The following is a 260,149-nucleotide window of genomic DNA, read 5'->3' on the forward strand; positions in this document are numbered from 1 at the left end:
CGCGCGCGCCCCTCCGGCCCGGGCGGCGCAGGCTCGCGCGCGCGCGCAGGCGCGGGAGCGGGCGGGAGGGCGGGGCGCGCGCAAACCTGGCGCGCGGGGGGTGTGTGGGGGCGGGAAAGCGCGCGTGCGCCTGTGCCTCCGCGCGACCGGCCGGGGGAGGGAGGGAGGGGCGCGCGGGCGCATGCGCGCGGAGGAGGGGGGCGGGCCCGGGGGGTGTGGGGGGGGGGGGCGGGAGCGGGAGGGAGCGAGGGGAGGAGCGCGCGGCAAGCGCCCCTCCGGCTCCGTGTGAGGGAGCAGCGGAGCCCGGCGCTGGGACCGGCCCGCGATGGAGTGAGCCCCGGCCGCTCCCGCCCGCCCTACCGGCCGCGCTGCGAGCCCTGCCGCCCGGCTGAGGGCCGCCGCCTCGGGGTGCCGCAGGGGCGCAGCCCGGCGGCGGACGAGCGGGGAGCGCGCCCCGGCCGGCAGGCAGGCAGGAGGAGCCCCCCCGGGGGAGGGGCTGGCGCTGGGTGCCCGGCTGCCGGGCGCGGGGAGCGGAGCGATGGCGGCGGGGAGAGCCGGGCGGCTCCTCGGCTCCCTCTGGATCGCCCTTCTCCTCGGGCAGCCGGACCCGGCCGCTGCCGCCGCTCGGAGCGGCTCCCAGAACCTCCCCACAGGTAGGGAGCCGGACGAGAGCCTGACAGCGGCGGCGGGGGGCGAGGGGGCGGCGAAGGCGGCGGCGCGGGGCAGGGGGCGCCCGGCGGGCCCGGGGCTGTGAGGGGGGCGGCGGGCGGCGCTGAGGGGGCGCGCGCCGGGGGCCGCGGGCGGGGGGGCCGCGAGGTCGGTCCCTGCGCTCCCCTCGCGCGCCAGCGGCACGGCCGCGGAGAGTGGCGCGCGCCGGCAGAGGCCACTGCACACCTGCGCGGGCGGTCGTCGGCGCCTGGCGGGGGGGGGCAGCCGCGCACCTGGGTCCCCTCCCCGCCGCTCGGCGCTGCCGCCGGTCCGTCAGCTGCGCCTCGCGCCCGCCCGCCGCCGGAGCGCACGTGAAGCGAGCTGGGGCGCGAGCGGCCCCGCCGTGCCTGGGGGAGCCGGCAGGCTGGCTGGGGCCGTGGGGGCTGCGCACCGCGGAGGGGTGGCGGGCAGCCTGCGGCGGGAGAGGAACGTGCCTCACAGCCGTGCCGCGGTAGCCCAGAAACGAGCGATCTGGCAGCGTTTCAGTCGCTGTATTTCTCACACCTTTTACCATTGTTACCGTTAATGATCCCTGATTGAATCCCGATTCCTTATAGGCCATGAAAAACGTAACCTCATCCAGGTGAAGCCTCGCGTGCCTGTGAGAAGCCTTTCTAAAAAGGCCCTTGCAAAAGACCGTTAATACTGTAGAAGGCTCCCTAGTTTTGCAGTAATGTTATCTGCTCGTTTTGCAAAATGCTGGCTTTAAAAAGTAACTTTTTTCCCTTTCCTTGTCAGCAACAAAGTAGTAGAAAGCTTGAAAGGAAATCTGGACGTGAATGTTGAATGCTGGTTGTTGTTGCTTTTTTTTCAAATACTCCTCTGTACGTTGAGTCCTGATACATTAAAAGAAAGCTCTGTGCAAGTGGAATTTGGGAAAAAACCCGAACTGCTGGTTAAATAAAGTGGTTTTTAGCATCTTGGAAAAGAGGGAATGATTAAACTCTGATATTAAATGGTGTAATTGCCCTGTTTTGAATCATGTTAGGCAATAACGTCCGCAGTAGCTCTCATCTTAGATACTACTTGTGTAGCCATGTATGCCGACTCCTGTTGACAGGGAATATATTCATTCATGTATTCTCTTGCACAGATTTGGAAGCTTTGCAGATTCCAGGTCTGAAGCAGATAAAAATTTCTTTTTGCTTTTGAAAAATACTGTACTTGGATTCAAAGATCTACAGAGTATGTGTAATAGATAAGTCACTTTTTTGATGTCTAAAATCTTACCACGTGACAATTCTTTTTCGGTATTTACTGATCTGCTCACTGCAGTTATGGTTGTGTTGGTTGCTCTTTGCTACTTTAAAAACTTTTATGGTTTGAGGAAATCAAGTTGATAGGTGAAATCTATCTGTTGAAACCAAATGTGTGAATTAAGTCAGCAAAGGGGGAGTGATGTGCTCAAACATGCAAAATAAAACCTTAATTGAAACTGTTTATCAGAGCTGGAATTTAGAAGTATCGTTATGGAAATCTTGGAAGTTCAGGTGAACTCCTACTCTCTCCTCTTTCTCTTTTTGTGGAAAGTGCGTTTATGCCATAGCAAGGGGTACTGTCCCATTTCATCCCTGGTAAGGATCAGGAGCCTGGCTTTCCCTAACCCTGAGGGTGTTGTTTGCAGGTTATTTAGAGGGAGCCAGTGACTGAGGAGGGAGAGGCTTTCTTGGTTCTTTGTCTCGATGAAGATAAGATACTTTATGCATAGTGGGAGTTCATCTTAATTCACGCTCTTTTCCACCTGATTATTACTATTTTTTCTTAAATAGGGGATGTTCCACATACTTTCATATTTAGCAAGTGGGAGAGGGACATCCAAAAGTCCCTCACTGCTCGCAGGAGGGGAGTCTGGTGCAGATGCTCCACCTCATGCATGAAAGTGCTCCCCTTTGTGTTTTAGATGCAAGGATGGCAGTACCATCTTCTGTCCCGTGTTTTGTGTGCAGCTTGACCTCTAGAATGCTCGTCAGAGGCTTGTTACATTGGTGTAAGGGGCCAAAGAGGCCGAGGAGCACCTAGTTTGTAGGTCCAGATGGGGCTTTAGCTGTGAGAACTGCAACTCTGCTTGTCAAGTCTGAAGTGCTACTTGCTGTGTCCAGAACAGCGGGTTTTTAATGGAGGGGGAAAAAAAACCCCCAACAAACTTACTTTTTGGTGTTGATAAATATGATATAAATGAGCAGAAGTGAAGAGATTTGGAAGCCTGTATTCTTTGTAGTCGTGTATGTTTGAGTGACATTTGATCCCATCTATAAATAGCCAGTCATTACACTGTGAAGAAGAAAAGAGTGTAGCTGAATTATTTTAGGAAAAAACTGTGTAACTTCATTTATTTGTGTATCTATGAACCTTAGTATATTTTCTAGTCTATTTGTTTTGCAAGTAAGGTAAAATGAGCTACTAACTTTAGAATTAGGACAATATTTTACTGAGCTAAGGGAATAAAACCAAATAAATCAGTAGTAAGGAACAGGCATCTACCTCTTGTAACTGTTTGAAACTGACTTGAGATTAATGTGAAAACTTTGATCTATACTGGATTGCGTTATTAAGAATAAAATTGAAGTTGGTGTCCCTTTTAATTTTTAATAGAAAAGCTGTGATAACCTATATACACCATTAAGATTCTGAATTAGATTATTCAGAAGCAGGAAATTTGTTCTGTCTCTCCCTGGTATTCTTGAAGTCCTTGGAAGTATCTTTTGTTAAAGGGTAAACTGGCAGTTTTGGAAGTTGACAGTCAAATGAAATGAGAAATTGGTGGGCATGGAAGCTGCACAAGCCTCCCAGAACTGAACAGGTCTTTTTAGTGACATGTTGATTATGGATAATTGGTGCAGTATGTGCTGCTGTATGGGATGCTCCTTCTGGGGTGTGAGAGTAGTGTGCAGATAGCTAAAGAAGATGGGAGCATAAATCACCTGGGTTCCTTAGAAACATAAGGTCTTAATTTGTTTCTGTTTTGTGTGCACTTCTTGATTATTTCTAAATATATCACAAGTTAAAAATAGAGTAGAAGTATTCAGGTCTCGGTTACATCCCAAGGCACTTAAGCATAGGTCTGCGGTTGATATTCCTGTGTCGTATAAATACGGTATATGTCAGCCTTGTGTATTCTGGGTGTTGCAGATGATCTGATAGAAGCAATTTGATTGCTCAGAGCCCCTGTGATGTGCAGAGACTAGTACCACTGCTTATACGCACGTATAAATAGCAACGGTGGAAAGGTCTGTTGATGCTGGAGTGTAGCTCTTGTGAGGGTGAACTATTGTTCTAATAAACTGTGTATCAAGGTGCCTTTCCCCGGGGCTGGGGTGATGCATTGTTGCTTGTCCTCACCAATAACTGCCTAAGTTGCATACGGCTTTTATGGCATGTATTTATTTACTTTATTAGTCATCTAAGAAATGGGTTTGACTTGCTTATGAAGAGTAATAAACTAGTGTTTCAATTTAAAAATTGTAAGATGTGTGTACACACCTGTGCCTAATATTTACCACAATGAAAAACAGCAAACAAAAATTGTCATTTTTGGGGAAAAAAACCCCAACTTGGTCAAGTTACCTCCTGCTAACTTATCAGTGCAATTTAAGTAAATACATAAGGTATATTTTTCTTTATATAAATAAGAATACTTGATTATTCCTGATGATAAAATGTTTTTGTGATTTTTTTTTTTTTAAGGCACTAACCTTCAACCAGAGATTTTCAGAGAAATCTGAAAACTATGTAGGCACCTAACTGAAGTTTTCTGCATTGCCAAGTAGAGGAGGTTGATAAGAAGTGAGCATGGAAATGGAGTGGGAGTTTAAGAAAACTACACAAAGAGCAATATGCTATGTTTCTTAACCTTTACTTTCAGAATGTAACTTGTGCAGCACCAGCTTGAGTATGATAAAGGGTTTGAAAGCAAATCTTTGTACTATCACTAGTTTGGCATGGAAATAATTTAGTGTATAAAACATGCTGATTATGTTTGTAGCTAACTTTTCTAAACATGAAATGTTTTTATATATGCAAGTTCTGTGAAGTTTCACTTTGCATTGTCTGTGAGGTGGTATAACTGAAATTCTTGGTAATAACTGATTAATACCAGCTTCCCATAAGGAATCTGTCCTAGTGTCAAGAGATGTCAGTCAGTGGAAGGGAGGCTTCATGCCGCTTCTGTTTAACCAGTTTGCATTTTAGGGATTTCAGGGGCTGCACTATTAGAATTAAGCTGGCTACAGGGCCAAGATTGCAGCTTCTCATGCGATAAACCTATTTTGTAACCAGTATTGAAGTTGAATTACTTTCCTATGAATGTTAAGAACTGGTTGTTCAACCCCTGAAAAACCCAAAGTCACAGTATGTGTTTGGAAATGGCAGCTGAGGCAGCGCTCTGCTTGCCTGGCCTGTGCGCTGGGCTTGGGGTGGAGAGGTGCTGCCCCAGGTATTGAGGGGTGCTGCTTCAGGCTGTTCGCTGCAACAGATCTCTGTCCCTTGAATAGTTAAATGTAATTGCTTTGAGGCTATTGATCTTGTTAAAAAAAAAAAAAAAAAGCAAACCAGCTCTTAATAGAGAAAATGTCTCAGCACTGTGGAAACAACAGTCATATTTTACTGATTGGATGCTATTGATCTAGTTCTCCAGTTAAATTGCCAAAATGAAAGTGGTAATCCCAATTAATTCCATCTAAATACATAAGCACAATTTGTATGTGTATAGCTGCAGAGCTCTTTAGGAAAACTGAAACCCTAACTTTATATGGTCTTTTGGGTGCTTTAATTTTAAATGTTTGTTGTTTTTTTGGTGTGTTTTTTTTTTTTACTATTTAGTATTCATGCTGAAAAGATTATCTTGATTTTACAAAAGAAGCAGACTATCAATTTATGATAAACCCTTTTTGTGGAAAGTGATTTAATGTTTAATTTCAATGAAAAACATTTAATGTCCCTTTAAAATCTGATCACTGCAAAGCAAAAGGAGATTTTTGGGTTTTTTTTTTTTTTTACATTGTGACTAGACAGTATCACTCTACTCATTGCTTCTGGATGTTTTGGGATACTTGTAAGTGATTGGACATGTGGTTGTGATTTATTTTTTTTTTTTTCTTACTAGCATCCCTAAAGGTGCTGCTCAGAAAGGGCTGTCAAACTCGAGAACTTGCTGGGCTCTGAATATGTAAACTTACATATTTTTTTAGGTGTTTGCTGATTCTCATTGCCAGTCTTTGAACTTTCTTGGTTCAGCTTTGGTTTGTAGTTGTGACATGACCAGGACAGAGTATGGCATTTTTAGCAAGGAATGTACTGGTAAATCTATGATGTGACAGTGTTTTATTCTTCCTGTTCCTTTTGCATTCTAGTTTTCATAGTTATTCAGTAAGAAATCTTGTCTTGATAAGTTGATGTAGGAACAGTGAATTACATGTTGGAGACAGCTTTTTTTCCTTCAAAATGCATCATTCTGCATACATTAGCAGTGAATTTTCTTTGCTGTGAAGTGGTTTGTGGAGCTGACTTGGTACTGGTTTCCATTGAAGAGTCAGGTGCTCAGCTTGTGCTGAATTTCTTCATTTGCAATTTTAATCTATTGATCTTGGTGCGTTGCATAGGTGTTGGCTCATACGAATTACTTTTTATAATATAATTTTTGGTGGTTCAGTTATTTTGTGTGTCATCAAAGTGTAGTAGTTTGATATTTTTTGGTATCCTCTAGTTGTATAGTTTTGTCCAGACATTTCCTAAAAGATGTGGAAAACCTGTTCTGTGACAAAATTGCTCACTACTTCATTCCTTTGTTCAAAGAATTTGAAGATACTACTGTCCTTTGTAGTGAAGTTAGGCAAGATTTTAATTGTTAGCCATACAGGAATGAATTTTACTGTGTTTCTATTAAATTTTCTTTTTACTATTACCTTAAAAAAACTATACTTGCTGGATTTTGTTTTATTTTCATTTGTCTACTATACAAGCTTAGAAAATGTGTTAGTTTTTGAAAGTAGCTGAGCCACTTAGCAGTCCGTCGATGTTTCAGCCCTTCGGATCACCCGGTGTGTTTTTACTTGGTGATGATGGGAGAGCTATCCGAAGGTGTGACTGCCACCAAATGCCTGAATGTCTTTGTTGTCTTGTTTACTATGGTTAGTAGTTCATGTGTCTTTGTACTTATGCTCCCTTAAAAATTCACTTCATGTTGTCTAGTTTTCTGATCATAATGTGCTTTATATCCTTCTGGGTTTCAGGGGGGTTATATTTCTGCTTGATTGGTATAGCTCTGCTGAACTTTGCCACCTACTGATCTTTTCTAATCTTTCTCTTTGGCTTGGACATAGGGCCAACTTCTGAGTTTTTTTGATTCTAGCTTTCTGCCCTTACATATATGTGGGCTCTTAATATTTTACCTTTGTTTTTATTTGATGTCTCTTTTTTTTTTTTTTTTTTTGTTTTGAAGCTGTCACATTTTGTGGCACTGGGTCAAAGCATATGTCAGTAGCAGCACAGTTGTCTTCCATTATTATTACTATACTTTGATAAATTTATCTTGTTTGATGTGCTTTTTACTTCTTTGACACATGTCTAATGTTGATGTTGACCTAGAGGAAAACAACGCAGTGCTGCTGCTTTTGAGGTTTGTACCAACACAGGCTTAACCGGTGTTCCTTGCATATTAAAATTTTGAAGTTAGACTTCACATAGTTTTGAAGGGACTTTGTGCTTTTCTATAGCTTCCATCTATTTAATGTTCTGTATGTAGTTTCTGGCCAGGTATTATTGAGTGCTTTTCTATAAAAGTTTTGCTTTATTTAATGTTTTCTTTGCAATGATGTTTTGAGCTGTAGAAAATCTTAACTTGTCTTCATATTTATGTGACTATGAATACATATAATATTTTTATGTCTGTAGCATAGCAATTCCCACTGCGTTGTTTTGGCAGTAAAAACTGTATCTCTGATCATTTTGGCCCCATTGATTTCTCTTTTATCTTACTGTTGGCAGAGACCCCTTTGTATTCTGACATCACTAACCGGCCTGAGCACTCAGAGGCAACTTCCATCTTTTTTTCAGCTCAGTTTTCAGTCTGATGGTCCAAGCAGCTTGCTGCCACTTGGGTTGAGGTGGAGTCAAGTCCTTCTGTATAAGCTTCATTTTTCTCAGGTTTCCTCTGTAGTTAATAAACCTGAACATCTCTTTTTAACACTGCTCTGCAGTTCATGCATTGAAACCCTATAATGTAAATGTAGTGAGAAAGGGAGAACCACAAACAGAGGCTTTGGATATTCTTTCAAGAAGTAGAACAGGCTGCCAAAAGTCATTTAAGTCATTAGACCTGTCATGACTTTTAAAATCTCTTGAGAGTGTATTGAGAAGCGGAGTATAGCTTGCTTTCTAAATTTTAAGGGGTTACTGTCACAGTGGTTAAAAAATGAATAATTGTAACAGCCATTGGTTTCAAGCAGTGTTTTATATAGCAGAGAGGAAAGCTGGGTATTAACAAGATGATGAAATAATTCCAAAAGTAATTTATAAAGCCAGATGCTCCTGTTTGAAAGCAGATGGGGAAAGAAGTATAAAAGAACTAGAAATAGAGGAAAACTTCATCCAGAAACATTTTCTGATGTGTTGGGACACCTAAACAGTTTGTAGTGTACTCCTGTGCAGCGGGAATTGGAATTTTCAGTGTTGTACTGTGAGCGCTCACGTTGCAGGAAATCCAGGTATTTTGTTAATCAGTTTGTGAATCTTTTATTAGAAATGTGTTTGGGCAGATATGAAACACAGCATGTATGAAGTCATTGCCAAATGTTAATCCTGTTTTCATGTGTTCAGTTTCAGCATTTCAGGCTGGCAGTGCCATTAAAAGGGGGAGGAGGACCTGCATACTACGCCCTTCGATTTGCTTTCACGAGCATTTGTGAAGGATGTAGGGAATTGGATCAGCTCCCTGATGTGCTGTGCCATGTGCCTGCATGGGTGCTTGTGTGAGCAGAAGGGAGAGGGTGACACGAGCCTGTTGGAATGGTGTCGTGGGAAGGCGAGGCTGCTTTTTCTGGTGGGGGGTAGAGATTGGCTTAGTATGTGAACGTGAAAAGCACTGTGAACAAAATATACTGCATGTCTTATGTCGCTGTATTAGTCTAATGTTATGACATATTATCGCATATTGATTTCAGATCTAGAGATTAAAACTTCGTTGAAGTGTGCATTATTGTTTTTAAATTACTTTGATAAAATGTTTCATAAAAATTCATCTTTAGATTGATAATGAATTCTCAATTTCGCTTTAATTACGGCTTTGGTTTGTTACTTTTTTCCCTGCACTGAAATCCCATTTGTTTGACTAGTTCTAAAGTGGGAATAAAGTTACAAGTTTCATCTTAAAATACATAGCCTTGTAGAAAAGAAATGTAAAACTATATATAAATAGGTTACACTTTCAGAAAAGGATAGTGGCCTAGTAATTTTTTGAGTGCAGTAGCTGTTTGCTTGCTTGAAGTCCAGAGGAAATCATTTGATGACGATTACCTTGCGTAGCATCATTTCAGGTGTCACTTTGAATCTGTCACGTACTAACAGCTGTGTTGTAGCTTTGTGAGGCCAGGACTTTCAAAATCATCCTTGTACCAGTAGTGAAATCCTGTAAGGATAATGCTGAGTTGAAACCTGGTTGGGAGTGTTAAGAAAAGCTTATAGATGTCCTATGATGGGACAGTATGATAGTGAAGGTGCATGGGAAACAAACCAAACCAATTTATGGAGACTTCCAGCCAATTGAATGGTTAAGGATGACATTATCCAGGTTTTCACAGGAAAAGATTTGTAGAAATTAAGTGTCAGGGATGTGCACATACTGGGAGGCTGGTGTGAAGGTGAGGTGTATTTGGGCTGTATAGCTGGGGGCAGGTGAGGGGATGGAAAACTGCCCCCTTCCTTCACTGTTGCCTATCTGTATATTTTTGGTGGTTCTGCAGAGCAGTTCAGGGGAGGGTTCTTGAAATGATTTAATCCTTGTTGCTTAAGGAGATGATGGTAATGCAGAGGTAGAAGTCTTTATGCTGATAGACCTGCCTCTACCAATCAACCGAACAGTGCAACCTGTTGTGACTTGTTTAGATGCTGATGAAGGGATAATCTCAAGGATTACACCTGAAATTACAGGAGTATGTTCTTATTTCTTTGCAAGGGCCAATTTAAACGCATTTTATGGGACACACTATTTTTATTAGCAGTAAGTACTATTAGAGAACATACAGCAAATTTTGGGTGGGACAGTGCTCTTCTGTAATTTTCCCAAGTTGCTTCCTTTTATAGAATCTGACATGGCTTGTTATCTGTTTGAAGTGTAAAATAGCTTGTTTATCCTAATCTTCTCATGTAGTTGTTTATAGCTATTTCAGGTCTTCGGAGCCTTAATTTTAAGTTCTGTAGTTTTTCTTTTGTTGCTATGGATTCTTTTTACTTACATCCTTATTTGAAGTTTTTAATATTTAGTATTTACAGTAATAAATAATAGTATTTACAGTCGTTTTTTAAAAAATATCTGAATACTAAGAGATCAGAAACAGCTTGGATATCTGCAGTGATTTAGTAACCATTTTGATGTTGTGGTTTTATGTAACTTTTTTGAGATGTGGATGAAAGAAAAACGCAAATCATAGCTACAGGAAGCATAGTGTCATATTTGAACTACTGAGTTTTTTTCAGTTGTGCTATTGAGTGTAAATCAGTGTTCTTCACCTTTCAATTTGTGGTCTTTGAGTACACGCAAGTAATAATCTTTGTAAGTGATGTAAATATTGTAGGTCTAGCCTAAAATAATGAGGCAGAATCTGCAAGGTAACACCACAGCATATGAGCAGAGGTTTTAATATTTCAAATTTGAGGGTTCTGGAGGGTAGAGAAGTCTGTTTCTGAACGTGGAGGGAGAAGCCAGACACCAAATGCATCCAAAACAGGATATGATATATTCTGACTTCTAGGTAGTGCTAGTTAAAGGCTGTTTCTGGTTCAGATTGATTGGAAAATCTTGTGCTCATGGTAATAGCATGATCAGCCCCAAAATCTGAAGTGTTATTTTTCTTAAGTAGTTTTTTTCCAGTTTTCTTTCTTTACTGATTGTTGCCAGCTTTTCATTTTACCGAGGAAATCAATCTAAAGGAAAAAGCCAGCATTCATGGTAGCTGAAGATATCTTGTCTATACCACATCTGGTCTATGTGTGCGTTTTGATCTGTCCTGTTGTTTGTTCTCTCTGGAACTTACCTGGGAGGTACCACTGGTCACGGCTCTGTAGCAGAGGTTGAGCCTATGCTTTGGAGTTTCATCTTTGCCTTCCCATTCCTCATGCACAGGCTTTATTACTTTAGCATAGCATTTTCATGCATGTCCTTTGCTTATTAAAATTAAAAGGACCTGTAAGAAACAGATTTTTGCCTTTGTTTTTATCTTTTCTCAAGTTTAGCCTATACAGTTGTCATTCTTTTTTCTGCAGGAGGCTTTGGAAGATTATCAACTGATTGTTTCTGTTATTACAGATTCATCAGTGGAGCATATTGATTGCTTAAATCTAGTTTAGCTCCTGTTACATGGGTAAGTTTATTATTCTTAACTTGCATGCTGAAGGACACTTGCTTATTTTGAGTGCTTGCACTGAGTGGAGGAGAGGGTGTGATGGGGTGATGGTGTACATTTAAAAAACAACCAAAAAAAAAAAAAAAGGGCCTTTGTAGATTCTGCCTTACAGCTACTGGTGGTATCAAGTGTCTTGCTGAATTATTACCAAATGCAAATCTAGATTCACTGGCCTATCTTGACTGTGATTCCCTTGGGATACAAAGCAGCTGGAGTGAGTTGGTAAACTGAACCTCAAATCACAACACATTCAGTGAACTACCTGTGTTGCTAGCATCTAATTTCTTGTAATTTTTGCAGTCTTGCTGTCTGTCAGTTGTATTAAGAAGGGAAGGTGGGTTGCAGGTTGAGTTGATGGCTTGTATCAGTCACCCAAAGACTGAAAATTTATGTATTTTTTAAAAAAATGTGCAGCTTTTCACAGAACAAAATCAAGAAATGGTTTTAACATATGAAATGCAGTTGAGGAGTTCAGACAGATTTAACTTTAACCTACAGTGTCAGAAAGAAGGTAGAGCGTGGTTTCAGCTAGGGAGAAGTTGATACATGTGTCCTAATGCCTTTCTCCTAGCTGTGTGGTTATTGTCTGGCATTAGCTGTTAGCACAGGTCTTCGGAAGACTGAAGGGTAAAGGTCATGTCGTTACCTGAAACACCTGAAAGGTAATGGTAGGATGGGGTCATAATCTGTTTTTTAGTGTCCAGCAAATTGTTATGGATGTTTTTTGCTGACTTTTTTTTTTTAAATAACTTATTAGTAGTTTCAGAAACAGAACTTAATCTTTCAGGGCTTCCAGAGGTGCTGTGTAGGTGGGGAATTGTTACCTATTCTCTGCAAATAAGCAGAAATATTTCTGTTATTAGTGCTGTGCCGTTTTTTGATTGTGGAAGCTGTTGTGGGTTTTTTAGGTAGCATTTTGGAATTCTAGTAACAAGAACACCTTTTGCTTCATCATTTGGAAAATACCTCATCAGGCAGTTTTCTAACAAGATTAATAGAAGGGATTTAGATGTTGACCAAATGATATCTGGGTATCACTGTAAAAGCAGATTCACATTTGATTCATTCTTCTATGTTTTATGATAATAATTGTTACATTTATGCAATCTTTTATAGCAGTCTGAACATCCGTGCTTGTTCTGTAATTGCTTATATATTCTTCCACACAGCCTTCAGTGGTGTCTGTGTAGAAGTAATTTCAGTTTGAGGTGCCATTTCCTAAATGTTTGTAGAAAAAAATATGACTTGTTTTCAGGTCTTCGGATTTGCATGTGCGGGTAAGATAGAGTGAAGAAAGCAGCCATAATGTATTCTGCAGGGGCATTACTGCTCACTATAAAAGAGGTGAAAATGAAAGCATGAGCTTGAGTAGGCCAGTTGGGGAAAACCAAACTTTCAGAAATCCCAAAATGTCTGTTTTGTGATTGTAACTGACATGCATTTTAGTACACCAGTGAGCATATCAAGACTCAAAGCCAATTTAAGATGGTGTAAATATCTGACAAAAATTGTTTGTAAATGTAGTCTGCGTGTCCTTTCTTTAGCAGGCTTTTGATGCAGGAAAAGAGCAATGAAACAATCATTCTTCCCACAGAAAGAATAAGTTCAGTAATTTACCGCAAAGGCATTACATGTTAATTATTTGTCGTGCACTTCACCTTTAATAAACAGTTCTGGGAGTGTGGTTGCTGTTTCTTTCAGGTTAGCTCCTCCCACCCCTCCCCTTTGTGTAAACTCTGTAGTGCATTTTCTCAGCAATTGCCTCCAAAGTTACTACTAAGCTGGATTTCACAACTTTCTGATAAAATCAGAAACATGTTCTGCAACACATTTATTTGCCGTGGCTTTGTCATCCCTATGTCTTAACTTTTTTGCCTATAAAGATAGACCTGGACCTGATATGATTTTCTTCATACATGTTTTTGCATTTTCAAACTTTGATTTACAGAAAACAGTCATAAAAAATTGTTTATCATGGAAGTCTGTAAAACTGTTTGTGACATCTGGCATCATCACCTTATGATACTAGACTAAAAAAGAAATCTGGTGATCAGAACTATCACAGAAGATGGAAGTTGCGCTGGTCAGTAGGTCAGTCTTTTTAGATTAAGCTGGTAAATTTTTGAGAAACTGTCCTGATGACTTGGAGATACTTTTGAGCACAGCTGTAATAGCATGTAAGATCTTTCTCAAGTTGCTTCATGATTTTTGGTGTACAAAAGTGTAGATTTTCAGACTGTATTCTGGAATTCAAACATAACCTGGTTTGTGGCATCCACAAGGCTAAACTTACATACAGTTTCCTAATTAAGTCACATAGGTAAAATCCCTGTTAGAATTTGAATAAAAAAATTATGGATCTGTTTGCTGATGGCTTTTTCAACCCTGAAAAAATCCTAGGTTTTCTTTTGCATGCCCCCACTCCACAGCTGTCTGTGGGAAGTTGTATGCAACGGATAATGTAGTGGGAGCAGAGGCTGACACCCACCTCCCCTACACCCTCCTTTCAGGCAGTTGTAAAGAACAGTAACGTCCCCCCTGAGCCATCCTCCTCTCCAGGCTGACCCCCGCCAGCTCCCCCATCAGACTGGTGCCCCAGCCCCGCTGCCCATCCCTGGACACGCTCCAGCCCCTCCATGTCCCTCCTGCAGTGAGGGGCCCAAAGCCGAACCCAGGATTCCAGATGGGGCCCCACCAGCGCCCAGTATGGGGGGATGATCCCTGCCTGGCCCTGCTGGCCACGCTGGTTTGGACACAAGCCAGGGTGCTGCTGGCCGCCTTGGCCACCTGGGCACACTGGGGGCTCGTGCCCCGCCGCCCCCCCGGGCCCTTCCCCCCTGGCAGCTCCCCAGCCCGGTGCCCTGGCCCGCAGCTGCCTGGGGCTGGTGTGACCTGCGGGCAGGGCCTGGCACGGAGCCCCGGGGGCCCTCAGACAGCGGCCTCGGCCCTGGGGCCTGGCCTGCCCAGCCCCCCCCTGCAGAGCCCCCTGCCCCTGGGCAGATCAACCCACTAGCTGGGTGTTGTCTGTGACCTGACCAAAGGGGCACCCAACCCCTTGCCCAGATCCTCGATACAGACAGCCCTGAGGAGCAGCATGTGTGCCCGGCAGCTCCATTCACCACCAGTCTTTGCATCCAGCCAGATTTTTGGTCAGCGTACGGTACAGGCATCCCAGCTGTGAGCAGCCAGTGTCTCCAGGAGAATGCGGTGGGAGGCTGTGTCAGAGGCTTTACTCAAGCCTAAGTAGATACTATCCACAGCCTTTCCCTCATCTGCTAAGCGGGTCACCTTGTCACTGGAGAAGATCAGGTCCGTCAAGCAGGACCTGCCTCTCACAGACCCGTGCTGACTTGGCTGTGTTTGTGTCTGGTTGTCTGGTATGTGCTGCATGATGGCACTCAGGGTGGTCTGCTCCATAACCTTCCCCAGCACTGAGGTCAGGCTGACAGGTCTGTAGCTCCCCAGATCCTCCTCCCTGCCCTTATAGATGGGTGTCATGCTGGCTAACCCCTCATCTGCTGGGACCTCCCTGGTTTGCTGGGAGTGCTGGTGAATGATTGGAAGTGGCTTAGTGAGTGCTTCTGCCAGCTCCCTTAGTACCCTCAGGTGGAGCCTATCTGACCACATAGACATGTGCGTCAGAGTGGTGTAGCAGGTCACTGACCATTTCCCCTTGGATTATGGGGGCTTCATTCTGCTCCCTGTCTTCCAGTTCAGGGGGCTGGGTACCCAGAGAACAACTGGTCTTGCTATTAAAAGCTGAGGGAAAGAAGGTGTTAAGTACCTCAGCCTTTTCCTCCTCCTTTGGCACTATGTTTCCCTCCACATCCAATAAGGGGTGGAGATTCTCCTTAGTCCTCCTTTTTGTTGCTAATATATTCATAGAAACATTTTTTATTGTCTTTTATGGCAGTAGCCAGATTAAGTTCTAGTTGGGCTTTGGCCCTTCTGATTTTCTCTCTGCATAACCTCATGACGTCCTTGTATTCCTCCTGAGTTGCCTGCCTCTTCTTCCAAAGATCATAAATTCTTTTTTTCCCTGAGTTCCAGCCACAGCTCTGTGTTCAGTCAGGATGGTCTTTTTCCGTGACAGCTCATCTTTTGGCATATGCAGCTGTCTTGCTCCTCTGCCTTTAAGACTTCCTTCTTGAAGGATGTCCAGCTTTCCTGGGCCCCTTCGCCCTTCAGGGCTGCTTCCCAAGGGACTCTGTAAACCAGGCTCCTCAGCTGGTCAAAATCTGCCCTCCAGAAGCCCAGGGTGGAAGTTCTGCTGACCCCCATCTCCTCCTCCAAGAATCAAAACCTACCATTTTGTGATTGCTGTGCCCAAGATGGCCTCAAACCATCACGTCACCTGCAAGACCTCTGTTCACAAATAACATTTTCAGTGGGGTGCCTTCCCTCGCTGACTCCCTCACCAGCTGTGTCAGGAAGGTCTCTTCCACATGCTCCAGGAAACTCCTAGATTGTTTCCTCTGTGCTGGATTGTGTTTCCAGCAGACATCTGGGAAGTTGAAGTCCCCTACAAGAACAAGGGCGGGTGATCATGAGACCCAGCTGCTTTTTGTGCTGGTTGGGTGGTCTATAACAGACTCCCACCATGTTACCTGCCTTGTTGGCCTTCCTCCTGATTCTTGCCCATAAACACTCAACCCTGTTGTCACCACTGAGTATTGATCTGCTGGCTCTTCCTGGTTCTTCCTTCATCATTCCCTGCAGCTGGAAGGACAGAGGAGAAGACTGCTTGGGATGACTGATTAAGAGATCAGGAGCACAAGGCCTTGAAATCTCTTGATTGCCCTTGGATTTCTTGTTGCAGCTTTATCGCTGCCTACCTGAAAAATCAGTAATGGATAATGATAAAGGTAAGGAAGGGAGATACATACAGTACAAGAAAAATTGAGTTGGATGCAACGTGGCTGTGTAAGGGAGGCAGAAGGTGGTGAGCTGAGCTAGAGAGTAACGCAGACGCTTGTTAGGCAGCAGCACTGACATGCATAGTGTATCAGATGACGATAGTAAAAGAGTTTGACAGATCTTTTACTATCTTCCTTTTTTCTGTGCAAATCCACCTTGGAGTGGGAATGAGTTACATGTGCTGAGGTTTGGATTTTATGTGGTTGAGTAATGTGTTTGTACGCAAGTCCCTTACACTTTTGCTGGATTTGCAAATTGAGGTAGTTACCTATAATTTTTTTAAAAATTGAAATTCATGCATCTTTAATGCTAATGTAATGCATAAACGCCTACATACTTTGTAGAAGTAGGATTTCATTTGATAAAGTTACAGAAATATAATTTGGTTTCATAGGGAGATTGTTGTATTTACTTTGTGACTTGCTATAAAGCTCTGAGGCTCTGTGAGGGTATTGACGCTGCTCAGCAAAGCTGCGAGGTGAATAGGGCTCCGGAGGACTGAGGTGGGGAGGGGGAGAATATCTCCCCTTCCCCCCCGAGCTGGAAGGTCCAGCGTTTACACTCTTCATAGCTGTCAACAATTAGCTTTTTAAGTAAACATGGAAAAGGTTTTTAAGTATGTGAAGAGGAGTATAATTATGAGAACCTTACTACCTTAATGTGGCCTGGAAGCCACACTGGGATTGAGTAATTTTATTTAGATATATTTACTTGGCTAAGTAGGTGAATGTAAAATCCAAACCTGAATACTATAGTGAGGGCCTCCTTCCTCAGGATTGTTTTCTTTCAATTAGTGTGGTGCTTGGAGCCTTTCTCAAGTGTTCCTCTTCTTCCTTACTGTAGAAGAAATATTTTTCCTTTCTTAATGCTTTTTTTTAAACCACTTTAACCCTTGACCACTTTGGTATGAAGCTGAATAGAAGAAGAATAGAGTAGCTGGCAGTGCCTGTACCAAGATGTGAAATAGGAAGGAGAGGTCTTGCTTTCTAATTTTGCTTGTTCTCTTTTTCTGGTACGTAGCACATCAGTGCAGGAGTAGAAGCCTGCCTCGCTTAATAAACACTTACAGACTTTGGTTGCATCCTGCAGGAGTGTAAGGCCTTTTAATGGTGCAGAAGTATCACAGAATTTTTAGAAGTCTTAATTTTTCTGAAGCTTAAAAAATGCCATTAACAGTTGTAATTGAGAGTCATTACCAGTATTGTGAACCCCAAAAGACATCTGTGTTCTTTCCTAGACTTTGGATGTTAGAGAGCTAGTCTTTTTTTCTGAGGCTCGCTCTAATCCTGTTGCTGATATTTTCATTGCTTGACAGAGCAGAGGAATGTCTGAGGCCGCAGCAGGGGGCTGGAGAAAGCTGTTAGCCATCAATGGCAGCAAGGGTTGAGCCGTGATGGGGGAAAGGCTCTGCGCTCCCCTGTGTTTGAAAAGCAGTGGCTAGAGCCCAGCAGATTTTCCTTCCCAGGACCAGGAGGAGTAATTCACACACGGCGCAGCACGCTTGCCTTATGGTGTGGGAAGAGATGAAGGCTGCATTTATGCAGCTTTATTTGCTCGAGAAATTAAATGCCATTTTGTAACTGTGAGCACCAAGGACCAGGATTACAACCATTTGCTTTATACCTGAAGCGACTCTTGCTGTGCCATGCCTCTCTGGCACCAGCTTTGGCTAATGGTTGTATCACAAAGATTTTTAGTGGCGATAAAGTATAGAAAGACTAAGAACTTAAAACATTGCTTCCAACGTGATGGCTATTAAAGCCAAAGCTTTTCATAATCTGTTGTGGCAGTTTGGTTATTGTTCTTAATTCACTCTTGCACTGGAAGCATTTTCATGGTGAAAAGCTCTTTTGTGGATTTATACAGAGAGAGAACTCCTGAGTTTTACATCTTGGCAAGGACAATACATATACTATGAGAGCTAAATGGATTTCATTATCCCAAAGACAAATGCAGAAGAGCCGCTAAGAAGTAAATATATATTCAAATTATATTTCTGTCACCACAATTGATTTCATATATGAATTAAACATAAAAAATTACTTTTTTGATGTCTGAGGTTAAACAGTTAAAATGTTGCTCTGGAACATTACAGAACACTGATGTATGGACAAGTTACATGGAAATGTAGCTGTGCATTCTTGACGTTTATCCAAATATTAGTCAACGTTGTAGCCCTTTGATGCATCCTTTGCTTGAGAATTGTTATGAATCTCACTGATCTTAATGATGCTAATATTAAGTCAATTCTTTCTGTGAAAACTGAGTAGCTGATCAATATACAGATATTTTTTTGTGTGAGTGCCAGAAATTGATTTTAATACTACTTATCTGTCTCTAGCCTCCCTGGGTTCTCGAGACGTTGTTTTAAGAAACAGGTAGAGAAGTGTCTTTTATATGGGTATTAGTTTTGTGGCATGGTACGGATCTGGCAAAGGAATTAAACTTATTAAATGTATGTAGTCATTGCAAGGATTTTTCATGTGGGCTAAACAATATAGTTTCTAAACATTAAAACAGTGAGGTTTGTGGGAATACAACACGGCTGCCTTGTGTCTTGAAAGCTCCAAAGAAAGCACTGTAATTATGTTCACTTCACTAATTCAGAAGAATACAACCTGTGAATTTGACTTGACATTTGAATCTCTATGGCATGAGAACTTCAGGATACGTTTTTAATTTGCATAGTTGGAGATAAAGGGTACCATGCATACAGATCTATGCTGCTAAATTTAGACGTAAAGCATAATATTAGCTGAAAGACCTGCTTGAAAATAGTTTGAGAAGTGTACTTCTCTCTTGCTATAGAGCAGTACAGACAAGCTCACCTTGTGGGGACTTAGCAAATGGCGAACCTCCTCGTAATCTCAAAGGCAGTTCTCCCAGTGAAACAAAGGTCTGCTGGAAGGGCATGTGTATGGGGCCCACAGTGCTGAAAGGCTGGTGGCTGTTACTGACCAGAGGTTAAAGAGCAGCGCAGCACAACCTAAATTGTTAAAATACGATCGTTGTACTGAAGCAACTGATACAGGGTGGGTAAGAAGGTGCTAATCTGATTCCTTTGTTGCACCATTTCATAAGCTTGTGAATTGAGGTGGTGGTGTGTGCTGGTAATAGCAATTCCATTGTTTGTGCTGTACTGCTCTCTTACTCTCTGAAATACAGAAGTTATTTTAGGCATTCTTGGGTTCTTTGAATTTTGTGTAAAGGTGTAGTTGCCGAGTGTTGTCTGCAGGTGTGTGACACAGGTAATGGAAGCGGAAGCAGTGGCTGCCCATCGGGGCTTCAGTACTGCTTTGTCCCAGGAGCTGGTCCCTGTTAATGATGAGGACCTGATGGTGAGACTAAGCTACACGTTCTCTCACACTGGCAAATCTCCATTGATTTATACTTGTATACACTTCTTGTTTTCCTTAGCAGGTTTTTGCTACCTTGGTAGTATATTTTTTTCCTGTAGATCTTTACGTATTTCAGCTGCTGTGTGAACCTAAAGGAATTCTATAGACATGAAATGACATTAGCAATTGGCTGGGCACTGTACTCCGCTGTGTGCGCCCTGTCTCCAGTAGCTGTTTCTCGTGGAACTAGGCACTTTGCATGCATGCTGTTTGTTTTGAAGAAAACTAGAAATTAAAATAAAATGTGTCAGTCTTTTCCGAACAGTTTTCATATGGAAATAAAGCTACTTGGCTTGTTACTTTGACAAGTGAATTTTATTGTAATGTGCTGTTTCACTGTTGTTTTGTGCAGATTACACCATTCTTATGCATATAGTCTGGTCACATTATAGTTTATTCGTGACTAAAAATTATTTTGGAGAAGTGCAGAGCTGCTAGCAGTTGTCACTTTCCTGAGTCTTTCTGAATGGCTTGAAATCACTATGAACTCTTGAACTGTCGTTTCTTGTTCCTTGGAATATTAACTTTATCACTTAAGAAAGGAGCACAATTTGTGTGCAAAGAATACACAGTATTTCATCATTTCAATCTCCAATTTTATTTTATATGGAAATCAAGATACAAAATTCCAAACCTTGAATATTCTCCTGTGACCGCAGGGTGTAAGGTGACCTCCTTGGCTCTGGTCCCAGTCCAGGAATGTATAGTTTCTTTGAGTTAGACTTTGAAACAGGTATTACTTTACAATTTAATTGGCTGCATACATCTCAAAAAGGATATAAAGCAGTGGGTTTTTCCACTATGGAGACATAAAGGCTTGTTTCACAGAAGAGGAGGCATAAACAAGCTGGTACAAGGAACCCTGTATGAACTGAGCTATACTGTATACTTCAAGGAGGGGGGGCAATCCTGATGATTTTTTTTTTCCTTGTGGGTTTTGGCAAGGTCAAACAAAACAGTCAGTGTTCTAGAAAAACTAAAAAATTCTTTTATATCTTGAAAACATATTTAAAGACCCCCCCTGGTCTTTGTGCCTTACTGCAAAGATTGTTCAGTCTAACTTTTGCGGGAGGTTCTTGCATAGTATGGTCACTGATGTGTTTTGTGTGTTCTGGTGACAATTTCAGATCTGGGGCAGCAACCAGCTGCTTTGAAACCAAAAGCCACTGACAATTAGAGAAAAGAAAAAGGAAAAAAGTTTTGTAGGGTAAACCCTTTGTTTTGGAGGCTTTTTCTTTTCTCTCTCTCTTTTTTTTTTTTTCTTAATAACGGAAAGTGAGCTAATTAGTGTCTGTAGCTGGATCCAGAAGCCTTTTGCTGACCTATATTCAGACCCCTTTCATCAGCTCCTGTGTGGTTAAGATCTTCATAGTAGTTATCTAGCAGTAAGGAGTCAGAAATTGCAAGGAGAGCGGATAGGCCTTTTAGTCCTTTGAATCTTGTGCTAGTTGTTCATTCCTTACTTCAGTGTTTTTGGCTTATCTTCAATTTTAATCTTACTTTACTCTTTTGACCTTCCTTCTTTGTAATCTGTGGCTTTTAATGTCTAAAAGGTCCTAAATATTTGATCAAAATAAGACATAATTCCCCTTCTGAAGAGAATAAATCACTTTAAAAGTGGCAGAAAGAGAAACCATATGCAGGCAAAATGTAGTTTGAGGGGAAAGATACAGTGTGCAAGCATACACAATCAATTACTGAAACCTGGCACTAATGATCCCTCTGCTCCTTACTTAGCCACATCCAGGCTTACAGTGCAACTTAGGTAGTTTCCATTGATCTATTTAACGTTAAGAGCTCTGGGCACAGAACTTTTTCATGGGCATTCTCTTAAAATCTCATTTTCTCCCAGTTGCCTCTGTCCCGGTTTCCCCGGTTTCTTGTTCAGGTGTACTCGGTGTGTTTCAGTTAGCCAGCTGCATCAAGACTTATGTCTTAATTATTTTGAGGGGAGAACAGGGTTGTAAGTTAGTGTGTCTCTGCTGTTTCATAATTGCAAGTGGGACACAGTAATAATGTGTATCCTTCCTAATGCTTTTTTAGTAGAGTTTTTCTGCTGTCCACGTTTGCAACAGCTTGTCTTTTATGAAAACCTGATTGCGGAACTACCACGTTCGTATTGCTCGGACTTGGAACTAGAGGATAATCTTGTTACTGCTAACTAGTGGAGGTTGTTAGAGCTTTGAAGATGTCAGGTGCTGCAAAAGTGATATGCAGTCTTCATCCTGAGGTAGAGTTAATCAAACTGATGGAACATGCAGAGGAGACTGCAGATATGGGTAACATCTGTGGCAGAATAGGTTATAGTTACTGAAATACTTTTAGTTACAGTGTTTTTCTCTTGTGGATTTGGTTACTAATAACAAGTTGGAAAAAATTATTAATTATCACTCTTCTCCCTTTTTACAAAATCAGAGATGTCATTTTCAAGCAATTCCTGGCTTGTTAACTCCTGTACGTTTTGTCTAATCCTATCTGAATATTTTCTGGCAAGGTGGTTAAAATATTATTTAAACATAGTGTGTCACTTAAAGCTGATGTTTTTTCTTTTGAGAAAGCTAAATATTTAAAATTTTGCCCACTTTAAAATCAACATTTATATTAATGCATAACTAAATATTCTGGCAGTACAAGCCTGACATTTAAAATAAATTAATGTGAGTAGGCAGGGGAAGTCACTCAGTGAGCACTGGAAGTAGAGTTTAAGTGATCAGCTGGATTCTGACAGACATCAGGCTTCATGCTAGTGCAAGAAACAGTCACTTTGATGGAAATTCAGTAGATACTTCACAGAACCTGAAAATATTAATAAGGAACAGAAGAATCAGGGCAACTGTGTCTTCTGCTCCAGTCTGTAAATTAAGAAGCACGTGTGAGAAACAGAGATCACAGGACCTTGTGATCAAAGCTGTTCAGCTTAATGACTAGAGAGACTTTTGTCAATAGATCTTAAATGTGTGAAACATGGTAGGTTTGTAAATCAAAACCATTTAATGTTTATTGTTTAAAAAAAAACCCACAAAAAAACTCCAACACCCAAATAACTTTTCCCGGTGTTTACAGCATTCAAGTTGATTCTCTAGAAAAGCAGCTTGATGCTGATATTAAGTAATTTTATGTAATAAGTATTTCTTTCTATGTAATAACATGTAAGAGTAGTACAGATGGGGTTTAGGCAGTACGATTGCTGATACACATAAAATAGCTTTCTCAGTCCAAAAATTATAGTATGATTACAGGGTATCATCTTGAAAATTACCAGCCTGGCTTTGAGGGGGAAAGATTTAGAAGAATGAAAATCATGATTTTTAGAACAAGTGGGGGATGGGATGACACAATAAAACTCTTTTCTTGTTCTTGCAGAGTAATAGCATTAATAAATTGTGTATCTTTCTTTTTTTTCTTATCCTGTGTTCTGACTAAGCACTGAAAGGACACCACCCGACAAAATCCTGACTTAAAAGTTCTGTTGACTTAATATTTTTTAGCTGCAAGTACAGCACTTCTATGGAAGATAAGTCTGATGCAATTTTAGTAAGTAACTAGTGTATTACACATTAAGATCAGTTGCAGGTAAAATTTTATTACGTTAAAATGGAACAAAAAGGATCTGTTGCATGTGCAGACACATTACTGTTTTGGAAGGAATTCTTTGTTGCGTCAAAGGTAATGGAAAAATAGGGGTTTGGAGCATGAAGAAGCATCAGGTTAAATGCATCATGAAAGAAATGCTTTTCTTCCCCTCACAATGCTTGTGGTGCTTTCCTACATACTACTTTTTTTCTTTCAGACTTGCCCCCCAGCTTGGTTTTCTATTTGTGATTGGAAGGTGTGCTGCTTACAGGTGAATTCTAAAAAGCCTAAGACATTGGGCATTACCTGATCAGTTCATTCTTACTCTCCTTCCGTACGGTGGTAGGTTTGGCCAAAAGAAAAACCTATTGTTAGTGAGTCAGAAACAGGCCTGTGTCTGCATTTTAGGAATGTGCTTTTAATAGTCTTGGATAACTTACCTCTCAACAAGAATTGTTGGTGTTGGAGCTGCAAAGACTGAATAAACTTCCTGAGAGGAAGCAATTATAAAATATCCAGGAAGTTATTAGGAAATGCGAACTTCTGCTCCTGTCTGCTAACTATATGAAGTGGTCTGACTTCATGCGGTGGAGCATGAAGTCCATTGAAAAAAATGGACTTGTTCTTCAGTAATGGGAAACTTTTTTATTGACTAGATGTCAGAAATGTGACATCAAGTACTGTTAAAGCTGGGGCTTTTATAAAGGTTCCTAGCCACCCTGAGAAAAAGGGTTCGTGGCAGTTCTTCAGTGTTCAGTACTCTGCCCTGCTGATAGAAATGGATCTCATTTTCATTATTGTTGATCCAGTTTTATTTTTGAGTAACAGCTTGTCAACTTCACACTGTACTTCTGTCTGGGAAAAACAGGCAAAAACCCAAAACAAAACAAATGACAAGGGAAGTGTAACAAGAGAGGCAGACCTGAAAAGGGAGGCATAGAAGATGAATTTCTCTGTGTTGCCTTCTAGCCTGATAGAGGCCCTCCTGGCTGCGCTGCTGCTGCACTGCTGTTCCAGTGTGTTTTATCCTCGCTAGATTAGATTGATCTTAAAAGAAAGGAGGATCATCTTCATGCGATTAAACACCTTTTATGGTTTTGATTTTTTTTTTTTTGCCTGTTTGTTTTGCCTTGTTTTATGCAGAACTGAAGTCTATTTGGATAAATAAAATTGTAGATGATTGTGTTCTTGGGCTGCTGTAATAGGCATGGTTTCTTTGGCTTTGTCTTATTAATGTAAATCAGAACTTGCAGCATGCAAGTACATAGTCCCAGGTGGAATAATGATTAGTTAGTTAACTGCAAGTGTTACAAAAATATAAAATCAGTCTATCCTCTTATGGTAATGTAGATGAGGAATAGCTTTTTTTTTGTATTTGAACGCAACCATTTTGAAACTTGAGCAAGTTCAGATTTTTCCTAAATCTGATAGCATGTAAAAGTATCTCTTGAATTTGAGAATGTTCTTGAGGATAGCTGAAAAACTTGCGAAATTTCTCTGGTTTCCAGGGTGTGAAGGAAAAACATTAACATGTAATGTAATGTATATTTTGTGGAAGTACTTTTACCATTTGTCACAGATGCTGTTAACTTGTTTTACTGAAAGACTCCAGCAGAAGCTTATTGAGACAGCTGAAACATATTTTTGAAGTTGCAAAGTGCTGTATTTGTCATGTTAATTTTGTAGTTGTTTCAGGGTTGTTTATTGCTGCCCTTTGCTGCTGCACAGACCATGCCACTAAGAACCCTATCCAGCTGCTTCATCTTCCCTTTCCTTTCCTAAAGCTTAGCCTGGCTCCATGAGACACCAGTATACAGAAAGAGCAAAGTCTGTGGTGGGCCATGTAAAGTAAGACAGACTATCTGTAAGTGTGGTCAGCATTAGTTTGTGTATTCTCCTCCTAGAAGTAATTCTGTAACTACTCTTTGAGAGAGGATACTGTGCATCTGGTGCAGTCATGCTGCAAGACCTGCATTATCCCAGAGGAATGTTGCTTCACAAATTGAAATTCTGTCTTTGTAGCGAGGGCTTTATCTGGTAGTTGCTTTGAAAATCAGAACCAGTTCACAGACTGATGCTGGAAGCTGGCTGAGCTGGTGAAAGAATTTGTAGTCAATTGCTGTTTTACTTTGCCACCTTCTGCTTTGGGAGTGAGAGGACAGCAGTGTTTGATGTTTATTAAAGATTTTATTCAAGTTCAGTTGTAAATGTGGTGAGATACAGATGACACCTCAAACAGGGATATGGGAGTGTGCTGGGGTTCAGCCCCTTATCTGAAGGAAAGGGAAGAAGCTGTCCTAGCTAGGTGCAGACTGGCTGTCCAGCTCAGCAGGGAACAGATGATACACTTCACATAAGCACTGTATCTCCATGTACTGTGCACTTGTAATCAGTGTCTTGTAACTACAAGTGTTTTCGCAGTCTCAAAGAGTAGTATTCAGTGTTTCTGTTGCTTTTGTTTTGTTTCTGTAACACAAATCTGGGAGGAAGGCAGGAGATAATTAATGATTCTCCTAGCAATGTAATGAATAATTCTTTCAATATATTTGTAATTAGCACTGAAGTACTATGCAAATTTTTTGGTGGTCAGAGTAGTTTGATGTGGCCTTTTTTTATGTTGAGAGCAATAAATCTTCCTGCTTGTTTTGATTGTGGTTTTATTAATTTTGTGGGACCTCTTCGAAATCAACTCTGTCACGTTTGGTTACAATTTGGAAATACTTGCAGAAATTCCTGAGTCTGTAGGGACTGTGTGTGCCCATATGTACATATATACGCACCTGTGCAAAATTAGCCTTGTTTACTTAAAAGCAGCTAGAAATGATGATGTGAGTATGGCTGATGTTTGGTGGACAGCAGTATTTTGGACTTGCTTGCTATTTCCATCTCTGACATGCAGTTTTCACTGCTCAACTAATTATATTTTGAGCACTTTTTTTTGTTTTGGCCTTTCAGTGGGTTTAGATGTTTTAGCAGCTTGTAGAATGAGTTAGCAAAACTCAATGTTTTTCTGTGCAGTTTCATAGTAGCTGGCCATGCTTGCTTAAACTGAGCTAATTGGGGTGTGATTAAACTCATTTAATTCTGAAGAGAACAGAAATCTATGTACATCATTAATGAACTCCAGAAGGCCATTTAACTTATTTCTTTTCTTTCCTTCTACATGTCTTTCTGTATGAAGTGGAAACTTTGCAGGACTTGTAGTAAAGTATGTTTGGGCAGCACCTCATTTAGTGATATCCAAACTTTTGAGACCTTCAGACACAGTGCAATATAAGTAGTACTTAAGCATAAATGTGCAGGGTTCATCTCATCCCTCCCTGCCCCTCTTCCAGGTTTAGAAAGTAATTTGATAAAGGAAAAGAACTTTGAGAGCTATTTTATTCTAGAATTAATAATTTAAGAAGTGGTGCTACAATTTGATCCAATGTTGATAGCTATCTGCTGTGCAAGGCTTAGAACAGCCTCATGAGGACAGTTTAAAATTCACATTTCTAATAATCTCTTAAAGCTGCAAGAAATGTGTAGTCCTCAATAAAAGTTTTGGAAAGAATTCAATTAGAAAGAGTTCTGCATGTTCCTATCAATTCCGGTTCTTTCTGTTACCACTGCAAATGCTGGTCTTCTACTTCAGAATTTTGCTGTTATTCCTGCAATATAATCCTCAGAAAAGGTAATTATGGTGTAACAGAAAAGGTGAAACTTCTAACTAGAAGTCTTGTATTTATCAAAACCCATCTGCCCTTTTTTTTAGTCCATATCATGTATCGATGTCTCTTGCTTAGCCTTCTCCTTGATGGCATTTACAAGTTTTATCCAGCTGCTGTGTTATTCCATTGATTACAAATGCTAGGCGCTTCTGTTGTAATATCAGCACATTAGCAATACTATAGCCTAAAAGTGAGAAGGTTCTTAACTGTAATTGTTTCTTGAAATATTTCAGTTGTGTTTTCTATAGGAGCTGATATGTGCTTGTTAACCCTCTTGAGGAGGACTTGTGTAGAAAGCTGTGCTTCATGAAAACACTTTTCTTCTTTTGACCCTGGCAGTGCAAACTGTTGGTCCATGCTGGTTCTGGTGTCCTTATGTGACTTACATCTTGGCTGTATTACAGGCACAAGATACATCAGGTACTGTAACAGCATGCTGATGTTAGTCAAGTTCTAAGGAAATGGGCAGCAAACTTTTTAAGGGCTATTTTTGATAATTTTTAAGTAGAGAATGCCTGAACATAAATAGACTTCTCCATCCACTAATGAAAGGATTGGAGTTTAATTTGACTTAGTATGTTTTCTGGATATGCTAAATTACTTTGATGTGGCCCTTGTGGTTAAGAATTGAATTTTTTTTTCAGCATACTGGCTCCTCTGGCTTAAAGCTTGCATGAACCAATGTTATAGCAGATTTTGTTGGTAAAAGTTCTGTATGTGTAAGCAAATGGACAAGAAAAAAGAATTTGATTTATTAAACATATTTTATTACATATTATATTACATATAAAAAGTATGTAAGTCTAATAAATGTTGACTGAATGCAGTTTGGGGTAAGGCTTTTGAATGACAAGACAAATTTCAGCCTAAAGGGAAATTTTAAATGTAGGATCTAGCTGTGTTTAAGCAAAGACTCCAGTGATACTGGGTAGAACTAGCTGCTATGCAGAATTTATTATAAATTACCACTGTGCTTAAGGTTTGCCACGCGCAGAGATCCCAACAGTGCCAGCATCAGTGACTTTCATTGCAGACTTTCCATGAGGTGCCCAAGTAGCTTCTAATTTCTACCTGTTTCTGTGTAAGAGTTTAGCCTGCTGTTTTTCTCTAAGCTTTATGCTGTTGCTCTGGGAGCCCCTCTAATGCTTGTTGTAGTTTCTGTTTGAAAATATTGGGGATTCTCATTAGGACCTCATGGTTTTCTATCTCCATGTCAGAAAGGTCCAAGAGACTCCTCAAACTGTACTGTTACACTTAATGTATGCATTGGGATCAACAGGGAACCCTTCCCCTTTAAAGATGTGTTTTGTGAAACCTTGAGCAACAGCAGTAGCTTCCTCTGAACTGTACCAAAGGCAGATGTATTCAGGTACTTTAAACTGTTTATTTACAACATACTTCACTGACTAAAATGTCCAGAAGTGATGCAACTTTTTTAAAGGGTCTGTCCTGTGATTTACCTTGAAATAATGGCTTTCTTTCAGGTTACATATGAGTACTACTTATTCATAAGTACAATTTTTAATCACCCTTATTTTGTGTGGAATTGTGTACAGTTGCTTGACTGAAGAACATGATTTATTTGCCTTTAACAGTCTTCAACCTTACTACTGTCTGCACTATTGGAGTTCAGTTCACCTGAGTCTAATCAAGAAGAATTGGTTCATCCTTTATCATTACCAGGTGCATGCTGTACAAAGAGGTCCAGGCTTGCATCTTGCTCTTGTAGGTGCTGCTAAGGGGACGAAAACCTTGGCTTAGAGTGGTGATGGAGTGTAGTAGTCACTGACTGAGGGAATGGATAACGTGTTTAGAAGGATAGCTCGAGTTATGTAATCTGTCACTTTACAGTTTTAGGGATTATAACATAAATGTGTTTAAACTGGTGTTTATTTAAATATGTGAGTTGAGTAATAAAGTTAATACTTCTGTTGCCCAGCCACAAGTACCAGAACTCTATCATTATCTAAATTTGTTCTGCTCTTCACAAAAAAGGTCGCCTTTGTCTAGGAAAATAAAAACACCCTGAACCACCTGCTTTGAAGAAGACAAAAAAGTGGACATTTATGTATCACTTTAACAGTTGAATGGTTTGTGTCTAACATGCAGCATCTCTTACAGTCCTTGAAGCTGCAGGCATCTTTTCCAAAATCAATATTTGGACATCGACCAAATGCAACTGCTTCCCATAATGCAAAAATTGAGGGCTTTGTGAATTGAAGAACTTCCTGGCAGAACGAAGTGTCAGATTTGAAAAGTCACAAAAAGCATGCAGATTCAGTCCTTTTCTTGAGTTTCAGAATAGAAATTCGTAGTGTCGGAATTCTGCTGATAACCATTGACCTCAGAAGAAACCAGATCATGTCCTTCAGTACCAGTGCCCTTGTTAAGATTGCATAATGAACAAAACAGCTGAAATCTAGGATTATATAGGAGAGGTTTTTTTACTTAAGAAAAATGTTCTTAACAAAGAAATTAATTTAGGCTACAACTGATTAGATTTCTCTTTTATTTCATTGTTTGATATTTAGAATTGTTAATACAATTTTTTTAATGATGTGCTAATTTGCAAACTGATTTTTTTCACTTTCAAGCCTTTTGCAGATTTAATAACCTCAGTACTTCAGTTTTGCAGTTATAGCAATATAAAATTACAGAGAGAGGACAGTGTGATTTTAAAAATGCTGTCTGTGGCTTACCATATCGATCTCTTAACAAGTCACAATTCAAACTTTAGTGCAAGTTTTGTCATTCATAACTGTTTTAGTGGAATGGATAATTTCCCATGAATGATGACTGCTGAAGCTTATATACAGAGGGTCTCTTATTACTTCATCTGTTGCTTTTGAGGATGATGGATCACAATGCCCAAGCTGATGGAATAGCATTGTTGCTGACTTCGTTCATTGCTTTTTATTTGTTGCATTAGGATTCTGAAATCCCCAAGATTTGAAAAGAATGTCCGTGAATAAGATCTTGGATAAGTTTTTGAGGTCAGTTTAAAGATCATAATATTGGCTATGTTTTCAATTTATTGAGTTGTTAGAATAAAAATGTTTTTTTTAAAGCATTTCTTTAAATGAAAGGAGGACAACCCCTCCCCCAATGTTCAGAACTTTTACATTAAGGTCATAAATAATCTTGCCCTTTTTTAAGTCTTGTGTATGCGTATTCAATGTGGGTAAAAAAAGCTGGTGTCATAGTGGAAATAGCCTAATCCACAGTCACTGCAGTCAGTGGTGTTAATTTACCCCACAGCCTCCTTTATGTAGGGGAAAAAAATAATTTCTTTATATGTCAACCATATTCTTGAAGTCAGAAACATTGCTTGATTTGTAAAAATAGATAAGGGTGGTAGGCTAAGGATATGATGAAGTGTTGTGTGCATAGCAAAATTCAGGTACAAATGTGGGTTTTCTTTTAAATGAAAACTGTCATTCTGAAAACAGTGGTAAAGCTCTGCATATAGAATGGATTTTCAGTCATTTCGGATGTTGAGGTATGAGATGAAATCTGTATTTCAGTGTCTCCATTTGTTCATGTGTTCTCAGTGTCCTGCCTCTGGCAGGGAACTATTTTGTGATTACTGAAGAGCCATCTTTATGGCCAACAGCCATTTTGCACAGGGGTCCTCAAACTTTTTAACTAGGGGGCGGGCGTGTGGATGAAGGGGCAGGCAGTCATCTGCGGCTGCTTGGTTTCCCCCCCCACCAACCCCCCGGGGGGGGGGGGGGGCAGGGGGGTTCTGTAAATACCGGGGGCTGGATTGAGGACCCTGGGGGGCCATATCTGGCCCGCGGGCTGTAGTTTAAGGACCCCTGATTTTGCATAAGGTATGGTGAAGAAGTTTAGAGAATCTACTGCAGACTAAATTTGAAATTAAATTATGTATTGGTAATTAATAAATGTAGTAGTACTCAAATTTTCAGTGATCAGCACTTCAGGAGAAATGGTTAATTGTTTTGAAGGTTGCATTGCCTTGCTTTTTTTTCTGTTGAGCTCTGCTATTTAGGTTTCCGAGTCTCAATAGCTTTAAAACACTTGATTTGTATCACTGAAGCAGTTATCCTCTCACTGACTTTTTAATTTACTTCCTGCCCCCACAACTTCTTGATTCATTGCTAATGTGGCCCTTCATTTTCAGTAAAAAGTTGCCACCAGTACAGGATACAGAATAAACTGGTGAGTCACTTCAGTTGTCTTCATAAGAATTGCTACAGAACTTTGACCTGTTGTTTTTGATGAACAGCAGGATATTTCTGTTTATGTATGAATTTCAGAGGGTTCCCTTGTTTCATGTAAGGTATTTCTTAGCATCTAGTCCACATCTGGTAAGATGAAATTTACAGAGGCTGTCATGAGAGTATACTCCATATTCTTCATTAGAACTTTTAAAAGGATTTGGACAGATTAGGGAAAACCATTTTTTGGTCTTACTGATATTTCCACTATTTCAGTTCTTTGTAAAATTAGATGCATAATACAAAACTGGTGGGTACCTTAGGGAAGAGAGCTATGCGTTACTGTTTGCAGATGCTTGAATAGGTTCTTAAACTCAAAGGGCAAAGAACTTGCCTGGTAGGAGGTGTGATGCTGAGGAGGTGCTGCTGGTTGGACAGGGAACACCATGGGGAGAAACTGGCTGGGGATGGAGACGTGAGGGGAAAAATATAAGTTTCAGCCATAAAGTGCAAAGAGGAGGTGAATGTCTGTTGGGAACTGCTACTGCCTGTCTTCATACTTTCTTGGGATAAGCTCATGGATCTCCTCTCTGAGCTCTGTGAATTTTGGCATTGTAGAACTCTCATGTTTGGAAACCACCCATGACACCTACATACCTGAAGTAGCATTTTACAGAGGTAGTAATGTTATCCTACAGTTTCTTTGCCCATCTTTAACATCTTCTGTCCTGGGGGACTTCATAAATATCACTTCTTCCAGCAAAGCTGCTGACATGAAGCAAAAACCATCAATAAATTATTCATATGCTGTTCATTTTCTATGTTTAGGAATTAATGCAGCTTCACTTCAAAATTCTCTTCCATGGCTGAAATAGAGTAAAATTGCTGCATACTAAGTTACGTCTTAATTTTCAATAAATTATTTTGCATTTTAGAACAGGTCGTTTAAAAAAAATATTAAGTTGCATAAAAACTCCCACTGTAATGTTGAATACTTTAGGTAGGTCCTATTTTAAAGGATTCACAGTGTGTACTTTGGTAATGAAGGCTGGTTTTTTATACAGTCACTTATATAAAGTGAAGTTTTGTGCTGTTTATAAGATATAGTTTGTGATACTTTAAAACATTTATGAAGCAGTAGCTTCAAACTAGCTAATTCTGAAGTTAGAAGATGTTGGTTCTATTGAACAACAAAACAAAACCCACAAGCCAAACACCTAAACCACTAAATCCCCCGAGCTTCTGGTGTTGATTGCTTCTATCACATTTATGTCACGTTATTTTTTAAGAATGTGTTTTCTTTGTAATTTGAAGAAAGTGTGAAATTATGGTCTTTCTGTCATTTTAGCAACTATCTGAGAGGCAAAGACATATGTGTGTATATATATATGAATAGGTTAATTCTGTAATAATGTTACTCTCCACCTTGTCTGTTTTTTGGTGGTGTGTTTTTTTTTGTTTTTTGTTTTTTTGGTTTTTTTTTTGTTTTGTTAAATCTTGGACTGGACTTGTTATGGGAAATAAGCCCTTTTCTTTAGGTCACAGATGTAGTTCATGAAAATGTCCAAATTTATTCCATAGATGTTTTATTTCAAGCACTGAAACACAGAGAAGAACACAGGATGAGGGTACATGGGGAATGTATGTCTTTGAAAAGATAGTAAAGAAGTTTAAAAGCTTCTATGCTTTTAGGACAGCAAATGAGGAGAAGCAATATTGGCCTTGCTGATGGGAAATAACGAAGTGTTAGGGATTCCTAGCTACTTACTAAATGAGCACTTCGCAACATTGCAGACTTTATCTGAGACAATATAACTTTTATTTTTCAGTGTTGCTACACCTTGTTATTCTAGTTTGCTTGAAATTGTAGAAAAGAAAATAACGTCAATACTTAATTGCTGTGATGGTCTTTAAAGGCCGTTGCTGTGATTTGAAAGCTTTTGTCTTAAGGTTTTTTTGCCTTGGGCATAACATGTAATTCACTGTAGCACTTTTAAACCTATTTCCTTAGTGACTGGGTGGCAGAAAACTTGGTCAAGGTGGGCATCAGTATTGGATTTGCACATGTTGGGGTACATAATAAGAAATACTCGGATGTAAAATTGTGCTGTATTTCTTTTCCCATGCAGCATCCAGTGTAAACCAATATAAGTGTTTCGAGATGAGTATATTTAGCTGCTGTAAAAATGTGGTACAGGAAAATACAGTTAAGCATTTTCTTCTGCTGTGTTCTTGTGTAGTGAAATGTGCCAGGTTGTGGATGAGGGTAGTCATGGGCTGTGCTGATGGTGAGGAGCTTCAGAAGGACCTCAGAGCATGGAGCAAGTGTGGAAAAGACAGCAGGTGAGTATCAGTGTAGTTTCAGCATATGTAAAGCTTTGAGAGGAGAAGAAATCAAAACTGAACCTACCCACTGCTATGCTCAGTGCTGGCAGTTACAGCTTGTGGACTCATGGCTGACATTTCTCTGATGTCATTAGCTCAGTATGCAGTGACAGCCAAACAAGTTCTTGAAGTGTAGTACCCCATTCAGGAGGGAGGCAGAGCGTTGAGAACATTATTTGCTGCTATGTAAGATGCTGGTGGTATGTGCAGCTCTGGTCTCTGACTTCACTACTTCTTTCCTGAGATGCAGAGGGGAGAAAGTGAAAAGCTAAGAGTGCTTGGCCTGGGGCAGGGAAGGCTGAGGCTGGAGAAACCTCTGAGGGCTGCCAACTTGGTAAGGCAGTGGGTGAGGTGAGTGCATCTCTTCACCGGACCCTGAAGTACGAGAACAATACGCTGCTCTATGAAACCAGTAGCTTAGTTAAGAACAACCTACAGAGGGAATGACATTACACAGCGGGGGCTGAACATCTGGAACTTGATGCCACAGGAGGCTAGAGGTAAGCATTGAATTCAGAAAGGGGTTCGGTGTGTTGAATGACAGGCCAATAATGGGGTAGTGAAAGTCTGAGCTGCGGTTTGCCCCAAACAGTTTCTGTGTAACAGCTGTAGATACTGGAGGGGTACAAGGCAAATGGGTTACAGAGAATGGTCAGGCTTTGGCGTTTTCACTAAAAAAAAAAATAAAATAAAAAAAATAAAAAAAAAAATGCTGCTGTTGCTGGAAACTGAACTGTAAGTCTGGCCCAGTGTGGTATTATGTATGTTTCCTTAACCAAAGTGGAGACAACTCTAGGAAATGCATCCTACTTCAACTTCCAGCTGGTTGACATGCATTTCTCTGCCTCCTTTTATGATACTGCTTGTACACCTCTCCATTCATGGAGTCTTGTCTTTTGCAAATCCTGGAGCTCTTGTAACACACTGTGCAGGTTCTCTGCTGCAAGGAATGTTTTCCTTTTTATTAGTACACCACTGTGCCATATCAGTTAGAAAACAGGAGTGTCACTCCTTCATTTTCATGGCTAGAAATATGAACTGTTGATATGCTACCAAGTTTACAATCTTTACATTCAGTACCAATTATGGGATTTATATGACTGCTTCTTCAAAAAATTCAAATAAATGTTTGTGTGTACAATGCAAGGTGTTCTGTGGTGGCATGTACATACTGGAGAGTCTTTCAGGTTTGATCAGAAGAGTCTTGAGTGATGGGCAGCTTTTCACACTTGTTGTTCATCCAGCCAAGTGGTCAATTACTTGTCTTAAAAACATGACATCTCTAATTAAAGCTTGTGGACAGAGGCAACAGAAGGAATTGAAATATGTTCTAATGTTTTATGGCATTTTTATGTACAAATAATTACTGTCTTCTAATTTCCTCAGTAAAAGTTAGGTCCTCTGGAGGACTTTCTACGTTGCTTACTTTTGTAGGCTTCTACTTTAGCTGTCTTCTCAGTTTGTAAGTTTGGCCTGTTCTGTAGGTGTTGGATCTGAATGTGGATTTCTAAGAAGTTCTTACCCCTATCAATGGCAGAATTCATACTTCATATTAAATTTGTGTGATGTTCTGACTGTAGAGAGAGTTACGGCACACGCTTTTCCATTTGTACTGGCATTTGGAGTATGTGGCAGTTCAGAACATGATTTGATGGTGGACTTGGCTGTTTTAGGTTAATGGATGGACTGGATTATCATAAATGTCTTTTCCAACCTAAATGATTCTGTGATTTTATGATTGCTCAGGATTTGAATTTTCTTGAGCTTTAGCAGAATAATGCAGTGTTCTCAACATTAATGTGATAGGACAGACATGGAATGTGTTTGCCATGTTTTTCATTAACAATTTTGAAACCTGGATTTGTCTTAATTGCAAATAAATCTTTTATTTTGTGCCCTTTTTGAGGTGTCTGGAGTCTTTCACTGCTGAGTGGATCAGAGATAACTCCCATCTATAAGGAATGAGAAATTCATTAGCCAGAGCAATAAAATGAGTAGGGTTATCAGCTAAAGTTAGTGGAAATGCTGGCATCAGAATATGTGATCACCTCTTATGCCAGCAGATTGTGTATTTCCTTAGGCTGAAGTGCCCATTGTAACATTTTTCTTAGGAGGCGTGGAAGTGTGACGGTTGTGTTGAGTGTGTATCACAGGAGATTGATGTTTGGTAGGTCTGAAATTATTCTGTTTCATCTGAACCTTTCAGGCTTGAAGCAGTGCTTAGTATACAGTGTCTTTAAAAGCATGAGATAAATTTCAAGTGATTGGTGGTAACAACATGGTGGATTTGAAATGGAGCTTCTAAATCTAGACTAGGATGAAAGGAAACTTGTTTTCAGGAAGTACTAGCATGCTGTATACACAGATGCTTTACAAAATGACTGAATGATGGGCAGCGCATTACCTGCAAACACTTCAGCTGTAAATCATCTGAAGCTCCGTGAATGCTGTTTTACAAGGCAGAAGGTGAGTCTGAATGTCGGGATTACCTGTTGTTGAACCTTCCTGAAATACCACCACTTTGATGTTTGTGCAGTCTCCTTTTCAGGAAAACCAATTGATGTACTTGTTTTGAAGTAACGTATAGGAATTACGGTTAATGCTTGGGTCGTGTTAGATATGGTCTTGTATACAGACACATCATACCTCTGCCAAAGAGTTTATGGTTTACTTCTAAAGAATTAAATATGGAAAGGATAGGACATGGGAAAGGCATTGAAGCTGTATAATAAAGTTTTAGCGTAGGCTAAACCCCAAAATATTTTCCTTCTGTATTTAGAAAAACACCGATGTTTTTGTGGGATGAGTAAACAAACATCTGGATGTTCTGTCTTTGCTGTTGCAGCTTCATAGATATTGCATTTGTTGCTTTTATTTAAATTTTTCCTGAAGATGCAAATTAAAATGAAAAAAGAAACTTCATTTCTACGCTGCTTATTGCTGTGGAGCGGTGCTCTTGAAGAGCTAGTTATTTGGCTTTTGTGAATTCTTTTCTTACAGGAAAAAAAGAGTGGAAAATTTGAGATGCATGAGGGAAAGTTGGAGCTGTATGCAATTGCACTATACTTCTAACAAAAGAAGTAGACTTGTGGGATTAGAAGTGTACTTTCAATATCAAGCACTTCTATTCTGGTATGGGACAATATTTATTCTAGTCTGCTTAAGGGACCAAGCAACATAGCAAAGTGGTTCAAATGATGGAAAAGGAGTTATAAGTTAAATGGGGTTTAAAGTTCTGGTTTGGTGTGGGGGACTCTAATGCAAACATGCCTTTCAGGTACGTGTTTAGCTGAGTTTAGAGAACATGTTTTCTCCTGGGGAAGGAAAACTTGGCTTTGGAAACAGCTGAAATCATGTGACTTCCAGCCATGTTTTTCTAGCTGATAGTGGGTTAACTTTTCAACTGTTGCATTGCAAAGCTACTTTATTTTGCAGAATGCTTAACCTTGAAGAATAAGTATTTCCTGAATATGGAAAACTAATGCTGTTTTTATCTGTGATCCCCATCTTCCCAGATTGCTTGCTTGTTTAAGAACACTTGCATGTTTGGTTAATTTTTATTTTTAAATAACCCATTGGTTACAATTGGTTAAATAATAGCTTCAGCTTTTTCAGTGAGACTTTTTCTTAAAGGCAAAATGGCATCATGGGGAAAGGGGCAGTTCACAGTAGCCTTCCGTTTGCATCCAGGAGTCAGGAAATAGCTTTCCTTTGGGTGAGTTGTGGCATTGTTAATCCAGGGCTGGCAGTTCTCTTTGGTATGTGGTTAAAATCCCATTACTGTTCTGTGGAGGATGGAAGTATCCAAAACATCATTATTGAAAATCCTGCTGCCAAAAGGTTACTGCTGCTATCTCCTATTCTGTATGCTCTTTCATTTTTTGAAATTGTACAGTTTAACCCTGTTTTATAAAATACTATTTAAATTATAAAAACCTGTTGAACTTGCTAGGTATCATTATAAATGCTAGTAACTTAAAATGGAAACCTCTCTAAGCTTTATCTTTTCTTCAAGAATGTCTTCTTACTATAGTTAACACCTCTTTATGTTTTAATCTTAGTATCTTTCCCAGAGCTTTTAAAAAATAATAATTAGAAAAGAAAAGAAAACGCACAACAAACCCAAAACCAAAAGCCAAACCCAATTATTTGTTTTGGGATCATCTTGTAATTTCCTCTGGTCTTTTTTTTAGCTGTTAGTGGCCTAGTGTTTTTCCAGAGTGTATAAATACATTTGAAAAATTAGTCAGTGCTTTTTTGGATAGTTATTTCAGTTAATAGTATATGGATTGTTGAAAGGTAGAGGGTAGGCTTGCTTGCTTACTTTTAATGTGTTTTGAAGTTTCTGCTGTTTTCCAAGCCACCATCTCTTACCTCTTGTCTTTGATCACAGTTGAAGACAGACTAAGGCAGTTGCAATGTTCCAGCTGTTGCTTATGCTGTGTACCTTCAAATCTGGTCCATTCAATCTGTGCTGTGAAAATGTGATGATGGAGGAACAGATAAATTAATGATAAAGCAGGCGAAGTGGAAAAACTGATACAAGCAAACATGGACAGTTTAGGTTGGTAGCTGCAGGTAGGCAACAGTGTCAACAATGAGTACAAAGTTCTGCCTCTCTTTACAGCCTCTTCTGTTTCTGCTCACACCTTGGAAAAATAGGAGGTTATTGTCCAGCATTAGGAAGGGAAGACTGATTATTTTAAACAGCTTAAAGTAGTAGCCTTTTCTAATGGTAATTAGGATGCATCTCATGAGTTTATATATCTTACTGGCCCTGGTGCATGCTGAGACAACTCATAGCCAAGAACAGGGAAGAGTAATTAGTTCTAAAATGAAATGGTTTTGTGGATACCTTGAATTCATACAGCAAACTTTTCTCTTAATGCCTTTACTGTCTGAGTGCATTCTCTTCGTGTTGTGGACCTTATTTTGTTAACTTTCTTGGAGGTAGAGGCGTGCTCTGAACTGTTGTCAGTTTTCATATGGAGGACTGCAACTTTGTTAGAGCAAGCGGCTTTGGGTTTCCTTTGACATCTTATAAAATTCTGAGCAAATTGGTTTTAATTTTGACTACAAGTTGAGAGAGATGGGAATGTGGTAAACTACTTAAATATTTTGTCCTGTTTTGACACTATCCTCTGTCTCCTTGTTCACTTATACTTGCCTTTCTCCAAAATAGGATTACTTCTGGGAGACCTGCCTGGCAAGAGATGATGAGAGCCACTGCCTGAAGATAGTTGTGGGGTTTTTTTTTGTTGTTGTCTTGAATGTTTTGGAAAGTGTGTATCTGTGTAAACCCCGTTCCCATATGTTTTTCAGCTTATAGGAGTCCAAAAAAATAGTAAAACAACATCAGTCTGGTCAAGGCACAGAAATTGTAGGTTGCCCTGTGTCTGTAACAGTGAGCTGATTTGTTTTTAAGCTCCGCAGTTGGGGGATGGGGGTGTCAGTCATGATAGTATTTCTGCTCCCCCCCCCCCGAGCTGTTTTGCAGAAATATGAGTGTTTCTCAGAAAGGGCACATCCTATTGTAATGTATTGCTGCATTGTACTTTTGGCTTGTTAAGTGGTTGAAGGAAGATAGAAGAGCTTCCTGATCATTTCAGCATCCTTGCACTGGTTCCGTAAATGGCTCAAGTTTAAAAAGATTCATTTATTTTCCATCGATCACTATCTCTGTAAGAGGGCAGGCTGTTACTGACTTATGGTAGTCTGTACTTAAACACTAGCAAAAAGGAGAACAGGGCATGCAGAAGCCAGTCATAACATGACAGTGGTGCACCTTCACAGGAACGTGACTGAATGTCAACACGAACTTTCGTGACAAGAATTCTGTTGCTCTCAGAAAGTAGGAACTTTCTATTTTCCCTAGAAGAGAATTCCTATGATAGATCTCCTTTTTCCTCTTGGCAGCTTGCGGTTGCTAGAACTGCATTTGCCATTCACTTGGGAGGCTTGAGTCTGAAGGGGTCCTCTCCTCCGAGGGTACTGAGGGAGCTGGTGGAAGAGCTCGCCGATCTGCTCTCCATCATTTATCAACAGTCTTGGCAAAGTCGAGAGGTCCCAGCAGGCTGGGGGTTAGCCAGCGTGATACCAATCTACAAGAAGGGCAGGGAGGAGGCTGGGCCGGCGGGGCACGAGCCCCCAGTGTGCCCAGGTGGCCAAGGCGGCCAGCAGCACCCTGGCTTGTGTCCAAACCAGCGTGGCCAGCAGGGCCAGGCAGGGATCATCCCCCCATACTGGGCGCTGGTGGGGCCCCATCTGGAATCCTGGGTTCGGCTTTGGGCCCCTCACTGCAGGAGGGACATGGAGGGGCTGGAGCGTGTCCAGCGATGGGACAGGGAGCTGGGGAAGGGGCTGGGCCACCAGTCTGATGGGGGGTGGCTGGGGGAGCTCGGGGTGCTCAGCCTGGAGAGGAGGGGGCTCGGGGGGACCTTCCCGCTCCCTGCAGCTGCCTGGCAGGGGCTGTAGGCAGGGGGGTCGGTCTCTGCTCCCAAGGAACAAGCAACAGGATGGGAGGGAGCGGCCCCAAGTTGCACCAGGGGAGGGTTAGATTGGATCTCAGGAAAAACTTCTTCCCCGACAGGGTTGTGAGCACTGGAACAGCCGCCCAGGGAAGCGGTTGGGTCACGTATCTCTGGAGGGATTTAAAAGACACGCAGCTGCGGTGCTCAGGGACATGGTTTAGTGTTGGGCTTGGCAGCGCTGGGTTAACGGCTGGGCTTGATGATCTCAGAGGTCTTCTCCAACCTAAATGGTTCTATGGCTCTATAATGTTGCTGTGAGAAGTATTGAAATCACTTTATTATGGTTAAAACGAGGATCATAGAATATCTGGAGACTTGTATATGGTTTTGGGTCTGCTTTCCTGTCCTAATGGAGAATCTGAAACCTTGGAGGAGCCGGTTTTGTTTTGTTCAAAGGGAACTCGCTCTCTAAATGTCAGCTGATGTTCTGCTTTGTGCAAGTGACAGAGATGTCAGCAATGGAGATCTGTGGTACAGCTGTGGTGGTGGTGGTGGGGGACCCAAACCCCACAGTCCTGCCCTTCCACTAATAGGAAGGGGATGCTTCCCTGTGAATGCCTTGTTCTGTGAACAGCTGCAGGCAGCTCAGAGTGTATCTAGCAGCAGTAGAGTACATCAGCCTTTCATGAGGATCTTCTGCAAATCACCTTCCAGGCGCAGCCATGGATGTAGGACTGTGGGTGTTTCTGCTTGAGTAGGAGGCTGAGACTGGTGAATTTGATTTCCCTGAAAAGCTGGTGGGATTTCATTAAGTGGAGTTGTGGAGAAAAAAAGGGTGAAGGGATTAATTTTTCTTGCATTTCTTTGCTTTTTCTATTAAGTATTTTTTTTGGGCAACCTCCCTAAAGACCATTAGTGTTTATAAACTGGCTCTTACTTTTTGTCACAGTTCTGAGAATTTCACTTTCTCAGTCTTACATATTGGAAGAGAAACAGTTTGGCTGTACTCAGTCAGAGGGTACGTGTTACCACCTTCCCTGCCTACCATAATAAAATTATTAAAGGTTCATATTTTATAAGTGGCTGGCCACAAAGACATCCTAGCTTTTCCATGCTGACCAGTTGTAGTACTGTGCAATCATCTAAGTTTTATTTTATTTTTTCTTGTTCTGATATATAGCTGCTGGTTTACCTCACTTCTCTTCCTACCTAATGTTGTTCATAATCGCATGTAGTCTTACGAACAATAGGATTCTTTCGGAGAGAATGGTTTTACTACCCAATTGATTTCCCAGGTGTTGGTTACACACACAGGTTATAGTAAAACAATGTCCAATAAAACAATTTAACACATGAATATGAACTCATCATACATCTGGTTTACATGGGTTTATTCTAAAGCTTTATGTAAGCATTTTTTTAGTATAGGCATGTCTTACATTGATAACTGTTTCTTGAGTAATCAAATGTAGTCTTGGCATTGCAAACTGATCAGTAACTTCCTGGTGAGCTGAACTATGCAATGCAAGTTTTTACTGATACCCTTCACGACTTCCCTTGCTCACAGATTTCTTCAGAGGCACGAAAATCTAATTGTGATTTAAAAAGTACAGTATTTTTTTAATAACATGTTCATATATGTGTATATAGCTTATTTTATCATCTTCCTGAACTAAAGCTCAGATTATTATTTCATTTTTTTCCCAGTTGTAATGAATGAGTCACTTCTGTTTATAAGGATTTGGTTGTTTACTCTGACAAACCCTTGATAGGAGACTCTTGACAAGATCTCAGTAAATCAATTTGTTCAGGATCTATCTATAAGCATCTCATTAGCATTTATTTGCAATGCTCATTCTAAGCTCAGCTGCAGCTGTTTAACATGCTGAATCTCTCAAAGATTTCCAGGATTGTACACATGTGTTTTGAGATTGTGCTTTAAGTGTAAGAATTTTGTGGGCTTTTTTCATCTTTTTGTTGCTGCTGTTAACAAAGATCTCTTTGAATTGAATTGAATTGAATTGCAGGCTCTGTGTCTATAATCTTTCCCATTTTTGACTGCTGAAAGCTTAGTTGGAAAAAACATTACTGCTGGAGTGGCATGACTGAAAATTTATTCTTCTTCCCGTTATTCTTTTTACTTCATAATTGCTGTGAGGACAACACTTATGTTATAGCTGGAGTTCCTGAAATAATAATTAAAAGGAATCATAATGCTTTTTACCTTCAACAAATCCCACAGAGACGAGTGATGTCGTTGTCTTTGGGACTTGCAGCACAACGCATCCAGAATTTACATGGCGCGGGCTGCAAGTCAAATGATAATGCTTTATTTCAGAATGAGTGATGTGCTTTGTAACATAAAAGGAGGCCAGGACTACCTGCAGCTCTTAGTGATTGATTTTTAATACAAATCTCATAATAGTCTTTTTTTAAAGAAGTGTAGCAGAAAACTAGTCAGATGCCAACATCTCAAAAGGTAACCAATAGCCAAAATTATATCTCCGAGATTCTAAGGAGAGTAAGTTATTCTTTTTTTTATTTTCATGTCACTAACTAGACTGTAGGGAATGAGAAAATGAAAAAAATAGAAGCTTTTTCAGGGAGTGGCTGGGTAATTCAAATACTGCATGCCACAGATTGGAGCCAGGGTATGCTCTGTACACAGCCGTTAGTGATCAGCATGCCTGTACGTGTGTTCTTTATTAAAACTTCATTGTAACTTTTGTGAATATCAGTTTTTAGGAACGCAAAAGTGTGTATAAAATGGTTCTTTACTGCTCCTGCCAAAGCCAATGAAAATGCCTTACTGGCAAAGCACAGTGATATTTTACACTTACCTGTAATATTTAAATGCCTCTGGCTTCCTGCAACTCATACCACTCTCTGTGGCTCACCTTAATTGAGATAACCCACGTGTATTGTTCTTTTCTATTCAGGTGATGGAAAGATGTGTGCAAGGCTCAAAGCTTGTTTCAGCTCCAGCGGGGATTTGCCTGACCCCAGCACATTTATTCCTGCGTAGGCTCCATCAGCGCTTCCTCCTGAGAGTGGCTGTGGAGCATCCTGGCAGCCTGGTTGTTGCGAAAGGCTCCTCTTCAACTGGTGTAGCCATGGAGATGGCAGGATGGGCTCCCAGGGTGTCCCATCCCCGCTCCTGACCCCTGGGCCAGGGTTGTGGGATGCTGGTGCCCAACTGCTCCGGCAAACCCACCCTTGGCGTTAGAAGGCTTCCAAGTAAAGCGATTTTTGTGTACAGGCAAAAAATGGAAAAGCAGTGCTTCCTACTTTGTGAGCTGTGGGTAGGCTGGGGGAGTGCAGCATGCTGGAAATCTGTTAATCATGCTGGCTTGCTTTCGTATCTTGCAAGCAGATTTACTAGGATACTTGGAATTAAAACAAAAGAAATTGTAGGACAGTAAGAGGTAGTAATTATTTAAGAAAAAGATATCATGTTTTTGAATGGAGCGGTTTAAAACACCTAGATTTGATCAGTCAGCCCTAGTGTACCACCTGGTTTTGGTGAGCGTATCATAAGAGAAAGTGTCGTCAGATACATATACCTGAGTTAAAAAAGGCTGTTTGTTTGCTGTAGCTAGGGGAAGTTGCCTACTTCTCAAGAAACAATTTTCAAAAGATCATTCTGTTTTCTGCAAATGGTGATCACATTCTTTCACTGTAATCAGTACGTGCTCTGCGGAAGCCCTCCCACAAGTAGTCTGCAGTCCAGCAAGCTGCTTAAATACTGTTTTCTAAGTTCTTTTCCTTGTATGGGATTGGAAATACCATCGCTCATTCCAGCTGTTTACTGGTTTACTAGGTTTCTAGTGCTGTGGATGGCTTGCTAGAGTTGACCTAGTTTGAGCAATAGTTCAGTGAAAAATTGATAGTGTATTTTCAGCTTAGCTCAGTATTGGATCTGTGATTTGGGGGAGACTTAAAATACCACCTGTACAAATTATTTCTCATGGGAAAAAATGTATTTATGGCTGAACCAATTATGCTGAAAGTATGATTTAATAAGAAACTTGTGATCTAGAGGCATAATTGCAGGAGAGGATGATGAAATCTGGATCTTAAACATACAGCTTTGGAGTGATGAGGAGAAAAATTATGACTTATATTTTGTTCATATTCCTTCTGTAGCGTAACACAAAAGAGAACACAGTTTGGAACTGGTGCAAAAATCCAAGGTCATACTTAAAAAGATTGAATGAAGGAGACAGTGTAGCTGTCATGACAAAGATGCAATTTGTAAGCCGTGTAGAGTTTGGATATTTTTGAAGGACAGGTGTTAATTTCTGGAATTTAATGTTTAAATAAAATTAAAAAAAGCATGGCATTAACCACCAAGAATGTCCATGTTTGAGAGGTCAGTTGTTCATGCCCCTGAGCAGTGATCTTATTCAACCAAAGCACCAGACCAATTTTTAAAAGCTTTCAGAAAACCCCGAGTGATGTTCTTAGTTGCTCTTGTTCCGCTTGCTCCAGTCCTTGCCACTTGGATCTTTGCGGCAGGCAGCCAGCAGTATCCCTCTGCCAACGAGGAGCCTGCCCGTATTCCTTTCTGACCTCCTGCATCGCCTGGCAATCTCGCTTTGTTGCCTGGCAGTAGCTGAGGGTTTTATTGATTCTGTATTTTAGAAAAATTAACTTCAGATCATGACTGTCAGCAGAATTGTTTTCCAAGTGTACTTTGCCAAGTAGTAGTGTTATCACCTTTGCAGTGATAATCTCCAGTGCCTCTTCTACTTTGCTGTTTTACTCTTGCACCAGTGTTGTTGTCTTTTATGTATTAAATAACCCATATTTTTTTTCTAAGCCTAGTCATTAGCTGTGAACTAACTAGAAAGTACGTTTGTTCCAACACCAGACACAAATAACAGAAGTGTGGCCAAATATAGCTATGGTACTGTGTTGTTAGGTAAGGCTAGAAATTTTTTTGTTCTGACACTGGTATCACCAAGATGAAGTGGCTGAAAATGCAGCTTGCTTTATTTTGAGTTTAATTTAAACTTTAAAATAGTGTAGCGTAGGCAGGTGGCATACTCTAATTGTAGCTTGAAATAATTTCCTTTTTCTTAAGCCCCTTTGACTACATAGAAAAATGTGTGTCTATTTAGTAGCTCCACCTCTCTCATTCTTTCAAGGTTACTGGTAAGCTGGAGGGAGGAGCCAGGTGATGAGGGGAATCCGGAGTGAATAAAATGCAGACCTTTTTTGTGTGTGGTTACTGAAGGTGAGGGTCTGTGGCAGTTCTTAACAATCCTTGCTGAGCAGTAGTTTAACCTTGAATTGTACAGTGGGGAAAGAGCTCCCATTTCCCATCTGATCACTTAATGAAGACTCAGTTATATTTTTGGCATAGCACTTGGAGAATGATCTATGAGTTGCATGCAAAATTAATGATATTTAATTTAATCAATGCGATATCAGAGACACCTTAGTATAATAATGTTTTGATCATGTTAATGCTAATTTTTTCCATACGAACTAAAAGCCAAGTGATGCAAACTTAATGTAACTTCTTGTAATGTTCTTCTTGGCTTGCTGTTTGGATGTGCACTTTGCATGTGATTTTTGGTTTGGTGGGGTGGTTTTCAGTCACCAGCCCTTTATTTGGTGAGGAGGAACTTGTGACAGCCAGTGCTTTGTTCTGCAGACCTGGGAAGTGGCGTTGCAGGTTTCCCCAGCCATTACACTTAGCTGGAGTCCCAGTCAGGTGGTAAACCATCAGGTTAACTGGGGTTTTCTAGTTTGTTTATTTGGTTTTATGCACACTCATTTCTTGTTGAAAAGTTGACTCGTATCTGTGTGAACATTACTAACAGCTCACCAAAAGATGCTCTTCTTTCCACGGTCATCATTTCCCCTCTCATTAGACAGTGTCCTTTTATATTTTTTGGTCTTTTTCCATCATGCGGTCCCCAGATTTTCTGAAATCCTTAAGTAATTATAGTTTCCAAGGAGATTTCTCTGATTAAATACATTCTGGTAAAAATAGTTTGCCTAGATTACCAATTTAAAATAGGTAGCACCAATATCCAGGGTTACCTTTTTCTCTGTGCATATTTAACAGTTAAACTGGTGAGATGAAGCCCAGGTTCATTTCCCCAAATTGCATGGGACTGCAAATATGCAAAAAGTGATATTTTGTGTACGAGATGCTCTTGGCTAGTGCACCATCTGCTTCACCGAACGTATTTATGAAGAGCACTTAGACTGCTTTAGCAAAGAAATTAATTTGAATGCCGAAGTAGATCTAATGCCATTATTGGTTAAGTCTCGACTGATCTAATTTGAGATCTGTTGTATGCTTTATCAAAAACTATGGATTTATCATCTGTCCTATTGATAGATCTAGCTGAATTTTTGCTTTAGAAATCATTATGTATATAATTTGTCCAGCTTTGCTGATGTCTATGTTTTTATATATAAGAATATATAAAAATAAGTCAGTATAAGATTTTTATATGCTTCTGTTTGGGTTGCCTGTGTTGTTGCAGACGATGAAACGCAGGTGACCTAGCTCTGGGCACTCAGGTTGGGTGTTGTTAGATAATGCCTTGTTTCATCCCATTCCTGACACACTTCAGCTTGTGGCTCACTGAGCACTGGCCCATCTGCCTGCCCTGGTTGTGGTTCCCCCCAGCAGCCAAGTCACTTTTGTTACTGGCACAAACTCTTGTGCCAAATATTTATGTCCCTTCATCCCCCTCACATTCAGCCCATGTGGGGAGGAAGTCTTGCATGGATTCCAGTGGCTGGATGTACTGGTCTGGGAAATGGGTGCTGTTAGAACTGAAACTGAAGTGTGAAAATGTGAATAGCTTGCCCCTCCCTTTTATACTTCAGGTTTACAAAGATAAATCCAACTTTTAATACATGCAAGCTATGTATTTGAAAACTTTGAGGGACAAACTAATTACATTTTAATATTGGCTCTAAGAAATCTCAGCTGCATAGAAACCCTAGTGAAATAAGAGCAAAGCATCTTACTTAATACTATGTGATTTATATCTCCTCTCAGGTACAAGCAAGGCAATAGGGTGGTAAGTGAAGGAGGACCTCAGTAATGCATGTTACTGGGCGATTCAAAGCCAGAAAATCTGAAATAAACAAAAAATAAATAATATTTTTTGATTTAAAGAAAAAGTGAACATACTAATGTTTTATTTGTATATGCAGAATGGTGCGTTTGTAAAGTGCATCACCCCACATATGCTTCTTTTGACCAGTTCCAGACTTAAGTTTGCCCACTTCCTCTTATAATCTGTTCTGTAGCAGCGGATGTTTCTGTTATGGAGCTGGTACAACGATTTTGCATGCTTTTGTCTGGGACTTTTTGGTAGTTAACAGTGTCACGAGTGCCTGGCTCTCCTGGAAAGCTGTGTTCCATCCATCTTATGAGTGAAAGTAGGTGGTTCAGTAGTTTTGTTTTCTGGTTCTATAAACACCCCCACCCCCCCCACCCCCCATATTATTTGACAATTTTTTTTCTTGGAAATTTTTGTTTAAAAACAGTGCATATTACTCTGCTAGAAAATACAGGTTCCCATTTGTGGTAGTCATCAAGTGTTGTGAATTGATTGAAAAGCTTTTTTTCCCCTTAAACATAGCTTGTAAGTGTTAATAGTAGACTCACCAAGGATTGCAATCTAATTATCTGATTATACTGTGATTAAGGTATGTTTGGGTTAGGAAAGTTTCTCAGGAGCAGGTTGTAGAGGCTATTTACATAAAACCTCAGAACAAACAGGGAAAAGGAGACGAAAGGAATTTTTAGCTTTTTAACAGTGCCTGATGGTGGTCAGTGGTGGATGCCTTTGTGGAGCAGATCTGCCCTTCAGCTGAAAATGTTTGTGGTTTTGTCTTAAAGCTAGTATTTTGTTGACTGGGACAAATAACAGCAGGAACATTTAAATTAAAGAATCTGGGAAAAAGCTTTGCTGTAACATCTTTTGGAACTTGTTTTATGCTGCGATGCTTGAGCTAACTTATTTGTGTGAATTGCTTTATATTTTAATGCAGTTCTATCAACATGTATTATTTAAAATAGAAAGCTTGTTGCAGCAGGCATTGACCATGATGAAAATATGAAGGATATGCCAAAAACCTTACCTTAATGCTAGCTAGAGACCTGAAATAGAGGAGAAAACTAGACCTGGCAGTATATAGAAGGTTGTAGCTGAAAGAGGATGAAAAAAAAAGACTGCAGTTGAAAGGTGTTTAGATCCTTGTGTTCCACGCTTATGCTGGTGGTGGCAATCACTGCTGACCTTGGAGAGAGCAGTCACATCTGAGATGTATCAGACTGTCCTCACAGATCTGCAGCTGACAGGTGGTGACAGCTTACTCTGTGCTTTAGTTATGGTAAGTGCAGTGCAGCTGATAGATAGGCAGTCACAAACATCCAAACCAATTTGCACCGTAGATTAACGGATCAACGTGTGCAGTTTGGAGCTTGGTTGGAGTCGAGAACTGATGTGAAGAGGTGTTCGAGGACCCTGAAGGACATTACGGTGCTTAACGGTTCTGTGTCAGGCTTGAAGTCATCACTGAGTCTCTTGGTCATTGGACTTGTGTGCTCTGTTTTTTGTGCCAAAACAGCGCACTTAGCATCATCGGTAGTGTAAGCAAAACCGTAATTACAGTGTCAACAAGCTCAACAGTCAGGTGATTGTGTTCAGGTTAGGTGAGGTTGTGTTGCAGCCTCATGGTTCCTCCAATACTGTGTTGCTTTTTTTCAGGTAGGTTTTGCAAAATCCTACTTCTGGGATGAATGGTGGGTTTGGGTGATATTCTGCTGAGAACCAGGTCTGTGCTTCCTGCTGCCAGTCTGAATACCTAGAAGGTGTGAATGTAGATTTTCAGTGTATTGGTATACTGTGTGCTTCTCGTTGTTTCTAAGTATGGTAACAGATCAGGCACTTTGTGTAGCTTTTATTGCTGGATTTATCAAAAAAGATTTTTCCTAATGTTGCCATTATCATGGCTTTATGTTCTGCTTCCTGTGATTTTTGTGGTTTTAATTAGAAGATATTTAACCAAAACTCACTGTTGTGATGTATCAGAAATGAAGTAACAGAAAGCCAGTTTGGGGGCATATTTCTTGCCATGCTTTCCTGCTTTGGATGCTTGTACACCTCTTGCTTGCTTGCCTTCTGTTGTTCTGTGTCCTTGGGGAAGCTTAAAGCTTGGCTGCCCAGATCCCTGAGCAATCTGATCTAGACCTGCTTGGAGCAGGTGGCTGGGCCAGATGACCTACAGAGGTCCCTTCCACAAAGAACTGCATTCATATTATCTTTTATGAAGTATTATCAGCTGGAATTTTATTTTGGGCCATAAGTTGGCAGCTGGTTTGATTCTGCTGTCCAAGCAGGTTGAAAAGCTTTTTGTCACATGAAGGTAAAGGTTTCTCTTGCGAGAACACTTTAAATTTGGTTACAGAGTACAAATTGGGATAAATGTTAAGTGTAAATACTTCATGTCCTGTCTTTACTTAAAAGTTCTCTTCAGTAGCTCACGCTTTAGCTCTCCTTAATCAGGTAAGCTTTTGCATCTTAAAAACTGAGGAGACAGAGTCAAAGCAAAAGCTGATATCAACACAGTCTGCACAGGTTTTTTGAGCCATCTGTTACATGTCTGAAACTTGTGCAGTTGTCAGTGCTGGAAACAGGTATTGCTCTCTTTCTGTGGAGTTGTTAGTTCCTTCTGGGGTTCTGTTGCCATAATTAGTCAAATTAATATTTCATCAGGTCTGTCTATTTGTTTAACAGCTTAAAAATGTTGTGTGAATAGAGTACTGTCCCCCAATGTGATATACAGAGTTCAGATCTGGGTCTTGTTTTAATGTTATTTGAGCTGAAAAATTATGGTTTGTATTAAGCAGCGAAAAGTCTTGAACTGGAACCTTTCAAACAGCCAGCTAGGTAGCTGTCGGACTCTGGAGCGTGGTCTGTGCGTGCCAGTTCGTAGCACAAACGGCCATTAGCCGGAGCAGAGCCAGCAGGTTGAGGACAGTGAGCTGGATGCGTGGTGGGCTGCATCCAGAGCACCACATCCAGGTTTGAGCTCCCCAGTATGTCACTGTCAAAGACTTTATTAGACTGAGACGAGCTTGCCTGGCCCTCTACCAGCATGGCTAGGAGATGAAGCATGTGCCTTAGGAGAGGCTTGTTTGGCCCAAAGAAGTCTCAGGGCCAGGGGATGGACCCCCTAGCAGCCCACCAGTACCTGAAGGGAGGTTATCAAAGTCATGGAGACAGGCTTCTCACAGTGATGCATGGCAGAAGGACAAGTGACAACGACCTGAATTGAAACCTGGGAAGCGCATCTTTATGAACAGTCTGATCCTGCCAGTAGTCTGTAGCATCTGTAACAACAGGTGACCAGTGCTAGCTTTTCTGTTTACGGCCTTTTTTTAGTGGGTAGGACAAATATAACTAAAGGGAGACATCTCTCTGCTGAATCTAAGGAGAAATTGTGCGCTAAACCCATCTTGCACTCTTTAGTCAACTTTTCAGGAGGTTTTACGTATTTACTGAGAGTGGGATGAGAACTTCCACAGCCATGGGGCAATTGGGATAAAAGCAAATAAGCAAGTACCTTGTCATGGTGACCTACAAATTTGCTTTTCTGAAGTATTTCTGACTAACTTAGTAATTCAGGTAATACCCATATCTATATGATAATTTTGTTAATATATGCAATATTTGAATTCCCACTCTTATGTAAGTTCTTTCTAAACATGCTTACTTTACCACTTTGATGAAATAATCTGTATTATAAATGAAGAGATAAAATCATTTTTTCCTTGCACATCTATATAACATTTGCAAAGCTAATATTTGCAAATATTTTTGCTAATATATTTGCAAAGCTACAGTTATGCTTTTATATTCTGACAAAAACTGCACCAATCAAAGCTATAGTGCTTCATGGGAATTTAGGAGGTTGTATCAGTAAACAAGCTAGATGAAAGCTTTTGTTTGTCTTTAGAAAATGAAACAGGAAGCAGTTTCATTAATACACTTTCAGAAGAGACAAGAATCTGTGTAAAGCTTTTAAAACTGGTCTTTCAGTTCATTTTACTTTCAACAGATCAAATAGGGAAAGCTATGGCAGTTAGACATCCTCTGTTAACACCCCGTGGTTTATATTCTCAGTTCATGTCAGACATACAAGTACTGCTTTCCGGGAAGGCACAGAAGCTCACGCCAGAGCTCCGCTTCTCCCTTTTCCCTCACAGGGAAGTGGAGAGAACCACATACTGCCTGCTCCCCTTTTTCAAAAGGAGACCCCAACAATCGGGAGTTAAATTGAGGCGTTTGGCTGTTTGTCTGTTAGCTTTTCTTGGCTTATAAAGAGCTCACAAATAGTTTAGTGAGAATCTCTTACGTAAAAATGTCAACTGAGTAAAATAAGATGCCTGCAAAGTTGTAATAAAGAATTAGTGCAATTAGATTTTTTTATAGATCTGTTTTGAATACAAATAAGTTGTTCATAGGCTGCAGTTGCCTTCCTGAAGTATAGATCTTTGATTTCATACATAAAAAAGTAATAAACAAAAATCCAATGATTTGCTCTACTCTGTGTGTGTTCAGCGTACTTGAAATAATTAAGTTGCAGTAAGAAGGGCATGGGAATTTCTTTTTTATTCCAGATCATGTCGGTGCATTTCATGATAATAGTTCAGTAAGAGTTGCAAATATTTCTGTCATGTTCTGGCTTGGGGTATGAAGCAAGGTTAATTTATAATGATAAAGCTTCTGAGGTAGCTGTACTGTTCTGGGATGGCTTGTTTGATCCTTGAAGGTAGTCCGGAGTCACTGGTGCAAAGCTGTAGCTCAAGTCTGCTGTAAAGCAATTTTGTCATAGATGGCTATTCCCAGTTGGGAAGGGGGTGCTAGGCCAGCCAGAGCCTTACACCACTTCTCAAACACAACGACACTCTCTAAGTGTTATTGATCCAGACCCAGGCAAATTGTATAAAAGGTATTAAATGTTTCCAGGATCAATATGCAGAATTCACAATGGAGAGGATGCAAAAAATGTTTGAAACTTGTAAACCAGGTGTGTTGTTGAGATGACATATGGAGAGTTTTATCCACTGCTCAGAGTAAATAAATAAATAACTAAAAAGGAGGAGTTGTTAACTCAGTGACATGTGTTTGAGTTTCTGCTTAAACTGTTTTCCTGGTGGGCACTGGTCTGTGATGTAGCCGAGAGTTGTTTCTTGCCTTATTCTTGGCCACAGTTAGAATATTGTTCACTTGTGGCTAGTTATCCTTTTTTTAATATTGGAGCTGGTCTAGGTGTCAGACTTTAATTTCTGCATCAGCAAATACCTCTACATTTGTTACCAGCCCTGGATCTGCCAAGTTTTCCTGAAATCTAGTTCAGAAGAATTCTGCTTTTGTAAGCCATGTTATATATACTTTTTTTTTTTAATACAGTGAATTCGTCAATGGTACTAATAAGATGTGTTTGGTTGATGTTTTTGATGATTTTTATAATTTTTAAAGGCTTGTCTTGAATAAATAATTGAGTTTTTTATAGTAGTCTGTTATAGAGGACAGTGGTAAGTGTACATGACTATAGGGTGTGTATGTGTATAACTTTTGTAAGTTGTGTTTATGGCTAAATATATATATATGTGGGGTATATATAAATTTAAAACTATTAAAAAGCATGTATTTGTTGCCTTTAGTTTGCATTATGTATTTGTTGCATTAATGATTTTTTGCTTAAAATTCACCAAGGTAGTCCATGCAGGCTTCCAGATGATGCTACTGTATTATGGCTATATATGTTCAACTTTAAAAGACCTTTGCCAAAGAGTGTTACCACCGGAACATTCATGTGCATGGGCTGGCGCGATGTACCCCCCACCCACAGACAGCATCGTGCAGTGTCCGTACGAGGGCATGGTGTGGCCGTTCACTATGTTTACGTGTTGTCTTTCTGTACAGTGCTGTTACTGAGCAGTACAGTAATATAAAAATAAATCATAACTGCTTATTTGAGAAGTACTGCTACTATTTAACTGTGCATTTGAGACACATTGGGCGTAATAACTAAAGTTGCCTTTCCTTCTCTGCTCTTTGCCAGTTTCCTATTTTCTCTCAGCAGTGATTTATGCGTGGCAAGCTCTTCTCACTTGTGTGATTTGTTGATGCAGCCTGTGGCTGCAGATGTGTGAGTGGGTGTACCTGGGCATAGGGGCATGTTACTTTACTGTGATACAGAATCCAGACATTTTTTGCCTCCATTCTCCATTTGATTGAAAGACAACTTTTTAAAATCACAAGGTTCATCCTTACATTTTCCGAGGGGTCATAACCAGGCAAATGTCTAATCTTCTTTTTCTCTAGTGTAAAGTGCCTTGCTTATTTTTCTGTAGTTCAGTTAGTGTTGAGTGTGTGATTTTTTTTGCTCTTGCTACAGAAATTAATTTAAATCTATACGTAGTAGCTTTTCTTCAGTGACCATCAAATGCTGTACCCCAAGGCATTTGTCTGCCTCAGTTATTAGAATGCTCCCTGAGTCTTGAAACATGAACAGTCAACCCTCAATTTAAAAATAAAGCAATGGTGGTGGGGTAAAAACACTGAGAGCTCAGAGTACGTAGGATCCGAGGAAGGCTTTGCATAGTGTTCAGTTAGTGCGGGTGTCCTGGTGCTGTGCAGCGGTCCAGAGAGACTCTGTGCCAGAGACTTGTATTTCACTAGCTGGAACAAAACTGGATGTCTCTTAAGGTGTTTATCTTTAGACTGTACAGCTTTTATTTTGGGCTCCTCAAACAACAAATACAGCAAATCCTTCATCTCAATAGCAAATCTAAGCAAACTGGTGATACTACTGGGTTTTCTGTTATTTCCTCCAGTTCCCTGATGCATTATTTATCTTGGTGCTGGTGTAGCTGGAATGGACTGCAGTTTTCCATGTCACTTGAGGGCATATGCTGCATCTCTGTCCTTTCCATGTGACTGATGATGTGCCTATCATCTGGCTATATACCTTTCTGCTAAGTCTCAATTTTTAACTCTATAGTTGGTCAGCTTGCTTTTCCAAGAGTAGCATTATGACTTAAATTTGTGAAGGGTCAGTTTTATTGCAACTTAATTTACATGTGTAATGAACTCTGCCACAAATGTTGAATTTCATGGGATAGAAAAACTTGTGTGAATATGTTTTCAGGGATCTTATTTTAAAAACACTGCGTTATGTGTGTCTTTTCCTTACCTTTCCACTGTTCTCATTTCTTTCACTAGTGTCCTCAAAGATCAATAAAATCCTCATTTGTAAATTGCTAAGGTTATTATATTTTTATATATTGTGAATCAATAGTGTGATTGGAAGTGGTTGCTTTACTAGTGTAGGAGACCAGGGGAGTGAGAGCGGCTGTACAATTAGCTGTGCTGTGTAGAGAATTAACCGGTAATCTGTCAGATTAGTCCCCCAAGGTAGGGACCGTCAAAGTGAATGCTAACGCTTGAGCTCTTTTGCCCTCTCCCTTTCCCCCTTGTGCAAGGCCGCTGCAAGGGGCCTGCCGAGGTTGCTGGTCGTTGTCCTCCCAGAGCTGTTGGGCTGAAGAACAAAACCCACTCGTGGCTGCGGACATGCCTCAGCTGTGAGTGGCAGGATGCTCAGAGCCTGAACTGGAGAAAGTTTTGCTGTATGTTTGTTCTGCTCTTAGGTGCTCCCTAGCATCTGCTGTCGACTACTGTGACAAGACACTGAGTTAAAAGGATTCTTTTTGCTGTGATCTGATGTGGCTGTTCTTCTGTTTCTAGGCCCTCTTAGATAGTCCTTGCTTGATCTAACATTAAAGGTATTTGTTAAGATTTTTTTCCTCTTTTATGAAGCATGACAGAGGTCTCTCTTTAGAGAGACACTGGAAATGATTTTCAGCAGCTTTCAATTTGGTTCTTGCTTGCATATTATTTTTTTAATGTTCAATCCTTTTCCCACTTTAAGCTTCCTATAGAAACTGGGTTTCTTCTTTTCCTCTTCATGTATCTTCCTGTATGCCACTTTTGACCGTTGGCTGTGATTGGAACACACCTGACTTTATAACAGCATTCCCCCTTGCCCTTCACACTTCTCCTGCAAGCATCCTTTGTAATCTCTGTAATCGCCCTGACTGGATGAATTGAATAGGTGGGCTGGAGGAAATCCACTGCAAGCAGGGAGATTGTTCACTGAAGTGCCACTCTTGTCTCACTTAAAGCGCATCTTTAAATGAATTTGCTACATCAAATATGTTCTGTTGCATGCCCCCTAACCTTGTTGGCATCTGAGAAATCGTAATACTGCTTTACCCTTTGTGCAGAGATCTTGGATACTCCAGTGTGTTTAGTACTTGGAAAATATTTAAGTAATTGGTTTCAGCAAATAATCCTCTTGTGATGTATGGGGACTTTTATCTGTATTTATATTCTAAACCATTTTTGAATTACAAGTCTGGCAAAAAAACCCTCAAAAAACAACAAACCTGAGGCAGCGAATCTGCTCCCTGAGTACCTGGGCTTGGTTTGGAAACCAGCAGGGAAATCTCCATGGGGAGCTAAACTGCTTGTCTAGCCCTGGTGAGGGTTTGGGCGAACCAGTTACTCAAGTCTGAAGATCTGAAGCCCTGGGTCCAAACAGGGTGTAAGTAGGGGAAGGTGGAGGAATCTCTTGCTAAGTGGTTAGCATCTTGCCTGCATTGTGCGTAATAATATGTATTTTGAGTCTTACAAATGGGTTTTCTGGCTTTTTAACTCTTTGAAAGCCACTGTTTGTTTTTAATGTTGTACATACCTGAAGAGGTAAATTACGTTCCAGAAGATGGGAACTCTAGGAAAAGAAATCTATTACTCCAGGAAAAAATGGAAATTGTGTTCACCTACGATAACAAATGTAGTATTGTCAGTAGCTAAACATATGGTAACCATTTCTGTGGAAAAGGCAAAGTACTATTGTTCATGATGATGAACAGAAGTACATTTTCTTCCTTTTGTAGGTGTCTTTACAGTGCCCTCTAGTAATCTTCTGTAGAAATGCTAGATGTATCCTTTCTCAGACCAATTTGATAAAGTAATGAAAATGGTCACTGGAGGAATTAAAAAAAACAACAACTAATTGAAATCTGGTCCCCTATAACTGATGTGCTTTCTGAAGGAAGCACTACTGATATTAAAAATTGCTTGCCATTCTTTTCTTTTTCATCCTTGATCAGGAGGAGTATGAAAACTATAAGCACTCTGAAGTCAGATTACTCTAAAAGCTACCAGAGCTGACGACTATAAATGGGGCATTTCAGTAATGGGGTTTCAGCCAGGGCTGTGAAGTTACAAACAAAGAAACTAATTTGATCTTTTTGCTTGAAGTATGGGGAAGAAAATCGCAGGGGAATAAGAGCCATACAAAGCATTCAAAAATGGGCAAAAAAAATTCTCCTGGCATAGTGTTAATTTCATATGAAAGGTAATCACTTTGGCTTATTTTGACAGAGAAGTTTGACATTGGATGAAGGCTTTGTTAGGGGGTAGAGTGCACATTGGTTTTTGTAGTGCTTGCTTACCCTGATGACAGTCATCACCCTGAAAGCATCTTAGTTCTGCTGTTAGATCATATATTGAACAACTAATCCCAAGAGATTTTGATTAGGGTAGCTTCTGTGCCTGGGGTTTAAGTCAAAAAGGTTATACCTTATTATCATTCTAGCTTATTTCTGTTATTAGTAGCAATAGAAAAGGGATATCATATGCAAGAATGTTTTGTCCTTTGTGTCAAGTGAAACATGGTACCATTTTTAAATCCTGTGCAAGCTTAAAAGGATGTACTAGTTAAAGAGATTGGCTATTTGAATGAAAGCTGATCATTTTCTGAAATGAGAGAAATTACTTTAGTAATGCCACAAAAAAAGGAAAAGGTGGATAAAATCCTTTAAGCTCTCCTTCTGAAATAGTTATGAAAAGAAATCTGCAATTAGGATATTCAGAGCATTTTCTTCATTGGCTTAACTCGAATATGTGGCATTAGGTGGTCTGGTTTGCTTTTCCTTTGATTTGGAAAAGCAAAATCTCTTTGAAAGGATGTTCCTTGCAGAAGTTGAGAAGTTCATGGGTGTTTGTTCCTAGATGTGTTCCATAAAACCTAAGGGTTGTTTTTTAGCAACTGGAAAGAAATCCAGATTTCGGGTCGCAGGTGTTATAAAGGATTCTTTTTCCTTGCACATGAGGAGGAATAAAAACTCGAATAGAATTTGGTTTTGAAATAGGGCTGGTAGACAGTTTTCTGGGTTTCAGTGTAGGTTTGAGGCAGATGTAGAAATCCTTGCAAGACAGTAAGTGTCTAACAGTGGCACTCCGGACTAGACAAGAGAGGGAAATGTCCGCAGTGGGGATTTCTTTTGGGACAAGTTGCACAAGAGTACCAGTAGAAGTGGTTATAGCGAATCGTGCTTTAGGGGAAACTGCTGCAAGAGGAGTTTGTGCCATTTGTTCTCCTTCAGTTTTCCAAGCTTAATGGAACTGTAGCCCCTTAGTAAAGGGGCTGTAATGGTTGCGTGGCAGCTTATTAGCTGGCTGTTTAAGGGTGCTATTGTCACAGAACTGACAATTGTGCAGCAGTGCTGTAAATAATAAAGTTGCTTCCATGTGTTCAAAATCCAGATAAAAATTTCTAACTCCCTAGAGGTGTTAGAAAGGCCATGCAACTAAACACCAGACATAAATGCATCTCTTAAGATGTTTGATATTTGAGATTACAATCTATGTTTGGATTTTGCTGCTGATCATTATCTTGTTTTCCTTCCCATTATTTAATAATATATGAGGAGATGGTATCACTTACAGAAAGAGTAGTTAGAGTAAATGCATGGATGCTTACTTTTCAGTGTTTTGCTGCAGGCACACTGTACACTATTCGGATACTTTTTTCTTAATTCTATTTTCTCCATACTTTTTTTAAATGGGTTTTTTTAATATAATTTTGTGCTTGAGGTCTGTCATGAAGGTCAGTTAAGACTGAGCAATAATTTGTTATTAACAAGTGAAAGGTAACTGGAAGTATAGACAAAGCTGTAAAAAGCATTGTTTCAAAATGTAGCTTGCTTTGTTTGAATTCGTTCTTTGTTTATTGACTGCTGTCTGAAGGGCCAAGGTGCTCCTAAGTTACTGAAGGCAAAGTCTTGAAACATACATTATTTCTATATGTTACAGTAATTCTGCTGCTGATGGTGACTATTTTGACTTTCGTGTTCTTGTTAGTACATGCTGTCAAAAACCTTCTCAACTCAGTAATTAAACCGTTAAGAGAATCTAATACGCAAAAATACTTAGGTTTTCACAACTTCGTAGATGTGTTGCCTTTTTTGCAGCTTTTAGATGGATGCCTTTTGAAAAGCACAGGAGCAGAAAGGCAGAGTTCCTTCTAAGTAAAAGCTGCCATCTGTGTGTGGATGACAGCCTGCACCTGGGCCTGTTGGTATTCAGGTAGGTGCTCTTCACAGTGGACCATAAAGAAAATTTCTCTAAACTTACCATTGTATTGAGGAGAATGATTGAGGGCACAGGTCTTCTGGTGGTATCCTAGGCTGTTAGTGTTTGCTCAGTATTGTCCACTTGGTCTGTATTGTAAGAAGGCACCTGCACACAGGACTGACAACTAAAGAGAAGAGGACAAAGCCATCCAGTGTTAATGCTGCTCTCTTTCAGGAGAATTTGCTTGGAAAAGCAGTTTTCTTCCTGTCTTTCTGCAGCACAGAATAAGCCGTTCTACTAAAAAAGCTCTGTATGGATTGTTTCCCCATCACAAAAAAAAGGGTATGTCTCCCTTGCGGATCGCAGCCCCTTCTCTGGTGGGCTAGGGCAAATCTGAGGCCGCGTGGCATTCTTCAGATGTCATTGCTAGCCCACAATGCTTAATGGTGCTGGGGCAAAGATGAATCATACTTTTTGATGAATATCTTTATTAAAGTCTATTAAATCATAAAAAGAGAAAATCTGCCTGTGCTGAAGGAGAAAGGAATCTACTAAGTCTGAGAAAATCTAGATTTATACATGGCATTACTTACCTTAAAATGTTACATCACTTGCTGTCCTAGGTTCCACTGTCAGCCTATCACTGGAATTATTAAAGTACCAGCAGGATTTATATTGTACATCTGCAGTCAGGGATAGCTCTTTATGCTTTTTCCTTTTTTTCTTGATACTTAAGTGCAATACCATTTTTGTCTCATAATTTATGGATTGTGGAGTCTTTGCAAAGAAATAAATGAAATGACGTTTACAAAATGCAGTTTAGAGAATTTGACCTTGGTTTTTCAGTATAAGTGAACTTGCCAACCACCATGTATACAGTTTTGCTTTGGATGTGCTTTTAAAAAAAATAGTCATAATGATCTTTAGTTGCCTGATGTATGTTGCCATCATATGCAGTGTAATTTGATCAGGTAGTCTATACTGTATATTCCCTATGAGGGGAAAATGTAATATTAAGCAGAAAGTCTACCTTTGCCTAAACCAGGGGTCGTCAAACTATGGCCCATGGGCCAGATACAGCCCTCCCGGGTCCTCAATCGGGCTCCTGGTATTTACAGACCCCCCTGCCCCCGCCCCCCCCCGGGAGTTTGGGGGGGGGACGGGACACGGGATCAAGCAGCTGCAGATGACTGCCTGCCCCTTCATCCACACGCCAGCCCCCTGGTTAAAAAATTTGAGGACCCCTGGCCTAAACATTCAGTCTGCTGTGGTATATTGTAATGCCATGTATGAATTTTGCTTATTGGGTAGTACACAATTTTTTAAATGTTGACATTTGTAACAAAAAAAAGTTACCAACATGCTAATACTTAAATTTTATTTAGAGATCAATGCATGGAGCAATTTGTCCATATAGATAATGTGCTTCTTAGTAATGACTATTTTCACAAAACCACAAAAACGAGTTTATTGTGAGCTCCTGCTGGCAGCTTGCAAAGAATAGTGTTTGTAACACCTTCAGTTAAAATACGTTTGGCTAATTCTTGAAGACAGCTTTTTTTTTTTAATGATCTAGGTTAGGAAGGGCATGACATACTGTTTTTAGGATTACAAGGGCCATTGGGAATGTTAATTAAATTCTGGTGAAAAGCCTTTTAAAAGCTCAGTCCTGCAGCAAGAGCTTGGATATTTTATCATGTCCTTGCAGTACATAAAAAGGGGCTTTATAATAGTTCCTGCCAGTCTGATTAGGATTTTGTCAAATGCTTCTATTTTAAACGTCAGTTTTCAAGGGTGTTACGTAGTCTTAAACTGCTTTGGAATCTAACTTAAAAGGATGAGTATCATCCCCCCCCCATTGACATGTCTTTACTCAACAGGTAAAAGTAAGTAATCTTTCTTCATCAAAGCCCTATATGACTCTTTCCAGTGACCAAATCCTTGTGTACTACTAATCTCATGTCAGGTATTTTTGATGAAAGATGGGTTTGGTTGCCTTAATTTATCATCCTGTTTGGAAAAAGTGGTTATACCTGTGCTTCACATTTTCTTTGTGGATGGTCCTTGAAAAATGGAATGCAGTTCCCTTCCACAAGTTATGTGAAATCTAGTATTACAGTCCTCTGCTTTGAATGCAGCTGGTCAACATCAGGAAAAAAATCACAACCAAATAGTTTTGGTGGCAGCAGTGGATTAAAGTTAAATCTATAGCACTGGTAGTGGGGAAATCTTCTGAAATACATTGCCGAGCACCAGTTTGAGGTAATTTATATGTACTATGTAGAACTAAGATCAAAGTGGTTTTGTCTGAAGTTATTTTTGTAAATTCCATAATTTCTGAAGACCTTGTGTCAGGCAGTTTTTAAAGCACACATTTAAATGATTTATGTTTGATATTGGAATGCTGGTGTCTTTCAGAAATTAACTGGGTAACAAAGGAAAGCTTCTTCCCACTTGAGCAGGCACTTTGTATTTACTGTTGTAGGCATTTCCTCACCTGCAGCTTTGTTAAAGATGTTCTGCTGCACAAAATGTGATGCAGCTAGCAGAACATACAAAAAAATGAAAGTAATCCTTCTGTAGGTGTGGTAGCAGTGAAAAGAAAGCTAAAGGAAGGCTTGGATTTCTTTGTCCCACTGAGGTATACTGCCCTTTGAAAATGCAGCATTTGGAAAGAGCAATCGATGAGCTCTTTCTGTCTTACCTAGCTGCCTTCACATTTCCTGTGGCTGGAAAGTGTTATGTTAAAACTGTTCTTTTGAGTTTAAAAACCTTTTCGTGGTCTTTGGGGAAGCATGCTGTAAGGAGAAGTTCAGGCAGATTCATCTTAACTTTGCGAACTTCCGTCATATCTCAAATATGCTCTTTTTGATCCTTTTCAGGTGAGAAGGGTTGCATGCTCTGGTCCTTTGTCCTAATACTGAGAGGATAAGAGATCAACTAGGCTTAGCAAAGGAAGGCTAAAAGTGATTCATTGTTAAATATTTTCAAATAATTTTTCTGTGATGAGTTTTATCTTGGCTGAAACAATTTCAGAACTCTTGGTTAATTTTGACAACTTGAGACATGAGCTTGAAGAAGGACTAGAAAAGCTCAAAATATTTTAAATGGGAGGAGTGGAGGAGCTTGCGATGTATAAAAGTAGTCAGCTTGGCTTTGGTTCCTGAGGGGTGAGTGAGCAAACTTTTTTTCTGACTTCTTCTGGAAGGTAATGTGGCTAGGAGGGTTAATTGATGTAGAATTGTCAAGGAAATATTTTCCAGACCATTCTGATTTCCTTAATAGCTTAAAATGTTTCATAGAAAAAAAATAAATTCCCTTATTCTTTCCTCAGCAACCACCATCCAATTACGCTTTTGTAAGGAAACGGAAACATGGTCTTAACTTACATAGGATAGCTATGAAAAAGGATGGATAAGTGTTGAGAGAAGTAGTAAGGACAATGATACTGAAGCTGTGTTGTGGGGGATTTTGCACTTGTGTATTCTGAGTAAACTTCTATTACATGTCTTTCACTTGCAGCTGGAGGACAGAGTAAGCTATGTTTGTTAAATTTTCACACAATTTAAAGCTCAAAGAGGTAGGACAAGGTTAGAGTTCAACATCAGTAAACTTTTTTGGAAGGAGGAAGAATTTAGAGGAGCCAAGTGAAAGTTAATACAGTTAGGCAGGAGTAATCAGCTAGTCAAACATTAAATGGAAAAGAACAAACCTTATGGCAGTTTCTGAGAAAAGGATCTAGGGATTACAGTGGTGAAGGGATTATGGATCGATGTAGTCAGCAGTGTTATGCTTCTGCACTAAAACTGAATTGCCTGTATTTTGGGAGGGATGAAGAAAGGAGTTGCAGAGCTTCCAAAACATGTGAAATGACACCGTACCTGCACCCAACACTGATATTGTCTCTGCTGGAGCACCCTGTTGTGGTTTGGGCTCAGCGCTTTGGGGAGGAACGTGGGCTGGTTGGAGGGGGTTCACAGAGTTAATAGTCGGGCGCCCTACTGTTTGCCTAGTACTAAATTAGATATGCTAAGCCTAAAGGAAAGGGTAGAGAAGGTTTTAAGTCCTTGAATATGTAGAAGACTGCTGGGAAAGATTAACAGCCTGTGCCCCATACCCGCATTGGCAAAAAGAACTACGCTTAAATCCTAGCAGTACTGCTTGATAGTCCTAATACAGAGCGTGAAGTACTGGAACTGAATGCCTGTGGGAAGTGCCGGGTCTCTATCACTGGTGTTCAAGAGCAGTTCTGGGGTGTGGGGTGTGTGTGGAGTATCTGTTGGGAATGAGCAAGATTTAGCTGTTCCTGTTTCCGTGATAAGGAAAATAAAGTAAGATAAACTTGTCTTGCTTTTTATGTAAGTTTCTTGGGCCAGCATTATGCAAATCAAGCCACTGATGTGTACATACCTATAGAGTAATGGAATCGTTTAGGTTGGAAAAGACCTTTAAGATCATAGGGTCAGTATGTACGTACACAAACGCCAGCCAAGTATGTGGAAAGAGGAAGGGCTCCCTCCACAAAGTACACAAATTCTGTCCTAAATAATGTGGTTTCCTTTAACTGACTAATCAATAGGTTGATGGAGTGGGAGAAATGGCTTGTTGACAGAAATAGAAGTTTATTAAGGTCTTGTATGTACAAAGCCTTTTCAGGCTGAATCAAGGCTTAAATGAGGTATGAACTGAGTTGGCAGGGGTGTGAATGCAGCCCACCAGCACTTGTCCTGAGTGCCCCTAACTCTAAATTGCAAAACCTCTCTGAGACTGTGGGCTAGAAAGGTCCCAATTCTAGTTTAATGTCCTTCAAGATGGGACATAGTTATTTACCAACCCTTTTATTTTTTTTTTATCCCCCGCCTTCTGTGCAGGAGCATGGTAGTATCCCGAGTTGAAGCAGGCTGTGCTGTGTCTTCACAGGGCTCTTGGCAAGAGCTTTTTTTTTTATGTTATCTCTGAAACCCAGCTGAGAATTTGCTTCTCATTATTCCTGAAAGTCTCTAACCCCTTCTGTGCTGCTATTTCTCCTTGGCATGCACTTTTTTTGACATCCTCAGCTCTATATTCTACAATACTGTTTCCTTGGGCACCTTGTTGCTTCCAGGATAAGAACAATCTTATCCCATCAGTGGATTTGATCTGCTCTAATCTGCATCAAAGCCAGACAAAGCAAACAAGAAGCTGGCCTCCCCTTTGCAGAGGTTTCCTAGTTTTTGTTTGAAAAGCCAGAGAAGAAGGGCAGTGAGCAACAAAACTCAAGGGTATTTGTATTTTGTTCTGGTAAGGGTCTGGATCTATACTGGAATAATGCACAGGAGCTTGTAAATGAGGGGGGGAAAGGCTGAGAGCTTGGATAGAATGCTTTCTCTTGGAAAATCTAGAGACAATAAAGCCAAATCTTTAATTTTTTTTTAAAAAAAGACCTTTAGTTTTATGGAGCAATGGAGGCGATCATACTGATAAACAGGTTAAGGTATTTTCATGCCTCTGGGCTTTTCTGCCATTTGGTATATTAGAACTGAAACTTGGTACTCCACATGCAGAGGATCAAGTATATCTGCATGTAGGTGTGATTATACAAACCTAAGTAACATAAGCAGCCCTAGAAATTTTGTATTGTTTTGGGTTTTTCTTGTTGTGTATGTTTGGGGTCTTTTTTGGTTGTCTTTTTATCTCAGGAAAGACATAATCTCATGGATTCGGTTACCAGTGTAACAGGTCTCCAGTCTGAGACTTACTATCACTAGGGAAACTTCAGGCTTTCTATACTTTTCCCCCTTATTCCCTCTTTGAATTCTGGAAGGTAGAAGAACATTTGAATGATATAAATTACACTTTCGTAGGTTATCTGTTGTTTCTTTCACACTACTCCTTCTGCCTTATCTTCAGGTTTCGGTGAATTCCAAGTAGTAAATAGACTTTGTGCAGGAAGGCTGGAGTCCCTCTCCAGGGGGAAGCTGAAGTCTCTTTGGAGACGGGAGACTTTCTGTGCAATTCATTGATACAGGGGATCATATCAATTCGTTAATTAAGGCTATTTTAGAAAGTAAATCCGGCTTAAAAAAGCCCAACAAACAGTCAAGCAATTGAAGAAGCTAAATGCTTACAGGACATACTTTCTTTACACGTAAAGGTCTCCTTCATATTTGTACTTTTTCTAAAAACACAGGCTTCATAATTATTCTGTGATTGAATGAAGCAAATCTGGTTATTAAATGCATATTCCTCTTCAAGGTGGCCTTGACATACTTTGGCATTTCATTATTGACCTTACCGTGAAAGATTTAAGTAGTTTTGAGATGAGTGTTTTTATCATCCTTTCTGATGGGTCTAGTGTGTGTAGTAAAGGCTTAATTTTCTATTTGTGAATGCATTTTAACCCTTTTCTAACAATACCTTTCCCAGGTGTTAGAGATTGCCTTCAAATTTTTAGAGGTGCCTAAAAGGGAAACCACATTCTTACTGTGTTACATATTGCCTACTGCCAGATCGAGGAAACTGGTTTATGGCTAGGTTTGCTACACCAGTGTCAGACAACAATGATGTAACTTACCTACGAAGAACAATGGAGAACAGGTCTTTTTTCACTGCTTTGTTACATTGAACATACGCCTTAAAGACTATATGTAACTGGGAGGTAACACCCACACCCCCCAAGTTCAGGACTCCTTCCCCCACCCCCCTCCTGTTAAGGACTATATACAGACCTTAAAGACCAACCATTTTTTCCTGTGTTTGCTCTGGACCACACACTAACTGACAGCTTAATGACAGAAACCACTTGAAGTATATATATATTATTTTTTTTAATCTTAAAAAGTGTTACTGGTGGAATCTCTTCTGGTCTCTAGACAACCTGTGACTTTAAAAAGTTATTTTAAAAATGTTTAGAGAAGGGTGGTCTAGGTCTGCTGCTGCGTGCTGAGAATATATTGCTAGACACAGTGCTTGTAAAATATGCTTTATTAATTAGGATTGTAATTTAGTTGTTGCATTTGTATAAAAGTTATTTTCTAGGCCTTGCAAAAAGACCTTGTAAGTTTGGCTGTGTCTGTTTTCAGCTGGCATTTTAAGCGTTTCCTTTTGCAGCTTGCTTTCTTTGTATAAAGGTAGGAGGAATCCCTGCAGCTCTGGGTTCAACTGACTTGCTTCAAAAGCCCTGTTGACCTTTTAGTCTGTGCGTGTTCAGGTTTGCTTTGCTGGTAGACAGCTAGTGATATTTCAGTTTATATTGCCAGGTGGTTTGTACATGAATCCCACGCCTAGTCCCTGAGTGGCGGAAGAGTGGAGTTTGTCAGAGTACATGTGGGGAGCCTTGATACTATTTCCAAGTTACCTTTAAAAACAAAGATGCCATTCTCTCCCAACACAACGCTGTGCTGATTTGGAAAATCTTTCCTGGATGAATTTTTATGCTTTCTTCTGTGGATGGTTAAGCTAAGACAAGTCAAAGTGATATTGACACAGTCTTTCTGCTTGACCAAATACACCAGAAATACAGTAATTAAAATTAATTTCTTAATGCAAATAGATGTTAATTATAGAACTCTTTGGGGAATATTTAAAATGGAAAAGTAATGATGTTTATCCTGAACTAGAACCAAGGTAAAAATATGTTTTATGGCACTTGCAAGATGTTTTAAACTCAGGAGTTGGAAACTTTTTTTTTTCTCGAGGGCTGAATTATTCTTCACGTTTCTTAATCTTTGTTATACAAAAAAAAATACTGCACTGCTGTGGTACGGCACCCATACCACGGAAGGCCAAGGAAAGAGCCATAAGAGTATGTATCATTTGTTATAAATGTGGTACTTGAGCACATATATTACTTTGCGTAAGTTTTGATGAGGCAGAATTCTGTCTGCAATGGCTTGTTCAGAACTGTTAAACCCATATTGATTGCCATATAAGCAGACAAATATGTTTTTGGGATGAAAACTTAGGTGTATTTACTAGTCCATAGGTGTAAATAGCCAAATCAGACAAAGGTCTTGTCATACAGACCAAGCTATTTCTAATTTGTACAGGAAGACGATATTGCAAGTAGTGATGGCTCTTGTGCACATTACAGTATTTTGAAATGAGGATGCAGTTTATGCTTAAGAAATGTAGAAGGCTAACCCAAAAATTGTGTGATGTGATTTGTGTTTTACAGGATCCCTTGTGAGAACCTTCACTCCTTTTTACTTTCTGGTGGAACCAATGGACGTTCTGTCAGTTCGCGGAGCTTCTGTTATAATGAACTGTTCAGCTTATTGTGAAACTTCTCCAAAAATTGAATGGAAAAAAGATGGGACTTTTCTAAACTTGGTGTCAGATGACCGTCGCCAGTTGCTACCAGATGGATCTTTATTAATAAACAGTGTGGTGCATTCCAAGCATAATAAACCTGATGAAGGATATTATCAGTGTGTGGCAACTGTGGAAAGCCTGGGGACCATTGTCAGCAGAACAGCAAAGCTCACGGTAGCTGGTAAGTCTCTTTTTGTTGTTAAGTATAACTAACAGCATGATAATGTAGATATGCACTCTGCCGTTGTGAAAAGAGAAGGGCGCTTTCCAAGAAAGGAAGGATTATTTCATCAGTTATCAGGGAAACTGGGACTGTATCTCTCATTTTACTGGCTGAAAGTTGTCCTATATTCTGTTCATCTAAGCGTCTTAATGTGGTGGTATTCCTTGGAAAATGCTGAAGATCAGGAATGCTGAAATGAATGTATTAAACAGTGTCAGGTGCATGTAATGACAATATAGACTTACCATGGCTTAGAAGGGGAAAAAAAAGAACAAGGTTCTACTTTCTTTATGTATAAATACCCTTTAAAATAACTTTCTCTGCCTGCTTCCATGTTGAGATTTATCTGCCCTCTGTCACGAATCATTTGGGAAGCTCCTAAAAGTTAGCAGTGTGTAGAGTCTCTAAAGAACTGGAAGACTGGTAGAGAAGGCAGGAGTGTTGGGGTTTTGTATTTTTCTGTTTCTTACCAAGTATGAACAAGGAAGTTTGAAAAGTCACAAAGAACAAATTGCTTAAAGCTTTCCTGACAGACATGAAGAAACCAAAGTCATAACCTCACCTTTGATGTTTGAGTGTCCATTAGACATGACATAGTAATAGCTTTTATGTAGGTTGTAGAGAGCAGTAAGTGAAGTTTGCATGTAAAAATAAAGACTCTGATTGGGGAAAGTGACCTGTTTTCAGAACATCATCTGTTTGTATCTTTGGGCTTGGGAGTGTCAGACTGTGTGTGTCTTGGAAACAGTGTAGCTGAAAGAGACTTAGAATTTGTGAGATTTCAAAAACCAACTGAAAAAAAAAAGCTAAACTAAGGCAATGTAACTAGGAAAAAAGCCTATGAAGCAATTTTCTTTTGTTTCTCTAATGATGTTTGCCAGGCCTTTTCAAACAGTTTTTTTTTTTTTTTCTTAATAAATGTCTCAAGGTAATGAATTCTTCCTGACTAGTGCTACAGCATCTCCCAGAGCTGCTGCTTACTGTCATTTATATTCTGATGTTATTTCGATTCAGTTAGCTTGTAGCATTGGTGTGAAACATCAGAAACGTCAGGAATAAAAAAATTTGGGGTTTTATATCTTAAAGGAGTGACTTTCAGTGTCTCTGAATGAGAAATACATTTCTAAGTTTCTTGGCAATGAGGACAATAAAAGCAGTTCTCGCATACTTATCTCAGGCAATTACCACCTTCTTGTATTGCTGCTGTCGTGATTAATTCTGCTGCTTTCCACATGAGATCATTCAGTGTCTTGCTTCTGTTATCATTCTGGTCTATATGATCATTAGCTAAGGTTAATGGGGTTAAAAATGAAGGTAATGCAAAATGTCTTCAAAATCTCCATTCAATTTTCCTGTATTGATGTAGAAGATACTATTTTAATTGATAGTTTTTAAAACAATGGAGTCTTGAAGAGTCTTTTAGTATTAGAAAACACCACAATGAAGTTCTGGTGAGTTTTGTTTTCAGAATATCTTTGTTAGAAAACTGAACAAATAACAGTCTAACCCAAGCAAATACGAATGTTTACCGCACAAATAGGCCAACATGAGACAAAGGAGACTAACGGCTGTATTGGAAGATTATTGATCAATAAAAACTGCAATACAAATTTTATTATTTATTCAGTGCTAGAGGAAGTGCTCTTCACCCTTGTGCTGCGTTGTGCCACCCTGTTAAGTTAGCAGTGTGCACAAGGGCATCCTCTGGCTGCAGTGTAAGTTGTCCTGCTGTTCCAAAAGATTTGTCAGCTGTAGGTGTGTGAAAACCTATTTACTAACTCGCTTAAGTGCTAAGAGTTGTGGAAGACTACTCTGAGTTTAATCCTGTAGTTGGGAGGAAGAGTAGCTTTGGTTGTTGAAGGCTTTGGAGTAAGAGATGGAATATTTAAATTCTAGTTTAATTATAGTGCTTTTCTTGACCTCATTTGAATGCCTCAGTTTTATCAGTGATTTTTAATATTTAGTCTCCCCTCTCTTTCTTTTAATTGGAAGCTTTCAGGCTGTGGTAAGTGTGGGCATAGTTAGCATAGTAAGGTCCCTCCTCGGCCTCAAGATAACAGTGGGAGGCATCTAATTTGCTTCTTAATTGAGCAGTGCTATGTTGAATTCATATTGTGTGTCTGAATGTTGTACTGTGATGCACCTGATCTCTTTAAAAAAAGAATATTATGAAACATAGCTTGCATGTTTTAACTTCTTCTGAGTAATGTAGGCCAGGGCGAAGAAAATCCTGTAAAAACATCTAGTGTTCTATCATATATGTGAATAAATACAGGCTTTGAGTTTTTGGTTTCCTAACTGCACTGTTTTCCCTAACGCTAATGGATAATGCTGAGCAATCTACCTGTTGTGAGTCTTGCATAAAGTTCTAACAGGCTGATAAATTTTGATAAATTTCTCAGATTATTTAAAGGACTTTATATATTATAGCTTGATGGAGCTAAAATTTTTGAACATGAGAAACTGAAGCTCTTTTATTGCCATAGGGTGACAGGTATTGATAACACAAGGTGTTGCAAGGTGACAGAGGAGCTTAGTAAACCACTGTATGAAAAAATTAAACCAAAACACGCACTCAATAACTGAGTGTGGACTGCTCGGACAATGACTGAATGCTTTATGTTAGAGACCTGCTTGCTTGGCTTCTTGCTTCAATTTATGTTTTTGACACAGTGCTATAAATGTGTCACAGCAGGGAAAAATTGATGAAGGCGTGGATTGGCAAGTTTGTAGTGCATTTGACAATGTGCTTTTAAAGAACCTTTCCCATACATGATAGTAGATGAGAAGCCTTTACTCTTCGGATTTTTGAGGTGTGAGAATCAAAGTTTCTGTGGCAACTGAGACTCCTGTAGAAATTGATCTTCTTCTTCTTTAATCCCGTTTCTCATGTGATTTAAAAAACAAGTCAGAAGTTATGATAAAATATTATGAAGAATATTTTAATTTAGCATGATTAGTCTATGACTTGGAATTGTGTGCTACTGCACCTTGATATAGTAAGTTGTTAGAAATTGCAAACAGCAAGAAATTTGTTAGTTTTCTTTAATGATCAGTAGTTTCAGGATACACCTATCTCTTTTTTTCCCCCTTAAGTGTGTGCTTCCACGTTTTGGTTCCTTGTAGCAAATGAAGGTTGAGATTGTCATTGCCTGTGTTTCCTCCTCCTTCGCTTCCTCTCGCTGTGCAAACCTAAGCCTGCTATCATACTCTAAACTGGATCTGTGAAGTAATTAATTTATTTTTAAGAGTGGTTTTGCTTCCTTTCTTTGAAACCAGAATATGACCACACCAACATCAGGGTAGTGGAAGGAGATGGTATGGTGGTCATATAGTCCATATAATGTATGGTTTTTTCCATTATTATGATGGATTTGAACTAGGGAAAGTCAAAGGAACTGCCTAATTTATGTAAAGCCACACCGATGCTTAATCAGTGCCTTACTACTGAGTGGTTTTTTTAATTGGCTTTTGAAATGCAAATCTGTCTTTGATACTTAAGTGCCAGTTAGATGTTAAAACGGATTGGAATACCTCTTACAAAACATAGATTAAAACAAATCTACAAAATTTTTGGAAACTGTATCTGTAACTTACCTGGGAAAAATAAAATTGCATGTATTTTAGTAAAAAATACAATGATAGTAGCTTAAAAATATCCCTGCGATGATCTCTTTTTCCCAGCTACTGTTTACTACTACTTAGTTAAAGCTTTCATGAAGTTCTTATTGGGGGAACAGATATGCAAAGATCTAAAAGGCTTGAAGCGTGACAGTAGGATTGAGTTTCATCATACGGATGTATCAGTTCTATGTATCCATTTGAAGACTGTTCACTAAATTATTTATTTCACCTCTTAACATCTATTTTCCCCAAGTAAATCCATCTGTTTTTATTCTTCTTCCTCCACTTATCTTTGCATTTGATAATACTTGCTGTGAGCTTTATACGTAATTTGCTTGGTTGTGATGAAGTAGCTGTATCGCTGCCTTGACACTGACCTCAGATATGTCCAAGTTTCATTAATTCAGAAAGCACTCCGCAATAAGTTATGACCTTTTTTCTGCCACCTCAATTAAATTGCCTCCTTATATTATTATTTCTCATTTAAGTATTTATAGAGATTTTATTTTTAAACCTTCATTTTGTAATTACTTTTAGACAAAGTACAGATTGTCTGTTAAGAAATATTCTTGCCATGTAGTATCAAAATCTAAAAGGGTTCAATAGTCAGAAAAGGCAGGTTTGTGTTTAGTAAAAATGTAATGTTGCTTTTGAAATCATCTGAAAATACTGCAGGTGCAGCACTGTCCGGAATGAGCATTGTTTCTTCCTGAAAAGTAATTCTGAAAACTATTGTGGTGAAACCTTGATAGACTTCCCATTTTAATGTTTGCAGCTAGTAAGACTTGAGTGACTTGTGTGGGTTGAGGCACGTCATGTACACACTTGGAAGAATTCGGGTTTAATTCCAAGCAGTTTGTGCTCCTTGGCATGGTGTTCTCTGTGATTGCCTGCTTTTCTGACCTGAGTAAATCCTCCTGCTCTTGCTAGTTGGTTCAGCTAATGGTGTAGCTTGGACTCTACCGGACTGCTGAAGCCTCTGGCTTTGGATCCTACTTCTGTGGCATGGTGGAGGGATTGTTGCAGTTTCATTAATAAATTTTGTCTTCACTGTTTTTCTTTCCAGAACTTGGTTTAAAACTTCTGTAGTAATATTTTTGTCTGTGCAATCAAGTATTGGAAGGCAAGATGTCAGAATGTGTTGGCTGTGCAAAATTACCTGTCCCTTTGTGTATGGTATGGTCGTGTCTACACGATGTGCAGTACCTGCTCACTTTCCTTCTGCTCACCTGTCCATAGACAGAGAATCACACTCACCGGCTGGGAGATGGGGTAGGGCTGTGCAGTGAAAGAAACGCTCCATGATTTTGCTCTGTCGGGTCTCATACTGCTTGAAAGATACATAACCCCTTTGTTAGCGGATTGCAAAAAGCAAAGATGATTCCTTAGTGAGCACAGGGCATCAGACCGGAGGAGGAAAGCCTTCAAGTGTGTTGTCTAACGTGCTGCATAGCATTGCATAGACCTAACGAGGGTGTTAGGCCCTTGAGTTGTGATTCACCAATGTGATTGACTTGATGTCAGCACATCAGAACTAGAGAAGGAATTGTTCCAATTTTTAGCTGACTAGGTGGACTTTTTAAGGTTTATTTTAATCTTGAATATATCTAGCTTTGGGTTTCCAAACTGATGGCTAGGAGAGCTGTCTGTATAACTGCCACTGAAATTATAGGAGGCCTGGATGAGCAGCTGCTGTGGTATTCAATGTAATGTGGCTTGGAGGAATTAATTGAGTAATGAGCCAAGAGATGCTAAGGTCTACTCCTGCTTCTGTTGCAGGCTTATAATCTCAAGAAGATCTCCATGCTTTGCCTTTTTCTCAATGGGCTAATAAAGAATTTCTCTTCAATAAATTTAGAGTATTACTTTTATAATATACCAAGATGCTGTAAATGAGTGCACTGAGAGAGCACCATGTAGAAATAAGTAATTCTGTATCCATTACAGTTTTGGGATGATATGCAGTAGGTAAAGTTGTGGCCCAGAAATGATTATCCAGGACATTCCCTGAGTGCAGCTTGTGGGAAAGAGGAGGGCCTGGATGGATGTGTTCTCTCAATTAAAGCTAGATCTCTGCAAAGCACATCATCGAAGTAGTATGTCATGGTTGTGAGACCTTAATTTCTGGTATGTTACAGTATTTAGCTATTTCATATCAAAATCACTTATGTGTAAACAATGGTGAATAGTTAAGAATTTTGCTCAAACATTGATTTGGGTTGAAATTTTATCTCTGCTTTTTGCCATAACTGCTAAGAACTGTATAGAATTGGCCAGGTTGTATGGTTGTGGAATCGCATGCCTTTTGGAAAGTTTGCCAAAATTTGAAGATTACAACTGAACAGCATTTTATTTCTCACTGGACCTTGTGGGTGTCTGTGACGTCTCTAAAGGAAGAGAGAAGCTTAACTTAGTGGCCGAGAGGAACAAACTCCATGCATATACCAGCTCTTTGGAGATGCAGTTAGGTTAGAAATAACAGCATGTTTTTTACTCAGTATTGCATATTTCCTTTAAGAGTGTGTGGGGGAAATCTTGATCTGATCTTCATGAATAAAGAGCTTTCTGTACCTTGGAATTGGAAAAAATGTAAGAGCATAGATATTCAGTGGAGGGTACTTAAGAGCACTTAACCAGTAAGAGTGACATGGGTGATAAATTATCCTGGCAAAAACACATTTTCTATGAAAAAAGCATCTGCATTTTTCATAAATGGGCTTAGATCAAAATGCATTTCTTGTCAATGACAGGTAAATGGGAAAGGTGGTTTTAACAAAACTGCAGTTTGTACAGTATCTGTCAGCTGTTACTAAAAATGTGAGAGTTTAGACATTTAAGATAATAAATGTTCTGCTTTTATGTCATTCTAAATTCTTATAATACACATTTGTCCAGTTAGAGTAGGAAACAAAAATCTATGTGAGCCCTTGGACTGAAAGCAGAGGTCCAGCTTCAGAACTATAATGAATATTTTCAGCGTAAGGTTGGGAAAAAAGAATTTGTCGACTTTGTTGTCTCTTTTTTGGTTGGGTTTTTGTTTTTGTTTTTTTTTTTTTTTTAATAGTAACTGCATACATTTGAGAGATGGGAACCAAAATGATTGAAATAATTTGTGATTTTGAGTGCTTCACTTTTTGGGTATGCAGTGTGGAAAGGTTTGCTTTTGAGAGACTGCTAGCATACCGTCTATTCCCTTGCCTTCTTCCTTTCCAACAAAACCCAAACAAGTGCCAAACCAAAATGATGTTGATGTTTTACTCTGATCTTGAATGACTTATAACACCTGTCACGTGGTGTTAGAGAGTTAGGGTACAATTTTTCTTCCAGTCTTTGGTTGAATTTAATTCTTTTTAGGGTCTGTGGCAGGAGAGGACTTGGAGTTGCTCATGACTGAAACAATTCCTTTAAAATGCATTAGTAGAAATTCAGTCAGACTAAATCAGTGTCATTTCATATGTGAACTGAAAGTGCTGGAGGCATCAGCAGGGTATCAATGTAGTAACTTCTCTAGACTTAGAGGAAGAAGTGGTGCTCCTTACCCAAGGTGTGTTCTCCCTTGGGCAGCAGTTGGTGTGTCTCCCGTAGTTTGCTGGTGTGCATGCCAGGGTTTGTGTCCTGTAGCATTTCAAGTCCTTGTCTGCCCAGTTAATGTCCTGCTTTTTAGGGTGCTGTGTTCTTTCCAGCAACTCTTATGAAAGCAGTATACCAAGTTACAATTTAATATCAGACAGCATGTTGCCACATCCAAAGGAGATAGCTGTACAATTTGTCTGCAGCCGAATTGATTATTTTAATCCTGTGTGAAAGCCCACAGCAGGAGAATTTTAGATCTGCTTGTTTTTAAACTCTTCATTCATATCTTATGATCAATATATAGCCTAGGTGAAGAGATTCTAATTTGCTAGTGGAATGATATTGAAATCATTGTTTCTATGTAAAAATGCAGGGTTTCTTAAGCTTTTGTATTTAAAGTTAATTACACCTAATACCAAATAAAATCAAACAGCCTATGTTGACTAATACTGTCCCTGCCCCTAATTGTGTGGGTCAGTGAGCTAGTTAAAGCTTGTTTGTGCTTATTGGAGGGTAGTGAATCCTCCTCCTGTAGCTATAGTGGGTGGGTGCAAATAGATCTGTAGTACTTGTGCCTTAACTTTCCACTTTAGTAACAAATTAATATTACTGTTTTAAAAAAATGTATGCATTTTCTAGAATGGAGTTATGTTTAATGCAATGGGAGATCTCTTACTAAGGCCAGTCAGAAAAGGGTGTGTGTGTGTGATTATGTATCCTTTTCTCAGGTGGGTAGATGAAAGAAAAAAAAAATCCAAGTTGGTGAAACCTCTGATGTCCATTACAAACCATTCCATTTATGTGTAGTGGAAATCTCCTTTCTTGCTGAATGTCTTAAGGTGATTATGGTAGCTAATCTTGATTCTTAAATACACAGCACACAATGTTTAAATTCTGTGGTCATTCATTAAGTTATGATTTTCTTAATTAGACATTATCTTAGGTGCAATGTTCCACATCATTTTAAACCAAAAAGATTAGGTTTTATCAGTTTACAATTTAAATTGTTAAGGTTTGTAATTAGCAAAGGAAGTATAATTTGTGCATTTGGTTAATGGTCAAAGTTGTTTTTATGTTCATGTGTTTCAAAAAATAAGCTTGCTGTAAATCATAAAAAATCAAAGCTCTCTGCAGTGTACAGTCAACTCTTGACCTTTGGTTTTGAAAATATGAAAGGCAATATAGTTACTCTCTGGAGAAGTGTGGATTCTGTGAAAGGGAGCTTCAGCGCAAAATGTCAAAAATCACTTGGGTTTATAGTAGATCTGTTGATTCTAGATGGCAATTCAAAAGTAGAAAGTGGGAGCATATTGGTGATGCATTAACACCCTTAAACAAGAAAGCTGGATGAACTTTGTTTGGATTAGCTTTCTTATTTGTTAATATTTTCACTCAGATATGTTTTTTCTCCTTATTTATGTTCTGCATGTGAGCACCGGCAATCTCTTTTGTAATTTAGCTTGACAAGTTTTCGCATAGATTGCTCAGTCAATCCCAAACTGTCAGGCAAGTGATAGTTGCATATGCAGCTCATATTCTTAACTTGCTGTGTTTTCTAGTGTGGTATTCAACAAGATGTTTCAGCTTTAATTAGACAGTGTAAAAGTGTGCCGTGTAAAATTATACAGATTTTTTTTATCAACTGAATAGTGCATTTTGGAAATGATAAGAATGGAATATCACACCTACCCAAATCAATCAGTAAAGGTAAGAAATACCATGGCAGAAGTGTGTGTATCATTAGGTCTTTTTTTTCTTTTTTTTTTTTTTTTCTTCAGAACAGGAATTCAAGAGGAAGTTTGATGACACTGAAAAGGAAACAAAATGGAGGAAAATTATTTTTAATAAGGAAAAATAAAGTTATGAAACTTACTATGGTTGATTTCAGTGAGGTTATTTCTTGGTAACATTCTTAAAAGTGTAGGAATGATGTCTTCATTCACACAAGTACACTAGAAATAAAAATGTTTAAAAATCATTAAAAAAACCCCTGCAAATACTACGTATTTGCATATATAAACCCCTATTTTGGGGGGAGCATGGGGAGATGTCTCTATGTAATTTATAGGTTTCTGTAATGTGTTGCTTTTCCTTCTCTAATAGCTTCTGAAGTCACACTTCTGGATTAGGTCTGCTCTTTTGTGACTGTTCTTAAATAGAACACATTAATAATAAAGCAAAGAAAGGCTTCACTATCTGTGATATGATGAGCTTAATTGCTAGCAACTGCCCGTGATTCAGGGGTCAGTGGTATGATGATCCGCATCTTAGCTGTTATTCTCCAGATCCCTTTGAGTGAACCACAGTTTTGTTGAGTGATTTGCTCGTTATACTCCTTTTAGTGTTTCTCCTCCTTTCTGCCATACATCCTTGTTGTCTCTAGACATCATGTTTTTCAGCTGGATGTTAGTATCTATAGAAGTTCTTTCTCCTTTGTATTTATGTCTCCTGTTATGTCAGTCTTCAAGTACTCTGGTTTTGAGGGTTTCATTGCTATTCATAGATTCTGAGTATTTCTCTGTGAAATTGTTTAGGTTATTTCCTATCTTTAAATGTCTACTGACAGATACCAGCTGTCTTTGTCACTGTCTATCAAGTTGCCTGCAAAAGTTTTTCTGATCTTTCCTCTCTTCCAGTTTCTTGGTAAATTTATCATGACAGTCTTCTCTGTGCATTCATCTTCTCTGAATAGCTTGTTCACATGAGCTTTCGTAATTGATAGCCTCGCCTGAATCTAAAATTATTTAACCTGTCAGGCTCTTTTCTTTCACCAGAATACTCGAATCTTATTCTTCTTTTGTTACGGCTATTGATTTTGTTTTAGAAAGAGTAATTGTGAGCCTGTACTTTTTTTAAGGCTGTCTATTGATCAAACCCTGAGGTTTCTTAAATGATGAGGCAATCTGCATATCTTATCTTGAGGTCTTCTCTTAAAATTCCACAGTGCTTTCTTCATTGTCCTCACTATTAGAATGATCTCCAACAGTACAAAATAAATTATTCCATAGTTTGCACACCCTCAGTTCATTTTTCTGCTGTATTAGAAATGTCTGCTTACATGTTTCTCAGTGCCTGTATCTTGTTCATTGTGGCTGCTGCAGCTTTTCCTGATGCTGACGCTGGAGCTTTTCTGTTCTTTGACCCGGTAATTGCCAGTGCTGTCTCTGATTTTAATGGTACTATTATTTCACCTACTCCATTAGTAGAATTATTTTTTCCATATTCCTGTGCCATTTCTTGCAGCACTTTCTGAGCCTGACCTTCCGCTGTGCCATGGACTGACACCCCGCCCATCACCCCCCATTGCCTTTCCTGTAGTTTATGGTTGTCATCGGTGACCTCTGATGTTTCTGGTCACTGATGTTTCTGAAGATAATCCTTGAATCTCCTTTCTTGTTCCTGTTTAATTCCTGGAATAATTTATCAATCTCTTTTTCATAACACCTGACTAGAACTTGGATTTGTTTTTTTAGCCTTGGTCTATTCTCTACTGTTGTTGTCCTTGCTTTTCAACATTTTCAGTAGCTTATCAAAGATCAGTTCATCATTTCTGATCTCTTTTGTTTCCTCCAAAGGGTTTCTGAGCTACTTCCATCAAGGAAGGCTGGATTAACTTCTTGGTTAGCATTTCTTCCTTCTGTATTACTAGTTTTTTGAGGCATAGCTAAACTTTATTATGCTAGGGGTTTCTGTAAGTGCTTCGCTCCTAACTTAAGCAGCTACACGTATTCCATTATCTTCATCAGAAATTTTGCCAGGACACGTTCTGCAGTTGCAGAGGAACTATCTTTCACTTGAAGTTGCCAGGCACCAGACATGCATCCCTGCTCTGAGCTGATCTTATTCTTAAAATTCCTCTGCTGCTTCTCCTGGAGATGCAGCTGGTCAGACTGTGAGCCTGGATCATTGCTGCAGACTTGGGGTGTTGCAGAGCATAGCAAGCACACACTCAGGGGTTCGGGGGTTTTTTGTGTGTTTTTGTTTTGTTTTTTGTAAGGGACCCATACCCCAGTTGATACAATATTAGGATGCAGGTCGTGTCTGTTTGGTTTTTTTCTTGGTCTTAACACTTTGTTATCCTTGGGACTTCTGTTAAAGGTCCTACTTGGCAAAGTGGCATCATAAAGTTATTTCTAGATGTTTGACTTCTCTCTTGTTCAATATTGTACTGTCAGTCACAAGTCTAGTGGTTTCACCAGCATTATCTTACTGACTTTGGTCTCACTTCATCAAGCTTTTGCAAGAGAAGCTCATGTCCTGGTTTGGGTATAAAGCCCTGTTCCAGGCTAAGCAAAGTTTCCTGGGGAGTCAGGATCTCTCTGTATATTTCTGTTGATGGACTGAGTTCAACAGGTACTCTGAGCTTTCTGTGTCCTGGTTCAAGACCAGAATTAATCTGAAATAACTCTTATCAGATTTGATCACATCAATTTGTGAGTATTTTCTGACATCTATGTGGCTGTGTTCTTACGCTGTTGTATTTCAGTTTGGGCTTCCAGGATATTAGCTTTGCAAAATCTACCATGGTATGTAAAGCACAACTATATAAACACTGTTTAAAATAAATTCTGAGAGAAACTCTTTCGCTGTGTAAAACTTTAGAATAGTCTGGTATGTTTTACTAGTCCAGACACCCTCTTAAATTTTTTTTATGTGTGGTTTCTTAATTTTGTGGTTTTATTTGTGGTTCTGTGGCAAAGCTCACATCCAAGCCTGAGAGGGGATGATGGCATCCTCAAATTTGTGTACTCTAACCCTCTGTGCCAGGGCATGATCAATTTTGCTCTGACTTTCCCTGTTAGAAGCTTGTTTTGAGAGGTGTAATTCTGTTCTCTTTGCATGAGGGTTTTGTTCTCTCTCTCTCTCCATAGTTTTCTGTATAGCTTCCCCAAATCATAGTGTCATTGGATAACTGAGCTTGGAAGGGGCCTCAGGAGATCTTCAGTTAGTTGCCAGTTCAAAACAGCTCTGAGGTCACACCAGGTTACTCTGTGTGTGTTAATTATATGTGTATAGGTAGACATGTCAACGTGTGCATTAGTGGTACGTACATGACATCCTTTCCCTTTTCCTGTTTCTTATTTCTGATCAAGGGATACCTTTTAAAATCAGTATATGCCATGTTAATTATGCTATCAAGGCTGTGTTTAACAAAGTCAGGATTTTGATTATGTACTGAAATTTCTCATTAGTGTTGTGTATTCATTCCATGTACTTCCCACTTTAGTTTAGCCTGCAAGGACATTTGGTAGATTTTAATCTGTGTTACAATCCTTCTAAGAACACTTATCTCCCCTGACTCTAGGGGTCCCTGCCCAGATTTTCAGCCGGGTTGCATTCTCTCCTGTCTAGTTTGTCTAAGTGAGGGGTGGGGTAGGGAATTAAGTAATAGTTGGTGCTTCTTATTTGTAGAAAGTGGTGGTGCTTCTTTGTAGAAAGGACTAGAAGCATCTAGCCTTAACTTAATTCAGGTAATGCCAGACTTCTGTTCTCCATGAATGTTTTGTAATTACAAAATCTAATCTATTTGCTAGTGAGATTCATGAAATATGTCTTACTAACAAAATTGTATTTTAAAACGCGTTTCACACCTCTGCCGCTCAGACAAATGATGCTGAATAATGTTAAAGCAAAGGAGAAGAAAAGGAGCTGCAATAAGTTAATGAAGTGTCCACAGATGGCTGGACTCCGTAATTTTTTTAACAGGGTTCGAGTGAGAAGCTGATGTGCTAACAAAACAGTGTCATCTTAAAGATCTGCTGCTTCACTGAAGGATAACAGATGTTGTAGTTATTTTAACAATAAGATATCATGTTTCTGTATTCCTTTACTTACTTGCATTGCTAAAATCTTCACACTTCCCAAGAGGCTATTTTAATAAAGTTTTAATAGAGTTACGGATTTGTCATAAGTTCAAATCTATAAAGCAAACAGAAATGGGGGGGGGGGGGGGGAATGCAAGTGTCTTAGAATTATCAGCAGTTTGTGTAATCATTCACAGTCCGTGTTTGAACAGAACAGTTTAATGCAGAAGGACTGGAAGGTAAAAGTGGTAGGGTGGCAAAGTTTGTAGATACTACTGAAGTAACCTTAGACTTGGGTAAGTTATGAGAAACTTGTGTAAGAGTAACATTGGGCTACAGAGGGTTTTCATAGCTGGTTACGGGAGGTAATAGGTTTGGAAAAACAGTGAGCTAGTCCAGTGTTTTACTTTTTTCATACTGCAGTAGAAATGATAGGAAAACATTTGCTGAGCACATTGAGATGCCACAAAAAAGCCTGAAACCAGCTTTGGTAAACTGTTAATTGCATAAACACACAATATGCCTGTGTGTTTAGAGCTGTTTAATGCTTATACAAAGTATTATGTTAAATTCCAGACTGTGGAGTAGTAATAGAGGAGACTCAGGCACATGACAAAGAAGCTCGCAAAGGCTTTATCTGACAGGCTTGCGACCACATTGTGAGGGTGCACAGCCCTGCCATAGGCAGAAGAAAAGTGAATTCCTGTGCAGCCTTCTGTTGCCCTAGAGATGAGGAGGTTATGGTCTTTTCTTATTTTTACTTTTGCAGTCTTGATTTGGCAAGATTGATGCCAAAAGGTTAGTGGGGTTCTAAAGAAGATTAAACGTGTATGGTGATAGCATCTGCGTTAAATAAAATTGAGCATTTACAGTGACTGCTGACAGTATTTAAAGGAGGTGGCAAGCATTTACTCTGAAGTTAGTTAGGACAATGTCATATGAGCGAGTTATTTGGTAATTGTTAATTATGGAAGTTGTTCTTTCAGCCTCCTTGAAAATGATTGGCACTGGCCCAGGTCTCAGAGAGGCTACTGAACTGGATTAGCATCTGGCTCAGTGCATTGAATTCCTCTTCTGGAAAGTGCAGGAGATGAAATACTGGCTCCGTTGAAGGCAGCAGACTACAGCCAGAATTTTTACCATCTGTGTTTTCCAGGGACGTGGGAGTTAATTGCTCTTCTAGGCACATCTTTTTCAGAAATCAAGACAATGGGCCACAAATCTCAGTAATGCTTAGACTGGGAATGCCGGCTGAATGGAACAAATTTGCATTAAGTAGATTGTTCTCTCACATTCCTGCCATTGCTCTGGCCTTTTGATGAGGGGGAGGGGAGAGACAAAAGGGAAGGAGAAATTAGGGACTGAGTTGCCTCACCGACACCCCCCCCACCCCCCCTTGCTTTGTCCTAGCAGAAAATTTAAAGTTTGTGGTGTATCTAATTCCTATCGTATGCCTGTGAGAATGGCACTGTTGCTTATGTGTTCTCCTACCAGTGTTTAGAGAACATTCCCAGTGGAAAATCATCCTTCTTAAATAGCAGGAACACAGGTTAATAAACTAGGTCAGTAGTATTTTTCCTTTGGTGTCCTAAAATCAATCCATAGTGTATGTGTACTGCCACAGAATGATTAATTTATGTACAAACATGAAAAAAATGTGTTTAATATCAGAACCTCAATGTATCATTTATCATTACCTTCATTTGGCAAAAGACAGGGTAATATCTTCAACTGAATGCCTTGCAACATGTGGGTGAGGAGTGAGTGCTGCTTGCTCATTAGAAATGTAACTAATTTTCATTAAATCCTCTTGCTTAGTCTTGTTGATCAAAGTGATTGGAAAATAGAAACCATTGAGAAAAATATGTTTTTAAAATTTGCTTCAAAAATAGTTTTAAATGTTTGTGGTTTAAATAGAAAGACAATTCACTTACATGGTAATGCATTTGAAAATTATTATAGAAAGTTTAAGGAAATACAGGCTTATAAGTCGATTGATGTTTTGAGGAGGAAAAGAGAAACTCTGTAACGGAAAGTTTCTGGACTAGTAGATGAAAGGGTATTTTCTAGTAGTCTGCTGCTGCAGAAGGTAGGCCAGCACTCTGGGGCCTGTTACTCTCTGTATAAACAGCTCTCAGAATTAATAGCAATTAAGGCTTATATTTAGAGCACCTTTTGTAATACTTCATTATTGTTTTGTGGTTGTCTGTTGGCTAAAGCAAAAGGGTCCCCCTGCACAGTGGAAGTTTTAAGTAGTGCAAATTGCAAATAATTGTAGAATAAGACAAAATTACTCTTTAGGACAAAATTATAGCCTAGGTGAAAATACATGTTTTAAAAACACACAGGACTGATCAAATAAGCGTTTTAGTGGCTTTTAAGATGACCTAGAAAATGAACTGTAATTTCATTACTAGTGAGTAATGAAACCATCTTAAATAAAGCATATTTAACCTTAATGGAGCACCTGCACACAACAGAATACACAATGCCTGTCTTGTCCAAAAAGTTAGTGGTACTAGTAAGGGATTTAAAATAAGGCATAGTTGAGCTTTCTGTTAGAAACTGCAGGGCTTTACTCTTCCGATTACATTCTTGCTTGTAGCATAGGTTGCCAGTGTAGTGATTGTACAGGGTAAAGAGATTGCAACAGCTGAGGTGAAAACAGGAGTCATGGTGCTCATCTGGCAAAACAAGGAGGTCCAGGACTCTGTTCCAGGCTGGTGAAAGAAATGGCTTAATATGCAGGTCTCTTAGTAAAGATTTCTCGTGAATTGTGAATCCAAGGGCTAGTACGTTTTTCTTGAAGAATAACTGATATGGAATGTCTGTCCAAAAAGGCAAGGGGTGATCATAGACCAATTAGTCTGATCTCAACACTGTGCCCTTTTAAAGGGATTTTGAATCAGTGTCATTAAGACAGGAAAGTGGAAAGAAGGCTAAACTGTAGCTTGACTTATGTCTGTGGTTTGCATCTGAGTTTCTTGATGGAGCAGTTGATGTGTTAGAGCACTCTAATAAGTGGGCATGCCACAACACAGCCTTTTGATACGCTATCCCGTTAGAAATTATTAAAAGTAAAAATGATAGAAATTTAAATGAGAATATTGAGATTGATAAGAATCTGAGATAATTATGAAAATTTAATGGGTTCTATAGAGAGGGAGATTTTCAGAATGGAAAGATGCCTCAGAGACTAGAGTGTAGAAGGATTTTGTTTAACATCCTCATCAGTCATTTTGCTGTAAGAACGAAGTGTTTACCTGCAGAATTAGCAAGTGTGGCAAATTTAGGAGATCTTGATACTCTCGTTGTGGCCTGGGTGGTCTGAAGAATTAAATGGTGCTGTAGGCAGAATAATGGTGAAACATTAGCGTAGTGTGCAAAGTCGAGCAGATACAGTGATACTCTTGGTATTCTGCGAAGCTGGGACAGAGGGATTGGTGAGTTTATGAGAGAAAAGAAGGCTGTTTGGTGGACTGTGGGATTGAGTGTAACCTGCCAGGGTGCAGAGAGCTAATGTGATTGATAAGTCTTTTGGGAAGATCTTTTCAGTAGAGACAGAGAAGCAATTTTGTTACATTTCCGTGGATGTTTGTGATATTAAATTACAATAGACACTTCAATTTTTCCGCTGTCTCATTGTCATTCTGCCAGTGGTGCATGGTGGTAGAGTAAGAGGCATTGGATATCAATTGAAGCAAAAGAGTTTCTGACTAGGTTTAAGGAGAAAGTTCTTCACTGTGAAGACAATCATGTGGTAGAACAAGTTGCCCAAGAGGTTGCGCTGTTTCCATCCAGAGGGATTTTTGAGATTTGACTGGGCAAATCCCTGACTAACCAGCTCTGACCTTGTAGCTGACTGCACTGAGTGGGTCCCTTCCCAACCACATGATTCCACAATTATGAGTCTTAAAGATGGATAGAATGTTTAGGGGAATGAGGAAAAGAAACTAAAGATTGTAGCTTCATTAAGCAGAAGGAAAGTTGAAAGAAGCTATGATTTTTCTTCCTATTAATACCTTAGGGGGAAGGAGTAATAGATAAATATCAAAGATGCAAAATGATACCAAAACAAGGTCACGATCAAAGGACTTAGAAGTTGGTTGTAAATACACTGGAAGGGGAAACTAGAACCTTTCTTCTCAGAGGAATGAAGTTGTGGAAAGAGCCTCCAGGTAGTATTTCAAGAGGGGAGAAAGTATGTTAATGCTTGGAGATGGACCCGTAGAAGGTTATGGAAGGAATTACTTGACAACACAGAAGTGATCTGTATGTTTGAAATGTAACGTGCCAGGCAGCACAGCTATTCTGAAGGATTGTGAAAGTCTCTGGTTTTGTAGCTCCTCCCCAATTATATATATGTCTTACATTCAGTTTGTTTTCCCTCTATAACATCAGGCTAGCCACAGCTGGAGAGCACATACGCTGCTGCTTCTCATTGCATTAACATTTTTGATTTTTCACATGGCAGCACATGAGAGTTTGTGGATTTTGGTCTTTTATTATAGATCTTATGTTTAATACGGGATGTGAAGATAGTGTTTCATGGGTTTGCTCAAATAACTCTGTTCTGTGGTTGGCTTTGATTGTAGAGCACCAGAGTTGGTGCTGTTGGCTTGGTTCAGACTTACTTTTCTATGGGAGAAATATATATAAAAGTTTTATGAAAAGTATGTATTAAAGTTTGTACTTAAGTGGGTGCTACTAGTGAACAGTTCTACAGTCCAAGTAAAGATGTTTTTCATTCAAGTGAGAAAAGCCTGAACATGTGATACCAGCTGCTTCTTCGTGCTGCTTCTCCAAAGATTTGTGCAAAATTTGGAGAGCGAGATCAGACAGTTTAAATAACAAGCAAACCAAAAAACCTGTGGGTTTTCCTTGAAAGTACATAGGGATTCAAGCTGGAAACAACAGAAAGTACCATTTAACTGAAGAAATATATGTTACAGATTCTTTCTTAGGCAGTCAAATATACTGCATATGGACAGGGAAGACTGCAGGAGATGGGAGTTCTGGCACCGCTATGTAACTGATAAGGAGCACTTCACTAGAAAACGGAGGCACAAGAGGTAGAGAACTCGCCCGCCCCTTTTCTGCCCCTTCATATTGAAGAGCCATGAAGTGTTTTTCATCCATGGGTATTTTGCATACTTCACCATCAAATTAAAGTCCCTGATCTAGTGGTTATTTATTATCCCTTTTTAAAGGAAGAAAGATTTGCAAAACACTGAACTAGGTATTTAAGAAATAAATTGATAAATACAGAAAAATGGGTCTTAGTGCTGTTAAAATCTCAGTGCGTTCTTGATGGGTGTTAAGTGAGACTTATAAAAATGTTGAGTTGAACTGTTTGGAAATGAGTTGAGTGTTTAAAACAATATAGAAGAATCATCTTGACAAGAGATAAGTGAGAATTGTTCCAGTTAGGTCAAGCTTTTGAACATGGAAGATAGTGAATAAGGGACTTCACCTTTAGGCTTACTAAAACAAGTGGGAAAGGTGAGAGCTGACCTAAACTGTCCCAGCCTCATTCATGTATAATCATGAGTATGAGGTACCACCTGTGAAGAGAGCTTGTGTTTGTGCTTTCTTACCTGAGGTCTTGGCTATGTGTAGCAGCATTGAATTAGAGGTTACCAGAGCCTGCTGCTTCCCAGCCAGGTTCCATTCTCATGCTTGAATAGTTGTACTAGGATGGTTTAATTTGTGCAACCTGGAGTCCTACCTTTCTTCTTTTATATTGAAGGCATACAGTTTATGATAAATTTAAAGAAAAAATCATAGTACGTACTTGAAGCTGTGTGCTATTGAGAGGGAAAGGTAAGATGTTAAGAGTACTGACAGCTGTTTCTGTGGCAATAATAGTTTTCAGTGTGAGCATAAAAAAGAATGAAACTTTTACTTCATTACTGCAGCAAGCAAGCTGTGCCTTGCCCCATGTCAGTGTTGACCACACAACCACCTCTGCGCAGATTACGGAAGGGAGAGCTGATAATACAGCTCACCACCATGGGAAATGGAGAGTGAGGAGGCTTTTCATTTTCCTGTCCCATTTCCCCTTTATGGGAAGTTGTGCAAAATACTTGTGGTGAGTTGGCCTTGGCTGGCTGCTGGCTGCCCACCCGGCTGCTCTCTCTCTCTGCTTCTCAGCAAGGTGGAGGGAGAGGAAAGAAGATTTAAAAGTTTGTGAGTCGAGACAGGGAGCTCACTCAGCAGTTAAAAACAGCCTCGACTTGGGGAAAACTAATTTAATTTCTTGCTAATTAAAATAATGTTGGATGTAAGAAAACAAAGGCAAAACCTAAAATACCTCTCCCTGCCCTCTTCCCATTTCCCAGGTTCAACTTCCCGCCTTCATTCCCAGTTCTTCTGCTTCCTGGTCCACCCTGGTTTCCCCCGGGTGGCACCTGGAGCTGCCCTCCTCCTCCTCTCCTGCCTCCTGTCGTGCCCTGCCTGTTGCCGGGGCTGTTTCTCACACTTCCCTCATGCCTCTTGGACAGCTCCCCCAGAGGTGCTGCCAGCTGTGCTGGCTGGCTCAGCTGTGGCTTCCGTGGGGCTGCTGTGGAAAGGGCTGGAACCAGCCCCAGCCACGGCTGGCATGGGGAGCTCCAGACAGTTCTCACAGAGGCCACCTTGGCAGCTCCGCCACTGCCAACACTGCGACATGGCCACCCAGCCCAGACCTGAAGCCGTTCAGTGGACTTCGGGCATTTCTGGAGAACTTTTTTACTCAAAAGGTGACATATTCGCTGTGCAGAGCTGCTGGGTCCTCATGGCAGTGGTAGCTTTGTGTTATGCTGTGGAGAAACTTGGTTCTCAGGTACACTAACAGGAGAAGGATAAGTATTAGCACACAAACAAATGCAGCTTTACCTTAAGGCGTTGTGTAGCTGTGGGTGGTAAGCTGGGTGACTGTAGCCATCCGAGCTCTCTCCTTGTTCCTGTCTGCTGAGTGAGTGCTAGAGGGCATCTGCATGCCGCTGCGGTGGATCAGCAGCAGTCGCAGGATGCAGTTCCGAGGGTGCTTACTGGGGGTACCAGGCAGGCACGCGCCTGGGTTTTGCCACTTCTGTGCGATACACTCCATAAGGATAGCAGCAGCACTGGCGAAGGCAGCAGAGGTTACTTGCATGTCTCCTCCCAATTTAGAGGACTTTTGTTTCGTTGTCAACAATTGCTTGCTTCTAAAATGACTTCTGTTTTTAAATCAGTACTTTTAGTATTGGCTTTATTTGCCTTTACACCAGCTGTGTTTAGCATTGTACTATCAAATGTTAAGATTTTTAGAGTTGGAGAACAGCTTAATTGTTTTTAAGCTACATTCATAAATCTTGACTTGGACTTCACAGCTTTGGTGTCAACTTCAGAATATCTCTAATTCAGTACTTATTTAACTTTTCTATTTTGTATTTGCAGGCCTTCCCAGGTTCACCAGTCAGCCAGAATCATCATCTGTCTATAAAGGCAACAGTGCAATCCTTAACTGTGAAGTCAATGTTGACCTTGCACCGTTCGTGAGGTGGGAGCAGGATCGCCAGCCAGTCTTTCTGGATGACCGTGTATTTAAGTTACCAAGTGGAGCTCTAATTATTAGCAATGCTACTGATACAGATGGAGGACTCTATCGCTGCATCATTGAAAGTGGTGGGACCCCCAAATACAGTGACGAAGCAGAGCTCAAAATTCTTCCAGGTGTTGAGCTATTTTTCTTTTTAAAATTAATAATTAAAAAATTAATTGACCGATAGGAGGAAAAACCTAATGAGTACTTACAAATGGGAACATGTGAGAATCCGCGCTGTTGCATTTTTGTGTACTTTTTGTTGAACTAAGCATGATGTGTGTTGTGGAAGCTAGTGGTTGGGTTTTTTTCAAAGTAGCTTAAAATGATTGTAGGCACTTCAGCTAAAGGATTTTGGCCCTTGGGAAGACCAGCCTGTATCTTGCACTTGGCAAACAAAAGCAAAATTGGTTACCAGTGTCTGAGGTTTTTGCAGTGGTTGGAGATAGGTCGGAGACATGCACATAGTTTTTTGCCATACTTAATAATGTAGCTTTTAAGGACTTTCTGGAAAAGACTGCTTTTAAAAAGTCACTAGTAATACGCTTCCATTGTGACATGTTATGAAGAGGGAATTGCCTGTTTCTTTGATTACAAACGTTTGGGGATTTTGAAGTTTCTCAGGCTTGAATCCTATATTTAAAATACTGTTGAAATTTACAAAATAAATTGTTGCTTAGTCTGTTGTTCTTGGGATGCTTAAGCTGAGGCACTTTAAATTGTCCCAATATTTAGGAAGTTCTGAGTCCTTAAGCACTGGACCCTTTTGGGAAGTCTCCAGACCCTCAAAAGGGGAATGACTTTATTCTGAAAGGTTTAGCTATGCCTATTGTTCTGAAATGTTTAGATTTTTTTTAGTAAGAAAAGATCAGTCCTGATGTAAACTGTTTGTACATTTGGTGTGTTCTGTTTCAAATGACACTATTGCACAGAGCCGTGGTCACCAGATGTTCTAACAAAATTTTTTGGAAATTGACCAAGAAGCCAACAAGAATGTGAATTGCACTTTCCCAAACTAGGGAAATATGACCTGTGTTTTGTATGGGTTTTCTTAATTATTTGCAGAACTTTATGCTGTCTCTCTGAATTAGTCTTCATGTTGGAATTCTGATTCAATTTTTACTGCTTGGAGAACTGCCAGAGAGGGCTGCTGAACTTTCACCTTTGGAGGCTTTCAGGGCTAGGTTGGGCAATGTCATGGTTGGCCTGACCTAGTGTTGGCAACTTCAAGCAGGTGGTGGCTTCTTCAGAGATCTCTATCAATGAGTATTTCTGTTTTTCATGACTATGTCACATTTCTACTTAAAATGCCAAAATATACTTTTAAATACCCAAATTCTACAATGGCAATGCTCTTTGAAACTGATGTGTTTGCTATCTTTACAAATTAATCCTGCTTAAAGTAGAAATTTGTTTCATTGAGTTCTATAGCCTTTCTGAAATGAAAGCCTTATATTTTCTTCAACTAAAGATGTGTTTTTTGAAGAATAGCGCTTTTGGAAAAGATACTTAATTGAATTATTTTATTTTGGTTTGCCTTCGTGTTTTTGTGGCCTCTCAGGTGAACACTTAAGACTTTTCTGATTTTTGGCAATTGAAGATTTCCTGATAAACTTCCATATTGTGTTGATATTTCAAATTCTTTTGGCTCTAGATATAGCTTACTTGCTTTTGTAATGTTTTGCTAAAAGTAATTAAATATAACTCTATTAGGGAGTACAAGTAATGCTGTTTTCTTGCTTGGTCATGAGTCTGAAAGTGTCGATAGTGAAGTTTTCTGAAATCCCTCCCAGCAGGCATTTTTTTTTTTTAAGTGGGATTAAACTGTTGAACAGAAAGCTGTATTAATCTTGAGTGGCCCCATAATTGATTGTTTGGTCTGAGATGGTTTTGAAGGAAGGATTTGAATTAATCTGTTCTTCATTCATTTTATTCCCTTTTTAAATAGTGTGTCGAACAGCGACCCCACTGCTCTGCCTCTAAATGTTTGAAATACACCCAATGTGCGTTTGCATCGCACAGATTTGTGTCCACAGACAATGCTTTACTTTCTCTGATAGCAAGCTTCCATAGAGTGTTCAGTCTGCCCTTCATCTGCCCCCGAGCAGGAGGATGCATTTCTGAGCCCTGCTATTTAATAGCAGGTACTTTCACATACAGGAATGCAAGGAAGAAAATCACTTAATTTTTGAATCCAGTTCCTGTTGACCTGAAAACCGAGCGTGTTTTGGGGAGCTATAGAGCATTAATGAGTTCAAGTGATTCATACTGACTCCTCTCCCTAGTGTAATGATTGCTTGCTGGCAATCTGTTACCCATTTTTTGCAACTTGGCTTGCTCCATATGCTACTCCAGGTCACTCCCACTGCGTTACCCACCTGTTGTTCACACATGGTCTTATTTCTGGAGCAAGCAGACGAGTTCCTTCTAACAGGGAATATGGGCAGGGCCGCTGTGATCGTTTGTGTGTGGGCCTGAGGCAGATGGCGGGATCCAGGATCGCTCTAAGGTTGTCTCCAGGCCTGGTTCTCACAAATACCTTGGCAACCTCATCGTGTTACACCTTGGGGCATGTGCATGCCCTTAGCTTATTGCCATAAATGCTCGGTTATTATTTTTAGCATTTTGAGCTGAAGAAAACCAAACCCAACAATTTTCAGAAATTCCTGCAACTATTGCATAGGTCCTGGGTGAGACAGGGGCCAGATATGTCTGTGATAAGACACCAAATGAGCCTCAGAGAGCAAAAATTGCGTAGGTACAGAATAGCCTGCCCTGATGAGGTGGCCAAAAATAGTTTGAGCGCTTGTCCAGTTCTAGAGCTTAGCTGTCATCAAACGTGTAAGTGCACATCTGAGTACAGAGAAGACAGCAATTAATGCAATGTAAACAGTGGGGTGTTTTGAGAAGTTGGCAGAAAGAGTTGGGATAACTAACAGCAGAAAGGCTGTAGCTGGTATGTAGGAACTCATTTACTCCAGTTATGGTGCAAAGCACATGCTGAAGTTACTGCAGTGACAAAGGGTACAAACTGCATCTTTTGTCCAGCTGTTGCTGAGGCCCCTTGATGAATTGCTCACAGTTCTAGTTAAAATTGATTTTAGAACCTTTTTCCCAATGTTACTTTTTGAAGAGTCATGGATATTTTTAGGAAAGTAGAAAAATAGCCCTTTCTGAGTGTTTACTTGTGGTAGTTCAGAGTAGATTGCTGGACAGCCTTTACTGGGTGGGTATATGTTTTCAATTCTCACAATCAAAATGGCCTTTTCTTGTAGTAAATAAATGAGTAAATATGCACTTTGGTGGTGCTTGTTCTTAAGGGAGGAACAAAGAAACAAAAGCGTCCATTCAAAGCAAAACCAAAACTAATTCAGAGGGTTCACTGTTTCCATAAGGTTTAAAGACAGTAGTGGATTTTTGTTTTAATATAAAGCTTGTGTTGTTGCTTCAGCAAGCAAGTTATCTAGTTAACTTTATTTCGCTTTGTGTTGGCTTTCTGCTGCATTAATTTCATTTTCCAGTGTGTAAAAGCACTTTCTCAGGCAGCTACCTGATGAAGTCAGGAGATTGCCCGAGGTTGGCTAGACAAAGTCAAGCCTGTACCTTTCTTTTGTAAGTCTTTACTAGCTGGTGGAAGTTCCAGTTTCAGGGCTGTAGCTTTTAGCAAAAATTGTTTCCCAGGGAGTTTGAAGAGTCAGAATCCTGATGGTGGTGTACCATTTGGCATGTCTGGAGGAAATGATAAAAAGCTGTTCATGCGGGAGGCTGGGAGAGTCTCTTACAGAAAACCATTTGTGTAGGTAAGATGGTGACTCAGTCCTGTGAAGAAGCAGGAAAGAAATTGGATGTTTCATGTGTGAGGGTTTTTTTTATTAATATGATCACCTTCTGATTTTGCGTCTGGTAACAACTTTGTCCTTTACAAAATATTTGCAGATCCAGAGGTGCCACAGAACTTGATGTTTGTGAGGCAGCCCTCTTCACTCACTAAACTGACTGGGCAAAGTGCAGTTTTTCCATGTGTTGCTGTAGGATTTCCAGCTCCATATATCAAGTGGACAAGAAACGAAGAAGAGCTTGTAACAGAAGGGTGAGTAATGGCTAACACATATATTTTAATATAATGGCAGGAATCCAGCCAGTTATGATTTCAGATCGGTGCAGAACTTGCTTTCTACTGAATTTTAAACCAGGAAAATAGAAGCTAGTTTTCAAATGCTGGAGAGCTTCTAGACTGTTATGACACGTATGCTAGCTCATGACACTTGCGGAACAATCTCGTATTTTTTTTTTGCAGACATTGAAACCAAGAAATCTTATTTGAAGCAGAAGGGTTATTAAAAATGTACTAGTTTTAGATTGCTGCTGGAGTAAAAGAAGCAATTAAGGGAATAAGGACGCTGCAGAAAAGCTAAGACTTCTTCATGTTGGCATATTACGTGTCCAAAGCCCTGCACTTGTATTACTCTTTCTGCAATGAAAATGGCCAGTATGAGTCTAAGTGTTCCATAAGAATTTAATAATAAGTGTTTAAAGCAGAATTTCATAATTTGTCATTAAAAGAAAATATTAAAGTGTTAGGCATGATTAAAAAAAAATTGTGGTCTTTCAGGAATGCATTAAGTGAAAACTGCTCTATCACACATTGTCATTGTGTATTAATTCAAAATAGTGTGGTAGATGGTATGTATAAGAAAGCAGAACAAATCTTACCAAGAAAATTTTGGTCCAGCTACAAACAGATACTTGAATGTTCTCAATGTCCCTCAAAGTCAGTGGTGAGATTAATGCAGGAAGAAGTTAATTGTGAAGCAATGAGAGGTAAATTATATTGTGGCATGGCTGAAACAGAAAACGGCTAAAGGAATGTGCAGGTCTCTCAACAGGACCAGTAATAGTAATATATCTTTCTTTTGTCAGTTCTTAAATTAAAGAAATCTAGGGGCTTGTAATTTGAACTGTCTTTTTTTGAGAATACAAACTTCCGTGGGTAATGACTAACAGTTCTAATACCACTGAGAAATTGTGTTGATGTCAATCTGATGGCATATGATTTAGATTCATATTATTTTGTAAATATAAGAAATCGCTCACATACAAAGGATGGTACAGACTCATTAGAGTTGCACAATCAAATCTGAAGAAATGTCAGAATAAATGTGCCTGGTAAGATCCTAATTTGTTTTTCTTGTATGTAAAATGATGTCATGTCCATATTTTTATACATTTTTGCTGCTTTGCCCCCCCTTGCTCCATCCTTCTGTAGGTTATGTCCCATTCAGTGCTTTATGTGGGCTTTAAGCTTAGTTACTAAAGAGGTCTCCTTTTTATTTGTTTCTTTTTTTTTTTTTTTTTTTTTTTAATATATATAGACCGTAAATTTTCAAATCCTGCTCTGAATACAGCTGTGCAGGCTGTCGTGATAATCTCAGAGGACTTCACAAATATTTTTCATTTCAAAATTCAGAGTGAGAAATTTTATTGGGGACCTGAGGCATAACATTAGTAAACATATTTGATATTTTTATGTGCACAGTTTGAACCATGTAGACCTGATTTTTCAGAATATTTAACATTAGTTTTTAGCAGTACGTCCCTTTGTTACAAGAAGGGGTTCCAGCTGTACAACTCGCTCTGTGAGCCGCGTGCCGGGGTGTCTGTGTGGGCAGTCAGAGCTCTGAGCGGTTCCTCTCTGCTGTCACCAGCTCCTTGCTTGAAGCCACTCTTACTTGAGCATCGTTCTGTCATCACATGGACACTGCGCTGAGGCAGCAGCAGGAGCCAAAAGGCTGACAGTTGTCCCCAAACATCGTTTTAGTAAACACTTCTCTGCTCTGGCACCAAATGAGCTGTGCGTGTTCTCTGCCGAGCCCAGGAAAGCCTCTCGCCAGCGTGGGGCTGCAGGGGCCTCTGGTCCTGGAGTTGGCTGGTTGTTGCACCCTCTGGGTGTGTATTCACTAGGGAGGATAAAGTTGAAAAGACAAAGAAATATTCCTCTTCCATTTGAAATAACTGTTTTCTTCTGCTCAAAAGCAGACCAAAAAGGAGTAGGTAAGAGTTTTGAACAATGAAAATTTTATTTGTTTTGACTTACTACAGTACAGAACCTTTCTGGTCTGGCTGAAGATGAGTGAGTAAAGTTACCTTGCTGATGAAATGGATTTCTTAGTGAAATGTGTGCTCATTATAGAGTTTAATTTTAACGTAGGTAAAGGAGAAAATCTGATTTCTTTTTCACTATGTAAGAGTAACATTCCTTCATTGTTGTTAAATCACCAAAATCTGTCTGCTGCTCATGACTATGACTTAACAGAGAAGAGATTCAAGCAGCAGGCAAGAAAAAGTTCTTAAACTCCTTTTACCTTGACACCTATCATATTATTCTTTTGAATAGGAACTGGAAAATCTCTAGAACTAAAAATTAAGATTCTTTGTTGGAGTAAAGCCTGCAGTTAGACTGTTCCAAAATAAGTGCCTCAGCTTGTTATGCATGGTCTGTTAATGTAATTACAAATTAAATCACATTTAATTTGTTTTAAAATCCCTTTTTGATATAAAAGTAAGACTTCTCTTATTAGCATGGCTTTTCTTTTAAACCCCCCCACCCCCCCCCAATGATCCTTTCAACTGAACAGGTTTTAATGTACCTTGTGCCTGGGAAAAGCTCTTAAATGTCATGGGTTTTGTCTCTGTGCACACACTGCAGACAGTAACATACATATGTGTAGATGTACACACATGTATATACATATGTATTGATACATGGCTGTGTGTATGTATGGGGTTAGGAAACAAAACTCAGATAGCATGGTCAGGTGGGTCTCTAATTTTTACCCCTTGTTAAGTGATTTAGGCATGCAACCTTATTTTTACTTTTGTCTTTTTAACTGTGGCAATTAATCTAATACAAAATTAAGTATTTTCCTTTCAGGCCGTATTGCAAAGGAGAATATGTATAGGAATCTGTATTTATAGGAAAAATAGATTATTATTAAGGATTGGGATTGGTGGAGTTTTGGAATTAAATGTTTGTTGTAAGACCTGAAAAAAGGGAAGGTGTTTAAATTTGATGGAGTATTTGTCAAAGTCTGCAATAAATTTATGTTAATAGATAAATATGAATAAACTTTAATGGTGGCAGTCTTGGCAGTTGTTGAAACAAGCAACCTGTAATGCAATATGTTGTGAAATCAGTTTGCTGTGATAAAATATTTTCCAAACTAATTTGAGTGAAAGAGCAGGGAGCTTTGATTGTTGAGTGAGAAAATGGTGACATTAATGCAATGCTAAATGTTTCCATTATAGTAAAACTGTTAGAACTTGAAGGAATCCTTTCAGAGTTGTTAAGTTAAAGATTTTGAAGAAATGTGATAGTTACGCTGCTGACTTTTTTTTTTGTTATAAAGTCGTCCATCAAAGACTATGAATACCCAGGTTCTACCAGAACTTGGGGAAGTCTCAGTCCTGCGAAGAGTAAGAGTGTTTGGAGGAAAGTGTCTCTGCACGCTTCCACCATGGGTCTGCCCTTCTTTCGGCATTGCTGCCTGGCTTCGGTCTGCTCCTTTGATGCCTTTTTAGCATATTCACAATTTCAGAGATTAAAAAAAAAATCTCAAAGTTGAAAATTGGACCCGATAGCCTGTCACTGAGAGAAACATTTGACTTATGATGAAAGCATTTCATTGGATCAGCTTACTAGTCAAGCTGGTAATCTCTATGATATATAATAGTTTTCTCAGAAATACGTTGTTTGAAAAGGAAGGAAAAGGCTTAAACCCTGTTCTAGGATGAGATTTATGATGCCTGTTCTTATAGCTCCAAACTAGAACTTCAAATAGGAGGCAAGCCCCTAGGCTCATACGTGTTTGTGTGTACAATCTTGTGATACAGGGTGTACTGCTCTGCTCATACAGTTCTTTAAGACTGGCTCTCTGAACGGACACCCACCCCGTCATACACGTGGTTCAGCAATGCGAATATACATTCTACTTTTTCAGCTGGATTTCCTCTGTAAACTCACAATGAGTAATATCTCTGCCAGGAATGTAGGAAATACTGAGAGAAATCGAAGGAAGTGGGGAAAGCCACTGAAGTATGAAGCTATTGGAATAAATCTTATGTCCTTTACAGAAAACCTTATAAAGTAAAATCTACTGTATTGTCAATATTACCTGATATAAAAGGCTATAATGGAAATGTTATATACAGGTTGAATGGTTTTGCTAACTTAGAGCCTTTCATACTTTTTTTTTCTTTTTTTTTTTTTTTAATGCCTTGTCTGGCTAAGGATCCTACTGCATGAGAGTCTGTTGTTTAGCAAACGCAGGAGTAATTTTGTGCTTTTGATAATTCTGAAATTGAAAAGTGAAGTTTCAGGTGAGGTGGCTGCCAAGATGGATTTTCAAGAGCTTAGGGGGGGAGGTACAGTTTCAAATGTTTGGAAGATGATGTCCTGCTTTGAAACCTTTCCAGTGTGTGGATCAGTATGTGCTCAAACAGCATATATTCTGTACCTCAATTTCTATTTGGACACTTAGATGGAAGAAGTTACAAATACATGTACCACAAATTCTTTAAAAAGCTACAGTAAATCTGTAAAAATTCTAAATCTGAAAAACAATTGAAAGGATTCTGAATGATAACATTATATTTTAATAAGGCTATTGAAGTACAGCTAACTTCGTGCGTTTGGGCTGTTCCATATAGCAGAGTTTTATGCCATTGAAAAACACCTACTGAAAACTATTGTGGTTGTATGGCTATTCATTTTCTAAAGTGAGGAGATCATAAAGCTGAGGCTGCATGTGCAGCATTAATTTTATGCTGTTGCTGTATGCGTTCAAATGAAGTCCTTAATTGTACAATCACATGCATACTCTTAGTGCGGGGGTTTTTTCTTTAATACTTTGCACAAATGTGTGATATTTTTCATTATTGCATATTGCTGTTTGTAAGGCAGTCTGAGCGATTTGTATTAAGTGAATTACACTTGCCCAATTCTGTAAAGGTTAAACATAGCAGAGTAATTATGGAGATTTTTCTGGTAATAGATTCCACAAAATAATCTAATTTAGTGTCTGATTTTATCTGCTTTACTTTACCAAGACTGCAAATAGATTATAAGATGTTTTGGGAAGAGTAATTTAGAAGAGAAAGAAAAAGCCAAAACCTCAGGGTATAACTGGCTGTTTGAATGCAGTAAATTAATAAAGGCTCGCTATATTTTGTGATAATGAAACACAAAAAAGCATGCGAGTTAGGTATCCAAAGTAGCTGAAGTAATTGTATATTATGAGTGTGTAACTGAGGGCTGTATGGAATGCATATAAAAGGCTTGAATTTGATTTTCCTGTTCCCTGACATTTGAATGATCAATCTTTCTTGTTTTTAATGACACTTTAAATTATGTTATCCCTTTTACATTAAGCTGATTCTTTGTCTCCAGTGTCTGAAATCTGATTGCTTCACTCATGTGGCAGTGCTTCATTGTCCTTACAAAAATAAGATGTTTTTACTTTATCACAGAAGCAGTTGCTGCTTTAAGCCCAGACCTCTTTCACAGCTAATGCATACAGAAGCAATCGCCAAGGAGTCTGACAGATTGTTTTCTTCCATGTTTTTAACTGTGATGAGCTTGTGTTGGATCACATATTGGTAAACTCTGGACTCAACTCTAGGTTTTCTTAAGGAAAAGAATCAAAGAGAATAAAAGCACGGCACACAGTTTAGATGGCTGAAAACTGTATAACCTTGTTTCTTGACAAAAAGGAGAATTCATGCAAATGCTACCATGTTGCAAGTAGTTTGTGAGATCCTTTATGACAAACTCTTGTTGCCTAATTTGACAATGTCCAGTAATTTTTAATAGTTTTAGTAAACATCTTAATTGCTAGTTAATAACCATAATAGTCTGCTGCCTGGCCATGCAGATGTTGCTTCACTTCCCCAGAGGTTGGCAATGGGAAAAAGAGCATCAATAAGGCACGTGTGGCTTTTAAAAGGTTAATGATGGAAGCTGGTGGATATCCAGAAAAAGGCACTATATGTCATCAAAATGACACCAACATTCTGTGTATAGCCTTCTGTCATTCCTCTGCAGTTTTGTTTGTCTCGGCCTCTTGCATCCAGTCAGTTCTTCCTGCACAGCCTTCCTCCCCGTTCTGTACCCTGACTGTCTCTCATAGCTCTAGCACATTCATGAATAGGCTCCATTTCTTTCTGCTTTCATCTTAGCCTTCAGCAGATTATATGCTACTCAGATTAATTTAATTCACCATGAATGCTCAAAAAATAATCAAAGAAGCTATTTTACATAATAAAAGAAGACACGGAACTGCATATATGGATGTGTCAAGTTCCAGACTGGTTTTAGTGCAGCCTTAACACATTTAACACGCCGTTCTCACAAATACGCTTCAGTGACATTGTTCCTGTTTGCTTTGCCGGTGTTTGTGAAGCTCTGCTTTGTTCGTGGGCTGTCGGTGTCCAGGTGCAGTCACAGAGGTTCAAGACTCGGGAAGAGCATCGTTTTCTTAGATCTTGTTACATGGTCTTAGAACTTTCTCAGATGGTCAGATTTGCCTTGGAGGTGGTATAGTCCAACGCTTCTAGGTTCCGTTTCTTTGTGCTAACTTCAACAGACTTGTGTGGTTTAAATGTAATTAATTTACCTGGACGGAATACAGGTAAGTAGAATACAAGGCAGGGGGAGAGTGATACAATTTTGGCAGGTCCTGTTCACATCTTAGTACAAATTTTTCTTGCTGAAGATAGGAGGTGGATCATCCTTCACTATCTTTGGTTACTACTAAAGCTCCTATTTTTTCTACATACTAATTTTTATCTTATCCGTGATAAGAGGCTTCTGCCTTTTTTTGGCTGCAGTGACAATAAAATACATATCTAGATAATCCGAGATGTATTTTCTTGTTGCCTTACTTTCTGTCCTTGAACCACTATTACGTGTTTCTAAATCAGATTATAATGACAAACTTCTTGTTGTTTTTCTCTTAGCCTAGAACCTGTTGGCAGTGCTGTCCACATACTCCTCTACTATTTTTTCAGGCATTCCTCCTTTTAAAGTACCTAATACATTTTTTCAAACTTACTGCTATCTTCACTCAGATTCCCTACACTTCTTGCAAAACAAAGTTTTTGTAGTCTTCCTTTTACTAGATCATGGAAACAGGATGCCTTTCCTTATGGTATACCTGGATACCATCTCTCTGAATGCTTTTAAGACTAGTTTGTTTCACTTAATTCCAATAATGATTTTGTTTGCTCTGCTTTTAAATGTATTGCATCCGAAATTTGATCAACAATTATAGTAGTATCGTAAATCAATGTTAGTGGTAATTAGGTGAGTCAAAAGTGTTTGTGTCCTAACAATTTACCTTTCTAAACAGGTAAAAGCATTGGTTCTACTAACATAATTACTCTAAGATTTCAAGTGGAGAAAGGAATTAGGTTGATTTTTGTACCTTGGCCACTCTGTAGAGACCAAAAAAGTTAATTGTTGTAATGTGCTTTTTAGTTAATATTTTGAAAGAATGCAATCCGTTCCTGCCTGCTAAGCCATTGCTTGGTAATGCCAGAAAGGAAGCCATCAGGTATACTTTTTTTTTTCTTTTCTTTTTTCAGCTGTGAATAAGAATGGTGCTGGATCAGCACCCAGTCATGATTTGTTGTCTCAGCTTGGGGGTTTTGGTACTGGTACTGGCATTTTGTTGTGGACGCTTGGAGTGATGAAGGACCTTGGAAACCTCTTGTACAAACCTGTATCACATAAAGGGGAACGCTGGTTGCAATGGGAGGAGAATGTGGCTGGAGGCTGGGGGTACTACATTTAGCATAAAATGCTATGTTCATCTACTGCATTTGGCATAAAAAGCAGCTAGTTTATATGGGCTGAATTACAAACACACACACACACACACACACACACACCCTTTACAAGTCAGAGGGGGAAAATTCTGTACCAAAACTTTGTCACTTCAATGGATTTGTGTTTGAAGTTTTTTTTTTTAACTGCTTTCCCATCCTGAATTCTTACATCTGACAGAAATGGCCATCTTTTTACAAAGATCCAATTGCTACACATTATGAAATGTACGTTACTGTTCCTTATGTTGTACAGGCGTAAGTCTGTCATTTTATGGTTCACTTAACTTTTCAAGCAGTAAGTCATTCCAGCTGTATCTGCAAGCGTGGGTTGGTTTGTTTTTTTTTAATGATGTGGTTAGGTTATTTCATTTTCATTCTTAAGTTCTAGTTGCTATTGTCTCAATACCTTGAATCATATTTAATTAAGAACAACTGAAGCTGAAAGTGCAGGAAGATGAGCTACACTTGTGGATTTGATATAGTTGAACTTAATTTTAAATGTAAAGCCACAATATGGAATTTGGTCATCTATTGAAAAATTCCTCTCTCTAACATGGTTCCCTGTAAATGGCACTCAGAAGCATTATGTGTAAACACTTCTTTAGTTTATGTAGACATTTTAGGCAGAGGACTTGTGAGCGTTGGTTGTGGTTTAACCCCAGGTGGTAACCTAAGTACCCCACGCAGCTGCTTGCTCACTCCCCGCAACCCCCCGCAAGGGATGGAGAGAAGAATCAGGAGGAATGTAAAACCAGAGGGTTGAGATAAGAACAATTTAATAATTGAAATGAAATGAAATGAAATTAATAACAACAATAATAATAATTACAATAACAATATAAACAGTAATGATAACAACAAAAACAATAAAAATGCAATAAAATGAAATTAAATTAATAATAACAACAATAATAATAATGACAACAGTAACAATATAAACAGTAATGATAATAATAACAACAAAAACAATGAAAAAGAGGGAGAAGAGGAGAGGAATGAAATCCAAAGGGAAGGGAGAAAAGAAAACAGGTTGATGCATGATACATTTGCTCACCATCCACTGATCAATGCCCTGCCAGTCCCCAAGCAGGGATCGAGAGGCCCCAGCCAACACTCCCCACCCCACCCCATTCATACACTGAGCATGACATCCTTATGGTATGGAATATCCCTTTGGCTAGTTCGGGCCGGCTGTCCCTCCTCCCAATTTCTTGTGCCCTTTCACCTTCTTGCTGGCACGGCCTGGGAAACTGAAAAGTCCTTGACTTTAGTATAAAATTTACCCAGCAACAAGTACAACCATCAGTGTGCTATCAGCACTGTCATCACACCAAATCCCAAACTCAGTGCTGCACCAGCTGCTAAGAAGAAAATGAACTGTCCCAGGTGAAACCAGGGCAGCACTTCTCTGGTGACACTCCGCTTAATTCTGTGTGTCCATCGAGTCACCTGTGTGTCCTGTTTTGCACAGCCATGGGAGATTGCTGCTGCTTGCGGGGGGCAGTCTGGAGGTCAGCGAGGTTACGGAGGAGGACGCTGGCACATACACCTGCACAGCAGATAATGGAAATGAGACGATTGAAGCTCAAGCAGAACTTACAGTTCAAGGTAGGTCAAGCACTTAATTTTCAGAGAGAATGTATCTCCAAATGACTTTTCACAAGACCTATATTGTGTGAATAGTTAAAAACCTGGTTGTGTTTTGTGCCCTGTTTGGGAAAAAAAAAAAAAACAAACAACCCCCCAACAAAAAAAAGCCTACCACCCCCACAATTCTGTTATAAATACTGTGTTACGTGTTACTCTGATTTGTTGTTCAAACTGCTCATAATTTTGTAAATATTGAAATGATTAATTTGCTTATATAATGCATCTTGAGCGTGGTTAAAAGCTGTTGTACATGCTCAGATATTATTCAACATGGTCAGTGCCATACTTTTTAAATGGAGGACAAAGGTCACTGTGGATAATCACATCTGAAAATTGGCCTATACTACTACTACTACGGTCTACTTTGAAAAGGAAATATATAAAGTGTTTTTCATAATCCTTTAAATATTTTGTTGTTTTCAAGAAGCTTGACAGTAGGTAAAAGCTGAGATACGTATTTAGTAATGCTCTTCATTTAACGTGCATATAACTTCCTTGCTTATTCTGGAAAGCTATTTTTACTAGAAACGGCACTGAAATGTTAATGTTGTTTTAAAAACATCTGACATAACCTGTGCAAATGAAGTACACTTGTTAAGGAGCAGGAAAAGAAGTTTGGCTTTTTCACCTTTCTTACATTTTTCAGGGATATCTTTTATTAATTTGATCTTAATATTGGTTTAAAATTCTCCTGCTAGGAGGTAATGATATGTAAGAGTGGTTCATATATGCAATATCCTTGTAAAAGCTTAACTGACTTTGTTTTACAATGGATTGTAGCAGTAGAAAGTTTGTCTTAAAAGCATGTTTGATGGGATACATTTAATCACTGAACAGCCCTAAAGGAAGGTTTATCTATAGGTGAAACCTTTATGACCAAAAAAAATTGTTTTACATTGTGTGATAATTATTCTTGTACCATGAAATGTTATGTAAGGGCATGTGAGCAGAGTTCTTGCTTCTCTATCAACAAAATGCATGCAAGTTGGACAAATTTTAGTACTCAAGGCATGTGTATTTAAGGTGATGCAGTCTGTCTCTTGGAACATCTGAAACACGGCTGTGATTCTGGTATAGAAGAGCTACAGAAGATCAGTTGAGTTTTAAAAAATTATGTATGACAAGGGACAACAAGAGTTGCTCAGTATTTATTATTAACATTCAATTGTTAATATACTATATATTATATAATTAACATATAAACATTATAAACATATTATTATTAACATAATAATATTAATATTAACAGCTAAAGTCTTTCTCTTCAGGAAGTGGAGTATGAAAGAAGGTTTATACTGGCATCTGCAGCATTTCTGCTTGATGCCGCAGCTGTATTTAACCTTGTCTATGTAAAACTGAACATAAACAATGCTGTACCTTGTTAATGAACATATGGGGGGAATATGCTCCTGAGACTACGTTGTCAGTGCTCACTTTGCCCTGTTACCTGCCCACCGGTACCTTATGCTTCATGTCGCGTTTTATTCTCTGCTGGTCTTGGCACTAGCTTTCTGAGCGTGTCTTTTGCTTTCAGCACATTACTGGTACAGAGACATTTTAGCTTCTCTGCCCTTCGTTAAAAGTTGGGGAAGAAGATCTGAAAAATGCATTTTCTGCAAGGCCTGTTGAAGTGCAGTATAGCTCTACTTTGGCTCGAAGTATTTTGAAAACCAACAAATTCTGGTCATGCACAAAATCCCTCACATCTTTCTTACCTTATTTCTTGGGCCAAAAGGATAAAGATTGCACCCTGTCTTTTGAAATACTTACATGCTTGATGCTTCATAGCACTTTACGATGGTTTTATGCAACCCACTGTGTGCTGTGTTTAATTCAGTTCCAACCTATATATTTTGCAGAATTGGCATGAGGCTTTGAGTTTCATGGGCAATGACAGAAATTAATAATATTAATGATATGCAATTAAGCTAAACATGCCATAGAGAAGACTGAAATTATAGCCTTAATATAGGATATACAGCCAGGTCACTTCAGGGATGAAAGTGATCTTGAGATAACTCTTTTGCTCTTTATCTAAACTAATGTCAATTATTTCTTTATTTGCTTGTAAAAATTTAGAATATGTTCTGCCAGTTCTTTTATGCTGAATTTTACATAGATGCCTGGCACCACCAAGGGAAAAAAAAAAAGAAGATTTCTTGCAAGGCTTGAGTATTAAAATATATTAAAGATTATACAGAATGCATTTTGGAAAGCTGAATTTATGATTTTACTTGGTTCTAATCTTAATTCTACTTTCCTTTGAGGGGTCACTGTAGAGAGTAATTGTATTTCTGCATTACTATAATTTGGTGAAGGTTTGAATAGTTTGAGTAACTGTTATCTGATCACTGTATCATTTCTATTGTATCACAGTAGAAAAATTGTCATCTCATCCCACCTAATAACTGCATGATTTTGCTTAATTTAAGCTGCTTCTGTCATTCTTAGAAATTAGCCTGGCAGAAATTCTTACAAGAAATCCTTATTTTTAATTTTTTTTTATTTTTTATTTGATTTCTATGTCTCATCTGTTTTCTGCACCTCTTGAAGCACCTGAGGTTTTTTGTTTGGAGATTTCAGTAGCATACTAGTCATTGTTCCAAGGCAATCAGTCTTTTTTTCTTGTATTAACATTTCATGATGGCAATTCAGTGAGACATTTGTGAATCTCTGCTGAAGTGTGGTTAAGATGGCATTGTTTGACAGTGTTAGGACAGTTAAAGTGAAAAGGTGTTCCTGTTGATGCCTCTTAACTGAGATTTCCCTGCAGCACCAGGTAGGAATTGACTGAAATTCGCAGGTAGTTAGAAGCAACCGGGTTTATCCAGTTGTAAGCTTAAATTGTGCACAGAATAAAAAGAATGCTCATTAAGCATTGCTTTGCTCCAAGACCAGCTTTTCTATATCCTTTAACAGGGATATAAAAACCTGGAAGCTAGCATGCTTTCTCTGTGATGTGATACCAGTGGCAGCAAGCTGCCATGCATCTGCTGCACTGGGCTGATCACTGGAAGCTTGTCCTTCCATGGCGGTAAGGATGGAATTGCTGACCTTCATCATTAAAGGGCAGGGTGCTGTGAAGTGTCCCACCCTGAGGTGTGTGCTGTGCTCAGCTGGCAAGAAATGCCGACATTTTGCTGTGCTGCTGCTGTGTATGTGTAAGGTACATGGGAGGTAATTGAAGATAGCTTATTCCAGCTGCATACAGCATATAAAGTGGTCAAGCCTTGGGAGTTGGTGCGTTTTTTTTCTGTTAAATTTGGCACTATTTTCAGTTCAGATCAACAGTACCTTAAACTAATGCAGTTTACTGAGATGCTATAGGTGGCGCTTAAAGATATCATCTGTTTCAGATACCTGGAAGTAGTCTGTAGCAGAAGTAGACATAGGCTACCCTGTGTCATTTTTTTAAAAAAAGTATGTTAGAGGAGCCTTCTGTTGTCCTTAATGCTTGGTTTAAAAAAATTATTTCATTTCCCTACATACATTACAGGAGGACTGAATCTGGAAAAATGACTTGAGCTATAAAGAAGTTCTTGACTAGAAAGGTACTCGAGGGTCCAGAAGAATATTACACAAATTTGTTTCCTCAGTCTCTTTGTCTACAACACGTATCTTGAAGCTAGAGTTACAAGAATTTCATTTTATTCAGAGGATGATGGAAAATTAATGGAATATTTTGGTGAAGGCGGTTCTAAGAGTATGCACGTACAGATCCTGAGAGTACAGGAAAAGTGCTATTTCAGTACTGATGAAGGTAAATAGCAGTGTTAAAAGTGTTTACTTGAGAAATTTAAATTTTAGGTGGGTTTGGAGAGAAGAAAGTGTTTTTTAAGTAGCCTGCATTTTTGAGGAAGACGAAAGAATCATCAATTATTATAAAATAATACCTGTTTTGCCATTAGTAACATTCTTTGTACCTTTACTCGTGAAACATCTGAATTCCAGCCCTTTGTGAAGCCTTGTTATTCTTTGATATGGTACCAGGGGATTTTTTTGCAAAATTCACAGGGAATTGAAAATGCTAAAAATCTGGAGTACATCTTGGAAGACAATGATTTTTGGTGTAGGTTCTATCAACCACCTGGATTTAATTCTGTCCGTAGTGCTGGGTGACACAGCTGTTCCTGCCCTCCTCTCAGTGTGGCTGTGCCCACTGGAAGGGTGGGCACTGTCCCCACTTATCCCCACAGCCCCTCTTGTCTGTAGGCCCAGCTGCTTTTTGTGAGCTCTAAGGCACTTTAGTTAACTTAAACCAGTTAAACCAGGCTTTTTCAGACTGGTTTGAGCTGTGTTAGATCATTTCAGTCAAAATGGGTGGGGGAGCAGCTGCCTGAACAGCTCAGCGGTGGCTCTGTTGGAAGTGCAATTTTCAGGCCTTTTCCTTGAAAAAGGGAAGATGCACTTTGCCACAAAGTGAGGAGACACTTGGAAGCAAACTCAGAAGACTGCTCTGCATCAAGGAGTTACAGAAAATAAAAGTTTCTAGTAATGTGTGTGCAAATTAGAGATTTCACGTGTCCTTGTGTCACGCACCAAATTTTTGACTTGCAAGTTCGAGAAGTGGTTTGAGTGTGGAAGAGAACACGAAATTTCCTGGGGGAAGACCTGCAACTGAGAGGGTTCCAGCCCCTAAAGCTTAACATTTCTGAATCCCATCCACATTTAAGATAGTCTTTAGGGAAAAGTATCTGATGGATAAATGTGTGTACAGCTTTGTACCTGCTCACTTTTCCCTGAGTTAACCTTGGGTGCAAAAAGCGTATGTCAGCGCGGTCTCAAGCCAGCACCTAGAAGGTGCCATTCCCAGGGCAGATTACCTCCCATGAAGGGAGGTGATAATTTGGTGTCCGAAAATCTTTGATAGAAAGTCAAATATCTTTTAGCCGTGTTGACAGTGTTCTTCCCCTTACTGTCAGCAGGAGGAATGGTGCTGGGTACCAGATTTATTTACATCACATGTAATGAATTGAGAGCACTGGAAAAATTTGTTTTGCTCTCACCAGCAATGAAAGAATCTGTAGTATTTCTATGAGATAAGAGTGGAAAGTGATGAAAGTAAAGCTGGGGAAACAAGTAGTAAATGTATTTAAAATGCAGTTGGCTGGCTTCTGTTCAGTCTAAAACCTGTGGCCTGGAAGACCCATAGTGGCAGTTAAATACTGAGAAGGTTATAAGTTCATTCTTCATCTGGGAAATATTTCAAATTTATTACTGTGCCCAGCACCCCTGGGATTTCTGCAAATACTGTGACTCGAGTTAGATCACTGCATGAGCTTCCTGTCGCCTGTCTTGGTACTTATGCTGTAGATAACGAGTTTAGAGGGAGTTTTCTCTTTCTGTTGAAATATTTACTGCAGTTAATAATGAACCAGAAAATAATAAACTAAACAAATTCCATTTTCATTTTCCTTGTAAAATTGATATAACAGGTCTGATGTCTTTAAAATAAATGAATCACTGCATTTGTGTGAGAGAAGTCAGAAATGCTCTTTTTTTTTTAGTTGTCTGTGTTATTACCTTTCAGTGGGTTTTTTGGGATAGCAGACGGTTGACTTGAGTCATCTAGGACAGCATTCAGTGTCTGATAACATATCTTACATCTAGGCATTAAATACTTTGCTGTGTTAACGTACTAAAATTAAACATCAAAAAAGGAAAGTTTATTTTTGGGTATCTGTAGTGATAAATTAGAGGTTGCACATGGCAATAGGCTGATCAATACCTCATTTGTGCTGCCAGAGCAAATTGTACGGAAAAAACAAATGCAGAAGTGTTTTGATAGAATTAGCAGTTTTGTGCTTTGGGAGGAAATGCTGGAAATATTTTCAGTATAGCTGAAAAGCATTATGCTAATGGAAAATCCTTATTCTAGCAAAAGATATGTGTATTGCAATGTTGGTCCTGCAGTGTAAGAAAACGATATTTTTGCTTTCTATGCAAGAGTTCGGTAGTGATATTTTGTCTACCCAATAGATTTTCAATTAATAGTCCGTGACACAAATCAGATTTGAAAAGATGATGTTATTACAACACAGCTGAACTGTAGTTGATTGGGAGTCAAGACTATACCAACTAAAACACTCCTTTGTTAGTGTAGCATTGTCACATGCAAAAACGTTTGAGATAGTGAAATTTAGGATCGTGAACACTTGGAGCAAGGTTTGGCACACTCGAAAGGAAAGAAACTTGGCTTTCACAAATCTGTGCAAGGGTGCGTAGGTCAGGCTTTCTGAGAAGCAATCTATCACCTCTGTGGTTCTGCTTTACTTTTCATACAGCCGTTGTATTTGCTGTTGGTGTAATAGTGTTTCTAGTACAGGAAACACATTGTTATTGATGGCAGGTAGTTATTTTAAGGTTTTGTATTTGAAGATACTGGCTTAAAAACTAGCTGTGATTATACTTGTGTTAATAAGAATTCTCTATTTTTGTTTACTGCTCTTTATATTTGGGAATTGCATAGTCTAAGGCTGTTGATGAGGCTTTAAAAATAGCTTGAAAAATTGCTCCCATTTACACTTATTGAGAAACAAGACTTTGGTCAAATAGCTCCCCTCGTGTCATTAAAATAAGATGAAAATGTACCGGGAAGTGTGAGGTAAGTCAAAATGTGTGGCTCTTTCCCCATAGCTTTATTTTAAACATGTAATTTTAAATGTGTTTGGTTTGGTTTTTTTTTAATATCTCAAAAACTGTTGAAAAAGAATTGTTTCTAAACTTATTGCATAGGAAATGGGCTATTGGTGACAGTTGTCTTATTTACCATTGCAGCTGCAAAGAGGGAGCATTCACTCCTGTCTGTCTGTTTGGTTTCCTTGTCTTGCACAAAGAGCTGTTTTATTCACTTTGTTTTACTAACTAACCTGAGTTAAACTTGTAAAGACTTTCTTTAAAATCAAAACAAAACAGTTGTAGAAGGAAGAGCCCTAATGTAAAGAATCTTAGACTTCTCTTCCAAGGGTACATATGACCAGTTCTTCATCTGTGGCAAATGCTTTGATAAAAGATAATGCCATCCTTCTCAAAAAATTGTAGAAGTTTGAAAAGACTATTAAATCCTGCAGCAACAGAATAATATGTCTGGGTAACTCTTATTTTTGCACTTAGCTTTCATTATTACTGAAAGCAATTCTAGGGAAGAAATTTGAACCAACACTGAAAATTGCTAAAAACTTTCTCATACCTTCTAGATTATCTTTATCGATTTCTGTCTCTAATTATGCTCAGTGCTGTATCTTGATAATAGACTGCACTTCAATTTTAGATTCAGAAGATAGTACACTAAACCTGGTACTGTCAAAGGCTTGTACTTGGGACAAAGTACCAGTTTTTTAGGTTATATTGGAACTACTCTGGTTGGGGGAAGCTGTTAATGATAAAAAGAATATCTCTGCTTCATGCATGTTTTTTCTTTCCCTTGAAACTAATGTGACTTCCATTAATGATCTTTGTTCCATGATACAAAAGAAACGCAGTAAGTCAGAGAAGTCTGATGTGGGGAGGATGTATAAGCAGAACTCACTGTAATTTTGGTCAGTAGCATTGTACTTGATTATCTGAAAATTTAAAAAAAAAAAATTCCTTGCTGCTGCTCTTAAGTATAGTTTAATGTTTATGCAGTTGTATAATTTAGTTGTGAATTCAATTAAATATGTCTAGAGATACCATTTGAGTAATTTTTGTCTCTGTCACAATCGTGTTCAAAGACAATGTTACTAGTGATAAAGTTGCGAACAAATACTCAGAAGCACACATGGAATGGGGAGGGAGGAGATGGTAGCATTATTTTAAGACCTCACTTGCTCAGGCTTTACCTGGAGACCAAGAATGCCCATCTGTGTGAGATGCATAATTTTTAATACTAAATGTAAACTTCCACAAAAATGAATCGTTCTTTGCATCATGCAGAACATCACACTTCTGTTGTGTTTAAAGATACTGTGATCTGATTTCTGTTGCCCGCTACTGTCACGCGGACTTGGGCTCAGCAGAACCTCAGATTGCCTCTGCCTGTACCTACTCACTTTCCAAGTCTTGCTCTGTAGTTGGTGAACCATTGTAAATTTTTTTTATGTCTTAATGTTTTTCTAAGACCACAAGGAACATTTGTCCAGTTCTTGCCATATTTCAGAAGCACAGGACAGTAAAGCTTCTTGAAGAAAGCTTGCCACAATTATTAATAGGGGCACAAAAATTTGTTTTCTTTAATTGTGTTTCCAAAAATTATGAATGAGCTTTTCTAGAACTTTGAAGGAGGATTCCCTTGTAGCAGCGCAAATGTTTAAAATTCAGCGGTATTACAGAACAATGAGAACTGAATGTTGTAACAAGAAGCATTGGGGAGCCTTCACAAGCAATGATCTCTGCCTTGCTGCATACTCCTGGTTTTCAGTGTTCAAAGTGTGCAAACCCTCCGTGAAGCTTAGGGCTGGGATGGTTTGCTGACCTTTCCTGGGGTCAGGGCTGAGCAGAGACAGCTGCTGTCTGTGCCTTGTGCTGCACATGTGAGCAGGGTCTCAACTTCTGTGGTCAGGGCAAGTACAGGATGATTATTGAAACCTGATAGTGAAGACAAGGGTTATGTGTGTGCCTCGTAGAGGTGCATCCCCTTTGGTATGAGCCATCCACAGGTCGACAAGGTGGTGTGGAGGCTTCACAGACCAGGCACTCATTACAATAACAGATGTGGTTTGGTTTGAACTGTGCTGCAGAGGTATGAGTGTGGTACGTTCAACTGTCAGAGCGTGATATTCACCCACTGACAGACTGGGGTGAGGAACTGGAAATGGGTGTACTGTGTCTCTGAAGCTTCTGGCACAGGATGTGAAAAGCTACATTTGTCAACTGAAATCAATCCCACTCTTTGATCGTGCTGTGACTGCAAATGTTATGCCCCTGCTGCATCCAGAAACATCGGCTCACAGCACGTGCTCTTTCCAGCAGTGGTGACTTCCCGCTAACCGGCAGGAAGGACCATGGATGTGGCAGTTCTCTGGGTTTGGACACCGTCCTGGGGGCAAGCTGGAGCAACCGGCGGTAACAGAGCAATGCAGGTGAAGCTGCAGTGGTCTGTAGACAATAGTGTTGCAAGGCAGGCTTTTCCCCTTCAGAGTCTCTTTCCTGAGTACCTGACAACCATTAACCATGAGGTTCTTTTATGTGAACCATCTGTAATTCACTCAACAGTTTGATTGTATTTGGAAAAGTTTTTTGTGTCATGTAGGTGCTGCATAGTTTTCAAACACATTTTTTTGGTGCCAAAAAATGGATTGCAAAAGCCTGAAATGGTTAGATGTTAATGAGGACAAAGATTAGATCCTTTTGGCTAAGTGCCCGTAACTGAATTGCACTGGGGTTGGGGGGTAGTGTCTCCAGAGCTGTACGTGCAAGGAAGATGAGATACACTTTCAATTTAAAAAAAGCTTTGTGATTTATTTTACACACACATATAAAAAATACCATTAAGAAAGACAAAACCAAATTATCAGTAACCTGTACAATTCATGCAAATGGTTTTCCTTGTAAATGTTCTTGAGTAATCCTTGGGGATAATGAAAATGTTACTAAATTAAGCAGCAGTGTCTTAAATATCTACAGTGTAGAAACTGATATTGAACTAAGGGAATTGTAAAAGCTGTTTTCTCTTTCAGCTAGAATTTCTAATAAATTAAGATCATATTAATGGGGTTTTGAACCAGCTGCTGCTTTATGGAAAGAAATACTTTTTCCCACCAAATGGTTTTTAAAACAATAAGCTGTGGTTGCTATCAATACCTTTGGCCTAGACAGTCAGTTACAGAAAATGCACGGTTTTGCCCAAGTCTCATATTTAGATGTATTTGTCTAGTCTCCAAACTAAAAATGTACTTTTTAGTTGGAGCAGGGTTTGCCTGACACGGGACTTACTACCTTGATTCTGAAGTCAGTTACCTGATGAAGTACGTAGCGCTGCAGATAGGGAAGGAGAGGCATGCTGCAGTGTGGGGCGGTCAGTCCTGCACCAGTCAGGCTTCCACCCCTTTCCCAGGTTTCCTTTCATTGCGCTGCTTCCTTGAGCTAAAATGCTCATCTGAACTAATACTGTTGAAATGATTTTCTAGTTTTGGGAAGACATGCAATGATGCCTGCCATCCTGTTTTCTATACCTAGTTTCAGCTTGTTTCTTGATAGTGTGTTTTCCTTTAGATTGTTTGGAACAAAACACCAATTCCATGAATTTTGTCATACCATCTATGTTATGCGTGAATATACATGGTACGTTATATGAAGCATTCCATTAGGTTCCTTGTGAGTTAGGCAGGAGGTATACTTATTTCTGGGTGGACAGTTCATCCTCTGCACAACTGACATGATATTATAAATGGCCCCTGGTTTTCATGCAGTGCTGTAGGAAAGGTAAGCTGGTCGGGTAGCCCAGCTGGTTCATTGCTCCAGGTGCTCTTGAGTAATTGTTAAAGAGTGAAGGGCATGGTAGATACAGTCGTTAACTACAGATAGGCTATAGGTTTTTCATTATTGATTTTAGTCCCTATAAAAAAGAGATGACAGAATTTCAATTAAAAATATTTTTTTTAAAAAAAAAGCTGAAAGATTCAGTAGTGATTTTTAAGTTGCATATGCCAGTGACTTCCAAGAAATGTGAATGTGTGAACTCAGAAGCTCATTAAAATGCCTTCTTCCTTGAAGTGAGAACTCTTTTTATAGAAATTGTGCCCTAAATGGCAAGTATTTTTCTCTATATATCAGGGTCATCCTTCCATGTTTAATTGGTTGAATCAAGCTTTAAGTTTGATTCTTGGATTTATGGGTTTTAAGTTTTTTTCCATTTCAACAGAGACTTTTGCTTTGTTTTTGCACCATCAAATTTGTGATGAAATCTGAGGGTGATGTTAAAATGGAAATGCTGAAGAACACCATGCATTACTTAAAATGTCTCGAGAGAGAGACCGTACCATAAAGTATACATATACTTTCTTTCAAGTTAAATTTTTATGGTAGTTAAGCTGACTCTTACGCCACCAGATGATTTATTTCTCTAATGGGAGCTAGATTATTGCAGTTGCTAGGTGTCTCATTATAAAAACTGTAGTCCTTGGCAGGGAAGTTTATTCCAAAGTTAAAAAGATGAACAATTCAGTAATTTGTTGTAAGAAGGTGGTCCGTTATCTGTAGTGACTTACTCCCTACGCAGTCTTGCAGTTAATTAGTCTTCATGATGAGAATAATTGAAAAGAAAAACACCATGGAGTTTTGATTCCTGAAGTAAACAGTTTCTTTAGTTACAGTGTCAGTTTAAGTTCAATGTACTGTTTTGTAGTAGCAAAGAACTTTGAGACAGGTGTGATCTGCGTGATAAAGTTGTTATATGCTCCTCAGTGACAGTTCTGAGGCTCTCTCTTCAGAAATGTGTTGGAAGGAGGCCTATAAGAAAATGTGAACTGAAAATAGATAAAGGAAACTGGGCTCACAGGAGGCTAGTTGATGGTTAGTAAATGGCAGAAAGATAATTTTTTTAATTGAATATTTTTCTAAACAGTCCTGATTTCTGCATCTCTGCTAGGCTTGCTTGTTTTCAAGTGCTAACTCAAAGATTTATTCTATGTTTTTTCTTTTTTGCATTCTCAGGAGGTTGGATATAGCCTCAGTATAGTGTTAAACAAAGCATTTTACAAGTGAGGACATAAATTGCTCTACTGTATGGTAATTCAAAGCACCCTTGTGCTCTAGAAGTGGCATTCCACAGGTTACGTGCCTCTGACTCACATCAGATGGTTTTAGTTTCAGTAAAGTATTTTGTTCTGTAAATACAAGTTCAGTACAAGGGTTTTTTTGTTTTGTTCCTCGTAAGTTACAATACTTGAAAGGTCCAAGGTAGGGGGCCTTGAAAGGCCTACTGTAACCTTGCCATCACTATTAAGCTAATACACACAATGTAGGCTTACTAAATATTTCTCTTTATGAAAGAATAAATGTATTGCCTGCAGTGATGGTAGGCATGCAAGTTGCGAAATCTTACCCGAAAGTACTTTTTATCAGTAAAGCTCTGGATCTGTAAACACAAGGAGCAGTTCACTTAAGTAGGACAAGGTATTTCTTGCATAGGCATGTTGCAGTGTGGAATTGTATTTGAAGGAGATATGAAAGTTTTAGCAGTCTTCAAAAATAATCGTGCTTCACACTGTATAACTCATCAAGCTCAATAGTATTTTGGAGCTTCAACTTCAAATTAACTTTCTTTTTTTTATTTTAATGCAATACCTTTCACAAAATACCCAGAGCACTACAGGCAAGTCAGTCTCACCTCTGTGCCCAACAAGATCATGGAGCAGATCCTCCTGGAAACTGTGCTAAGGCACATGGAAAATAAGGAGGTGGTTGGTGACAGCCAACATGGCTTCACTAAGGGCAGATCGTGCCTGACCAGTTTGGTGGCCCTCTGTGATGGATGGGGGTACAGCCTTGGTGGGTATGGGAGAAGCAACTGATGTCATCTGCCTGGTCTTGTGCAAGCATTTGGCACTGTCCCACACGACATCCGTGTCTCTGGATTGGAAGGGCATGGATTTGACAGCTGGACCACTTAGTGGAGAAGGAATTGTCTGGGTGGTCGCACTCGAAGAGTTGCAGTCAACAGCTCAACGTCCAAGTGCAGACCGGTGATGGGTGGCATTCCTCAGGGGTCCATGCTGGGCCTAGCACTGTTTAATGTCTTTGTCAGGGATGTGGACTGTGGGATTGAGTGCACCCTCAGCAAGTTGCCCAGCGATGCCAAGTGGTGTGGTCGACACTGGAGGACCGGGATGCCATCTGCCTCTCCAGGCTGAGGGAGCTGGGGCTGTTCAGCCTGGAGAAGGGAAGGCTCCGGGAGACCTTCCAGCACCTTCCAGCACCCAAGGGGGGCGACGGGAAAGCTGGAGGGGGGTGTTTTACAAGGGTAGTGATAGGACAGGGGGGAATGGCTTTCAGCTGAGAGAGGATGGATTTCGATTAGATATCAGGAAGAAATCCTTCCCCGTGCGGGCGGCGAGGCGCTGGCACAGGCTGCCCGGAGAGGCTGTGGGTGCCCCATCCCTGGCAGTGCCCAAGGCCAGGCTGGACGGGGCTGGGGGCAGCCTGGGCTGGGGGGGGTGTCCCTGCCCCTGGCACGGGTGGGACTGGGTGATCATTACGGTCCCCACCAACCCAAACCCTTCTGTGATTCTATGAAATGGTTGAAGCCCTTCAGGTTTGCAAGTCTGCATACTGTCTTTTGAGAAGCTGAAGGCAGGTGTTGCGCATAGCGATGAAGCAAAGAGGCCAGAAGTGCAATTTGAAATATGTCAGTCTTCGGTAATGAAAATCTCTTTTGAGATGAGTTTAGCAGCTCATAGCTTCTGAGAGTTAAGTTGATGCTGTTAAGCATACATTTTAGTAAATTCAAATGTTTTACTCTAAGCTATGAGTGATGCTTTGGGGAGAATTTTTGAAATTAATTTTTGCCTTTCCTATCCCCTTTGGGCAAATAATTTTTCTTCTGCTTTTTTAGTACACTTAAAATTAATAACTTTGTTTACTGACAGTGTCAAAAATAACATAGCTCTGATTTACAGCATTTATCTTTTGCTTGTTTACTTCCTGTCTAGCACATCATGAAATGCCATAGACAGAATAAACCGTTTCTTATGAAGGTGGTTTTGTTGAGATAATAGAAAAGCAGAGTGCGTGAGCACTACCTTGTTATGTTCTCTTTGATGCAGAAAAAACCATGAGGCCCAAGTCATTGTCCTTTAAATAATTAGTTGAAAACTTGTTTTGGACAGCTGTCCAAGAATTTGCATGGAGTGGGAAGGGAAAATAGCCACTGGAGGCTTTGTGAGAGAAAAAGGACATTTTGTTATGCAAGATCAGGCTTCTGAGGTTTCATGAAGTGTAGTGTATCTATCCATGGCACTGACTGTACATTTCCTTCCAGTCATATACTTAATTTGAATGTTGCATGGTTATTGCTCTACTAATTTGCTTAAATTATCATTAGTGTAATTATCCATTATAGGAGTGATTTTCAGAGTTGCTAATCTGCTACTCTTTGCAGAGTTGCAAAGAGTCCCTGCTACTTTTGATTATATTTTGATTATAACTGGAATAGTATAGACATCAACTCCGAGGGTTACAAGCAAGAGAACTGAGGAATTAAATAATAAACCTATTAATTTACGTAAAATTTAGCTGGATTGTAAGCAAGTGCAATAGAACACAAGGAGTAAAGCTTTTATGAAGCCTCTTATATCGTTTCCGTTGACAGTTTTCTCTGTATCACTGCTCTGCATCATCATGTTAATCTTATGGTAATGTTAAATAAGTATTTTGAGTACTTTGGCAAAATACTGTGGCTTCAAATCCTAAGCTGGTTCTCTTGCAAAACTTAAACTTGGTTTCTTTAGTTTGACATTGGATTATAATTGTTGATCATTGTTTTCAAAGTAAAAGAATTTTCTTTAAGGTACAGAAAAATGTTACATATGAAGAATAGTTTTAATTTTTTTCTTTGCCTACAGTAGCTCAGATATGTAAAACTTTATTTGAAAGAACATTCTTCCCTTTTTATTAAACAAGTGATCCATTATTGTACCACCTTACAAAAATAGTAAGTGTTGTTGTGAGATATTCTTTAGAATTATATGCCAGCTTTTTTCTGGAGTTCTAGTGCTGTATTTATGTGAAAGTGGTTGCTGTTTAATATACTAAGTTGAAATCTCTTCCTAATCTATTAACAGTCATTAGTTTGTATCAGTATTGTGGGAATGCTCCATGGTCTGTTTTTTCTGTTTGCTAGGAAGAATTATTTTCTAAACTATTGCAAACTTAGAAAGTTTATTTGATGGATTTGAGATATGCTCCTTGTCCATAATATCTGCCTTGATTTATCTACCTTAAGAAAAAAGAACTTGGCTGAGGTATGTGTTTCCCTGAATTCCAGTTGCTTCCTGTGAGCTCCTGTAACTGAAAAGCAATGACTCTTGCACCAGGTAGTATTTCAAGATAAGCAACCTGTAAAGGCAAAACAGCCTGGCAAATTTGTAACTGTGCTTGGAAATCATGCTGGTTTTCTGCTTTACTTTTGTGGTGTTTTGTTTTTGTTGTTCCTTAGACTGCAGAAACAGAGCAAGTGACTTAGTTATTTTTGTTTAAGTTTAAGCCTAACAGACTGCAGGCTTAGTAGAGGACTTGATGCAAGCTGTGGCCATCTCTCAGCTAACCCCTGGCAGGGCAGGGAAGCGCTGTAACGCACAGTAGAACTTCTCTATATTCACTTAAGCTGCCAGTTTGAGACTGATTCGTGCAGTGTGGTGAGAAACACATCCTGAAATTCCAACTTCAGTCATTCTAGAAAGCTGAAGGATTAATTAGAAGTTGTGCTTTTGTGCAACTTGCCATACAATTTACAAAGATTTCCTTAAGTTCATTTTGTGTCTTTATATATTTAAGTTACTATGATGATCTTATTTTTTTTTAAATTTTTAGATTTTTTTAAAAGGAAGAACGAACATATTTTGGTACAGTGCAAGGTTCTTGTGGCGTGGTGTTTCTGTTCAGCCACAGAGAAGTGGAAGTATATTCCAAATCCATCCTGCCTCTAACTCAACTTGTATTTAAATTTTTAAGACCTTTGATCTTTCAGCACAGGGAAATGTTTTTTAAGGTTTGCCACGCCAGCTCAAATATAATGCAGGCCGTCCAAGATGCAAAAGGGCCTATTCCCTTTAGTGACAGACTAACTTTAGGAGCGTGTGTACTGTAATGCCACTTGAAGAGCTCTCCTAGTGCACTCCCGTGGTAAAAACCTGCTGATGGAGGCACCATAGTCTTTGCCTTAACCAGCTGGTGCCTTCGTCAGTATTGTATATGTGTGTTAAACCACCTATTGTAAGATGTGGCTGCTACCGGGTCTGATTCCCGAGTTGTCCTGATATAAAGGAGCGCGGCTGACGCAGGACCAGGAAAGGGGTAAGTGGTGGAGCAGCCCATGGGATGGGCAGGAATGGGGGCTTTTGGTCACGGGGCTCTGAAGGCTGAGCAAGTCTCTGCTGTCAGGGTCAGAAGACAGCTTTCCATTTGAAGTCCTCTTATTTTAACAATAACGCTGTGCAAAGAAAGGTGTGTGACAGTTCGGTCTTACTATGCACATATTTTTGTGAGTGAATCGAACACAGCAATGCAGCAGTAGCTGTGCTGGACCAAGCAAAAGGCTCATATGTTTGGTGTCTTGTCCAAAAGCAGATGGTTCAGAGAATGTAAGTAAGGGGCAAGAATATTTGTTGCTTCCCTTGAGTAATGTCTCATTCTCCAGCCATTTGCAGACTGGGGATTTTCTGAGCTACATGTAGTTCCTACATTATTTAGCAATCCTCAATAGATTTCTTTCCTATTAATCCGTCTTCTGCTCCTGTCCCCCTCCCCCCGCCATGTAAAAATCTTGTGTTCGCAGCATCCCGTGACACTGGGGGGAACAGCACCTCCTTTTTGTTTGTTTTGACCCAATCTCTCTTAAATTGATTTGATTTTTCTTTTCTTTAACTAGCTTGTGTGGGAAAAGGCTGAAGCAAGCCGTCCTTTTTCCCCCACTGTACCAGACACCATTTGATAGGCCTTTATTGTCCCCTCTTCAGTTGTTTCTTTTTAGACTGCGCAATCTTAGCTTGTTTGCTTGTTTCTTATACGGAAGCTGTTACTCAAGTGGATTGTAATTAAAGTTGTTCTGGGGATTTGTAAATTAGAAGGGACTTTGATGTGAAGATAGGCCTGCATTCATTGATCAGGAAATAAAAGTGATTGGGTAACTCTTAACTGATGCATAAAACAAGCCTACAGAATTTGTGTCATTACAGCCAAAAAAAAATGGAAAAGCATAAACTCTCCATCTCTCTTTTTTTGAGTTGATCAGAAAAAATGGTTTTTTTCCTAGCGGGTGATGACTGTAGGGATATGCCTCGTTTCTGCTGTAGCGTGCCGTTGGAAGTTCGCATCATGCTTTGGTGAAGATGAGAGGGGCTTAGTGGAGCAGTGGATCCAATCAATTACTTTTACTGTTTGCAGACGTAGTTCGTTTCATTCCCAAGTGATCTGAGGCAAGCTGTATTTAGTGAACAAACGGTTTGATATTTGGAATTATCTTAAAATCTGTGCCCTTTTTGGCCTTTGGTGGCTTCTCAGTCTCCAGCATAAAAATGCACTGCCCTGTTGCAAAGGCTGCACGGGCAAATATTCAAAATAAAGAAATTTCAAAGGTAGTTGTCTTTAATTTGTCACTTCCCCGTTGTTATGGGATGAAGTTACAGAAATCTTAAAATACATGTTCTGCTGTTTCTCCACAGGATCTTACTGCCTTGTGCAGTGCACAAATTTCATGGTACTACTTTATTGAAAAAATGTTCGATATTTGGTATTTTTTTTTCTTGTTCAGGGGATAGTACCATGACTTATTTATCATACCCAGTTCAAATCCATATTTATTTCTGTTCTGCTATTCAGCACCATGGAATCTGAATCATTCATAAACACTAATGAATGTATTTTTGCACTGTGCTGAAATGAAGTGGTATTGAATCCATTTAAAAAATTGACTGAGACATGGAAAAATTAAGATGAAATGTATCCAGCTGCTTTAGTGCCCAGTGTGAGACATTTAAACATTGATTTTTCAGAATATGCATCTCTTAATATGTCCCTTTGGAGCTGTGATTGGCGTTACGCATTGGAGAAGGGTGAGCGGCTCTGCTGCTCTGTCTGGCTGTTGACCCAGATCACAGGCTGACAGGTTGCAGTCACCTGTCAAAAACTGGATTTGCTTTTTAAATACCCTCCCCAGGCCCCGCAGTGAGGCAGAGGCAAGGAAGGCATCTGATTTTCTAGGGCCCTGTTAGAGACAGGGCTGTTCATTCCCTTTTTGTGGTTTCTTCACCAGCCTCTGCTTGCCTCCGGCGGTGGATGTGTTGTAGTCAAGGGCTTTCATGCTGATTTCTGCCTCTCGAGCTGGGTACCAGCCACCCTCCGGTGTGCCCAGCTGTGAGGGGGTCTTCCCTGGGCCGGGGTGGGGAGCAGATGGAAGTGGAAGGTTGTGTCCATTTGCTGAGGACATGGGAGTGGGCAGCTGGCCTTCCCAGGCGCCTCCAGCCTCTAAAGGGGCAGCACTTGGAGAATTTCTTCCACTGTTGTCCTCTTCTCTGATGTTCCAGCCTGCCCTGGCCTACTTACACGCCACGTTCATCAGTGTCTTTTTCTACTGTACTTGTTCTCTCTAGTGTCCTACTAAATCCTACTCTTTGGGTTGCGGGTCCCTTCAGATGCCTACTCTTTGCTCAGTTGATCCCTGTTACTCTGCCTGTTCTGTCAGTTCATGCCTTTTTACCCTTTTTCCTTTGCCATCTCTTGCCATTTTTGTCTCCTTAGTCCCTCTACCTTCCTGAGATCTTCTGCGAATGGTAGTGCTGTCAGCGCTCCCTGCACTCTCACCGTCCTTGCCCGGCTGTGCCATGCCCCTGACTGTGCTGCTCCCTCCACCTCTATCTGCCTGTGCCTGAATTTACCCCTCTTGTCCCAGCCTCCTCACCCCGTCCTGCTGTTCTCCCGTCCCCTCTCCTTTCTCCAGGCATCTTCCTTCTCTTATGCATCTTTGACAAAATGAAAAATTTAAAAATAAACCCCAGTGTTTTCTTCACTGATCAAAAAGATCTGAACAATTGTAAACTTATGATTTGAGTTTCTGAAAAACGCAATTCAAGGAAGAAAATAACACGTGGAAAATTTGCCATATTCCCACTTTGGCAAGTTATGAACTTCTTTGTAACAGTGCACTTGGGTGTCATTCACTGTAGATGGAGGCCTCAGACTTACCTATAAAAGTAATTCAGAAAATAACTAAACCTTTGTTTTAGTCTGCTGGAAAGGCTCATCCTTAGCTGTCATAACTGATTTACCAGCTTCATGGTAACACTGCAGTGTTTACAAATGCATTAATCATGGTAATCATCTTTAAAAAGTCTTTATACAATAACAGATGAGTGATGATAAACAATGTGATAGCATATTTTACTGAGGACTAAAACTTTTTGGTGGGTATGTTTGAACTTGTATGTCATGACACATGCCTGCTGTGCTGGCAGTTGCTTTAGATGTACCTTCCAGGAAAAAATCTCTGTATCTAGAATAAATATCCATAAATGCCAGAAGTAATGTTTTTTTTATTTTCCACAGTGATTGCAGCAGTGCTGCAGATCCTGTCATTAAACCGTCTCAGTATAGATGAGGGACCCGTGTTAGTGTTTTGCTTTATACAGTGGTGTTTTAGAAGCGGCAGAGGGGATCTAAACAGAATTGTCTCCCAGGCTGCTCTTGCAGTTTTGCTTCCGAGAGGTGGTGGGGCAGTACCTGGAACTGGGGTGTTCAGTTGGAAGGAGCTTTGTGCTGAAAATTGGAAACAAGGGCCTAAAGGCTGTGGGGCTGTGCCTCGCGGAGGGCTGTGGCTGCTGCCTCTTCACCATGTGTTCTTTGTGTAGGGAATTAGGGCTCTGGAATCCAATAAAATTTTCATTGCCTTTGGCACTGCTGTAAGAAGTTTAAATTTTGATGAGCGTTCTTGTTATTCAGATGTTTCCATGGTACTTGGAGTAGACTCAGGGTCAGACAGGCTTGATTTCTCCTGGAAGGACTGGGGAAGGAGGGCTTAGTAAAACAGAAATAATAAATGTAACATTTTTACATTACTGATGCTTAGAGTAAGGTTTTTCCTTCTAAAATTCATCCTAGACATTGCTTAAAGGCTTGCTTTGAATAATAATCAGTAATATTCACTGATAAGTGTTGTGAGTGAGCTCTGTTTTAGTTTATTATGACTGATAAGTTTTTACATATGATCTGGTTTTCTCATTTTAATACAGAAATGTGTTTTGTCATCTGTTCTGTATCATGAGTTCTTCCTTAATTGCGGAGTTCACCCCGATAAGAGCATGTTAATCCCAGACTGTGCCTTCAGAAGTTTTCACAGAGAGTGTCCATACATAAAGGGCGGGCTCCGTCTTAATAAAAAGGAAATAAATAGGGGAGTTTTACTACAAGCAGTGGAGGGGAGATGACACATGCAGCAGGTATTGAGGCAAAACCTCCATGTCCTCATATAAAAGGAAACAGAAATGTGCAAAACTCAAATAGGAGGAAGGGAAAAAAATAAAAATCTAACCCATCGGTATTGGTCTGAAACAGGTACATAAAATTTGAAACAATTTTTGTGTTAGAAGGAGGAACACCAAACAGCATGATACTGCTAAGCTGGATTTTTTAAGTGGACCAAGCAAGGGATAAGCGAGCGCTTCTTCCTGTAAGAAAACCAGTGCTTTCTGTTCTCTCGTGACACCATGAGCACACTTAACTTGCATCCTTCCAGCGGGGCTCTCCCAACAGTCTTCCGAGGCTTACCAGCTTTAAGCCATTTGTATCATGGATGGTGATGGGGAGCTAACACCAGACAATGTGATACAGCCAAGCTCCATTTATTAAGCAGACCAAATGAGGAGTAGGCCATGTTGGGGGAGGCATTTCATGTGCACTCGCATGTGCTTCTTGTCAGCTGAGTCATACTCCAAATACCAGCCTACTGAGGTGGTACGGTTGAGCCTGGGAAGAGTGGAGTGCCAAAGCAGCAGCCAGTATGTGTTGGAGCTGAACTGCTGCTGAAGAACCCAAGACAAACTGGTCCAAGGGAGAGCTGGGTTTCCCCTGAGCTCTGCTGCAGCCACTCAGCGGGGTGGGTTGGGGCAGGTGGTAGGTGTGTGCATGAGCATTGCTGTTTCCCAGCCACAGCCTCTCTCCCGCTGCTTCTGCATAAGAAATTGAGCTTAGCTGTATCATGTTGCTGAGTGTTCATTCTTCCCCCCATGACCAAATTCTAGAGGTTCACACAGATCAGAGGAGATAATGCCTTGTTTCCATGAAGGTGGTGGTATAGTGTGTATATTTGAAATTTTTAATATAGAATGTCTTTAAACTGAGATTCCAGACTTAAATTTGAAAACCACAGCATTAGGGCTGTACAACTGGTGGTCTCTCCAGGGTGGTGACATTGAGCATCACCATCAGCATTTAGTCTTTTAAAAGGAGGATTACATAATGTGGAGAAAGCTTACTGAAAATGCAAAGGCACAGCCAAAATGGTTAAATACTTGGCAAGTGGTGTGGTGCTTAAGGAACTATCACAGTAAATGCCTAACACCTGTGAAAAGTTATATTGGAAATACAAAAAAACCACCACCCCCAGAACCCCACCAAAAATCTCCTAACAACAAGGTCAAGAAAATTTTTCTCATGTTTATATGCAAATAAAATAATACAAAGCTTTCAATCATTTGCTAATAACATAATAGTCTTCTAATATTTTTTTTCCAAGCCTGTTGGAGAAACTGTAGGGTTGGCAGATGATTGAACATAAAGAGAAAGGGGTGAGAAGATGGCCTGAAGCAGAAAAGTGAATTCTTGATATCAATGTTGTCTGCAAAATTGGAGGCTTCTTTTTTAAAAAAAAATATATTTTCCTTCTTAAAATAGAGGGAGTTGGTGGGGGGGTACTACCTGAAATTGTAGAGCTAGTAAAATGTATTTCAAAACAAATCCATAAAGTGAACAGTAAGTATTCATCAGGACCAGATGGTATTCACTTAGAATTTCTCAACGAGTTTAAGTGTGAAATCCTGAGTTACCAAGTGTGGTGTGTTACCTATCACTTCAACTGGCTAATCCAATAAAAAAAATGAGACTAAAGATAGTTGGTCAATGTGACATGAGGTTTTTTAGAAGTCTTTTGGGGGAAATCTGGGAAACTGTGCATGAGTTAATCTGGTGTCTGGACCAGCTGAATTGACAGAAATTACTTTAAAATATAGTGGTGTTAGACATTTGGGAAATACCATGTATGGAATCCGTTTGTGTATGTTTTGTGGGGAAATAAAACACACTTGACTGTTGAGAACCTTTTGAAGAATGTTGAGGACTCTTCCATTCCCGGAACATTTCTAGCTGTTTCTCTCACTAAGAGCCTCAAATGATGGTGCTGTGGAGTCAGAGGGAGTGACCTTGTGGAGATAAAAAAGAGTAAATAAGTTGTTTAACAGATAGAAAATTAGAGTGGAACTAAGAAATGGAGCAGAGTCTGCACTGCTCAGCATTTTTAGGTTATCTGGAGAAGGGGATTGTAAGGGGACGGTTTGCTTTGCTGCTGAGCTGAGTGGGGCTGCGAGTTTGACTGCTGTCTGGGAAGAGCTTCAGAAACACCTTGTTGTGCAAGAAACAATTAAGCAGGTAAATGACAGGTGAAGTTCAATGTACTGTAAATTGGTATATAAAGTTAAACATAGTTCTATAAATTTATATAGTAGTGGCCTCTGAGCTGCCAGGTTTTGCACGGGCATAAAATATTGAAGTTATAATTCGTAGGTCTTTGGAAAATGCAAGATCTTAAAAACCCAAATTAAATGTTAAGAATTTTTAGGAAAGGAATAGGCACCAAAACAGAAAAATCATTATGGCACTGTCAAAATTGTGATGGTCCTATACATCAAATGCTGTGAGCAGTTCTTGCTCCCTCCCCTCCTAAATGCAGTAAAGCTCTTAGGTGTAGTAAAGCCGAAGAAGTTGTAGACTTTAACAAGGATGATAGAAGACGTATAGAATGTTGAAAATGGTACTTTTCTGTAAAATCATGAGTGCTATGGGGAACGCAAATAGGAAATGAATGCTTGTTCCTCTTCTCTTGCAAGAACCAAGAGACATCATGTGGTTGATTGACTCAAAGACATGCAAAAAATGGTAAATTTTCTCGGGGACCAATGCATGGATCTTACTGCTGTGAGCATTATGGATGTTGCAGGCTTACCTGGATCCAGAAAGCAGCCTGAACTGGTTTTTAAAAGCCAAATCTAACCAGAATGAGTAGATGTGAAGCTATATTATCTTTCTTGGGAAGTCCCTTGTCCGGTGATTGCTTGACGCTGGGAGAATGTATAGAGACATATTGCTTTGTGCTTTTTTCATTCTATCCTTGATACCTGCAGTTGGCTGCTGTGTGGCACTGTGCAACTGTCACTGTGTTTTTATGTTCCTGGATGTGTCCTGCTGATAAGCAACCTTTGTTCACCAGTTATCAGGGTAGTGTTACTGTGAAAGCGTGCGAAGCAGACACTACATCTTCAGCAGATACTGGTTAGATAAGGTAGTTTCTCTAAACACTTCTCACTATTGCCGAACAGATCGGCTGACAAGAATGGACATTATTTACGCTTACCTTTGTATAGATAGGATTAAGGGCAGTGTGGATGATGTTGCAATCTTGCCAAAGGCTTAATGTCAGTGTGCAATTAGTGTACTGAATTGGGCTGCAACTGCTAAGGTGCCCCACAAATGAAAAACGAAAAGAAAAATACTGCTAGTGTATAGGGTGCTCGGAGAACTTGCTGTATGTTTCTGCACCTGGAAAACTTCCCAGACAATTCAATTTGTGGGTATGCGTACATGACCTCCAATTATCTGCAGTCCAAATCCATGTGCCAAACTAATGGCTCACAGCTTTTAATGAGAGTTTTTGCTGAATATGTAGTCTCCTGCATATTTAGTAGTTCATAACCGTTGCTTTAGAAAACGGGGTTTGTTTCACTAAAGCTTGTACTGAAAAGAAGAACCCATTTTCTTTATCAAAGATGAGGAGTGAGAAATTAATTGTTTAGAGTATTATATTTTCAAGAACAGGGCAAGAATCTAGATGTTACTCCTGTGTAGGAGTTCTTCCTGTGCAAGAATGATATGTGGAGATAGATATATATACACATGCACACACACACACTGTTTTTCTATCTATTGCAGTATTTCTGTATTAAGCTCTCTTACCTATTTGAGGTGTCTGATTGCATGCCTGCTTAATCTTGCCTTTGCTCAAATAACTGAATCCAGGACTTCCTTTTTTTCTTTTGGAGCCAATTTTCTGAGTCATTGATCACTTTCATTGCTTTCTTGTGAATCAGGGTTCATGTTTTCCTTGAAATGTTGTGCTCAAATAACATGGTCAGCTGAGGCATTAGTGCGTGTTGGATGGAAGAGGAGTCTCAGGAGCTACTGTTACACCTCCCTCATATGATCACTTCTTTCCATAACAGTATGATACTGGGAGTCATGTTTAATTCATGGTTGTATTTCTGATCTCTGATAAAGTCCTTGTTTTTCAGACCTTTTTCTGCAAAGTTTATCACTATTCCTTCCTGTTATGTAAATGGGCAGTTTATTATTGCTCCCTGAAAAAGAAATGCACCTTCATTGAATTATATCCTGGCATTTTTATTCTATCTTTCTAATTATTATGTGTTATTATTGTTCTGTACTATTCATCCTTACCTGGTTTCTTGGTAGTTGTAGTATCATTGAATGTTTAGGGGTTTTTGACCTTTCTGCTTCTGAAATGCATATTTAGGGGCTGCCCTCTGAAAGATAGTTCATACTTCAGTTGCTGAATGAAAGTTTTTCAATGCAAATATAAAATATTTGTTTTCAAACCAACTCGAATGCATTCTGGTCACCCCCTGCCCTTCTCCCACCACTGAAATAGTAATAGCTCTGTGTAGATGTTTCAGCATTTGTGGGGGAAGCTGTAAAGCGCCAGACAGTCCACAGAAGCAAAAGCACAGAACATGAAGTGCTCGTTCGGCCTTTGCCTGGTGAGCAGAGTGTGACGTAGGCTACCAGAGAGCACTAGTAGGACACAAGACTAGCCCCTTTCTCTGCTCCATCTGGTAAAGAAGTGGGGAAGCATTCCTGCTGGTCAGGATGCCATAGACAGGGAACCATTTATCTATAGGCACGTTAGCTTTTGATTTTCTAAAATGTAAAAAAAAGTCATTTATTTGTTAAAAACAGACACCTGCAGTCATTACCTTACTAGGTAAGAAAAATGATACAGTGTCACTAGCACTGAAACTTTCATCTGCAGCTTCTGTTCATAAACTGGAACTTTGCTTTTTGTGCAATAAAAAATCCTGTGCATGTCGTAGTTTACATTTTTATAACCTTTTTGTGTCTTGGTACACTGATTTTTTTCTTTTATTTGACAGTTTTCTATTCCGTGTATATTTTTCTAAAAAGACTCCTTTTTGTCAGCTTTTGTTTGCTATGCAAATTTTCTAGCTGCATATTAAGTGTGTTTTAAGGACATGACAGCCCTGCTCAGATGTTGGGAAGACTTTTGACTTGCCTGCGACATAGTTTTGGTTTTTAAATCTCTTTTTTTCAGAGTACTTATCCATATACCTTTGCCATTTTTAAGGAAGAACATTCTAATTCCCCATTTCCATTTCAAATGTAATTTCCATTTCTTTTCTTCCAAGGTACATTTGAAGAAAACCTGCTAATTTGTACAACTATAGCATGGAAATAAAAGATACTTGCAAGTTCTGCTGTCAAACATCAATCTATGTGTTTTATCTGTGTTTTGGTGCAAATGGTAGGAGGTGAAGGATGTCATGTCATTTTGAAGCAGAAGCAAAAATTTGGGAAAACATGTTTTCAGAAGGCAAGTAAGCTTCCTGACTAGTTTGTTATTACACTGATACCATGAAGCAGAAAACATTTTCATAGACTTAGGTGAATATCAGACATAACTGTGACATTTGGCAACTGTTGCTCTCACCTTAATGGTTCAATGTTATAATTTATCCTGATTTTGTTTGATTTCATTGTCCGCCTTGCAGTACTTGAACACTTAGTGGGTCTGCTCCGTGGGACCCCTGTGATAACACAAATAATTTCAAACATTTTCATCAGTCTGCCCTATGTGTTGTGCTAGCTGCCTGACAGAAATGAGTTGGTTTTGGCTAACTGAGCAAGGAAATCACTCTTAGTTTAAATAAAAATGCACGCCGTAGGTGATGCAGTCTTCTCTGGAGTGAGCACTGAAAAGCGAGCTCATCCCAGGCAATAGAATTATGTCCTGTGCTGGGATTTGGCCATGCAACTATCCACGAAAACACCCTTCGCTTTGGCAGATTTACAAAAAAAGTTCGAAGATTTTTAAATCCTGTCAAACATCTTATTAAAATAGAACAGTTTGTCACTTGACAGGTAGATTTAGAGAAGGTCTTATGTGTTGCAGTGATACCACTGCATGTGTTAATACTGACTCAGGGTGCGATGGAATGGATTAACAGGGTGATCATCATACTGCGGAGTTACATCCTTCTTAGAAACAAACTTGCAGTTGTTAAAATTTTTAACTTTATGAGGATTCTAATAGGATTTGTAGCATATCCTAATGGAATATCTTGTTCTCCATGGAGGAGAAAATAAATCTTCTGGGCTTACCATTTTAGGCTGATGTGGAAGGATTTTTATAGTAAAATGCTCGGTTTAAATACTGGTAATCCTGGTTGTTAACTGAAATACAAGGTAGGGGTTCTACCCATAGTGTCCATCAGAAATGTAGTTATAAAGTGGAAGAAGTCATTTGACCAAGTATGCTTAAGTCACGATTAGTTGGAGATATGCTATGAAAGTGTATGCGGTCTGCTTAGGTTTTATATCTGCTATTTGGTGTGCGTGAGGACTTTTGGAATTGGAAAACACTTTTGTATTTGAATGGTAAGCATTGATTGCTAAAGAAATATTTGTCATGGACAAAAGTATGGAAGGAAGGGGATGAAGGGATGTTGACAAGAACTATGATTTAATTGTGTGACTTCAGAAAACACATTCCTAATTTTTGGGGATTGAGGGCATTTGTAGGTGGCTGAGGCAGCAGAAATGACTACTTCAGTCTTGTCTTAGATAATTTCTATTCAGAAATTCAGTTATTGCATTTCAGTCCTTTGGCTGTCTTAGACTGTTGGGGAAATTATAACACTGATTCAGTGTGCAAAGGGAATGGGCCTGCAGTGGGTTTAATGCATATTCTTTGTTCATGCTGTAGAAAACAGCAGGTGACAAAATGCATCATACTTAATCAGGAAATTTAATCCTGGTGTGAGCTGTTTTGTCAGTTTGTGATGCTGCGATGCTGAGTGAGATCTTGGGGTTTGCTTCAAGTTGCTCGTGGCTACGACAGCAATCACAGGTGGAAGAAGTTCTCCTGTCTTAGAGGTGATGCTTTTCACCACTCCAGACTTACCAGAGGCCTGTTTAGACTAGTCAAAAGCTCCTTCAGTTAATGGTACTGATGAGTTTTAACTTATGGGTAGGGAGGACCACAAAGTGGGTGTTGCACCTGTGCTGTGAGCCAGCATGTTATACATATGGGATGCTTGTATAGTCACATCGCTGGAGGGACTTGGAGTTAACAGCAGAGTCATGTCTGCAGGAGTTTGGTGAATTGATGGGAGCAAAGACAGTAATTCATCTGCACGGAACGAGGAAGGTGATAGAGGACATGGGGAAACAACCGAACAGTGTAACAGAGATGATATCTACCTTTTACTGTGGATCACGTTTATGTTATTTTTGCCTGATGCTATGCTTGGACCATCAGTATATTTATTAATGCTTTTTAAAAAGAGAGTAAATCTTTTTAAGGTACAGTTTGCAGTCTATGTTTCTGTTGCATCAAAATAAGATTATTTTTATGCGCTTCATGTATGACAGACACTGTTTTAAATGTATTAGGAAGTGAGCTAATGGTGCAGCTGCAGCTGCCTGACCTTTGAGGAGTACTGGACATAATGCCTACTTCTCTTTTGGATATGTTTTTTAAAACTAATTTTAGATTTTTTTTCTCATTACAGTGGTCTAAATGGCCTGCCTGCTTGAGGTCACTTTTCTGCCTCTGCAGGTTTTTCTTTGTCGCTCAAGTCTGATTATCAGGAATCGCTGCTTTGCCACCATTATGGTTTTCTTCATCTTTCTGGGGAGCAACGTGGAGGAAATTTGACTTTTGGGCGAGGTTAATGTGCATAAAAATGAGATCTTAGCTAGAATAGCAGCATTTTGATTGGGTTACTGTGGGAGAAGGTTCGTTGTGCTTGTAACCAAGAGAGTTCTGATTAGTTAATTGTGCAGAACTTGATTTTTTCCTTTTCTTGTGTAGTTATAGCTTGGCTTGATGTTTCAGGTTGGAAATGGGATTGCGGACCCAGAAACCTTTGTCCTTACATCAGTGATTGTGAGATTGAAGGAAAGCTCCTCTTCAAGAGATGGAGAGGAGGATTGAATGTAATTAATTTCTCTCTCATTTGAAGCAGTACAGATGGCTGAATGGAAAATATATTCTGTCGACTGTGCCCCTGAAGGCCACGAAATTTCTTTCTTAATGAGAACAGGCAAGAGCTACTGACCACTGAAAAGACATTTGAAGAAACAATTGTTCTGTAAAGTTCAGAATAAATGGTGCTCTTTAATACTCTCCACGTAGCTATCCAAAGGTTTCTAATCCTTGACTTTTTAAAACATAACACACAGACAATGTGGGTCCTTAAGCCGACATTGTTCCTTGTGAATCTGCTCTACTGGATTGTGCTGAGGTGTGAGGACGAAGAGCAGAGCTTTCTGCTTCGGTCCCATATGGCACTGTGCTGCAGAGTTGGGGTAGTTCGTTTCCATTCCCTCCTGATCACCTCAACTAGTGGAATGGGGTCTGTGCCCAGCATCCATTCCCATTTCCACTTCAACTTGGTGCAATTCCTCTTGCATATGTGTCGTTCCTCAGCTCTTTCCATTATTTTACAGCTGTTGGCTTAAAAAACCATATTTTTCAAATATTTCATCTTTACTGGGATTTAGTTTAGAAGTTTGAATCAACTGCTGATGTAGATTGCTGGGTTTTCTTTTTTTTATCACTGTTATGATCAAAATACTTTGTTTTTAAATCTACAAAAGGGTGGAAGATACTCTTGGACAGGGACTCTCTAATGGTGCCACAGTGCATGTGGAATTCTGTGCAAGAATCTTGCAATTTAAATAGTTACTTGCGTGCTAACGTTAAGAGGAATAGAAGAGTGGGCTGAGCTGCCAAGTCTTCTTTGAAGTTTAATTGTCTGTTTGGTAACGGAACACATAATCTTCCATTACAAATCTTATTTTATATGGTAATTGGTTCATTTGCTTTCTGGTTATCAATTTAACTTTTCTACCACAAACATCTGTACTTGCATTGTGTTAATCTGTGTGAATGCTAAACACTGACATAGTTAAACTATAAAAGTGTATTTTAAAAGTGGTTTTTATTCATTAACTGGAATGTAATTGATAATAAAGTGAGCACTTCTCGTATTATTATCCCTTTGTAAGCAGTTTGGCATTTGCTCCAAAACCCAGAAAAGCAAAGTCACTTTGAAAAAAGAGTACGTTTCAAATTCTTAATCTCCTAAATCAAAAATATTTGAGAGCAGGTAATAGGGTATCTAGTTCAACCTTCATTTTTGTGGCAAAAAGATACTGAATCTTATGATTCAATATTAATGCCTGCTGGTGGATGATGCTGCAAGTTAAAGCTGTAAAGTTGCTAATGATACTTGAGTACTTTCCAAATGTCTTTGTTACAAGTTAAACATTAGTGGAGAAAACGGAAATAATTCCAGAACTTTACTTTGTACTAATTTTGTTTCAGATGTGATGATCCATCTGTTCCCTTATGGTGCTGCTCCCTCCTTGTTGCCCTCTCCTTGTCCATCAACCTTTCAGATTAGCGATGGCCGTTCCCAGGCTACTACTGTTCGTTCTTCTGTGTTCAGTTTTGGGTTTGCTTTTAAAAACATACCTGTTTTCTGCTAGGTATGATGGAAGTCTCTTGGTAGGTGGATGTTGAGGGAGGTCTAAAGTGCTGGCAATGTATTCAATGAGGAAAATACAGAGTACTGCTAGAGATGTCTGTCTTCAAGAATTTGTGATGGGATCCTCCCACCGTACCGTCTGTGCTGGGCAGACAGCGTGTGCATACCGAGAGCAGGGGCTTGCCCTTTCTGATGCTCCTCTTCCTGAGGGAAGGGCTGCTGTGTTGCCTCCGTGAGCTTTATGCTCATCGTTTCAGAGATTAAAGGGTGTCTCAATATGTTTTTGAAAGAGGTAAGCATTGAACACATTGAAGGAAATAGAAAACTGGATAAAAATGTGGTTTAAATAAAGGTAAATCATATCATAATACTTCTTTTGATAAAGTAACTAACTTTGGCAAAGGCAGTCTTAACCCCAGAGCAGCTGGGTTTTTTGTAAGAGCCGCTTGTGATTTTACTGAAATTTTCTTACAGATCCTGTTTCTCATCCTTGAGTTTTCCAGTGTAGCTACTCAGTACGGCAATTTGCATGTATTCTTGAGGTCATCAGATGATTTTTTTTAGACAAGGTTTGTGCTTTTGACAGTGAATATTATTGGGTTGTGTTTATTAAGATTCCTGTGTAGTATGTGGCTAAGGGATTAAATGTTGGGCTGTAATGAATGTTACGGAAATAGGAATATTGTACAGTCATGGAAAAACTAATCTTTCATGTTTCAAATTTTTACATTCCCTTTTTTCAACTATGTAACCTTTCTAAGTATCAGTGTGTGTGTGTGTATATGTATACATGTGGAGAAAGAGACTAAAAGGGAGTGAGAACATACACTATTGAGCAAGGAGACTGGAACAAAATCAGTCATTAGTTAAAAATGGCTAATGATGAGAGAGCAATGATCTATCACAGGCTGACATCAGGATGTTGCATCTAGGGAAGGGCAAATACGGTAGTAGAATGAATTGGGCAAGATATTTGCTGTGGTGATAACACTGTATTTATGCCATTTTTCAAGTCAGTGGTGAGACACATCTGAAATTGCATGTAAATAATTGAAACTCTAGTGGCTGCAAAGATTAATTCAAACTAGAGCAAATACAGAGAGTCTGCAAGGAGGGTGTGGGCGACTTGACATACCAGAACTAAGCAAACATGACGTGTGCCTGCCAAAACCAAGGCTGGGATATGGGAAAGGAGTGGAGAAATAGTGCAGCTCACAATAGATAGAAATGCTGAGGATAAATGCCAGGGAGGAATACAAATCTAAAATGAAAGGCACTGTTTTCATAAAGAATAAGTAATAGCAATTTGGCCACAAATAAATACAGAAGACAGTTTTCAAATGTCAGAGTTATATACAGTTATTATAGTCATCTAATATAGATAGTAAGTACAAAAATTTCTAAATCATTTTAATGTGGAGTTTACGGTGTGTTTAGTAAATTTATGGAAAGTTGATGTGAAATGGATGTCTGAAGTCGTAGGCAACTGGACTCAGCCCCATCCTGATTTTTGCTCCTAAGTGAGACAGTTTGAGCAGTTAATATTATGTACATGTTTATGTAGTTTCTGGTATAGATTTGCAGGCTTATCTGTGAGTTAAGCCATCCTCCTACTCTATAAATAAATATTTCCATATGTTAATGTTCTCTTATTTAACTTATAATCAGAAAATTGGGGGGTGTGTGGGGTGTGTTAGAGAGCTGCTTGTCTCCAGCTATCTGGTTTTAAAAATATTAAATCCACCTACAAATGTGTACAGTCATTTCACAGGAAGAAGTAAAAACATGGTTTAGTATTCCTTATGCTCTAGCATGAGGTAAATCCCATTGATAGGTGAAGCGTGTAAGATGTTTGTCTAAACTCTGTATCCCTTCCATATTGACTTTCTTGGATAAATATTAAAGGGCAAAAGGCTGCTTTTGATTTCCTGGAACTTGAATAATCAGACCTGCCAACATAAGTAAATTGCCCTTATGTTGGTGAGTGTAGTAAAAACAAATAAATAGGTGAATGCTCCTCATAATAGAATATATTCAAATAGTATGTGCCTGTGAGCAGCTCTTCTTCCTGGCACTGAGCTGAAGAAGCGGAGAGTCCTTTTACGCAGCGTGATGCTTCTTGGTGGCACATTTGCTCACAGAAGTTTTTTAATATGTCTGTGCATTGAACATTTCGTGGCTTGTATTACCAAAAAAATCTTTATTTCTGAGTTTTTACATATTTGAAATATCTTTAATTTAATTAATCTTACTCTAAGGACATGACATTTTTAAAAAAGCGGCCAAGACCCAGAGGTAACACTTTCGGTACATGTCTTAAATGAAGAACCTGTCTGTCTTACTGTGCAATGAAATACACATCTTTGTGTACATACCTGTAATACGAAAGGTGTGTGTAGTCCTGTACATAGTGTTTCTTGGGCTTACACAAACCAGAGAAGAAAATCTTTGGGTCAGTACATCACTGTCTATTTGATAAACAGAATTTCTTCAGGGGAACACAAGGCAATGGTACCCTAGGAAACTTTCATCTTAGTTTTGTGTCCATTCATTTTTTAAGAAGTCTTTTTTAATACAATTTTAGCTTTTCGTTTACCTACTGACTTAAGTATTGAGTACAAAGAACTCCATGAAAAATCTATGGTGTATCAGCCGAAGGATTTTATCTAATAAGTAACTGGTTGCTGATCATGGTGCACCCTTACATGCTCTAAGTGCCTGACTGCGTGACCACCGATTACAGCGCTCCAGCTGGACTTACCATACGTCGACGTGTAGCTTTTTAGAAAAAGTTGTACATAGCCTTTTTCATCGTAGCCTGGTTTTTTAATTTCAAATCTAAGTTACAGTCTTTCCATTTAACAAACTAATAAACTTTGCTGCAGGAGGGGGTGAAAGCATTTGTATAACCTTTCATGGTCTTGCTGGGCAGCTTAGCCCACAAGATTCTGTATTTGTGGAAGGGGCATAAAACTGTTGGACAACTAAGCACTAAATGATTTGCTCAGATGAACTTGTGAGTTGGTGAAGGAAGAGTGTGAATGGTGTCTGAAATCCACTGCCTGCTGTGGACTGCAGCGTGCAGCAACATGCCTATGGCAGATAAGAGTGCAACGTGTTCTTTGACCATGGAAATATTTCTTTTTTCCAAATGATATCTATGTCTCTTGGTTTTAAAATACTTCTTAACTTTACACTTTATACATCCCGGTTCAATTTTTTCTTTCACGTATTCTCCAGAGGTCGTTTCAAGTTAAAATGGCTGGCTGTTTAACTGGCCCAAATATCATGTTGAAACGGTGCCGAGCTCGTATCGGCTTCTGTCAAACCCTGATCTGAGAACGTCTGCCGACATCACTCTGCGGGCGCGTGAGCCCTTGCAGGCAGCTTGTCTGTGTTGAGTCTCACTGCGTGTTGGAGTATGAGCACAACTGATGTGGTTTTGTGGATGCTGACACCATCTTTTGTCTTTCTTCCATTTTATTTGAAGTTCCTCCTGAATTTCTGAAGCGGCCTGCAAATATTTACGCTCATGAGTCTGTGGACATTGTGTTTGAGTGTGAGGTGACTGGCAAACCTACTCCTACTGTGAAATGGGTCAAGAATGGAGACATGGTGATACCAAGTGACTATTTCAAAATCGTTGTAAGTACATTGTCCGTTTCACAATTTTTTAAGCTGTTGGCCTGTCTGTTAATCCTCTGACACATACGCATGGAAGCTAGGTTCTTTTATAGGACCAGCTTCCTATTTTTGTACTATTGATTTTCGGGCCCTGGGAGAGAAATGGTTTCTTGAAACCCTTAATGCTCCATAATTCAGTCATTTTACTGAAACACTAACGCGTGTTGCTTATGTGGTATGAGTTGATTTCTTTATAGCTTAGATTTTCCGTAAGGGACAGAGGCACAAACACTGACAAAAAGCACTTTGTTGGCTGAATCTGTGAATGCGCGGGCTCGCCGTGAGCACTGCCGGGCTGTGTCTTCAGCAGCCGTCTTGCAAATGACTGTTTCAAACAGGAGCTGAAATATAAACATAACTGAGTTGTGGATCATGAGTTTTGGCACAGCAGTACTTCTAGAGGGAAATTCTAGATGTAGGGGAAGTTGTTGTTGAGACACGGTTGAGAACTTAATGGTTGTATAATTGGGTATACCTGAGGTTGTAGGATTGCAGCGATGAGCTGTGTAGTTATACTCTGTGCTTAAAATATTGTAAAAATGGCTGTGGAAATTCTATGATTTGCCAGTGATACGTGATGCTAGAAAATGATAGCCGTTGGTAAGAGCTGCTGCTGCTTTTTGAAACCATATAATTGGAGGATTTAGTGCGGGAGAGATGCAAGCTGATGGGAACTCCAAATGCACTTTTCCATGTTACTGTTCAGAAGTTTCTCCGGTCACAGTAATGTCCCATAACACCACCATTGTTTTTGCAGTTGCAACCCATTTTTCAGTGTTGTGTTTTTCCTTCACTCTTCAGAAAGAACATAATCTGCAAGTTTTGGGTCTGGTGAAATCAGATGAAGGATTCTATCAGTGCATTGCAGAAAATGATGTTGGAAATGCACAGGCTGGAGCCCAGCTGATAATACTTGACCTTGGTAAGATAAACTGTGACAGCAGAGTGCCAAAAGATGGGGAGGAACAATTTCAAGGGACCTTTTCCACCACATGTGTTATAGCTTTAACTCTGCTAGAGTGGGATGTGTTTTTAAAATCATATGCGTGATTCAGTGTTGTCTTCTGTACACTGAAAGTTACTTAGGGGAAAGTAAGGAATTCTATAGGTTTCACCTTGTATTCTGGAAAATATTTTGAAGATATTTAGTGCAATAATAAACCATAGGCAGAAATCTGAAATACTGTTGCATGCTGAAGTTTTAAAAAAACAGGATAGCCAAAATGAAAACAATCACTGAAATTACAAAACTGAAAAATAAGAACTTAGGAATTGCACCACAAATGAAGTATTTTACACTGAAGTCATTCCTGTGTGAGAAGCTTTTTTTCTGCTATTTAAAAACTAGTAAGCTATGTAATTTCTGCAAACAGCAACTGTAAAATTTTTTTTTTTAGTTACAGCTGCAGTTTAAGATAAATATTTGTTCCTGTGCTTCAGTCAGTGGAATTACTAACAATGCTCACCTTCTTGCAATGTCCTGCATTGCATATTTTGGATGTTAAAAGAGAATAATTAGTGGTACAATTAAAGACTTAGTATCTTCCTGAAAAAGAGGTAGTACAAATATCGTTACTAAGGCATCAGCTTGTTTTGCTCTCTCAGGTCACACAGTTCTTAAAAAAAAATTTCTAAGAGCACAAGGAAGAAAACCAATAGTAAGAAAGATGAGGGAGAGAGACAAGTCAGACAAGAAAATATTAGTTCTGTGCTTTTGGGGGCTTTTGTGTTGCCTGTCTGTTTGGGGGGTATTGCTTCAAAATTCTAATATCTTTTTTTATTTGGATGGAAAGAATTTAGGGGAAGCAGTCTTACGTATGATCAGAGGCATGATGTAACTTCCCACTTGCATTTAACAGATGTGAATCTGCTAGACCTGGTTTTGGTGTTCATTGTACAGAGGGTACACTGTTACAAGCGTGCCCTAAAGAGAGAGATTTCCCATTTCTTTTCTGATTGTTTTGTAGAGTAGTTGTGCACTTATAAATTCTTCTGAATTCTCGTTTGGATATGGGTACGTTTCATTGCTGGCTGAAGAGATGCATGTGCTTCCTAGAATTACATGGGGAATGGAAGGTGCCCTCTACTGGATTCAGTACCTTTAATACTACAGAGCTGTAGGATTTCAGCCTCCTCAGCACCTGGATCCAGCAATGGCCTACTGTCATCAGGTTGCCAGAAAAATTATTAAAAGTAATTTTATTTCTGCTATATGCATGAATCTCCTGAGTAGTTTCCAAATCTCTCAAGCGGAAGCATTATTCCTTGTTTTCCACGTTTGAAAAATACTGAATAATTAATGCATTTGGGTTTTGAAGCCCTGTCCAAGTTTGTACTTTCACCCAGTTCCCAGTAGTGGTTTATTAATTGCTAGTACTGTTATTATTTTAGTTCCTGTGGTCTCACTCTTCTTCCTTTCCCTCCCCTGTTGTTTGCCCAGTGGTTTCTCCTTCCTGCTCTTCTCTGGCAACCTGTCCTGTTATGCTAAAGGACTTTGCCTTATAATGCTGTCCTTTTTTTTTTTTTTTTTGCATGCTGCCAAAGGATTGTGGATGCAGTGTTGGTGGAGTCTCATTTCGGGTGTAAAGATACACCCCCGAAGTCGTATCGTTCTGTTACATGGCCTGCAGTGTTTTTAACAATGCACTCCCTGTGTAACACTGATGCATTTTAGTTGTTATTTTCCAACAGTAAAGATAACCACATGGTACATCTGAAAGTACATTTCATTTTTTTGTTATTGTTGAGTAGTGGCATAACAACTAGTGCAATTAGGAATGAATGTGCTCTATTTTAGTTGTGATATATGAAAACTGGTATACACAGTTGAAGAAAATACAGATAATTGATATTTTGATACCTTCTCACACTATATGGACGGTGAAGAAGGAAACTATTCAGGGAAAGAGGGCAAAAGTGACCATATATAGTAGTTCTTTCATGACATCTGACTTGGTATGAAAATTTAAAAATGCTAATTTGAGCAAAACCTATTCTGAACACTGAACATTAATTCAGAAAGCTTTTTTTTTTTTTTTTCCATTTCATACCTGTTGATGAGAAATACCTACTTTGCCAACTGGAAGAGTAATTTCAGTGAAAAAATGTCAAGTGTTCATCAAAGTTCTTCCCAGTTAGCAGTGTGTCCCTTCCCTTGCTGTTCTGTTTTCTCCTTCCTGAATGGAACTGGCAAACATCTGGCTATTTACAAACAATTTCCCATTAACTCCTTTGCTTATCATATCAAATTGATCTTTAATAAATTAAATTTAAATTATAAAGTAGAAGCCTCTGAGTTTCTCTCTGAGAAGACTCTATGAGTTTCTCTCTGAGAAGACTCTATGAGTTTCTCTCTGAGAAGACTCTATGAGTTTCTCTCTGAGAAGACTCTATGAGTTTCTCTCTGAGAAGACTCTATGAGTTTCTCTCTGAGAAGACTCTATGAGTTTCTCTCTGAGAAGACTCTATGAGTTTCTCTCTGAGAAGACTCTATGAGTTTCTCTCTGAGAAGACTCTATGAGTTTCTCTCTGAGAAGACTCTATGAGTTTCTCTCTGAGAAGACTCTATGAGTTTCTCTCTGAGAAGACTCTATGAGTTTCTCTCTGAGAAGACTCTATGAGTTTCTCTCTGAGAAGACTCTATGAGTTTCTCTCTGAGAAGACTCTATGAGTTTCTCTCTGAGAAGACTCTATGAGTTTCTCTCTGAGAAGACTCTATGAGTTTCTCTCTGAGAAGACTCTATGAGTTTCTCTCTGAGAAGACTCTATGAGTTTCTCTCTGAGAAGACTCTATGAGTTTCTCTCTGAGAAGACTCTATGAGTTTCTCTCTGAGAAGACTCTATGAGTTTCTCAGAGGGGGCACACACATTTTTTTATGGGCCAGTGTTGAAGAAATGGACCAAGACTATTTTGTGGGCATCTGTAAATGGGCTACAGCACTGGTTGTGGTAGTTGACAGCAAGGAAGGAGGTAGTTGGCTGCCGTCAGAGATGAGTTTGGGTGGTTGGAAAAGACATAGTTACTCAGGCTTTGAGGGAGATACACTGAGAAAGGTTAAAGAGAAATAAACCAATAAAACTCTACTTTGCATATTATGTCAGCACTTGGTTGGCTCTTCTGTACACTAACTTGTTTCAACCTAAACCCTTTGTATAGAAATTTTCCAGTGTGTTGGGTTTTGCTGCCTGGAACGATACTGTTCCATCCAGAATTCTGTTGAGGTGTGTACTGTAAGGGTTTCTGACTGGTCTGAAAGTGAAAGACCACATCTGTATTTTCTTCAGTCTTAGAAGGCAGCATAATTTTTAATTAAATACAATAGGCATAAAGTATACAATGTCATTATGTGCTACAACAAAAGGGGTTTTGTATTTGGACATAGATTTCTGACTTTGCAGGTAGCAGTATTTTGGTGATTCACTTTGCTGCACGACAGTTTTGATGCATGAATGTATGTGAGTGTACGCTGTGCCTAGCCCTACAGACCAGTGTATATGTAGGCTCTCGTCTGCTGGAATAAGCTTAAAATAATTGTCGATCAGACATAAGTTTCTTTTGGGTTGGTCTCTTTTGTATTTGGACAGAATTCTGAAAAGCTTGCAGTATATACAGAAGTTATTTATGGAAAACATTTAAAGAATTGACTGGCTAAAAATGTTAGGGTAATTTGAAGGCTTATTGGAGTGGCTTTTTATTTTCAATTCTAATTATCTGTATACCTTTAGAAAAGAAGACTGTACTTGGATTGTTTGTACAGAGTCACCAAGTTTTGCTTTTTCTGGACAGACAGAAGAATTGTGGTATTGAGAGAGGAGATTTTTAGGAGAACTCTTTGTAATTGAGAAGGTTGACAACAGGAGAGGGAGTAGGATTCAGGTGAATGGTCTGAGTTAAATACTCTTCTCCTACCGATATCCCCTGTACTTAACCTCAGGTGTAGAATTCTGCAAGAGAGTTCTAAAGCATCCCATCTGCTTTCCAGATGCCTTGAGATTTGAAATTGTGCCCCTGTTTCTCAGATACTGACCTTCCCCTGGAGGCCAGGAACCTTTGGGAATGTCACTGTAGTTGTGGCTCTGCTGCCTGGTCTGCCTTTGGGGGAGAGTTTAAGAACTGCCTAAAGAAAGGGAAGTACCTCAGTTACCACCTTCCTCTGCACTTGCCCTCTGCTCACGTTTGGCACTCCCACTGGTCCTCTCTGCCTCATTGAAGAAGACGTGGGTGGTCTTTTCTTGTGTCCTGCAAATGCCACCATGGAGGACTCCGACGTATCCCAGTGAGAAGGAAGAACCTTAGTCATGCCTTGGGAATGACTTTCTTGGCAACCTCAAATCTTGCGCCCTCCTTTTTTACACAAAACCAACCATTTTTACTTAAAATTTGATCCTGATTGGTCAGCCTCTGCCTGTTTCAGTTATGGATCAGAGAGATAATATGCTTAATTACAACAAACCTGTTTATTGTAATCATTTTTACAGCATTATTTTGTGTGATCTCTGAAAACCTCTGTAATGGATGCATTTGGGTTTTCTTCATGGAGGTTAAATGCTAGTGACAAGACTGAAAAATTCAGCCAGGACCTGTAACCTGGCCTTTTCCAGTGTATCTAGCGTTGCTCAGAATTGCCATTTGGGGACTGAAAAAAGAACAGGTGGTAATGAGCGAAAGGAGGTGCCTTTGGGGGAGCGAGGCAGATGGTTCCCTGTCACCCCTGTGTGATAGGCATCTGACAAGTACTCAGGCATAAAAAAAAAAAAGTGATTCTTGAATGCTGTATAAAGAAAAATTGTAGACTGTAAACAAATATGCCACATTATTTAGAGAACAATTTCCAAATGTTATTTGAGATGCACTGTATCACCTTCAAAATTCCACAGTAGGTGTGTATACTGCATGAGGGTTGTAATTTTATACTGCAGAAGTTAGTGTCTGCCTTTCCGTGCCGTGTCTGCGAGTTGTACAGGAGTGAGATCCTCGTGGGAATGAATTGACTGTGCTGCAGGTATAAGCAGTACACCACGTCGAGATCTCTTGTAGTGGAAATATCTGTTTCTTTAAACTTAATTTTTTCATGGAAAATAGTCTATATCCAAGCAGGGATATCCTGCATGTGAATTGGTATCACCAGCATGGGAACCAAGGAGGAGGAATTAGAAGCTTGCATGTAGTTGCAGATCCTTTGGGATTGCAAAGACATCTCGGGATAGCGCAAGAGATGGACAGGCCGTTTTGGAGGAGTGGGGCAGGGAAGGAGGGTCAGGCTGTATGAGGGGGCTGGCTCGAGTGTCTGTAGCTTTACCCTGGGAAGGGTGATGAGCCAGCTGAGAGCTTGCTTATGCATGAGGATGGAGATCGTGCGTGTCTGCTAGAGACCAACTAACCGAGGGGGAGAAGCAATGAAGCTTTCTGCACAGGGCTGGAGGTTGCAGGCCCTGGTATTTGTGTGGGGGTTTAACCACCTGTGTGAGCTGGAATGGCGGCCGTGTGGTGCGGGAGCTCATACCGTGAGGTGCTGCGGTGGGCTGCAGGGAACGTCTTGACACAGGCTGGCTGTGTCTGGCTGGACGTCTCGTGGAGGAGGTGTGCTGGACCTGCTGTTCGGGAACAAACAAGGACAGGTAAGGGTCAAAGCAGCTTCGGCAGCAGTGATCGTGAGATGCTTGAATTTAGGCTTCGAAGAGAACTGAGCAAAACAAACAGCAGAATTACAGCCTTGAACTTCAAGACAGGAGATTGACTCGTTCAGGGATCTTTTTGGCAGGTTCCCATGGGAGATTGTGTTAACGGGCAGGAGGCAAACCATTTGATCCTGAAGGACAGTCTTCCCAAAGCACAAGAGTGGTCTATTCCAGAGTGCAGGAATTTGAGCACGTGTGTCCAGGAGACCAGCAGGGGTAAAGAAGGTGCTCCTAACTGGGCTCAAACACAAAAAGAAAGTATGAGGGATGTTGCCAGGATGTGCAGGGATGGAGCTTGGGAAGACAAAGCTCAGCCGGAGCTGGAACCCTTTTGGGGAAAATTATGGACCAAAGCCCCCTGGAAACGAAGTGATGGGTACATGAAAGGGGTGATGATGACGGGGAAAATCCGCCATGGATTCACCAATGGCAAATTGTGTCCAGCTATCCCAGTAGCCTTCTAAGATTAAATGGTTGGCCCTGCGGTCCAGAGGAGGGAAGAGAAGTGGATATTGTTTACTTGCCTGTTACAAGGCCTTTGACACCACCTGCAGTAGTTTCCCTGAAGCTGAAGTGGGGAAATCTGGGCTGGAGGGCGGGCGGTGGGGGTGAGCAGGGCGGGCCGGCCCAGCAGGCTCCCAGTGGTGCTGGTGGGGGGGCAGCCCAGTAACGGGTGGCACCACCTGGGGCTTCATGCTGCGACGGGAGGGGTCCTATCTTCATCGGTGACCGGGACGACAGGACAGAGATTATTCGTGGTGAGTTTGCGGGTTGTACTGGATCGGGAGGAGCAGCAGCTACACTGCGGAGAGAGGGACCCGGCGGGCTGGAGAAGCCGGTGGGAAGCTCAGAGCGCAGCCCTGGCAGACGTGCATTCCGGCACCAGGGTCAGGGTGACGCCATGCGGCGCAGAGGCTGCCTGCCAAACAGGCAAGGAGCTTTGCAGAGAGAGCCTTGGTGGGATAGGCAGGAGGTCGGGGGATGGGATTGTTTCCCCCTCCTTGTCGCTGGGGAGACCACGTTAAGACAGTTTCAAGCATCACAACACAAGAAAGACATTGGCATGGTGGGACTGCAGTGGAGACATAGCAAGGTAATGAGGGAGCTGGAGCCCGTGGTGAGAGATGTGCTGCGACTGTGAGAGAAATGAGTTCGATTAATCCTGACGAATGGAAGCCTAGCAATATCTTACTGCTCAACCAGCAGGACAGCATAGAGCCGATGGAGGTAACAGGAAAAGGAGGGTAGATTTAGGGTAGGTATTAGGAGGAAATCCTTCCCCGTGCGGGCGGCGAGGCGCTGGCACAGGCTGCCCGGAGAGGCTGTGGGTGCCCCATCCCTGGCAGTGCCCAAGGCCAGGCTGGACGGGGCTGGGGGCAGCCTGGGCTGGGGGGGGTGTCCCTGCCCCTGGCACGGGTGGGACTGGGTGATCTTTAAGGTCCCTGCCAACCCAAACCGCTCCATGGTTCTATGATAATTTCCGATCAGATAAGAGAAAGCAGTTACACAGTGAGGGTAGTTGGAGTTGCAACAGGCTGTCCAGGGAGGTTGTGAAATCTCTGTTAATCTTGGAGCAACTCAAGATGCGCCTAGGCAAGGCCCTGAGCAGCCTGGTCAGAGGTGGCTCTGCACAAGTGAGGGGTTGCACAGATGAGCCCCAGAGATACCTCTGAACTGGCAGTATTCCAGGAATCTGAAGGACTGTTGGCCTGAGAGGTGTGAATTGACCTTATTTATCTCTTTGTGTATAGTCTTAAAGTAACAGTCAAATTATGACAATCTTGTGGTGTGTATTTTCCTGCTGATCTCCTTAGGAGAAACATAAATGTCTGGTATCAGTGGTAGTTTGACATTACAAACCAAATTTGATTAAAGTATAACACCACTTCAGTTGCACTGTACAGTATTAATTCCTCTGCTGAATTGCATTATGTGAATCCTAAATCTGAGCGAGTTTTAAAGACATCATTTATTGACCTAAATTGTGGCTTTCTTTGTGTAATTGAATACTGTCAAGGACCATTGCTGCATGAATAATTTCATTTTATGTTGGTACTTCTCTGCCAGAGTTTGGCCGTGAGCTGTATCTCAGGTCTTAGAGCAGGGAAATGAGGTGGACAGGACTCCTGGTAGGGTAGGGTGGGAAACATCAGAAGCCTGATCAAAGTTTTCTGGGGTCAGCCCGTTTCAGCTAAGAATGTGATGAAAATCTGTCATTTCTATATTGCAAGTGGTATTCAATTGTTGGAGGTTACTTCAGGCTGACACAGACTTGGAGATTTCAGCGGATCAGATCCCACTCTTAGAAGCTATTTGAGCACCCCTAGACCGACGCCAGTCAAAACAATTCCCAGATGTAGCTGGGTTTCCAACTTCTTGTTAGTCAAACCTTGGACCCTTTTTGCTTAACTTGTAGAGTGCCGAACCTTTGCTTTTTTTCAGGCTTTTTCTCCACTTTGACAACCCACTCTGAAATTCTAAATGCACCCTTTGGTGTGCTTGCAGCCCTCCTAACGTTGCTTTTGTTTTAAACTTCACGAGCCTTTTCTCCGCTCCATCATCTGGATTGTTAAAAAAATACATAGAATCGTACAGAACTCAGCATCCCCTCCAGTGTCCCCCAGTTCAATATTGCCTTCACTCAGCCAGTTATGAATCCACTTTTGTAGTAGCCTTGTCTGGAAGATATTTGCTTGCTTTTGAAAATGTCATGCCTTGTCAAAAGCTTTATTTAAATCAACATATATGAAATACTTTGTGTTTTCTGTATCTGTAAGTTCCATTATTCTGTTGTAGGAGGCAAATATGAGTTATTTTTGACAGATTTTGGCTTCTGTTGAAAGAAATCCAAAAGTTGGCACCAAGAGGCTTGTGCTCTGGTTTGAAAAAAACTGTTGGACTTTTGAGCATTTTCCATATGTAAAGAATTACATAAATTTAACTTGTACCCTTGTCTGGTTTAAGCTGAGAGGCAGACAACTCATACTCCAGGACCTATTCTGGATAGTTTCACAGATATCAAATGTAATTTCTCAGGCGCTCACATCTTAGAGAGGTAATTTTTTTAGAGTATTTTGCGTGCAGTCACATACTGCGAATCAAGCACATTTAGTGGTGGTGTTGAGGTAATAAAGCAAATATTTTCTCAGTTCATGGAATTCTATGGAGTTCTTGGACACTATAGAAGTACTTGAAAAATATGCAGTGTTGCGGATGAAATGTCAGAGCAAGATGAAAAAAAAAAATGACTAAAAGAGGATTCTGTTGGGTATTCCTCCTGAAGACTGTTCTGTTTCCTCACTCAAACAGAAGTGTCTTCGCATTCTTTCTGTCTTATACAATTTCATGTGTCTTAAGGAAAATCAGAAAAGGACACAAGAAGTCTTAGTGTCTACTAGAGAAAAAATGATCTGTAGATTAAGACTGACTAGTAAGGCTGCAAACCCTTGCAGCCAAGAATTCAAATTATCTGTACAGAGGAAAAAATACTCGAAAGAAATGAATGGTGGATCTCAAGGGAGCAGGAATAGTAATGAACCTGACAGCAGGTCTGTGCAAAGGGGCACCAGCTCTGCTAGGATTTGAAAACCTGGGGACATGTGAGAGATCCCATCTGGTCTGATACGGGCAGAGGATCCAAAAGTGGGAAGATGGAAAATCTGCTATGACAAGTATCTTCAGAGACAGGACTAGCAGGGGAATTTCCTCTTCCCTTGAGAAATCTCCCCCCCTTTGTCTGTCGTATATCAACACGTGGGGTTTTTACTAAGCAGACTTAAGGCTTTGTTTAATGTAAGCAACCAGTTGCTGTATTAAACCGTGCTATTCATACAGTGTTTGTCACAGTTCATGTCAAAACTGTTTCTGAGATTTGGAATAATATTGAAGGTTATGGGACTGTGATGTTTGAGCCACGTATCTTCTATATGATACGTGCCATTTAAAATAGTTTGGCTGTTTGGGGCAGTTACTGTGTTATAAAATCAAGGTAATTTCCTCATTGACTGCTGTACATGCACATAAGCTTTGTGCTCTTCTGTACATATTCACATGTATAAAAAGCTTTGTGTGCATAAATGCTCATCTTTTTAAATGAAAGCGTTCAGGATGCTGTAGATGCCACAATTCTGCAAAAAAATTTAAAAGCAACAAATGTAACAAATACAACCTTAATACTGATGGCATAATGAAGTTTTTAAAAAATAATGGCAGCGCTTTGTTACATGTAGGCAAGAGCTTTTCCAGACTTGCTGTCTCAATCACTGTCTTAAACTTATCAAAACGGCTTCATATGAATGATAGATGAACAGCTTGTAGGTCTCATTTGGAAATTGTGTTTTAGGAACATAAACAGCATCTGAAATCACAAACTGACTTCAAACAGTGTTTTGTAAAACCAAAGCCAAACTCTGTGAATATTTTGTTACTGGTTGTATACACTTCATTGCTAATTTTCTGTAAACATAACAGTGTGTGCTCTTTAATGCTGAAAGACTTTTTTTTTTTTTAATTTACATTACTTAGCTATTATTCATCAGTGAAAGTCAGCATTTGTATTTCTCATGGCTGCTTGTATGTTCAAAATTGCCAGAAAGCTGTTTTAATTCAGTGAGTTTCATTTCTTGACTCAGTGCCTGTTTAAAAAATGGCCTTTATTTATTCCCTTTTTATGGCCCCTGTTTTATATATAGTCTTACTGAGAAGTCAAACTGATTAAACGAAGCCACACTAGATCTCAAACTTCTAGAATTTTAACTTTGTGAAATTGGGAGCTAAACAGTTCTCATATTCTGTATTCAATAGACTATTCATGTTTAAAGTTGGCATGCACTTTAAATAAATTGCTCTAATTTAGATAAAATTAGTAATAGATTAATGTTTGCCAGCGTGCGGTGAATTGCAGGAAGGCATAACGAAATTTATAGGATGCTTTGATTTTGCTTATTAGTTTTCATTTCTTGTTTTATGACTGTATTTACAGTTGACTTGGCAAAGAAATTTGAAACCTCATGAAGGTATTTATATCAGATTGCATGCACCGTGATTTTAAGTCTGCTCAGAGCAAATATGCATTACGGTGATTTCTACTTTTGCAGTTACACTTTGAAACACTTGGACTGTGTTACCTGTTTGATTTTGGTTTTCGTGAGTGAAATTAATGGTTTAGAGATACTTGCATTTGAAGAAATTATATGTCTTATTTATTTTACAGAGGAATAAGACATAAGGAATGTTAGGTGGAGGCATAGAAAGAACCAGTGGGAGCAAAAAGCTTCAATGTATTTTAGGAAACATTCAGCATGCATTAATTCATGTTTTCTATCCTTCACCTATATTTAGTCTATATTTGTGGTACCATAGCAAAAGTGAGAAGAACTAGGATGTGCATACGCTGTGCGAGGACTGTGAAACAGTCCCAAAGGCTTTGGGTCCCTGTTTTATGTCATCCCTTCTGCATTACCCTGGATTCCCAATAGAGTTTCTCCGTCCCATAGAAGTCCCTCTGCCACAAGGAAGGCTAATCAAAGCCCATACGCTTACTGTAATATCACTTCCAAATCCACCAATTACACCTTCCATTTATCCTCTTATATTTTCTATAATTGTTGTTTCTGGCAGTTTGGCTACTGCCTTACTAGTCAATACGTGGTCAGCAATGCCTGTTACCAGGAACCCAAACTGTGCATCTGTGGAACAGTAGTAAGCAAATGCAAATGTGTTCGGTGTGACCAGCTGCAGTTGTTGAGTTGACGGTTGGTTGTTTCTCTGCCCAAACACAGCTTCTGGATAGAGGTGAAAATAAAAATAAGGGTGGAGAGCGTTAGCTGTGGGTATAGGATGCATTCATTGTATCACAGTGGGTGTTTGTTTTCAGTGGTTTGTTTTTTTTCTTGTTTAGATGAAGAGTATAGCGGCAGGATTAGCTTTAGCTTGATATCTGTCGTGACTGCTGAAGGCATTTCCTCTGCCTTTATTATTCATAAACAGGGTTGTGGAGATTGACAGAAGTAACCTTAATTTGTAATTGATCCTAGCCTCATGTTGTAAAGGAAAATATCAGATTTTGTCAGTCTCACACCAGAGGGGAGAACAAACGTGTGGATATGGTTTTAATTGGTTGCTTATATTTCAAAGTTGCTAAATTATACAGTAATACCAGAGACAGCCAAATGCCATTTGGAGAAAAAGGAAAAAGGATTGGTTTACAGTTTGGTTGCATATGTAATAGGATTCATACAGCTGAATATCTGAATCTAGGAGAAGACTGTCTTAGTTCTGATGTCAATTATTTTCCCAGCAGTCTTGCCAGGATAACCTGAATATGCTGCTGGTTTTATACCATAAGGAAATAAAATTAATCTAACAAAGAAATTAAATTTCATTTTTAATAATGTGCATTCAGGGTTGAAACTAGCTGCAAATTGTCACTGTTCTTACTGCATTAGAAATGTCCTGGGGTGATATTTTCACGTTTTCTTGATTGTTTCCTCTCTCCTGTTGCCTGTCAGTGGTCAGCGAGCGGCAGGTACGTGGGATCGGTAACACAAATGCCGCTGAAATGGCTGTGCGAGCCCAGTGCCACAGCTAGTAGTGCCGCTTTGTACGCGGTGGGGGCTGAAAAGAGGAGAGCTGGGGCTTGCCTGGGATCTTCTCTCTCTTGAAAAAACCCAAACAACATTGCATGTCTCAAGCTAAAAAAAAAGAAAAAAAGAGTGCACTAGGTATCTATAACAGACAAATAGATATGTAAGTTAAGTAGATGTTTGATAAAGAGATTAGCAGAAATTAGTACAATTCGACATAAAAACAGCTTGTTCAGTCTCATCTGTTGCAACTTCAGCTTGCCAGAGTTCTTGCTGCAGGGTTGTTTCAAGTCTCAATAGATCCCAGACTGAGCAAAATCATCTTTTACTTCCAAGTTACTTCTCAGAGAAAACAGTGTGGGCTAACGCTCAGAGAAATCCTGCGCACACTGCAGCCGCCCCTGCGTGGCACACATCGGCTGCAGGTGTGCTGCACAGGGAGTTGGATGTTTTATCCAGAGGGAAATTTGGGGAGCATTATGATCATTTAAATAAAGTATTTCAGCTTAAAATCAAGGATTATGAAAGTTATCAACAAGAAGCAGCGTTGAACAGTAGCAGGAGTTGCATCTGGTGGACAAACAACTGCAGCTTGGGGGTGGGTTAATTTATTTCAGTTCAGGCTGTTACTGAGAAAAGAGGGAGAGACAGGAATTACCCTGCGGCGTTCCTTTGAAAATACATCCTTTAGTAGTCAAGTGGTGTGGTTTGATCATGGTAGTGCTGTATTGGTACTGCTCTGCCATCAAAGCGGTGATGTAGTCCTAAACCTGGCTGGTTGAAATTGTTATTGTTAATTATTTGTAGCATGTACAGAGCTGACAGCAACTGTGGCCCTGTTACCTCGCGTATGCAAACAGTGAGGGAAAACTGAACAGCGCTGCGAAAAACACAAAAGGTGAGATTGGAAATGAAGGCGTGGGGAAGTGACTTGCTCAAGGTGATAAAATGAGTTATTGGCAGAGTCCCAGTGAAATTTTGGGCTGAGGGAGCAATCTTGCCTGGCTCTTCAAATATGCAAATGGCTGCTGTAAAAATGAACACTTTCCAAAAATACACAGTATTTTTATTAGGAACTACTCCATAAAGAGTATTGCACAAGTATAACACATTTGCTTTTGAAATAAAATAATTGCTTTCCTGTTATTATTAAAGTCAAATTACAACACATTGTTGCAGGCTCTACTGTTCTCGAGAGATATTTTTTTTTTATTCTGCATTAAGAGTTCAATTTATGAATATTTATATTAAGGGGATAAACTGTATAGGGCTCTTTCAGTGCATTTACATGCATTTTTACTGCCTTGGGTTCTCTCTGTGTGTTCGAGTCTCCTTTCTCAAGGAGTGTCCATTTTAAAAAAATAAATATTTTTGCACGATGAAATATTCACTACTGAATTTTAAGATTATGTCCATCATTTTGCCATATGTAGTTACAGTTAGTATTTCTTTCCGATAACAAAATCTGTTTAAAAGCCGTTTAAAACTCCTCGGGGATAGGGAGAGACATATTTGACTTTTTTCCCTTCTTTTTTATGTGAGTCTCATGATCAGAATGCATGCCGGGCTTTTTTTCTTTACATCCTCCCCTGAAACTGTGGTATCTGATCTAAACCGCGGGGTTCCTGCTCAGGTCTGTAGGAGAGGCTGCTGTGCTCTGCCGGCTCACCTCTGTGTGATGCGTCAGCGAGGACTGTCACGCCTTTTTAATGGCTGTTTTGTGAGACAGGAAAAAAATAAATTGTTTCCTCTACACCAAAGCATTTCATCGTGAAATGAAAATGGGAGGAGTGTTCTTTATCGGAATGGATTTTATGACTTCCTTTAAAAAACAGACTCGTGGTCAGAACGTGTTTATCAGTATATTTATGTAGTCCCAATTTATTCAGTGCCCATCAGTGTCAATTTTACATTAGAATGTAGAACCAAATGCTTAAAAATCATAATCGCTGGGTATTAGGCATTTGCTTTTAGGTATTTTTGCTGAGCTTTTTGCAAGTAGTATGCATTCAGTGAAGAATAACCGTTCTCATTCCCAGTGGTACTTGTAAATTAATCTAAGGAGTTTTAAAAAGGGGCAAGGGGTGGGGGGGTGGGAATGGCCGCACATTTTGCCTGCCTGCTTTAGCAAAAGATGCCACCACTGAGAGATAAATGAGGCATCTCCATTTCATTTTAGGAAGAAAATGAGGGTTGCTTTGGTTTGGGGGTGGGCCTGTTCATCAGGTGCAGGATTGCATTTGGTTTTTTAAGTCTGCTAGAGACAAACTGATTCAGAGAGCTGTGTAGGGTTCTTGTCCTCGGTCATCTTCTTTCCTTAGGATCATCTAGGGGAGTGTATTTCATACTTTTTTTTAATGAAAAGTTTTCGTACTTTTTTGTATGAAAAAAGCAGTTAGTTGATTCAGGATGATAAAGCAGCAGAAAGTTTCATAGTACTGAGAAGAAGAGGGTTGTTAAGTCCAGGTTTAACTCCATGAAGTGGGTTTCCCATAGGCTCAGGTGAATGCCCACCTACCGAGGCAGGAGTGAGAGATGCTCTGGTGGGAGCTGGGTGCTCCTCTTAGCCCGGCTCGGTCCTCCAGCTGTACCCATGGTGGTGATGATGCCTGGGCGCCCCTGGGCAGCTCACTGACACTCGTCCTTGTTTCAGGCAGCAGCTTCATGTGCAGCTGAGACCACCCCAAAGGGAAGGTCCGTATCTCTGCCACCTCCTTTGAACAGTTCTGGTGTCTGTCATGCCCTTTCAATATCTTCAGCTACCTTGTAGCCTGCCCAGAAAGGTGTACGCTCTTTTTTTCTGGACTAACAAGGCACATTGGCTTTGGGGTCTGGCTGTAAAGCTGGTACGGGGCTGGATGTGTGTGTATATGTAGGTACAGCCGGTTCTGCAGCATGGGAGGGGACTCTCCCACGGGGCAGACAAACTCCCAGACAGCATCACCTCGTTTTCCCACCAGCCAGTGATCATCTGTTATAGTCAAAAGTAGTTAAACTACTACAGAAATTAAAAGCGCTGGCTTTAGTAACACTGGTATATAAGTGCGTAGAAAAAATGCCTGGGGTTGGAAACTGTTGACAACCTGGATGTTTCCTTGGCCACGTAGAGTGGTGAAACAAAGAGACACTAAGGTCACTGGGAAAAAACATCATCAAAGATTCTACTATTTTTCTGTCTGGTTTGGTACCAAATGTCTTTAATATACAATGGTAAGCTTTACTAACAGATTTACAGTTAATCACAGCAAGTACTGTATAAAACTGCAATATAAATGTAAAAATCTGTGTTTTAATTTCTGAGCCCGTTGTCCCTGCTCTGTAACATACCACCGTCCCACAGTTTGGGCATGAGGCAGCCTTTATGGGGTCAGCTCCTCAGATGTGCTTCGCATTTCTGAATGGTTTGTGCAATTTTAATCCTAGGAGTAATTTCAAGGTTAGTGGGCTTTATGTCCAGCTGGCCACAGTTGTGCTTTCTTGTAGGTGTTGGTCTAAGTGTTCTCATGTGTGTTCTTTTCCTGACAAATTTCCTATAAGAAAAAAAAAAGTCACACACAAAGTTCTGCATTTTAAATTACTTTAACAAGTGCAATTTTGTATACAACTATTGAGATAATTCTGAATTTTCTCTGAACTACTAAATTTTGTTACCTTTTTGTGGCCATGTCAAGCAGACATGGATCTGTCTTACACCAGGTAAATGGAAGTGCTGGTCACCGTTGTTATGAACTGCCAAAGATTCAGGAAATGTATGTTCATTATATGCAGCAGAAGTTAGTTTAATACACTCTTCTTTCCATGTTTGCTTATTCACTTTTTCAGTTTCGCATGAAAGCGCCTCTTAGTAGAAGAATAGCAGTCTGATAGATTTCTTTTAATTAGTTTTTCCAAGGGAAGGAAGTAATTCAGTTGTTACAACTCATCTATTGAGATGAAGTACCACTTCAGCATGGTGGCCATTTCTCCTGTAAGAACTTACTAGGGCCAGTTAATGTGTTTTTCTTTGATTATGGTATCATGCAGGGAACTACCAGGAATAACAAGATGAGGTCCCTTCTGTCATAAGTCTGTGAGTTGTGCATTTGAAGAAGGATGACAATTTGGTAAGAGTAAAAACACGGGGGAAAAATAGGAAAGAAAGCAAAATTTTAAAGGGTAGCTATATAGCTTTGGACTTACACACTATTTCTTGCTACATTGCAACCAGATACCGCTGTATTTTTTTAATACTACGAGGGGAAGCATACGAAAGAAAGTCAGTGTTTTTTTGACTATGACTCTTTGAAGTATCACAGCTTCTTAATCCTGATTTGAATCCTTCTGGTTTGGACTAGATGATCTCCAGAGGTCCCTTCCAACCCTGACCGTTCTGATTCTGTTCCAAAGCAGGAGCAGTTGTATCACACACTCAAGCTCAACTTTAGGAAAACAGTGCATTAGGTAAAAGTAAGAAAAAAGTCTTTATTGCCTTTCTGGAATCAGTTAAATTGTGATTTATGTGACAAATATTATTTATCAAGTAAACAGTTTTATCCAAATACCCCAAGTCAAAATTAAACCTATCAGTACCTCTGAGGTATTTTTTCTTACAAGATACAGTTAAAATGTTAGGGGTGTTTAGAGATCTGAATGTCCTAGGTCATGTTTTTTCCAGCAGTTCTTTTTTTGACAAAATAGTAATCTGCTGGTTTTAGTTGCAGTAGGTCTCTGTTGATGAAATCAAGGATTTATTTACGTTTAAAAGCATTTAAAGTCCACTCTGAAGTTCTTATAAAGAGGACTTTCTTTTCTTCTGCAATAGTATAGATTAACCACTCTCTGATGCCCCAGACTCTTCAGTTGTCCCCACAGCTGATTCCTGTTGGCCAGGTCTGTCTTGTGTTCTCCAGTTGCTGCATTATCTGTGTCCTCTGAGGTGCATCTCTACGCGTCCGGAGCACACGCCCGAAACTGCCGGCCCCTGCCTGCTCCTCGCGCGCTGAGTTGCATTTCAGAGTAGTCTCGGATAGCAATGTCTTTGGAATGAAATTGAGCTGGAAGATGCACCCCGGTCCCTGTTGGTTGTTCAGAGTAAGAGCTAGTCCAAAGTGAAACCTGTAGAGTCCATACAGTGCAGGTGCTGGGCTCTCGGGAACAGCTGGTTCACTCACCAGTGCCTCTCCTACTGCCTTCCAGCGTGGTCAGCAATCCCCGACACCCCTGTTTGACAGGTGTTGTAACTGTGACTTTGCGAGCACTTGAATGTGGCCAGGAATAGTCTAAATGTGGCCACTAACTAGTTCTTAAAGTGTTTACACGTCTTCATGTCATACATTTCAATACTCCCTTGTATCTACCTGGTAGGTTGTGGCAGTGGCGTTCTCATTATATGTACCAGGTAGCCAAGGGAATTGGACTTGTCCTCGGTTGTTCAGATAACAGCAGCAGAGCCAAAGCAGATAATATTCCTGAGTGGTATGTCCGATGGCATAATTGGAATGTTATTGCCTGAAACAGGAGGAAGCTGTGAATATGCCAATAATGTGCCACAGGAGGAAAAAAGCAGGAAGAAGGAAATCTAAACCGGAGGGGCTGGACAACATGGAAAATATTTTTAATAATTAGGTAACAAAGAGAGCATTTCAATTACTGGTTTTCAGGTGTGGAATATTTTACAGAGTTGTTTTTAAAAGATCACATCAGCCTCATGAAATGGTGGTGATAGAATAGCACCACAGACACACTCAAATTGTTTGTTGCCTCGCCGCAGTGAATTACGCTAATAGCAGTGGGGGTCATTTTTCCTACACGATTAAAAGCTGGGTATCACATTAGCGTATCAAACTGATAGGCATCTGTAAGCCTTTGCCTCTTTGATGTTACCAGCCTAATGTTGGTAAAATTAAAGCATTGTGCTTTTGCCAGTGAAGGACTCATAGAAGTCATTGATGGTTATTCATTCGTCTGAGTCCAGCTCCTTGTGGGTGTTTGTATACTTGACATAACATTTTGATAAAATTGTTGCCATAGGTGATGTCTGCTCAGAAGAAACCCTTGAAAGAGCAGCTTTTGACAGAAGGGATTTGAGAAATTAGCAATCCAGACATGTGTCCTCAGATCTTCGTCCTGCACAGCAAAATGAGCTGGGAATCTCAGCGGTTTGTAAAACACAGGTCTAGAGGGAGGAGTCTTCTCTTACACTGGATCAGTGGGATTTAGGGTTGTCTTAGCTGGAAGTCTCGGTGTTGCACCTGAGTAGCACAAATGCAGTGTTATGTGTTGGAATCCCATATAAGGTATATGTAACGTGGGTCAAAATGACTTCTAGTGGAAGGTTAAGAAAATCCTACTTTCTCACTTTTTCTGCCTGCCTCATCCTGTTGGTGGATTGCTGGATGTCCTGCAGTGCCTGGGTTTCAGTAGGTGAACACAACCTGGGTTTGTTTAGTAGCTGAGACAACATTCTGTTGCCCGGGTTACTACATAAGCATTAGAAAAAGTATTGTGCGAAGCAGAAAAAGGACTGCTTGAAATATTTTCCTTTGTTTTTAACTGATTTTCATTAGCTTTTAACTTTGTTAGATGCAGACAGATAAATCAAGTGACTTTCCTTGTCTATTGATTCAGAATTGAAATCGTATTGCGACAGTTTTCATGTCTCCTCTTGGCAGCATTTACTTAACCTCGGCCTCCCCCTCTCAGCCCCTGACTGCAGTGGAGCCACTGTTTAAGGAGTGATTAATTTTGTGTCAGCTGTTTTTGCTGAATGATTTCTTTCAAATGCTGTTTAAGACAATGTGCTCTATCTCGACTGTACAGCCTTTGTGTAATGCCAAACTGAGCAAGGACCTTAGAAAAACACAAGCTCAGAAAACCCGATATATCAGCAGCAGTTGAAAAGATAAATCTGTTGTATATGTGTCTGGCATGCAACAACGTCATTCTTTTTCCATGTTCTTAGCATGTCATTTGCTGAGTACGCGTATTTTATATTTTTTTTAAATAAGATTAATGTGAAACTGTGTAGGAGTAGGCCTGCAAAGAATGTTCCAGAGTATAGTTACTTTTTAAAAAGTCATTAAATATATGTTAGAAGGAAGAGACTTGTTTTCCATGTTACTTGTTACATCATGCTTAAAAGCTTGAAGTAATAAAGCTGCTCCCTTATTGGCATTAAAACTAATTTTAGTGTAATTACTCATTAACACAGCTCTGCACTGCTGAGCATTCTGCTCACATGGCTGTGTACGAATCAGTTTGTAATGGCACTCCAGGCATTTTGAGGAAGAATGGGGGGAAAGGAAAGGAAATAACCTAGTCTTCTAAATACAATCCACAGCTATCAGCAGTACCAAATTGCTACCAAGCTGGTATTTAATTGCAGCTTTCAGTGGGTGAGTTTTCTTGCCTATTCATTGCTTACCCTACTTGTACGATTTACAAGTCCTTTGTGCTTTCATTGGGTTCACAGTTTATTTTTCAGACACCACTAGTTTTTTGTTGTTTGACCAATCTACTTATAATGCTGTCAGAAGGAATATTTCTGGTTTTGAGTCTTGTGTGAGGATAGAACTGGGTTTCTGTTAACCTAGGAAACCTTGGCAACTCTTCCAGACTCCTCATCTTGATGCCTGCCGGTTCTTCAAGCACTGTGTGTGTGCTGACCACTTACGTGAAAGGTGGATCTGTCTCATTGTATGGGAAGACAAATGCAGGAGTATGTGGGGTGTGTATTAGATTAAGCAGATGAATTTTTAAAATTTTTCAGGTGAGTATTTTTCCTTAGAGAAATTTCAGCATTTTGTTAGATTTAATAATACAAATATTTTTAAAATTACACTTGAACTAAACAGAATGATTTTTAGAGATAGTTAAAGGTACAAATTTTGCATCAAGAACATGTAATTTGAAGCAGATCACCTGACAACATAACCAAGACACTTGAGAGAAGGCAAAGTATTAATGTAAGGTGATGGAAGATGTGGTTTGCATTTCAAGCTCTAAAAATTCTGCTACTGTACCTAAGAATGGCAGTCTGATGCTGTTCTTTGGACTTTGGTTCTCTCTAAGTCCATACAGTAGAAATCAGTCTCCTGCAGTCTTCCTGGAGTTAACACAAACAACTGAATTGTTACGTGTGTGTGTGTGTGTATATATATACACACACGTAACATGGTTATAAGGAATTTGTGTATTGAAGTAGCAACTGCCTGTTGTGCTGGATATGAAGTGTCTTATTAACTGTCTTTTTAAGAAATGGAGGCGCTTCATATGTTAAGTAGTTTTAATAAATGTGTGAAGCAATCAATCAAAGAGTTCACCAGAATGGTTCAGAAGATGTTACTTCAGAAGACATTTGGCTGATGCAGCTGTAAAACACAAGTTTGTTTTTATAACAGCCTCCCTACAGATTATTCCTCAAACTGTTTCATGGTTTTAAATAATCTTATGAATGTAATTAGTTAACAGAAGGGTAGGAAATTAAAGCTCTCTGCAAGGGAAAAATATTCAGTTGAAGTGTAAAGCGAACACAAATTTGAAATGAAATGGAAGTCAATCAAGCAGACACTCTGAGAAAGATGCTGGGAACCATAGGCACCAAGGAGGTTTGTGCAGAATACCGTACCTTGTTCCTCAGTGAAAGCGTGATGTGGGAGCAGTAACCATAGGTGCAGCGAGTACATCTCCAGTCCAAAGGAACTGTTGACATGGGCTCAAATTGAAAAACGCGAGAAGCCTGGCTGGTGTAACTGGGACCATAAACGCGATACTGAGTTGGCACTAATTGTCATCTAGGGGCAGAGGGCCGATAGTTGGGAAGATCCCATGACCCTGGTGCCGGAATGCACGTCTGCCAGGGCTGCGCTCTGAGCTTCCCACCGGCTTCTCCAGCCCGCCGGGTCCCTCTCTCCGCAGTGTAGCTGCTGCTCCTCCCGATCCAGTACAACCCGCAAACTCACCACGAATAATCTCTGTCCTGTCGTCCCGGTCACCGATGAAGATAGGACCCCTCCCGTCGCAGCATGAAGCCCCAGGTGGTGCCACCCGTTACTGGGCTGCCCCCCCACCAGCACCACTGGGAGCCTGCTGGGCCGGCCCGCCCTGCTCACCCCCACCGCCCGCCCTCCAGCCCAGATTTAGCCTTCCCAATTCCACGCCTGCATGCCTGGATCGTTTCTGTGTTTCATTAGGTCAGCCACGCTGGTCTCGGGCTTTGGTTCCTTTACGTTTTCTGTGCTTAAGCCAGGCCAGCAGTTCGCAGACCTGCTGCCGTCTGGCCATGCCCATTTGTTTTCTTGCATGCAGGGAAGCAGGTCATTCTGGGGTTGTGAGTGCTTTGCCCCTCAAGACCAGCGAGCTCTCCTGACCTTTGTCATCCATGAGTGCAGCCACCCACGGGATTGCATGTGTCCTGTGACCATGCTCAGTTTTCTTTTCCTGTAGTTCAGTGTCTTGATTACGCCAAATGCCTTCCTCAGGTTCCTCACGGTCTTGGATTCTACCATCTGAGGGTCATTTCAGCTACGGATGCCACTGACTGTCAAATCTCTGAAGACATTTTCCTTATTTATGAATAGCAAACGTAGGAGAGCATCCCTTCTGCTGGGTCACCCAGTGCTGGTGCTGAGAAGTTGTCCACAAAGCTTGGAGAAATGGTGATGTTGCAGGTTGGAGTAAGGTTATAGTGGTAACTGTAAGTGCCGATGACTAGCTAGAGCGGTTTCTGCCCCGAGCTGCTGCTGCTGCTCCTTGGGATGTTGTCCTGTAGCAGGGAGCAGGGATGGAGCTGCGCAGTGCATGCCCTGTGCTGAGCGGGCTGCAGTAGTGGGGCTGTTCCTGGGGGCACAGGGGCCCGGTCTGCGGCCAGAAGAGCTAAAATGCGGTGCATTTCTGCAGCAAATCTAATTAGGGAACATAAAAATAGTTCAGATTTTGCAGTGAATGTGAAATTAATGGTGTAGTCTATTTATCAGGAGCGTGGTGCTGGTGAATACTTAATTGTGGTCTGTGGCTATTACAGCGTGGAAAGGATAATTAGGAAGATATGCTTGAGTACTTCTCTTCCTGTGATCTGTATTTCAGGACCAAAATATGTATGTACCTGGCTCTGGTAGTCTTGCAGAGTCCTATAAAGATACGGGTATTGAAGTAAAAAGTCTTGATGTTAGTATGAAAGCAAGAAGAAATGTGTAATTAAAATAAAACTGACGATTGTGTGTACTTGTTGGGGGAGTGTAACTTTCCCAGCTGACAGCATGGACAGTATCTTGGAGAGGAGACAAGACGTGAACGAGAGCTTCAGGAAAGGTGGAAGGTGCGATAGAGCAGTGACGGGCACACCGGGACGTGGGAAGGGTGGGAGGACGCGGCCAGTGTCCCTGTGGAGCTGGGCCTCGTCTGTGGTGGTCGCTGGTTCCAAGAAGTCCCCTGGTCCCTGTGGTGCTGGGGGCGGTACTGGTCACGTGGAGCAATGGAGGGTCTCACATGTCTGCCCACACGCTTCACTGCATTCTGCAAATCTGATCAAAGCCAATGGTATGTTCTTCCACCGCTGTCAGCAGCTGCTTAAGAAATAGAAACAGAAAAAGAGACAGTTCTGCCCATTCAAGACCTGCACGTGAGATGATTCTTTGCTTGACAAGGGTTTTTTTAGAATTTAAAATCAGGTTGGTTGTGGATGATGAACTTCTCAGTGTGGCTGAGATGTTCTTAGTGTGTCTGCTTGAAGGTGTGGTCATCCAGATAAAGATTTCTGGTTTATTTAGGTTTTTTGTGCGCAGTTTTCTCCTCGTCTATCAAGGCACAAGTTCTTGTGTTCTGCTGGTACGTTAGGTGGAGATGCTGCTGCTCTCACCAAAAAGTGTACTAGTCCTGAACTTCATTCTGGGGAAAGTCTGAGCCATTTGAGTTAGTTTCCCTAATTAATAAACGAATAAATATATTTGGCAGCATAGATTCCCATGTGGAAAATGGCATTGGATGGCTTAATCTTGGGAAATAGTTCAGAATCCAGGGCATCCTGACAAATTCAGGGCATCCTGAGCTTTAGGGTTTTGTTACTAACTGTGCTTCCAGTAATATTCTGTGGTAATTGGGGTCCAGCTGCTCAGAATATTACTGTTAGATTTACTGGATGGATTGCTTTAATAGGATTTGGAGAACAGCTATTTGTACGTTACAGCTTGCGCTGTTAACATGCCAACCTTTTAATGCAATAATCCCAGGGATTTGTCCTCGCTTTAAAGTAGTAATACGGGAAGACATACATGACTTGCCACAAAAAAGTTTGTAAAGTCTTCATATAATACAAAGCAAGACTTGTTTATGCTTGTTAGTGTCTTTGTGAAATGATGTAATATATGTTACGACAGGGAGGAGAAGCATTGACGGAAAGAAAACAGTGACCTTAGTGAAAGTCAGGAAAAAGTCCGTATTTCCACTGCCATGCCGAGTTTGTCACCACATTACCATTGGCAGTGGTAGAACCCAACCAGTTCAGAAACCACTTACCGCGTGAATTGACTTCAGTGCTTAATTGCACAGCCTGGATGAGTTTGCACTTCTTAAGTAAATTTTGTGTATCTGTCTGTCATTTTTTTATGATTGAGAAGACTATAAATTAATTCTGCATGTTACTGAAATAAAGTAGAAAATTGGGTCCGGATGTATTTTTGCATAAATAATATAAGTTGGGGGGGTTTGATTGGTAAACGTTTGGTATTGCATCTGTTTTACAAAGAAATGAAAATATTGTTTGCTGCTGGTATGTCCTCTTAGGAGGTCATATTTTATCCTCAGTTTTCACCCTTCCCGTTCCCTTGCCACTTCCATTACAATGGAGACCTGGTCTGCTTGCTCGAAAGTGACGTGTCCTTTAATACTTCCCATTAGTTTTCAGTAGTTACCTTTGCCTGCATGTCAGCCTTCAGTTTAATGGCCTTTTTTGTGTGTGTTCATTTTCTTTTGTTTCCCATCGTGGTTTTGTTTATTTCTTTTGTGTTTTTTTCTGTTTTCTTTTTTTAAAACCGTGGTGATGTTTGCCCTTCATATTCCCCAATGTTTGCACATGACAAGATGTTGCCATCCCAACATTACCTCCCACTTCACTGACCAGTGCCACTAATGACCATCTAGCACCAGCTACAACAGGACCACTGCCTTCAGCCCCGCGGGACGTCGTGGCCACCCTCGTCTCCACCCGCTTCATCAGACTGACGTGGCGGACACCTGTATCAGACCCTCAAGGAGACAACCTCACCTATTCAATCTTCTACACCAAGGAAGGTATAAACAGGTAAAGATCTCGATGTGCAAAATGGGTCGTGCTATTTCATGACTCTTCTTCATGCTAGCTTTGCTTAAAGCACTATAAACCTTCAGGCTTTAATGCTCAGTCGTACAGGCTGCGGAGTCCGAGGGGTTCCCTTCCCTCCGGCACCCTGATCAGAGGAAGTGCAGTTTGATTTGCTTTGTTGCTGCATAATGTGTATTCGTAGGGGCAATGGTTGTGCGTGTTTTTGACTGGAGACAGTTGCTACCTGCTTTCAGCAGGCTGCTTAGAAAGTAAGAGCAAGCACAGAAGGTAACACCTCTTCAGGGGCACTGACACTGCTATAAATGCCATCCACAGCAGGCATGGAAACGTCCTCCAGTCAAACCATGTGCTGTTGAGAGCAAGCAGTCACCTCCTGCTTTAAAACCCTGTAAGTGCAGTCTTGTTCTAGAGAGAACCGTGTGGTAGGTGTCAGTTAAATGTTGATTCTTTCCTAGTAATCCCTATAAATTGAAATTTCATGAGTGTGAAGCATTCTTGAGTGTGAAGCATTCATAAGTTTCTGACAGATTATCCCAAAGGTTTAGTTCAATCTACCCCTTTTTCTTGCTGATGGGATCTACCACTCGCAACTGCAGTTTCAAATTGTTGTGATAAGTTGGAAGAAGTTGAAGCTAACAATAATTTTAAGCAATGCTTAATTAATTGCAAATTAGCTTGCTTATCAGATTTATTACTCAAGAGAAAATTATCTATCTACTTACTGACTAGAGTGTAAGACTCAAAGTCATTTGAAGAGAACATAAAACGCACTACTGTGTATGGTGAATTGCCACTCTTTCTTAATTCTGTGGGTAGACATCTTGTCCAGGCTCACGAGGATTAGCTGAGGCAATTAATAAAATTCTTTGCCTCACAAATGTTGTTTTTCTCTTTCCTTTGGTAATATTCATTCATATTGGCAATATTTTAAGTGAGACAGGAGAAAAGGTGGGATCTTGCCAGGCACTCTTGCTTTGTGCTGCTTCTCCTCCACGTTCCTGGTTGTAACCACTCTGCCCGCTGGTTTTTAAAAAGTGATTTGCTGGAGACGGCTTCATGCCTCTCCCTGTGCTGCTTTGGAGGGAACAAAATGCATCCCTTTCCACTACGTACCAGAGTATCGAAATCTAGAAAACATTCCGCTTGGGCCAAAAGCATTAGCAGAACAAAGGGTAAGAGGAATCACATAATTTGTGGTGAATAAATTAGGAAATTATAGGACAATCTGCAGAAACGGCTGTTTTCAGTTCTGGCAGCGCAGCGCTCCGGGCTGGGGTTAATGCAGTCCACAGAAAGTTTACACAGCAAAGCACTTAAGCTGGTGCTTATATGTAAGCAGGTGGTTTCACTGACTTCAGTGAGATCTTTGTTTGCTTAAGCCCCTTCTGGATCAGGGTTCAAAGCAGGCTCTGAAAGCCCTGCATTAGCACATACTCGCCATTTTCTCAACTTTACCACTCCTTTGGATTTTTGAAGGGGGTTTTGTGTTTCCTTTTTTTGGTGGGTTTTTTGTTGTTTTTTGAGTGTTTGTTTTTTTTTAATGTCTTACAAAGACAGTTGATATAACACATCTCACAGACTGGTTTTCAAATACTGTGAAATCACGCCTTTCAACCTGGATTTAAAGAATGAGAACAATACAATTAAAAAAAAAAAAAAAACCCAAACCAACAAACAGTTATGTGGTACTTTTTGACGGGTTGGTCAAATGTGGCCTTGTGGAAATGCTGCTTGGTTACTGAATAAAACCGTAGATGAGCGTGTCGCACACCTAGGCCGTTGGAGATCAGTCAGTTTGGAAGTCATGGCTGGATGTGCAACCTTCCTTCCTTTCTCAGCATTGTAAAACACTGCTTAAAGGATCGCTTTGTCGCCCTTGAATTATGCATGATCCTATATCTTTGCTGCAGTTTTAAGTGCGTATGTGCCATCTTCTCATCCTGTTATATTTTTGCCTACATGTACCGTTTTCATTGCCTGCATTACTGGATCTTTAGTAACCTAACTGTTGTCTCTTCCTCGCTTGTATTTGAACAGTCATCAAACCAGGTATTTGATTTATTTAAGTTAAATCAGGCTTGTGAAAAATGAAAAAAAAAAATGACGTATCGTATGGCATGGGTTAGCTGGATATTCTGACCTTGCTGAACCATTTTTAAAGGGCTGTAGGGAGTCATCTTCATACCGTGAACTGCAGCAGCACTTAACTGCAGTATGTGAGCCGTGTGGTTCCTGAGGGACCGGCTGCCTCTGCCACCGCTGATTTACACCCCCTGTACCTGTGCAGGGAAAGGAGATGCACAGAGAAACACGAGGTTTCCTTAACTGTGCCCTGGAATGTAGGGTACTGCAAGGGGGTGGGAGCGCGACTCCCCCGTCACCGCGGGGCGCCCCTGCGAAAGGCTCTTCCCGTGCCCCATGGCAGCGTCGTGCCACCGACTCCTCAGCTGCCCGGAGGGTGTTGCCTGCCCCCCTGAAGTCCTGGGCTGCACGTTTTGGACTCGCTGTCTGCTTGCAGAACATTGGCCCCCGAGCTGAATGTACCGGCAGAGTTGGAAGTGGCAGCAAACAAGGAATTACAGCAAAAATGCAAGTGCTGCCAAAGTTGCAGTGGCCGCTTTTACTGCTTCTGAGATGATGAAAGCTGGGTTTGATGGTACGTAGGGTCCGCTGAGGAGTGAGTGACAATAGAGATCTGAAGAGCCTGGGGGTTACTCTCACCACAGAAATCAAAACTATCCGTGGAAGAGGAGCATTTCAAAGCATGGAAATCCGCCGTGAGGGCAGCTTGTTTCTGCTGCTTTCACTGGCTGCGGGATGCCCCTGGCTGCGGCACGTCTCCATGCTGTCCTGATGTCAGAGGTGCCACTGAGGCAGTCATGTGAAATGGAGTGTGTGCCTCATGGCTTTGTTGTTGCACCTCTAGAAAAAACAAAGTAATCTCATCAGATGGAAACTACTGCCTTCCTTATAGATCGTATAGTTACGTAGTTATTTCATCCTTGCGTTCCAAACTGAAGACAGTTGCCCTGAAAAAGGTATGAAAATTCAGATGTGTTGGGGCGGCAAAGGGAGGTGTAATTCTATGAACCGGGATTACCAAGAGGGTAAATTACGCTTGTGAGATATTCAAATAATATGAAACCCTCAGTTCAACACTGCACTTCGAGCACAGAATGGAGTTCAGTTGTGTGTAATCACAATCAGGAACGCCTCTCTGAGCACACCGCCAGGCTCTGCAGCTGACGTGGCTGGCACGGATGATACTCACTTCTTAATAATTCCCTGTAGGTTGATTTTCATGTATAAGTGTAACTTTAAACTTCGCATTTCCAGATTAATGCTTGTTTCTGGGTTTGAACTGTAGGCTTTTTCCCTTAAGTACTTGATAGCTATTTTAAACTTTAACTCTAGTTTACAAAGCTCTTTAATTGGGGATTAAACTGGAATGAGTTAGAATAGTCATAATGTTCTGTAGGGTAATATAGTTATTCATATAGACCATCTGTTTTGTTACCTATTACGCCTACCTAAACACATCACAGCTCATAAAAGGTGCTCAAGGCTCCCTTAGAAAGGGCATAAATGAGAGATTCATGTAGCGCTTAATTAGATTAATCTCAACATATTTTTAACATACTGTTGCAAGGGAAGGCAGGCACAGTTCCTGGTTATTACTGAAAATTGTAATACTTTGACATGTCTATTTTTTGAGAAATGTTGTCTTTCCATTAAAATAATTCTGATTATTATTTTTTAAAAAAAATTTAAATAATAATCTTGGATTGCTGAGGGTTTTTCTCTAGATAAAAATCAGTGAGTGCATTTAAACTTGAGGCAGAAAATGCAATATATTTTGCATGTCAGTGGGAGACGAATGTTATTCCACAGCTGTGAATCAGTTGGCGCTTATTCTGCGTTTTCAGTTACCGTTGTGGTAGCAAAGGCACATCTTAAAGGAAACTGTCCATTTGAAAATGCATTTTCAACCAGATATTTTGCACTAGCTGTAACTGGAAAAGTTAGTGAGGGAGAGTATCTATCTCTTCCCTCGCCTTCCAGTTTCATTCTGTATTGGCTGTGATATTTGTTTAGTGTGTGTCTCGCTTCTCTGTCAGCTTCCTTCTTTAAAAAAATATTTTATAAACATTAAAAGAAGAAAAATCTTCTGTAAACATTTTAGATTCAGATATGCTGTAATGATGCTCCTCATGTAATGATGGAAGTTAATAATCTGAAATAAGCCGTTTACAGAATGCCATTTTAGCTCAACTTTCATGAAGGAGAACATTCTAGAAAATGTATCTAAATAGGTCTGTAGTTACAGTAAGTGTATTGTTTCCCTCTCTATAGATACAATGTAATAGTGAAGAAATAAACAGGGATTTCAAAATGTTTTTCAACTAAGTTATGCTAAATCATCTGTATCAGTTGATTTAAAAAGAAATAAATTAAAAATGGGAATTTTAGCATCATACTTCTGTGGTATAGACTGAAGTCGAATGGCTGGAAGGTAGGAAAGGGGACACTGAAATAATTTTGCTTGGGCTTCTGCATTAAAAATGATTTAATAGCAGCTAATCGTCAGGATGAGAATTGTCTGCCCTCTGCTGTGCAGCTCAACAAAGTCTAGCAGACAAAAGGGAGACGATTGCGTTGTAAGCAGTTGCATTTTCCCTTTATTTTCTCAGTGGGGAAGTTTTTGATTTCTTCTTTTGTAACACTGTTTGTATTTGCAGGGTGTAGGGAGCTTTTTTTCGGGAAAGGACAGGGTGTAGATGTCATTACCCAGGGGCAGCTCTGTGAACCTTTGCGTGACAGCAGCAATTGTCTTGGAAATAAAGGCTGCGTTAGTTGATGATTAATCTTCTCATGTGCTTGCACCCGGCGGATGAGGAGGGCTGAGTTCCCCGGCTCTGCCGGCAGTGGCGGTGATCCTTCCTGTTGCCTCGGCACACAAAGTGGATCCTTCCAACTTGATCACAGCTTTCAGCTTGCAAAATGTTACCCTTTTTGCTGAGCCTGCCAGCAGTGCTGCTTCGCAGAGTGTGCCCAATCTTCAGGGGCTGGCAGCCGGCCGGGCCCCAGTTGTGCCCCCTTGGCGTGGCGTCATGTCCCGTGGGTGCGGCTGAGCCCCCGGCGCCTGCTCCCAGCGTGCGGTGCGGGGGCAGTGCAGGCAGCGCGGGCAGGCGCTGCCTTGTGTTGGCGCGAGTCCTCGTGCGATGGTAGTGTAAGCGCCACAGCTGTCGGCCTGGCTGCGGCGTCAGAGCTGGTGGGTGTTCTCAAAAAGTGTAAATATTAGGGAGGAACTAAGTACCGTTTGGAGGTAGAATACTATATTAAAACAGTTTCTTTGAAAAATACTGCAGAACCAGCCCCACAATATTAACAAAAATGGCTTGAATCTTGCCAGACTCTCTGTATGCTGCTTAAATATTTTTTTTTCTCTGGCTTCAGAGTAGTAGGACAAACTGTCACTACAAATTACCATGTGCTGTTACAAGAATAACAAAGAAACAACTCTGAATTTTGTGATGTTGAGTATCTCTTATTCTTCTACTTCAGTGCATGGGTTTTTTCGGAAGAAAAGTTACAAAAGCACAAGCTGTTTATCACCATCAATTTTGGCATATTATTGCTCTGTTGTGTAGTCATCACAGTATAAATAACCACGTCATTAACACACTGGATATATTCAGATGGGACACATCTTAGTAGCAACTATTCCTTTATTTACCCCTGAAAAACTCCGTTACTAATCGGTGATTGTTTCTGTGCCCAAACCTTTTGTTTCCTAAAGGGAACGCGTTGAAAATACGAGTCGTCCTGGAGAGACACAAGTGACAATCCAAAACCTGATGCCAGAAACAGTTTATGTGTTTCGAGTTGTGGCTCAGAACAGGCACGGCCCTGGAGATAGCTCAGCGCCGCTCAAGGTGGCCACCCAGCCTGAGGGTAAGCTGTAAATATTTTGAGTCTTCTTGACTTTCGGATCGATTTATTCTTTTTTTTTTTTTTTTTTTTTTTTTTTTCCCCATTCATGACCTTTCCCAGAAGAAGTCAATACTCTTAGAAGTTGCACTTGCAGACCATAGTTTCAGAATTATTTTCCAAGTTGGTGAACTTACATGATTTATTTTTGCCATTAAGAAATACTGATAAGACACTCCTTGTTAAATTTTCTGAACTTGCCATTGTAAGAGGAGTACTTTTAATTTGTCATTAACTGAAAGAGGAAAAAAGGAGAACTTCAAGAAAATGTGAAGTCTGTCATTTGTAGGATCATTCAGGACAAAAGGAGCAGGGAGCAGGAGCTCCTCCAGAAATTTGGTCCCACTTTTATACTCCCCAGTGAATCCATGTGAGAGGCTGAAATGTGACCAAATACCCATCTTTTAACCGGAGTTGATTTATAGTGAAGTTGATGCTACAATAATCAGCTGCTGAAAGCGCTGTTGGTTAGGCCTGGTGACGAGCAGTTTTGTGCTTACATTTTAGTTCAGCTTCCTGGTCCAGCACCCAATATCCGAGCGTTCGCCAGTTCACCCACCTCCGTTACTGTCACCTGGGAGACACCCTTGTCTGGCAATGGAGAGATCCAGAACTACAAGCTCTATTACATGGAGAAGGGGCAGGACACTGAGCAGGTACAGAGCTTGGCTCTTCCCATGTCAGATACAATGCCAGTAATGGCCTTTTTTCTTTTATTAGGGTTTTACCTTAAATTTCTAGAAACACCTTGTGAAGTGTTCATTTTTCTGATAGACTGAATCCATTAGCCTAAAAAATACTTAAAATTAAAGATACAGCATGAAATGCATGTATCCTAGAATTAAAACAGGGGTTTTTTGTGATGGCTTATTTAGATACTTATCAGTATCAAGTACCTTTTGGGGAAGTCTGTTATATCGTGCTAACGAGAGAGTGCACTTAACAGCTGTGTCATTATTTAACAGTTCTGCTTCACGTAATGTAACGGACTGGCATAGGTTTTATAGGTTGGCTGTTTTTCAGTAAAGCAGTCTAACTACTGATCTTAGCAAGATCCCTTATCTGAGCTGTTGTTACTTGAGTTCTTTGATCCAGCGATTGGTTTTTTGATACTGCTGAGTGTCTAATTGATTACATTTTCTTAGGAGTTTACTGGAAGAATCCAGTATGTTCTGTAGAAGTATAGGCTGCCACTTGAGAATAATCACAGCTTTGAGAGGATTAATCCCAATCATTTAATTTCCCATCTGATTACATACGATTCAAGCTGTAAAAAGCTAAGGGAAGAATATCTTCGTGAGCTTTCAAAATAATTCTTCCATCAGTTTTTAAATAGGAATGTTGTATTGCTCAGGTAAAATTACCTTTTCTAATTCTGCATCCCAGTGTTCAAAATATAGTAGTAATTTTTACTATATAGGCCAGATCTCTTTTCATTTACAGAACCAGAGTCCATGTTACAATTTAAATCAGATAGGTAGGATTTTCCCTTGCAAGCTCACTGTTAGCATCTTTACAAGACCTTGCTGTATAAACTGTGGGTTTGATCCACAGGTGCTACAGAAAGATGTCATTCCTGCTTTGAGTATTACTGCACTGAAATTCTTAAGACATGTATAATAGTTGCAGACCTGATTCTGACCTTGGCTTGTATGTATGTTTCTTTATGAACAGGATGTTGATGTAGGAGGACTCTCCTATACCATTAATGGATTAAAGAAATACACAGAGTATAGTTTCCGAGTGGTAGCTTACAATAAACATGGTCCTGGTGTCTCAACCCAAGATGTTGTTGTACGAACGTTGTCAGATGGTGAGCTGCTTTATTCCATTTTTTTTTTTTTTTTTTGTTAGGAATTATCTGGTAATTTTCTTCAAAGTGAATTTTTAACCAGACTTGGGTTTTGCTCATTGTTGCACTATTTTACTGATAACGTTGTTGTTGCCTATGGCCACACATGGTGCATGTTCCCCCGGAGGCTTTCCAGATTGGGTGAAGGAAAATTACTGTACCTGCAGAAGTACCTGGGATTCTGATTATGAAACAACAGTGTCCTTCATTTCAATGTCAGGAGTTTACTTCATGGGTTATTGAGTTTACAAAGTATTAAGAGCAGACAGAAAAACAACTATATTGAATGCAACAACTCCAAATTATTTTTTAGGTTCTATACTAATTTTACATAAAGCAGACTTTTGCTTTTGGAGCTTTTTATTTTCATTGTGGTCGTATGGGAAAACGGTGCGTGTCTTTGGGCTCCAGCACAGATACTACTAAATCAATTGCATATAATAATGAAAGCAGGAAGTGGTAATGGTATTTTGTATAAAGCAAATAAATTGGTAATGTGAGCAGCTATGGATATATAAACAATTCTAGAATGACCAGTTAATGTTAACTGTTATTTTTTATAGAGAAGTTTGTTTACATAAAAGAACAGCCAGACCAAAATGAGCCTAGCCTGGAATCCTCTCTCCAGGAGTGACCAAAAGTGGAACAGATGAGCAGAGAGGAGTATTGTCCTAAATGCTCTCAGTGTTCACAAGTTTGCTTCTGTGGGACTTCTTGACTCTGCAGTGGTTTCTGTGTGTTTACTAGTTCAGTTTCTTTTCCATAAAACCCTGCCGGCATCCTCTTAAACCCATGTCAGCTTTCATCATCCACCGCATCAAGTTGACAGAGATTCTACAAATACGTTTTCTGTGGAAAAATCACCCCTTTTTCTCTGTTCTGAAGCTGCTGTGTGCCAGTGTCATTTGTTGCCTATGGCTGTACTGCCTGGAAGAGGGAATAACCAGTGTCCACCAGCCCTCTCTGTCCCACTGCTCATTTTATAGCCCTTTGCTGCATTCTCCCTCATTCAGCTTTTCCAGGTTCCAAAGCCACAGAAATGGTTAGCTGTTTGTTTTGTGAAAGCTGTTTCAACCTTCAGTGCCCTTTGCTGAACTTTTTTCTGTTTCTTTTCTCCTATATCCTTCTAACAGTGGAGGTAGAAGGGACTGAAACTGTATCGAAGATGCAAGTGTGTAATCGCCAGCATTTGACTGACATGTTTGGCTCATTCTGAACACTGAGGTGACATTTTTGGGATATACAGATCTTGGTGGCATTGGTCTGCTTAGAGCCACCATTTTGCATGTAAAGGAAGGATCGTTTTCCCCATGCGTGTAAATTTATCTACTGTGAATTTCATCTGCCCCTTTAATATCCAGGCACAAAATGTCCCGAGGTCTTCCTGTGCTTCTTCACCATCAGATCTTGTCTGTACTAACTTTTGTCACCTCGCTGCTCATCCCCCTATCATCACTTAGGAATGTGTTGAACAAAACGGGTCACAGCACATGCCAGGGTGGAGCTCCACAGGTCATCTCCCAGTGCATACCCACCTTCCTACCTTCTCTTTCTTTTAACCAGTTGTTTTCTCAGGCAAGGATTTCTTTCCCCTCATCACTTTGTTTCTTAAGAGCTCTCCAGCAGGTTTGCAATGTGGGATTTCCCTTTAAAAAGTGACAAATACATATTTATAACTTCATGGATCTATGGATTTTGTGCTTTTTGTAGCTTCAGTTAATTTGCCTAATACAGGTTTCTGATTTCCTACTTGAAGTTTCTCAAATGGAACTCCTTCTAAATACTGGCATCAACTTTACCATCTCCCAGTTACTTATAAGTCAAGTCATGCAACTGTTTCATTCCCAAGTTCCTTGAGAAACCCTGGATCAGTGGCATCTGACTGGCAGCAAGCTGCTGTTTGTTGTGTCTGACTCTTCCATAATCCCCTACACTGACGTTTCCATTTGAGAGATCCCGTAAGTCCCGTGTAAAGGGTGCTATGGAAGCCTCTCCTCTTCCTTCCTCAGCACAGACACAAAGTTGAAGACCGTTGTGTGGTCCTTACCATTTTCATGTTCTGGCATACCCTGACCGTTGTCTAGCTCTACAGCATCTCCAAAGGGCTTCCAGCTCATTTTCTGGAAGAATTTACTATTAGTTGTAATGTCATTTTCAAGTTTTCCTGAAGTTCTTTGTGGCCCAACTTATATTTTCACATTTAACCTACAGAAATTTATTTTCTAAAGCTTTCTGAAGGATGTTGCCTTGCTTCTTACAATCTTATAACGCTGGTGCTTAACACCTGTTCTCTCCCTTCAGTCTCTCAAATTTTTCTGGATGAACGATACACATTTGCTTATTGTGCTATCTGGAAGCAATCTCCATGCTTCCTGCAGGGATTTTTTCTAAGCTTCCTTTAGCTTCTATTTAACAAGCTTCTGCATTTTTATGTGGATCTTTGCTCCTAATCTGTTCCGGTGGTTTGTTGCAGGATAGCTCTGCTGGTGTTACTATTTGAACCAAGGTTTATGGGCTGCTCATAAGGATTGTTTCTCTCCTCGTGGTCCTTCCTGATCCACAGAAAGCAGTGGTGTACTACAGCTAGGAATGCAGCTCTGCATCACACTCCGATGGAGGGCAGCTCCCTTCCCTGCTCCTGGCACCGCTCTGAACCATCGGCATGTCGCGGGCCTCCTGCCTGCGGGGGTTACTGTATGGTGCAGGTGGATGTAGGCTGTGCCTTTCCTATCAAAGCGTGGAATATCGGCCCATGGGAAATCCATTGTATTTGTTGGCCTGGGTAATTCTTAATCTGGTCTGAGCCTGAGCTTACCTTGACGTAAAATGAACTGTGCATGTGGTGAGACGTACGTATGGACATATTTACGTGCGTGTCTCCTGTGTTCTGCTGATTGTCTTTCACCAAGTTTGCAATATGTGCATTAATTATTAACCACTCCATGTGAAACCCAAGACTACTTTTTCAGGTTGTTCTGAAAGTAGGCAACAACTGTGTAAAACAAACAGCAAAAAAAGCTTCATTTCATTTCCTCCTCTTGTGGCTTTTTAAGGGACCTAGCACGTAATGCCTAGGTCTGGTGATTTCGGGCTTCGCTCAGCTGGCAAGAGAGAAGGAAAACCAAATCCTGCTTGTCTCCGTTGCTGTTGTGGGATAGTGGGAGAGGGGTGTTTATTTAACCACACCCCGGTGTACCTTCTGCTTACCACAGGGCTACTTTCACTTTACGCACTCAGGATTGTTCTCTTAGTTATTGTTGTGGCTCCTGGGAGTTACTTGGAAAACACATTATTTGGGCTGGAACAATCTTTACCCCAGTCTGCTACCTCTCTGTCCTCCTGCTTTGCTGGGGCCTCACCTTCCTGCCAGGGAACCCTTATCTCTGCCCTCAGGTGACGTGTGTGAGCCTGAAGTGCTGGACAGGGTTTCCTTGGTCTCGGGTTCTCTCTTACTTTGCCCTTTTGTCTAATGGAGTTTCAGTCATGACCAGCAGGTTACTACAGGTAGTAAAGAACTAATGAAGAACGAAGTTTAGAAGCAGAAACTTACTTTGTGATGGACTTCACCTCTTCGGTAGCACAGAGACATGTTGACTCAGGGGTCTTTCTGTTACAGAAAAACATGGTAATAAAAACCATGGCTAGAATTTTAAATGTGGGTTCCCAGAATCAAAAATATAAATTAAAGATCTGATTTTTGAAAACTACTGAATGTGATCTCTCTTCTTAGATTTTATGGCAAGAACCTTTAAATAGAACATTTTTTTATTTAGGTATCTGTGATAAGACCTGAATAAAAAGTGAGTTTGTTCTTTGTGATGAAAAATATGTAAAACTCCTAAGCTAGTCACTGTATGTCATAAAGTACCACTGGTAGAATTTCGTAGTTATATAGTGCCTTAAACCAGAACGGTTTGTACTTTCATGATGGAACGATAGCAGAGAGTAGGTGTGTATGGAAATACAGTGTGTGATACAGTATATGGAAATTTTGGAGTTGTAATTCCTTCAACGTTTCTAGTCCCCAGTGCTCCACCACAGAATCTAACGCTGGAGGTACGGAATTCCAAGGTAAGATGTGGAGAATTTCCTGTTCCTAATGGGTAAATAAAAGGCTGGCAGGTCTTAGAACGATCAGATTTTAGAGCTGCTTTGGGTCTCTTTTCTACCATGCTGCTTTTCAGCTATTTGTGTATGAGTTGCGCAGCAGGAGAGTATCTGAATGTGGGGCTCGAAGCATTAGAAGCTCCAGCCCGTTGTGGATCGTACGTCATGGAATGCAGCAAAGACTGTGACAATGACAAGCATGGAGGCTAATTATGGAAGAGGTTTAATCAGGCACAAAGGCCTGAAGCGCCAGAGCTTGAATGTGTTCCTGTTGATTAACTATTGTTTACAGTGTGTGTGCACACATACGCACATTTATAGTGTCCCAGGCACTTTAAAAGAGAAAATTATATACTCCGTCATTGTGACTTCAGTGATTACGATTGGAGATTTTTTAAAAGCCTTTTCCAAAAACTCTTTTCCAGATTACCTTCTTCTGCTACTTGTATGATTAAAAATAAATGCACATAAACTACATACAGTTCAGATAACTTGTACCCTTTAGAGAAAATACCAGTTCTTAAAGATAGATCCTCAGGTAAACCATACCTCAAGATAACTTGAAGGAAATGGAAAGGGAAACCCCAGGGGCCATTTGTGAGATTGGAATCAGAAGGGCTAATAAGATCGAAGTGCTTAGAGATGAACTGTAGGCACATGTATGACCTGGGCTGCTGCTGAATCACAGGGGGGGTATTTTTTTACAAATAGCCTATGATTTACTGTACAAAAATGTGGTATTTTCTGTATGTGCGTTTTTCTGTCTTGTTTCATGAAGTATTAGCACTAGAGTAGTTTCTGGCTGTGTGGGTGGCGATGACTTTGTACTGACCTTCTGCCTCCCACAGAGCATCATGCTGCACTGGCAGCCTCCCCCTGCGGGGACACACAGTGGACAAATCACTGGCTACAAAATTCGCTACCGTAAAGTGTCCCGCAAGAGTGATGTGACAGAGAGCATCGGTGGCACCCAGCTCTTGCAGCTAATTGAAGGTGAGCTATTATTTGCAAGCATTTGTTATCAGAAGGGCGTTTTTTAGGTGCTTTTAGTGGGCTCAGGCTCAGAGGCATGTTTATGTGGGGTTCTTGCCTTGGAAGAAAAAATGAAAACCCTTAAAAGGAGTGTTTGTAGGTAATGAGATACTCTGGGCTGGCTGGTGGTAACTCTGGGCTGGCTGGTGGTAACTCTGGGCTGGCTGGTGGTAACTCTGGGCTGGCTGGTGGTAACTCTGGGCTGGCTGGTGGTAACTCTGGGCTGGCTGGTGGTAACTCTGGGCTGGCTGGTGGTAACTCTGGGCTGGCTGGTGGTAACTCTGGGCTGGCTGGTGGTAACTCTGGGCTGGCTGGTGGTAACTCTGGGCTGGCTGGTGGTAACTCTGGGCTGGCTGGTGGTAACTCTGGGCTGGCTGGTGGTAACTCTGGGCTGGCTGGTGGTAACTCTGGGCTGGCTGGTGGTAACTCTGGGCTGGCTGGTGGTAACTCTGGGCTGGCTGGTGGTAACTCTGGGCTGGCTGGTGGTAACTCTGGGCTGGCTGGTGGTAACTCTGGGCTGGCTGGTGGTAATTGGAGTTCAGTGACCTGGTGTTTAGCCCTAGTTTTGCCATTGGTTTGCAAAGCGGACTGGACAAGTCCTTTTAAAATCTTTTGTAAAAGGCACAGGGTTGCATGCAGAAGGTGGTCCTGAGCTCCTGGTGTCTGCCCAAATGTCAGAACTGTATGGAGAAGGATGCCCGAGCCCTGCAGTCTGGGCAGGCGTCCTGCAGACTGCGCTGCCTGCGTGTGGGTGCGCGGGAGGCACGCTCTGCCCTGCAGTGCTCACCGCCAAGCCCAGCTCAGCGTCCTGTGGACTTCTTGCCTCAGGCATCTGTGCAAACCATCCCTCCTAGTTTCACTGACATCAGCCTTTTTTCCTTCTCTCTGGCATGAATGTGTTACATTCTCTCTTTATTTGTACACTTGAAAGATGCAGACTAGTACATTACTTAGTATAGATTATATATTGTTACCAGAACTAGAATTTGCTTTAGCAGAAATGAAGAGTACATGAGAACAGGAGCAAGACTATGTTTTGTTCATTTTCTTTAACTCTCTGTAAATGAACAGTTGGTCAAAAGAGAAGAAATTGTGCCTCTCTGGAAAATGAATATGCACTTTTTAACAAGATGTTTTGATTTGTGCTCTGAAACTCCAGCTGTGACTCCGTAAGTTTCCGTTTCTCACAGAGCAGGAGTTGATATGTGCCTGGAACCGGAGTGTGTTTTTACCAGCAACAGAAGTTCCATATATCAAATTTTGAGTGCATTTTCATAGTGCTTTGATTATTGATTGTACAGTTTTCTATACAGTAAACAAATTGTTTGCACAGTTTGATCACTTGCTGTCTATACCTAGCTTTAGTTATGGATGCGGGTGCTTCTGCACTTAAAGCTAATTAATAGCCAGAAATTAGAGCTGGCTGCAAAGAGTGCCTCACAATCTCCTCCAGTGGCCCACAGGGACAGCCTGCAGAGTGTCACAGCCCCGGCTGTCTCCGGTCCCAGTTTGGCTGTTGCATCCTAATTGGCGTCAGCTTCCTCACGGTGCTGCGCTGTGGGTGCTGCTTCCATTCCTGACCCGTGTTACGCCCAGGGGCAGTGTGGGGTGAAAGGCTTCTTCCTGTCAGGTTAGACCTGGCTTTTAATTAGGAGCTGTGACTCCTGGGATCACAGCTGGAATTCCCGGTTTGATATCTTGGGTACTCTTTGTCTCTTAGGTCTTGAACGAGGTACAGAGTACAGCTTCCGAGTAGCTGCCTTGACTGTTAATGGTACCGGACCAGCTACCGACTGGGTATCAGCAGAAACCTTTGAGAGTGATCTAGATGGTAAGATCACAAGTGTGACCATATTTGTGACATCAAAAACATTAGATTTTGTGGGCAGGGCACACTAAAGTTGATTTGTCTTTTTTAAAGGCAAACCTGATTGTTTTCAGTTGTTTCTACTGTATTCTAATAGTACAATCTGCTTTATGATTAAGCGAAATTAATTTCTATTTCGACATAAAATTCTTGCCAAGTGGCTTGAAATTAAACCCTGCTTTTACACTTTCTAGTACTGTATGTTGGCACTATGTTTTTTCTGCTAAGAAATACCCAGTCATGAATGCCAATGTCAGTGATTCAGTACTTCATAAAGGGCATAATAATAATGGTTCAATTTTTATATTGTGGTAAAATTCCTCTGGTTAATCATGCAGGGGGTTACGTGCTACGAAACTGAGATAGGAGGACTGTTTTCCTTTGGGGAGGTAAAATAGTGATTATGTATTTCTGTAGCACCTAAGTTATGCTAATGAAGCCCCTGATGTGTACCCCAGTGTGCTCAGGGTGGCTTCTCTGTGTGCTGGCGGGCTGAGTGTAGTCCTGCGGGCTGCAGTACGCGGTCTGGCTGCAGCCTCTGAGTTGTAAACTTTGCCAAGTGCAAGAGAGATGCCACAGCAGGAAAGAAACAGTGGGAAATGTTGCCCGTAGACCTTTGCAATCTTTCCACTGTGTTTAACTGGTGCCATGCTTTCATAAAATATTTTTCTTGGGTTTTTTTGTGGGTTTTTGTTTGTTTGTTTTTGTGGCTTTTTTGAATTGATTGGGTTTGGGTGTTGGTTTGGGGAATTTGTTTTTTGCTTAGACTCTTTCTAAAGAGTCTAAAGTAATTGTTATTTTGCCATTGTAAAAGAAAAGGGGGATACATTGTATTTTCAGAAGTGGTAGACTAGTATGGACTTTATCTTTCATCAGAAATTAAGTCCCTTCCACCAAATCCATAGATTCATGATGTGTGGTACACAGAACCATGTTAGCATCTTGTTTTTCCAATGCAGAGTTCAACAATAACAGTAGAAAGTGTTCTGTGAAAAATTTTGACCTTTCATAGTTGGTCCAGATGTTTGGTAAGTAGGGGCCTGATGCTTGCAGAATTCAAATGAGCAAATTTGTGAGCATCTCCCAGAACCTGACTGAGAGCAGCTAAAATGGGGGAAAAGTGCTTTTTCTAGAAGGATGGCTGGGGTGACTCCTTTGGAAGTGCCTACAAGGAGCTAGTGATTCTGGGTGAACTGTTGCTATTTCAGAAGAGCATTTAATTGGTGCTGTTGCACACACCTACCTTATGCTTTTTGGAGGCTGGTCTCCCTCTTGGCTGTGTTAAAAGTCGCTGGAGGGGCATTCTAGCTTAATGCCACAGGACCCAGTAATGTCTTTCACATCTGTGTGGCTTGAGATTCGGTTGTACTGGCAGCTGGGAGACAGAATAATGAAACAGCTTCAGTATTTGTTCTACACTGCTGGAAGATTGCTTCAACAGTCAGCTGATCAAAGCCCTTGAGAGCCCGTGCTTCAGTCTTTGTGTTATGCGAAGTTGATGCTCAACTTAATACTTGCCCTCTTACTGCTTACTCTCCATTGCTTAAGAACAGCAAAAATCCCAGCGTTAACAGTAGGGTTCAGTTTTGTAGTTATTTAAAATTACATTTTAGAGTTGAAATTACTTTCATCTGTGTGTCTGTCTTCCTCTAACTGGATATGACACAACCTTGCAGCTTTAAGAAACCACTAGTTCCCCAGTCTGAAGTAGAGCTCTGTGAAATAGGCAGCACTTACACAAGGTAATGAAAATGTAACTCTGCTTTTGAATTTTGAATTGCTTTTGAATTGCTGGAGTTAACAACACTTGGCTGGAGGGTACCATCAGGATTAAATTTAAATAGGGCAGAAGTGGGCAGAAGAAAAGAACCTTTTCATTCTGTGTTGATTTTTTCATTTGAATTTTTTTCAAATTGGACTGTTGCAGTCCTTGCAGGCAATTTTTCTTTATGCATATTCTTTACAATTAATAAAGTAATAAAAATTCACAGCTAAGACAGTGGAACATAGAATCATAGAATTGTTTAGGTTGGAGAAGACCTCCGAGATCATCAAGCCCAGCCGTTAACCCAGCGCTGCCAAGCCCAACACTAAACCATGTCCCTGAGCACCGCAGCTGCGTGTCTTTTAAATCCCTCCAGAGATACGTGACCCAACCGCTTCCCTGGGCGGCTGTTCCAGTGCTCACAACCCTGTCGGGGAAGAAGTTTTTCCTGAGATCCAATCTAACCCTCCCCTGGTGCAACTTGGGGCCGCTCCCTCCCATCCTGTTGCTTGTTCCTTGGGAGCAGAGACCGACCCCCCTGCCTACAGCCCCTGCCAGGCAGCTGCAGGGAGCGGGAAGGTCCCCCCGAGCCCCCTCCTCTCCAGGCTGAGCACCCCCAGCCCCTCCAGGAACACAGACCTGAAAATCTATAAATCCTGGTGTGATCAGGCATGATATTCATGCCATCTTCATATCAATCACAGAAAACCATGCTTTTCTTTCTTTAGTAAGCTCGTGGGTAATTTTAATACCATGCAAAAGTATTTACAGCTACTCTTCAGTTTCTCTGGTTCAACAGACATGTAAGGCATTCCTTTTTATTCCATGGCTGCTTTTTGAATTTAAATAGACAATTTACTTTATAGTGTCATCAAGGTAAACAGGAGCCAGACTGTTACAACTTAATGTTGGGAGGGCTGTGTCATTTTGCAGAGTCGGTGCAAGTCTCCCCAGCAGCACATATGCAAGAGGCGTTAACCAGTTGTACAAAGTTTATCCCCCAGTGCACTAACTTCTGTGCAGTTAAAAATGTCATTTCTTATTGCAATTATGTAGCTTTTCTGTATTTAATAGTTGTGAACTTTAATTGATCAGCTGTGTCAGCTGGAGACTATAAACTCCCCGGGCTAGCAGGCCAGTGGCATATTATGATCCAAATAATCCTGTTGTGGTGCTTTATTAAATGTTTTTAGATAAATGTAGCATGTTTCATTAAAATGAAATCCCTGCAGGAAGCAGAACACTGAGCTGATTTTATTTTAGACTGGGGAACTCAGCTTACTATTGCATAGAATTATTTATAATCTGTCAACATATGGCAGGCTCCAGTGGCCTGACAAAAGTACTTATTTAATTTTTGAGAAGTTAAAACAAAGGTACGGACACTAGTAGGTACTACAGTTGTGCTTTTAGATTGCTTTTAAATTCTAATCAACGGTGGGGAAAAAACCTTTCAGTAAAAATATCAGGGCATTACAGTGGAATCAGTGGACACGCTGTGGAAGTCCTGCTGTTACTAAGGACCCACGCTCCATTTCTCTGTTGGGTTGTGATGAGATTTGTGTTGCTTGTGGGGTAGGGTTTGAATAGTTCATATGGACTCTTTGAGTATTTCTTTATCTTGTGGTATGGTTGTATAGTCCCTGCATATATTTTGTGAATTAAGTTAAAGAAACCCAAGGATTTAAATAGCAACAAATGTAGGACAAATCAGAAGAAAACTTTGCAGCACAGTTTACTGACAATTCTTAGAGATTTGGAATATTCTCTTTAATCCTACAAGCAGCTCAGGAGCCTTTCTTTCATCATCAGTGTGTTTTCAGTTATAATTATTTTAATGCCCACAAGTAAGTAATATGGTGGAACTAAAAGGAGATTTCTTTGTGGAGGTGAAGGACGTGATAAATGTAGTGCGTATTTTGAAAAATTACAAATTGGTTAAAACATGCACAAGCATCAGAAGAGTCTGCCTTGAAGCAGGTTTGATCTTTTCCTCAGTACGACTATCCTTTCTTTTAAAGAGAGGATCTATTAAAATATATTAGTATATGAATCTATGTTAATTTTCTTCTGCTTATTAGAATTCTTTGTGCTCTCTTTACAGTAAAGCTCCCTCCTGCGCAGCGTACTCATTTGAATACAGACGCAGAGTGGAAGTGCTACGTTTGACCTTACTAGCTCACAGCTCTTCTTGTAATTACCTTTATTTAAGAGAAGACCTTTAAATCCATCATTTTTCTTTAACAGAAACTCGTGTTCCTGAAGTTCCAAGTTCCTTACATGTCCGTCCGCTGGTCACCAGTATTGTAGTGAGCTGGACTCCACCTGAAAACCAGAACATCGTGGTGAGAGGCTATGCGATAGGGTACGGCATTGGCAGTCCTCATGCACAGACCATCAAGGTGGACTATAAACAGAGATACTACACCATTGAAAACTTAGGTAAGGAAAGCAAATTAACATCAGTGCCAAGTTTTACCTCTCATTTATGTTACTGTTTGCTAATCATGGTATTGCAAATAAACGAAACTACATGCAAGTTTTTGGATTTTTCCTTAATTCAGATATTATGCGGGATGCCAAACTGTTGATAAATTTCAAATAAACTCAATTTTCTGATGATAGAGAAAGAGGCAGAGGAATAAAAAAAAAAAAAGCCCCAAACCCAGAATCCTACAGTCCCCAAGTTTGAAGCATAGAGCACTTTGATCCAATGCTTTCCCTTCAGTGCTTATCACAAAAACTTTCACGCTGAGTAGCATTCCCTTGTTCTTCTGCTGGAGCTGCAGAACAGTTGGCTTCAGGCAAAAAAGAAACTAAAATGTTACCAAGGTGCAGTGGCATCTGCTTTAAAAGAAAAATACAGATTCACCCCTCCACAGAATTCTCTGTGGCAGGTAAAATATCCTGACAGCAAAATAAATATTGCTGTACCAGCCTACTGAGAAGTTCCATTAAATGGAACTTCTGAGTAATTTTATAGTAGAGCAGCTTAAAACATTCCTTTAATTCCTCACTGCTTTTTTGCCTGTACGTAATGTAGCTCTATGACTGGACTGCCGCTGTACGAGAGCTATTGAGCGCTACCAGGTCTGTGTGGAGACCTTTGCAATTCCAGTTTAGTTTACTTATTTCATGTATTTCTGTTAAAAAACAAAATACTGAACAAAGAATATGGAAAAGCAGAAAATCGGATTCACGAACGGCTTGCCCTAAAAGGATGTTTGTTTTTCCCTTCAGACCCAAGCTCCCACTACGTGATAACCCTGAAGGCATTTAACAACGTGGGGGAAGGGATCCCCCTCTACGAGAGTGCGGTGACCAGGCCACACTCAGGTACAGGCCCGCGGCTGCCTCTGGGGTGGGAGGACCTGGGGCCGTGTTCACCTGTGGCATCAAGCACACTCCACCTCTGAGCTGGCTGGCCTCGCCTGTTTCACCCAGTTATTAAACCACCTAGAACTAGTTTCATTTTTAAATGACAAAACTTTCTACTACTTAGAGATGCTCTTATTCAAACAGTTGCCATTACATGAGCCAGGCTGTGTGATGCAGTTCTAAAGGCGTGGCCCTTACCTTGTTTTTTACGGACAAGTATAGTTTATTTCTTTTTGGTCTTCTACCCTGACATCTTGAACATGATGCCTGCATTTTCTTTGTCTAAGTCTCAATCTGCTGTCACTTACACAAGTTCTTGGCAGTTGTTTTTTTTTGGTCTTGTAATACATTAATAGAAGATTTTAAGCAGAGACACTTGTTTCCAAGTGAGCTGTTGCTGTGCTATGGCTCACCGTGCTCACTACTAGACTGTTGATGTTAGTTGTTGTGTGTAGATGTTAACGCTTTGTTCTAGTCTTCTGAAGAGCAGGAATTCGTATAGATTTTATAGGGGACATTGGAACTGCAGTTTCTTCTGTTACTGCAAATTTGTGTGGTACTTGGAACGTGATTGCCATTAACATTCTTTAAAAGGTGCTGGGAGTTCCCTGTAATTTTTACGAAGTGGCATTTACCCATCTAGAGGAAGTCCTGCTCTTTTTCCTCCTTGTTGTGTTCTGGAAAGGAATCAGTGGACATTCTGAGGCAGATGAAGTCAAAGTTAAAATTACTGTATGTCTGGGGTTCTTAGGCCATGGTTGAATGTGCTGGACACCAATATGATGAGGTCGATATATATTGGCATATATATGTTGTCTTACTGTCTTAAGAAGAACGCAATGCGAGATTAATTTGATTAGCCGGTCTTATGTCACCTATTAACTCTGGCTTTTCTCTCTCTTTCTCCATTTCTCACCTTTCATTTCATTGTACTACCCTGCATTTCCCCTTTTTTGTTTTTGTTTACATTAAAATGCCACCTTCTCCCTTTTTAATTATAATACACTATTTTACCCATCAATTCCCTAGACACTTCCGAGGTTGATTTGTTTGTTATTAATGCTCCATACACTCCAGTGCCAGATCCGTCTCCCATGATGCCACCGGTGGGGGTTCAGGCTTCCATTCTGAGCCATGACACCATACGGATCACTTGGGCAGACAACTCTCTGCCGAAGAACCAGAAGATCACAGACGCTCGCTACTACACGGTTCGCTGGAAAACCAATATCCCCGCAAATACGAAGTACAAGGTATTGGAGTTTCCACAACACTAACACAGCTGCGTTACTTCAGTAAGAAGATGTTTCATGTTCGAGCCAGGGTTAAGTGGAAGCCGAAAGTAACGACAAGTGCTTAGAAAGTGGTGTAGAGGTGTGCCCGGTTTTGTTTGAGCTGCCTGGACTGAGTTCAGATCAGTACTGCTCCGTTAAATCATTGCTTGAAAGATCCTTCTAGACTCAGTGAAGTAGTTGGTTTTGTGTCTCTTCCGTGTCTGTGTGAGTGGCTGGAAGGGCTGGCTGGGGCAGGCAGGCGAGCACGTCCAGAGATCCATGCTGCTGTGCAACCGTGGGCACGGTGACAGCTTTATATGCTGTACTTCACCCCAACACACTCGCTGTGTACGACAGATGTGGGCTCCCCTTTAGAGGAGCCAATAATGCTCTAATAAGGTGTGTGTTACTATTGGCTTCTCTCCAGTTAGCAGAAGAATCTGAATCTTTTGGGGTGAGTCATGCAAGGAAAATATTTACCCTGACAGTTTTAAGTTTCCTTTTACAACCTTTTCTGTTCATCTGAACTTGATAGTGAACGTTTCCTTTGGGAACTGAATGGGTGCAAAATATACAGCAACAACTTTATGATATCCCTGCCTTCCTTGATTTTCATCTACTGTTTTGATTTAGACTAGATTTGGGGTCCAGTTTATTGGTTTGGATTTTTTTAGTTGATTGGTGGGATTATTTTTTTTTTTAATTTTCAGAGTTATCTGAAGGCCTCAGAAATGCTGACTGCAAATTTCGCATTTGAAATGAGACTCAAAGGAAATGGTTGTTAAACTATCCAGCTAGTGGAGCTCCCTTTATGCTCTTGCAGAGCAATCTTGTTACAAACCAGATATATTTTTTTATTATTGAAATGAAAAGTTGTATATGTGTGTGTTTTTTCTATAAAGACAAGTTATTTATGAACCCACATTCCTGAGTCATGTGCAGAGGATGTCTTGGGAGTGATTTATATAATGCTGCAGTTTCATTAGTTAAATGCTTTAAAAAACCCACCCTCAGTGGTAAATGAGATACTCCCACCGTTCTCAGTGCTGGCGGCCAGTGGTCAAGAAGTTTTATTGTGGACCAAAAGTAATATGTGGTGATGGAATATAGTTAAAAATTACTCATTGTAAAAAGCATTTGCCTGAAAGGTTGTAACTTTGAGAACATTTGCTCTAATCATTTTTAGCCCATAATGTCTGAGGAGCTCACATCCTGCTCTTCTTTGTTTCAATCATAAACTCTGTACTACTCTGTCAGACAATAACAATTGCTAATTTTAAGAAAGGCGAAGCCTCTTTTCAGCCGTGCTGTTCAATAGGCTGCTGCCTTTCAGTCAGGTCTTTGGTAACTTTATTAAGTATGAGCTAGGATAATTGCTATCTCTAGCAGCTTTGTTATTTATTGCGTGTTTTGAGGCTGTTCACCCAGTTGCATTGAAGCTTCTCCGGTACGCAGCCTTGCACACAGAAACTTTATCTTTGTGGCAGGTCTCTAGCATCCAAAGCTGCATCTGTTCAACACAGCATTGTTCCGTCCATCCCTCTCGTCAGTAAATTGGATGTTGATACAGTTCATTCATAGTTTCTACATTTGCTCCCCGCTTCTATGCTGACAGTCACAAACTGTTATTAAAGAAGAAGCTGCACTCTGTAAATACAAGTTAAGAGGTTCTACTTGAAGGAGTCTTCTTTTCTTAGATTTGTATAGGAGTTGTGTCAATCTAGAGCATATAACCAGAGGAACAGATATGATACAGTTCCTGAAGCTAAAAGACTCCACTGTGCTTTGAACAGTGTAGTTCCACTAACGCAGATCAGAGAGCGTTTCTCAAAGAATCTTTGTTGGTGGAGCAGAGTTGTCCTACTCGCGGGCTACCCGTGACTTATGAGTGTGCTCTCAAGCATAAGCTAAAATATTAAATCTTAACTTAGATCTTTCAGGACTGTATAAAAGGCAAATAGATTTTTACAGGGTAAAATTTATGAAGTTTATTTCTAGTAGGTGAGCAGGTTTTAGTACCATGGGATATGCTGTGATCTTAAAAACAGTAAGTGGTGTTAAAAAATGAAGAAAGTAGTGAAGTCTAACACTCCAGTTTAGCCTTTCATGTGTCATTTCCATTCAATATAATGTGCAGTGAGATGAAAAGATACCAAGTTTCAAAGCCATAAACGAAAAATACAACTTTAACCTGTGAAAAGGACTGTCACGTACGACTGCAGCTAGGAGCTAAGAAGTACTGTAAAGTGATATAAACAGAATCAATTGCCTAAATGCTGTTAAGGAATTTCTATAGGTATTCTGGAGAGGAAGAAATGGTGTGCGTTTCCAGGGGTAAGTCAGCTTGTGATGCAAGATGCCAGGAGAGGATTTCTCCTTTGGATGTGTCATTACAGGGAGGTTGTGCTCAGTTGAGCTTTGTCACTGAACTAGTGTAAGAACTGTCCTGCTTTACACTTAAATGTTTGAACTATTTTTCCACAATCGCATTTACTTTGAAACTACACTGAGTTTGTGTCAGGTAAAGGTTTAAAGTTAACAGAGGATTTTATTTTAATTAGCTTTATGATGTCTTCGTTGTTTGTCCACCCCTGTGATGTCTTAATGGGCAAAGCACATATGTGAACAAGCAAAAAATGTTGTACAAGTCTAAGTATCACTTGGCTAACAGTTTTCTGCACTTTCACCTGGTGTAAGAAAAAAAGATGTCACTGATACTTCAGAAATAAGGGGGTTCCTTTGCAGCAAATTTGAACTGTATTGTTCATAAAGTCTTCAAGAAATGTGCATTTTCTTTGTAATTAGCTGAAAATAGCTGTTTTCTGAAGGCAGTGGTTGTATACGGTTGCTGTATGGCCATCAAATACTGACAGAACCGATTCTGTGCTCTAGATTGCTGTAGGTCAAGGCAGGGAATATACGCATGTGTAGACACATCCTTCTTGTGGTTTTCATAGGCCTCCAGTACCTTCTGTTCACATTCAAGTCATGTATAACAAATACCAGATATTTTAACCAAAAGGTTGAAAATTCTAGCTAAATGTCTGAGTTACAAATTCCACTGTAAGCCATATGTAGTTTCAGAGTGCAATCCTAGGTAACCATTTGTTCTGAAAAAAATCTACATATTGGTAAAGCTTCATTATCTTCAAGTCTCAGCACCTGTACCTTCAGTTGGTTTTTTTTTTTTTGAAGGATATTAAAAATTTACTGAAAACTCCAACAAGAATTTGGAAGGCAGATACAGATTTCAAGAAGGACTGTTACTGTTAGCTGTGCTTCGTTGTTTCCCCTAGCCAGATCATTTAATGAGATGCTGTAAATTAACCACCTCCACCCCTCCCCATAAAGTGATTTAGCCTGCTGCATAACAGGTGTGCCTTGGACCTTGTATTACTGCTTGCTTTTTTTAAAAAAAATATAATTACTACTAAATGGTCTTGCTGATTGCAGAAAGAACTTCTAGCTGAGGATAAAACAACTGCACATTAATACTTGATTAATGAATTTGCATGACAGAGCAGAAATGTTACAGAATTAATGACAGTGGTTGTGAAAATGTAGCAGTGCTAAAATATATTAGACACCTGAGACACGGGTGTTTGAGAGCTGATTGATGGTTTGCAGTTCAGAAGTTACTGACTCTTTGTTTTTCTTTCAGACTGCAAATGCAACCACTTTGAGCTATTTAGTGACTGGGTTAAAACCAAATACCTTGTATGAATTCTCCGTGATGGTGACTAAAGGTCGAAGATCAAGTACTTGGAGTATGACAGCACATGGAACAACTTTTGAATTAGGTACTCCTTGGTGGCTTTCTGGAAGGGCCAACATTCCTGATAAGATTAATAAAGCAGAGTCTGTCAGAATTCTGGAGGAGGGAAAGCATGTATTTAAAATGCTTATGCTGATGAATACTTGCTGGGGGGTTCTTTTCTTTATAGTTTAGTCAGAAATTCTGATTAAAAAACAACGACATACTTCAAAATTCAAAGGGATGATTGCATGCAGAAAAATTTACATCACATTACAGAAAAGTAATGAATAATGTACCACGGCTCATGGACAGGAGAGGATAAAGAAGTGTATGCCTGAAACATCTCAGAAAGAGTACATTAATAGCAAATACAAAGAAAATGCTTCAGCAATTAATAATTAAATTTTGCTATAATTATGATGATAATTATTACAGAGTGAGGAAGTGTGTGAGGCAAATGAATAAAAAAAATCCTAGCGGAAACTAAGACATTCAAATTAGCCCTAAATTTTTGTTCTTCCACAGGAGTTGCCACTGCAGTCCTCAGTGCTGTAGAAAGGATGCACTCTCAGAATACAGGACAGAAAAGTGTTTGTAGCTGCTGGGAGGAACTTGAGCCCCCTGAGAAACTTTGAGGTTCAGAACCTCTCTTCCCCCTGACCTGTCCCTCATTAGCTCTTTTTGTCCTGCAGTGTTAAATGATTTTTGAGCAATTAAATTTACTGCTTATTATGCTTAGGTTTCCCTTTATATGAACTGTAAGGACCAAAAAGAGCCTATCCAAATCACCCCGTAGTTCTTATGCTAGATAAAAATGCAACAGAAAAATAAAGCATGCAAAGAATTAGTGAAATCATCCAAATATTCTATAACGAGGCATAAGAAAAAGCAAAGCCAGAGTAAAATCAGAAATCTCCAAGCTTACTCTGAATCCCATAAACCCTTAGTGAGCTTCAGCTGCTTTTGAAAACATTGTTGTAGTTTTCGGTGGGAATTCCATGATGTGGAGCCAGCTACCCTTCTGACAGCACAGGTCTGGACCAAGGCTCTTTTCCCTTCCCAATTACTCTGCCCATCCCACGTTAAAACACTTAATTTGGTATTTTTGCTGGCACACATACAGTTCTGCACTAAGTGGGGACTGTGAAAGTTGCGTAAATAAAATTCTTAAAAGAGAATTTGGAACTCAAGAAAGTACAGGAGCAAGAGCGAGATACAGGAGGTCTCATTTCATTTAAACAGAAAGTAAATTTCTAGTCAGGCTCCTTGTAAAGAATATTTGCAGATACGACCTAAAAGCTTGGGAACTAAGAAGCAAATGAAAAGGAACAAAAAAGGCTAAATATATTTTCTCATAACAGATCTTGTGATTTATATTACTCGCCAAATTCCTGAGTGTTCGACTCATTATTTACAAATACTCTTGAGTAGCAGCGTTGTATAGGACTTGCTCCTCAGCTAATGCTGAAGAAAAATACAGGATGCTGGGTTCAGTGTTGGTCTGTGAATTAGTAATTTCTTGTGGGCTAGTTCTGGTTTAATGGTTGTTTTTTTTCTCTGAAGCTTGCTGTAGGGCCTTGAATCGTGCTTTACATCTGTACGTTTCTGTTGAGCTTGTTTTTGAGTATTTGGGATAACAGTTCCAGTAACTTTTGAGCTTTTGCTTTCCCTGGTTTCCAGCTATTCTGCCCAGGGTTAATAGGTAGCCATCTCGGAGGATGTACAGATTAATTTCTAATAGGTAATATACATAAAGCTCTTTAAATGTAGAAAGCACTAAATGTTACTATTATAGTATTAAATATCCAAGGCGGATTTACTTTGCTAAAAGTTACCTAATTAGAAGTCTCATGTTTTTCATAATGTGGCATTGCAAGCTGTGGCTGGTTAACGCACCTTCGGAGACGCTGGCTCTGTGCATTTGAAAGCCATTAATCTAAGCCCCAGCTGGCTATTTTAGTTCTCGGGAGTGAGGTCTCAGATTTCAGGCCTTCACTGGAGCGAATTATGCCATTTCCTGAATTTTAGGCCAGGAGGAGGCTGATGGGAGAAGGAAGTGTTCTCTGCTCCTTTCTTTTTCTCTCCTCCTTTCTTGCCTTCTGGCAACCCAAGGAAAAAGGCTGGAAAATTGTGTTCAGCAACTGTTTCTGGATTTCAAATGCTTCTGTGGTGCAGATTTCCTTGCAAATTACAAATAATTCTTCTAGTAAAGTAAATCGGCAACTATGGGTTATGATTCGAAATCTCTGGAAGATTTACTTTGCTAACTTGGATTTAAATGGCTAATTGGCATTACCAGGTCTCAGTCCCACCATAAACCTGAAAATGCAGAGACATTTCACATGCCTGTGCATATAGAATGTGTTTATTTCACAAGTTCATGTCATCTTTATGATGACTGAAGAGGTTAGAAGGCATTGACCCCCGCTGTAAGAGCTGTACAAAGATGCCGTGGTTTTGGAGACAGGTGGGCTCGTTCAGTCATGAACCACAGCACCTGGTGCCAGAAGTGCTTTAGAAACAGGTAACTCCTCATGGAAAGGAGATGCTGCACACCAGATGGCATTTACCAGTTGAATGAAGTAAATCAGTAAGACCACTACCACTGGGGTGGCGGATTTCTTTGAAGATCGAATATTCAGCGGTTTTGTTACTGTACATGCTCTTTTTCAGCGGTACAACAAATAGAGCAAATGTGCTGAGGTTACTTGTACGTGCACTGAAACAGGGCGACCTGTTCCTGATAGTCTGTTTTTTGTTTGTTTGCAGTTCCCACTTCTCCTCCCAAAGACGTGACTGTGGTGAGCAAGGAGGGAAAACCTCGGACAATAATTGTTAACTGGCAGCCTCCATCCGAAGCCAATGGCAAAATTACAGGTGCAGTTTGCATGAGCAATAAAGGCAGATATAAGATGGCTGGTTAACAACAGAATATAATCTGCATAACTATGTGAATGTGTTCCATGCTTCATTTAGCCTAGAGCTAGCCAAGAGGTCTGTTATCTTCTTTGTCAATCTTTTTAGTAGCCCAGATTAATTATTTACTTCTGTACCTAGTAAAAATGTAGTAAGATACAAACTAACTGCAGTGTGAAATTGGAGTCTAACCAGAAATATAATTGAAAGTTTAAATATCTCAATAACCTTTGCCTTCATCAGCTTGTGCTATTTTAATAGCATGCCTCCAGAAATAGGTCTGTAATGCCTCTGGCCCATCAGTATTTTATTTAGAAGGGTTCATCCCAGTGCCCTTTGTCATCTTTGTGTCAGTTTTGTGGCACAGAACAGACTTAAAGTCAGTTTATTAAGTCCCCTGACATAACCATTAGGAGTAAACTGTTATTTGCCTTTGTAATTGCATCACTTCCAAGTTGGATAAATCATTTTACATCAAATAGTAACTACTGTGTCCCTTCTATAATTTCTGTATGGATGCCCATTTCTAAAGGTTTTCTGAAATAATTCTCTTAAATTTTCCTTTTTTCACACCAAGCTTTAAGCTTAAAGCAGATTTTATTGGGGTGTAGTTTGCAGTGTTCGATTCTGCTTTTGTTCTCAGAATTAACTATGGTGCAGAATCAAACCTCCAGCTGGCGTCTGACTAGGCAGTGCTGCGGCCAGCTTCAGACAGGAGATAAAACTGAGATCCCTCTGAAAAGGCAGAATAGTGCAGACTCTTAACCTTCAGTAATTACAGTCAACTTTTAAGTAAGCCATAAGAAAGACCCCTGCAAGGCAAAGAGGCGCTAAGCACGCAGCCCAGAGGCTCCACCAGGTCTTTGTCTGCTGTGGGTGCTGAAGGGAGGGCAGCAGGGGTGGGTGGGTGCCAGGTGTGGCGCAGAGGTGGGGCTGTAAGGGTGCCATGGACAGCCTGCTCTGCACCAGAACGTGTGCCTCTGCATGCACACAGCTCTTTGTATGTTGTATGTTTTTTTATATTGACTATAAAGCCAATTCTGTATTAGTTTATTATCAGCAAGATGTTTCCTCTATGTGGGAAAGAAGGTTTGACTGGAGAAACAAGAGCCTTTATCTTAACTGCAGGTGAAAGGACATGGTTGCTAGCAGTCAGGGGGGGCGTTCAGACAGGCACGAGTATGCCCAGGTTATATCTGCTCCTGAAAAGAGAAGCCTGTCCTCTTAAATTGGGTGTATCCATGAGAAGGGGAGACAGTGTACAATGAGATCGGCATTTACACAATGTGGTTAGCAAAATCATCGCACATGTTCAATTTTCCAGGTAAAAAAAAAAAATCTCCTTGCAGTGTCTAAAGTGTGAAGGAGGATCTTACATTCATTCACACATGTTGAATGTAAATACACATAGTATTTATTAGCTTTTGCATATGTAGCAGTTAACAGCTAAAAGATAAAATAAAATAAATCATTCTGTGGTAAGTCTGAGTCTAACATGTTAGGTTCAGTGTCATAGGAACCACAGAAGGGTTTGGGTCGTCGGGGACCGTAATGATCACCCAGTCCCACCCGTGCCAGGGGCAGGGACACCCCCCCCAGCCCAGGCTGCCCCCAGCCCCGTCCAGCCTGGCCTTGGGCACTGCCAGGGATGGGGCACCCACAGCCTCTCCGGGCAGCCTGTGCCAGCGCCTCGCCGCCCGCACGGGGAAGGATTTCCTCCTAATAAATCGAAATGTACCCTCTTCCAGCTTAGAGTCGTTCCCCTTTGTCCTGTCACTGAGGCCTTTACACAGAGCCCCCCTCCAGCAGCCTGTGCCCAGTGAGGTGCTGGGAGATGCCACACGCTCTCCTGGCGGCTCCTCTCCTGCCGGCCCCGTGCCCGGGAAGGGGCAGCTCACACAGCCGAGTGCTGTCTGCTGGGCCAGCCCCTGCCCACCGGAGGGGCAGCTTCATCCTCCAGTAATTACTCATTAACTTGGCTCAGTTCATTCTGTGTATTAAGTCATGCAGTAAAAAGTGATGATGTAATTCCATGCACTGGCTGGCGTGTCTGTGGAGTACTCGGCTTTTCAGCCCTAATCTTTTGAGAGCACAGGAGGGATACGGAGTACTGAGCCGTGCTAGTCTGGGTTCCAGATGCTTGTGTATCATTACAGTTGCTGACTAATTAGTACAGTCGTAAGTTAACACAGTAGTCTTGTGCCACTAGACTATATATAGTGCTTTCAGCTGTCACCATATATATACTGTTGCTTTGTGACCTGTACAAGTGGCAAATTATTCAGTCTCCTCCCCAGCAGTTAACTGTGCCATCAAGGGAAGAAATTAAGCATTGGCCTGTCAAGCATCACCCTCCGTGCCGTACTGGTTACTGTGAATTCTGTGAATATGGGGTACCAGCAATATTTTCAATTGCTATAAGGAAGTAGAAATCACTCTGGGGAACATCTCCCCTTCCTTACTGTTACCCCCAGGCTGGTGGTCCGTGGGACAAGGGAAGAAGCAATTTGTGCATGAACCAGCTGATGACCCAGCCCTGTACAGGGCTTTACTTTGGTACAAGTATTTACTTCATGCTGGGGCTCTGTGTTTCTTATATAAAAAAGTTATAAAGCTTTTACTCCATATTGGTTTGTAATTGCAGTATATTTTAGTAACAGAACATAAACTCTTCCCATGCCTTTTTTTCTATTACGTGCAAGATAACTTCAGTTCTCTTCAGATTATTGTCATCTTTGTTAATAAACTGAAAAATATAAAATAATTACAAACTACTGAACATGTTCTTTAGCTGTGCATGGGAGTGTTCTGTTGTTTTAATGTTATCTATTTTCTATAAATGTTAATACTTTGACAACGCTTTGATAACAGCTTTATGTTATTTTATATTATTTGGACTGTGAACAGTAACGAGATGGAAATGAGGAGTTTCTTCATACTCAGTGAATGGTGGTCGGAAATAATGTTGATATTTTAAATTGCTTTTTTCCTCTTAACATCCACTTTTGATCAGCTTAAAATTTAAGATGGGAAGGCTGCCTAATAATTTAATGCAATTGAATAATTGAATAATTAGTCTTTGAAAGAGAAAAAATACACTTTCAGAAAAGCCATAGTCATTTAACTGTGTAAATGTCATTAAAAGTCAATAGAACATTTTCTGTGAGATCTTATGACTATCCTGTTCTTTTATGTATGAAGTTCTTTTGCTTTTTCCTTTGGACAGGATACATCATTTACTACAGTACGGATGTGAATGCTGAAATACATGACTGGGTTATTGAGCCCGTCGTGGGAAACAGACTGACCCATCAAATACAAGAACTAACCCTTGATACACCATATTATTTCAAAATTCAGGCCCGCAACTCGAAGGGCATGGGGCCCATGTCTGAGGCGGTCCAGTTCAGAACCCCAAAAGGTGAACTAGCACGTGTATCTAAATGTCTTCCTCTTGTTTTCTTAATGCAGCCCCTGCAAGGATAAGGTACCAGTAGCGTGAATATTACATTTAAACTGGAAAAGACAAGAAGACAGTGGAGTCTGACTAGAACAAAATTTTCTGTTGGGTTGCTCTTGTGTTATATATATTAATACATACACAGACGTTGCTCAGCTGTTTGATTAATTGTGTTGTTTCAAAGTTAGTGGTGGGCACTCGGGTCATCTAGTTATTAATGCTGTGGGTCCGGGTCCTAAATGTGCTTTTTAGAAAACCAGGTTTTAGTTGCTTTAAGATTCAGGGTCTTGTGCATCGCGGCTGCTCGTGATGAAACAGCAGCAGGCAGCAGGCTCTGGAGGTGGTAGCCAGCGGCACAGCTGCTTGCCAGCGACTTGGATGATATAATGGGAACTACTGTGACACAACAGGCTCTTAAATATAAAGAACTGCTTAGTGGTGGGGAACTAGTGAAATAGCACAAATGCATGATAGCCTGGAAAAAAGTACTGTAAGGAGTGGTGAAAAACAAAAATTTATGAGCAGCTGTTTTTAACGTTACTTTTTCCATGTGAGTATTGGTGGTTAGAAATGAGAGCTCTAGCTAGTCTGCTTACGCTATGTGCAACTTAAAATTCCGTCTCTCACTCCTTCAATCCTTGTGATCTTTCTCTTGTTTTTTCCTTCCCTTTGCTTGTCTCGCTAGCTGAATCCTCAGATAAAATGCCTAATGATCAAGGTAAATTAATAGCCATGCTTTCTCTTTTATTCCATCCTTCACACATTTTGTTTTTCCTGTCCATGTGCTGTTGCATTTCCTAAATGAAACAGTATCTGCTGCTCTAACTGTAAATGAGTGGGTTCTTCTTGTGCTTTTAATAGTGGAAGAACTGGAAGCCCTATTTGTGGTTTGGGTGTTAGGAATATAAAGTGATCTCTGTAGTCAGATGTCGCATGAAGGGACAAGCGGGTTGTGCCAGAGCTGAATCATTCTGTCAGAACGAGTTTGGATTAATTGATACTCCAGCCAGGCTCTGACCACTGATCCAAGATCTCAGTACATAGAGGTGGAAGATCAAACAGTTACCATTTTGTGAGCTCTACATCTATAATTATTTTCATAATAAAGGGTAATTATTTTCATAATAAAGGGAAGTATGCCTGCTCTAGATAGCTTTTTTGCAAGAGAGATTCTGCTCGTCAGCTCATTTAGACTCCAGACACTCCTGAAGAGCACAGCAATAGCTACTAAAAGCCTTAAGGTTTTAAAACACTAGCTTGAAAAATGATAGCTTTGAGTCTACTACATTGAATTATAAGGTGGATGTCCCAGGGCTATTTTTGCTTTCTTCCAAATAACCTACAAGCCCAATAAAAAGGGAAAGAATTAATCTAAAGGGATGAGTTTAAAAGGACATTGGCAAGCAGCTTAGACATACAATTAAATAGATCCTAAAGGGGTTGAGAATGAGGGGGGTGGGGGGTTGCTTTTCAACTTGTTACTTAGAAGTAATTTATTAAATATGCTTTTACCTTCTGTGTACCAAATAATGCTGGTATAGATGGCTCTGGAGTAAATTCATATCCAGACTTGTGTAACAGAGATGCTAGCTGAGATGTCTGTGGGTAAGCAGATGCTCACGTGTCATCATCAGCGCTCAACTGCAAGTGGAAGGGAATAGGGGGAGATTAACAGGTGCAATGTAAAAGTTGCTGGTTTCTGTTCTGCACTATTCTGACCTCATTTCAGCAGAAAACTAAATCTTCTCATCCGTTCTTATCACCCTAAAGTAACACATTCTTCCAGTAACAATTTGATTAATTTTTACCAAATTATATAATTTATAAATCATAAAAGCTGAGAGTTTTGTTTCAGAATTCCTATAAGAACACTCGGAGATCATAAAATCATGGCAGTACGTTAAATGTAGAAGGGGAGCAGAGGAAGAAGAGCAGGACAGCCCGCTGTGACTGTCCCTGAGCTGCAGGCCGTCTTTCAGGAAATGGTGGGCAAGTTGTTTGGCACGGGGAAGGAACAGAGCTACAGGGGCAGCGGGCCTTGGTGGTTCTGTCTGGTTGGTTCTGACCCCCAATTTAATGTTTTTCTTCTGTATTAAGCACACTGTAGCGTTCTTCCACACACTTCCACAGCACAGAGCTTGGATGAGAAGTTAGTGGCCGTCGCTGTCAGGCCTCAGGGAGCTGCACCAGCCGAGTACAGAAGCAGAGGTTGAGGTGTCTGACCCCGGTGAAACTGTCCTGAAGTGACACAGAATGTGTGGTCTGGCTGCAGACACCTAATGGGTAACATGGGGACCGACAAGCTAAAAACAATTCAACAATAAAATAACAATTTCAAGTAAACGTTACCTTAAACTGTTCCTTCGTATGGAAGGAAACAGGAAACCTCAACAACAAACTTTATGAGATCCTGGAAAACAGGCCAGTGTCTATACAGCTGGTGCAGCACGTGTGTGTGCTTGTTCAGAGCATGCGGGGTAGAAGCAAGGTGTGTGCTCCGGAGGGGACGACTCGCTGCTTCCAAGGGGGGCAGTGAGGGACAGTCCTTACGGCCGCATAAACGGCAGCGGAGGGTCAGCCCGAGGCACTGCCTCAGAGAGGAACTCCCCGGGGTTTAGAGCCTGAACTGTTGATCCCTGGTTTCAGGAATTAGATACTGAGAAGCGTCTTGGTTAAGTATCTAAATTACACTATTTTGAAAACTGGACTTTGCATCTTGTAGTTAGTTACCTTTGCATTTTTGGAAATGTACAGACACTGTCACCGCAGTCAGTGCCAGTATCAGGTGTCCCTGAGCTGCCGCGCGCTGTGGGGGTCGTGCGTAGGTAGTTATTCCCAAGGATGGCTACGTCCTCTAGAGCAGCTTGCCAGAATACTGCTTCCTCCGTGTCACTGCCTTCCCATGTTTTTTGTCATCTAAATGTGATTTATACTCTTTGTCACTTACCCACACACGTATGGGGGGGTATATAAAATCTGCAGTTGGCAGTGTGAGTATATACATCATTCAGGGAGCGCACACACCCCGCAAACCACTGCATTACGCTCACATGTACCACATGACCCCGTCGGTCTGCGCAGGTGATTTTGTATATCTTATCTACACCATTATTTTATGTCACCTGCTACCTTCAGTAGCAATTATTTTAATTTTCATTCATGGTGTTATTAAGGATATTGAATTACACTTGGCCAAGCACAAGTCTTTGCAGAACTCATTAGAAATATGCCTTGTGAATAATGATTCGGCAACTATAATTCTCATTCTTATAAGTTAATTTGTTGTTAATCTTGTTAATATGTGCCACATTGCTTTTTTTATGATGTTATTTTTAACAAAGCATTGTAAAGTACTTGGTAAAATGTGTTATGGAAGTCTAAATTCAGTATGTCTGACTGTTGCCAACCAAATTTATAGTCTGACATTTAGTTTGTTTGAAAATACCTGTTTTCAATAAAACAGAAAGGTGGGCATTAAGTATGCCACCATCGCCTGTCTGTCGCCTTTTCCGTGATCCTGCCTATGTTAAGGCTGCAGCTGCTGCACTAACAATGTGTAGGGTGTCTAGTTGTCCTTTTAAAATACTGTCAGTCACCTTTATTCCCACAACCACCACCACCACCCCCAGCTTCTCTGGTGCTTCAGTGCATCTTCTGCACTACATTCAGTGATTCAGACAATTCATCTCGGGTTGGGTTGGTTTTTTTTTCACATATTTCCAGTGCAAGTTATCTGGTCATGCAGATACAAATGTATCAAATACAAGCTGTTTAAAATTCTGTTAAATTATTTCATGGCGGCTGCAAAGTTAGTAGTCCAGTATTTCCAGAAAAGGACACGTTTTCACTGATTGCAGTGTCCTTTCTAGACTTGCAGGGGCAGTGTGTCTTTTTCATTATAGATTTGTCCTGCAATACATCTTTCCTGCAATTTCAGACTGCATCTAAATCCTCACTGATTACATGTAACGTTCCTTCTTATTTTCTTTTTGGGGCATAAATCAGTAGTTTTGCTGGAAACTTCTGCTGGGTTTACCAGTTGTCTTTATTTCACAGTGATTAATTTACAGACTTTGACTTCAAGTTCACAATTTCCATTTGTTACACATCCTTTAACGCTTACTACCTCTTGATTAGAGTAGATTTTTAACTGAGAAAATCCTTCTCCCGACGGTGAAACTGCCGAACTTGCAGACTTCTGATTTTTGTGGTTTTGGCTTTTTGTGCGTAACGGGTAAAAATGTGCGGAGTATTTTGGGTACCAATAGGGATGTTCTTTGCATCTTGCTTTATGTTTCCCCTACTATAGTATTTTTATCATTCATGGTCATATTGCACTAGTGCATTTTAATGAAAATACAGAAGTGAAAGAACGAGGATTTTGTGTATCTTTATCTGCAGGAAGCATTCTGCTAACTCAGGAGAGGTCTTAACATTAGAGGTGAACTTGTGACTTCATGTGTCTTGCTCTGGCAGCAAGTAATCTAAATTAGACCTGAATTATGCAAGGGGAAATACTTTTTAAGTGGAAGGAGGACAGCATTGCAGCTGGTGTTGGCTCTGGCATTCAGCACCTAGGAGCCCCCTGGAGCAGCCCAGGTTCAGGAGGGCTGTGTCATTGGCCTCAGTTGGTGATGACTGGGGTACAGATACGTTAACTTCCATTGTCAGCCTATAAAGCTTTGAAACTAATGAATCCCAGGTTTCACCAAAAAGTTTTTTGCAATACTTCAATGTCACTTCCGGCGAAGGTGAAACAAATGGAAAAAGAACAGGGAGAAGCTGAAAGCAAGTTTTTTATGGATAGGCAGGGACTTAGTATGGTGTCTACTCTGCTTTTGATCCTTCACTTCTAGCCTTCCACACCTACTGTGATTAGGTATGAAGGGAAAAAAACCTGTATAATCACTGTTTCAAGGTGATTAACTGTCTGTACAAGTGTGGCAAAGCCATTTTCTTCAATATATATCTGTGCATTACTGCAAATAATTTTTATTGTATTTTTTTAAAATTAATACTAGTAGAGGCTCCTAAGCTTACTTAGGAAAATACTAACACAATAAACTAATTATTAAATAGGTCTTTTGAAGAAGTTGTTCTCTTCTTGGAGATACACAGTTGCTGTTCAAAGCCAAATAGATGTAGGGGAGAGACAAGGAGGGGGAAAATGCACACAGTGGGTCAGAGAAATTCTAAAAGAGCTACCTTAGAAATGCTAAAGTGTGTGTTTATGTGTGTATATATATGTATGTAAAATTACCACATATACGACCTTTCCAGCTTCAGGATCTGCAGGGAAAGGCAGCCGCCCAGTGGACATAGGGCCGGATTACAAACCGCCTCTCGGTGGTAAGTGGTGTTACAAAGCTTTTCAATTTAAATGCAAAGTCGTTTGGTGTTTCACAGAGTGATGCTGTATCCGACTGAAAATACCAATTACATCTGTTCCAGTGACCTTTTCTCTTCATGATGATAGTTCTTTCCACTCAAGAAATAGTATCATACTTCTGTCACAGCGTTCTTGCCTGCTGTGTGGGGTATATGGAAAAAATAATCAATGTGTGCATTTGCATTTCAGTCTTGATAAGCAGATCTTGTTCCCAGTTTAAATGGCTGCTATAGTGCACAAGTGTAAAATTAATTCATAAGAACATATTAGGAAGGAAAAAAAAATCATCCTAACTCCTCCTTATTAGCACTGTGCATTCTGGAAGCCTTTCCCTAAGGTAACACTCATTAGTGTTACAGCAAGTGTGTTTCTTTTGAAGGAGAGTGACCACTACAGAATACTGATGCTGACCCGTGTGATTATTGGGTCCAAGGGAGTGCCCGTGGTACTAAAGTTGTAGCAAAGTCCCAAGTTAACTCCCCTTAGAGTCTAAACTATTGAACTTTTTTTTATGATAACTATTTGAGTAGGATGAACATACATTTTCATAGACCGTTAGTTGGAAATGGATCTATAAAGCGTTTTATAGATTTAGTAGTTGTACAGAAACACAGTTAGCAAATGACAAGAACATAAGCAAGCACTTCACTTGAAGTCCTAGCAGACAAATATCTTTCTCATTCTGCTAATCGGAGTGATTTTAGAAGCCTTTGATGGGCACTGCTTGCTTTAGGTGGGTTTTTTTCTGTATAATAAATAACCCCTTTCTTCCATCTCCAACAGGCAGTAACAGTCCCCATGGAAGTCCTACTTCTCCCTTGGACAGCAACATGCTGCTTGTAATCATAGTGTCTGTTGGAGTGATCACCGTTGTGATAGTGGTGATAGTCGCCGTCTTCTGCACTCGTCGTACAACTTCTCACCAAAAAAAGTAAGATGTCCAGGTGGCACTTTGCCCTGTCCTACCTTTCTCGTGTAATTCTGTGATTTAATCTTTTCTTTATGATGCTTAAGTTTATTGCTTTTAAGTCTTGTGGGCTGTAGAAATGCTCGTCCTGACAACAGATGGGTAATGCAGTTTGGATTCCTGTGTTCAGAAGACTACATGCATCAGTGCAGCTACGTGATCCTACCTGCAGTGGTGATGAGGTGCTGTTTTTCTTAATCAGTGTTTCAGAGTTTACAAGCTGTCCAGAGTTTACAGGCAAACTGTGGCAATGCTTTCATGTATACCTGCACTTGCCCCTTTCATTGTTTAAATAATTGTTGCCAAACCTGAGCCAATACATCTGTTTAGAGCTGTGAGAGCTCAGCAGCTCAGGCAGATTCTCACTTCTGTTCTTAGCATGTACTTCACTGTGTGGAGTATGTTTACAAGCTGTGCGTGGTAATATCCAATTTTTAGATAGATTACTGGAGTGGAATCTGAATCTGGTGCTGGGCTCCTTAGAAAAGTGCTCCAAAATTCAAAGTACAGGTGTGTATCTGAATTCTTTCCTCATTTAGACCATCTGAATTAAGACTACATGCTTCCATTTATAGGCTCCTGAAGGTTGTTCCTGCATGTCCTTTGAAAGAACTGAACAGAGCTGAAAGCTTTTTTTTAACATTTGAAAAGACTCTGTTATGCAAAACAGAGTTTTAAGAAAGTTATTAAAAGTCAGGCGTAGAAGATAATTTGCACTTGTTTTGCTGAAGCTGAACCATCCTGTAAAAATGCAAGTCCTTCAGGAGAGGCAAGCAAGGATATATGGTCTAGCAGCTGGGGGTGTGCTTGGGAGAGGGCAAAATACATGGGCCTGCACCCAAGAGATACATTTTATTTTCAAAGAGCAGAAATAAGCCTGTGAAATCTTGCCTTTGTTTTCCCAGTTTCTAAATGCCACCTCTTACATGCAGCAACCCACAGCCAGTGAATAACCTGATCTGTTGTGCTGGTTCAGCTACAGTGCTCCAGGCAGGATGCCGGGGGCACGTCTGGCTGTGAATCACCGACATCAGACAGCTCTGTTCTGTTCGTTGGTATTTTCAAAATCATATTTAGTCATATCTTAGCCGGTTCTAGGAAACTTGCCACCTAGAAAGGACACCTTCCTCCGTCATTGCCAGGGTCCAAAGCTTGGAGCACGTGTGGAGGGCAGTGTCGGAACTCTGCGGTTTACTTTTCCAAAATTCCGTCATGTCAAATGTCTGCCTTAAAATCGGGCTGCTGCTGTTCAGCAGTGATGAAAAAGCCCATCATCAGATGTGTCTGACCTGAGCGGTGGGAAAATGAATGCTCATGTCATTAATCTGTAGAGTTAACCATCCTATGGGGATAAGTGGCTATTTGTACACTCCTCCTACAGCTATTGTTTGCGGCTGTTTGTAAGCCCTGGAGTAAGGGCACAGCACGATGTATGTACACTTCATGTTTAGAATATTCTCTTAATAACCGTAAGTACTGAAAACTTAATTTTTGTTAATGAAAGCCTAGACTGTAGAGCACAGTTCTACAGCATGTGGTAGCATTTGAGACAAATTTCATGGCGTCAGAATTGCAGAATATGCTTTGAGATGTCAGATGTGCTTATATGTAAAATTCAAAGCTTCCTGCCCAGTGGGTAGCTTTTGCTCAGCTGGATACAAGATCTGAAGGAAATCTCAGTGAAAATTTGCCTCCTTCAACAAGTGAAAGGAAGCCTACATCTAAGAGCATTTCATTTGTTTTCCTTCCCAAGGAAACGAGCTGCCTGCAAATCAGTGAACGGGTCCCATAAGTACAAAGGAAACTCGAAAGACGTCAAGCCTCCTGACCTGTGGATCCATCATGAAAGACTGGAGCTAAAACCCATTGATAAATCTCCAGATCCCAACCCAATCATGACAGATACCCCAATCCCTCGCAACTCCCAAGACATCACCCCTGTTGATAATTCCATGGACAGCAATATCCATCAAAGGCGCAATTCCTACAGAGGTGAGCTATCAACGAGTACTTTGACTGTGATGTTTAAAACCAAATGCATTTTACTCTGGTGAAATTGCTTTATTGACCTTTTATTTAGTTACCCTTAACCTTTTTTTGTTCTTGTTTTCCAAGTAATGAATTGGGGTTTGTGCCTAGTTTGTAAGATTCTCTGAAAAGGCTGGATCACACGTTTTAGTGAGAAAATTGAGTGCCCAGGAGTTAAGGCATGCGTTTCCCTTGGGTAAATACTGATTAGTAATCAGAAGATCAACAAGTGTTTCACATGAAACCGCTGAGAGATGTTTATGACATTCTTTCAGCGGACAGACACAGTCAGGTTTTGGTGTGGGTGAGTTTTCATTTGGCGAGTGGGTAACTCGTTAGTCCAGCATGTCTGACCCACACGTGTGACTCTTCGTGCCTGCCCCTCACTGCCCAGAGCTGCACTGCCAGAGGTGTGTCTTTGCATGATGGTCTGGAAGAGTTTCTACAGTGCCTGATAATCTTTACCCTAACTGTCTTTTCTGCCTTCTAGTGAGGGATGAGAGTGCTAGTTTTATCAGTTACGAGTCACAGAACTGCTTACAAACAGGACAGCCCAGAAATACTGAGGACTGAAATAGTCTGGTATGGTATCACACAAGGCTTGCTGCAGTAGTGAATAACCTTCAGTATTTTTCCTTCAGGGCATGAGTCGGAGGATAGCATGTCCACCCTGGCAGGAAGAAGGGGGATGAGGCCCAAGATGATGATGCCTTTTGATTCTCAACCACCTCAGCGTAAGTCAACAGCCCACGTACTAGCTGGCTTGAAATTGGGAGCACCCAAACAAGCCATGTTGATACTGTATGCACAGGCGCACACACTTGCTGCCTTCCTACTTACTTTTCCTAAGTAATTCTGTCATACATGCAGTGCAGACAGTTCAAAGAAGGCGTCCTGAATTTCTTATCGTGAAGGCAGAGTTAGATCAAGTTAAAAGGAAAAACTGAGCAGCTGTATCGGAGCGAGCAGGAGGCGCACTGTGGAAGTGGGGACGTCGGGGCTGTGCCCAGCAGTCTGTCTGTCCCAGCCCCCAGCAGTGGCAACTGCACGTGCTTTCCAGGACAAGCCTGTGAGCCTGGCTGCTGGTTATAGTCCGTGCCCTTTTCACTCTTGCCAGTATCCAGCTGTTACGTAGGAACTGTAGAGAGCTGGTAAATCTGTCACGTTCTTCTCCACTATTAGTTTTCTCCTACCTAGACCAAACAGTCATAGCCTTTTTAGCCTCCCGTCATGAGGCAACTACTTCATCATCCCCTTTATCACTTTAGTCACCATTCTCAGAACCTTCTCTAGCTTTGCTAAACTGCTTGAGGTTCAGAGAGGCCAGAGCTGCACACAGTACCACCAAGTTCTTACGGAGCAGGGAACGATGAATGAGAGAGCAGAATGATAAGGCAGAGGCCTTGTTCTCAATACCTTCCTTGCCCAGTGAGGTACTACATTCTGTTGGCTTTTTTCACTGCCGTTGCATATTGAGCTAATGATCTGTCAACCCTATTTCCAAAATCTCTTTGCTGAATTGTAACTGGCAGCTCTGAGGTCCCGCATCATATAAGTACTGTTTGGATTTATTTATCCCTCAGTGTATTACTGTATATTCAGGTGATGTGGAAGTTTACCTGCCACCTCTTTGCCCGCTCATGCACTCTTGTGAGGCCCTTCTGGAGTTCCTTGACATCAGAATAGCATTTGACTACCCCAAAGGCCTTAATATTATTGACAAACTTGAAGATGTCTTTGATTGCTTCCTTGTCTGGGTCACTGAAAAAGATAATTGGTTAAAACCAGTCCCAGCACTGATACCTGGGGAATCTCCTGCTTCCTCTCCTCTGTCTTGAAAATTGACTGTCAAGCCCCTCTTAGCTTCATATCTGTAACCATCTTTCAATCCATAAAAGAGCTTTCCCTCAGCAGCAACTTAGTGTTTTAACTTTGGAGTGGAGTCTTGTCAGAGCCTTTTTAAAAATTTATCTGTATTATATTTGCTGGTTCCCTTTATTGACATATTTACTGTCTTTAAGCTCTGAGATTAGTGAGGCAGGATTTATTTTTACAGGACTCATGCTTAATCTTTTCTAAACAACCATGTTCACCCATATCTGCAGTGATCGTACTCTTCTGCCACAGCGCTAACCGTAACTGCTGTCCCCACTGCATGGGCAGCTCTGTGAAGCAGCTCTTGACAAGCTGCAGTTTACAATCCACCCTCCTATGGCAAACCAAAATCAGTATGGATTTATGCTAAAATGTGGTAGTGGCTCAGAAGCAGCTTCAGAAACAACTCAGCTGCTCTTCCAGTAGGAGAGAATTAGGGAGCTGGGGCAAAAGGTCACCACAGGTCTCAGTGCAAGACGTCCCCATGTGCCAACTTGTCCCGTGATTTACTGAGCAGAATGGCCCTGAAGGAGCAACACTGGAATCTTTTGGAAAGGATACCAAAAGCCTGCAGTACATGAGAAGCTTTCCTCCACAATGGGCCTTTATACAAATTTATCAGAAGGTGGACAGACCACTGACAGAGGGTGAGGTTTCGCGAGTCTGGCAGAGCAGACTCCTAAATGAGGAGAATGTCTGGTTTGTTGCTTCTTATCTGTGTATCTCACTATTAGTTAATGACGATTTGAGCAATAGTGCTGAACTGAGATTTTGTTGAGGCAGTAGTAATATGTTTTAATTACTATTACAAAATACTTTAAGAATTAATATATCAGGTTTTCAAACGATGACTCTGAGATGGAAAGGGACTTGGCTAAACCTCTGAACAACTAGGCAGAAACCCTGACTTGAGAACCTAAGTAAAAAGTACAAAAGGCAACATGCAGTGAGAACTGTGAGGCAAAATTACAGTGCTTGCCGGGGCTGGGATGTAGGCTTTCCTGAGCACTCTGCAGCCAGGTAATTGCTGCCACAGCCTCCTGTGTTTTATGGAACGAATTCAGACTAGTCAGTTACGTTTCAACTTTCTAACTGTTTACTTTATTTACCTGAAACAAGTGCTTGGTTTTCTTGGCCCCTTACGCGCTTTTTCAAGTGTCCTGACAACCTGATTGGCTCTGTTTGTGAATTTTCAACTGTTTCCTTGTATTACTACCTTCTTAAAAGACAGTATCTTTTTTCTTGGTTTTAAAGTAAGTAGCCTGATGCTCCTTGTTTTCTCCAGTTTTACGCATATGAGGAAGGAGTGGAGGATAGTTTTATATTAATAATCTTTACTCTTGATTAGTTTCTTAGAAGTTTGCATGCTGTCATATATGGGTGTCTAGCAAGGGACATTGCAGCTATTGGATTCTGAGGATTGCCTGATGATGTCCCATGGCAAGTGCTAGAACGTGATGAATTCAGACTTGTGTGACCCTGTAACAAATTCACACTACAGTAAGTCGTACCTTGCACTCAGTTCTAAGTGCTTTTTCTCTAAATGGAACGCAGTATTGGACACACATAAGATAAACTCGTATAGGAGCCCCTGCTGAATTGTGCAGGGTGCCTCACAGAAAGAGCGCAGTGAAGTATCCCTTGTCCTGTGTCATTCAGTGAGAAAGATACTTAGCAACTTATGTGATCAGTCCCACAGAGGACTAAAAGGTATGCAGGCCACACAAGCCATACAGCGGTGATGCATATTTTAGGGAGGTAGTATATTCCAGTTCTGCCTTTTGATTGTATTCAAGCTGATGTGATAATGCTAGCAGATACAGTTGTGGATATGGTATTTCCTGGCAGCACTAAACCCAGCTTTGACATCTCTTTTTGATACCAGTCCTGCTGTGTTCACTTGAAAAGCTTCTCTGTTTTCCCTCTCTTTATTAGATATTGCCTTGCCCAGAAAGAATGAACCAGACACACAGCTGGCTCAGTGTGACAGGTTAGCATGATGCACTAAATGTCAGGAAGGATATGCAAGGTCATCTGGTGCCTTAGGGATTGAGATTGTTTTTGTGACTTTGTTTGACTTTTCATCCTGTTTGCAAAAGCTCTAAGGGCCTCCAGCTGTAGTCTTCTATTTTATAGTAAGTGGAAACATTAATGTAATGTCTTTAGATACCTTTTTGAAGAAGCTGCACAGAAAAACTGACACTGGTGTGTGAGGCCCTTTTGCAGTGAGCAACGCAGAAGGCAGGGCCATTTAGTGTGTTTAAGCCTGTGCCTGCAGACACCTTCCTATGGCTTTTTTCTCCCTCTGCCCACTGTAGCATTCAAGCCTAGTTATTTACCTCTTAAATACTAAACTAGGATAATTTAGTATGTTCAATTTTAGTACAATTTACAGTAATGGGGTGTGCCTAGTTGTTTCCTTCTTTGACAACTGGAATACAAAAATGCTGGAAGGACATTGGGAAGCAAAGGGCTGTTTCTTTTTTAACAATTTCTCTTTATCCAGTTCTTCACCTGAACTTTTCTCTTCCTTGGAAGTAAATAATGCACCATGATCTTCATTAAGAACTGGTGATACAACATGCTGCTTTTTGACCTGTAAAGCTATACATGATTTAGGTCTCATAACCCAGCAAACTGTCAGCAAAATGCAGCAGTGGAAGGTGGCTGGCTAGGTGGCAGGGTAAACCTTCTGGCATTCTCACTGGATTGGTTTTCCCCACTTGTTCACTGGATGCTGCTTTGATCATGTTTCAGAGCTACTATGATTTTGTGGTTTTCTCCTCATCTCCAAGCTTTTAGGAAATTTCTTGAAAGGTTTAGTATATGTGCATGACTTTTTATTGAGGTTGCAAAAGCATATAGGCAGTCTTTTGTACTAACGTACGTTATATTTCAAAGTGATTCAAATGCTGGCTAAAACACAGGTGTAGACCAGTGGTTTCTACAAATAAAGTAATGAAAATGTTTATGCCTGTAAAATTTTATGCGTTACAATCTTTACGCCTCCTACCTTGCTGGCACATAAAAGAGCTCCTAGTGTCTCTGACTGTTGCCTCTGGATTTCTGATTGCCAAGCTTTTATGGGTTATTTTGCCATGTCAGTTCCCTGCAAGACAAAGTGGTGGTTTAATTTTGCTGGAAGCTCTTAGTGAGAATACCTGACTTTTCACATCCCCTTGACAGCTGTCTCACAGGACTTAAATCTAGAACCTACTGATTACTCAGTATTAGAGTTAAGTTGCTCTTTGTTTACAAGAGGTAGGTAATGGCATTAGCTTTCTGTTGGTGTAACTTAATGGGAGAGAGAAATTGTTTATTACCAATAGCTGAAAATCTCTAAGTATATTGCTGCCACTGATCAATTCACATATCCTGTCCTGCTGACAGGCTGTTTTCCAGGAAGCGAGGAAGTCAGAGGGTTCATATTTGTTTAGTCAGCCTCTGAGTTCAGACCGCATGCATCAGTGCAAGAAGTCTTAACTGCACTCGCGATTATAATGATGGATTTCTGCATCATGTCATTCATAGAAAGTAACTTTCATAGGCAGCACATCTGGAGAATTTCCAGAAAAGGTTCAAAAGAAAATAACCAACCACAACCTTTTTGTTTTTTATGGTGCTAGTGGCGGTGTTCCCGTCCTGATTTTTTTGTGTTGTGACTCTTCTGTATGATTTTAAGCAGTTCAGTGTTTTAGTCAGTCATATGAACTAAATTCTGCGCACGTTTTTCCTCCCAGCTGGGGAGTAGTGAGGTTTTGTTTGGCTGTGAGGGCAAAGGATGATTTACATTAAGTATAAAATTCATGTGTCTCAAACAGGAAAAAGAAAACAGAAAGATTTAAAAAAAAAGGGGGGGGGGGGGGGGGGGGGGAGAAAAAGAGGCTTTAGGTTTGAGCACACTGGAGCAGAGCTTTACAAAGTCCGCACAGAGGGAATAAGTGGAGCCTTTGGTGTCTTCCCTACTCTTATTGTTTGTCTTGCATTGTTTAATTAACTAAATACGCCACATCTGGTTATAATGTTAAGAAATTCAAAGACAACCAGAAATTATTTTGGAATGTGAGCTCCTTTATCTTCTGCCTTAGTTCTGACATTTATGGCACAGTGTGAAATACATGGAAATTATAAAGGGAGCTTAATTTTATTTTTCTCAAGTGTAACAGAAAGTGTCTGCAAGATACAGCCAAGAGAGATGCACTTTCTGCACAGGAAAACGGAGAGCCTTGCCTCTTTTGGGGGTTTTGTGTCTTGGTATGGAGGGAGCTAAAGTGCTGGAGCAGAGTTGGAAAACTGATATTAAAATACATCATCTTGGTGTCACTGTAAACCTGCTGGGCCATTGGCTCCCCTGTTCGGTGGCTTTGTGGGAGAAGGGAGGGATATGGTGCATTTCAGTACATGTGCATGCTTGTCTGTATGTTAAGCATTTTTCTGTCTTATGTTCATTCACAGCTGTGATTAGTGCTCATCCCATCCATTCACTCGATAACCCTCACCATCATTTCCACTCCGGCAGCCTCGCTTCTCCAACTCGCAGCTATCTCCATCACCAGGTCAACCCGTGGCCGATTGGCACATCCATGTCCCATTCAGACAGGGCCAATTCCACAGGTGAGATATAAATGATCAGATAGATTTTGCTTATAATGGAACAATGAGTGAAACATGTGAAATCAAAGCCTGAAGCTTAACTTGGTCAGTCACCATTGTGTGTTCCATGAGAGGCAGTGATCAGTTTAAATACCAGCAGAATCCTTGATAGGTTGAGTTTTCTGTAGATCAGATTTTGAGATCCATGACAATGTCCTTGGAGAAGGAGGTTTAATGTTTTGTATACAACTTAAAATACCAAGATTTCTTGTTCTGAAATCTTCAGCCCTGGAGCCTGAAACATGAGAATTAATCTAATTTGAGCTACTTAATACGGTAACTAACTTTTTCCCTAATCAGTTTTGTTTAAAACCAAGAGAGGACAAAAGTCCAGACTTTGCTACTGAGAGCTGACATTAGTTAATCTTCCTGAAGCACCCAGAAAATTGCAGTGATTTCTGTGCAGTGTTTTCAGGCTTGAAGCACAATCATTTGCAATAGTTTCTTAATGTCTCCAGTGCTCTGAAAAATTCCAGAGCACAGTATTGCTAAATTGCATGTAGGTAACATCTTGAGATTAAGTGAATTCTGAGCTTGTCCAATTGAAGGTCTATGTTTTAATTGAGGTGCCACAGCCAACAGCGTTGTTTCCTGTTTTCTTATGAAAACAACTCACAAGGCTGCAATTACACAGGCAGATGATATGTTCGAGGCAGAGGTTTCCCTTGTTCTGTTTATACTGCTGAAGTGACAGATCTCACAAGCCAGATCTTTTCCTGAATATTGTCCAAGTAGGGTCACAGTGCCCTAAACTCAAGATACTGTCTTATTGTTCTCTGAGATCAGGGCGGAGCCTGCTGCAGACAAACAAATGAACCCTGTGGTTTCATTTTAGCATTCAGCAAATAAAGGGATTTCAACTCATACCTGGGAAAAAAATTTGGTTCTTCTGTATGCACTACAGTGATATATGCTTAATGTATACCTATTTAAGAATGTCAATACTGTGAAATACTCAAGGGTGAAGTGAAGAATGAAGATTTATGTTCCATGCTGTTTATCTGGGTCTTAGTACATGTACCTGTTTCATTGCAAAACTATAGATTTGGTATTATGCCTGTGGAGTCGTTCAGTGCTCAAGCTTATTTTGTTATTAGACAGCTGTTGCCGTTCACCTTAAAACAGGACAGTGAATTCACTTAAAACAGAATCTGTGAATTCACTTCTTGGCTTATGGAAAAGGTGCTTGCAAACACTACTGTTTTGTTTCCGTCTGACCACAGAGAAAGTTTCTGTTAAACAACTTTTTTGTTGTTGTTGTTGATTTGTTGGTCTCTTGTAGAATCTGTTCGAAATACACCTAGCACAGACACCATGCCAGCTTCCTCGTCTCAGACCTGTGCTGACCACCAGGATCCTGAAGGCACCACAGGGTCTTACCTGGCTAATGCACAAGAGGAGGACTCGGCTCAGAACCTCCCCACGGCACATGTCCGTCCTTCCCACCCGCTGAAGAGTTTTGCAGTGCCGGCAGTTCCACCAGCTGGTTCCACGTACGACCCTGCATTGCCAAGCACACCATTATTGACTCAGCAAGGTGAGCAGGGGAAAACTGGCAAGACACACTTGCCAAAAAGAGAAAAAGGCAATTTTAGAGGAAAATGAGAGAAGCTGCATAAGGGGCAGGGGGTAGACTTCGGCATCAAAGGAAATGTCAGAGGCTGGAGTGAATTTTGCTGGTATAATTTTCAAGACCCTTTCCTTTTATGTACACAGATAAACCAGGCAAAGATTCAAATTCAGCACTCTGTAATCTGAAGTGTTATTTTTCATCTAATAGAATCCTTTTTATTCTCCTACTTTCAAGAGCTTTCTGAATAGGCAAAAGAACTAATTAACTGAGGCATGACTATATAACAATTTATTTTATGCTTCTAACCATCCAGTTCACTCGGTGAAGACTGCATCGATTGGGACTTTAGGAAGAACCCGACCTCCTATGCCAGTGGTAGTCCCCAGTGCCCCTGATGTGCAGGAGACCACCAGGATGCTTGAGGACTCAGAAAGCGTAGGTACTCTTACACTGCCAGGGGCTTTCTTTGGCAGTGCTTATCAAACTGTGGCAAATCTCTCCTTGTGTGATACCTGTAATCTTTAGTAATGTCTGCATGAGACTTGCGAAGGCAGAGGATAATGAGGCTGCTGACTTCCACCAAGTGCCATTGCCTGTTAACCGATATTAAAAAAATCTAGTGCAAATACCTTCTACACAAGGCAGTAAATTCAGAGAATAAGCACTTAAATGGCAAGTACTAGTAGTACTTTCTAAATCTGAAAATTACTGAAGAGCAGTACCTTCCTTCCTAATTACACAACACTAAAACAGATGCAGTGCTTCCACCTATTCCAGTCCACAAAGCCCATTCAGTCAAACACTGAAAAACCTCTGACAGTATTTTGGCTGAGCTGATGCCACTAGCTGAACACAGAGTAATGTTCTCTGGGACCTCCTTTCTTGACTCGTGCTCACTGCTCTGGTTTCTGTGAGCCTTTCGCAATTACAAGAGGAAAGACAGATGCCGTCTCTAGCCCTAGTCTTTTCGTTCTCTGCAGTACATAGTGCCTAATGGAGCTTTGGTTTGTGACTTGGGCTTCTATATGCAGGCCTCCGTACTGGAGCTGTAGAAGTGCCCTGCACATCTGTTTTTTGCCTGCTTATCTTGATGTAAAGAGCATCTTTGTTCATGGAGCTGAAGGCCTCCAACAGTGCCTTTTGCTCTTCTGTGCAGCTTAAGATGTGTTCATGCTCGTGTTGAGATGTCATTTATTGCCGTCTGTTTTGCAAGCGTACTGTGCTTGGATCCCATTAAAGTCACGCAGCTGCAGCTTCCTGTGCTGCTGCAGAGCATCCAGAGTGTCATTGCAGATGGAAATTTAGCACGAATGCCAAAATGTTTAAAGCTATCATCCCAAACATGTTTTTAGATACTCATATGAAAGTGTTCTGACTGGGGGAAAAATACAACCAACTGTTGGTCTTTTAGAAATAGCTTTTAAGAAGCAAGGATGTTTTGGGTGTCAGATGCTGGAAGAGCTGTTTTCCTTTCAAATTGCAAGCCAAGAAGTACTGTATTAGCTATTGTATTACTGCTACAGGAAATGCTTGGTTTTAATTATTTTTTCCTTTTTTTCTTGTTTCCTTACTGTCCTTTGGTTTTGTTACCCTCTTGGTTTTATTTCTGTATGCGCTGGTCTAGAAACTGTATGCATGCTTGATTTGGTGCACTTTTGCCCTTCTGTCTGGTTGTCACTTCTACTTTATTCTTTCTTTTGCTTGGTACAAAAGATACAGTCACTAGTTTGTTCATCAACAAATCTGGAATATTTAATTATAGGCATTAATAAGTTGTTATAAGATAAAGTCATCACACTATACTAAATATTAGTTATAAGTATGAGTTTTAAAAACCAGGATGAGGTAGTGATTTGAATTGATTCTGGTTTTATGAGAGCCTGTAGGAATGAGTCTGAGTACTTCCAGCTCGCTGCTATTTATCATTGTCAGTAGTTGGCAGATAATGTGTTAGACACAGGACAGAGATGAATTTTCTAGTACAGTCTAGATTGCTTGGTAAACTGGAAAGTGCCTGCTGCATTCATTTCTATTTAAATTAAAGAAAAAAGTTTGTATCTGAAAGCAAAGGAAGTGAGATTGCAGTCAGGGTCGAGGGCTCTACTCTGGGAAGGACTTCAGGTGTATGGTACGCAGGCAGCTGAGCAGTAGCTTCAGTACTAGAAGGTCTAATAATGGACCTTAAATACATAGAGCAGAAACTATCAAGCAGGAGAGGAGTTGTGTTGCTTCTGATTCGGCATTAGCAGAGCTGGTACAGGAATACCACAGGCAGCCCAGCTTGCCTTCAGTGAAAATGGCATTGGAAGAGCAAAGAGGGTTTGGAGAAATGCTCCAGGAACTGCACAGTACTGGGAAAGACTTGGTCATCTTAGAAAATGTTTTAAGATTAACTAATCCATGGTGATCTATCTACGTAGATGCACAGATAAGAGTGATAGCTGTTCACTGTAGCTGAAGCCAGACAGTTGAGCTAGACAAGGGAGTATGAATTTAGCAAGCATAATGATTATCAAAACCATTTTACTGAAGTGCTTGCTTTGACCTTTTTTCCAATTAAATTGGGAAGGTTTTTTAAAAATATCTTCCTTTTGTTCAAAGGAGGCTGTTATCTTGAAGCAGGAATTGATACAAGGAAAACAGATAAGATGATCACAGTCTTAAATTTCAGTGAAATCATGAATCACTATTGGGGAAAAAAAAAAAAAAAAAACAAAACACCCGAAACAAAGACATTCAGCTTGCAAAGGAGTGTGGGCAGGACCAGGCAGTGTGGCTGGGGAGGTGGGGGCCTGCAGCAGCACTGCACCCAGGCTGGGGGGCTGCCCCGGGGCCAAGTGGGGATGTCAGTGGGTGACCCGACGTAAGTAACTTGGCGGCATTAGGTTAACAGTTGGACTCTGTGATCTTAAGGGTCTCTTCCAACCAAACTATTCTATGAAAAAGGTCTGCACTTAAAATAAGAGTCAAGTTATTAATTCCTGCAACTGTTGCTAAATCTGCTTCTGCTTATTTATGTGCCAGGGTCACAGTTACACTAGAATCACTGACAATTTCTTCTTATTCTGTCCGTCTATTAAAGGAAGCAAGTAATCTTGTCAATAATTCTTTACATCTGCCACAGAATTATGAACCGGATGAGCTGACCAAAGAGATGGCCCACCTGGAAGGACTTATGAAGGACCTTAATGCCATCACTACAGCATGACCACCTTCACCAGGACATGACTCCAGACAGCTTCACAAGTCTTAGGACTCAGCCTTGGAACACAAGGAATTGTACAGAGGGAGAAAAAAAATAAAGAAAAAACAAACAAAAAAAACCAAACAAAAAAACAGAAAGAGGGACAGCACATGAGAACATACACAGAAAGCAAACGAACCAACCAGTGCATCTGTGCTACAGCTGGTCAAAGAGAGATGACCTTTCTTGTCATTGTCCTGCAATGAAGTCATTGCCAAGTGGAATTCCATTTACCTGCTGAGACCATGCAGGATGGGACGCATCAGCCTGAAATCCAGCATCCAGATAAAAGGAAAAAAAGTGGACTTCATTGGTTTGGGTTTTTTTTTTTTCTGATCAGGTTTTGTCTCAGTGGTGTGATTGCCCTGCCTTTTCAGTGTTGGACATTCGCATTTATGTACAATTTTATTTGTGTTTTTATTTTATCTTTTTTTATAAAAAAGAAAAAAATATTGTTAAAAAAAAAGAGAAACTGTTGTTTTTCCACAGCCTAGACTGACGTTTGACTGCTTGTTCTATTGTGTATGAAAAATCATTGCCAGCGTGGGTTGTTCTGTTTTTGTTTTTTATTCTGCGTATAATTATGTCCCCTTCTGGCAGTTAATCCATGGCCTTTTGGGATGCTGCACTGCTATTTGTAAGCTTTTTTTTTTATTTTTTTATATTATAATTATTAAAAGCCTGACTTTCTCCTCTCATCACTGTGAGATTACCAGTCTGTTTGAATTGAATTGAAATGTAATTTGAAAGGCTTGTTTGTCGCTTTTTGTGCAGTTTCAATATTTTGAGTGGGGAAAAGTAGATGGGGAAGGGGAGGGGATCCAGTGGGAGGTTTCATAATTGTTGTTTTCCTGTCTTTCTACATTGATTTGAAAGACTGAAGAAAATGAAAGCATCTTCTGTAACATCCTTCCTTGTAACTTCAGCATACTGTGTCTCTGGTTACTGAATTGCAGTGAGAGTCTCATTTAGAAACATTAAAAAATTCCTCCTGTAAAGTAGGGTTCCTTATGTTTAGATGACACTACAGCTTCTTTTGGCAACAGTGCTCTATTTTGTTGTTAATTTAAAGATCACATCATGAAACTTTCAAGTGCAGATTGAGCGCTCATTCAGCATGGAGAGCTTAGCACAGACAGCAGTGCACAACACTTCCCTGCTGGTGGTGCTTGGGTTTGAGCTACCTGGACCTCCCAGAAGCAGAGAACTGTGAACCTCTTCTCATCAGCACATACCATATCTTACTTCTGAGAACACTACATGTCCACAGGATCCTTCAGCCGCAAGTCCAACCCCAGTGCAATTTCTGTATCCCAGGCCATTTAAACAAGAATCCTTCTCTTAAGGATTCTTCGGAGATGTAAGCAAGGCAAAAATGTATTTTTTACACTTTTGAAACCATTTGAAAAGAAAACCAGTATTAGCGACTCGGGTGCTGATCACATATCTGACTAAAAAGGAAGGAAAGTTAAAAGGGAGCTCCCATAGAAGGGGAAGGAAAAGGGTTTTTTCTTTTCCCCTTGTATGATTGCCTGGTTCTGCCAAACGCCACAAGGAGGAATAGAAAGGCATAGAAAGAGGGACAGTATTTTAAGAAAAAAAAGGAAGGAAAAAAAACCCCAGTACCCAGCTGCCTAACAAACTTGTGTGCAATTCCATTTTTAAGATGAAAGGAAACTCAAACCTTACTGATGATTCAGATGGAGAATCTGTTCCTTCTGAGCAGTCGGGTTTGTGATCTCAGATGCTCAGTGATACCGATGGGGGACACGCAGGTACCAAGCACTTCAGGTGCGGGGCGCTGCTGCTGTAGCCCACAGTGCCTCTGCTAGGTGGCTGTACCTGTAGGAACATTAAGAGAAAATACTGTAACCTTCTTAAATTTAAATAAAAACCCAGAAACTTTGCTTCATGTATTTTCTTTTATCCATTTGACTAAAACTAGAGCTCAGCCCATTTTCGTAGTCCCTGTCACTGAGAGAAAGGAGAGCTGATGAATCATCCTGGAGAGCAGCAGGGGTTTATGTTGTAGCTTTACTTCCTTTCTTTTCCTGGACTCTTTGTGTTGTCATTTCTAGGACATTTGCTGGGTTTATTTATTTGAGGGGGGGAGGGAATCAAATGAATTGGAGCACTGTGGGCCACCTGGATAATTGATGTTTGGACTTTTAATCAATACAATTCAGGACAAAATAAGCTACAGAATATGTATTTAAATAATAAAGTACGCACCCTGTCCTGAAAGGAGGGAGTGCATGTTTTCCTTTGCCTATTTTTTACCTATACCCAAAGAAATACCATCATACATACACAGTATTCTTAACTGGTGGGTCTTTGTGAATATTACTTATGTATAACACCATGAATGTTAATATTGTCATTGAAATTGGGGAGGGGGAATATTTTTAATGATAAAACAACTGTTCAAAGTTGGTTTTTTAAGGTTAAACTAAAAGAAAAAACATTTATTCAATTCAGTGTACAATCTGTATTGCACTTTTTCACATTTTAATGCTACGTTTTCTTACATATCCTGTGATTTTAAATTTGGAACATTGTGTATCCTTGTAGTGTCATAGTCAAGCTGTTAAGTGACAGCTTCCCTCAGAGACCTTTGGGGAAAAAACCAAACTTGTATATTGTTTTATGATTCTCATGTAGAATAATTTTGAGGACTGCTGTAGATGTCTACCTTTCTGTACAAATTTTTTTGCTTTTCTGTAGTATTTGCTGTATACTCTATGGCTTTTTTTAATACCTTCATGTTTATTATTTTGTATTGGACATCCAATACACTTTTTTTAATCCAATCAAATTCTGGTCTGCTTGGAGAGTTTGTTCTGTTTTTAATTAATCCTATACTTTTTGGGGCCTGCCCGCCCCCCAGTCACTATGGTGACCAGGCTTGGAATTTTACTTGCTCCTTTTTTGTTGTGGTTTGGGAGTCTGGCCCACCTTGCCCTTGCGCAACCACTGAGCATGCAGTATCTTTCTGGCTAACACCTCCCATTTCAAAGCTCAGTAGCAAAAGTATCACCTTCTAACAAGCAAGCATCAGAAGGAAAGGTTTTTAATCACTGAAATACAGCCTTAGTAAACCAGTAAAATCACAAAAAAATAATATTATCATTCTTTGAATATAGCCCTTTCTGTGTATGGATTTTAAAGTGCAGTAATTGATACCCTTACTGTTACCCTCATGCTAACTCCAAACACTTTCAATACTAGAGATTCACACTGGTCATCAGCCTCTTCATCACTTTCCCCAGTTACTTATGTCCCATGTTCTTGGGTGCATTAGATCACTCCTTGTCCTGTCCTGACCTCTACTAACAGGAGTACAAGATCTTGCATTGTCTTACAGCCCCTGCTCCACCCCCACCCCCTATTTTGCTGGTCAGATCCTCCTGTTGCAGCCACACCGAGGTCTGGGGTGGGAACCCTGAGGGAGTGCCGTGACCCTGCGGCTGCTCAGGGACTTCCTAGCCATGCTAGAACTGGGCTGCACATGCATCTGCATACAGGAGAGAAGTAGGGAACCAGGGCGTTAACCATGAAGCTGAGAGTGTCACAAGGCACACGAGGCACATCCAAGACGCAGACAGGCAGAGTGGATACAGAAAACACCCAAACCCTACCCTCTGCTTACTAACCTCTAGCGTGAAAAGGGAGCATTTCTTACTAGGCTAGCCCAGATAATTTGCTGCGCTACTTGCTTTGCACATCAAGACAGATGAGGAAGCGAGGGTGTAACGAGGTGTTCATCGGGTAGCCCATTTTAAGACAGGCAGAAGTAACCCCTGCCGAGAGCCGCGCACCCTGCGCGGGGGCAGTGCGGGACGGGGACACTAGAGGGCAGCGGTGACCCGCCGCAAGGCAAGCGGCACCGCAAACCCACAGCCACCAGCTTTGCATCCTCCTGGAAGCGAGTAAATTGTTTCTCTTCAGCCTCTGTTAAAGAGACTAACATCAGTGATGCTTCCTTGCTAGTAGCAGCTCAGTAAATAACTCGAGCTGCAGACTCGCGGGTTTTCATGCCTAGCGTGGCTTGCCTTGAGAGCACTTTGGCTTCCGACACAGAAGCAAGAGGATGCCCCAAACGCAACACTACCAGGCTTTTTCCCATTAAGAACAGCTGCCTGTCTTAAGACAAATTGAGACTGGATTTAAACTAACTCACAGCAAATGACTGTTCATCTCAAACAAAAGCATTCCTGTAGGGGCTCAGCTGGATTTAACTAAACTACCCTTGCCTAAAACATTCAACCATTACAGCTCTTCTGTGGGGCCAGGTCTCCCCTAATCCAGCATAGGCTTCAGCCAGGTTATGTCTCCCTTTACTACATGTGAGTTCACACCCCTGCAGCCTGTGACTCTTAAAAGCCAAATCTTGAACTGCTGTGTGACTCTCTAGAACCTTCCATAAGCAGACACAGCAAAATTCCTGCCTCCAAAAAAGCGTGCCAGCTCTTCAGTGTGATGGGACACCCTGGAAGTCAAGGGGACAATCAGCCTAGCAAGCAAACACGCAGAGCTGACAGGGCAGAGGCAGCAGACAGCACCAGTGGGTTCGGAAAAGGAAAGCCAACCCTTGGCAGGCACAATGTGTAGAAGTGGCAAGAAGAACATGAGCATAAGAGTGAAAGGGTGGCAAACACCCACAGATCCAGACTGTACACCTCCCTTTGGAAAAGCCTGAGTGTGGTAGAGTGCCAGGAGACAAACTAAAATGCCATGAGTGGGACAAAAGAAGGATTCAGCCTACTCTGAGTGCTACTGGGCCACCTGGCTGCGGGGGGAGCATTCCCCACCAGCTGAGAGAGATTCTCTGATCAGGACTCCCTCCATGCACAGGTGCCCAACTCATTTCCACAGGTGGGGCTGCAGCACTTACACTAGGACAATAACCTATTCCCTGTTTTTTAGTAATTGAGAATCAACTTTTTCCAGTTCTTCCCAATTTCAGATCCTGTTTCCCAACCTTCTCCTACCACACACTGCCTTTCCTCCAGGCCTTCCTCTCTTTAGGGACAGTGGCCCAAACGGCTGGCTCCCATAGGGCTGCAATTTAGAGCAGACACCATTTTTCTTTGGTAATCTCTTAGGAGGAAATTCTGTTCCCCAACCCGGCTGTCTCAGAACATCCCACCTTCAGTCAGCTGCCAGGTGGCCACTGGCTAAGGGGATGCTGCAGCATGCTCTGCCCGTAGGAGGTTGGTCACGACAGCAGTTTAACCACGACCCTTTTGTTCAGCACACAAGTGCACCAGTAACACTGCTGCTGGCCTGCAAACATCATGTAGTGCTGCTCTAGTACCTGCAAACCCTCACCACCCGAACCAGACCAGACACAAGACAGCCCTGCTTACAATATCCTGCAGCAACCCCATCACTGCGAAGGCTGGGAGAGTTAAATGAGACATGCTAGAGGTGCAGCAATAAACTCATCACACATTAACTTAGTCCAAATCAGTATTACTCACGCTTAGCAGGCTCCAGGCAAGGGAAGACTGGACTGCCACAAGCTCTTCTACCTGGAGGCTTTGCTGTGTCCCTTGCGTTCTTTCATTTCAGGATGGCTGTCAGTGCCTCCACCTCCTATGATTTCATCATTCTGTGAAGAGGGGGTGAGGTCTTGAGGTCTTCTGTCCTGGGCTGCAAACCTGAGAGGAAAAGGAGAAGCAACCCCTTTGTAACCTCAGTCACTGTCCCTGGCTGGCAGGGCCCTTGCAGACAGAGCTGGGACATTCGTGTGTGTTGGAAAGCTCTGATGTGAATTCAGGCCCCTCTTAGGACCCTTTCACAAGGAGCATGAGACTGCTGAGGGACCTCAGCCTCCCAAGGGCACTGCTAATACAGACATCCAGGTCCCTTCTTGTAGCAGGACAGGGGACCGGGGTGGGGGCACTGGACTCTGGGGACCCAGCACAATCTGGGGGGGTTGCAGGACATGGAAGTTTGTCCTTTGGCTCAGCAGAGCCTGGCTGTGATCAGACATGTGCCCTGGCCAGGGAGAGCTTGGAGAGGGGTTTCCCCAGTGGAACAGGGGAACTGTGGATGGCTGCATCCCCGACAGCTCTGTCCCAGCCAGCATCATCCCCAGTCCCCGCATCCTTGTATGCGAGGAAAACACCAGACCCCATTTCTCCTCTGTGGGCACCGTCACCATGGTAACAGCATCCACTTAATCTGGCCAAGCTCTGTGCTGCTGAGGATGGCGAGGCTGGGGAGGCTTCCCTCCTGCACAGGGGTTTCCCCAGCAGCTCTGCTGTTCTATGAGGCACAGCCCCAGTCCCACATTGCTCCTATCGATCTCGTCACTGTCATGAAGATTTGGAGCCTTGTGACCAAAACCCCCCATCACTGCAGAAGGGCACTGAGGTATGGGCAGTAAGCAGCTGCCAGGGAAACCTTCCCCAGGGGCTCTCTGCTTCCCCAGTGCCATCTGTAAACCCTCTGACAGCACCCCGCAACCTCCAGGGCTGCTCTGGTGTTATCCTGTGTGGGGGTGTCACTGCTGTGCCCCAGGAAGAGCCACCCTACCAGGCCCAGGGAGCAGGATCCATCCAGCAGCTGGGCCATATCTTACCCTCCCCAGCCTGGGCCCTCTCCCTTTCATCTCCCTCTGCCTCTACCCAGCTGCTCTTGCTCCTCTGGAGCAACCCAAAAGTTCTGGTGTTTCCCTGTCCTCTTCTGAGGAGGAGATAGCCCTTGCAACATCCCCCTGCCTAGAGACCAGGCTAGAGGCACAGAAGCACCAGGAGCTGCTTCACAGGGGCTCCCTTGGCTGCATCCCCCCCAGACCCCTACAGCATTTGCTGTCCTCCCGTGCCCAGCTCTGGGCACCAGCACAGATAACCAGGGTGGTTCTTCCCAGCCCAGCCTGCCCAGGCTCCCCAAGCAGCTAATACCTGGCTTGCAGCATTTCACCCAGCCCCTAGCGCTGCCTTTTCAGCAAGCTCCAGCAGCCAAAGGCTGTGATGGGCTGTAATGTACAGGGTTACTGAGCTGAGGCCACCACATCCCCACGTGGGATCAGCCATGGCTGGAAGGGGAAAAAACATGCTGCTGCAGCTGGTACTGGTGGAGCAGGGCTGGGTGCACGGGGAAGGCAGCGAAGCCGAAAGGACAAGGCACCCCTAAACACAGAAGTGGGGGGTAATGCTGCCCAGTCCCAGCTCCAAACCCGGTAGCACTGAGGGGACCCTAAAGACAGAGCACACAGCCCAGGTACCAACACGCTGCAGCATGTGGCACCTGCCAGACCCTTTTGTTCCAACCACGCCAGGCCCACCTCTAAGCAAAGGGCAGTCACAGCCAGGGTCCCCAGTGCAGACTCAGAGCCAACCTTTCCCCAGCAGTTGCTCCCAGAAACCAGGAAATTAGGACCACCAGCATCCCACAAAATATGAGCTCACAGACAGCAAACCACCCCAAAATCCCCACCACCCCTCTTACCTAGACCTGGAAAAGCTCACTATGAGTGAGCCAGGGACCGTGTGGAACCTGCCCCTCCCTCCCCCCTCAGGTGTGTCTCATCTCCAACCCCAGGGCCAGGGCCCCCTCCCAGCTGTAGGGCATTAGTCTGAGTACCCAACTGAACTGCTGCTCCTCGCTGTGGGCTTGTTCTGGCCACCTGTTTGGGCTTTGTTTTGCAGGCCAAGCCGGCTGGTTTACAGCCTTTTCCAGCCAGGGCTGCTTTAGGTGCTGTGTGAGACATACTATGAGCCATTGAGATCTAGTCAAATCCAGCACGAAAACAACAGCATCATGACAAACTAGAGCTGGATGCTGAGGCCCCAGTGCCTGTGATTGATGGGCTCTTGGAGGATATTCCTGAGTCTCCAAGATTAGTGTCTGCCTGTTTTCATACTACTTGAACAAAACCCTGTGATTCTAGAGACCATTTTGCTGGAGGCAGGGAGGAAAAAATGTGTATGTTGTGCCCATGCACAAATGCCTCCAGGTCTTCCTGTTCATCCCCGGGGTATCTGCAGCTCCTACAGGGGCCCTTGGGGCGACATTCAAGCCTTCATGGTAGAGCTGATTAAAAGCTACATGTTAAGCATCTTTCTAGAGCCAAGTATGTATGTCTTCAGTCACCACAGCCTTTTCAGGAGCATAAGACTTACAGTGACATGAAGTAAAAAAGACATGATCTTTGCCACAAACCATGAGCTGCAAGAGGGGCCTGAGACACCAGGGAAAGGTTAATAATCTATCAATCAGGGACAGTGTTCCTGCCTGGCAGTGCAGCCGTGCTGGTCAGCAATGTCCTTCCTCCAACACAGTACACCCTCCCTCCCCGGGCTGGCCGGGAGTCCTGTGCTCCTGGCTACACATTCAGGCTGATCCCAGGGAGGGAAGTAGAAATGCTTATAAAGGAGCGGCACTGAAGCCCTGTCCTTCATCTTTCCTCCATTGCTAAAAGCAAGAAGTCACTCCCAAGTCTGCTAGGCCCTTCTGACTCTGGTGGGTTTGCTCCAGCAACACCAGGATGTGCTGTACCCCCCCCCCCATGCTGGGTAGTAGGGGTGAGCTCCTCTGTCCTAGACAGCTGTTTCCAGGATGGTGAGGCAGCTGGGCCAACTGGAGCATCAGCAACAGCAAAGAGCAGCTCCCATCTCCAGCTCCCCCACTCTCTGGTGAGCCACCCCAGGGGCTGTAGTGGCCCACACAGCGCAGCAGAGGAGCATGTCAGCACTCAGCCTCTGCAGAGAGGATTTGACAGTGATGGGCATGCACAAGGCCAAGAGCTGACAGCATCCTTTGGCCACAGCAGGCGGCCAGCGTGGGTAGATGGGACACCTGAAAGCCAGCACCTGGTCTGGGGAGGGCAGCTGGCCATGCCCTCCCATGGACCACCCCCACTAGCCCTGCATGCTGTCACAGACAGAGCTGGAGGGGGAAAGCACAAGCGGACCCCAGAGAGGCTGCTGTGAGCTGTGTGTGGATGAGCCCCAGCCATTCCCATCACATCTGAAGAAAGGGGGTGTATAAAAACAAAATAAAAGGGAAGAGGGGAAAAATGACCCTGAAGAGCTCTCTAATTTGCAGCACAGTCAGGAATGTCAGCTTCCCAGAGAGGTGAAGGCATTTAGACATGTGGCACTGGGAGATGCTGTTAACACCTTCCTGCCTAGCACTGCAGGACAGCTTCAGGGAGCTCCCATTCCCTGCCCAGCTGACAGGGCAGGGCACACACAGCATGGCTGCCTTGGTGGGGGCATTTCTGGAGGAGGTGGCTGCCCCCTTCCCCCGGGCAGGAGAGCTGGGTTCTGCAGCATCCGTGCCAACAAAAGGTCACTCAGAGGAAGTCCTACAAAGGGCCTGGCATTTGCTGGGCTAAAGCTCCGATTTTAACCTACCAAGCTCAATTTTAACCTACCAAGCTCTTGTTTCTCCTCTGTTAAAACAAATGAACATCTACATCTTCTGAAAGGCTTCAGTCAATGTCTTTTCTAATCAGGTGTCTGCTAAAAGGTGGACTTGAGCAGAACAGTCACTGCTGGTGATTAGGGTCAGCTGGTAGCTGGAGGCTGAAAAGCAGCTGTTTTGCAATGCCTGCTTAAAAGAAAATCAATCTACTTTCCTGCAACTGTAAGTGGCAGAAGCAAGTTAGGATTTTCTTCCCTTAATTTACCAATAGTAGATGGTACCATATTCACCTCCATTAAAAAATCAGAGCCTGAAGTCAAAGTGGGGCTTAGGAACAGGCTCAGGTTGCTGTAATTAGTGAGACAAAATGTCTGAGGCCTCTGCAAATGATGTGACAAAACTGATGTGCATATACTCATGTGTTAAATTTCACCCCGTTTTTATCAACAGGGAGAAAGCAGGCAGTGAGGGGTTTTGTTTGAAGACACCTTGCCAATCCAGACAGCAGTCCCCTCAGATTGCTGGGAGCAGAGACAGGCAGGGACAGGGACAGTGCCTGACAGACCAGGGCCAGGGACATTGGAAAGATTCCAGCACTGTGCTGGCTCTGATCACAGCACAGCCCTGGGCAGGCCAGACCCTCAGCTCCCCCACAGATTCACTGAGGTGTTGCTAACAGGGTCATCAGGGAGGGTGGCACCGACAGCACACAGCTCATGTACAAGGTCCTGCATGTCCGGTGAGGTCTCCTAGCCCAACTCCTTAAAGAGGGAAAACATCTGGGACCTCAGACTTCAGCACTGATGGTCTGCATTGAAAAATTAGGTGGTTCTCAGCTGTGACTTGGAGCCAGACTTTGGTGTGTCCCAGCTTCTCCACTTTGTTCTAGAAAAGCAGTGTTCAGCCAAGCCTATGCCTCTGCAAGGAGCGGGTGAGTATAGCTCACAATGTGCCTAAGCGGCTCCATTTAATTTCTGCAGATGTCTCAGCAGAGGCTTGAGCTTAGAAACCAAACTGGCTGCCAGTCTCACCCTGGCTGGGGGGCCACATGCACACACAAAACCTGCCATCAGAAACTGGGCATTTCTCTCTGTGGGGAAAGGGAGAAATGTGACCAAGGAACTGCACAGCTGATGAAAGAGCTGCAAAACCACGTCCGACTACTGAGGGCAAACCCAAACAGCATCTTTCCCTGCCCTGCTTCTCTTCCCCACTGAGGGGGATTATTTAGCCCAGCTTTAGTTCAGTAGTGGAAATGACCACCCACTTCCCTGCTCACAGACCATCCCCATCAGTCACCTCAGCCAGGGATGGGGAGGCAGGATACTGGCTGCAAGGGAGTAATGGTGGATGGGGAGGGAGTCTATGGTGTTAAAAAGTGCCACCAGCAAAAATGGACTGATTGTTTGTGCTAGTACATCCCAGATCCTGAGCTTTTATCCCTGCAGCCATCACCGTAGTCCAGCTCTTCGGCAGCACTGCCCCACCAGCCTGGCAGAGGGTGTCAGTACTGGAGCAGAGCACCAGCACAGGGTTCTCAGAGTCCTGGCATGAGCTGGCCTCTTTCCTCCCTTCTCCTGGGACTCACATGGTACTGATGCCCCAGCTGAACCTCTCAGGGGCTTGGAGAGGTGGCTGCCACTCACCAATGCTGGGCAGGGAGAACTACCTTCAAGGAGAAGGATCCTGCCTCATCAGGTGCTGGGCCCAGGCTGGTGCCACCAGCTGCTGTGTCTGGTTCTGTAGCGGTGAAGCTGTAACACTGCCCTTGCCTATAGGAAGCAGAAACTCCCAGTCAACCTTTCAGCCCAAGCATGCTCCCCAGCACCTCACTGTCAGGGCTGATGAGAAGCCAACTCTGGCCCCTCTCCTTTCCCCCCCTGGGCTCCAGCTCTCTCAGCTGCAGGACTTTGCTCCCACCCTGGTGCCTCCCCCGGGATCTGTACTGCTGTCCCCGCGAGGCACATGGCCTGCTGGCAGACATGGGCTGGGCTGGAAGGATTTCTGTGCACCCCATCATCAGAACATATGAAAAATACGAACATATGAACAATATGAACTTATTATCTGTGCCCTCACCTTCCTCCCCCCTCACCATGTCTCCAGTCCCACAGGGAGGTTTTGGGGCCCCTTCAGGCACTCATGTTCTCTGCAGTGACGTGTGATGTAATGGGCAGTCTGGCCAGAGGTGGCTGTAGAGCAGCTCACGTAGGTGACCTGCTGCGGGTTTGGCAGCAGGGTACCCACAAGGTGTTGAAAAAGCCTTCTGCTGTCCTACAGGGCTGTAAGCAGTGAGATGTCACCTCTTTGCCTGAACACCATTTACTCCTGCTTCTGCCTGCAGGTGGAGGAGCAGCAGTGGGTGACCCTGCACAGGCCATGCCAGACCTAGAGTAACTCTCATTTGCTTTTTACATGCTGTGGTTTGCACACAAATGGTGGCATTGCCTTGTGCAGATCTTACCTTCCACATCCCAAAGTGATCCTCTTCCACAAGATAACAGGGATGCAGAGTCTGGCTCACACAGCAGCTCATGTCCCACTGCCACACTAGTGCCTTTAGCTGGCAGGTACAACCTTGGCCCATGGAGCTGGGTGGAGTGAATTAGTGAAAGCTGCCATTAACTTATTTTAAATGAAATATACACTATGATGTATTCATATCTTTTAAGTGGTGATTCCTAACTTACTGTCTCCCTTAAGCAAGGAGAAGAAAGGTGCAAATCCCTTTTGGACATTCAGTGGAGTACTTTGTAGAGTAGCTGTTGCCTCCTCTGAGCTCACCTGTGCTGTGAGCCTGTGCCCAGCACCATGAGACCCCTGAATTTGCAGAGAAGATATAAAAAGGAACGAACCAGGGCATGTACAACCCCATCCCCTGTGCCAGGCTTCCTGGAGACACACCAGAAATGTTGCAGGGTCTCTCTTACACTGGTTGTGACTGGGGTACAATGCTGAGTGAAGAGGTCTGCTGAGGGCCCTGCCAGGCAGACAGCCTGTCCACACAGCGCTCCAACATTTTGTGCTCAATTAACCTCATCACCTTGCTGGTCCAAACAACTAAGTGAGTTTGCAAAGAGGAAGAAAAACCTCATTTCCATGGGCTGAGCCTCAGCCTGCTTTTCACTGTAGCTCTGGCATCGCTTTCCTTCCTGTGTAAGGCTGGCTGGTGCAGGGGATCAGACAATCCCAGTGTCTGCAGGAAAGCATTGCCAGGAATAGGTCTGTTCTGTTAACTCTCAACACCCCAAAATCTCTCACAGGGTGCAAGGGGTGTAAGCTTGGGAGCCTCTGCCTCTATACCATAACCAGAAACTGTTTGCTCTTCTCCAGGAGGGAGGGAAGTGGGGTGGGCAGCTAGTCTGGGACAGTTTTCCCAAGACAAGGCTGAAAGTCCCATGAAGAGCACTGGCCAAACTGTGAGTGGGGAAAGGGAGAAATCACAGGAGCTGGTGATCCCTGTCTTTTTCCCACTCAGAGCTTCCACACCAACAGGCTGGGTCTTCACAAGGCACTGCAGGAGTGATAGGAGGTAGAGAAACCACCCTGTTGATAGGAGAGTGACTTGGCTCCGGTATCTGAGCAGTTTGTTCCTGACAGCCGGCGTGCAAGTATCATGAAATCCCACTGCGGTCTTACGTCTTTTCAATAAGATAAGGAGGCATCAGCACATACGTTAAACCAGTCAAGCCCTTCCAAGTGTGCTTTCCTACAGCTGAAGGGGCTTCTGGTTTCTCCAGAGAGTGGAGCCATGGGTTTTCTTTGGTCAGGGAAAAGCATGTCAGTGCCATCCTGATCCACAGTGGCCTAGAGCAGAGACATGGCTACCAGCCGTGTTGAAATGCTCTGGGTGAGGTAAGGATCAGACTCCATTACCTAAGCTGCATCCCTGACTCCTCTGGTATCACGCTTGTCATGAGGGCCTAGTGGTTATTGTGTTACTGTGATCTCTGCCCTCAGGAAAAGCATGAGATCCTCCTGATGGAGTCCTGCCCATCCTTCTGCAACTTATGGCAGTGGGGCTGCGTCTTGAATCCCTGCTAGCTGTTCATGGAGAACAAAAAGCATGTTTCACAGGGGGGTTCTAGGAGCTCAAAGCTTGGATTTTGTTCTATTCCAGCATAAAAACCTTGAAAGTTCAAAAATCTTCTGTGAAATGTGATTTTAGAAGCAATTTTTGATTGGGCAGGACTGAGTCACAATCCCAGTTTCATCTGTAAAAGTAATGGCATGTAAAATAAAAACATTCATTCTGAAAGGCAAAACATTTTACTGCCTGAACTTCCCTCACTGACACTCCAGGACAACTGACCCACCATGGCAGAGCCATCTGGTTTCAAGGGAATGGCATTTTCCAATTAAAAAATTTGGTTTACTCTTTCCTCACCAGCTCTGCTCATTTACAACCACACCAGGTCAGAGAATTGATGGAGGGAGCCTAAACCATCAGAAGCAGGAGGCAAGAGAAAAGAAATGTCCTGCTTGGACCGAGCCTGTGGTGTGCTGTGTCAGGGGGAATGTGTCAGTGCGTGTCAGTGCATCCTTCTCTGCAAAATACTGATTTCACTCATGGCCTGGGGGCTCCTTTTTTTTCCACCTTCAGCATTGGGAGACCTGGTAGAGAAGGTTCTGGACCTTGCTCTTATCTCAGCAGAAATGACACACTTATGCCAGGTCAGCAAATTCAAGTCTTTCAGAGGCTGGGATAAATGTCAAAGGGCTAAATGCAACCATGGCATGAGAAGGTACAAAGAAAATGAGATTTCAGAGAAGGAAAAATGAATGTGAGACCATCAGCAAAGCAGAGGTGAGGCACTCTCAACACCAGCTGGATGGAGGAGAGGGCACAGGGAGGATGGAATCCAGCTATGTCTTGTTGCCACAAACTGTAGGACACGATCCAGCAGCTGGGCTGCTTTCCCCTACATTTTCTTGGCTACAAAGAAAGGGCACAAGGCCATACAGCTCCTATGTGAGCTACTGACCTGAAACATCAATTTTGTGCATATTTCCTAGAGTGGGTTTGGACAAAGACTCAAAGCGGGTATCACAGGATTGAAACGAAAGCTAAGAGTTGAAGCTAGTTTTACCTTCCTAAAATAGATCAGGTCCTGGCCTTGGCATCATCCATCTTAGTCTGAGACCTTGAAGTAGCTGCTTCCTCTCTCCTGTGTTTTCCCGCTTTCTGCGATAGTCCCTGTCCCAAGTTGTTAATGACTGTTTCCCGTGGTAGGGCTCCTTAGGCTCTTCTCCGAGGATCACAAAGTCAGCCAGTTTCCATGTCTGCCATTAATGTGAAGGACTTTCATACACGCCTTTGCAAAACTACCAGATTTCTCCTTTGTATTGCTAAATACTCAAGTGTAGAAAAGTTTTAAACTTTTACTGTCAATGGCTTAATACAGACTTTCTACATGTGTGAGGTGGAGGTCTGGCAGCAGGTAAACATACTATTAAAGCTCCAAAGACATCAGGAAAACACAGACAGGAAGTGAGACAAACCCCTGCATCTTCCCTGCTCAACAGGAGAGAGAAGACTGAAATGCCACCCAAGTTTTTTTCTTCTTTAAACCTCATGTCATGTTGCCTGAAGTTAACACTTAAAGCAGACAGCAAGTCAGAGGGATGGTTTTTTCACATTTTTATTTACTAAGGTTTTTATTGTGTGTTTTATATTGCAAACCCCACCCCTAGAACTCTTCCCTCCCTTCCCCCCAAAATAAACCAAAAAATAACAGTAATAATAAATATAGTTCCACCTACTGAGACAAGCCTAGTGTTGACTGGGGTCCAGTCAGAATAACTCAATATTGGCTACTGCACTGCTAAGAACTGGAAAATCAAACAATATCCCCATGAAAAACAAAGCAAAGGAACCCAACTGAAGAAGGATGTTCACCAGACTGGTGGATGGAACGCACATCTACCAGAGACAGCCCTCAGGGTGTTTCTGTGCACCTCCGCTTGTCTGAGTGTCCACAGGGGTTGTTGAGATTCAAGTACCAATGCAGCAGTCACAGGACAGCCATGAGAGCTTGGCATTGCTGGGCTGAAGACCTTTCCCACCTGCTTATATTAGATACCCTAGACCCAAACAGCTCCCAGGCTCCTGAGATGCTCATTCTAGGGGCCCTCTAGCATACAGGGAAAAAAGATTGCTTAAACAAATATAAAACTTAAAAGGATATTGTGAGTCTTCCTTCTAGGAACTGCCTCCTACCTACCTACGACAATATGAGAGGGTCTGTGAGTCTGCTTCAATTCCATCAACTGATTCTGTTTCAAGATGAACCTGTACATATTTGGAAAATCAGGATCTATATATTATAATTATCACCTGCCAATCAGTCCTACAGGAGGGTCAAAACTGACATGTATTTTAAAACTAGGATAGATAGATATGTAAATATATGTGTGTGTGTGTGTGTGCATGCTCACACATGTGCATAAATAGACTACATATGTGTATAACTATACTATATATATAAAAGCATGTGTGTATATATATATATAAAATCTACACACACACACACACACACACACACACATGCACCCCTCCCACCACACACACTCACACATATATAGTTGTATGTAGCTAGTAGAAAAAACAGAGTTCCCCTGACCCTTTAAGGAAGACCAAAGCCGATTACATCTGAATTCTGAGCCACCAAAGCACATTGAAGCAGGAGTGCCCAGGAATGCTTGCAGCAACATTCAAGATACAGGCACATGTCAAGAGTTTTGCAAACAATCCGATATAAAAAACAACTGTCAGCCAGTGTTTTGGGAGAGAGTTGGAAGGAGGTCAAAGAGGGAGTTACATGGACCTGTATCATTACTGTGATAATAGTAAGTTTTTTGGCACTGCTGCATGAAGTCCTGCTTTCCCCTCTGAGGGCTGGAGGGACCCCATGATAGCTGGAAACAGAGGGAGGCTGGACATGTGTTTCTAACAAGTGTTAGAAAAGTTGAGCACCTGACTCTTTACAGTGAGGTGGCCGGAGACACCTCTCGGCCCAAGAAAAAAAAATGAGAGGAAGAAAGGATCAAAGTAAAAGGAGACATTTGCTCTAGAGGTAAAGGCTGTAGCTTCTCAGTGCGGTGTACACCCAATGGCCCCTTACTATCTTCATCCCACTTTGACTACCTTAAATCAGGGGAGCCCAAAAAATCCAGCTCAAGGTGCCTGCCAGGCCCCAGATGTGTCCAGTGATGCTGCAACTGCAGGGCAAGACCAAAGCCAATCAGGTGCAGGCTGTTATTGCTGGTGAAATCAAGCAAATGATTTCAATTCCCCCATCAGAGGAGAAGCATGGACCATGGCTGGCCAAATTTCTGGTCTAATCTTGTTTAATGGTATAAATATAGTTGCAAATCTGGAGGATTCTTGGCTGGGCACCAGTATTACCCTTGGTGCCCCAAAGCTCAAACTCCCCTGGGCTAAGGAGGAAGAGGGCTGGGGTGACTGCACCCCACTTTTCAATCTTTTTCTACACAATTCTCTTCAAAGCAGTCAGCCCATGGACACTGAGACATTAAAATGGGAAAGGGAAGGTTAAACTGCTGCGTCTTTCTCCATCCCTCCCCTTGCTTTGCACTCCTCAACCTGGAAGGCAGCACACAGGCTTTCCAGTCCATGGAGAGGTTGAAGCTTAGGCTCTTCTGTTGGCTGGGGTGAACTGCCTGGTGTGCTGGCAGAGAGACAGGACTTCTCCCACAACCCACATCCACGACGCCTACAAAAATAGAGAGGATATTCACTGCCCTCCTTGTGACTTACAAGGGATTGCTTCTTGTTCCCACTAGAGCATCAGTGGAATAAGAGACAAGCATCTGAAGTCAGGCCCGTCCATCTCCTGGCCACCTTCATCTTCTTCAGATGGAGTTCAAACAAAAAATTGGCCCTTCTGAAACCCCTAGAGGGGACTGCATTAATGAAACTCACCCCTCCTGTTGCTTCCTCTGCAAACTGCTGATCACAGGAGAAAACCTAGGAGTAAGTAAAACTTTCTGACGCACACAGTGAGCTATCCAAATCCCCCCGTAACTAGGTACTGGGGCCCAGATTCACAGCTGGTGCAAAGCTGAGACCAACTGCAGCTGTTCTAAAAACACCATCTATATGCCTGACCTGATGTTCCATTTTACAGCCCACGTCAACCTCAGATCTTTGTCTCAACAGGAAAACCTTTTTTGGTGGCTTCTATGGCTGATCATTCACATGTTCCAGCTCAGGCACACGCCTTGTCTGTGTGTTACCTCGTTGGATTAAATTTGCTGATATCCTTTTTTTCCATGTATTAAAATATTCTATAAAATCAAGTGACCAAAAATCTATAGCTCTAAGAATACCTGGTTATCTTCTTTTTTTGTTGTTTTTCGTGTTGTTTTTTGTTTGTTTCTAATCACAATTAAACCTAAACAAAAGAAATGAAGGAAAAAGGTCGGGCGGGGGGGCGGAAGAAAAGGAAAAAATGATTCATGAAAGTCTAATAAGCAACTGAATTGCACGGCTGACACAACAGCTCTCAGAAGGAGTCCTCACAAATTGGAGGGCAGTTTGGATCTGACAGGTTCCAGATCCCCTGTGAGCACTATGGATTCTTTCCGCCCACCAGCAGTCAGAGAAGCAGCGCTGGCCCCAAACACCAGTGGATGTGGTAAAGAACCTGAGGACATCTGACGTGGTAAAGTCACACGCCCAGGAACTGAGCTACAAGGCTTCCCAAGAAGTCCAGTCCCTCCACCAGGAAAAGGAGAGAAGCTGGAAACAGATTCTCTAGAGGAATGAGAACTTTGACTCAGCGTCTGAGCCAGCTCTTGGGGCAAAGATGGCTGGGAAGCAGAAATCAACTTGATGTCCTGGTTCAGACGTCCCGGTGGTACAGGTGGCGTGCTCTTGGACTGCAGGATCTGCAGAGGTGGGCTGGCGGTTTGAGGCAGGAGCAGAGATCCATGAGAGCCTGAAGCCCCAGAAGGGCCACACTGAAAAGTTCTTGTTGCCACTGGGCTCTGAGTGGGAGGACTAAGGCCAGAAGGGGTATAACAGGGAGAGGCAACACCAGACTGTTGTAGTGGAGACATGGAAGCAAAACGTGGCCGTTCTTGGTGGAGCTGGGCTATCGTTCCAGTTAAAGATCCTAATGCACTTGGATGTGTTTGGCACAGGCCTGAGGATGGCCCGCCAGAGGCTTGTGCCATCTGGCTTAGGCTGGAGGATGGAGAGCTGGAAGAAGGAGGGGGTTGGAAGTGATTCATTCCTGCCAAAGTCCCACTGCCTGAGAGCTGCTGTAACTGTCCCCCCTGCAGTGGTCTTGTGGTGGGCTGGAACTGGTTGAGAAGACTCGGGGGTGAGTTTGATGAAAGCTGAGTGAGCGATGTTGATGGGGAGCTAGTTGTAGCTTGCTGGAAGTGCCCAAACCCACTACTGGAAAGGGCTGGCTGCTGCTGCTGCTGCTGCATGGGCTGAGCTGTACCTAAGGGTGATCCAGAAGGTGCATGTTGGAACTGGCTCAGTCCCACTGAGGATGCGCCACTCAAACCTGGCTGGCTTGAGCCACCTGGAGGGGATCCCACCTGGAACTGGCCTAAGCCAGTGGCAGCTGAGAATCCTGCGAGCTGCTGGATGTGGAAGGAAGAGGATGAAGGGGTTTCTGCTCCTGGTGTATGCAGCTGGGATGGAGTACTGGAGGGAGAGCCAAGAGCAGAAGGGCCAGTTGACGGGATTAGAGACTGAAGCCTTTTCAGTTGTCTTGGAGTCTGGTTGGACTGCTGCCCCAAGGAACCCAAGACAGACACTGGAGGACGGAAGATGGCTGTTGGGAGGCGTGGGTGGTGGGTCAGAGCTATAGCGACAGAAGTGGTGGCTGCTGCAGCTTGCAGGGGTGCCTGGATCAGTGGCGTCCAGATGACAGGGGTGGGTGTGGATGCGGCAGCAGCAGCAGCGGCAGCAGCAGCCTGGACATTGTGAGCACAGTGCGCCATCTCTCTGTCATGCTGCACAATCTGCTGGATGATCTCATTCTCTTGGTAGTTGAAAACACCCGAATTGAGGTCATGCTGGACTTTATGCAGCAGAATGGAATTTTTCTTGCCTGTAGAGAAATTGAAGAGAGAAAGAGTCATTCTGATATATCAAAGCATGGGAGGCTTCCTCAAAGCTTCCTGCCAGTCTTTTCTCAAATTGTTGGCACTGCCTGCCCTCCACTGTCATTATGGGATCTGTGTAAAGTCTCTGTGCTCCAGCAACAAGATGACAAACATCATCTTCTGCTTTTGTTGTATGATCAACAAAACTGAAGATCTCATAAAAACGTGTCTGTCAGGACACACATATCCTTAGTTAGACAGTAAAGCCACTTTTGACAAGCGTAGCAGCAGACTGGTAGCAAAGCTTATGAATCTGGAAGATTCCCAGTTTGAACCTCATAATATGAACTTCCATTAGAAAAAGAGAATAAATCCAAAGGCTGCAATTTTTTTGTGTGTTTGCATAGGAAAACCTCAAAAATGTAAGTCCAGTGAAGTCTCCTGAGTCTTCAGCTACTTTCCTTCAGCTACACCTCTTCCTTATGTCTCATGCAACCTGTTCACTCTGGAGTCCAATACATGTTTTTAGTTAAGGGAAATTTCTCCATGAATAAAGGACAGAAGGACTTTACATGTGGGAAAAGCTCATCTGGCCCAAGTAAGAGACTTCAGACATGCTGCAGCTACCATCTTATTTGGCCATGCCCTTCTAGCCCCAACTTCAAGGAAACTGCAGGCTAGCAAACATCGTTCCAGCTGGACTTCCTAGCCTGCAGCAAAATATTAGCTCAGCATTTTGCCTTTTCAACTGGCTGGAAAACGTGGCATAATGAGTTTGTCTGGTCTGAGAGCACACCTGGCACTGAAGGGATGCACTCTCCTGGACTGAAGGACAGAGCCATTCAACACAGGGGTATGAGATGCTGCCAGGGATGCCCTTCCACCAGAGCACAAGTGCCTTCTCAAACGAGAGGATTACTGAGAGGATTACTGATGTGGACAGGCTCTCTGCATAACAGCTTTTACACCTCTGTTCTCGTAACAGCATGCAAACTGGTAACTGTGCCAGCACTGATTTATAAGGAGGTGGTATATGCTGATCTCAATGATTTTCTTACAGAATTAGTACAGTTAGATCCCTGTTCTTGTCTTTTCAAGGGTCCTCTACCCTGACAACACATGCAAGTTTGAATTGATGACCTATCAATGCAAAGGAAGCACCTGCCTATGGGCTTCCTTTTCACTTTTGTTTACTGAAGCTATTTGGATTTGAAGAGTTCAGTCTAGGAAGTTCTGTGTGTGTGTGACTATGTGCGTGCATGTGCATACCTGGCCCTCTGGTTGCGTGCCTGTGCACAGCTCAGTTTTTAGCTGAAGCTCATTGGGTGAGTGCAGAGAGGTCACCTCTAGATGAGGCACCAGCCAGTTTGGATCAGATCAAAAGCTGTATTAACCCTCCTTCTGAACTGAACAAAATGTACCCTCAGGCTCTGCATCCATTAGCAAACCTCTCCTCTGATTCAGATGTCATTTCTGCTGGTTCCTGTCTGATCACTTCTAGTTCCCGTACAGGTCCAGGGCAAACAGACAGCACCTTGCCCATCTTGCCAGTTGCCACGGATTTACAGAGGATGAGATAGCAGCAGGTATGGAATGGAGGCCTGGGATGTGGAAGGGCCTCTTTTTCTGTATTTTAACCCCCAAATCATGTCATGCTTTAAGAACTAAAGGCTGGCAGCGCAGCTCATATCAATGAAGTTTTCTGCAAACAAGGAAGGGTTTGTCCATTAAACTTGTCCCCACGCTTTCATGAAATCACAACTTTCAAGATAAGTCAACCATTGATACTATTAAGACCACAGTATGATATTTAATTTGTCCCACACAGCATTCTTGTTTAAGCTGGTCAGCTGATAGTTTCCAAGAGTGGACTGCCATGTTGGGTAGTAGTTCCCAGTGAGATTCCAGAGGAATTTCCTTCCAGTCCTATACCAGTCAGAGCTCAGATCTTTATATGCAGACTCGGGTACATCTCTGTGCATAGATGACATTGTTGTTTGGGTTTTTTAGTGTACCGTTTACATCCATACAGATAAAAGAGTAAGGAGTTTAAGGACATGCCTCTTGTTCTAGCCAAATGTAAAAACAAACGTCTGCAAACAAGCAAAAGAATTTGAATGACACTCTGAAAAGGGTAGCTGGTATCCTGGTGTCCTAAACGCTGAAATGCTAGTCTTGAATATAACTAGCTAAGTTCCAAATCTACCATCAGAAAAAAAAGTAAAAAAATTATTGCACAAATAAGGAGGAAATTGCAAAGTTTAAAGGAGATACTAGTCACTATCACACATAATGCTAGGAAGGCATATAGTGTGGTTTAATTCTGGTGTCTAACTGCAAAGCATGAAAAGATACAGAGAACACCCACAAGAATCAGGCCTGAAAAACATCAGTAAAACACATTCAGCTTCTCTCAGAAGAGTTGATTTGACACTGATTTATTGGAAACTTCACAGATGAAGGAAGCTGCTAAGAACTACTCCCTTCAGTTCCAGAAGGACTCATGAGACACTGTGGTTTTAGACAAGCCCATAAAGAGAAGGATCAATCTAACTGTAACTGTAGTTAAGCATTGGAAGAACACACTAAGGGTTTTTCCTTTACTGTACTTTTTAAAATCAAGCATTTATTTCTTTATAAAGGATGAGACGTGGCTCTAGCAACCGAGTGCTACACAATAGTGCTATGCAATTGTTCAGAGTGGGTAAAGCTTGCAATCTATAGTGGGCTGAACTGCACCATGAACCCAAACCACTAAAATGCTGACGAGGGTTTTGAATCTGGATCTGCAACTGGCACGTTTGGGGGATGTCTGTTGGGGGTAGTGGTATGTGATGCTTAATGCTTTTGTGTTTTACCTACTGCTAATCGCTCCCTCCAAAAAAAGCAGTATGGTATATGAACTGGCCTTTCTTTTCTCACCTTCGGAAAAGATATCACATCTGGAAGGATGCAGTCCTGAAAGCAAACAGTGTTCTGAGCTGTCGTTACAGAGCTTGTCTGCACGGGAAATACATGTGTAGGGTATGTCTATACAATACATACATAATGTCTGTTTCATTGTATACTGGACTAGAATAAGACAGCACTGGATACCCCTAAACAGACACATTTAAATGGTTCTACCTGCCATTCATGCAGTCAGGTGCACTAGAGGGAGCAGAATGTCACCTTTAAACTTAAAAGAGCGTTTCTGCAGGGAACATACAGTGAAAGGGAGTGAATGGCACAGAGGGTCACGCTGCACACAGACCCCCCACAGAGTACTTTCCACCTGGTATCTACTAGAAGGACATACACGCTCACAAATAAATTAGATCGCAAAGAGCTGCTTAAACAGAAAGACTGACTGCTCCAGTCTGAAGAGAAGGAGCAACCTATCTAAATAAAACTGACTGGTAAGAGAGAATACGGCCAGCACACTTGAGTTAAAGAGGGATTCAGACTGCAGGTTTGTAATGGAGTTGATGGTACTTTTTCCAGAGTTGAAGGTACAAATCCCAGCATGGGGAATCTGTAGCTATCTTGCACAACTGCAAGGTCAGGATGCGGATGGGAGACAGCATGCTGAGTTCAAAGCAGACAGGCAAAAAAGCCGCCTTACTACATTTGCTTTCTTGCTAACAGACTGTAGCAAAACCAGGCTGAAGAGGAATGGCTAGGAGTAGAAGAAGGAGAAACAGCAGATGTTGCTAGTGCAGCTTTCCAAAAAGCTCAATACCAGCAACTGCTCTGTGTTTCCATCATTACACTTCATCTCACTCTTTTAATTCCATGTCACCTGTCTTTGGCTTCTGATTTGCTTGTCTGTGCTTGAATAGCCTGCAATTTCCAATGCTGCTCTCAATTCAAATGAGAACCCATAGCAATGTTAATCAGAGCTGCATGGATGAATTGAGGGTACTGATGTTTTCATAACCTGAGCTCTTGACAACACAGAAAGAACAGAACAGCAGACCCTGGTTTCCTTGGCAGAGCACTAAATAGGGAATATGCTAACATGTTCCAAACATGCATACAATTTACTGGAAATGGTGTGATCAAAGCTCTTAAATTTGTGTCAAATTGATAAAATAATTCCAGCAAAAGCCTTGGAATGATTATTTTTGTTACTTTTTAAAACAGAACATTTTGGTTTTCCTTTGAAATTACATTACACTTAACTGTTTTCCTGACACCAGCTTGAATCTATTAACTGTTTTATTAGACCAATTTTTCTTTCCTGTTTTGCCAAGGAAGTCTCAAATTTCTGCTCCAGAACATTTAAAAACATTACTGAAAACATTATTTCAGTTATTGAAGGGGAGAGGATTTTTTCAAAATAATTTTTCAAAATTTTCATTTATTAGAAAACTGAAAAATTAATTAATTCCACTATTCTGAAGAATTGCATCATTTACATGATGCTTCCACACACCAATATAAGTCTTACTAGTTGCTTCTGGAGAAAACCCCCCTTCCAGACAGCACCAGATGAGAACAGGCACTCAGCAGAGTCCTGGTGGGACAAAGACATTTTCTCAGCAGGTCTGTCTGACTGAGGTCCTGCATGAAACAAGCCACCAGTTGAAGAAAGCATTAGGAGCAAGGTTGTTTGGGCTAGTGGTTCTCAGATTATTTTTCCTCCTCATCTTACTTATGAAACTTCTCCAGTTTCAAATTCATTTTTCCTGCTCTGGATTTATTGTCATAGCACCTGCTTCAAAAGGAGAGCAGAAAAGACAGGAATCAGAAGACTGAAAGGCTGATTAGTTTGGCTCTGTGTAACCCTAATTGAAATTATGTTCTGCAGCTCACAGCTACACTCAGTGAACCGCAATAGAGTCCTGTGTTCTTGCTAAGGCAGGGAGAAGCTTCATTAGGAGGAAGGAAAAGGGACTCCCGTTTCGCCTTCAATCTAATCATGAAAGTATGGAGGCTCTATGTTAAGAGTTTCTCCTATGTTATTTATCCCACATAGATTAAAGTGCTGAGCAGAGTCTAAGGCACCAAGGTAAATCAATCCACCCAAGCATTTCTCCCAACCCCAAAAGCATTACACAAATTCACTGAGATGCCACGGAACTGGCACAGGATCCATCTGCAATTGCCTCAAGCACCAAGTCCCCACCCTTGGCTACTCTGTGGTAGCTCAAGGCCCCCCACCTTTCTACAGAGGAGAGAGAAGCTGCCTTGGGCTTCTGCAGGGCAAGGGGTGTGCGACACCTGCTGAAGGGTGGACCAGGTGGCTCCCAAGCAGCCACTCGGGCTGGATGTATTCCTGAACAGAACTGAAGGACAGTTCAACTAATGGAGGGAGCTACAGGAGCACAGTCAGTTAAAGGACTTAAGACTAAAAGGTCTCCCATGGCAAACTGACTTTTTTGTTCTCTTTGTGTAGCTCCTAACACAATATGATTTTTTCCTATAAGCAGACATAAATAAATATAATCAGTGGAGTGCTCTGGGTTCTAAAAACTCCATTCTCCTCACTGCAACAATAGGCTAAAGCGGGGGGGGCGGGGAGCAGGGGTAGAGGAGGAAAGATATTTAGAGCCTAGAAGATGTTAATAACAAAGCTACTGGTGCTTTGAAGTGCAGTGCGGTATGTAAAATGATGGAAACTAAGCAAACAGGAGTTCCTTCCTTAATAAAGAATTGCACACTCAGATTTTCCTCAACTGTAGACAGCGCACAAAAGAACAGGGAGAAAGGCTCATGTGATTTCATAAAAGGAGCCAGCGCTCAATAATAATTCTTCTATCAAATAATCAAAATTAGCCTTCTGTTAAAATTCTGCACAGACACAAGGGAAATTAGCTGTGACTTTCTGTTCATTTCTCTTTTCGCTTCTGTCTAAGCCTACTGGCTGCAGTTTAAGAATTCAGGTCACTAAATTGCTTTCTGCATTTGCATGTATTTGAAATAATCTCACTTTATTAGGCTGGCTTATGCCCTGGCCTGCTGTCGAAGTGGCCTCCCCCTGCCACATGGTTACTTCTTTCAGGTCTTGGCTTCTTACTATTCATATGACTGGATACTAAACACCCTGCTTGGATCACTGGTTGCAGCAAAGGGCTCACAGCACATTGCAGCTTTAAAGGTGGTCTTTGCCCTCCCTTGCCTATGGGTTACTTGTGTCCTGAGCTGGTCTCCTGTGGTAATTCAGCTTGCTGCCATCGTCCCTGGAGGGGCAATACAGCAACTGGCAACTGCAGGCAAAGAATCCCTGGACATACTCAGTAACTGGCAGTTTGCCACAGCTGCTTCTGTGCCCCAGGGGAAGTCTTCTGCACTGGGACTATATTGCTTGAAAGGTCTTGGCTGCACCAGTTCTTGCAACTGCCTTAGGAGTCCACGTATACCTTGAAATCAGCTGGAACACAGATTTCAAAATAATTCTTAAATCCCCGTCTATGTACTCTTTTCCCATTCAAGCCTGACTTTCAAACGTAAGTTAACTCACACTGAACTGTATTCACTATCAGGTAAAGCTTTCTACTCAGAATTGAAGTACCTCTTGGAAGCAATGCAAAGCCAGCTGAATCAACTCTAAGAGCATCGACTGAGGAGTTCAGCGTAATTAATCTGCTCTAGGTTTCTAATTCAGATTAACTTTTTTGAAAGCCTGGATGCGTAAACACGTTACAAACTAGATGTGCAGTTCTTGATGAACTGCTCTGCAGTAGTTGCTATTTGTGTACTCTTATGCCATGATACGTACAAGGCAGCACCCACCTGCATACTGCAGTGTCATTTCTCTCTTGCTACAGCTGTATCCCTTGTTGGTACATTTAAAGTACAACAATATCTCCTCCCCTGCTCTGTCCTCTGCAAGCCTATGTGGAGTTACACCTGTGCACAGGGATTTTATTGCAGGAAAGCCAAATACCATATTGAAAGTGAAACAAATTTTATCACCACGGAGCCCATTGTACTGGTTAGCTGAATTCTTACCACCATCTTCAAAAACAAAAATGAGTTCAAAAATCTTTCCAAGTGGATGCCTTCCCTCCCTGGACCACTCAGGCCTGCCACTGATTGCTTCTCCTCTTCTATAAAATGAATAGATATCTTCCAACATATGTGGCATCTCTTTTAACAGACAGAATGCAACCTTTAACTGGGTGAAACTGCTGTAGATCAAATGACACACACTGAGTAATGTTATCGGATAAACCTCATGACAGTTAAACAAAGCTTAAAATAAATTAAGCTCTTCCCTCCCACTCTTCACATTTATACCATTCATACAGTGCTTTGCAGAAAATAAATCTGAATATATAGAGCTATCTAGAGCAAGCTGTTTGTGAACATCCATGAAGGGGTATAAAAATTGTGTCATTCTGGAGTGCCTGTGATGCCCTGTGCTGCCCAAAGCATGGTGTCCTGGCTGTTAGTTATCACTAGAGACTGAAGCCAAAGAGCTGCCTTCTCCTCAAGTGGTAGAAGTGCTTGTGTCTGGAGCCAAAGCTCCTGCACTCAATTCTCAGTGTCCTACTGGAGCTGACAGCTGTGACAGAGATATTCTGGAAGACTCTGGACATTTTGGCAGTTTTTCTGTCAGTTGTGTGTTTTGCAGTGTGGGCCGGTTGCAGATAGCTACAGGACTGACTTCAAGATAGGACATGTCCCCTGAGTCCAGAGATGTGTTGGCAAGCAGGTCCTACTTCATGTAATTGAAGAGCAGGTTGAAAATTATTTTTAAAGATGTTGGAATGGTAAAATGTTACCTGAACAGGTGTTTTATTTTGATGCAGATAGCAAAGAGCTGTGGAAGTGGCTCTCTAAATATAAAAGGAATCCAGTAACTTGTGGGAACCATGGAGATAGGGTACAGATATATTGTACCTCCTAGAATTCCCTCAACTCTCTCACTTCTGCTTCATGTCTCCCAGGAGTCCAACTACTAGTGACTCTTGCCTAGAAGACCGTATTTCCCAGAGAATTAGCACCCTGCAAGGTAGACATAGATTGGGATAAACTGATGTGACCAAGGTCATTTACAAAGTCAAAGACGGGTCTCCTGAGATCTCATCACCACCCCTCACTGTCCCGTCTACTGTGGTGTCTTGGGCTCTATTGTCCTTCTAGAGTTGCATGAAAAATGGCAATTCCCAGTTCACCTTTATTAAGCTGAAGTAATCTGCATTCACTCATGGCTAGTAAGTTGCTATCTTTCCTTAGGCTAAACAGAAAATACTCTGAGTCTAGGCCTTCACTTCCAAATACAAAGAAAATCAGATGTTCAATTCCTGCTTAAGTCCAAGTTCCTACCCTGCACATCTGTCCTAGATAGCATTTCCCAAGTGTGATCCACCTAAGATATTTTAGATAACCACCTTAGGAGAAGACAAATCACACTTTAAATGCCTTTTTCTCTCTGTCAGCTATGTAAGTCAGACTCAGATCTCCACATTGTAGTGCTGGAAAACATGGGAGAGGATTTCAAGTCAGAGGAACACACATAATGGTATTTGACCTTTGATTCCTCATAAACAGTTATGTTCATGGGTTATTGAGGTGATGAGAGAGGACACAACACAGGAGAATCTGTGTTACCTTGTCAGCCACTGATACCTTCACCTGCTCAGTACTTGGCTAGTAAGATTCCACCTCCTTAAAGGGCTGGGCAGAGTTTAATGTGATTTTGAAATAAAGCTTTCTCCCAAAGCACACACACTCTAGACTTGTATACCTGGGCCACAGGAACTTTGACCCTTATGTCACCTGTGCCTGTACCAGCAGCCTCAAATCAGATATATATCTCCTTATGACCAAATCTGCTTGCTCATCTCATGTGCAGCTCTTTGGGGATTACTCACCTGTCTAAAGGAAACAAAATTTGGGACTACAATGTGGATACAGTGTAAAATTTACACTGAGTACATATTGTTTTATTTATTCACATTTCAGTCCACTTCGTGCACCTGACACAAGGGAGTAGGCAACTAAAAAGCATTCAAAGACCAAGCTCCACCTTTGTTAGCATTATTTTCCCTGTAGAAGAGATGAGGAATTGAGGCACAGAGCAAAGGCACGACAAGGACAAGGACAAACAGGGAATCTGTGGCAGAGCTTGGCACAGATCCCAGATCTTCTCATTCACAGTTCACCTAGCCTAACACAGGCCAGCCCTTCCTCTGAGGCAGCAGATCCCAGAGTATTAGTCATGACCTAGACAAGTGGGGTTGCCAACCCAACAGGATTTCAATTGCAGAAGCGTGATCATGAGCTGACAAACAGGGTGCCCAGTCAAAAAGTGTGGGAATAGCTGTTTTTGTGGCTTGCTATATGACAAAGCTTTTAAAACTTCTACCACTATGATCTTGAACAGACACTTTTGTACTGCAATAGCATTACATAATTACAGTTAAGAGACTAGCATTGTGTTGTCTCAGCTTTTCTTTGTTTTTTTTAGCATCTGGAACACCTGGAGGAAATGCAAGGCACTTTTAATCATGGGTTAACTGGGATCCTTGCATCAAAACATACACAACTGGCACTTCAAATGTATGCATTTCAAACTACATGGCAAGAAATTCCTGATGAAAACGGAAAAATAACTTCCTCTGGCTTTCACCTCTCACCACTGGCCTTGATATAGATGGTAAGCAACCTTATGACAGACCTTTATGGTATCTATTACAGCACAAATAATTGTCCCCCAACATTTTTTGAATGCATCAGTTAATTTTGATTTGACAATATTCACAACACACATTGTATTTACTTTCAATGAACATTTGAGTGCTTGTGTTTTACAAGCACAAATACATGTGAAAATCTAATGTGAAGCTTCAATGATGACTGAAAGCCAGTTTCAAAGCCAGTCAGGAACAGAATGATGTGACTTACGTAGCTGACACATCACAAACTGGGATGATTAGCAAATGCTTGTCAGACAAAGAATTACTCACTGGAGAAATGAATAGATCATTTCAGCACACAAACACCACAAAGAATTTCACAGCCTGGTCAAGAACAAGAAAAAGAGGAAGATTTAATCTGTGATAAAATTATCATTAATCAGTGATTGGCCTAATTTCCTTGAGTATCAATCTTCACTCTCTGAGCCTGTGGAGAGTTAGGTGTGTGACATTCTGCAGGTTGAGGAGTTCTTTAGAGTCTGAAGTTACCCAGAGAGCAGAGTTAAGCAGGGACACAAATCTTTGTAGAATCCCAGCCTTAGTCAATTCATGAAGACTAATCTCTTCCAGTCTTTAAAGAGCTCTGCAAGTGCAAAACACCTGGGAAACTTCCCTAGCCATGCATGGCACAGGCAGGATGCCAATATCAATTCCCATTAACAACAGAGTTTAGAGGGACACATCAACATGCTCTTTGCCAAGCGATCAATGTAGCTGACAGCTCCCTGGGGGCTGTGCCCTTCCTGCTGCTGCACTGCCCATCTACCAGCAGGAAGCGATGCGGGCACACAGATCAGGGCACATCTGCCCCTCTCCTTCCCCTCTGCCTAGCCACAGGCTTTCAAGCTGTGTTTGCTCTGCAAAGTGAATGCCTCATCACACCTTCAGTCAACCAGTACTGCTCCGGTTGCTTCAAGGGATGAGGTCTTACATCCTCATCCTGTCTCCCTGCTACCTAGATGAGCTCACACTATGCTTTCCAAATCCTCCACATAGCAGGTAATCCTATCAACATTCCTCCCGTCACTGACAGGATGGACTGAGATTTCCCCCCCTTGCCCTCTTGATTCCTTAGTGCACAGAGGGAATACTGGATGGATCTTATCCTGGTACCAGAACAGAGAGAGCCCTCTGAATCATTTCGTGTACTCAGTGAGGCATACGTTTCTCAAGGACAAGTTGTCACCTGGGTGAAAGGGAGTTAGTGAATGCACCACTGACTTGGAAAGAGGCTCCCATTTGCTCCCATCTTGTGTACAGATCCTGAGCTGAAAGTAACAAGAATCAAAAATATGGTCCAGCTTCTGTTCATATCTGGCTTTTATGAACTGCTATTTCTTAACTTCAGTCCTCTCAAATAATCCCTCTGCTTCCAGAGAGTCACAGCAGAATGCAGTGATCTTGACCTCCCTAAAAAGTCACGTGCTGTCACACATCTACTGCATTACTCTTTCTGGATGGGGCATGTTTCAGAGGAAGGTGAAGAAATGCCTTATTTATAGACAGGGATTTCCATGGGATCCGCCAGTTTCAGTAGGGTACACATAACTCCCGTAGGCTCTTCGGGAAATTCCAGCCAGGGAGTGTTTGGCACAGAAGGGTTGGAAAGTGCTATGAAGATGCTATTTTGTGATAGTAGAGGATGTAAACGAGAACAGGCAGCTCTCAAGTCTGATTGTCGGGGAAACCAGGGTAGCACTAGGATTTTCAATGTATGACTGAAAGTCTCTGCCTTTTTACGGCATAGGGAATGACGTTGTCTCAGGTCAGCAGAATGGCAAAAGGAGGGGAGGGCAATGCCTGAGCTCCGCACCAAAGGGCCTGTTGTTTCAGTTGCTCTGTGTCACCTTCTGACCTTATGCTGACATTTTGCAGCTGTCTGTGGAGCGGAACTTCTCCTAAGGAGAGAAGCATGTGAGGTTCTTTATGCTGGTTCAGAATTTTCCAGGAATTTTAGTTACATGTGCAGTGGCACACAGAGCAAAAGACAAGAAGCATAGGATGCCCTGCCCACCTGTATACATGGTCACAAAGAGCATGAGGCTAAGAAGCTGAGCAGCACTGACCACCCAAAGCTGGAGAATCTGAGCTAAAGTCAAGCTGGCTCGTCCCTGGTTGCGCCTGACACTACATTCTCTCAGCGGTTTGTACAGTCTCATTTCAATAACCCAAGCGATGGGACTATTGCCACTTACACTAGGGCCTCATTAGCGTATGCTTTGCCAAACTCAACATATTTAGCTTATAACCTTTTCCTCAGGGGTCACACTTTCTGATTTGCAGCAGATAATGAGATGCACAGAATACAATGTTCCTGGCATGAAAAGCCCCAGAGGCACTGTACCCCTTGCTGGGATGCCAACTTCTTCCCCACCCCCCTCACCCCATTATTCTCCTTGCCTCCTGCAGTGTACTCAGACCTACGTTGACCTTTTTCATTCTGAAAAGCAATGAAAATGCATGCAATTTAAAGAGATGTATAAGAAGCTAAAGTTGTTAGACCGGGACTCTGAAATGCTTGGCCCTTGACTCTGCAAAGACTTCTTGCATGACCTTGCATAAGTCACTTAATATCTCTGTGTTAAATGTCTCTAGTTGTGACCAAGGAATGTTATCCTGGTCTTCTCTAGTTAAGACAAGGATGTCTGCAGCACAAGTTGTCTCCCACAGTACAGAAGAGCATCCTGGGATTGGTCACTATGAGCTATAACAATCCAGTAATACTCTTTGGCTAAACTGTGTTTAATTTGGGCTGTGGGAGACTACGTGTTTATCAACTGTGTACGCATTCTGAGCTATAATTCAAAACTTAGTGAATTCACCACCATGGCCCTGATGGCCTCAGACTGCCAATCTCAGTTCTTCAAAAAGACTTCTTGGAAACAAATGGAAGCACGAGCCAGCCGAAATGTGTGTATTTGAGAGAGAAAGAGAGAGAAGCAAATGGATTTAACTGATTGTGAATGGGGCTCCTTGTAGGAGCTGAAATCAGGCAAGGAGAGACAAGCTGGGGTCTCCTTCAGTTCACAACTCCAGCAAAGGAACTAAGGATGAAGCCTGGAGATGGGGTGTCAGGGCAGCAGGTAATGGGAAGGAGACTCTCACACCTTCTACTTACCAATTCTGTCCAGCCGGTCAAGAGCCACGGTTTCAAAAGCTCGCCGCATCATGGGATACTCTTCCAGCACCTCGTTGAAGTTGTCCACCGAGAGGGAGTAGAGCCGGCAGTAGGTATCAGCTCGCACACTGGCTGTGCGCCGGCCACGAGTCAGCAGGCAGATTTCTGGAATCAAAGACCCAGCCTGAGAACATGGGGATAGACACCATCGCCTCTGCAATATGAGACCTGGCACTGTCACTCACAGGCAGTCCTGCCTGCCACCCAGTCTCCTCTCTAGCTGGACTCTACCTGGTCTTCCACTGAAAACATCAACAGTGGTAATATTCTGCATATGCACTAACATTTAAAAATACCAGGGGGCTCACTTGTGGCAGCTGCTGCACACATTTGCACCTCAGGGATTCTGCTGATCTAATTAGCCAGACAAGTTTTGTTATGGTGGATTATCAAAGATATCATTTGCGCATTCAGACTGGAGAACCTGTCTTTCTTCAGCTCCTCATGGGCACTGGGAGCAGAAGGTCAAGCTCTGCTCTCATTGAAGCTAATTCTCTCTCTAGATTTGTAGTAAAGACTCCGTGCTGACCTGGGGCTTTGGTGCCTGGTAGTAATTTTGATCACCACACCTGGAAGATTTGTCTTTTCAAAGTTTTCAAAGCTTTCTGTAGATATGCCACAAGCTTACAGATTGTCAGGCAAAGTCAAGCTAGTGGCACTTACTAATTCCTGGTGTGTTTACACAGCACTCATCTACTCCTAGGAGGATGCTCAGCTGGTTACGGTACAGAAAGCCCTTGACTCTTCCATAAATGCCTCGCTCGGGCACAGACACTCCTTGAATGCTCAGCGGAGCTCCTGACTCTTGCTTTTCCACTGACTGCACACAGAGTATGGGCAGCTACAACAGACACTTAAAGACAGATAGTATGACCCAAAGACTGACAGCACTTTTCTGTGTGCTGTCTGTTGGGTGTCAATCCACTAGCATCACTCTCAGGATTCACTCTGGGTCTACCCCAAAGCATTGTCACAGCAGCACTACAAGGTTGTAGTGCATTATTAGGCTGCTTTCCTAAGGAAATGATGCTTATGAGACCATGCCATGTGTGTGTGTCACTGTGTGTATGGTATCTAAAACACATAGAATGTCATGGGCAATTTTAATCAAATCTGTTAGTCAAGGTATCCTGACTCCAACCCTGTAACTCCAAACCCCAGCAAACAGACCCAGCTTGCTAGGGACATGCAAAATAATCCGTAGGAAATATGGGGATTTTTTAATGATGCATGATCGGGATTTTTTAATGGAGAAAAGGCCCATTAAAAAGAAAGGAAAGGCAGGTTTCATTCTGCTCCCTCTCAGAAGACCATTAATTGTGGTGCCTCCAGTGCTTGCACAGAAACATCCATCTACCAGAGAACTGTTTGTCTTGGGCTGTCAGTGAGGTCTCCACAGGGCTCTGATAGGAGGGGTGTGTCCATGTTACTAGTAAGAGCACCATCCTAGATCTTCTCTTATAGTCTTTTTTGGCCTCATACTAGTTTCACTGTTCTAGAGCTCTGCTGATGATACATTATGCCTGTCTGACATTTTGCTGAGCCATGAGAAGAACAAGAGATGGAGGGTGGGGGAGGAGGTGCCTGGGTTATCAGTTCCACATGTTGCCATCCCTGTTCGTCCAGGACAAGTTAAGGAATGTATGAGCAATAGCAGTGGGTGTCGCTGTGAAACAGTGATTGACTTAACACGCACCTCCAAAGTAGGAGCCATCTGCCAGCTTGGTTTCCTTGTTGCCTTTGGTGAGGACGCTCACCACCCCATGCTGGATGAAGTACATCTTCTTGCCGATGGTGCCCTCCCGGATGATATAATCCCCTGGCTGAAACACCTCGAACCGCAACTTGGTCAACATGGACGTCACAAAGTTGGGATCTGCGTTGGCAAACAGGGGCATGGAGGCAACCAGCTTCCGGCAGTTGAAGTTTATGATTTCCTGACCATGATGTGATGCAAAAGAGAGAGGAAGAGAGGGGGAGGGGGAAGAAAAGATGGGACAGGGAGCAGAAAAGACACACACATGTGTTTAGTCAACATCTAATAACCTACGATGTTCCCTCCACCTGATCTCCACATTACAAGGGGGCGGGGGGGCGGCAATGCTGTTCCCTTAGTCTGGCTCCTCCAGTGCAGGCTGGAATGGGCTCTGGATGCTCAAAGCATATAGCAGGGTGAGCTGAAGCGACAGCTCAACACCGTGCTTCCCTGCTTTCATTCATATGCTTTCTCTCTGGGTAGGGACAATACCCCACAACCTCCCAAATACACACAATATACCTCTTTCTGCAGGAAACCTTGGACTGTGAGAGAGGTGCACAGAACCAGTGAAACTCTGTATGAAAGAGCCCAGGGCTCCTCTCTGGGAAAATGTTGTAACTCAGCTCAGCAGCTCGACGTTCTCAGTTGCCCTTGCTTGTCAATGAGATACTGAACAGCACAAATGTGCCAAGATGCTCTGAGAAAGACTTATCCTGCGCAGATGGGGACAGCATCAAGAGACGGGAGGAAGAGGTGCCCGCCAGTCACTGGGTCATGGGCTGGAAATCAACCACAGAGGAAGAAAACCCAATGCAGCTGTTCGGCTGTCATACAGCAGACAGGGACTGTGCCTCCTCCTGTGGCTTGGTGTCACTTGGAGGGTATGACAGCACTTTCCACTGCACAGGATCTGCTCTGTGCCATGTCAGCTCAGACTCAGAAAGTGGCAGAAAGTGATACTGAGTAAATCACCTCAGCACAAGGCTCCCCAGCCAAGCAGGGGAAGGAGCATCTGGATGACTGGAGCAGGACGAAAGAGGGCTGGGGAAGCATTGCTCTCTTCCTCACCGAGATTCTTTTCAGGGTTGCCCTTTGAGACTTTGGCAGAACTAGTTTTAAAATACATCTGGTAGATCCTCAGCTCTTCTCTCTCCTATGGAGGTACGTTATTGGGAGGAGGAAGACAGAAGGAAGACTGCTTCTGGTGCTTCTGGGTAACATATTGGAGGCATATACCAGGGAGAATCTGCAATGCTAGGCTTCAGCTAGAGAAGGGGATTTTCTATAAACTCTTTTGAAGTGGGAGCCCTGCCAGAAGGCTCCTCCTTCCTTTGACTCTACATGCTGTTACAACTGATGGATGGGGCACAGATGAGGCCAGCACACCACATAGTGATTTATATAAATACATGAGATACAGCTTAATATTAGGGAGCATGAGGTGGGAGCTTAATGAGATGCCAGGCAGTGGCGCGTGTTTGTGTGGGAAGGGAAGGGGGCTTGCAGAAGTGTGAGAGAATAGCAAAGTACTTTCCAGAGTGTTCTCCTGCAGGGGCTGACATCGCCGGACATTGCCATGGCCTCAGAAGGTGCCAAGATGTACCTATCACATGGTGAGTGGGCGGCAGGGCCTGTATACTGCAGCCCCCATTGCCTTTACGTCAGACATCACTTGTGCTGCAGCAATTAACAGACATGGGCAAGAGTCCTGCCAATGCCAAAGGCCTGGGTTTCTCTCTCCACAAGCAGTGACTTCTGCTGTGACCAAGGCAAGGGAATACCGGACATACACTAAAGGCTAGGACAGTCACTCCCGCTGAATGAAACTCTCCAACAGAGACATAGACAAGCTGTGGACCATGTTCTTCTTGGCCTTGCTCTCCCAGAAAGTTAGGCACAGCACGGGAACAGGTACAGCCCCAAGAAAAATGGGGCCTTTATGGCTGCTCAGACACATGAATATGATATCTCTGCTGGGCATGACACTAGAGCGCACACACAGCCAGTGCTAATGGGAAAGCCGGCCTCTCACAACTCACATCACCTGATGGTGTTATCTGCAAAGCACTGGGACACGACATTGCACACCAGGAACTCCACAACTGCCAAAGACGACAGGAACATGCATTGCCCATTCACTGCCCTCTCCTTACCTCTCGGAGGGGCTCGCTCAGTTCTCCCAGGATGCTCTCCTCATCAAACATCTTCCCCTGGTAGCGGTGCTCATAGTAATCATGGATGCGCTGCCGCATGTCTGCAGGGAGCTTGTGGAAGGACATATACTGTTCCACTTGTTTGTACTGTGCAGGGAGACAGAAGAAGAGAATGAGTTACCAGTACATACAAGAAATGGCCCCTGCTCACAGACAAGCACATGCTAGACCATACCCATACCTGTTTCTTTCACACCAAGCTGGGCCCAGGAAGGAAAATCTGGTGCAGGAGACCACCAGTCTGAATGCACAGGGAGTTTCCAGACCTTTTGTTATATTCTCCAAATGGCTGCCCCATGTTTTAACCTTTAAACTTACCCTCAGCCAGCTACACTGCGGACACAACTCCTCATTCCCTGGGTGCTGGGCAGCCCAGGTGTTTGTCTTCCCCTAAACACACAGCAAAAGCTGGGAGCAGAGATGAGTAAGAAGTGCTCAGCTGGGAATCTCCTCTCAGCAAATACTGCTGAGCAAAGACTGCCCAAACCCTGTGCAGAATGAGAGCAAGGGAAGTACAATGTGCCTTCAACAAAAGGTTTTTTCATGGCACACAGCAGAACTGCAGCCAGGGTGTATGACCCGGCAGCTTTGGCTCTAGACCAGTAAATGATGTGCAGCACCTCGAGGCCTCAGCCAAGCACAAGAACCCACTGTACCAGGGGCCGCAGAAAACAGTTCTTCCTTGGATGTTCATAGTCACATACAAACTAAAGAATGCACACACACAGAAATCTGAATTATTCAGTTGAAGCTGCAGTAGCCGTGGCCTGCTTTTCCTCTCCTCTAGAGTGTTCTTGTCCGCCCTGCTATGATGGCACCTTTGCTTTCCCACCTAGGGCTGCACAGGTCCCAATTTTCTTCACCTTTTGCTGGGTCCCTATCGCCCCATGCACTTGTGCTATCTAACCTGTCCATATTTTTACCTAATGATTTGCATTTCCATCATGTCACTTAGAGGGGAATAGAAGGGCACATTCTCCCTAGTGCTGCCAGAGCAGTTTTTGGGGACGAATGGTGCTTTCTATGAGTAAATGACACTTCCTCAAGGGCACAGGACTGTAAAAGGGCCCACCTGCCTTGAAGGTGCTACATGGACAAGGTGTGTGCATTGCAATGGTCATGCTCCCTCCCACTGGTACGCAGTACAGAGTATGATCCTGAGCATGTACCAAACCAAATAGTGCTGACAAAAGGACCATGCTCCCCTTTTGCCATCTCTCCTTCCCCTCTTCTCTCCAATAAATCTGTCCCTGAATGTTCCTTTACTGCAGCTTGTGCTGAAGAGCCTAATTACAAAACGTCTGCCCATTAGAGACCTCCACTGCACACATCAGTATCATTCTGCTCTCAGTACAGTCTGTGCTGGCACTGCCTTGCATGCTAACAACTTGATCTGCACCGGGGAGGAGAAGGAATTACTCTAAGAAGCCAAGGTGGTAGAGGGGACAGTCGGGGTTTCCTGGCACTTCCAGAGCTTTTTGTCTGTAGCTAGCAGCAGAGTAGCTGACTGTAAATATTCATGATCACTACAGCATGATCAAAGTCACGGAAGTCACCACCTCCCCACAGGGAGCCTGGCAGAGAATTGGCAATGAGCGCTGCACTTTATTATTTGGATGGCTGAAGTTCTGTAGAGACTGGCAGGATGCTGTGTCAGGTGGCACTATACTGGGTGCTGCACAGAGTCTGCAGCTCAAGAATAAGGGAGATAAAGGGAGTGGAAACCACCAGCATCTCACATGCTGGTCTGAGTCCATGAAGAATACTGAGGTTACACTCTTAAATGCAGGAAGTTTCAGGGCTTGGCTCAGATGCCTAAACATAGATGTCTACAGCCACTGGAGATGCCTGGCAAATCAGACATTGGACATGAAGGACACTCATTATGGAAAGTAAAATCCCTAGGCTGACTCAGGTTTAGTCAATTTATCCTAAATCCACCAAAAGTTCTGCTTGTTTCAATGCTGCATTTTTGTTGAATAAATTATTTGCCAAAAATGCCACTTTATACTCTCAGTTTTAGCCCAATGTCTTGAATTGAACCATTGACCAGTGTCGTAAGATGCCTCTCATCACCTGCCACCAGCCACCTGCCTGCTACCCCTCTTCTCTCCACCATAAGCACTTGCTATGAATCTTCAACTGACCTTTGCTTCTCAGGAAAAATATCCCCAAGCTTCTCAGATTCACAAGCAGGTCCGATGGGGCGACTCAGACTCTGCTTATTCACTACTGTACATGGATTTATTGCTTTGTAACAAAGAGTAATAAATTACTGCTCTGCAAAGTCCCTAGGGCTTGTCAGATTCTCTTACAATCACTGTCCCTAGATAAGGCTCAGAGTAAAACCAGGACAAATTTACTTCACCAGAAAAAAAGGTTCTGCTTTCGACTACAAATTAAAAACATGTTTATAAAAGAAAATTGTAAAATAAGAAACCGTAACTCTCTGCCACAGTTAACAAGAGGTACGCTTCTTGGCTCTCCTGTCTTTGCTAGTGCTACCTCCTCTCACCCATGCCAGCTGGAGAGTTTTGAGGGCCCTTAACTCTCCCTTGCGCTGAGATGGAGCCTGCAGAGGTACTCAGAAATTAAAAGCACCAGCCCCTTCTCTCTACATTTGATAAGCTGAAGATTCATGTGGTTTTCCCCCCTTTCTTGGTGATCTCAGCCAAGCTGAAAGCCACCGCTCTCGCAGTGTCAAGCATCACTAGTGACTAGCCACTAAAAACCTGCATGAGGGAGGGTCTTTCAAAGTGCAGTGGGATATACATCTCTCCTCTCAGCTCTAAGCTCACTCAGATCACTCCTGAGGTCACCAGCAACACTCGGCGATGGGACAAAACAAAGGGTTAAGGGTGACATGGTGAACATCAAGAGCAGAGTGCAAAGGGATTAAAGACCATGCCTGATAACCCTGAATTTACAGGTCTTCCTTTTTTTAACTGAGGCCCTGATACCATGCCAATCTGGCACTCTCTAAAGCCACTTCACATCCTCTTGAGTTGGCACCCCTTTGAGTGTCCTTCAGATGTGGCCAGGCCTGTCCTGACAGCTCCCTTTTGCCTCCTTTCTCCCTTGTACTTGTCTGTTTAGTCTTCCTACTCGTCTCCCATGTCCTCAGTCTGACCTGTGCTCAGAGGAACACACAGAGATTAGTGGCCTCTCTGAGTTCAACTGAAAAGACTGATTTAGACTTATTTAAATCTCTCTGAAGACAATCAAGTCCATTTAAATCCTAACTCATTTTCTTAAGTCTGTTTTTCCCCAAATAAGCCCTTGAAGGAGATATTAATATATCAAAAGGAAACGATTTAACTGAGTATTTTTCCTTCTGCAACTGGCCACTTTCCCTAGTTGTCTCACCACTCTGACCACCCATCCACCAAAGCTCAGATCACTCACAGCTCAAAGGGAACCAAATATTTTTAACTCCTGCCATGCCCTCAATCTCTGTCATAAATCCTCCTCTCTCTGGCAGTAACAAATCACTGGCTGAAAAGGCTCAACTGTTTCCTTTGCCTACTTCTGAATATAAAAAAGATCCTACATCTTAGAAGAGCTGCTCCCATACCAGTCCTGGCGTTGACACCTCTTTGAGTCTTCTTTTGGTCCACACTCAGCACTATTCAGAGCTTCACAGAAACAGTGATTTCCATTTCTTCATCTCAGTTAATTCAAACACACTTACACACTTTCACAGTATGCCTGCTGACATAGGCATGCAAACATAACCTGCTGTAATGAAGGCACTTGGGATGCTTGTCTCCCTCTATCCAAAGATAAATACACATTTCCTATACAGTGCTGTTGTGCTGCTTGCATCCTTCCAAAACCAGGCTGAAATCACTGTGGGGCAGTTTAATCTCAGTCACAGTCCCCACATCAGGACTCCATGGAAGTCAACATAAATGCACTTATGTAAGAAAAATGATAATCAAGCAGAGTAATGTATTTCCAATTAAGTGAAAAATTATGATCCTCTGACAGTATTTTGAATGCTGGTAGTATATATCCTGTGAGATTGGATTAAGATACACATAAGCAGCCACAGTGTGCAATGCTGTGGCTTTCTCAAGTGGATTAGTGCTTCACAGGGGTAAAGATCGAGTCACAAGATTCACCAGATGGAGTGCTTTGATGGGACACAGTTGCATCTTTCTTTTATTTTCTCTGACCTATGAGAAGGAGGAGAAGCGTGGCTCCCCAGCAGTTAGTAATCATCAAAACCAAATAAATGCTGAGTTCCATTTTCTTTTGTCTTTGAAGTCATTCATATTCCCACCCGCAGGATTTGTTCTATGACCAGATCTACATCTTACTCAAAATGATCAAGACACATTCTCATGGAGTCGTATGACTCCAGGAGTGAGGGGTTTAAGGGAACAAAAGTGAACTTCTGTAACAATAAAACTATGCCAACACTGCTGGTGCAATCTTTGTTGGTTTCCCTTTACAAAGCTCCATGCTTGTAGCATATTGTGTCAGTCCTTGCTTACATAATTTTGCTCTTCCCTCTTCCTGAAATTATGCTGAGAACTGTAACTGGTGTAGGCTATCACAGTTTATCCAGAGACTGCCAACATTTATAAATGCAGTTGGCTCTACACACATACTCAGGCTCATGAGCACTGTCCTGCTGTTCTCCAACAAGAATACAGACATTCATAGAATTAAATGTGCACAGGGCTGTCTTCTCTATAGCAACAGGAAAGTGATTGAGAGGAGTTGTATTCAGGTATACGCTGTCCCTTCCATATCCTCCAGCCCCCAGGCAGCAAGAGGGTGGGCTTACTGATGAGGCTAAAGCAGGAGCTGGATTCCTTCACAGAGGGAACCAAAGGAAACTCTAAGTGAACTAGCAAGTAGAAAGATAGCTGGCGTGCCTGCATGAGAGGTGTGGCAGTGGGGAGGATCAGACTGTGGTACATGCAAATTGTAGCAGGTTGTATAGGAAATGGTCGTTATTTCCATACCATTAATTCAACCAGAACAACTCAGACCACATCTAGCACAACACTGAATGTTATGAGTGCTACTTTTGCTTTCTGATTAATGAGCTAAATTTAAATCCACATCCATCTACTCTTCAGTTTTGGAAGCTATTTGATAGCTACCTCCATTCTGCAAAAAGCTTTATGTAATGTCCTGGTTCTGAGTTCCCCCAAAGACTGGGTTGATTTTTGTACCACAGCACTAGCTCAATTTGGTACAGGAAGATGGCTTTTTAAGTATTGCATGTTACATTCTGAAAAACATGGAACACTTTCACCCTTACTGCAGTGATATCTCCAGAAATTACCTTACCTAGAATTAGGCTCTTTATCTTCTTGCTGTGTTACAAAGACCACAAACACTAGCAGAAAATTCCTGGAGCTTTTTTTTCTACTTTCTAGACAACATCTATTACATTGAGGATGGCTATAATGATAAGCTGCCATAGCTGCCTCCCTTTGCTGTTAATCAGTACCTATTGAGGCAAGAATTGTGCTTCAGACAATCCCATTTTCGGGCTGTAAGATGTCAACAGACTGAGTAGTGTCAGTTATGAGCCTGATGAACCAGTTGTTTACTTCTGCCCATCGGGTGCGTTGTTGCAGTGGCCACAGCGCAAGCCAGGGAATCCCACCACAGGGGATGTGCTGTTAGCACACAGCGCTCGGTTGCATTCACACCCGGAGGATGTGGCCTGGCTTTTGCTGCAAGCAACAGAAAAGTCTGCTAACTTCAGGGGTCCCAGGAGAGCAGATCCAAGAACTCTGTGACAAATCTCTTTGCGTTAAATGTGGTGGGCAATGCCCTGTTTGTCTGCTGAGCCTTAAAGTCTAATACTGTGCATCATGGGAAGGTAGTGCAATGATGAATGTATTAAGTACAACTCTGTAAATCATGGTTACAGAAACAGCTCGTTTTCCACGACCAGCTCCAGCCTGGGAAAGGCACCTGAAAAGAATGCCTCAGTGGGTTTGAGAGGTCACATCCTAGTGTAAGTCAGTAGTCCATCACAGGGAACTTTTGGATCCGGTCAACAAATCTTTTATTATTCACTGAGCACTGTGAAACTCAGATCGCAGGACATTTTGGAGATGTCAGCTCATGTCACTCGATCCACAAATCTGGCGGTGTGATGGGGAAAAAAAAAAAAGAGATCAACACTACTTTCATCAGAAGAACAGGATGAGAGAGATGAGGCAAGATCTGCCACCAGACAAAGGCTGGAGAAGGGGAAAAGGGGACAGCGAGTCTGTGCAATCTGAAATCAGTATTACTGGGAGCAGCCTTTTGCCAGGAGAGACGGCTCAGCAGGGAGGCTTAGCACTTCACATGATGATGTATTTATTTATTTATTTACAGTTCAAGTGCCAAAATTAATTTCAAAACTGATAATGAAGTTTGAAATCCCACACTGGGATACAAAGAACTGCTGAGGCAAAAGCACTTTCCTTTCCATGACAACACATGCAGTGCTCGTGCGTGCACACACTGCCCAGACCAGGCTGTCATCGACGTTGCTCAAAGAACAGAACTATTTGTCTGGCTTCCACTCTCAGAAGACTTCAAAATCCTAGCTAATCTCAGTATCTCTGATACAGCAAACCAAGATGAATCCCTAATGTAAACCTGCTGACAGAAGGCAATCTACATGGCAGCTTCGTTTCTCCTTCTGTAAAGGTGTGCTACAAAAACACTGCAATGTCACTGACTCCTGCCTTCCCTTGTTCAAGTGAGTATGGAGAGAGTACCGCATGTACCCCTGCACTTCATTGCAGTCATATGCTCCATATAGGCACTGCCACCCCTAAGATGGACACACTCGCACATCTGGGCACTGAACTGTTTGCACAGATATCTAGAAGATGTGTTTTACAGCTTCAAAATGGGGCTTCTCTTAGGAACACATGGGTAAACTCTTTCAAGGAACAGTAATTTCACCAATGAAATATTCTCCTGCAAGAACAAAAACTACTTGACCCCAGTTTAGTGAAGGATCGTCATGGTTTAACCCCAACCAGCAACCAAAAACCACACAGCTGCTTGCTCACTGCCCCCACCCCTGGTGGGATAGGGAGGAGAATTAGAAAAAAGTAAAACCTGTGGGTTAAGATAAGATCAGTTTAATAATGGAAATAAATCTAAAAATATAATAATTATTATAATGACGATGATTGTTACTATTAATAATAAAAAGAACAAAAACCAATGATGATGATGAGAAGGGAGATAGCAAAAAGAGAGAGAGAGGACTAAAATCCAAGAGAAACAAGTGATGCACAATACAAATGCTCACCACCACTGATGCCCAGCTGCTCCCCAAGCAGCGATTGGCTCATCCAAGCCAATTTCCCCCAGTTTATATACTGAGCATGACATTCAATGGTATGGAATATCTCTTCAGCTAGTTCGAGTCAGCTGCGGTGCCTCTGCTCCCTCCCGGCTTCTTGTGCACCTGCTCATTGGCAGAGCATGGAAAACTGAAAAGTCCTTGACTTAAGGTAAGCACTACTTAGCAACAACTAAAATATCAGTGTGTTATCAACATCATCCTCATTGAATCCAAAATATAGCACTGTACCAGCTACTAAGAAGAAAATCAACGATATCCCAGAAAAAAAAACAGAACAGGCCATAAAGGGAAAGCAACTTGCACAGCAAGGTATTTTTAAAAGAAACCATTAAGTTTTCATTCAGAAAACATTTCCATCTTATAACCAACCCAGGATTCTTTTGTGAAAAGCATTACATAACCTTAAAAAATTGACATAAATTTCTGAATTTTTGGTTGAGCTGAGCTGAATCCATTATTATTTATACCACACCATTACCCATTTCTTATGAACATTCTTCTAAAATGGAGACGGATGTCGATATCTGTAAAAGGGCAGCTGCCTTGCAGCAGTGGATGCACAATCCTGACCCAGCCTTCCTTACTCAACGTTGACTACTCTCTGCCTGAAAGCATTTAGGGACTTCAAATCAGAGTCAAAGAATAACCTAAGTTGGAAGGGACCTCTGGGGGTCATCTGGTTCAAATCCTCACCCAAAGGAGGACCAGCTTTACATCAGGCTGTACTTTTCTGGTAGCCTCCTTGGACTTACTATCCCATGTGGGTGGGTGTGCAGAGAAGGTGGGCATGGGGGACCCTTTGCTGTTCCAGCCATTCTTCAGTATGTCAGGGGGAAGCTGGGCCCCTCCTGTTAATTTAAGCTTCATCTAACTTTGCTCTTTTCACTTGCTGACTCTGGACTGCAAACCTGCCAGAAAATCCAGTCCTGATAAAGGCAGCACTGAAACACCAAGCCCAGTGCATATCAGAGGCCCTTGCTTCTAGACACAATCAATAAAGCACATCATTTATAAGCCTTGTTATCAACCCCAAATGCTTCAACTGACATTAACATGGGACATAATAGTTCTCAGGCCATCTCTTAACAGACTGAGGTAATAAACAACTAGTATAGTCATAACAGGATAAAACAAGGCTCTCCAAACTTTTTCCAATTGGGAAATTTGATTACATTTTCCAGACACCATTAATTTCTGGAGTGCTGCACACTCCCTACTTTCTCCTTCACCCACATCACCAGAAGACTAAGGGAGATTTGCAGCTTTCCTGACACACACAACTGCGGCATGAACTCTAGGAATCTGGGATGCCACTTGAGAACCTCCAGACATTGGTGCCCAATCATCTTGGGAATGTCACATCAAATCCTCTCCAGACTGGTAATGAGCATGAAATTTCCCACCTGACAGCTTTGTGGTAGAGTAGTGTGGGAATACTGGCAGTCATTGCCCGGCTCCATGCAAACAGAGCAGCTGACACTAGTTATCTTAATGTATCTGTGCTGTGTCGTCCCCAAGGTAGCACTGGCTAAGCCAGCCCTGGAGCCACAAGAATTAATACAGCTTCAGTACAGTGCCAAGCTTGGGTTAATTAGCTCTGCTTAAAGGAGGAGTGGAGGGGGGTAATCAGCAAGGGCATGTTGCCAGGCTAATGTGATTATACTGTATCCAGGACCCCAGCTAGGAGTCTGCACTGAACTCCCTGCACACATTCAGAACACCTAACTGCATAGTAAAACAGCCTAAAAACACAGGAGTAGCCATGAAGGGTCAGGCTGAGGGCTCCTCTCACCTGGTGATGTGTCTCTGACAGTTCCAGGTGCTTTGAGGAAGAGGAGAAAGAATAAAAGAGGCACACAGCAATCCCGCTCCTGGCCACAGCCTCCTAGCTTTTCTGACAACAGCACGTTAAGGATACCCACTGCCAGGGGTTGTATCTGCATCTTAGCATTCAACAACACACAAAAGATCTTCCTTATGTGACTTTGCCTAAAAATTCTGAGGTTCATCAAACTTTGGGCCTCGACAGCACCCTTGCAGCAATGAGGTCCATAGCTCAATTACATACCATTAAAAAAAAATCACTCCCTAAACCTGTTGCTTAATAAGACTCTATACTGCTGGTCTCCAAGAAAGGGCAAGCACTGACTAAGCCCCAAAGACAGATTCTCATCCCTCATTGTAGTAGGTAGGCACAATGCAGTGTTTCACTTCCCCTCTAATAAATATTGGTCTAACATCTATTTTGTCTCCAACAGAGACTGAACTTCCCAGTTGTCATGCCTTTACAATTACTACATTTTCCCCAGTTACTCTCTGTTGAATTCAGGCTGATGACAGAAGGGCTGAAATGTTGATAGTTGGACAGTAAAGGGCTTTTTTGGCTTGGATAGCCAGACCATGGGGTAAAACTGTGGCAAGAAGGACTGTGCTCATGGTTAAGCAGGGCTGTTTCAGGAACTGAGTTGTGATATCATTAGTGCTTCTGTAGGATTTCTAAAGTGATTCTCTCTTTAATGTCACATGCTTGCCCCTTGCAACTGTGGTACAGCATGTGCTTCTTCAGAATAATGACAAGTGAATATGCAAGTATCTAAGTACCCACCCAGTTTCAATATATATTTTAAGAACAAGAGGCATTGGATAGTTCAGGGTTCACTGGATAGTTCAGACAGTGATGGTTCAGAGGGGAGGAGAAGCAGGGGATTGAACGTGGAGAGCTGGGGGAATGCCAGTGTAGCAGACAGATCTTGAGGAGATGAAGCTCTGGAAGGAGAGATTACAGTTTTGCTGGGCTCTGCAATGCTGACAGCAGCAATTCTTACCTCTCATCAGTCATTCTTCTGTATGTACCTGAGAAGATAACACAGGAGAGCCGAGCCTCTCTGCACGATGCCAATCACTGTCTGCATCCTGCTGGGATGGGAGAGCAAATCCCAGAGTCTCTCTCTCCTTTGTTCCAAGGAGTGTGGCTGCAGTAAGCAGCATAATCACTGCTCCCAAAAGCCTCAAGGTTACAGAGTCTGCTGGGGAGGATGAGAGTGTGTGTGTGTGGTGACTTGACATAAATATTAATCCAGCTGAGCTTTAGGATTAGAGAAAGAAATGAATAGGGGAACCTGCAAAAAGCATGAAAATAACTTGCGTATCGGTCTAGTTTATTCATTTCCAGGGTAAGAAACACTCTTCCTTGCTTGTGAGCCTCAGCTAGCGCAGGCTGTAGGGTAATTTCGCACTCAATGATGAACTTACATGTTAAGGCTTGATCTGATCCATGAATAGTTGAAAAGGGCCTTGCGCCTCTGCTCTTGCTTATGGACCTTCTCCATCAGTATGCTGCACCAGCTGTGGCATTCACTGGACTCTACAGTAAGCTAATTCCACCCACTAATCTGGCAGAAAACTAACCCAGAAGAAAGAAATCAGCTCAGTAAAGGCCTGAGAAGTATGAAAGTGGTGCACAAGAGTGAAACAGTGTAGTTGAGAATACTGGCAGGGAGCACTGGGTGAGAATGTGTATGTGAGGCTTCCCCTTTTCGGTCAAAGCTGTCATCAGTTCAGTTATAACATGTAACTGTGCAACATGACTTTGGGAAATTTTTCTGTCAGAATCCTTCAGGATGGATTTGTAGTAATATTCTCTCACATGCAGGAAATAGACACCAGTTTTGGGCGCACAGATATCTTGGAGTTAAACACCAGGTTGAGGTTAAGAGATAAGAGTCAACTCCTGATCCTGCCACTGACTCTGTGACCATGGACAAGTAATTTAGGGCACAACAGACTCTGCAATGCAAGATGGGACCGACAGGTCCCTTCTAATTTTGCCACTGGGACTGTAAATAAGACAGTCATTTCAGAGGGACTTTCTGTATCTAAAGAGTTATTCTTATTCAGAGCTTTTTAAGGAGGCACAGAGCCAGACTTACACGATGGCTGTGCTACTTCCAGTGCCTGAGCTGGTGTGAGTGCTCTGTGCCACATGGGACTCTCCACTTGTACTCAGAAACCTCACAACCACCCTGTCTTGGAGAGTGCAACTTCCCTCTCCAAATTCTCCATCCATCCCACCACCCCTTTGATCCTATACAACTTCCCTGCCTTGCAGAAACCAGCATAGCATGAAGTCAGATGATACAGGAGGAGATTTAGACAGGACAGGGATTGAATGTCCAAATGTTTAATGAATCCAACCCAGAGTGAGACAAGCCTGCTACTGAAGCCAACAGACAGCACATCTTGGCTTTTATTCCTCTTCTTAAAAGCCCTGTTTGTACAAGGGAAGAACAAGTTGGTTTGGCAGAGATCTAGAAAATCTGAAACTTCACCACAAACTCACGCCTGAACCTTGCCCTGAAGGTTACACAAGGCAACACCTGTTAGTACAGTTACTAGCTATAACCTTTGGTCCTGTTATGTTATTTCTGCCATTCCTCTTTGCCCTCACTGTTTCTTTTCTTTGGCTACTCCTAGAATGGCTGCTAAAGTCTCTGCAGCCTAAGCCTCTGCTGAGGTGAGAGGCAGAGCCCTGTTCGCAGCCCAAAGGTGTACTCAGCAGAGGTCTCTAAACTGCTGCCTGCTTCTACCAATCGACCTCCAAACTTGTTGAGATTCTTTGCTTGTAATATGCTTCAACAGACACATTGTCCCATGAGGACTGAACTAAATTGAGTTGCAGGGCTGCAAATCACGAAGCGGCCTCATTTTAATCATGGCTATTCAAGTGCTAAGGAATGCAGAAAGTAAATACATATTTGTTTTTAGGCCATCATTTGTCCCATTTGCAAAAGGAAAATGAACGTACTCAATCCCTGAGGCTTTAATCCTAGGAGAATACCTTGGGAAATGAACCTGCTATAACCACTACACATGAAATAACACCCTTTGATAAATCCTCTACTCACTGCTTTTGTCACAAAGCTTTTCTCCATGATCCATTAACCCTCTCATTCACACCTCCACCTTTAAATAAGACTTTAACCTTTCACACTTCTTCTGCCACTGGCACCGCAGTCCCTGCTGGCTTACTGGTGACTGATTTGCCTGAGCACTGACTGGAATCCAACTTCCAGGGTCAAGTTTTGCCCTTGTCTTTAGACCTGGCTTGAGAAAAAAATCATAGTGCCCAGTCCTGCAGGTGTAAACTTGGCTGCGGCTAGGATGACCAGGTGGTTGGATCTGCAAATCAGTCCTTGACTATTATGCTACTTCAAACACATTTGAATAAATACTCTGCATACACAGATTTGATCAGCTTGCATTCCTAGTGCTGCAGTGTCCTTCTCTTTGGCATGCCTTACACTCAATTAGAATTAGTCCAGCCAATCTGTAAAACAGTGGTAAAACTCTATACAAAGCCCAGTGTTCTAGTTGCACCCCAGTC

The 260,149-nt window shown here is 41.5% G+C and overlaps 2 protein-coding genes across 11 annotated transcripts; one reads left to right on the plus strand and one right to left on the minus strand.

The window, feature by feature from the left end:
- The first annotated feature begins 235 nt into the window (after nucleotides 1-235).
- On the plus strand, nucleotides 236-213,082 carry NEO1 (neogenin 1). 10 transcript variants are annotated; one of them, XM_055715632.1, is made up of 29 exons: nucleotides 236-653; nucleotides 66,584-66,901; nucleotides 87,364-87,639; nucleotides 91,445-91,598; nucleotides 100,863-100,999; nucleotides 134,297-134,451; nucleotides 135,292-135,412; nucleotides 159,807-160,026; nucleotides 165,848-166,002; nucleotides 166,546-166,694; nucleotides 167,713-167,851; nucleotides 171,912-171,961; nucleotides 172,846-172,990; nucleotides 174,750-174,860; nucleotides 178,909-179,103; nucleotides 179,902-179,997; nucleotides 181,069-181,292; nucleotides 184,975-185,113; nucleotides 187,840-187,947; nucleotides 191,213-191,407; nucleotides 192,132-192,164; nucleotides 196,727-196,795; nucleotides 197,619-197,766; nucleotides 199,556-199,794; nucleotides 200,472-200,564; nucleotides 206,161-206,319; nucleotides 207,641-207,895; nucleotides 208,245-208,370; nucleotides 211,056-213,082. In XM_055715632.1, the coding sequence occupies exons 1-29, from the start codon at nucleotides 539-541 to the stop codon at nucleotides 211,061-211,063; spliced, it is 4,332 nt and encodes a 1,443-aa protein (XP_055571607.1). In that variant the 5' UTR covers nucleotides 236-538; the 3' UTR covers nucleotides 211,064-213,082. The 10 variants fall into 10 exon arrangements, with proteins under 10 accessions (XP_055571607.1, XP_055571603.1, XP_055571605.1 ...); XM_055715628.1 differs by having other exon boundaries at nucleotides 208,245-208,366; XM_055715630.1 differs by having other exon boundaries at nucleotides 181,117-181,292; nucleotides 208,245-208,366.
- A 13,202-nt stretch (nucleotides 213,083-226,284) lies between these two features.
- Nucleotides 226,285-247,492, minus strand: LOC102052033 (potassium/sodium hyperpolarization-activated cyclic nucleotide-gated channel 4). The gene is made up of 4 exons (XM_014278585.3): nucleotides 247,362-247,492; nucleotides 245,146-245,386; nucleotides 243,390-243,554; nucleotides 226,285-230,647 (listed from the first exon to the last, which is right to left on the minus strand). The coding sequence occupies exons 1-4, from the start codon at nucleotides 247,485-247,487 to the stop codon at nucleotides 229,095-229,097; spliced, it is 2,085 nt and encodes a 694-aa protein (XP_014134060.2). The 5' UTR covers nucleotides 247,488-247,492; the 3' UTR covers nucleotides 226,285-229,094.
- Nucleotides 247,493-260,149: the final 12,657 nt, after the last annotated feature.

This window comes from Falco cherrug, chromosome 7 (assembly GCF_023634085.1).
Source record: "Falco cherrug isolate bFalChe1 chromosome 7, bFalChe1.pri, whole genome shotgun sequence".
In the NCBI taxonomy this organism is placed as follows: Eukaryota; Metazoa; Chordata; class Aves; order Falconiformes; family Falconidae; genus Falco; species Falco cherrug.

Bases quoted from the DNA above. Each gene is read 5' to 3' on its own strand.
- NEO1 (XM_055715628.1), top strand. From the start codon at position 539: ATGGCGGCGGGGAGAGCCGGGCGGCTCCTCGGCTCCCTCTGGATCGCC. The intron at 87,640-91,444 runs GTGTTGAGCTAT...AAATATTTGCAG, and splicing joins AGAGCTCAAAATTCTTCCAG to ATCCAGAGGTGCCACAGAAC. The intron at 197,767-199,555 runs GTAAGATGTCCA...TTCCTTCCCAAG, and splicing joins ACAACTTCTCACCAAAAAAA to GAAACGAGCTGCCTGCAAAT.
- LOC102052033 (XM_014278585.3), bottom strand. From the start codon at position 247,487: ATGTCCTTCCACAAGCTCCCTGCAGACATGCGGCAGCGCATCCATGAT. The intron at 245,387-247,361 runs GTAAGGAGAGGG...CATCATGGTCAG, and splicing joins TGAGCGAGCCCCTCCGAGAG to GAAATCATAAACTTCAACTG. The intron at 243,555-245,145 runs GTGCGTGTTAAG...CTTTGATTCCAG, and splicing joins AGATGGCTCCTACTTTGGAG to AAATCTGCCTGCTGACTCGT.